The sequence below is a fragment of the Hydra viridissima genome, unplaced genomic scaffold, assembly GCF_058129835.1.
Source record: "Hydra viridissima isolate aposymbiotic clone 2 unplaced genomic scaffold, HvirCarnegie_v1 scaffold_19, whole genome shotgun sequence".
NCBI lineage: Eukaryota > Metazoa > Cnidaria > Hydrozoa > Anthoathecata > Hydridae > Hydra > Hydra viridissima.
In genome coordinates, this window is record NW_028324318.1 from 1,750,925 (window position 1) to 2,027,500 (window position 276,576).

General features: G+C 30.3%; 11 protein-coding genes, 6 long non-coding RNA genes and 8 pseudogenes across 21 annotated transcripts; 13 read left to right on the top strand and 12 right to left on the bottom strand.

The window, feature by feature from the left end:
• Positions 1–4,018: 4,018 nt before the first annotated feature.
• Positions 4,019–6,300, bottom strand: LOC149876650 (uncharacterized; annotated as a pseudogene).
• Positions 6,301–20,335: 14,035 nt separating this feature from the next.
• Positions 20,336–21,286, top strand: LOC149876651 (uncharacterized). Its single transcript, XM_090075152.1, has 2 exons — positions 20,336–20,974; positions 21,089–21,286. Exons 1-2 carry the CDS (start codon positions 20,336–20,338, stop codon positions 21,284–21,286), a joined length of 837 nt encoding a protein of 278 aa, XP_089931278.1.
• A 4,803-nt stretch (positions 21,287–26,089) lies between these two features.
• Positions 26,090–27,153, top strand: LOC149876652 (uncharacterized). Its single transcript, XR_016448663.1, has 5 exons — positions 26,090–26,205; positions 26,496–26,552; positions 26,686–26,721; positions 26,797–26,838; positions 27,066–27,153. It is a non-coding gene; the product is annotated as an uncharacterized LOC149876652 (long non-coding RNA).
• Positions 27,154–27,979: 826 nt separating this feature from the next.
• Positions 27,980–29,688, top strand: LOC149876653 (uncharacterized). Its single transcript, XR_016448665.1, has 5 exons — positions 27,980–28,089; positions 28,282–28,389; positions 28,772–28,858; positions 28,970–29,017; positions 29,601–29,688. It is a non-coding gene; the product is annotated as an uncharacterized LOC149876653 (long non-coding RNA).
• A 319-nt stretch (positions 29,689–30,007) lies between these two features.
• LOC149876654 (N-lysine methyltransferase KMT5A-like) lies at positions 30,008–31,589 on the top strand. Its single transcript, XM_090075153.1, has 6 exons — positions 30,008–30,039; positions 30,573–30,738; positions 30,951–31,146; positions 31,221–31,277; positions 31,490–31,537; positions 31,581–31,589. The coding sequence occupies exons 1-6, from the start codon at positions 30,024–30,026 to the stop codon at positions 31,587–31,589; spliced, it is 492 nt and encodes a 163-aa protein (XP_089931279.1). The 5' UTR covers positions 30,008–30,023.
• Positions 31,590–31,765: 176 nt separating this feature from the next.
• Positions 31,766–35,098, top strand: LOC149876655 (uncharacterized). Its single transcript, XR_016448669.1, has 3 exons — positions 31,766–31,816; positions 32,660–33,356; positions 34,767–35,098. It is a non-coding gene; the product is annotated as an uncharacterized LOC149876655 (long non-coding RNA).
• A 2,534-nt stretch (positions 35,099–37,632) lies between these two features.
• Positions 37,633–40,340, top strand: LOC149876656 (uncharacterized; annotated as a pseudogene).
• LOC149876657 (uncharacterized) lies at positions 38,836–39,812 on the top strand (annotated as a pseudogene).
• Positions 40,341–42,789: 2,449 nt separating the features above from the next.
• On the bottom strand, positions 42,790–48,774 carry LOC149876658 (uncharacterized). Its single transcript, XM_090075234.1, has one exon. The coding sequence runs from the start codon at positions 45,899–45,901 to the stop codon at positions 45,242–45,244; it is 660 nt and encodes a 219-aa protein (XP_089931360.1). The 5' UTR covers positions 45,902–48,774; the 3' UTR covers positions 42,790–45,241.
• Positions 48,775–61,617: 12,843 nt separating this feature from the next.
• Positions 61,618–64,874, top strand: LOC149876659 (uncharacterized). Its single transcript, XM_090075235.1, has 3 exons — positions 61,618–63,677; positions 63,815–64,380; positions 64,461–64,874. The coding sequence occupies exons 1-3, from the start codon at positions 61,728–61,730 to the stop codon at positions 64,747–64,749; spliced, it is 2,805 nt and encodes a 934-aa protein (XP_089931361.1). The 5' UTR covers positions 61,618–61,727; the 3' UTR covers positions 64,750–64,874.
• A 20,389-nt stretch (positions 64,875–85,263) lies between these two features.
• LOC149876660 (uncharacterized) lies at positions 85,264–86,119 on the bottom strand (annotated as a pseudogene).
• A 7,026-nt stretch (positions 86,120–93,145) lies between these two features.
• On the bottom strand, positions 93,146–98,303 carry LOC149876661 (uncharacterized). Its single transcript, XM_090075154.1, has 6 exons — positions 98,067–98,303; positions 97,674–97,800; positions 95,896–96,319; positions 93,732–93,797; positions 93,399–93,494; positions 93,146–93,282 (listed from the first exon to the last, which is right to left on the bottom strand). The coding sequence occupies exons 1-6, from the start codon at positions 98,174–98,176 to the stop codon at positions 93,146–93,148; spliced, it is 960 nt and encodes a 319-aa protein (XP_089931280.1). The 5' UTR covers positions 98,177–98,303.
• Positions 95,523–95,787, bottom strand: LOC149876662 (uncharacterized). The gene is made up of 2 exons (XR_016448671.1): positions 95,687–95,787; positions 95,523–95,591 (listed from the first exon to the last, which is right to left on the bottom strand). It is a non-coding gene; the product is annotated as an uncharacterized LOC149876662 (long non-coding RNA).
• A 1,425-nt stretch (positions 98,304–99,728) lies between the features above and the next one.
• Positions 99,729–103,947, top strand: LOC149876663 (uncharacterized). The gene is made up of 3 exons (XR_016448670.1): positions 99,729–100,070; positions 101,625–101,804; positions 101,991–103,947. It is a non-coding gene; the product is annotated as an uncharacterized LOC149876663 (long non-coding RNA).
• On the bottom strand, positions 100,270–101,140 carry LOC149876664 (uncharacterized). The gene is made up of 5 exons (XR_016448678.1): positions 101,137–101,140; positions 100,888–100,956; positions 100,501–100,569; positions 100,356–100,415; positions 100,270–100,277 (listed from the first exon to the last, which is right to left on the bottom strand). It is a non-coding gene; the product is annotated as an uncharacterized LOC149876664 (long non-coding RNA).
• Positions 103,948–109,266: 5,319 nt separating the features above from the next.
• On the bottom strand, positions 109,267–118,757 carry LOC149876665 (uncharacterized). The gene is made up of 11 exons (XM_090075155.1): positions 116,929–118,757; positions 116,363–116,814; positions 111,159–111,184; positions 110,853–110,873; positions 110,580–110,603; positions 110,470–110,490; positions 110,340–110,360; positions 109,925–109,954; positions 109,826–109,846; positions 109,614–109,637; positions 109,267–109,529 (listed from the first exon to the last, which is right to left on the bottom strand). The coding sequence occupies exons 1-11, from the start codon at positions 118,573–118,575 to the stop codon at positions 109,330–109,332; spliced, it is 2,487 nt and encodes an 828-aa protein (XP_089931281.1). The 5' UTR covers positions 118,576–118,757; the 3' UTR covers positions 109,267–109,329.
• A 22,981-nt stretch (positions 118,758–141,738) lies between these two features.
• LOC149876666 (uncharacterized) lies at positions 141,739–198,435 on the top strand (annotated as a pseudogene).
• LOC149876667 (uncharacterized) lies at positions 143,867–145,793 on the bottom strand. Its single transcript, XM_090075197.1, has 5 exons — positions 145,597–145,793; positions 145,464–145,517; positions 144,956–145,191; positions 144,664–144,823; positions 143,867–144,017 (listed from the first exon to the last, which is right to left on the bottom strand). The coding sequence occupies exons 2-5, from the start codon at positions 145,489–145,491 to the stop codon at positions 143,872–143,874; spliced, it is 570 nt and encodes a 189-aa protein (XP_089931323.1). The 5' UTR covers positions 145,492–145,517; positions 145,597–145,793; the 3' UTR covers positions 143,867–143,871.
• On the bottom strand, positions 148,761–155,308 carry LOC149876668 (uncharacterized; annotated as a pseudogene). The gene is made up of 12 exons (XR_016448679.1): positions 155,270–155,308; positions 155,046–155,111; positions 154,917–154,961; positions 154,641–154,712; positions 154,400–154,456; positions 153,215–154,295; positions 151,087–151,250; positions 150,707–151,019; positions 150,418–150,555; positions 149,889–149,948; positions 149,234–149,320; positions 148,761–148,900 (listed from the first exon to the last, which is right to left on the bottom strand). The product of XR_016448679.1 is annotated as an uncharacterized LOC149876668 (transcript).
• Positions 155,474–159,187, bottom strand: LOC149876669 (uncharacterized). Its single transcript, XM_090075251.1, has 9 exons — positions 158,110–159,187; positions 157,967–158,005; positions 157,662–157,706; positions 157,457–157,510; positions 157,079–157,175; positions 156,830–156,995; positions 156,545–156,737; positions 155,783–155,932; positions 155,474–155,512 (listed from the first exon to the last, which is right to left on the bottom strand). Exons 1-9 carry the CDS (start codon positions 158,596–158,598, stop codon positions 155,474–155,476), a joined length of 1,272 nt encoding a protein of 423 aa, XP_089931377.1. The 5' UTR covers positions 158,599–159,187.
• On the bottom strand, positions 164,630–166,903 carry LOC149876670 (uncharacterized). Of its 4 annotated transcripts, none has more exons than XM_090075239.1 (7): positions 166,566–166,903; positions 166,272–166,314; positions 165,886–166,057; positions 165,633–165,790; positions 165,408–165,472; positions 165,191–165,288; positions 164,630–164,962 (listed from the first exon to the last, which is right to left on the bottom strand). In XM_090075239.1, exons 1-7 carry the CDS (start codon positions 166,571–166,573, stop codon positions 164,811–164,813), a joined length of 696 nt encoding a protein of 231 aa, XP_089931365.1. In that variant the 5' UTR covers positions 166,574–166,903; the 3' UTR covers positions 164,630–164,810. The 4 variants fall into 4 exon arrangements, with proteins under 4 accessions (XP_089931365.1, XP_089931364.1, XP_089931363.1 ...); XM_090075238.1 differs by having other exon boundaries at positions 164,634–164,962; positions 166,221–166,314; positions 166,566–166,892; XM_090075237.1 differs by having other exon boundaries at positions 164,637–164,962; positions 166,272–166,318; positions 166,566–166,888.
• Positions 181,056–183,021, bottom strand: LOC149876671 (uncharacterized; annotated as a pseudogene).
• Positions 198,436–215,214: 16,779 nt separating the features above from the next.
• LOC149876672 (uncharacterized) lies at positions 215,215–225,144 on the top strand. Its single transcript, XM_090075156.1, has 20 exons — positions 215,215–216,292; positions 216,397–216,435; positions 216,696–216,740; positions 216,892–216,945; positions 217,227–217,323; positions 217,407–217,572; positions 217,665–217,857; positions 218,470–218,619; positions 218,793–218,834; positions 219,070–219,132; positions 219,291–219,356; positions 219,441–219,485; positions 219,690–219,761; positions 219,946–220,002; positions 220,107–221,187; positions 222,445–222,987; positions 223,138–223,275; positions 223,745–223,804; positions 224,378–224,464; positions 224,798–225,144. Exons 1-20 carry the CDS (start codon positions 215,804–215,806, stop codon positions 224,935–224,937), a joined length of 3,627 nt encoding a protein of 1,208 aa, XP_089931282.1. The 5' UTR covers positions 215,215–215,803; the 3' UTR covers positions 224,938–225,144.
• Positions 225,145–226,680: 1,536 nt separating this feature from the next.
• LOC149876673 (uncharacterized) lies at positions 226,681–233,430 on the top strand (annotated as a pseudogene).
• A 15,738-nt stretch (positions 233,431–249,168) lies between these two features.
• On the top strand, positions 249,169–252,340 carry LOC149876674 (uncharacterized). The gene is made up of 3 exons (XM_090075157.1): positions 249,169–249,753; positions 250,549–250,706; positions 252,292–252,340. The coding sequence occupies exons 1-3, from the start codon at positions 249,529–249,531 to the stop codon at positions 252,338–252,340; spliced, it is 432 nt and encodes a 143-aa protein (XP_089931283.1). The 5' UTR covers positions 249,169–249,528.
• Positions 252,341–276,576: the final 24,236 nt, after the last annotated feature.

Consider the following 276,576-nt stretch of genomic DNA (forward strand, 5'->3'; position numbering starts at 1 on the left):
AAAGGGTGTGTTAACACCTAAACACCCACTGACACTATTACACCTACCCTACGTCTCATATTTGGCAGTAGTCTGGAAGCACATAACTACTTCTAGTAAATGACTTGAAATCCTGTTATAAGATCGAAACAAACTTTATTGTAAGTAAAATAAGCATTTATTAGCGGTGTATAGATTACGTTACTAAACCAAATGCTTCGGTTCATTTCTTTCGAGTTATATTTTTCAGGCTTAACATTCGGGCTGACATTTGCATGACTGCTACGCTTTTCTATCATATTTTAATTTCTAGGGAGAGAAAAAATAATAGTATTTAGGGCCTGTTTATATGTAAAGCGGGCTGGATCGGCAAACGAGCCAGCCCGTTAGCCGAGATATCGACGTCATCAATATTTTAACTTAATTTTATTTTGCGTTTATATGAATAAACGAGCTGGCCCGGATAGCGATCCGGGCCAGCTTGTAATATATACAATGTCAATAGTAATATATTTATAATATATACAATGTCAATAGTAATATTTCCTTTTTCATTTCTCCTTTAAAAATGTCATATATATATATATATATATATATATATATATATATATATATATATATATATATATATATATATATATATATATATATATTAGGGTGCATGACAAAACAACAATTTAAAAAAAAATTGATTTTGTCTGACACCTAGTTGTGTTCTATATATTAAAAAAAACACTGACTTTCAATATTTTTTAGAGGTCCCCCAACACCCTTGAATATTTGACCGGTCCCTAATGATTTCAAAAAAATTGCTTTTCAAAAGTAGGTCATGTTTGGTCTCAAATTAAGTGATATTTTATTAAAATTTAAATAATAATCTTCACTTTATTAAAAAAAAACTCACATTAGACTTAACTGCAATAAATATGACATTTTTAAAGGAAAAATAAAAAAGGTGCATTTTTGGGAAAAACACGCTGGTAATTATCTAATGTAATTTCTCCCACTTGCAGATTTATTTGAAATCAGAACCGGTTGTCGATAATCTAGCAATTAGAGAGCTATGGTGGACGCATAGAGTTATTAACACCAAGAAATAACACGAAAAACCTTTTTTTAATAGAAAAAACAAGAAACAGCAGTTCAACAGTTTAATCCATCAAAATTTAATGGAATAAATTACATTAAAAAAAGAAATTATTCTAAAATAAAAGATCATGGTATATCAAAAACAAAGTTACCTTATGTTGGGGAATCAAATGTTGTTGTCTGCATAAATACCCCAATACGTATGAAATACTTTCATAATATAAATCATCTCAAAGTTTCCTATTATATATAAGGATATACTGCTGAAGACTTTGTTGTTGACACTGCTGTTCAATCTCTTGTCAACAAAGAGTTCAATAATACCTGAATAGTGATTCAAAAACGGTTATTTTCATAGCCACAAAAGCTTTTAAAAGCATTAATAGGCATGAAATAAATAATAATATGAAAATAGCAATTTCAAAATTGTGTGGATGCGAATGTGGATATTGAGGTAATTATATTTTTATGTGAGAGTAATTTTTTACTTTGATGAGCAAATAATTTTATATAAATTTTATTTTGATAATTAACAAAATAATTTAAAGCAAAAATAAGTAAAATATACTTAACCAATACTTCGAATTTTTGAATTTTTTTTCTTCTTAACTGGTTAAATGTTCTTATGTCATAATATGTTTTTATTAAGATTTGTGGCTATGAAAGTAAACGTTTTTATGAAGCATCATTCAAATTTACTAATTATGCTGAAGTGATTCCCTCTTGGTTCTTCTGTTATTACTTTCTGAAATAAAGAGGAAAATAACTTCAAAAAAAAACATAACGCAAGCTGAAATTCAGTTTGAGAAATGAATTTACTATGAAAGTTTTACATAAGTTCACATATTCATATATATGTGAAGTTGTTTAAGACTTCCATAGAAATAAATAAGTTCATATGTCAATATTAACCCATATGTGGCTAGCGTCAGTTTAAACTGACTGTCACATTATTCGATTTAATTTGCAAAATAACAAACATTCTTTGCATTTTTCGTAATAATTACGTCATGTGTGAATGTATGATGCTGATAATAAAGTAAACTGCATTAACTTATTTTAATTTTTGCTCAGTTGACAAACTTTAGTAGCGTTGATTAATATTTTTCGAACATAAGTGTTTCGTCAAGAAAAAGGTATGCATAAATGTTTTGTTTTTAGTAGAAATATAGATTAAATATATTGTTAAATATCGTTTTAACATTTGAATATTCGGTATAGTCAACAAAGCTAGTCTTCTTAAATTTTTATGCGATTTCTGTGCGTCCGTTTAAACTGACACTAGCCGCAGGAGGGTACAGGTTTTCAAGCAGTTTATTCACCTCGGAAAAGAAGGCATTTTGATCAGTTTTCTAGACACTGTATGACTCCTTGTAAATATATGAGCCTTATCTAATACAAAATAATTAAACTACAGCAGTCTGGTATTTATGTAAGTTACTGTGACCCAAATTGATTACATATCCCTCGTTTGGGATATGTAATCAATTTCTACCCGTATCAAGGTGCCGGCACGACAGATAAAGATCTGGGCCTCGGTGGATCGGTGGTGGACAATCTCACAAAAGATTTACCAAAACGTGACGGTAATTTCTTTCACATTGTCTTTGAGAACCTCTTTACCAGCCCACGACTTTTGCGCTTACTTGCGGATAGAGGAATGGCCGCCACGGGCACTCTCCGTTCTAACCGAACTGAAGGTGCGCCATTGAAAAACATCAAAGCAATGGGCAAGCTGCCTCGTGGCTCGCATGACGTTGCCCTGGATCAAAAGGCTAATGTATGCTTGGTATGCTGGCATGACAGTAAGGTTGTGACAGTCGCATCAACTTACGCTGGTGTCGCACCACTTCGCAAAGCTAAGAGATATTCATCAGCACAGAAGAAGCGCATAGACGTTTATCAGCCTTCAGTAATACAACCGTACAATTATGGGATGGGCGGTGTGGACCGCCTATACCAAAATCTAGCTTGCTTTATGATTCAGCACCGATCAAAGAAATGGTATTGGCCAATATTTAGATTTTGTGTTGATTTGGTCGTTCAGAACGCCTTCCAGCTGTACCGTATGCAGGAGAAAATACCTGGCGCCCCGGAGCATGATCTGCTGTCATTTCGACGTCAGGTTGCACAAATCTATGTGCAGACACTATCAATGAAGAAGAATTCAGTGCCGTATCCGCTACCTCGTGTAGCAGTCGATCGACGAGTACTTACTGAAGTACGCACAGATGCTACAGATCAATGGATTGCTCAGGGTACACAGCGTCGATGTGTGGCACTCGGCTGCAAATGCACATCGGTCTTCTACTGTGAGAAGTGCAATGTGGGACTGCATCCTGGTTGTTTTAAGGCATTCCACTGCAAATAACTGATGCCTGTTTTTGTCAATGAAATATAGTCTTTGCAACTTAACATTAATGTGACATTACAGTTATTATGTGCTATTTAAAAGTTCATGATATTTTTTGCATCCATTTCGTTGTTTCTGAACACTTTTGCTTCAAACGGGCAGTTTTCACTCGCTAGGTGGCCCTGTGAAATAATTAATAACAGTTATAAAACGTCACTGTGAGTTATGCTGCATCAGTTAATATTGCCATGTGATTCCTGGTTTCAGTGTTTGACTATTCTTCTTGTCATAGCCAAATATGACACGTGAGAAAACCTGTACCCTCCTGCAGCTAGCGTCAGTTTAAACTGACACCTATATTTTCACCTATATTCACTTAAGTATATAAAAAATGAAACAGTTGATGAATATTGTTCATTTGGACCTAAATCACACCAAATAAAGACAAGAAACACATTTTAAAAATCATGGGTTTATATGGATTAGTAATTTTTGAATTTTATAAAACATCAACTAACCAATATGAATAAAATATAGTAAATTTTTTATTTAAAAAACATTATTAACTTAAAAAAAACTCTTACATGTGATTTATATTTACAAAAAGCCCTCTAGACGTCTTATCAAATCTTTTTTTGAACCAATAACACTCTTTTACGAGCTTTCAGCTCATTTCTAAGCTGGTAAATAGTTAATGCTTGAGGAATAAGTTGAGTAATAACTTGATTGCATTGATTTTTTGCTGTGTTTTTATTCAACGAACATGCATCTGTAAATCTTTTGCTACATACTTTGCATTTAACAGGCTTTTTAATGAATAAAATATCTTCTGTCAAATATTTCTTCTGGACACAATCTAAAATTGAAACAGACTCGATGCAAACTTGACATAAAAGCTCAGATTGTAGTGAACGTGAACAGTTACAGCATTCATTGTCTGTAACAGGTTTACGAGGTCGAAAATGAGATTGATACATGGATAGTATTGGAAAATGATAAGGCAAGTAAAAATTTCGTACATAGCTAGACCGCATCAGTTGATACCATTTTCCTCTTTCGTCTTGTTTTGTAGATCTGTTGCTACAAGTTTTTAATTCTTGTTTAATGGATGAATGTTTGGATTCTTTTCCTTGCATAGAAAGAATCCCATAACCAACTCCATAACCCTTAAAAACTTCTTCCGCGTAAAATGGAACAACATAACCAATAGTGCAAACTGTACTGTTGCAGTTTAGAGGGAAAAAAAGCGCAAATAAAAAAAAATTTCTTTGACAGGCAGCAATAACACTTTCAACATAATTTTCATCAACAACATCTACAATGTTAATTATACTTCCAATATCTCGAAGTGCAGTATATATCTGCGCTAGAACTAGTCTTAAAACTTTTTCCTGATCTGATTCTTTATTATGTTTCAAAACGTCAACTAAGCGATAACCATATTGGGCAATCGATTTCGCTTGTGCACCAATAATCCTGACAGATGGAGTCTTCAATCTTTGAAATGAATAAATATTGCAATATGATATTTTGATACAAAAATTATAATAAAAAAACCAATATGCTAAATTACTTATAATAATTTTAAACTTGTTTACTATAAATATAACTTACCGATTATCTTCCACAAGGTAATGATCTTCATACATTTTACCAATAAAACTCAAGGCAATGCCAAAAATAGAATCAGAAGAATGCTTAGCTGGTGCTTTTAGGATTTTACAAAACTCAACAAATCTGTATATTTCTAAATGTGGGGGGTCTGGTTTTATTCTGTCTGAAAATATACCAATTCTTGATTCACCTTATTGACGCAATCCATTCTCAGCAATAAAATCCAGAGACTTTAGATGTTTGGCATTTTCTGATAACTCATTTGAAAAACCATTTTGAAACTGTTGTAACATGATAAGATCATTTTTTCGACAGGTGTTATCAGAAATCTTCAATTTCTTGTCAAAATTTGAATACCCAATCGATCCGTCTGTAAAAGTAAGTTCACTTTTGTGAACATTGCAGAAAAGGGATGGGTAGGTAGCACTTGTTGGAAGCACATTTGCTGCCCAACACAACCAGGATATATCACCAGCTGGAACAAAGGAAAATGTTACTTTTTCATTGTTTATACAAAACAGATCACCTTCAATTAACTCCATTTCCTGACTATGCTTTCTCCATAAGTTTGCACATTCATCATCTTTTTCACCAGCTGTTAACATATGAAGGGGAAAGTGGACTTCACGGCTACGAATACGACTTCCATAGTTCCATAGTGACATTGTAGCTATAGTCATTGTTTCTTCTTTTGACTCAGGTGCGCTGTCATCAGAAAACTCAACAACAAAATGAGTTATGTTCCCATTAAACCACCTAAGTTTATCTTTCATTGTTTTTACTTTCAAATTTAGATCAGCAATCATTGTGACTAATGCTGTCAGTGTACGCGAAACACCTCGTTTTATAAAATGAATATCGAGATTATTAACAAAAGTTTCAATAGCTCTATCAGAATTACTTGATGTTTTCAATAAAATGTTATGTTCTCTGTAAGATATTACATTACTTTCATTATTGTGTTCAGTAATAGAATTATTTTGTATTTTACACAGCATGGTATACTTTATCCTTGACATATAATTTAAATGTTTTATTAGAAAAGCTTTTCGTAAACAAGTGTCACTTTTTATATGAACATCTGATATTTTACCAACAAAATTTTCAAGAAACTTCCCTCTTTTATAAGAAAGTATTAAGTTTTCCATCACAGATATTGTAGCAATACTTCTTAGATAATCCCATGCACAATTAATTGATCCATTTCATCCATCATGAACATATTCAAGAACATTTTTGGTAATTTTTATATATATAACATACATATGTATATTATATATATAATATACATAATATATATATATATAATATACATAATTTATATATATATATATATAAATTATGTTTATTATATATATATATATATATATATATATATATATATATATATATATATATATATATATATATATATATATATATATATATATAATATGTTAGTATATTCTACAAATAGAGTGCTCAATATTCTTAAAGAACAGAGTAATAATAAATTAAATTAGTAAAAAACACTTATCTAATTTTTGTTTTCTTCTACACTGTGTTTCTACATAAGTGCTTTTTACTAATTTAATTTATTTTATATATATATATATTATATTATTACTATTATAAAGTAATCTATATAAATAAAATAACCAATATATTACAAAGTATAGCACAAATAAAATTTAACGCCTTACTTACTTTCAATGCCAGAGTTTTTATTTAAGTTTGTTTTTTTTAACATCAACATTTTTTTCTGATGAAATCTTTGAGCAGAGGAGGTTTTCCAAAAACATGAGCGGGGTAGATGTTTATCACAGGAAAGTTATTTCTTTCATTAAGGTCATCAGTTTCAATTTGGTCAGCACTTAAATAAATTTTGACCTCACCCAGCAGACATTCAAGCACTTCTTCATTGTTAATGAATCAACATTAGTCGGTAATAAAATTACGCGCTTAGATTAATCATTTTGATCAGCAACTCTAAAAATCTTTTCAACAATCGATTCATTTTCTCTAATAATGCACTGATTTGGTATTTCAATGCATCCTTTAAAAGGATCCTCCTCTTTGACAGGTATTGCTCCATTCCCAAGTTTTAGTAGCCATTGGGAAAATTCACTTTCCCTATCTTGTATTCTCATATTTTCAGTTAATGTAAACTTCTGCACCTATTGCCAATGCAAAGAAAATGTTATACATAATTCTTCTATTTCAGCTGGTTGTGTTTATACACAAATCTTCTATTTCAGTTGTTGAATAATTTCATCACAATATTCTAGATTCAAGCCTATAAACTCATCAATAAAAGGCAGATTGTAATCAGCCAGCATTTTACCACTTTGAATAATAATCTTCTCAATTTGACAAAGAGTAGCTTGTTCAGCTATAAGAATTGGGATTGAGCAGTGAATGAAATCTTCCATCATCAAAGCTTTGCATGTATTCCAGAGATGTAAAGGATTGTCAGATTCAATAAAGGTGAAAATAATTGAAAGCAACTGGCTAATTTGCTGTGTCATATGTGTTAAAACCGCCTCAGAAAGAGTATTCTGCCAGTCAGTGTCATCTTGCAACAAACCTTTTAAAACACATGTTTCACAAAACGTTTCAATGACAATTCCATTAACAGTACGCACATCCTCCCAAGATGTTGCTTCTTTTGCTTGCAAAAGTAACGGTTTAACAATAAATAATTCTCCAGTTGGATTAACTTTATACATTCTTACTATCACCTTACTACCACCCCTTTGTCTAACCTTCCATTTACAATGTTTATCATCAAATATAAAGTGATAAGGAATGTCTACATACGAATAGTAATATGCTCTTTCATTTTCAGTATTTAACTTAAACCATTCTGTTAGGTGTGTATCACGTTGAGCTGCACAATCTAAAACCATTTGTTCTGCTCCTTCTCTAAAATAAAATATTTGATTTTCAGGTAGAAGTTTACCAAGTCACAGCACATTGAAAACACAGAAATAAGATAATATAAACATATAAGCAAACTGTAAACACAATAAATGTGTTTTAATATGTAAATAAGGTGAAATATATACCTTATATACATATTTAAACACATTTTTAAAACAATTATGTAACATATATTAACACATACACAAACAGTAAAAAAACACTTTACATTATTATAAAAACACATTGATAAAACAACTATAAAGCACTTATTACCACACACACATACATATTTGTATTGGCTTTTAGTGAATGATTAAAAGCAGCAATTTTTAATAAAATTACCTATTCACCATTTTTAACAATAAACATCAACATGAAGATAACCCAAATGTCTAATAAGTCAAAAGATAACAAAAAAACATCACAGCAACAACACACAACAATAGCACACACCACAAGTTAATATAATATGTATACAATATAACTAAAGTAAGATAACACTCATATGTAACATAACATTAGTAACAACATTATGCAAAACCTTATTAAAATACATTATTACCTATTTTCAGAATAATCTTTAATTATAAAGGCTTGAAAACAGCTAGACCTAAAGCAGTAATACTTTGACACTAAACACTATTGTGTAATCCTCTATTAAAAGTACATCACTTGGCTGGCAAAGTTGACAATCCTTGCCCTACACGTTTACCAAGTCACAGCACTTTGAAAATGCGGAAACAACATAATATAAACATATGTACTTACTATAAACACAATAAATGTGTTTAAATATGTATATAAGGTTAAATATATACCTTATATTAATATTTAAACATATTTTTATAACAATTATATAACACATAATAACACATACACAAACAATAAAAACACTTTACATTAATGTACTACTTTACATTATTGTAAAAACACATTGATAAAACAACTATAAAGCACTTATTATCACATACACATACACATCAAAAAAGCATATATGTGAACAATAAACGTGTGCAAACAAAATATTTAAAAATGATGCGAGAAAATTTGAAAAGATTCAAATTAAACAAAATATATATTTACAAACAATACACTTTACCTTTTTTTTATTCATAAGAACTGTAATCCTCATAACAAAATTTAGCCTTTACATACAATAACATGTGACATTCCATGTCAGTGTTGGCACAAAAGTTTAATTTATTTTTCTAAAGTTTTTTAAAAAGAACAAAATATGTTAATAACATCACAGAAATTTCAAAGTAGTAATAACCATTTTATGGAGATAGCATTAGTATAACTTTAAATAACATCCATGCTCCTATTTTCCTTCTAAAAAATAAGATAATAAAAGTAAAACTGCAAAAAGAAAAACTAAAACAAACAAAATATAAACGATTTAAAAAATTAAAATTCTTTCTACTTTATCTAATAAATGCAAAAGAATGGATATTCAAACTTTGCAACGGCAAAAACACAGGACCTTGGCGCGAAACAGCCAAACACAAACTCAACAAATACAGGAACGCAGGGCAGGGAAACCTAGTGTATCTGACCGCACACTCAGACGCGACTCTCAAGACATTACCGCTATACTACAGACAAATGATTACAGACTGGACTGAACTGACAAAAAACGAAACGCATAAACAACTCACCATAGAACAAATGCTGCGACAACCCATATTCCACAACCCACATATACGTAAACAAAACAAAACTCTAAGACCGACAAACAACGCAAAACGAAGCGAACTGATAAAACTGGCCGACATTTCAAACGTATTCAGACCGGGCTTCCTCGACAACAGACTGATAAACTTAACCGAAAAAGAACTCGTCGATATCACATCCTCCCTCCCCCCCGACTGTAAACAAAAAATTGAAAACGAATACCAAAACTACGACCACAACAAAGCTGACCTAACTTTAACGGTGTCGAAAAACTTAAAAATAACCATCCAAAATTTGAAACCTAAAATCATCTATAAAACTCTAATGGAAAAAGAAATTGCAAAAACAAAAACGCATTTTTTAAAATGGAATAAGATCTTCAAAAATAGCATGCTCAACACTACCGATAAGGAGTGGGAAAAACGTTTTTATAAAATATACAAAAACCAAAACAACAACAAAGCGAGCGAAATTAAATATAAAGTTATTAATTTTGCATTGTCCACAAACACGATTTTTAAAAAAAGAGGTTACGCCAATGACGAACTATGCCCGCAATGTATGGAAGAATTCGAAAATTTACCGCACATCTTGTTCAACTGTGAAAAGGTGCAACCTTTAAACAAATACGCAGTCTCTTTTTTAAACATTTTACATCCTAAAACCAAACCACTTAAAAATACTTTTAAACTCTTCTTATTTGGACCTAGTGATAACGCGCATGAGTATTACTTTGGTGATTTTATTTTGAACAAACTTTTCTACCACATATATTATTATAGAATGAGAGCATATCATGAGCGAACAACTGTCTCGAAAGAGAACCTCCTAAGAGAATTCAAAGGAAAACTATAAAAAAACAAATACCGAATACCAAATAACAAAAGAAAGCAACACTTTAGAGGAATTTCTTAACGAAACCAAAAAACATTTGAAACGAGGAAAATAAATTAAAAATAAAACTGAAACTCAGTAGTTTTCTGCGATAATCATAAAAAGCGCTTATTCGTTGAAACTTTTTCATTATTCTTTTTCTTTTTTCTTTTTTCACTTTTGATTTTGGCCTTTTAAACTTTTTATTTTTAATTTAATTTTTTTTTCGCCCCGTTCTGTTCGCCGTCATGATTGCCACGAGTTTATTTCTTTTTTATTTTTCTAACTTTGTTAACGGACACTCGTGTAAATCATGACTAGGGTCCGCAAGACAATTAGCTGGAGAACCCGAAAAAAAAATCATCTGATCAACATAGGGCTTACCTAACGGGAAAGTAAACTTGATCAACATGGGGCTAGCCTTCCATTAGCGGTCATCAGGATACTGAACCGGACGACGGTGGGTCTTTGTCTACTTCACGAAGGGGGAGCAAACTCTGGGACGACGCTCACAGAGTCTCCTCTGGACGGAGTAGGCATGCGTCTGCAAGACAACTAGCCGGAGGACGGAAAACTATAATACATGATCAACATGGGTCTTATTTTTCCCGCCAGGCAATAGAAGACCGCTCCTACCGAGAACAAAGAGCACACGGCGGTTATTTTTGATTGTTTTTCTCCCACTTGCTAAGATTTATGAGATTTTAAAAAATTTTTTTTTATGCGGATGTAACGAAAACACATTTACTCTATCTGTTTTAAGCGCTCAAGTTTTAAGGAGTCTTAAGCATTCAAATATATCCATATAGCGAGGTAATAATTCTTGGGTTGGAGAAGAACTGAGGGTTGGAACATGCCAACCCAGATGGACTAAAGAAATAATTGATGGTACTCGTAGTGAAAAATCTTTTGGTGGAGATAAAATGAATGATATTGATGAGAGAAATGTAGGTTGCCATGGCTACCTAAAAGAAATCGGTAAAGCATTTCTTTGTAAACTAGCAAAAGGAAAGACGACTGGTTTAGCTCCATCAGTTTTATTGTTTATTCCATGGAGAGTTATGAAAAATATAGTAACTCTGATGAAAACGTATGGTTGTGCTTGTAGCATGCTACAGACACAATAACAAAACAAAACAAAAAACTCCTAATGAAAATAACAACCATAGAAGCAGCTAAAAAAGTTTTTGATCCTTGTCGATTTGATGGAAGAAATTTTTTAGCAAAAAGGATGTTTCACAAAGTTAATCAGGAAGGAAAGCAAAATAAACGCTTAGCATTTAATGGTAGCGCAGAGATTGTAATAACTGAAAACACCCCAATTCAATTTGAATACTCACACATCACACAATATATAAGATTAAGCTTTTACATTCAAAGACACACTGCAGATTATTTTGTTGTTGATACTTCATTACAAGTGTTAATGAATCAATAATTTGTGAACTTTAAATATATAAAATATATATAATTTATATATTACATATACATACTTATATATATTTATACATATATATATATATATATATATATATATATATATATATATATATATATATATATATCATGCTACAGACACAATAACAAAACAAAAAAAAAAACTCCTAATGAAAATAACAACCATAGAAGCAGCTAAAAAAGTTTTTGATCCTTGGATATATATATATATATATATATATATATATATATATATATATATATATATATATATATATATATATATATATATATATATATATATATATATATATATATATATATATATATATATATATATATATATATATATTATATATAAAAATATTTTAAGACTTTAAAATCAACTTAATATATTAACATTACGTTGATTTTAAATGAAAATGTTTATAAGACAAAGCAGCCATGTATTACAAAAAGTTGTAAAATAAATGTTTTAAATATATGACAAGAAAAGGTTATCAACAAGTTTGTTTTTAATTTGTAAATCCATAGACACTCCAAGTTCATTAAAACAAACTTTTAACATCTCTAGTTTTTTTTTAATAACTTATAGCATTAAAATTGAAACATCTCTAGATTTTTTTAATAAACTTATTACATCTCTAGTTTATTTGTAATATATAAATAACTAAACCCAAAAAGTTAGTTATTTATTATTGTTAGTAAAAACGACCATCTTTTTTATTTTAAATCAATCTGATTAAATCGAATGCTGATCTCTTGGAAGGGGCATTTGATATGGAATATAACAAACAGAACCCTAATATACATATAACTAGTTGTTGCCCCGTAAACTGCAGGTCTGGTAGGTCTAATCAGTAAAATCAAATGTTATATGCACTGTAGAAAATTTCTTGTTCCACTGCTGGTAGCTTAAATAGTAACTTAAAAATAAGCTAAGGCCTAAATATTTGAACTCAAGGGACAATTGTATTTAATATACATTGATATATAATAACTTATGGGTGTGCCGACACAATGTAAGGTAAAAACAGAATAAAAATATACATATAATGATCGTATACCTATTTGTATATATAGGTTCATCTATTTAGTTAAAAAAAACCCTCCTAATTAACTCCGCCTTGTTTCCACTAGTACTTTTACTGCGTAGTCTTAATTCATCCTTTAATTGTTTTAAAGAAAGTTCTCTAGGAATAATATCGATAATTTGATTTTGTGCGTTTGATGTTAAGTGTTGTAAAAGTTTGTTATTGTCACCAAATCGTTCAATGCAAACTTGACATTGGTATGGTTTTAAAATAGCCAAAATGTCTTCAGTTAATTCACCTTTTTTGACACATTGCATCAATCGAACTGTAAATATGCAACAATCCCAAAGTTGCTCTGTTACAAGTTGTCATGAACAATGGCATATTGATTCACTATCTAAGTTAGCTGGTACTCTTGATTTGTAGTGTGAGTGATAAGATATGTTCATAGGAAAATGATAAGGAAGATAAAAGTTTCTCACAAAACTAGATCTCATCAGCTGATGCCATTTACCTTGTTCGTCACAAGAAACTGATCGATTACTGTTATTTTTCAGTTGTTGCTTTAAAGACGAATGTTTTGATTCTTGATTAACTGTTTCTAAATTTGAAAAAATTTAGTTTAGTAAAACAATTATCGTCGAATTGTGCAAAAGTTATTTATTTATTATCTAAATAAATAATATTTTTTTCTAATAACAAAATTACCTTCCCGATCCTACAACATAATCTTACAATTTTTATTTTTTACGCATCGAATCATATAATAACACCGACTATAATATATTTTGAAATTCATAATGGTTTCTAGGTCATCGATAAAACAACTAACTAACAAACTCTTAGATAGCCTTCATCCATGGTTAATCATATGATCTGAAAATTCCCGCATAGATTCCTAATATGTACATCTACAATTCCAGTTTACAACATATATCTTCTTTTAAGGGATGCCGTAAATAAATTTGTATTTTGTAAAAAAAATAGACATTTTGATGGTTATTTTGCTTCCAACTACGATATAACTCTAAATTAGACATATAGTTGTAAACTGGAATTCAAGATCAACTAGAAAACTATCTTTAAAAGAAATAATATTGATGGCTGATAACGTCGTCATGTAGTCTATCAAGCTGATTATTTTTAGTTTTAGTACTAATTTTTAAAAGAAATTGAATTTCAATATCTATATAACTTTTAACTAGCAGACTTTATAAAAAAACAAATGATATATGTTCGAACTTTATTTTCTATTTAACGAAGTATACTAACATTACTATTGTATAACCCAATTTTAATGCTAAAGATTACACTTTTTTGCAATTTTTCGAAAAAAATTATCATTTGCGGACGTTTTGGATCAAGTTTCGATAAATTATGGTATTTTTTTGAAAAAGCATTTGGGAGAAAATCAGTCAAAAATAACCGCCGTGGCAAGAGAGCTATCCCAGAAAATAGAGACCATAGTTGGACGAGGCAAACTAGCTTCCCTCACGTATGCAAACAGAGGGAACTGGGTTGTGGAATTCTTCAAAACAGACGATGCTGAAAAAGTCAACAATTCATTTTAAAAACGTGAAATTGACTCCTTGAAAAAGTTTAAATAGCCTTTAGGAGATATCATAAAGCATATGTGACCGAAGAGCAGTGTGAAGAGTAAGTGATAGAAAGTTATTTCTTATTTTTAAAAGTTTTGTGTTAGACAATTTGCGAGGTTAGAATTATTTTGTTCTATCTCCTAGTTTAAACTTTGGGAGAGGGTTTTTGATTTTTTCTAAAAGTAAAAATTGTTTAAAGTTTTAGCTGTAACTAAAAAAAAAAAAAACAACAACTTATGCTTTAAATAATTTGTTTAAGCAAAATATTTAGAAAAAAATTTATAAAATAAAGCGTGTTTTAAAAGTTATTATTGCTAATATTATTGCCAAAAAAATAATAATAATAAAAAAAAAAACTTTGTAAATGAAAAAAAAAAATATTATACAGCAAAAAATCAAATAAAAAATATATATTATTGCAAATAATTTATCACGAATTGTAAATATGTATATTATACCGTCCACAGCTGCCCATGGCTGATGTGACGTAAAAGGAGATATATATAAAAAAAAGAAAGATTGGTTGCGAGCTGGCTAGGCCGGCGTGCTTGTATTAAACTGATACTTTTCTTTTTTTTTCCGCCCATTCCTCAAACGGGAGGCAAACTCGAAAAGAAAGGAAAAAACATAGCTATAGCTAAACGTGCTATATAGCTAAATAGTTTAGCTAACGCTATGTGGCTATTGTTGTAGCTACATAGCTATAGCTAAAACATGAAAGGTCACCTACCATGACAGATGTTATTATACTTGACACTCTTTCTCTCCACTAAAATAATTTTTTTTAATGAGCTTGTTATATATATCTTTAATGGTATATTTTTGTATCTAAATTTCAAAGTAAAAGTGAAATTAAAGCTTTTATTTTCTTACTACCTTAGATATGGTTGGTCTAGCCGTTGGATTGTCTTGCCATGCAGTCTCAATCAGGTAAGTAACTTAAATCACATTAATTGTATTTTCAGTATATAATCGGTAATATGGCTTATGTTTGGTCGTTTTCCAGATTTGATTGCATCAAGCAAAAGTATATCATTAAACAATTGTATAACACCATGCCAAGCTGTAGAAAAACTGCTAAAAAGCTCGAATGCAGTTATTGCAAGAGCGTACGTATGGAAATTTTTGTTTTGAGATTCCACCTCACAATTACACAGTTCAGGACTTGTGTAGGTAAGGGTCATTCCTTGATTGTTGGGCTTTCGTGCTGTATTTCTAGTTGGTCTCTTAGAAGTCCTAGAAGTCCTGGTGTCAAGATGTCTTGTGTTTTTGTGTGCATTGTTGGTCTTGGTAGGGGCAACGGGTTTTCTGTAGTAGGTTTTGTTGGCAGTAGGGGGTTGTAGTAGATCGGTTGGTTCAGTATTGCTTCTATGGTATTGTCTTGTGTTTTGATGTCTTTTGTGAAAGTTTCCCAGTTCTGTTTGAGGTCTCTGTAAGATTTAGGTATCGGGGGTTTTTCGTGTGTTGTGGTGGCTGCGTATAAAGTGTATCTGTTTAGAAAGTGTATGGCTGTGTCTGTCCATGGCATTTGTGTTTCGTGAGTAAATATTTTGATGGCCCATTTTATTTGTAATGTTTGTGCTTTTGTGGTTATTTCTATTAGGTTTTGTCCTCAGTGGCGTATTGTCTGATGTAGTTGTGCTCTGTTTATTCTTGTCTTGGCGTCGATTCATATAAAGTCATATATCGGTTTCAAGGTTTTGTCTATCTGTTTTTTGTTCGGTAGCGGTGAAATTTGTGCGGTGTGCCACAGTTTGGTGAGTATTAAGGTGTTCACTACTGTGACTTTTCCCTTAATACTCAGGTTGTGTTTCTTCCAGTTATGTATTTGTTTTTTGAAATTGTCTGTGCATCTTGTCCAGTTTTCTGTTATGTCATCTGTTCCGTCGATTAGAAAAGTTGGTCCGAGCGTTCGTATATTGTTTTCGGTCAAGTTGAAGCCAAGCGGTCCTGTTTTTTTGTCTTTGTTGCGTCCTATCCATAGTCTTTGGCATTTGTCTTTGTTTAGTTTCTGTCCCGTCGCTGTTTCAAATTTGTTTAGTGCTTTGTCTAAGTTTTGTAAGGAGTTCAGTTTTCTAATATAAAATAGTGTATCGTCCGCGTATGCTGTTACTTTTGTCTCGTGGTGGTTTGTCTTTATTCCTTTTATGTGGTATGATGTTTTGTGTTATGTTTTATAACAGAATGTCTGCCTGTAGTATGTATAGTGTCATGGATAGAAGGCATCCTTGTCTTATTCCTCTTGTCGGGTAAAAGGGTCTCGATATGTGTCCGTTTGTTTTTCTTTTCGTGGAGATGTTTGTTTATAGCGTTTTTATGTTTTGTACAGTCTTGGGTCCGTAGTTGAATTTTGTAAGTGTTTTGAATAAGTAGGTCCAGTCAACTCGGTCGAATGCCTTTATTTGGTCTATGGAGATGATCTCAGTGTTTTTCATGTTTTAGTGTGTGCTATCTTTATAATGTCTCTGGTGTATAGTAGATTTACCGTGTGGGGTGCATGCTGTTTGGTATTTGCTGATTATGTGTGGTAGTGTAGTTTTTAGTTTGTTCTTCATTGGATTTGTGATGATTTTGTAGTCTATGTTCAGTAGGGAGATAAATCGCCAGTTTGATATGTCTTTTCTGTCCCGTTTTTTTGCATATACAGCTTATTATGGCTTTTCTTTGTGATTGTGTTAGGTATGTTTGGTTTAGTACTGCGTTTGTCATTTTTGAGAAGTGTTTTTTCAACAGCGGCCAGAATTTTTTGTAAAATTCCGATGTTAGTCCGTCTGTACCTGGAGTCTTCTCGACGTGCTTCTGGGTCTTCCCTGGAGAGGATTAGTTCCACAAGGCATTGGCTGGAGGACTCTAAATACTTAATAGCTCAAGTGTTGTATCTTTTGGTGAATTTTTAGCTTGGATAATCTATTGCGATATTCTTCGAAGCTTCTTCGCCACATAAGTGAAAACAGGCGTTTGTCTTCGGCTGCTTCGTAACAAGAGCTCAGACTTAGGCGAACATTTTAATTTTATTTTTCTTTTTTTCTTCTTAAAATTATTATCTACTTTTTTTAAATTCATCGAAATGTCATGACATCCTAAGCGAAAACCGTTGGAAACAAGACCGAACAACAGGAGAGAATCATCGACCTCAACATCTACATGGACCCAAAAGAACACTTCAATCGAAGTTACCAAGAACAAAGAGCGAAAGAACTCAAAACAAAGATAACGAAAATCATCAGCGCGAACAAGATGATCGGCCTCACCTATTACAACCAAGGCGACTGGATGTGGAAGTCCGCTCTAAAACTGACGCTCAACTGCTTGCAGATTCGGAACATACCATCTCTGGCTGCAACCGAAAAGTTCAATCAAAAGTCCGATCCACTTACCATCTACTTAACCATCCTATGGAACTTAACCATCCTATGGAACTTAACCATCCTATGGAACTTAACCATCCTATGGAACTTAACCATCCTATGGAACTATCTAAGGAACTAAATCATCCACTTAAACATCAAATGCGATCCACTAGTAGAGAACGACGAAATCCTCAAAAAATTAAAACTGTTCGCAGCTGAAGTGTATTCCATCCAAAACACCAGTTACCGATTTTACCTTCTACTCAAGGACGGACGAAGACTTATCCGAATCCGACCTTCAGTCAAGCTCGATGAAGTTCCACTCAACATCGAGATAGAAGGGGTTAAAATCGTCCTCTACTTCGCGGGGAAATCCTTCTTCTGCGAGAAATCTGGTGCTTCACATCCCCAACTACAAAGATGTGTTAAAAAAAAAAAACAACAAAATACAATAAATACTAAATAACAAAATACAACAAATAGAGAAAGAAGTCGAATTAAAGCAGACGGTAGAACAAGAAATATTCGTGAAAGAAATCCTAGTCCTCGTTGGTGAAGAGAGACAAAGCATCACCGCTCTTGGAATAACCAACATCGAGACGGAGAGAATGGTTCAGAAAGTAATGGACCTCGAAGCTGAAATCAACGAGGCAGGTAGCTCCAGAAGAAAAGAAGAGAAGGACACACGAGAAGAGGGATGGAAAACTGTGGACTCAAAAATGAACAAGAAAGTCACGGATGATAACGTATCCCGTGCTGAAAAAGCCACTGCCAAACGAATGGCTCCCCCACCGACGCTTCAGAAAAAAGACATTAAGAAAGTTCAAAGGAAAACTTCCTCTTTTTACTTTTTTGGAGACTTACCTTTGTTTTCTTTCTTCGAATTTTTTTCTTGGTTTAATACTTTGCGTAATTGTAAATCTTTAAGCACACAAAGTCATCTCATTAACCGTTAAAACATTTACAAAATCACACATCATTAAATTACCGTTTATTTCGCTTCTTTTATTTTCCTCCATCTTTTACACTTATCTTACGTTTTTTTTCTCGTTCTTTATCGACTAGAAAACTCTCACCACGCTTTCCCATCAATAATTCTTAACGAAACTCTGCGCTACGTCGCAACTAAACCATGCATTCCATAATCGTATTCAAAGTTTCTTAAAATACTTGGATTCCAAAAGCAAAATTTGTTTAAAATACTCTGTAAGAATAGAGTCAGTAAGTAATTTTTTAGCAAATGTATGTGGTCTCATTGATGTTAAAAAGCAAAAAATAATGATTCACAAACTCAAGAAATGGCGTCATGACTTCATTTTACTGCAAGAGACGCATTTAAATAAAGACCAGGCGAAGGAGTTCCTAGCGAAATGGATTTTTCCCCGCAGGTCGTAAACACTCAGCAGGCAATCTAATTTTACATCAGGGAGATAATTTCAACTTTCAGCTAATAGAAAAATTCGAGAATACGCACGGGCGTTTTGACTTTATTTCCATCGTAGTTAAGTCGCTAAAACTTTTAAAAATTAATGTGCACGCTACGTCCGGACAAATGCGCGATCAAGTAAACGAACGGAAACTCCTTTCGGAATGTCTCCTTGCGAAATTTAAAAATCTTAACGCTGAAAACTACGCGATAATATTATGGGGCAATTTTAACATGGTCTTAAACGAACTAGACAGACACCCTCAACTAACGCGTAAGAAATGCGCTTCGAGCGAAAAATTTAAAAAGCTCTTGAACCTATTAAATGTCGAAGACCTTTGGAGGGTTTTTAAGTCCCACGAACAAGAGTTTACATTCAAAGCCCCCAACAACGTTTCGTATGCGAGACTGGACAGAATCTACACCAGCAAACATCTATGCCAGTTCACTGACATTAAAAGCACGAACCGATGACATTCTCTGACCATCAGAACGGAGTCGAGGTTACCATAAGCTTAAACTCACTGGACATCGGCAAGAGTGTGTGAATACTGAAAAGAAAACATCTCAAAAACCCGCAATACAACGAACAAGTCTTAAAACTAATCACAGACTTCAACGAAAAAACGGTAAACTACTCAAACGAGCGAGAAGAGTGGGACGAACTGGAAAATGCCATAAAATCTCTTTCCAAAACATTTAGTAGATCTGTGGCGAAGTGCAAACGCGTTGCTGAATTCAAACTAAAAAAGCAATTGCGAAACGCACTCATAAAAGCGCATTGCAACATCAACATGCGTAATTTAAGCGCAGAACTAAAAATAAAAATTGAGCAATTTGAAATGAATAGAGCGCAAGGTGCAGCTGTTTACATACAGAACTGTTTGCATACTTTAGAGGGAAAACGACACCAACGAGACAAATAACACAGGACACACAGAAACTACTGGAGGACCTTGACATTTCTGACTCTGACACTGACGATTCGTCACGAGATAAAGTCAATGACAAAAACACAGAGACAAGTTTCAGATAATGGCATTCGAGTCATTCATAGTCAGATAAGGTTTTTTTTATCTTGGTCTGGAAACGATATGTCTCCCGGAGATATTAGTGGCAGATTAAATTCCTTATGGGTAAAAGCTGGTATTTTTGATGGGCGTTGTATTCCTAAAAAATTATCAGTTAACATAGTTCGGAAAACAACATCTACTATGGTAAATGATGAATGTAGTCCGTTTTGTAACCAGAGAGGTATTGTGGCAGCTTCCATGGCCCATAGCAAAAAAACTGCAGCTGTCCATTATGAAACCAAAAATCAGTTGGACCATGCTGTTAAAGGAAGCGATATAATCAGCAAAAGTTTTCAAACATCACTATCAAAACTAAACATTGATTTTATTCCTCATTCTCCAATCAATATTAATCAAGTAAGTTTTAATACTCCTAAAAAAATATGGAGTAATGAAGAGACCTCATTGTTAAGTTCACTATTCCCAGAAAATCAAAATATAACATATAGCCAAGTTAGATCTTCGCTTGCTAATTCACCATGCAATAGTTTTAATTGTTCTCCAAGACAAGTGTACGATAAATTAAAAAGCATCAAGAGAAAATGCACTGGCACAGATGTAGACACAAAGGTTGCTTTGCTAAATTTTAGTTTAGTTAATTTTTTTAATTTAGATAATATATATATATATATATATATATATATATATATATATATATATATATATATATAGTATTTAATTTAGACAAAAAGGCATTTGAGTTATGATAGGAAAAGCTGGTCAGCAGAGCAACTAAATGATTTAAAAATCCATGGGAAAGATCTAAGTTTGGGAGGACCTCTTTCTCGAACTCGAATAGTAGATGTTCTTCAAAACACTAGTTTATTAGAAAATTTTACAGTTACCCAGATTAGAACACGTATTAACCATGAAAGAAGTTAGAGTAGCACAACATTTTTATAGCAGTTATGATTAGAATATATTTTTATCAGTTTATATTTATAAATAAACTTTTTTCAAAAGTTTGAATAAAATGGAACCAACTATTTGGTAAAGTTAAAAAATATAAATCAACTGAGGTTTAGGGAATTATTAAAGAGTTACATTAATCATAAAAATTAAATTTTTAAAATACATAAATTTTCTTGTTTCACTAAATATTCAATAAAGTTAAATTTATTGTCTCATTTTTTTGTTGGTTCTTTTTTATTTAAAGCTGCATACTCTTCGAAATACTTTTTTTAGTTCTTGAGAATATTTTGGTTTTAATATTTCGGTAAATATAATATTTAATTTGGCATAAATTTATACTTCCGCATTAAAAATTTTTTCTTTATTTAATAAACTAACAAGATAATTTTGTGTGTGTGTTTGGGTGTGTATATATATATATATATATATATATATATATATATATACACACAAACTTACACACAAAGTTATCTTGTTAGTTTATTAAGTATTTTAGTTAATTAAGTTTGTATTAGATTTTTAAAGTTAAAGTATAAAAGATGAGAGATATTTGTTTGAGTTATTATAGATGTTAAAAATGTGTGGTAAAAATACATAATTTAATTGTTTAAATACAGTATTACTGTGACCTAATCTGGCAAAATGGAATTATTTTAAGATATTCTAGTCATTAGCATGTTAATAAGTTTCTACATGGATAGTTTTTACAGACCATTTACAACTGCTTGTATTGAGGAAATCTATTATCACTGAATGAGGAAAAAAATATTGCAGACTAGCATTTTGGAATTTTGATCCTAATTCTAAGGGCTAAAATATGTTAATAACTACAAAAAAAAATAATAATAATTTTATCTAAGAGTATGGTTCCAGATTAGGTCACATATTTAAATATCTTTAGTAGTACTTCAGTAAAGTATCAGTTGTATTTTCCCCAGCTTTTGAATATTAACTATTAAAGATTTTTGATAGACTTTTCAATCTAGAATAAATTAATGTTCTGTTTTTTCTACAAAGTGATAATAAAAAACTTATGTCATTCAGATATTTAGATTATGGCTATGTATGGTTCAGGAGAGCGGGAATGTTTGATAAGTTACTTTATATCTAATTGATTATTAAAATATTATTTGATAATTAAAATTTTTTGAAATAGTTGTTACTTAATAACCATTAAAAAATATATAATTTTAAAATATTAAAATTTACTTAAACTGTTATTACTTAAGTTTTAAAGTATTATTTTCAATTTATTGTTCTGTATATACTTTTTTTTGTTTTAGCATATAAATAATGTTTGCAATATTCTCATAGTTTGTATGCAAATAGCTGATATCTTAGTTTTATAATCTTGTGTTTTGTAGTTCAAAATTGTTTTCCTAACCTAAACTTATTTCTTAGACATTCTCTACATGCTGAATGTTATTTGAACTGCCACACTAGACCATACTTTCTCATTTTTTTGAACTTTTTTCAAATCTTTTTTTTTGTTTATAGTTTACTTTTCATTATGCCTTTTAATAACTTACTCAATTTGTCATCATTTTCGCTTCTTTAAACCATTAAAGACCTGTACCACATTCCATAGGTAACATACTTTAGGTCATCACCAAACGTCACACTCCATGTCATCACCAGATACCACATTCCACGTCGTCACCTGGCACCGCATTCCAGGTCATCACCAAGTAGCACATTCCAGGTCATCACCAGGTACCACATTCCAGGTCATCACCAGGTACCACAATCCAGGTCACCCATTTTTATTTTTATTAATTAGTATTCTTTACTCAATTTTTATTTTATCTTAAAATAAATTATAAATTAAATTTTTTTACTAAAATAAGTTTTATCATAGTGCGTTTCTCTGCTCCCCTTACGTTACACAATTTTCCATTGGCCATAGAGATTAACTTTAATCGAGGATTTGTAGAAAGTTACAAAAAACTGCACGTTTATATACGAAAAGCTAAGAAATAAAAACAAATACTTTTATAATAATCCATTAAACTTTAACTCATCTCGATCCTCTTTTTTACTTGCATTCTTTTTCCACAATTAAAAAAGGTTTTAAATTTTTTTTATCAAATGTTGATTTTTTACAGCTGTTTTTGCATTTGCGACAACTTTAACTAGGTATGCAGTGGCGTACCTAGGGTAAATAGCGCCTGGGGCAAACACCAATCTTGCTCCCCTCCTCCCACACATAAAGTGCTTAATTACAATTTTTTAATAAATGATGACAAACTTTTAATAAAACTTTATTATTCATTTTAAATAAACAATTTGTTTATGCAACATATATTGCAAACTTATTTTTCTAGCTTTAATTGCTGCAAATTTCTTAATAACATTGTCAAAATCAATTTCTTTGGTAATTTCTTGCTCTATGCTTAGTAAAGCGAGAACACAGAGACGGCTTTAGACCCATCGAAGCTCTCAAGTAAGAGTTAATTAGTTTAAGTTTACTGAATGATCTTTCACAACTAGCTACAGACACAGCTATTGTTAGCAATATTTGCAATGCTATATGCATATAAGGGAAAACGTTTTCGTCTCCATATTCAACTATAAACATAAGTAGTTGCTCGGGACTTGATATTTTTTCCTTACGGCTAGTAAGGAAAAAATATCAAGTCCCGGCATTCTACAGTCCAAAATTTCTTCGTACAGTTCTCGTCCATCCATATCAGAACTGTAGACTTCGCCAGCATTCCACAGTCCAAAATTTCTTCGTACAGTTCTCGTCCATCCATATCAGAACTGTAGACTTCGCCAAATTTTTTACATTGATCTTTTAAGTGATTGTTTTCCGTATTGAAGCACAACCCTTCCACATCAAGAAGAAATCCAAATTTTTCATCAATTTCCATTAATTGAACGCTTCTTGTCTGTAATTCATTGAAAAGACGGTCGACAGTCCCTTTTATTACCCTTTCCATTTCTTCTTTTGCTGTTAACCCAACATCTCTAGACATTTCGCCATCCATTCTTTTTTTCTTCTTTGACGTCTTTCAAATTCAATACCCCATTCGTTGTAAATTTGAACTCCTTCTTTTATTGAGTCATTAACTAAGACTTCTCTCTCACTTTGGAAATAATCTTGGAGCGATTTCAAATCTAAAGCTGCATTATGAAAGTTCATTTTAGGGTCCTGCAACCTCTTTTGAACACGGTCAATTCGGCCAAGAATCTTGTTCCAAAACCCTAGCAATGTGAGAAAGTCATATGTTAAAATTCTATTATAAAGCTGCTTTGCATCGCTTTTCGTTTCATTTGACGCGCTTTCGTCCACCATTAAGTTCTGAAGAACTTCCACTATTTCATCAATTTAGGTGTGTACAGGTTTTACTGATTCTGTGTTGGCGCTCCACCTGGTATCGGAATCGGACTTCGAAGTAACAGGCACAGCATCTTTAAGTTTTTGTCATTGTTGAGTTGATCTTGAGAAAAAAACGTAAAGCGTATTGATGGTTCCAAAAAAAGTAACCATCATTACTTCTTCTTTAGCCGCATGTACGCCTACCAAATTAAGACTATGATTGTCACAATTGACAAATATGGTAAGGTTGTTTTTTTCCTTTATTATTTGATGCACACCACTCTTGTGGCCAGCCACAACAGCAGCATTGTCATAGCATTGTGACCTGCAATTTTCTACATTCATATCGTCTTTTTCTAATTACTCCAATATTGTTTGGGCTAAGCTAGTTGCATCCTTATCACTGAGTTGGATAAAGCCAAGGAAAGATTCTTTTATATCTACTGTTTTTTCTCGAAATCGATCTCGACATACCTAACTACCTCAGACATTTGTTCGCGATAGGATAAATCTGGAGTTGATTCAAATATTAGCCCATAATACTTTGCTTTATGTATCTTTTCAAGCAAGTTAGCATGAACAGTGGATGCTATAATGTGAATAAACTCGTTCTGAATGTTGGGTGAAAGATATGTAGTGGATCTAGGATGGCTCTACGGAAATTTTAAATGATCTTTAATAACAGTATCAAAATTAGAAACTAGTTTCAGTAAACCAAGTAAATTTCCTGAGTTAGCATTTGATTGAAGTGATTCTCGGTGTCCTAGCATAGCTAAATTTTGCATTGCAAGGTATTTGATGCAGTGCAACAGCCTTTTCAAAATACACACCACTTTTGATTTTCTCTTTGAATTTGTTGTTGAAGTTCTGCATCAATTATTCCTCTATTGTAAAATAAATTTCTTTCCAGTTCTTTCCATTAGGTAAAGCATTGTCTGTGGTTTTCTGAATTTTCATGTACATTCGTTCTCTCAGGTGCTTTCCAATTATTAAATCCGCTTTCTTGTTCCGATCTAGATTGGTTTTCGCATTTTAAAAAAAGAAGACAGCAAAAACAAAAGGCAGATTTTTGGGAAGGCGAGTAAACCAACCATGAACGTATCACTTGCTCACCGTGACCATTTCCTAATTTTTTAAAGAACCAACTTTTGTTCATAGAACGATTGTTAGTCGGCAGAAAAGGACCTTCAATGTTTTGGAAATTTTTAAAACCATGTTTAATAATTTCAATTCTCAATGGATCAGTTATGATTGCTTTTCCTGTTTCTTCACTAAACATAAGAAATCCGATGTCGTGTTCTACAATAATTTTAGGTATGGAATTTTTAATAATTTGGACATTTTCGGATATCATGTCTTTATCTTCAGCTTCATCAATCTTCATTTCTTTGTCAAACTCAGTCCCAACTTCTGTTTCTTCAGAAGTAGCAACGATTTTGGAATTGCAAAAGCATGTGTAATAGATGGAAAACCTCATGTTATGTTTATGGCAAAATCGTTTATCCCTATTAATACAGAGCTTCGGTATGACTACGGAGATAAAAATAATCAGATATGGAGAGATTCAGTAAGTTTTTTTATATTATAATTTATTTGTTATAATAGTATTCTTTTTATATTATGTATAAATTCATTTAGGCAGGTACCACTCAAGTTGATTAAAACTGCCTATGAGAATTTTATTTGCATGAAGTTTTTTAAAAAAAAGTTTTTAATTTTATGTAAAATGAAAACATCTAAGTTTTGTTAACAGAAATTGTTTTGGTGTAGTTTTTTGTTTTTACATCCAAACTGATTATAAACATATTGGGTATTTATTGCAAAGTATATTTCAAATAAATTTTTTATTTAATTTAGAAAGACTATTTGAAACCATTTACCGTGGAGGAGGTGATGAACTCACTTCGTGGACAGGTCTTTTTCTAATATTGTTCAATGCAAATTTTGTTTTTTAAAAAAAAAATTTCAAGTAAATTTTTTATCTTAATAACTGCCTAAAATTTTAAATTAAATATTCAATATTAGTCTAATATTTTATCAAATTTAGCCTCTAAAGAAAAAGGTTTTCCTAAAAGCATCTGAGGTAAGTGAACTTTAAATAAACATAGTTTGTTAAGCATCTTCTTTTTATGAACAAATTTTTTTTTCTTTTTAAAAGGTTTTTGCATCTGTCTTACCTGAAAGTTGTGATCTTCTGAGGGTAATGTTTAGTATATATGTTTAATGACAAAAATTCAAAAGGAAGGTTGTCATTAAAATTATAATTTATTTTAAATATAGTTATTTGCAATAACTTTTACGTATGTCTCTGCTATTTTTAAAATGATCTTAATTCATCTTTTACTTAATTTGTTATTTTTTTCCGTTTCATTAGAAAACTGATATTTAAGTAAAAGTTCTCTAATTTCTCAATTTTTATCTTCAAAGTTATTGAGCTAGTTCAAAATAGAAAATATAGCCATCATATAAATGAGCTTAACTTTCAAAGATGGAACAGCATGGAAGAAATATAAAATTTTTTTTATATGGTATACTTTAGATTTGATTTTGTTTACAAAGTTTTTAAACAGCTATATTTTTAATTAATGTTCAGCTATGTCTTATTCATAGTTTTTACTTTTTTTTTTAGATTGTCTTGATAGGTTAAAGAGACTTAGATGTAGTGATTCACTAGTATTAAAAGCTGACTGGTTATTGCTTAAAAGATTAGTCATGTAGAAAATGAAAAGTTAAATCAAACCCCTTTTTTTTTTACTTTGTTTTTTCTACAGTAAAAAAAAAAAATTAAGAAAACACTACTTTTTATTTAAAAGTATAAATTGGTTAAATTCCAACCATTTTGTTTTAAAAAGATAGTTGTTGTCCCTTTGAAACATTACAAATTCAGGGTGAAGTAGAAAGACTAGTTATTATCAAATTAAACAGTAAAGTAACATGACATTTTGAATAATTGTAAGAAAAGTTTATTGCTTTCTAGTATAGTAATAACACAGACTTTCATTTTTAACACAGAGAAGTATTAAAAAAACATATAATTTCTCAAAAATTGTAAATACCTACATTCTCTTTTTACAACAGAAATATGCATCACAAAACTATTACACTTCTTTACACTTTAAAAAATTAATTTTTCTTTTTTAATACTGATACACATTTTTCAATTTTGCTTTTTATTACAACTACTATTACAAGACAAAACATACTCATACTTTTAATCATTATTCATTAACTCATTCTGCTTATGAAAATCTTACAAAAAAGTTTCTCAGAAGGTAGGAACATAAATACTATTAAATACTTGAGTATTCTTCTTTTATTTGCTTATTACTCAACATGTTTTTAGAGTACAAAACCAAAAAGTCAGTTTCCATCTGGTCAGACTGTTTCTGCATTAAGTGCACTTCCTGTCTCTTCTTGTCTGCCTCACTTTGTGGATGCTGGTTTTGAAAAGGTAACTATAAAGATCTCAAACTGAGCTGAACTTTACAACCTAGCTTGAAATAGCACAGGCTGATAAAGGAATTTAAATACAATCAGTTTGACTGTGGTTAGCAGGTTTTTGTTATACTAGAAGCTCTATTTGCATTTTATCAAGTGCTTGAGTGTTTTTCTTTCACCTTCTTTACACATAATTTACTTTTAGAGTACCAAACCAAAAAGTCAGTTTCCATCTGGTCAGACTGTTTCTGCATTAAGTGCACTTCCTGTCTCTTCTTGTCTGCCTCACTTTGTGGATGCTGGTTTTGAAAAGGTAACTATAAAGATCTCAAACTGAGCTGAACTTTACAACCTAGCTTGAAATAGCACAGGCTGATAAGGGAATTTAAATACAATCAGTTTGACTGTGGTTAGAAGGTTTTTGTTATACTAGAAGCTCTATTTGCATTTTATCAAGCGCTTGAGTGTTTTTCTTTCACCTTCTTTATACATAATTTACTTTTAGAGTACAAAACCAAAAAGTCAGTTTCCATCTAGTCTTAATCCTGCTACTTCTGTCTTTTTTTATAAAATTGTATAGAAGAGGTTATTTAAACATATATATTATTTTGTTGTTAGCGAATTTGCTCATTTAATTTTTTTTTTAATATTTTTTTTTTTTATCGAAGAGTGTTATTATCCAAGATTTTATTTAGAAAACTAAATCTGAAACTCACTTTCTTACTGCACCACTTTCTGTACCCTTCTCTGCGCTCTCTTTTGAAGACAAGATTTTTGAAAAGGTAATGGTTTTGGCGAAATTTTTCAATATCATGTTTTTTTAAAGGCTACTTTACATGTGTCTGTAAATTTCTTGAGTTCATTTACTATTTATTGATCGTTTTTAACTTTAGGATGAAGATGAAATTGATTTTCTTAAGTTCGTAACTAATGATAACCAGGTAAAAAAAGACATTTTACTTAGGTAAAATCTTTAAAGAATGTTTAAAAAGTTTCTCAATTCTCTCATTTTTCTAGGAAAAAAGTGAATTTCCTTAAAAATCTTAATTGTTTTGTTAAATATTAATAAACAATAATTTTCTTAAGTATTTTAATTTTACTAATTAAATTTACATAATATAATTGGATCATCAAATAAAGAACTTAAGTAATCTTTTATTAATTTATATTTAATAAATTTCTATAGCTTTTTATATATTATAAAGACATATATTATAATTTTTTATTGATTATTTTAGATTTTATTTTTAATTTAAAACAGTTTTGAATGCCACTGATTCCTAATCAGATTAGTAATCAGGGCATTCAAAATTTGCTCATTAAACTTTTACATAAGATATCAGCAGTTAATAAGCATCATGAATAGGTTCATGGTTATAACCTGGTTGTAACTATTAACATAGCGAAAGTTAAACTTAAGCTATTGATCAGAAAAACTTAACAGGTTAATGTAAACAAATAAAAAAAATCGGAAATGTGAGTTGTTGTTGTTTGTTATTTTTTCTATGAAGTAGTTTTTTTTAGGAACTTGCATCTGCATCTCACTTTCCTACTGTCCAGCTTCCTGCAGTTTTCTCTCCACTTTCTTTTACAGATGTGGATTTTGAAAGGGTAATGTTTTACTAAGATGGTAAAAATGCTCAACACCAAGTTTTTTAAAAACATATTTTTTAGCAAGAAAATGTTTCATGTTTGATGTTTTGTTGTATAAAAATCTTTAAAATGGCTGTAAAAATTTGAAATGGTTTCATGCTATCTGGATTTTCAGTGTTTGACATACTCAATTAGTGAAGAGTGTTAAACTTTATTTTAGTGAAAAGTTGTAATGCTATATAAAAATTTTATACCAGCATTGTTGGTCATCATTAGCTCTTTAACTTTTTAATTTTATCATTAGGATGGTTCAAAAGCAAAGCTTAAGAGTCGGTCAATTTTAAAAAATTGTTTATGGATAAACATATTGGTTTGTTCCACCTAATAATATTTCTTTTTTGTATTTAAACAGTTAGTTCTCTGTTTAAGTGCTTATTACTTATGTAGGATGTCCAAGAGTCTCTTAGTATGCACTTATTTCAGGAGTGATTATATAAACTAGTAGGTTTCAACTGAAAATGTCACATACTACTGCAGAGTATATACTTAATTAACTATGGAAATTGATTGAATAAGCTCTCTAATGGTTCATAATTTCTCCTTGATATAAAATAGAAAAAAAATTTTTAAAAAAGTTTTACACACAAAAATACAAAAACTGCTAAATAAATCTGCAAATTTAATACTTCATAGTGAATTTAGTAAGTTTTTGTATAATGTTTGACAAATAAACAAGAATTATTTACTTATTACCAGTTGTCAAATTTTTCTTCCTTTAACATCAGCAGGAAAGAGGATTTCTTTACTATAAAAGAACTGTTTAATTTGACTTTTCGCATAAATACCAACTTGACTTTCATTCATAAAAATTTGCCTTTTGCATACATATTATTTAAATATTAGGTTATGGAATATTTACTCGAAGAGAATTTCAATCAAATGAAGTTCTCTTAGAATATAAAGGAGAGTTGATATCATGGTCAGAGGCAACAAAAAGGCACGAGAGGTACTTTAAAAAAGGGCTAGGTTGCTTCATTTATGATGTTGGTTTTGGGAATGAGAAGATAAGGTATACATATAATAAAGGCAGTAAAAGGCTATAATATTGATATAATATTTCAGATACATGTTTCAATTTTTTTAAAGAAAGTTTTTTAGTTAAATTTTCAAAAGTTGTATAGTTTTTTCTTACAAAAATATGAGTGATTTTTTAGTTTTCTTTTTTGTTTGCTTGCTGTTAACTGTTGATTTACCTTATACTTATAATTAATTTTATTATAGCATTGATGCAACTTTTTCAAATTCATATGGGCGTTTTATTAATGATTCCCCAGAAAAATTTGCCAATTGTAGGCCAAACGTTTTCTATTTAAATGGAAAGTACCACCTATTTTTTTTGGCAAAAGCATTTATACCAGCTCATACTGAGTTGCGGTATGACTATGGTGACAGGTCAAATCAAACATGGAGAGAATCAGTGAGTTTATATGCGTGTGCGTTTGTGTGTGTGTGTGTGTATAATTATATTACCATGTTTTTTACCTTATTTAGAAGGACTATTTAAAACCCTTTACAGTGGATGAGGTGATGGATTCACTATGTGGACAGGTATTATGGTGTATTTTGATTTGCAATTTTGTTTTATACCCTTTTAAAAATTGACTCCTATAATTTGATTCATCTTTAGCCTCTGAAAAAAAAGGTCTTACTAAAGGCATCTGAGGTGAGCGCACTAGTTAATAAAGGTTTAGTAAAGTTATTAACAAAGTTTTAAAAAATAGTTTTCATATCTTAAAAATAATTATATTTTTCAAAAATAGATACTATCATCTGTTTGTCCCATTAATAATGGTTCTGATCTGTGGACGGTAATATTTAATATAAGTTTATTTCATTCTGCTATTTTTACAGGAAAGCTAAGAAAAATTACATATTTTATAATTGCTTTTTTGTACCTAGCTTTTGTTTTACTTGATTTTGTTGATGCTTGAAAACTACTCAAAACTCTAATTTTCAACTGATTTATCATTATTTCTTAAAACAGTTTCTTCATCCAAATTTAAACTAATACAAAAGTTCATATATAGCCATCTTATAAATGAATTACCCTTTTGGAGGTGGATCCACATGCACAGACAGAAAAAATAGTAAGTTGCATGAAAGTTTAATTTATTATTCATTTCATGTTTTTTTAATGTTTTTATTTTGTGATTGATTAAATTTGTGACTTTAAATATCTGAGAGGCTAAAATCTTCTCTGTAAAGTTAGAAGACTTAATGAGAAATAAAAAGGATATTGTTTTAGTATGTTTAATGTACTGCAGTTTTTAGTACAGTTTTCTAATTTTTTATTAAATAGTATAGTTTTTCAGCTTAAAATTTCTATTAAATTATTTAATTTTTGTATTTTAAGTAAGCATAATATTAGTTTATTAACGTTTTCTTTTAGACTGTCTTGATAAGTTAAAACAGTGAAGAAATGTTGCTTTGAAAACTGGTTATTGCTTAGAAGATTAGTTTTAGATAAAGTGAAAACTAAAAACAAGTATTTTTTCCACAATGAAAAAGACAATACAAATTTAGACTTATTATAAAAAATCATGCTATTAATCATAACTCACCAATCACTCTCTTTCATATTAATTTCAATGAGATGTTCAGAAATCACCAAGATGACAAAAGGTCATTTTAGGACTGTTTCTTCAACAAACATTTTAAGTTCATTTTCAAACCAGTTTTAGGAAATTTAATAATGCACTGCAGTAATTTGGCATTATTAAACAGTAAAAAAAACGAAGTTTTTGGTTGTTATTGGTAACTCAGTTTCTCTAACTCAAAGTGTAGTTGGTTTGTATCAGATTTTTAGTTAGATAATTTCTTACCTTAGGTTCTTGCTTTTACAACATTGAGTTGCAAATTTTAGTTTCTTTCTTTTTTTAACAATATTGAAATGCTTCTAATTCTCTTTTTATTTTGTTTTATCATGACAGCCTTTACAAGAAGAAACATCAATAGTAAGCTAAAATCTTTTACAAATATTATCTTGCATTTACTGTAATTAAACAAAAGTATTTCTGGAAAAAATTGCTGATTCTTCTGATTACATAGTATATCTGAGTGAAATTATGGTTATCTTATGAATTTTTTGTTTTTTATTTATATAAAGTAAGTTCTTTCATTTCTCTTATTTGAATTTAACTTCAAGGAAGACAATGAGATCCATTTTTTCATAAATGCAGTCACTGATGATCAGGTATAAATTTAAACAGAATGTGAAAGTCAGGGTAATGCTGATTGACTAATGTATGCAATGCATGTGTTAGTGAATGTTTTATTTTATTCTCCTGCCCATTGAAATTAAATGCTACTGAAATTTTTTAAAATTATAACAGCCCTTACAAGAAAAAAAATCAGCAGTAACTTGATGTCTTTAATCTTTTATAAATATTATTAGTTATTTAATGCAATTGAAAAAATTAATTTCTGGGTAATACTTCTTGACTTTTTATAATTACACTATATCAAGTTAATCAAATTACTAATTTCTTTTTAATTATTTTTTAGAAAGTTTTAACCACATCTACCAATAAAATCTATTCTAAAACCTCTGAAAGTCTAGAGGAAACCTCTAAGGATGTTGCAGCTGCATCAGCTAGTGGAAAGGAAAGCAAAAGTAGTCTTGCACTAGTAAGTTCAATTGTAAAATAGAAATAAGTTTCAATTTATAATCAAAGTAAGTTTTCCTTTTCAAAAGAGAAATAATTTTGCATTATTGTGTTTATTCTTTATTAAGTAGGTTTACTAGGTAAATAGAGCAAGTACCCTATTATTGTTATTCAGAAGTATATGTTCTGCATTACACTAGCTGTATAAATAACGCTAACAGCACTGAAATTCTAACAACGTGCATTAAAAAAAACAAAAAATGGTGTATACTAAGTAGTTCCTGCTTTTCTGTTGTATAGAGTGGTATATGGTCTATTTTATTTCAAGGGCATTTATGATATATTTAAGACGCCATTTCTAAGAGGCCTATATTTTATACAAAATGATGGCTGTGCTGGGCTATATAGAAGAAAACATTTTGTTTTATGAGGTGATTTAGCTTGTTGAACTCAAGTGAAATTAAATTACATAAATAAATATTAATCCAAAATACAGGGTGCTGCTTATTAGCTAACTTGCAGAATCACTTAAGAATAAATGTTTCAATGCGTAAATATTACTTTGTATTAGCTGGCTACTCATTCACTAAAGTAATAGTGTGCCAACATGGTTTATCATTTGTAGAAGGCTGAAATTAAGTATATGTAAATACATTTGTATATTTAAATTAAACATTTTATGATACTTATGTTTTATCAACCAATCAGATATATCAGTACCTGGAATTTAAGAGAAAAATTATTTATAATTATTTTACACATAATTATATTAAACTTAAGTTTTTCCCTTAAATGACTTTAAATTAAGTTATAAATGGCTTTAAATTAAGTTATAAAATATAGGCATCTTTGAAATGGCCTCTAATATGTAACATACTAGTTAGGGTTAAAGTAGAAGTGATAAATGCACTTTGAAAAGCTTACTAGGAAGTTCAGTAAAAAAAGAATTATGTGATTGTAAAAACGCAATACATGAATCAATTTGTTTTTAAATCTATAGATAATTCATATGGAGATTTAATGTAGAATTCATTGATTTCCAGGGGCCTAGTAATAAGTAACATGTATTTAGGTTGTTTGGTATATTTTATTAAACTTCTTTTGTTTTTATTATGCTTTATTTCTTTATGGCTCTTATTTTATTTTTAAATTTAAGGATGATGACATGCATTCTTTCATTAACTCAATTACTGATAATAAGGTATTTTTAGTCTTTGAAAGAGCTTAGCTTTCACATCATTTATTACTTTAAAAGTTACACCAGTTTGTTCAATCTAAACTATATAAAACAACGTTGAATTAAGTAGATTTACCAAGTCAATTTTTGTTAGAGTAAATTCAGCTAGTCTTTTATTCATCTAATTGTTTCTATGAAGTACATATTTCTTATTGAAAAATCACTTCACACTCTTGTTTTATTTTGAATACCCAGGAGGAAGAAGATATGCATTTTTTTCTTAACTCAATCACTGATAATCAGGTATAGTAGTTTTTTTTTACTCAGATACCAACTACCTACCTCAAGTATTATTCTTTTGTAAGATTTTTGCAATTTGTCAAATTTTTCCCCATACGTTTAGCTACTTGTATATTTGAATCATATCAATGTCTAGGTCATTAAGATCTCTCAGATCATTGAAGTATATGTTATTTGCAAGAGATTGGTTCTGGCATCTCTTCCCATCTCAGCTCTTTCAAATTTTTCATTATTCAAACAATGATTATAATTAGTTTAATTAATTCTTATTTTTATTTACTTTTTATATTTTGTGATGAACCTCTGTTGTTTTTATTTTATATATATATATATATATATATATATATATATATATATATATATATATATATATATATATATATAGGCGCTAGTGCACTCTCGTACCCTCTTTTTTTATTGCAGATTATGATAGAAAATTTCATGCTGATTCAGAAAAGTATAAAAACATAGACTTGAAAATCAACGGAAAATGCTCTAATTCGAAGTCAAAGTTGTAGAAAATCCCACTAAAATCCCTAATATTCGCCATTTTTTAAAAATCTCTTTCAAATCGCTTTCATTTTTGACGATGGTTAACAACCATCACATTGCGTAATAAGAAGAGCTGGTTTCCATCAGCCTTAGTATTATTATTTAAAAGTATTTTAACGAAAAGTTTATAACGTAATGAAATTAATGGAAGATTTCGAAATTCATTGTGCACAATGAATTTCGTATTCATTGTGTACAATGAATATGCCGCATGCACAATGATGCAATTTTTTTACGCTAATTACAACAATTACTTCCTAAAATCTTGCATATAAGATCTGTCATAATAAATCAGTAAAAAATCGCTTTAAAGTAATTCATTTAACTTTAGCTCCTTCTAAACTTCATGGCTCTTCGATTCCCCTCAATGATTGAGTTTGATTCTATTTCCTTGATCCAAATTGGATTAAGATTTGCAAACAATTTGGATGCTACCGTTCGTTGGTGCAGAGAGTTTGGTTTGATTGCAGAAACAATGCGTTGTCCTTTATGTGCCAAACTTTGCACACAGCAAAATTACTCACGGGCTGTGGACCTTGTGATTTGGAGATGTACAGTGAAACTCTGCAAAAGAACTTTCAGTATAAGAAAAGGGAGTTTTTTGGAAAAATCTCATTTGGAATTATGGCAAATTATTGGCATAACGTACATATGGTGTAGAAGCGCCGGGTCGAGCCGCGGATTATCTTATGAGGATATAAAACATGAATTGAACATTGGCAGTCAGCATTCAGCTGTTGATTGGAACCAATTTTGCCGAGACGTCTGTGTTTCCTATTTTATTAACCATCCGGAACCAATAGGAGGACCAGGACGTGTTGTTGAGATTGATGAATCTCTGTTCTCAAAAAGAAAATATGAAGTCGGGCGCTTAGTACCACAGCAATGGATATTCGGTGGTTATGAGCCGGGAACAAAGAAAGGTTTTTTAATTCCCGTAGCAAATCGTGACGCAGCAATTTTAATGCCAATTATATATCATTGGATCCTTCCAGGTTCAATAGTAAGGAGTGACATGTGGACTGCATACAAAAACTTACCATCGCCCGCATACCTACATGGCACAGTTAACCACAGTGTTAATTTTGTTGGCATTAAAACAGGTGTAAAAACGAATCATATTGAAGCGATGCGGTGTCGAGCAAAAGCGAAAATTAAAGCAATGATGGGACCTACCAACCGTGAGATGATTCCAGACTACTTGGCAGAAATTATGTGGGCGCAGCGTTTCAGTGAACACCGTTTCTTTCATTTTTAGAGTGAAGTTGTTTCAAGCTATCCTGTCTAACCTCCGCTAACAAACGCTGTCTTTGTCAACCTTATTTTAACATACTAGAAAACTATTTTAAATCGGTTTATAAAAATGAAAAATTAGCAGTTACAAAATTATAAAAACGTTTTGATGAAAGTGGCTGCTTTTGTAATAATTGTGTGTTTAAAAACTGCATTTGTTACAGGAAAGTTTTAATTTTAAGTAATAAAAGCCAGGTTATTAATGGAAGTGGTTTTTGTATTATGGAATTAAAACTAAACATGTTAAGAAAATGGCGAATATCAACGTTTTGGTAGGGCTTTTTCTTTCTTCAAGTCAAAGTTAGAGCACTTTGGGTTGGTGAAAAAACAAAATGGATACCAATTTTCTTTATATTAAACAACGATCTTTCATAATCTACAATAAAAAAAGGGGGTGTGCGAAAGTGTAGTAGCGCCCAAAAGTACATTACTTGCATTATAGTTTATTATCTAACAAATCAAAAAACGGCTATTTTCATAGCCACAAAAAATTGCGCAAGATAAACATACTTCAACGACTTTCTTAACGTAAAAACCATGCTTTTATTGCATTGCTTTTGTAAGCTAAATATCATTAACTTGTTATTCTGAAAATGGTGAATATTAGGGATTTTAGTGGGATTTTTTAAAACTTTGACTTCGAATTAGAGCACTTTCCGTTGATTTTCAAGTCTATGTTTTTATATTTTTCTGAATCAGCATGAAATTTTCTATCATAATGTAGAAGAAGATATTGTCTGGGGTTGGGGTTTAGATGACATTGAAAAATGTAATAAATACTGAGAAAGTAAATCAAATTGTTTTATATTTCAATGTCTTGCAGCCACATCCAGTCGCTCCCCAAACCCATTAAAGATTCAATTTCCCTCTGGATTTTTTCTACCCTATCATGATACCTAATGGCTCATAACTTCAGTATTAAATTATTTTGGTAACGCAAGGCTATTTCCTTATAGAATTCCAATACACTGTGCTTATGCGGCTAGCAAAATTAGAAGAAAATCAAAAAAACATTTCTGAAACACTTGGATTACTTCGAGATAATGATATAGCAGCAAATAATGATTCAGGCAGTCTAGAAGTGCTCCAAAGCATTGCAGAATTAGAGGCAGAAGAGAGTAAATGACAATGCATATTTTCTAAAGAAAGTTGTTTTTAATTCTTACCAAAAGTTACAATTATTTTAAACACTTGCAGATTTATAAATTTTTATATTTGTTCAATAAATAGTTTACGATTTTAATAAATTAAGAATTTCGTTCCAAAGTATTAAAACTAAATGAATTATTTTCAAAAAATAATTTTTTTATTTTGCATGAATAGCTTAAAAACAAAAAAAAGGTTTTAAAAATTTTTGATTTAATTTCTTTGTTGGTTATTTTTACACTTAATTAATGTTTTTAATCAATTTTTTTAAACTTCTGTCTTGGCTATTTTCTTTAGAAAAAACATGTAAAAGATAATGGAGGAAAAGACGCAAGAACGGCAGTAAGGCTTGCTATTGATGGAATAATGTCACGGGAAATACAGAATAGCTTTAGTCTGTATGGTTTAAAGAACAAGCAGTTTCTTTCGAAGACACTTCACTATTTGTGTTTAACAGGTATATGAATGTAATAAATTTATTTTGTGAAAGTTGTTTAAATTATTTTTGAGTATAACTTCTGTTTCATGCATTTTGATTTAAGGCCAATTTTTCCATTATGCTTCTATTTAAAAAAATGTTATTGTCATCATAGCGCAATATCAGCGATATATCAAAAGGAGGCGTGTATAATCAGGTAATTCTGCAGTTAAGCGGCCTAAAATAAATTTATTTTTTTATTTAATTAAATCTACAGTGGAGAAAATTTTTATTTAACTTAAAAAGAGAAAAATGAAAGTTACTAATTAAGCGTGGAATTAAATTAATTGAGAGGATAATTAAAATTTGATAGAGAAGGAAATTAAATGTGGAAGCGATTTTTATAATAGATATACTACTTTCTGTTTTGCTTTTAAAGTGAAAAATAATATTTGTCAGCTTTTTATCTTAAAATATATTTTGATTCGCAATATCAGGTAAATACGTTTACAAATAAATTTTTTGATATAGTTATAATTCTTTTTAGAAATTTATGAAAATGTATACTACGGTGAAAAACATGTTTTAGGAAAAATGTTAATAATTCTTTTTTAGATGGCACTGCAACAAGTTCGTCGTGGGAGACCAAGTGCTCCGACAACAATCGTTGACGAAATTACAAGAGAACAACAGATTTTACAAGAAAACTGGCGCTTACTGGATCTCGGATCCAGTATTAGACAACCACTATCTGCTCTTCAGTAACTAGCACAGCGAAAATTGATTAAAATTTGTGTTTTTTGTAATAACTGCCAAATTCAATATACTTTGAATTCATATAAAGACGCAACTGACGGTTACCGCTGGAAATGCAAGGAAAGGCGAAGTGTTAGGCAAGACTCCTTTTTTAGCCAGAGTAGACTTTCCTTACAAACATTGTTATATTACATTTATGGGTGGAGTCGTAATATGCCGCAAAGAAATATCCAACATGAAGCGGGTATGAATGATGCTTCTCATACGTTAGCTGACTGGGCCAACTTTTGCAGAGATGTATGTGAAGAAGATCTAGAGACTAACCCAGCAGTTATTGGAGGTTTTAACGCTGACGGGACTGCAGTTGTGGTTGAAATCGATGAATCAAAGTTTTTCCATCGTAAATATCATCGCCGGCAATGGCGACCAGATCATTGGGTGTTTGGTGGTGTTGAAAGGGCTTTTTGGTAGAAGTACCAGATCGGTCAGCAGAAAGTCTTCGAAACGCGATATTACAAAATATTTTGCCTGGAACTCATATTGTGTCAGATGGCTGGGCATCTTACGCTGAAATTGAAAATCTACAAGATGGAATTTATTCCCATTCAGTTGTTATTCATGAGCGTTACTTTGTCAATCCCCTAGATAACGACATTCATACTCAAAACATTGAAAACTTATGGATGCGAGTCAAGCGCAAGCTGCGACAACAATTTGAAACACACGAAGATTTATTTACCTCACACCTGCATAAATTTATGTGGCGTCAACGATATAAAGATGTTCCAATATTTTCTGCTTTTATTACATGCGTGTCCCATCAGTACCCTTTTTAAAACGGCTGTTTTCATAGCCACAAATTATCGAAAAACATTATAGCATTAAAAATAAAAAAATATATATTTACATTTTTTATAATTTTATTTGGTCATGGTCATGAATATGGTAAAAAATAGTTAAACTATTTAAAATACAAAAATCAAATAATCAAATAAAAATCTGTATAAAAAATTTAATAAAACTGTTCGTTATTCGAATTCGAATTCGTTCGTCCTTCAAAAAATATTTTTATCAATTAACAATAAAAAAAGTTTTTAAGTCTCCGCGAACGAGAGCGTGTAAAGTTAAAACATACTTTTATTTTAGGCCGCTTAACTGCAGGATTATCCACAAATAAATGTTAGTATTAAAATTTGTAAATTTGTGGCTTTCTTGTGACTTATTTTTTAACGTTTTGTGTTGTAAGTGCACAACTTAACAGCAACAAGGAAGACTATCATAAAGATCGATTTGATTATCACATTGGTGATATTTTAAAACGAGCGATTCAAAATAAAGCAATGAGAAATCCTGTAGTAGCATAATTAATAAATGGATCTTCTCGTATAAAACTGGTTCTTTCTTTGTGGTTCAAGATCAGACAAGCAATATTATTTATGATTACTTTTACTTTTTCATTTTGTAAATGCACTTTTTAAAATAATAAACCGTTTTTTAATTTTTCTTATTCTAGCGCATGCATCTTTAGATCCCCGTTGGACGGACGAAAAGCGTTTGATTTGGTACGTCTGGAGGACGTCCCTAAGTCGTCCCGTGAGACGTCCCAAGGACCAAAATGGACCTCTTTCGGACGTCCCACGGACGTCGTTTTGCCCACTGGGTATTATTTAAGTAAAATGAAAATGAAACTATGATGTTAATACTTAAACGCAACTTCAGCTTCACTAGACAAATAAATGAAAATTTTATTTAATTTTGTACATCTAAAATCTCAAATTAATTAAACAAAAAGGGAATTCCAATAATATATGTTTTATTGCAATAAAACATATATTATTGATATAATATGTTTTACTTCATTTACGATGTCATCTTTGCAATAACATCGTAAATGAAGAAAGTGCTTGTTTAACAGTAAAAAGTAAAAAAAAAACTTTGAAGAATAAATTAATCAAAAAACCTTTTGATAATAAAAGTTCAAAAGTTAGTGCATAAAAAGGAATTAAGAATTTAAATAAATATTTAATAAAATTGAAATAAAATTATCTAAAGAAATGTTTTAGAAATACAAATGAGTATAAAATTATACAAATGAGTACTTTCAGAGTGCAGGATTTGAAAAGAAAACGGTTTGTGAAAAAAGAGTACAAAACTCAGTGATTGAGTATAACTTTTTAATAATAATAAAAAAAATTATTTTTAAGATGGGGAATATTAGCGATTTGTGGTATATTTTAGAACTTTCAACTAGAGCTCTTTCCATTGATTTTAAGACCTATGTTTTATACACGATTCTTAATCAGCATAAAATGTGTGGGGTGGGTGGTTGGGTGGGGTAAAAGTGTAGCAACTCCAAAATCAAGCTGGCATTATTATGCTTTAAAAGCAAAACCAATCGTATAGTTAATTAATTCAAAGTGGCGAATATCAGAAACTTGTCGTATGTTTTTGTACTTTCAACTATGAGACCTCAAAATCAATCATAAAACAGGGAGTGGGGTTGAGGTGGGGATGGGATACGGATGGGGAAAAATGGGGAGAGAGAAAAGATCGAGTAGCGCCACAGTGTATTAATGTCGCCTCCTGTACAAATACTTTATTTTATCACTCTAGGGCACGCTTTCGGGTCAACTTCTTGGGCACTATTCCCAAACAATCTATTGCAAATGAAGAGAATTTATAAAATCCACTTGCTTGTTATGTTCTAATTTATCAAATTACGTACTGAATTCTTTTTTTTATAGTTTTTTTATCTTTTTACTTTTTGGAAAGAAAATAAAAATAAAAAACTGACTTAAGAAATTGAAGTACCAAAGAAAAACGTGTCAGTGGTGCAAATTGTCAGCCGAACGTTGAGCCCGAAAAATTTAACACGAATGAAATGAACCGAATTGTATGTTTAAGTCACAATTGAACATTTACGCAGATACATCAATGTTATTGCAGTAGGTGAGATTACTCCAACGCGTGGGTATAATCACTTAAAATTCGCCATCACCTGTCTCATCATTTGATATAAACTTTTAAATTTAAAAAATTCATTACATCTTGTTTCAGTATCGAAGGTTGTTATTAAAAATTATGACGTAATCTACTTTATCGAATTTGTTAGACATGTTATAAAAGATAGGGAAAATGATGGTATGTCAAGTGGTATTTAATGAAATATCAATAAAAATGTGTAACTAAAAGTATGTCAAATTACAGCGTAAATTTTAATAACTTAGTCGTCAAAAGTAAAACTATGGCGTACTTTTGGGTTGTAAAACACAACGTAATATTGCGTGCGGCACCTAATAATATACAATTACATTTTCTGAGAAAACTTTCTGTTCCAAGTGTCTTTCCGATTTGTGATTTTGACCCAGTAGAATTAAGTATCTTACAAGAAATTTTGTAATTGATCAAATATTGGACTGTAATATATCATTGAAAACGGTTTTATTTCAGTATTTTAAAGATGATAAAACTACCAAAATCCAATATTTTGACAATAAATTATAATGTTTTAAACGCCGATTTCTTGATATATGGATTTGTTGAATAAATTATTGACCAAAAAATACCTTTCTTAACTAAAACTAATGTAAATTTATCAAACATTTTATAAACGCCTTTAACTTGATATCATAAGTGAGTTATTAGAGTAGGTAACATTCCTTATGCCTACGATAAATTTTTAACCAATTAGCCTAGGGTTTTAAATGATGAAATTTTGCCTTTTAATCACAGAAATGACATTGATTTCACCATACCTTAAAAAAAACTTCCCGCACCTAAGACAGTTTTATATTTTACCATACAGCGCATAGCGGCCCAAAGACTACTAATTATAACATGACAGTTTTATATACAATGCACATGAGAAATGCATGAGAATGAGTACCTACAGTGTCCTACAGCATTTGTGGTGATGTTAATAATCTTTCAGATTTGTGCATTAGTATTAATAAATTTGCAGTTAAGACATTTGTTTGTTCTGTAAGAAGAACGAATGTCTCCATCAACTTTATAGCCCTCTCGGCTAATATGTTGGAGCGAGGCACATCAAGCACTGATGGTTCTTTCTTCTAGTGGGTAGAGAAGCATTTCACAGCTTTGGGACATTTAAGTTCGGATATTGCTGTCAGCAGGTCTTCGAAAACCTGGCCCGCGACCATGTAGTTGCAACGAAATCGCAAGTTATTCTCAGCTGCTCTCGCCAGTTTGGAAGAACGAAAAGTTCAATCTGTGCCAAAATGCCTCTTGAGTTCACCTGGCACTGTGCAGTAATGGCAGCTTGTGCCATTTGATACAAGGCCATTTTGTCTCAATATGTAAAACTTGCATGCTTCACAAAGCTGAAAAAGAAATTTAAAGTCATCCCTCCAGCCAAGGTTCTCATACTCTGCTTCCACTGCTGTGCCCTTCTAGGCATTTTCTAAATCATCATAATGCTCCATATCACATTAGTAAATTTATAGGTAATGTAAGGCGACTGACTGTATGGGAAAAAAGTAATCCTACACATGTCGTAGGACAAGATCAAGAATGTGGTGTTGGCAGCCGACGTATTGAGGTTCATCGTATCCCTTGTCTCGAAATGTTTTCTTAGGCTTGGTTGCAACTCCATTCTTGCTAACAGTATTTACAGCTGTTGTGTCAGAGATGATCATCTGAATACTGTTCCATGAATTGTAATCATCAAATAGGATCTGTAGTGCTTTATATATGTTTGCAGAGGATCCACTGTCACAAACCGAAATGCCAAGTTTTAATATTCTATTACCATTTTTCAAGCACACAAATTGGTGCTCAGTCTTGTGAATTTATTTTAACATTAAAATGAAAAGAAAATTTCTCTTCAGAGATCAGTTCCACGAGGCGATTCTTATCTTGTTCTGCATCGCTGATTGTTCGACGCCAGACTCCAGACTGATGGTGCTGGGACACAAGCTCCATCCTCAGCCAGACTTTGAAGCACCCGTGACGTTTTTCTGGTTGACAAAGAGTGACTAGACACCAGTTTGGCTGCAGACTTAGATGACTGGCGTGTTGTACGCTTTTTGGGAGATTCTCCTGGAACTGCCTCCGAGTCACCACTGCTGCTTCTTTCCTCTGAATCCTCACTATCGCAGGAAAGTTGTACGGAGATAACCGTTTGGTTTGTCGAGGGTTCTGACGTGCCTTTGGCCCTTTTTGATTGATGGACTGTTGACATTGGAGCCACTTTCATAGTTGTATATCCCACCCTGCTATCTAATTCAATTTGTAGTTTGTTCAGTTGTTTGTCCTCACTACAAAACCAATTTCCATCTGGTTTTGTTATATCGAACAGATGAGCAAGATTTCCTTCAAATACTGCATTTGATCGCTTTCTATGTTACTCCAATAATGTGATAGGTTTGTCATTATTAGCAGACACTTGTTGTTTGGAAAGAACAGGAAAATTAAACTTCTGCCAATGATTCATCAATTCCTCGGATGTTTTTGTTAGTCGATCATGTCGTCCTTTCAATTCATCAAAGAGTCCCAAGAATCTTTCAACGATATCTCTGTCTGAGGGCATTTTACACAATTTATCGCTCATATCCTGTTTTACCTGTGGGTATACTAGGATAACGCTTCGTGCTTGATTTCAAATTTTGTGTCCACATTTCACCAGCTGCTTTCACTGCAGAATTTGACTTTTTACTTTTAAAGGACATATTTTCAAAAAGAAGCACTAAACAGCAGATGTTGCAAATTAATACTGCAAATAAACAAAAACTTTTTGAATGATATGAACAACAATGCAATATATAATATTATATATTTACAATTTTACAAGCGTAAGGAAGTAAGAACTGGGAACAAAATCAAGTGAAAAATCGAAAAAGTTATAAGTCGTGAAGTGCTAGGTGCGGGAGGTTTTTTTGTGATCCAATGAAATAAACCTCAAAACAGCGATCTATTGGTAAAAACTCATTCTATGCAACATCAGGAAAATTAAATTTAAAAAAAAGTTTCTTTGTCATATACCTAATATTCATGTTGGTTTCTTGGCCCAGGGCGAATATGAGAGGCTAGAGGCTGTACCAAACCAACACCTGCAACGGTCAGAAAAGGCGCATTTTTTAAAAGTAGAACAGAAACGTGTTCAGAGTGAAAGAAAGATTACAAAATTCGTAAAGTGTAAAATTCTTTATCGCTTCTTTTTGATCTATCTCAGATTTCACGTATTTTTCGGGTGATTTTGACAAGTAAAAGATATTAAAATAATGTTAAAAAAGAAACAAAAATCTACTTACCCGGCTTTGTCTGCCAAGCCAGGACTTTCTGTTATGAGCTTCTTTTGAAGCTCATGTCTGTCCATTCTCATTTGCCTCCTCTTCTTATTATAAAGAGTCTTGAAGAGGACCTTTTTCGTTTCGCTCTCTTCTGTAACCGTGTCTTCGGTGCTATCTTCTGGCTCTTTGTCCTCAAATGTCAGCTGAACAATTTCTTCCTCTTCATCCGGCTTCTTCTCCTTTGTTTCTTCTTTCGTTTCTGCAACGATCTCCCTCTGTCGTTGGTCGATAACCTTTTCAGCCAGTTCTTTCGCTGCTTCATTAAATTCGTAGGCCTCGAATTCCTCAGGGGTTTTTTGTGGTGTATTTTCCACTGTAACTTTTACTTCCTGCCTTGGTATTCTGGCTGGCTGTCCGTTGTGGATTGCTCGTACTCTGTGTCCACACACGGTTATGAAGTGGGGTATGGGGGTTGTAATATACTCCATTATCGCCACTAGTATCCCCGAATAGTATTGGGTTCCCTTCGTCGATGTTTTCTTCATCACCGGTTTTGTGTAGAGATGCTTTCCAAAGCCCATCGCTTCCAATTTGCGTCTCGGTACTTGTCGAGGTAGTATTTGGCGGTGTGAGTCCAGGGGGCGTTGTCTTTGTTGGTCAGTAGTTTTGTTGCCCATCTTGCCTGTAGTGCGTCAAGTTTTGTTTGGATGTCTGTCAGGTTCAGTACTCCGTCTATTGTTGTTTGTTGTTGTATCTGATTTCTGTTTATTTTTATTTTTCTATTTTCCCACAAGTAGTCCTGTATTATAGAGTTGAGTTTGCTTAAAGTTTCGTCGTCTGAAAGAGGAATAACCTGCTTTCGTCTTTGTTAACTGTAATGCCCCTGATGTTTTTGTCTTGTTCAACGTTTCTTAACAGTATGTCGGCTTGGATTACGTAGAGCATCATTGACAGGGGGCAGCCCTGTCGTACTCCTCTGGTCGGATGGAAAGAGAATGTCAAGTGTCCGTTTGTCTTGATGGTTGTTTCTATGTCCGTGTATAGGGTCTGTATGTTTTCTATTGTTTTAGTGCTGTAGTTGTATTTGTTCAGTACTTTTATTAGGTAAGTCCAGCACACCCTGTCAAAAGCTTTTACATAGTCAATACCAACTATTGTATTGTTCTTTCTTTGCTATTTTCAATATGTCTCCTGTGTATATAAGGTTCAAATGCATTTGTCTGTTTGGTACGCATGCTGTTTGCTATTTGCTGATAATGTGCGGTAGCGTCTGTATAAATCTGTTTGTTAGCGTTTTTGTTATCAGTTTGTAGTCTGTGTTTAGAAGGGATATTGGTCTCCAGTTCGTTATGTCTTTTCTGTCACCGTTTTTGTTTATGCATGTCAGTATTGCTTGTCTTTGTGTGGAGGTCAGGAGCTTTCTGTTCAGTACTGCGTCCGTCATGTCAGTGAAGTCTTTTGCCAGTTGTCCCCAGAACTTTTTGTTGAAGTCCGTTGACAGACCGTTTGAGCCTGGGGACTTGCCGCTTTTAGTGTCGTTCAGAGCTTTTGTTATTTCTAGTTCTGTGAGGTCGCTGTCACACTTCTATTTTTGGTCGTTTGACAGTTTCGGTAGTTTTGTGTTTTTAAGTATTTCGTCTTGTCTTATTTCTTCCAGAGTGTCGTTTTTGTATAGGTTCTTGCAGGAGTTCCTTATGATGTTTAGTATGTCTTCTTGTTTGTCTTTCACAGTTCCGTTTTCGTCATTTAGTTGGGTTATGGAGCGTCTGGCTGTTTTTTGTTCTTCCAGTGAGAAGGAGATTTTTGTGTTACGTTCTCCGTCGTTGTTCCAATCTATTTTTGATCTTATACGTGCGCATTCTTTCTTTTTTCAATTTCTTCTAATCTTGCTCTCAGTCGTTGGCTTATTTTGTTGTCTGGAAGCCTCAAAGAAGAAGCGAAACGAATTAATGAAGTTGACGTCAGAAATAAGTCTGAAAGTGATAAAAAAAAACACCTGTTAAAGAAGCACAAAAGAGACTTCTAAATGAAGTTAGATTTATCTTCAATTGGTTTTTCTTATTTTTGAAAAGTTTTATGATTTTGTAGTTAAAGTTTATAATCACTAATAGATTTTAAAACCATTGTTTACATAAGAGTTATCTTTTTCATTTAGATGAGATCAATTAGATTTCTTATCATGGGTCTAAACGAAGGATAGAATGCCTGATCAGAAACATCAAAATCGATACTGAGATAAGGAAGTTCTTTGGTATGTTTTATAAAAATTAATGAAGTCATATAATTCTAATATCGCAAATTTCATCAGCCTTCTTATTAGTTATTTTTTTATTTTTATACCATGTTAGAGATTAAAGAAAAGGAGCTCATATTCTCATCAAGATTTGCAGGATCTTTTCAACAAATCGTATGCTATAGTATAATTGTTTATCTTTAAGATATTATACATCGACTTTTTGGCATGTACTTAATCAAATTTGATGTAGAAGTAAATTTTTGTGAACGTGCCACATTTCTAAATAAACTTAACCTTGCTTTCAGCTAAAGCAATCAAATGCAAAACTGCAAAGGTTCCTTATTTAAAAGGGAACTTTATTATTCAAGGGATCCTAGAGGATATTGAGTGGAGAAAAAAAAGATGGCAGCATCAAAAAGCCGTGCGATTACGGTAAGAAACAAATAAACAAAATCATGATGATAAAAAAAGAAAAAACTTTTGTTGTTAATAAAAAATGACATATTATTTATTGTTAAAGGAAGTTTTACATGCATTTAATGAGGCTCTAAAGAAATGTACATTTTAAAAGCATTACTATAGTATTATATAGTAAGTTTATATAGTAAGTAATATTTACATATTGAACAATAGAAAACAATAATTACTTTCTAATTACTACAAAAGTTATAATCTGATTCAGAGTCAGAAGATTCTGAGTTAGAAAGTTCCAGTGACTCTTCACTATCAGATTCGTTAGACTCGTTAGGTAAAATGACGTTAGTATTGATGCTGCCAAGATATTCACACTGAAGCACTAAGAGAAATAGGGAGCTTGATACCAAATTTCTCATACACATTTTTATTAGTGTCAATTTCTTGTTCCACTCGCATTAATCGGTTTTTTAATAATGCCAATAAACCTTTAGAGTAATTGTCAATGTTAAATGATAATACTTCACACTTTAGCGTAAGTACAGAAAGTAATTCTAATTTTGAATCCAAAAGACTTCGACATTCAGTTTGAAGCAAAGACCGTTCTTCTTAACATCGCCATAAAAGTTCTTTTAATTCAATAATACGACTTTTTATATCAATAGAGATTTGTTGAGATAACGTTCAAATTGCAAGTTTACAAAATATTTTGGAGTTTGGATCCTTTACACTTTCAAAAGTAAATGGTTCAAGAGGAAGGTCAACATGCTCTTTAATAAGAGACAACTGTGCATTATACTTTGATAACTCTATCTTCATTTTTTTTATTTTTTTATTTGCTGGTTTACACGCTGTTCCAGTCCAATAGCTTGCTATTGTCCAACTACATGACAAAGAAAATAAAAATGCATAAAAAATGATTAAGTATATGAAAAGTTAGTCTATTGTATAATTAGTTATACAAAATTTATTTATAATTTATAAAAATTTATAATTTATAAAATTAATTTATAAATAATTTATAAAATTAATTTATAAATAATTTATGAAATTAATTTATGAATAATTTATAAAATTAATTTATAAATAATTTATAAAATTAATTTATAAAACTAATTTATAATTTATAAAAATATTAAGTTATACAAAATAATTAGTTAAAACCAATCATAGATCATTTTTACAACTTCATTAAGTTATCTAAACTTCTAATGTGTTTTAAAATGATGGAGAGGACCAGTGACCGTTATTCGAAAGTTCGCTTAAGCACTTTTGGCAAAGAACAAAGATAATGGAATATGAGGAAATGTGTAGGTGACATTTCAAACAAAATTTTAGAATAGTACTAATTTTCTGGAAAGGCATAACTAAAGTTGATAAATAATATTTAGAAGAATTAAAAAGGAGGTAGTAGGTTGAGATCAAGAGTTTTAAAAAAAAGTAGTAAAAAGAAGATGAAAGGAAAAGAACTCACTGAGTTTCTTCCACGCATCTTGGAGTGGTGAGTTCCTCTTCATCGAAACTCAGGTAAGGATCCTCTTCGACATATGGATCTGCAGCGTTGGTTTGGTTCTCGGTGTCTGTAATTTCTGACTCGTTCGCAATTAAAAGGTTAATGTCACTATTATTTGTGGCAGGGTGAGATGAATTCCTTTGAATGGATTTCTTGGGGTTTTTCTTTTCTCTTCTTCCTCTCTGCCGTTTTCGAGTGAAAGAAGGTGGGGAGTCACTGGTTTCAGTAGTTTCAGAGTCTGTTTTTTCAGGTTGAGGAAAGACTGGAATTTCGTCTTCCACCCCTTTTGTTAAATTTTGTTCAATTTCGGAAGCTGGTGTGCCGGAAGTTTTTGTAACATTTGGTTGTTCAACGTATTCCGGTGTTTGTCTATTTTCCGGTTGATCTCTAAGTTTATTACGCAGGGTCAGACCGTCCTCGTTTTCGTATCTGGGCAGCGGATTTATCAACAGTGCCTCTTCCTTTTGCTAGGTGTGCTGCTTAAGCAGTGAAAGCGCTCGAGCAGCCGTTTCTTAACATTCCCATTGGTATATTTTGCACCAAAACATGAACTTTAGGAATGTATTTCCGTTTGAAATGTTTTAAATTCACTAAGAAATACTTTTTTTTTCTTATTACGTCATTATATATTAACAATTAAGAATTACTGACTCCATTCTCACTGAGTATTTTAAACAAATTTTGCTTTCAAAATTTGTTTAAAATACTCTGTAAGAATTGAGTCAGAACGTATAAGTCTCCCGTTTTTGTCTTCTGTGATTCGTTTATCTTTAGGTCTTTTTTTTGTCAAAATTGCGACTCCGCGCTCCTTGTGATTTGAGCTGTTCTTCAAGGAGATTCTTCGAGTTAAATTTTGCCATTTTTTTGCCCATTTATTTACGTTTTCGTCGCAGCAATGCGTTTCTTGTAAAAGGTAAAAGTCGCAATTTTTGCTTACACAGTAGTTCATTAGTTTGCGTCTTTTGGCCGCGTTATTTAGACGATTGACATTTTTTACATGCATTCAAACCGCATTAAATTAAAACTTTTCTTGTGGTTTTTTGATTTTGAGAACTTTTAGCTTATGTTCAAAAATAAAAATACCGCATTACTTTATAAGAAGCTTAAAATGTGTTTAAGAATAAAGAGTTTGAATATAAGGCGCATGGTTTTTCTGGCACTATTTTATGATTTCCTTCTAAGTTCACTTAATCCGCAGGAGATTTTAATTTTTTTATAAAGATTATATAAATAGAAAACAAAAAAAAAAACAAACACAGAACGTCTACTCACCCAGCCTTGTCAGCCGAGCCAGTGCTTTCGGTGATGAGCTTCTTTCGAAGTTCATCCCTGTCCCTTCTCATCTGCCTCCTTTTTTTTTATTTGTTTACAGTTTTAAAGAGGACTCTACTTGCTTCGCTTTCCTCCATCATCGTTTCGTCTGCAGTGCTCTCTTCTCTGACTTCAGATTCCACTTCTTCGACTTTTTCTTTAACCGGCTTCTTCTCCCTGACTTTTTTGATCGTTTCTGCAACGACTTCCTTCAGTTCTTCTTCGATGACCTTTTCAGCCAGTTCTTTCGCAGTCTCCTTGAATTCGTACTCCTGAGTTCCCTCAGGGGTTTGGAGAAGAACCGTTGGTTCAGCGATTCTCACTACCTGCCGTGGTGCTCTAGCAGGTTGGCCGCTGTGAATCGCTCACACGGCGGCCACAGATTGTGACGAAGTGGGATACGGGAGTTTTGATGTCTTCCATGATGGCCACCTAAATTCCGGAATAATACGGCGTTCCCTTCGTCGGAGTCTTCTTCATAACGGGTCTTGTGTAGAGATGTTTTCCGTACCCCATCTCTTCAAGAACTTTTCCAACAGCAAAGTTTTTCGCCTCCAAAGGTAGCCCAAGAATCGAGACCTTCGTTCTTCTGCTGGGAAGTCGCGACGGCGTAGAGTTGAAGAATCGGCAGTGCTGACCACCGATCGTGAGCCCCCCTTTCGAGGATGCTGTTTTTCGCTCGTTCCGTCTTCACGACCAGTTCGAGCACAAAGTTTCCTCGGATGAGCTGGGCGCCTTCCAGTTCTTCGTCAAGGTTCTGTTTCTCCAACGCGAGGAGTATGTCGATCATAACGATTCGGCTCTGCAGGTTGCACAGCAGCGTATTCTTGAGTAGAGGTCGAAATCCTCTCGTTGGCTGAGGTGGCTTTCGCGTAGCTCAGTGGAGTTGCGTTCTTCACCGGATCACCTTGACGTGTTTCCGTGGTCTTCGCCTTCGTCTTCTCCACTTCTTCGTCCGTCGTATCGTCGTCGATGTACTCCATCGAAACGTGGTGTCCTTCCGTACTGTCTGCAACGTTCTTCATCTTCTCCAATAGCGTAGCGGATATCCCATCCAAGATGGCGCTCGACTCTTCGGTGTCGTTCATGCACTAAAAAACAACAAAACCGCTGCCTCGGTGGCAAAAATCAAGCACAGATACTACACTTAATCTTTTTTTTTTTTTTTTCATTGTCTTTTACGTCTCATCAGCTATGGGCAGCTGTGGATGGTAGAAATATATATATTTACAAAACGTGATAAAATTTATTTACAATGATATATATTTATTTGGTTTTTTGCTATATTTCATTTGTCGTTTTCATAGTTTTAAATTTTTTTTTTTTTTTTCATTTCAGCTACTGTTATTTTTGTTAATGTTTTCATTGATGGTTTCGTAATTAGATTTTGTTCGGTTTTCTTTTTGTTTTGTTGTTGTGGAGGTTTTCCGTACTTTGTTTACCGTTTTTCGTAGGGGTTGTTTCACTTTTCCGTTTTGTAGGTTTTTGTATGTTCTCGTTAGTGCTTCTGTCCGTCTCCATCGGTGTGTTAACGTATGTTAGGTCTGTTTGTGGTGTGTTTGAAGTAGTGTAAGTCGCGTCCTGGGTTTTTGGTTTTGGTGGTATTTGTTTAGCCTCGTTTTCTTTGTTTTGTGTTGTAAGTTGGGTTGTCCTGGGTTGGGGTACTGGTTTTTGGGGTTTTGTTGTAATCTCTGTGTCCTTTTTTTGTATTTCTTTTGTGTCTTTTGGGTTGTCTGCGTCATAGTCAATTTCGTTTTCTGTATTTCCGTCTCCTTCACCGTCTTGTGTCATTTCGTCTGTGTCCAGGTCTGAGTCTGAGGTGTCTGAGATTTCTTGATCTTGTAAAAGTTTTTCCGTATCTGGTTTTTGTGTTATTTTCTGTAAAGTTTTTCCCCTGAAATAAAGTTGGTGTATTCTGTTGTCTATTTTTACTGTGTGGGGTATTTGGTCTAAGTCTTCTATCGGGATGAGGTGCACAAGTCTCCTTCCGTATCGTACCAGTCGGTTGTTGTTATAGTATCCGTAGTTTATATTAATTATCCTGCCATGAGGGCTTAATGCATCGTAGATCTCTTCATTTAGTACTGATGCGTCTGTTTTTAGAGTTATAAGGAGAGTCGGGTTGCGTCTTGGTTTTGTCGGTGCGCGTTGTAGATCTCCTGGGAAATGTAGTCCTTAAGACATCAGTTGTTGTACCAGCTCCTTCAACTTCATCTCGATGGCGTATTCGCCCTTTCCTTTATATTGTATCGATACTATGTGTCCGGGTCCTATTTCCTTTGCTATTGTTGTCATGATCTCCCCGACCTTCTTTTCGATCCCTGTGGGTGATTGGTCGGGGTTGAATGTTCTGGTGTGATAAATCTTTGGTGAATTTCTTTTTTGTTTTTGTTAGATTTGGTTTTTTGTGGGTGAGATGTTTTATGTTCGCTCGGTTGCTGTTTCTTTAGGACATATGCGAAAGAGGGCGCCGATATCTTGTTTGTACTTTGTATTTCGTATTCCGTAGATTTCTAATCTGTAGTATTTTGCTCTCTACGATCATTTAAATGCGGTTAAGTTAAAATGGCACCTTCAGTGTTGCTCTCAGCGCTTATTTTATTTGGTGTTAGGTTGCATCTTTCTATATTGGATTTTGAAAAGTGCTTGTTAAAAACGGATAAAGTTTGATACGACATTATCAGTTTTTGATGATTAAGTGAATATTAATTTATTTTTGGTATTTTTATAGCTAAGAAACTGCTCAAGATTTTGGTCAAGAGAAAATCAGGTAAAAAACTCTGCAAAAGGACTTCGGCGTTATTAAGAAACAAAAGTGATTAAAATGTACCTAGCGAGCTAGGTATCAGTCAAAATATATTTAAGTTTAATGTAAGTAAAGGATTCTTTAGAAGATCTTGATTTAACTTTCTTTATAAAATATACTAGCTAACAAAAGTTGTGGAGTTTTTTACTTAGAAGGTGTGGAGGAGAGTGGAGTCCAGCACGTGAAGTGATGACCACAAGCGCAACCACAGCGTAAAAACCAGTGTATAAATGCAAAAATCAAAAAGCTTCTTAAAAATCTATCTGCAATAAACACCTAACTCCAAACATCAATCCTCAAAAACTACAAATCAAAATTCTGTCTCTCCATACAATAAAGTCCCAATAAAATATCTCCACAAATTAATATAATGTCAAGATTCTGTGGTATATTTCTTTGTTCGTTATCTGTGTCAGTTTTCTGTCTTTGTTTTCTATGTGGACGGAGAGGATGTATTTGTGATATGTGTAATTTGGTGTTCCCGTTTTCAGTTAGTGTATCCATGTGGTCGGTATCCGTTTTGTTATTTCTGTTTATGTTTTGTGCGGTATTTCCAGTTGGTTTGCTGTGAGGAGTCCTGGTTTCGATATGTCACATAAGTCTGCGATAATTTGTATGTCTTGTGTTTTCGTTGTCTTGTATTTTAATGTCTTTGGTGAAAGTCTCCCAGTTGTGTATTAGGTCTCTGTAGGATTTGGGTATCGGGGGTTTTTCGTTGGGTGTGGTGGCTGTGTATAGTGTGTATTTGTTTTGTCTTGCGTTTCTGTATCTGTTTAAAAAATGTATTGCTGTGTCTGTCCATGGCATATGTGTATTGTGAGTGAGTATTTTGATAGTCCATTTTGTTTGTAGTATTTGTGCTTTTGTGGTTATTTCTATTAGGTTTTGTCCTCCGTTGCTTGTTGTCTGATATAGCTGTGTTTTGTTTATTCTTGTTTTTGCGTCGTTCCATATGAAGTCGTAAATAGGTTTCAGGGTCTTGCCTATTTTTTTGTTTGTTTGGTATCGGTAGTATTTGTACAGTGTGCCATAGTTTGCTGAGTATTAAGATGTTCACTTCTGTGATTTTCCCCTTAATACTCAGGTTGTGTCTTTTCCAGTTTTGTATTTGTTTTTTGAATTTGTGTGTGCATCTGTTCCAGTTTTCTGTTATGTCGTCTGTTCCGTCATTGGGGAAAGTAAGGCCTAGTGTTCGTATTTTGCTTTCGGTCCAGTCAAAGCCAATCGGTCCCGTTTTTTTGTCTTTGTTCCGTCCTATCCATAGTCCTTGGCATTTGTCTCTGTTTAGTTTTTGTCCGGTTGCAGTTTCGAGTTTGTTTAGGGTGTTGTCTTAGTTCTTTAGGGATTTCAGTTTTGTGATGTAGAACAGTGTGTCGTCCGCGTAAGCTGTTACTTTTGTTTCGTGGTGGTTTGTCTTTATTCCTTTTATGTGTTTGTTTTGCGTTATGTTTTGTAGTAGCATGTCTGCCTGTAGAATGTATAGCGTCATGGATAGAGGGCATCCTTGTTTCACACCTCTTGTCGGGTAGAACGGTCTCGTCTTATGTCCGTTTGTTTTTATTTTCGTGGATATGTTTGTGTATAGCGTTTTTATGTTTTGTACAGTCTTGGGTCCGTAGTCGAATTTTGTTAGTGTTTTTAGTAGGTATGTCCAGTCAACTCTGTCGAATGCTTTTATTTGGTCTATTGATATTATTGCCGTGTTTTTCATGTTGTCGGTGTTTGCTATCTTTATAATGTTTCTTGTGTACAGTAAGTTCATGTGTATTTGTCTGTGTGGGATGCATGCGGTTTGGTATATGGTGATGATGTGTGGTAGTGTGTGTTTTATTCTGTTCGTGATTGTCTTTGTAATGATTTTGTAGTCGATGTTCAGTAGTGATAAAGGTCGCCAGTTGGTTATGTCTGTTCTGTCTCCTTTTTTGTATATGCATGTTATTATGGCTTCTCTTTGTGATTGGGTTAAGTATGATCGGTTCAGTATTGCGTATGTCATTTTTGTAAAGTGTTTTGCCAGAATTTTTTATAAAATTCCGCTGTTAGTCCGTCCGTGCCTGGTGTCTTTTCGTTTTTCATGTTTTTTAGTGCGGTTGTGATGTCTCTTTCTGTATAGTCTTCGTCGCATAATTGTTGTTGCGTTTCCGTGAGTCTGGGGGTTTACGTTTCGGTTAGTATTTCTGTCTGTGCCTGTGTGTTCAGTTCTTCTTTGGTGTATAGTGTTTCGTAAAAGTCTGTCATGTCGTTTAGTATCTGTTCTGGATCCTGCTGTAGTTGTCCTTGTTTGTTTCTCAGTTCCGTGATTTCATGATGTGCCTGTCTTTGTTTTTCCAGGTTACAGAAGAAGTTTGTCGGGCGTTCTCCGTCTCTGTTCCATATTTGTTTTGTCCGTATTCGTGCTGCTTCTTCTTTCCGTCTTTGTATTTGTTCGAGTTTGTGTCTAATGTTTGTGCTCATGATGTTGCTTAATTGTTTGCGTTCCTCCTTCCTCAGTGTGTTTCTTAGTTTTCTCCTCAGTCTAAATTCTTGTGCTCTGTTCTGTTTGAGTCTTTTGTGCGCGTATTCCAGTGTTGTTTTTTTGATCAGTTGTTTTGTGTTTTCCATTTGTCTGGTGTCAGAGTGTTTTTCTGTTTGTATGGTTATTTGTTTTGTTATGAGTTTTATTTATGTCTGGTCTTTCAGTAGGGTGTTATTTAGTATCCAGTAAACCCTTCCTCTCCGTTGGGTCTGTACGTTCATGGTGATCGTCGGGGCGTTATAGTGATCTAATAGTGTGGTGGGTTGGTGTTCTGCTTTTGTGATGTATTGTCTTAGGGTCTTACTAGTATATATTCTGTCTATTCTTGTTCTTGTCTTTGTCTGGCTGTGATAGTGTGTGTATTGTTTTTCGTTGGGGTGGAGTGTGCGGCATATGTCCTCTACGTCTAAAGTGTATATAAGGTTTTGTAGTGCGTGTTGTGAAAGGCATCTCTATTTTTGTAAGGATGGTGAATGCCTGTCTTTGTCTGATAGTGTCACGTTTAAGTCACCCGCCAGGATGTAGTGTCTGTCTCGAATTCTGTGTGTGCATAACAATTTTGTTAGGTTTTCCCAGAATTCTTTTCGTTTGTATTGGTGTTGTGTAGTGTTCTCTGACGGTGCGTATACGTTTATAATAGTGATGTCGAGTTTGTCAGTTTGTATGTCTGTGAATTGATACTTGTCTTGTTCATCATTTATGGTATTTGTCGGTTTGATTTTAGGGTCTTTAATGTGAATGAGTGTTCCGTCTGTGTTTCGTTTTAGCAGCTGAAGAGTGTGTTGCCTGTGCATATCGTAACTGTCTATACATGTCAGGCGTAATGTGCGTTTCTTGTTTCAAGGTTATATTTTGTTTTGAATGCTGTATGTTTTGCAAAATCTCCCTTCTCCTTTGGAGATTTCGCATACCTGCAGCATTCATTGTCTTTACTATTATGGCCATTTTCATATAGTTTTGTTTGGTTGTTGGTTAGAAACGTGTATTATTTGGTTTTCTTTTTGTTTTTATGTTGTCTAGTTTTGTTTCTTTTGGTCGGTGTTGTCACACTTTTTCTTTTGGATGGTTTTTGTTGGGTGTCTGTTTTGAAGTTGTGAGTTCTGTGTCTATCGGTGTAAAAGTTGGTGTCATTTGTGGCGGTCTTGTGACATCTGTACTGTTTGTGGGTAAAGGTTCAGTGTTTGTTTCTGTTTCGTTTGTACTGTCCTGTGATTTTGATTTCTGCGCGGTATGTGTTTCCGTTTTCTGTTCTGGTATTTTGGCTGTGTGGGGCCTGGGTGCTGGTTTTGGTGTCTCTACTTTTCTCTTTTCGGTCTCTTTGTTTTGTGTGTCGGTTGGGATATTCTGGTTTTGTTTTTGTGTTGTCACTGTATCTTCGTTTTCGTCTCCGTCTTGTGACATTTCGTTAGTCTCTTGGTCTGTGTCTGATTTTTCAAGGTCACGGAGTAGGTCTTCTGTTTCTTTTTGTGGGGGTTTTGTTGTTATTGTTTTGCCTCTAAAGTACATTTGGTGTAATCTGTAGTCGATGAGGACCGTCGGTGGGATTTTGTCGATGCTGACAGATGGGACGATATGTATTAGTCGTCGGCCGTCACGTATGGTTTGCGTTAATAGGATTCCGATTTTGTTCTTTATTTCTCGCATTTCTTTCTGAGATAGTTGGGTTTTCTCTAAGTTGAAAAAGAAACGCGTCGCTTTTTCACCTTCGATCCTCTATTTCACCCTACTCTTTATCGTCGGCCCTCGCGCTCTGTTTGCATAGATTTGTTCTAATTTTTCTTTTAAGTTATAAGATGACTAAGGGTGCGGTTATTCAAGAACTTTGCGAATAGCGTCCCGACCATTTTGAGATATTTGTGTTCGTTTAGATTTTTTTTCTTTTTGCATCTTTTCCAAATTTTCTTGATAGCGCGCTTATTTCCTCTTTAACTTTTTCCCACCAATCAGAAAGGGATGAGAAATCGCCTTTCCTATTTTAAAAGTTTCCTTAGAAGTTTTCGATAAGGCTGGCATATTCCATATTTTGAAGTTGTGAATTATTTATTATCCATAGGCCTGGGCCTTTTTCAAAATTTGTGATGTTTTATTTGATGAAGGCCGCGTTGAAGTGGTCTGTAAAGAAGATGGGTCGGTATGATATTGAAATTTTTTGTCTTTCGGATGACATGGAGTAAAAACGGTTTATTGTGGACCTGTTCCCGTTCGAAGAACTGAAAGAAAAGATTCGAGTTGTCGGGTTCAGAACTCTCCATGTATCCTCTTAGTTTAGCGTGTTTAAAAGTTTTAGAAAAGAGTTTTTAGATTTGCAAGATTTTCGGTGTACGGCAGGGATTCTCTCAATCCTATCCAGCGTTAGATTGAAATCTCCCCCCCATACAAATACTTTTTGAGTCGGTGTTAAACTTTTTAATCTCACGCAGCAAATCTTTAAAAAATATTTTTCACATTCCTTGGGAATGATTTGTGCCTCCAGACGGCGCGCATACATTTACAAAAAGGAAATCTTCTTTTCTGATTTTATGTCCATTATTAGAAAACTCCCGTTAGGGTTTGCGACCACTTTTTTACGAGCAGGAATTTTTTCTTTGCTTAATATTGCCACTCCCCCGACCCCGCAAAGAATGTCCCCCCCCCCCCCCCCGTGCGTAAAAAACTCTCCCTTTCCAGTATGGATTTAAATTTTTTATGTTTTTGTGCGTCAAATGGGTTTCTTGAAGAAAGATGAAATCTGTTTTGAAAGATTTTGCGTTATGGATGAAGTTGGTTAACTTGTTCATATTTCGCAACCCGCCACAGTTTGATGATATTATTGAGACGGCCATTTCAAAAGAAAGACTGAAAAGATTGGAGAGATAAATTTTGGAAGGGAAGTCTTCTTTATTAGGCAGAATGAAATTTTAAAAATATAGAATTAATTTTTTAGATGTTTTTGTGATTTATATTTTAAACGCTTTCCTCTTAATACCATTAAAATTTTTTTTTTGAGCGCCTATGAAATAACATATTTCTTTCTGAGAAGAAACTGAAACGCTGGCCCCAAGAAAAGTAGTCACCTAAATTTTCTTAAGTTTAACGATCTACCGCATTGCGCAATTTAAGATATTATATCGCTCTTGTGAAAGCTTTGAAAAGGCGTTCGAAAAATCATGCGGTGAAACGATTCTATAAAAGAACTTTTTGAAGTAGAGAAGAAACTAGAGCAGAGAAAAGTAAGAAAGATATTTTGATAAATTTCTTTCATCTCGCTTTGCATTTTTATTTGTGATCGAAACGGGAGGTCAACAAAAATAAGTGAAACAAAAACAGAAGTCTGATTCACGATATTAATTCTCTGCATTGTATCAGTATCGGGTCTTCTTCGTCGAAACTTAGGTTTGCTTCCTCCTCCTGAGAAAAACTTTGTTCTTTATAATTTTCGGATTTATAATGTTTATCTTATTTATCGATTTTTTGGGATTGGGATTTTCCTGTCTTCCCCCTTGTCTCTTTCTAGTTTGTACCTTAATGAAGTCTTTCTCATTCGGTCGAGTGATGGAGTCTTCTAGGATTTCATCGATGTCGAAAGGTTTGTGTAAATTTACACTCGAAGTCTCGATGGCTATATCTTCGAGAGTATTAGTTTCTTTCATTATCTTTTCTTTCACTTCTGTTATCACGGCTTCGATTTGAGGTTGGATTGATTCCGGTTGGCCTCTGTGTTTGTACCTTACGTTTAATTTTGTAATTCTAGTCGGGGTGGGGGGGGGGGGGGTGGGGTGGGGGGGGGGTGGGGGAAGATGTGATTTTGTCGAGTTCTTTTTCGGTTAAGTTAATCAGTTTAATGTCGAGGAAACCCGGTCTGAATACGTTTGAAATGTCGGCCAGTTTTATCAGTTCGTTTTGTTTGGCGTTGTTTGTCGGTCTTAGAGATTTGTTTTGTTTACGTATATGTGGATTGAAGAAGTTGGGTTGTCGCAGTATTTGTTCTATAGTGAGGTGTTGATGCGTTTCGTTTTTTGTCAGTTCAGTCCAGTCTGTAATCATTTGTCTGTAGTATGGCGGTAAGGTCTTGATAGTCGCGTCTGAGTGAGCGGTCAGAAACTTTAGGTTTCCTTGTCCGGCGTTTCTGTATTTGTTGATTATTTGTTCTGCTATGTCGCGCCAAGGTCCTGTGTTTTTGCCGTTGCAAAGGTTGGACACCCAGCTCGCAAGGATGGATTTGAGCTTTTCTTTGATGTTTATTGTTTTGAGTCCACCCTTTTCAATCGGCAATTTGGAGATGTTTTTGCTGGTTTTGATGTTTTTGTTGTCCCACAAATAGTTCTGGATGATATTTTCAAGGTTGGTAATAAGTTTTTGGCAGAGTAGAGGCAGGGGCGTGGTGGCTCTAAAAAGCCCATGCGGGATTTTTATTAAAGGGCCTATATATGCGGGATTATACCATATATGCTTGATGTAAAGGCCCATGCAAAAAAAAAATATACATATATATATATATATATATATATATATATATATATATATATATATATATATATATATATATATATATATATATATATATATAAGAACTGACCTTATTCTAATAAATCATTAATACAAACTAACAAGTTGAGATAATACTATTTGTAATTAATAGTATTGTTTGTAATACTTCAAAATAAAAAATGGCTACAACACGATGTAGCGACCACGTTTTTGTGTTGATTATCTTATAACACAACTTTACCGCAAGCAAATACGATTAGTATTTTATTGTTTGAAGAACATAGCCCAACACAAAATTAAAAATCAAAGATTTTAATTTTTCTATTATTATATAGGGATATATATTTTATTGTATAATAATATAAATTTTTTTAAATTATGCATAATTTTATTCTAAATTAAATATTGAAAATCTTGAAAAATAAGAAATTCTTTTTATAGATAGTTTATGCTTTTGTTTAGTTCGGTGTTTTAACCTTTCTTAACATTTTCGCATAAACTCACAACAGCAAAAATGCCGCTCTTAAAATGGTGCCGTTATTGACATAATTTAAACATAAAAGTTTTTATAACGTAGTTTTATTTAGCAGTTACTTAATTGAAAAGTATTTTTAAAAAAATACTTTTCAATTAAGTAACTATTATTTTTAAAAAAATGCTATTTTATTGTTTTTTCATTTCAAAAAAAAAAAAAATGAAAATAAAAAAATTTAAAGCCATGGAATCTTTATAACTTATTTTAAACTTACACATAATTAATAGTAATAAAAATGTGTCGTAAATATATAAAGCGTATAGTTGTAATATCAAATTTTATTTTAAAATATTTGCGGTACTCCCACACCTCAATTAAAATAAGTTCGTTAAATAATATGGTTTTACGCTATTTTTAAAAGGTTATTTATACATATTTTTAAACTCGTGGGAGTTTCATATTAAAAACTTGTGCAAGTTATTTTAATTGATAGCGGGGAGTAATTTTATGGTTATCTTATTTGTTATTGACATGTATAAATACTCATGAAAATTGACTCAGTGAGTAAAATGATATGAGTAACAGATTTACTAATAAGATATTTTTTTATTATAATATTTCAACAAAGATTCGAACAAAGCACTTAAAAGGTACTTTTTTTTTTGTTCATTTATAATTGTCAATGTATTCTAAATTTTGTTCAATTTTAATTACGTGTGTATTAGTGTGTGATTTATCATTTTGAAAATTTTTTTTCCAGAAAAATATGAAAAAACAGAAATCCGGATGGGAAAAGAAGAAAGAAAAAATTCAAGCTGAGTTAAAGATATTGCAATCGGGACAAAAAACTCTCCCTGGATTCTTTGCATCATCATCAACTACTCCTATACCATCTGATTCCAATGATACCTTTGAATCAATTACAGACGAGGTTTCTAGTCACATTAATTCAGTTGACTTTTCAATTTCGAAAACGTCAGACCATATTAGTATTCAATCCCTCCAAACATTGGATAACATAGATGATTCAATTAAACTTTGGCAAAGGCCAGCAACAGGTCAAGAGGTAAGTTTTATAACTTGTACCCATCCAATTCAACCAAGCTCTGTAAAGAATACAGTATCCAGAGGTTATAAACGCAATATTGAAAACGAACAAGATGAAACTGTACGTACATGGCTCAGCTTTAACCAGAAGAGAGAGAAATATTTTTGCAGTGTATGTATATGTTTTAATGGTGATGCTAACAACATTTTCGTGACTGGATGTCCGTTAGACCCAACCGGAAGATCACACCATCTACACAACATTAATAGACATGAGCTATCAGTTGCCCACTCTGCAGCATTAGACGCATTCTTTATCTCTAAAGCAGGAAAATCCACTCGTCACCTTCTAGACCAAGGGATTAAAACAGTTGTAGACCAAAACCGTTTTGTTCCTAAAAGCATAATAAAAGCATTTCGCACTCTTGTTATGCAAGGCCTACCATGGCGTGGGCACCGAAACGAAAATGCTACCGCCATTTTGGAACCTTATTTGCGGCATGGAAACATTCAAGCCTTGTTAAAACTTCTTATAACAGTGGATCCAATGCTTAATGAACACTTGAGGCAGCTTTCAGCCAACGAAAAGACATCGCAAAAATGTAAGTTTGGTAAAAAATCTGGTGCGGTTGGCAGAGGATCAAAAATTACCTGGCTTAGTAACGACACCTTTGATGCACTACTGAAAGTTTTCACTACTCAAATACAAAAGCGAATTATTAGCCTAATAAATAAAAATGGTGTTTTTAGTATACAAGCTGATTCAACAACAGATATAGCTCTGTGCAACCAGATGTGTCTTGTAATTCGTACCATTCAGAAGCAACACCAAGTGAAAATGGATGAATACGTTTCTTACATTCCATTACACAATGTCATTGAAGAGAGGTTGATTGATATGTGTGAAATAACTCGTGGAAGAGCAACAAATTTATTTACAGACATATCTAATATGTTGGACAAAACAAACCTTGACTGGAAAGCGAATTGCATTGCGCACTGTTTCGACGGTGCATCAGTGATGACAAAGCTTGCGGACCATTTTCGTGAAGCTACTCAAAATGTGAATCAACACATTTGGTGTCATTCTCATCGTCTTAGTCTTGCTGTTGTTGACCATTGTAGCCTCATTGATCATCCTTCAATTCAGCAGCTGTTCTCTATGCTTCAAAACCTATTTAACTTTGTAAACGCAGGTTACAAGAGATGTGCAGTATTTGTGAATACAGTCAACGGAAGCAAGCATAATCAAGGTGGAAGTAGAAAGCTGGCTAAGTTCCTTACGCATAAGTGGCAAGGAAGATGCAAGGCTGTAACTAGTTTAATAGGTAGATTTAACAGTGAGGATGCCGAGAAGCAAGTTAACGATGGATTAGTTGTTCAATTAATCTCTACTTTGGATTTAATTGCCGCTGACTCTGATTTCGATGTGGAAACGCGAGGAACTGCCTTTACGTTTCTTCAACAAGTTCTACGAAAAGAGAGTATAATTTTAGCTATATTATATTCCCAGATGATGTCTCACGTGGATGAGTTAATGGCAATAATGCAGTTTCGAGATAGCGATTATTCCAGCGTGAATCAATTAATCTCTGCAACCCTGTTGAAATTGGAAGAAACTGGAAAAAAATTTGACCACTTCTGGAGATATGCTGATTCATATTGCAAGGTAATAATATCAATATTAAATTACTTTGAATTATCTTGTTTGATTGCTTCATAATTATTTAACCTTGTTAAATGAATATTTTGATACATATACATTCTAATGTTAAAATATTTGCATGTTAACTATTATATTTATAGGTACTTCAAAGAAATATATATGGTATCATGAAATTAGATCCTGAAAACTCAGAGTTGAAAAATGATTTAGAACGTTTAAGTATAGCATACGGGAACGGTGGTGGCAGTGTCCGTATGAAACAGCTATATGCGTTTCCGAGATCAACATTTCAAGAAATACGTTCTTTAATATTCGGTAATATATTGACAGAGATGCGTGCTAGATTTAGTGATAAAGGATGCGAAGATTTGAATACTTTGTGTTCAATTGTATGTCCAAATATGCTGATTTGTAAGACTGACAAAGAAATTGATGCGTACAATTTCAATACATATATTGCGAAATTCCCCTCATTGAACAACATTGATTGTGTTAGTCTTGGACAAGAACTCAAAATACTTCGACTCTATTTGAAAGCTCTAGGATCACGTCGAATCGGGATACTAAATGACGACAATGAAATGGAAGATAGCGAAGCAGAAAATTCAGATAACGAAGAACGCGTATTGGCAGAAAATGACTACAAAACAGGAGCTCATAAAGAAAAGAATCATCTTGTGCACCAATGTCTTGTATGCACTTACAAGTAAGTTTATCATATTTTATTATGTGTTCAGTTATTTATTATATTTTAAAATTAATTATGGTTATTTTTCCATACTTTAGATATATTCTGCAACGGAGAGCATTAGGCGGATCTTTGGCAATGAAAAATACGTTTCATATATATCACCATATTTTGACGATAAGTGTTGATATTGATGAGTGCGAGAGAGTATTTTCCGCTCTTAAACATGTAAAAAACAAGTTAAGAAACAAATTGACCCAGGAACATACGCGAGATACGTTACTATGTTACTACAATGCGGATATTTTAGAGGAAATCCCTTTAGATGAAATTGTTAATATATTTGCAGCAGGAAGCCATGAACGACGCCGTCTTCTACTCGGATAGTTTCTTTTAATATATATTGTATATTTAAATATGTATTCCTTTTTTTAAACTGTCTGAGGACAGGATATTACGGAGTGAATTCTTTATTTAACATACAATAATATAAACTGTATAAAAATAAAAAACTTTATTTATCATAAAACAAGTTTATATCTGTTTCGAAACGTTACAAAAATGCAAAACATGAGTTCGAGACTTATTTATATAAAACTTAATCTAAAATTTAACAACAAAACATTTTTCTTAAATGAATTAAAACGCTATACAATTACTATATTGTAATTGTATTGCGATTTAACTTATTAAAGAAAAATGTTTTGGGGTTAAATTTTTAAATTAAGTTAATTTAATTATATAATAATAGCTATTATTATTGTTGGGTATGTGGACTTATTTAAATTTATTTCGTCAACATTACGATCGTTAAAAACCATTTATGGGTTCATAATTTTTCTTATGAAAAAAATATATCATAATACGTCTTAAAACATCTACTTTGTTTTCAGAACAATATTATTATTATGCAAAATACTAATATAATTGCGCTCAAAGCTGAAGACTTTATATCAAGTGATTAAACAGAAATAAACAGAAATGTTGTAAATAATTGTGGAATTTCTATAAAATTTTGAAAAAATTAAAATTTGCCAAAAGGCCCAAATTTAGATGAAAAAGTGAAAAGCCCATGCGGGAATCCCGCATAGCCTCTAGGGCCACCACGCCTCTGAGTAGAGGTAGAGTAAAGGCAAGGTGCCACATGCCGCTAAGTAGCGACTGGTTTATAATAAGCGCCTTGCCCTTAAATGAGAGTTTTATCCTCGACCATTTGATCATTTTCCAGGTCATGTAAAAGTTTTTCTGTGACTGTTTTTGTTGTTGTCTTATGTACTTTCTTGTCTCTGAAGAAGAGTTGGTGTATTCTATAGTCAATAAGTGTCGTTGGAGGAATTATGTCTATGTCGACGAATGGTAAAAGGTGTAACAGTCTCCTTCTGTCTCGAATCAGTCGATTATGGTAGTAATATCAGTAGTTTATGTTTAGTATCTTGCCAAATTGGCTTAGTGCGTCGTGTATTTCTTCGTTGAGTACGGAGGCGTCTGTTTTTACTGTAATTAATAAAACTAGATTTCTTCGGGCTTTTGTTGGTACCTTTTGGGCGTCTCCTGGAAATTGGAGGCCTTTCAGCACGAGCTGTTTCACCATCTCCTTTGTTTTCAATTCAATTGCGTATTCTTCTTTTTCCTTTAAGTTGGACCGAGTTAATACTTCCTGAACCGGTTTCTAGTTGGATTGTCATCGATATGTCCGTCACTTTTTTTTCAATTCCCGCCGGCGACTAGTCTGGGGTGAATGTCTTTACATTTAATATTCTCTGATGTATTTCTTCCTTCTTTTGTTTATATTCAGCTTCTCTGGAAATCGGTGTTTTATTAAGTGAGTTTGATGGGGATTTTTTTTAAGCCTCCGCGAAGGAGAGCGTCTGTCTACTTTTATTTTTAACTTCGTCATATGCTAAAGGATTTAGGTCTGTAATTTTTTTATCTCCCCGGTCAGCACAATGCGGCTGACTCAAAATGGCGCCTCTTATGTTTTTCTTGCTAGCTCTTATTTCTAAGTTTTCATTATAAGTTTCAGTGACAGTTTCTGAGAGGTGTTTTTTTGAAACTTGTTTGGTTTGGGTTGACATGTTTCTGTTACTCTTTTCACTGATTTTATTAAAATAAAATATTCTTTTTTCTTTCATAAGAGAAAACAAAGTTTTTGTAGCTCGGTAGCTATTACAAGATTTTTGTCAAGAGAAATCAGGAAAAAACTCTGCAAAATAAATTCGTCTTTTAAAATAGAATGTTTTTCGCAGTAACTTTTTTGGTTTAAATTCGGCAACGCGTTTGCTTTTCGCCTCAGATCTGCTAGAAGTTTTGGATAGAGTTTTTGAGGCGTTTTTCGGTTCGTTCCACTCTTCTCGCTTGTTTGTAGAGTTTACCGTTTTTTCGTTAAAGTCGGTGATTAGTTTTACGACTTGTTCGTTGTATTGCGGGTTTTTGAGATGTTTTCTGTTCAGTATCCACACGCTCTTGCCGATGTCCAGTGAGTTAAAGCTTCTTGTCACCTCGACTCCGTTCTGATGGTCAGAGAATGTTATCAGTTCTTGCTTAATGTTACTGAACTGGCGTAGATGTTTGCTGGTGTAGATTCTGTACAGTCTCGCATACGAAATGTTGTTGGTGGCTATGTATGTAAACTCTTGTCCGTGGGGGTTTAAAGCTCTCCAAAGGTCTTCTACATTTAAGTGGTTTAAGAGCTTTTTAAATTTATCGCTCGAAGCGCATTTCTTACGCGTTAGTTGAGGGTGTCTGTCTAGTTCGTTTAAGACCATGTTAAAATCGCCTCTTAATATAATCGTGTAGTTTTCAGCGTTTAGGTTTTTAAATTTCGCAACGAGACATTCCCAAAGGAGTTTTCGTGCGTTTTCTTGATCGGGCGATTGTCCGAACGTAGCGTACACATTAATTATTAAAAATTTCTGCGACTTAACATCGATGATAATATAGTTTAAAGGCCCGAGCGCATACTCAAAATTTTCTATTAGCTGGAAGTTGAAATTATTTCCCTGATGTAAAATTAGAGTGCCTCCTGAATGATTGCGACCTGCGGAGAAAAATCCTGCGTGTTTCCATTGGGCTAGGAACTTCATCGACTGGCCATTATTTAAATGCGTCTCTTGAATTAAAATGATGTCATGACGCATTTTCCGGAGTTTGTGGATCATTATTTTCTGCTTTTTAACATCGATAATACCACAAGCATTAGCTGATAAAATACTTACTGAATCCATTTTTACAGAGTATTTTAAACAAATTCTGCTTTTTGATTCCAAAGTTTTTGAGAAACTTTGAATTCGATTTTAGAATGTGCGCATGGTATGATTGCGACATAGCACAGATGGTTCGTAATGAATTATTGATGAGAAAGCGTGGTGAGAATTTTCTAGAAGAAAGAGAACGAGCAGATAAAGCATGGTAGAAATGAAAAAGATTAGGGAAAAGAAATGAAGCGAAATAAATGGCCATTTAATGATATGTGAATTTGTGAAAGTATGGACGCTTGACGAAAAGAGTGTGTGTGCTTAAAGATTTACAATCACGCAAAATATTAAACCAAATAAAAATTCGAAGAAAGGAAACAAAGTTAAGTCTCCAAAAAAATAACAAGAGGAAGTTTGCCTTCGGACTTACTTAATGTCTTTTTTCTGAGGCGTCGGCGGGGGAGCCATTCGTTTGGTGGTGGCTTTTTCGGCACGGGATTCGTTATCGTCCGTGACCTTTTTGTTTGTGTTTAAGTCCACAGTTTTCCACCCCTCTTCTTGTGTGTCCTTCTCTTCTTTTCTGCTGTAGCTACCTGCCTCGTTACTTTCAGCATCGAGGTCCATTACTTTTTGAACCATTAATTCCGTCTCGATGTTGGTTGTTTCGAGGGCAGTGATGCTTTTTCTCTCTTCATCGAGGAGGACTCGGATTTCTTTCTTGAACTTTTCTTGTTCTACCGTCTGCTTCATTTTGATTTCTTTCTCAGTTGGTTTCGCAGAAGGTTTTTTGGCGTTGCTAGCTTTTGCAACGGTGATCGCTTCAGGTGTAGTATTAAAAGTTTTGGGAGTTTGTTGAACACATCTTTGCTGTGGAGGATGTGAAGCACCACATTTTTCACAGAGAAAAGATTTCCCTGCAAAGTAGAGTTCAATTTTGACCCCTTCGATTTCAATGTGGTGTGGTTTTTCATTGAGTTTTACCGATGGTCGAATTCGGAAGAGTCGTCTCCCGTCTTTCAGGATGGGGTTAAATCGGTAGCTGGTGTGTGTGATGGAGTACACTTCAGCTGCGAAGGGTTTCATTTGTTCTAGTATTTCATCGTCTTCTACCTAGAGGGTCGTACTTGATGGTAATAAGAAAGCCGATTTCGCTTCGGACTTTACTTTTCAGGTGCAGTCGGAGATGGTAAGTTCCGAATCTGCAAGCAACTGGGCATCGGCTTTTGTTTGGAGTTCAGCGATCCAGTTTCCTCGGTTGGCGTAGGTGAGGCTGATCAGCTTTTTCGTTCCGATGATGTTTGAAGTTTTTTGTTCGAGTTCTTTGGCACGCATTTCTTGCAGGAGTAAAGATTTAAAAAATAAAAAAATGGTAACAGAAGTAAAGATTTAAAAAGTAAAAAAAAAGGTAACTAAAGTAATAAGATCGAAAATAAAACCAAAAAATTTCGGCAAAGTCTCTACTTTTTTAACGGAGCAGTCGATGACGAACGGAATTTATTACAGAAGGCGAAGAAGCTTCGTAGAGTAACTAAATAATCTATCTCAGCTAAAAATTCACCAAAAGATTTTTTTTGTTGTTGTTGATATATTTACAATATAGAAGTATTTACAGTTTTAAGCGTGTTTTATATACATAAATATTATTAACAAAGGTTTTCTCTTTTTCATAATAAATACTTCCGTCTGATGGAGTTGTGGAAAATATTTTATTTTATTTTTTTGTTACAAGAAGCATAAAGAGAAAGGAGAGGTAAGGAAAAGATAGAAAAGTAGCAAAAAAGGACATGGTATTTGAGATGTTTAATAGTTTTTAGAGAATAGAAAGAGGTATAGATAAAGGAATATGATATGATTTCTCATATCATATCAGTTTAAGTTAGATTTAGTATAAGATCATAGGATCAAAAGGATTTATTTAAAAGATTTTATGAACGGAGCTGGTGTTTTAAATTTACCGTTTGAGTGATTTTAAATGTTCATTTTAAATTTTCCATCTTTAAGAGAACATAGTATGTCCATACGACAGAATAGATCACAAAAGATGTTTAAAGTGTTTCTTTCTGCGTGATGGTTATATTTTTTTTGGATTATATCTTTAATTTTTTGCACAATCTTTTTGATAACATTTTGTGCATTCATTTTTCCTTTTCTCAGCACCGCGTGGCAGCGTCCGCTCCAAATCTCACTCATTATTATTTGAGTGAGCGTCAAGAGCAAAAGCGACACCGGGTGCCTCTCCGACAAGTGTGCAATATCAAGTAGAAAAATAGAATTTGCCGGTTTTATTATTCTGCTCGGCACGAAGGATTTGTATATGTGTTTGAAATAATCTCAAATTTCAACCGAGGGAGGACAAAGGGTGAAGATGTGAATCGCGTCTTCTTCGCGCCCGCATGTTGTACAGTTTTTGTTTGTGATCGTTTGTTGCCGTGAGTTTCTCGTTAGTAGAATCGCGGTCGGTAAGCTGTTGTGTAAGAATCTGTAAAGTACGTTTTGAGTCGTTCCGTGTGCGTGTGAAGTGAAGTTTCGTTTCCATATTAATGTCCAGGGCAGTTTTGTTTTTGTTATTGCAGTCTAGTAGCGTTCTGACGTCACAACTGTATTTAGGTTTTTTGTTATTTCTGTGTATAGTGTTTTGCAAGTTTTGTTAGTCGTGTCAAAGATGGATGGATGTTCGGTCAAGTACTGTATTGTTGTTTTGTAATATAGTGGCGTTTTGTCGTCCCAGTGTTTCGGAAAGTCGTTTTGTCTGAGAAAGGTCCAGTCTGGGTGTTTGTGTGTGAATTTTGTCAAAGAGCTCGCCAGCCAGTATTTATAAAGATGATGGCAGTCATGTGTGTCTCCAGCGCATCTCTGTCTCATTTGAAACAGAGTTTTTAGGTGGAGCGCGAGACATTGGTCTTTTGGTGAGAGTATACCAAGACCTCCGCTTTTGGTAGGGAGGAAAAGAGTGCTTCTTTTAACAGGGTTGTAATTCTGTTTTTGCCAAAGGTTGTCAAAGTTGGTTGCGTGTAGGCGCGTCTCAACCCATATAGGCATGGGGAGTGTGTTTGCCAAAAACCATACCTTCAACAGACCAAAAGCTTTATAAAGCAAAGCTTTTCCTCTCAGTGATACCAGTCGGAGTCTCAGAAAGTGTAGCGTTTTCTCAACCTTGTTCAGTGTTGTTACCCAGTTAAAGTTTATTGTTTGCGTTAGTCTTGCATAAAAGGTGACTCCGAGTATTTTCAATCCGTTCCCGTTTGCCCAAGTTAAGTTTAGTTTAGCATTAGAACTGGGTTCGAAACTACCCAGTGCCAAATCTCTCGTTTTAGACGCGTTTATAATAGAACCGCTGGCTTTTTGAAAGATACCTACCTTCCGGAAGAAATTTTGAACAGATTGGCCGTTTCTGGAAAAAAAATGAGAATCGTCGGCATATTGTTGGATTTTTAAAGGCTTGGAAAAGTCAGGCAAAGGATAGCCCTCGATGACGTCATCCGCTCTGACCAGCATCGCAGATACGAAAACATAGCAGCAGCGACAGCGGATCTCCCTGCCTGACACCGCGCTCTGTATGGAAGGAAGGTAATAAAAATCCGCCATTGAAGAAAGATGCTGAGACGTTAGAGTATAGTGTATATATGAAAGAGATGAAGTTTTTGCCTAAGTTGTATTTTTCCAGAATTTTGATAAGAAAGGTACGATCGACTTTATCAAAGGCCTTTTCTTGGTCGATGGACAAGATGAAGCATGGAGTTTGTTTTAGCTCAGCGTAATCTATTAAATCCCGGACTAGGTGTAAATTTGAAAAAATGTTTCTTCCCGGGATGCCGCACGTTTGGTTTGGCTCTATGATTTTTCCCATTACTTTTGACAGCCTTAGCGCGAGAGCTTTTGTTATGATCTTATTGTCCGCGCCAAGGAGGGAAATGGGGCGCCAGTTCTTCTGATCTGTTCAGTCACCTTGTTTCGGAATGAGTGATATGATTGATTTTTTCATGGACGGGGTGATCTGTTTTTCTGTGAATAAAATATGGTTGGCGAGCTCTTCGAAGTCGTCTTCTAAGTCCTGCCGGAAGGTTTTATAGAACTTGGCCGGAAGGTTTTATAGAACTTGGCCGGAAGACCGTCATAGCCTGGTGAGTCTCCGCTTTCAAACCTGTTCAGCGCCTCCTTTAGCTCTTGTTTTGTAAGGCGCTCATTGAGTGGTTGGTTTTCCTCTGCGTTTAGAAATTTGTTGATGTAAGCCAGAACGAAATTTTGACTATTTTCGCAGAGTTCTGTTTTCGTGAACAGGTTTTGATAGTAGGTTTTGAGCGAGTGAAGAATGTCACCAGGCTCACTTTTCAATGATCCGTCGCTTTTCCGTATTTCGGAGATGGTCTTATGTTTTTGCTGCGACTTCTCAAGTTTGACAAGAAATTTAGATGGTCTTTCGCCCTCATCTAGCAGGTTCTGCTTTGTGCTCACGCTTACGCCAGGGAGCTGCAAATCAAAAAGCGTTTCTCGCGTGGCGGCTATTACTTCTGCGTTCGCTAAAATATTTTTTTCTAGATGGTGGAGGTAATGTTGAAGGCGCCTGATTTCGCGTATTTTGGTTTCGCCTGCGCGCGCTGCGATCTTTTGCAGTTCCGCTATGAGCGCTTTGAAATCATCCCACCAGCTCAAAATAGAGGAGTAGGAGGATTTCTTGATGTTTTGTTGGACTTCCTTGATTTCAATGAGGGAACAATTCAGCTTCCAGTATCCTGGTCCTCTCCTTAACAAAAGACAATACACTTGAGTTATTCATTTCTACACTTCATCTTTTTTTTTTTTTTTGGCTTTACTTACAAAAGGTTATTATACCTAACGGAAGGTAAAAGTTCGATGTTTGCCTACATCACTCCATTTTACGACTTGGCAACCGATCTTAGAGCCGCCCTTGACGGATCTACCTTGAGGCCCCCGAGTGCTCGAGTTAACAAACATTCCCAAGTCCTCTGCCCGACATTAGCAGCTCATGACCAAAGCTTCGCACACCACCCAAAACCACATCATCGGATTTTTTATACCACCAAGTGGTACCCGACTTTTCGACAGTGAGCCTCATTCGGATTAATACACCATTAAATATTGTTCCCCGACTTTTTGACCAAGCACCTCAGTGGATTTTTTACACCACCTAGTGGTGCCAGACTTTTCGGCGCAAGGATGATGATACTACACTTGAGGTATTGAATATTTATTTCCTCCTCCGGCGAATGCCTTGCAGAGGTGTCCGAAAATATATTACAATGGATATTATTTACAAATAATGGTCCACTGTTCCATGACCGGACACGAATAGGACTTCACAAGACTGAACAAGTGCAGGACTAAATCACGAAACAAAACACACGGACGCCGAGGTACGATGCAATATGGCTTAGGACATAAAAACATTAAAAATCGAAATAACGAAAACACGAGGGAGACGCAACAAACACTGATATACGAAAAAACGAAAAAAAATAAATTTTTAAAATTAATTAGTATCTGGGTATTTCTTTTAGCTCAGATAGATGTTAAAATTCGTGTCTAATTTCATTTTGAGATCTGCATCCCAGATACTTTGAGACTCTATGAGAAAGTCGTCCAGTGTGTTATTATGTTTCGCGAATTCTTTTTCTTCAAAAATAATATTTTTTAGCCCGCACTGAAACTCCATGAGGAATTTCAGTCTGGTGAAAGTCGAACGGTCATGGAACGACCTCATTCTATTACAATATAGCGTATAAATTAGTTCGTTTAAAATTTTATTTCTAAGGTTAAAATTATTTTCATTCTCTGCGTGTGGGATGAAAAATTTGAAGGTGTTTCCGAAGGCAGGCTGCGGAGTATAGATTTTGTTTAGAATGGATATGGCGTATTTTATGAGGCGTTGAACTTTTTCGCATGAATATATCATGTGCACTAATGTTTCCTTCGCTTTCATGCACTGCGGACAGAGGTCGTCCGGGGCATGGCCTCTTTTCTTAAAGATGGAGTTAGTAGGAATAGCGAAGTGTATTATTTTGTATTTTACTTCGTCAGCTTTGTTGTTGGTGGTAATTTTGTGCACGTTTGAGAATAGGCGAGTCCATTCTGTTTCCTGAGATGCATTTTGGCTCTGCGGTGGTCGTAGTTTTGATGCTGGGTTTTTATTTTCACTCTCCACTGCTGAGGGATCGACATGATGACTTTGTTGAGATGTTTTTCGGTCAATCTAGTGAGCTCGCAGTTTAGAAAGCCAGGAACAAACACTTTTGCTACGTCCGCAATGTGATGGATGTTTCGCTGTTTAGAGAGTGGTGTTGTTTTAAGAACGTTGTTGTGATTGCGTATGTGGGGGTTATGGTATATGGGTTGGTTCAGAATTTCCTCGATGGTTAGGTTGGTGATGGCGCAGTTAAGATAGATGGTGGCCCAGTGCTTCGCCATTTGCCGGTAGTATGGTGGCAAAGTTTTGAGCAAAGTGTGCGAGTGGGCGGTGAGAAAGATGCGCTCACCCTGGGAGGCGTCTCTATATCTGTCGAAGATGAAAGTGGCTGTGTCTCTCCAAGCTCCTTTGAGATCGTGGTTGAAGAACTTGGAGAGCCAGCTCACTTGGATAGAGACGAGTTTGTCGCGGATGTTTACGATGTTGAGTCCGCCTTTCTATATGGGAAGTTTGGATACTAAGTTGTTAGTTTTTGTGGAGGAGTTGTTCCATAGGATCTTCTCCATTTTGCTTTCGAGCAGCTTGATCTTAAGTTTGCCTGGCAGCGGGATGGTGAACGCTAAGTGCCAAAGGTTGCTCAGTATGGTCTGGTTGATGGCTATGGCTTTACCTTTGAAAGACAAATGGAGCTTCTTCCAGCGGAGTATTTTTTTGTCGAGTTGCTCGATGCACTCGTTCCACTGGGTGTTGCGAACGTGAGGCGAGTTGGTGTAGACCACTCCGAGGCTCTTAAGAGAGTGGCCGTCCCACGTGAAGTTTAGATGGTTAGGTTTGCTCTCGTTTCTATTGCGGCCGAGCCACAGACCTTGGCACTTTGGGATGTTAAGTTTAGCGTCTGTCGCTTTTTTGTTGTTTGAGAGCTTTGCCAAGCGCAGTGATGGATTTGTCGCCGGTAATGTAAAAGACGGTGTCATCGGCGTATTACTGCAGCTTAGTTTCGTGCTCATTAATGGTGATTGTAATAGAATATCACCGCACCTGTAGAAATAATGAAAACGAGGATGCGTTTTGAAGTAATAGAACTTAGTAGGGTACCGAGTGCGTCCGAATAATACAAGAACGTTCATAGTTTATAATAATAACGCAACAAATACATAAATGAATATCATTATTAATATGTTGGTATATACGAAGTCCGCAAGACATGGTATTATAATATAATTTTTAATTCTAAAATTGATGATTTTCTAGTAATATTTTACATATTTTACATATTTTCAAGCAGATGTTATGCAATATTTTATATATTTATATGAGGGGATGTTACATTCTAAGCACTATTTGGTTTGTTGTTTTTTTAACAAAATACAAGGGCGATTTGATATTCTACACATATAATAGTAGCATGCCAATATTTCTTAATTTTATTAAGTGGAGGTGATATTCTAACATTCTAAGCACTATCTTGTATGTTGTTTTTTAACAAAATACATGGGCGATGTGATATTCTAAAAATATAATAGCATGTTTCTTAATTTTATTAAGGGGAGGTGATATTCTAACATTCTAAGCACTATCTAGTATGTTGTTTTTTAACAAAATACATGGGCGATGTGATATTCTAAGCATTTAATACTGATAGTATATAATATATTTTTTAATTTCATTAAGTTGATGTGCTGTTCATAGATTCTAGGCTACAAATGCAACTATGATAATTAGAAAGAAAATACATTGAAAATGTTTGTTTTGTTGTTTTTGATTATATTTAAAAAAAGAGCTCAGTAATTTATCTATGTTCTACATAACTATTTTCTTTTTTTTCTTTTATGATGTTTGCATTGCTTATCTTAATCGCAAGGCCTAAAGTATTTTTGATTTTCCAAAAATTATTAATCTTCCTTTTTTTTCCTTGATTTTAGGTTCTTAATCTTCCTAGTTGTAGAATCACAATAAAAACCGTCAGCCTAGATCTGAACAAACGGTCAATGCCAGGAAGAGCATCTGGTTGTAAAAAACTGCTCCAACACTTCTAACTTCGTTTAATTTAGAAATTGGTGTACAATGTTTTTTAGTTTTTATTAAAATAATACAATTTTTTTTAAACATTATTTGGAAGCTGATTACTGGTAAAAGTCTACTTTGTCTTTATCAGGGTTATCACATTATATAAACCAATATATTACAATAAAGCATTTTATATACAAAATTTTATAAAGTTTTTTAATTCTTTTCTTTTGCTTGAAGAATTTTCAGCCATGTACCAAACCTATAGTAAAAGTGTAGTTGTAGTTATTTAAATCAATCAAATATTTTATCATATCAAATATACTAAACCTATGTTCATACTAAACCTATGTTCATTATAATGCATCATTTACTGTAGCAAATGTTTAAAAAAATCTAAACCAAAATTAAAAAATCTACAATAATAATAACAATAATAATTAGTTTTTTTCTTAAAACCAACCTAGTTTTAAGAAATTGAAAAACCTCCTTAAACACAACAAATTCAAAATCAAACTAAAAATTAGATTTTCTTTGTAGTACAAACTTACTTAGTACAGACTTCTTCTGTCTCAAGTTGAAAAATAGCTCCAACTTTTAGGAGTTCAAATATCTCTGTATAACTATCTGAAATAATTTTTAACAAAATAAATGAAAACGTACTTCTACTGATGTTTTATGCTTTATATTTATATATTATACGTATTGAAGACCTCTAATGAAATAATAATAATAATAAAGCCTAGAGTTATGATTTAATAAAGGAATTGCATATCTTACGCGTTAGTTGAGGGTTTCTGTCTTGTTCGTTTAAGAACATGTTAAAATCGCCCCCTAATATTATCGCGTAGTTTTCAGCGTTAAGATTTTTAAATTTCGCAACGAGACATGTCCAAAGGAGTTTTCTTGCGATTTCTTGATCACGCGATTGTCCGGACGTAGTGTACACATTAATTATTAAAAATTTCTGCGACTTAACTTCGATGATAATATAGTTAAAACGCCCGTGCGCATCCTCAAATTTTTCTATTAGCTGAAAGTTGATATTATTTCCCTGATGTAAAATTAGAGTGCCTCCTGAATGATTGCGACCTGCGGAGAAAAATCCTGCGTGTTTCCATTTCGCTAGGAACTCCTCCGCCTGGTCTTTATTTAAATGCGTCTTTTGCAGTAAAATGAAGCCATTATCATCATTATTTTCTGCTTTTTAACATCAATAAGACCACAAACATTTCGATGGCTCCGCGCAAAATCGGAATATCTGCAATCTCCGCGGAAAACAAATTTGGCATATTTGCAATCTCCGCCAAAAACAAAATTGGCATATCTGCAATCTCCGCGTAAAACAAAATTGGACTATCTGCATTCTTGCCAGATCCATTTTTGGACTACCTGCGTTTTTCGGGTGCATAAATTTTTGGTGGTGTTTCTTTAAATATTTGAAGTTTTATATAAAATTCTACAATTTTTTAAATAATAGCGATTATTTAAACATTTATTAACAGCGATTATTTAAACACAAAACCTTGATCATAACTTGATTAAGTTTGTGAGTAATCAAGTAGTTTTAGTTAAGATAAATATGTTAAAAATAACTTATGTTATTGTTGATAATAATATAGCATATGTAACAAAACATTGTTATGTTACATACTAATTGCTAAATTCATCATACATACTTTGTCAATTTTATTTAGCCTTGTTGTTGTGACTAATAAGTTTAGATCAAATTAAATTCTTGTTATGTTATGTTGCAATGTTGCTAAGTGGTCTTTATACACAAGATCTGCATATAAATATATACAGGATGTCTGCGAAATCAGGGAAATGCCAGGGAATTCGGATATCTTCAAAAAAATCAGGGGATTATCAGAGAAATTAGGTTAAATTTTAGAAAAATCAGGAAAGATGAGTCTTTATCAAACTTATATAACTTAAATAAGTTGTATATAGTTCACGTAATCTAAAAGTTTCTTTGGCAGATAGTTATATGAACATCTCTTGATATATTTAATGTGGGTTGTATTATTGTTTATATTTTTGCAGTTGAAGAGCATTTTTCTAAACGAGAAATAGGTAAATATCAGGGAAAAGCGAGGGAAATCCAACTTATAATATTGGCAGACACCCTGTGTGTGTATATATATATATATATATATATATATATATATATATATATATATATATATATATATATATATATATATATATATATATATATATATACTAAGTTAGTGTATTCTATAAAGAGAGTGCTCAATAGTATTAAAGAGCAGAGCAGTAATAAATTAGTAAAAACACTTATCTAATTTTTTCTTCCACAACGTGTTTCACCATCAATAAGTAATCAGGAAGGTTAACAAATTAATCATTAGTTATCATGTTTTATATTAACCTTATATATTTATAAACTTATCTTTCACCATTACTAGGTTCATCAGACTTCCTGATAAACCTACTGATGGTAAAACAAGCTGTCAAAGAAAAAATTAGATAAGTATTTTTGCTAATTTATATATATATTTATATATATATATATATATATATATATATATATATATATATATATATATATATATATATATATATATATATATATATATATATATATACATTACTAAATGTACATTAGGTGGCTTTTTCATGCGTAAAATATATACATTAGGGAGACACTTTCGTTAAGGCGACAATTTCGTGTCGCCTTAACGTTTGCACTATCAGTTTGAGCATAAAGAAGCGTGTAACAAGAGTGATTTGTTTAACATGAGTTCTTTTATGTTTAAGCAGCCTAAATATGCATTTGGAACCATTATCAGTGTATTCTAAGTCATTATTTAATCGTTATTTGTTTTAGCCTGTATATCTCGATATGTTGAATATGGTACATTAGGGCGACGCGTGCTTAATTGGTTTAAACTGACATGAATCATTTGTATATCTGCATTATATTTCTTAATACCAACGCATGAGGTACTTACTTAATTTTAGCCCACTAATAACATCAACATAACGTGTTGTTGTCTCAAAATTGAATTTTAGTTGAATTTAGGATCAATCCGTCGCCGTAATGTATGCATTTTTCACTAACAGTATTTCTTAAAACACGAGACAAAAAAAACATTTTTTTAAAAGAGTTTTGATGGAATTTGTTTTTATATATCTAATCAATGCGTTTTATGAATAAAAAAGTTATGTTTAATAGAGCTTTTTCCACCATTTGGCTTTTTGTTCTCATTCCATATATAATTGTTAGATTTTTCATAATGACACGATGTCGCCTTAATGTAATAGGATAAAGTCGCCTTAATGTATTGCGCTGTAGCTTCTACTCTAAATTTCTATTGGCTGCACACTTTTTAATGTGAAAATATCAAAAAAGATGGTGTCGAATTAGCATTTGGTGTGCCAATCGTTTTTGTGTTTATATTGATAGATAATGCAATAAATGGGTTTTAAAGTATTATTTTTTCTTTTCTGATACATAAATTTTAGTATATAATATATGTACACAAAAATGTAGACTAATGCAACAAAATATATCACATTTTCTGCTATATGAAAACGTGTTTTCACGGTGTGTCAGAATATAGCTGCTTACTACATAACATATATTTTTATTGAACTTATACTAAAGTTGCTTAAATTATGCTTTATAATATATCTAAGTTATAAACATTTTGAAATGCTTACAAGTTGAAAAGTATACTTTTTTAATTTGTTTTATGCTCCATTCACCTATACATTAAAGGTAGCTATATCCATAATAAGAAATTGTTAAGTTTTGTTATATAGTTTTTGCTATATAGCTTTATACTTACTTATACACGTAAATACAGGCAAAACTATTGCTTATAAATAATTTATAAAGTAGCAAAAAATTTAATTTACTTTAGGGAGCTTAATTTAGTAAATCAAGCTATGATTAGATAAACATTAAATAGAGCTTACTGTAAACAAAAACATTAACTATTTCTTTTATAAGGGTAAAAGCATACTCACATTTGTCTTTAAGTAAGTACTATAGGAGCCTAAGATTTTGTGTGTGTGTGTGTGTGTGTGTGTGTGTGTGTGTGTGTGTGTGCGTGTGTGTGTGTGTGTGTGATTGTTTCCCCTTATTAAATAAACAGTAATATAATATAAAAAAGCCCTTATCACTTGATCTTACAATAATTTCATATAAGAGTTTCAAAGAAATAGAATGTGTTTTTTGATTTACAAGATTTTTATGTAAATACTGAGAAGACCTGAATTTCCAAAGACACCCATTATCCAATAACGCAATGAAATAGTCACTTATAAAATGCTTTATAAATACTCAATATTAGTATGTTACGAAACATTGCCAGCCTTAAGGAAAAAAAGGCAGTTTGCTATTGTATAATTATACTAATTTGAAACACCCTTATGAAAAAGTAACAAAAAGTTTGTTAATTAATGTGTGCATCTAGTTTCATATATGAATATATTATCAGCAATAATGTAATACAATTTCTTCTTAAGTAAAATGATTTTTTTTGTTATTAAGTTTCCCTTTTTTATTGTAAAGTTTCGCTTTTTTTTCAACTAATTCTATGAAATAGAGGTAATATAGAAAGTATAATGTAATAGAAACAGGAATTTTTTGTATCATCAACAAAACTATGTTTCTTACATTCATACATTCATAAAGTGAATTTAGGAAATTTATTCTTCTAATACATTTTTAGTCAATAATATATGGTTCTGTTGTGTCAAATAATATATTTGAAATGTTTTTCTTGTTTACGTTAAACATACTTCTTCTGTATCTAACTGTTTACAAGGCTACAGTATCACTTGTAAAAGTTGAAAAGAGAATTTTAAAAGAATTAATGTTTACATCTTAATAATCCTTTTAGTTTGGAAATTAGTATTTTGAATCTGGTTTCTTGATTAAGAACTTTTTCTTGCAAAGGTTTATGATAAAGTATTGACAGTATGACATTTAGAATTACAATGAGTAACAAATAGATTCTTAGCTTCACTTTTTGAATTTGAAGTTTTCTATTCAAGCTTATTTACCTAGATTTCTGATAAAATACTGACTTTTCTATTTTACTTAATAAGAAATGAAGATTGTTGCTAATCCCCTTATTTCCCATAGATTAGATTGTGGTTTTTTTGAGTTATTTTTTCATTTTGGAAATCTTTTTTGACTGATGGATTTTGTAACCCATTTTGATGCATATTCTTTTAAACTGATCTATATTTGCTGGAGAGCTGAAATATTATGTTCAACATGGAGATTTATACATCATTATGTAAAATAAAATGAAGTTTCATTTATTTTCTTAGCTTTCATATTGATTAGCAGACAGTTAAGTAGTTTTTTATAAGAATGATGAAATTTAAAAATTATATTGGTAGATGGCTACCTAGTTTTGCTAGATTGCTCGCATTTAGTTTGGTAATAAAAGTAAAAACCACTAAAGTAAATTATTTATTACTTGAAGAAATGTAAATAAAAATGGAGAAATTGTCACATTAAGCATTTTGTGACAAACTTAAACTTTAAAACGCTTGTGTCTTAAATGAAAAAAGAGGCCGCAAAAACCATTTAGAATATTGTTAGTTACGTGTAGATCTTATCTCCGATTTTAAACATTTTTTTTTATTGTATTATATTCGGATTGTATATCTTTGTTTCATTAGTAATTATAATATATAGCATTTGGTATATTTATTTACATCTAACTTAATCCATAAAATATGCTTGCTTATATATATAGTATATTTATTACATATTTCTATATTAGATTTTTAATTAAGTTTTCCTTATATTTATTTATCATTTATTATATTTGTATTTATTATACTTTATTTATTACACATTATTTAGGGTAGCCATCTGGGAGTATTGTGAGGTGGGGCTTTTTATAATTTACTTATGGGTATATTTCAGGGAATGGGGATGGGGTTTTGGTATTTTGCATAGGTTAGGAGGTTCGGGTTAAAAATGTGTGGGGGTATGGGGAAGCCTCCTGGTTCTGTGTAGCATTTTGACTTATTCTTGTTAACATGCGTACTTTTCTTTACGTGCAAACTTTTGTTTTAACTCTAATAATAACAGTCCTTTTTCTTTAATATACCGTAATCGTTATTGAAATCTCTACACTTTAACATTATATAAATACTAATTCTTTTAAACTCCTTTTATAAAATCAAACCTCCGGTCTACTTATATTCCGAAGAACCTAAAACTTTGTACCATCTCTTTTCTTCGTAATTCTTGAAGTTAAATCTTGTATCCCCTCCTTTCGTATCTCTTAACTAACTCCTGACTGACCACTGACTGACTCTCATTTACCGACTAAATCCAACTAATTCTTCTCTGATTCCTACTCCAACTTATTCTTCTGTTTTGTATCTCCCTTTTTATATTGGTTCTAATGCTTCGGGTGTTGGCGTCTTTTCATTTTTTATTCGTTATTGTGTAAAATATTAATTAATGGCTATAGTTGGTTTTATTTTTATTAACGACATCTTGTTTTACTTAGAATTAGCTTCCTCACAGTATTTAGCCAGGACAGTCTCGTATTTTTACGAAATGTCCCGTGTCCTTTATTTGACCACATTTGTCCCGTATTTTTGAATTATTTAGTACAAATTTCACTTTTGAATTTTTAATGAAAATTTTAACGTTTTTTTTAAATCAATTTGCAAATAATGATGTCGTCGAACATTTCTATTTAAAAAACTAAATTTGTCTTTTTTTTTTTAAATATTAAATCAAAATCTTGTTTTATAAATTAAACTTCTTTTGTCTTACTAAAAAAATGTTTTCATCAAATAAATTAGTCAAGGAACAGTTTTGATGTTGTATCAAAGTATCAAATGTAAAAATCGACTTGATATTAGACAATTGATTCATTGACAACAATTAATTACAAATCTAACTTAAAATGCTTACATTTTCATAATCTAATTTAGGAAAATGCTTCCTTCCTTAATAATGTTATTTCAAAAGAAAAATTTGTAAAGCAAAAGTAAATTTATTTTTAAAACTTGATTTATTTGAAAAAATATCTCACAATTATTATTGAGTTTCTCAGCCATTAAATTAAATTTTAAAATAAACAAAAAAAAATTTTTTTGCAACAAAATATCGTTGTACTTGAGATTGCATTCTCAATTTTTTTTACTAAAACGCACCTTTGTCATTCATTAAGAAATAAATTATATCTGAAAATGTTGAGCAACTTTTTAAAAATAACTACAAAATTTAAAATATTTTGAAAAACAAATCGAAAACTAGTTTTTGCTTCAATATATTTACAATAAAATTTTTTTAGCTAATGTCCCGTATTTTTAGCAAAAATCCCGTATTTTTGCCAATTTTCCCGTTTTTTTGAAAAAAATCGAAGGCCACCCTAACTTTATATATTGTTTATTGTATTTTATTTATACTTTATGTTTTATGTCTTTCGAATAATTACTTGAAAATATAAGTTGTTCAATTGATTTCGTGTAGACCTAATCTGCAATATTAGATACTCGAAAGTATATAAGCAGTTTAAGGCGACACGCTGTAAAATATTTGTTAGTTCCGTGTAGACCTAATCTTCAATTTTAAACTTTTTTTTTTTAAATTGTTTTATGTTCGTAATATACATTTTTATTTAATTTGTGTCTTTAATATATAGCATATAGTATATTTATTTGCTTCTAATTTAATTCACAAAAATATACTTTTTTATATGGTACATTTATTGTATACTTCTATATTATTCTATTTTTCTTTGAGTTTTCATCATATTTTTTTATCATTTACTTTATTTATCATTTGTTATATGTATTTATCATACTTTATTTATTACACTTTATTTATTGTTTATTGTATTTTATTTATACTTTTTCTTTTGTTTCTTTCAAATAATTACTTGATAGTATGTAAGTTGTTCAATTGATTTCGTGTAGACCTAATCTGTATTATTAGATACTCAAAAGTATATATGCAGTTTAAGGCGACACGCTGTAAAATGTTTAAAACTCGTGTAGACCTTATCTCCATTTTTAAGTACTCGAAAGTATATATGCAGTTTAAGGCGACACGCTGTAAAAAATTGTTAGTTCCGTGTAGACCTAATCTCCAATTTTAAACATTTTTTTTTTAATTGTTTTATATTCGTAATATATATATTTATTTGATTTGTATTGACGATATACATCATTTATTCATTATGATTTGCATACATATATCGTATTTTATAAATTTATACTTCTTACCATTTTGCATACTGTGCATTTATTTTTATATAGTATATTCAATATATTTATTCTATATTTATTTTTTATTCCTATTGTAATTTATCTATTATTCATCATGTTTTATTTATGTATTACTTTTCATTCATCAAAAATTTCGACTATCTAATCGAATGTATATTAGTAGCCTATTCTCAAATTTGAATTATTCGATATTATATGCAGTTTAAGGCGATATCATTGCAAAATATTATCGATATCGCAGCTTTATATTCCTATTGAAGTACAATAGAACAAATATGTAGCATTGGATGAAGTTATTGCATTAGTTTGTTGAGAAATAACAGATTGGTGTTAACTTAAACACAATTATGTACGTATACAAGGAAGTGTCCGTTGCAAGCATCATTTCTTGTGAAGCGCGGTAAAAATGAAAAGAAACTATGATGATGTGGATAGATTTATATAGAAACCTTGATATTTATTAAATTGGTATAACTAATATTGTTTACATTGATATAACATAATATTGTTTAAAAAAACTAATTTAAAAAAGATTTTCATTACTTAAAAATCTACGCATTACTTTTAAATTATAAAATGACGTAACTTCGATTCCGTGCCAAATTGAATTTTTTTTGGCATAAGAAAATGTATATCTTGTTTATTTCGATAAACACTCGTTTTCAAGAAAAAACAAAATATTTTTTAAATAACTATTCTAAAAGTCTTTATTAAACAGTTTTTATGTTTTTTATATAGACTTAAATAACATAAATAATTGTTAAAAATATTCGTGTAGGCCTAATCTTCACTTTTACAGATTTGTACGATATACATGCTTAATAATAAAACGCTGATTTTTAGCGAAATTTTAAATAAAAAACAAAAATGTTAAATGGAAACTCTATAAATTATCACAGAAAACCACACGGGTTGTGAAAAAAGTATCAGCTAAAAAAAATTAGTCAGAAAAATTATGCTTGAATTAAGGTATACACGAAATATGTCGCCCTTAGTTATATGTAGACCTAATATAGCAAACTTTCACATTTCGTGTAGACGTAAACTGCTCATATATATATGTGTGTGTGTGTGTGTGTGTGTGTGTGTGTGTGTGTGTGTGTGTGTGTGTGTGTGTGTGTGTGTGTGTGTGTGTGTGTGTGTGTGTGTGTGTGTGTGTGTATACAAATATATATAGTTTTTTTAGTTACTTTATTTGTTTTTACTTTTGAAGTATTTTATTTTTTACCTTAAATGTATTTATTGAATCTAAAAATAACTAGCATCTTCATATATGAAATATATTTTATTTGAAAATTAAATTTTACATTTTCATTCATTGTCACTTTCCATTTCAAGGAGGATTTCCATAACTTTTATTTTTGGTAATTTGTTTTTCGTTTTTGAAAGATTATGATAAGAGCTTACAAAGCTTTTACAGAATAACTCATCCAGATCATTTTCATTTATTTTCATCAGTTTATTTTGCTCCACATCATTCATTATCGCTTTTTCAAGAGCAACTTGTAATGGGTCAATTTTCATTTTTCTTTTCATATGATTTGGCGATGAGATAATCATCTGAGGTGATGTAATTGAATTTACATCTGTTTCATTTTCTACTAAAGTCAAATTATCTCTTGAACTTGATGCTCTAATGGAATTGTCTATATTTTCAAGTCCTCTGTGTTCAACTGGATGTTGTGATGCAAAAATATCGCATTTTATGTTTGAACTAGTCGATTTTACCCCAATGACATCTTTCAAAAACATTAATTCTGTGAAGAATTGGCATGATGGTAATTGTTCCCCACCAGCTCCAGACATGGTAGCCTTTTTTTGACGATTCAAGCATCTACGAACATTTTCTCTTAATTTCGTCCATGCTGAAGTCAAAGTTTTTCAAAAAAAAATAAAATAAATTAGGTTACGTTATGTAAAATAGGTTACGTTATTTTATTATTTAGACATTTTTGTTGAAATTTACTTGGAAAAGTAAATAGCTTACTTCTCCTTTTAATAAAGTAGATATCTGCCTCCATGCTTCAACTTTTAAAGTTGTTTCCTTATATGCGCGAGTTGTTGTGTCCCATAAACATGGAAATTTTCTCACTTCTTCTATTAAATGAGCCTCCAAGTTTGTTGGAACATTTTGTATTCTTGAAAAATCCACATTTAATTCATTCATTATCAAATTAAATTTATAATAATCAATATCGTAAATCAGACAGTACACTTCAAACTTTAATATTTTAACATTTTATTCTGGATTTATACAATTTAAAATTAGCAGTAAAACTAACAAAGTTGCAATTGTTAGTAACTAAATATCTTAATGATTTCCATTTTGCTTCATAGTAGGAAAATAAAAATATACGCGTAAATAGCTTTAAGTAATTACATACATAATTATAGGAAAATAAATGTTTTTGACAAAATTACGAAATTAAAGCTTTATGACAAAATTACGAAATTAAAGCTTTATGACAAAATTACGAAAATGGAAAAATTCTTGGAAACTTTTACACTTTTTTGTTTTTTTTTTTCGAAAATTCTAGCAAGGTGATTGGCTGCTCGTTTCGCTATTTGCTTATTTACGGGAAAAAGTTGATTTGAGATTAACCTTTTCCCGAGACAGATATGATGGGAAAAACTAAGCTGCGGGAAAATCAAATTACAAACTGCGCATGCTCACGTGATTAATTTTCCAAACCCTTTCCCATTACCGTAGCTAAACGGATGAGTGGAAAGTCACCTTTATGTTATTTGGAAATCAGTCACTCAATAGAGGTAAAAGACGAGTTTCAATGTTTTTTTCTATTGGTCCTGTTTTATTATTTTATTCACAATGCACAGTAAGGTGGGTCAACCTTTTTATTTTATGGATCCAGGAGTACTCATAATATGTTTTTATGTACTAAAATATTCAAAACAATAATAATTCTTTCTCTTATTAGTTTTGTCTTATGTTGGCGCAGGGCAATTTAAATATGTCGATTTTACAAAAGACTCATCAAATTAGCATAGCCGATGTGACTTCTATTTTTCTACGTTCAGAAATAATGTAGACATGAAAATTTAACACCAATTTTAGTGTTGTTTTATTACACTCTACTATTTTATTATTTTTGTTAAATGCCATGCAAACACGAAAAATGGATCATTTTAGATTTTACAACAAGAAAAAAACAACCGGTAAAACATTTTATAGAGTGCAACTAATATAAAAAAAGGGTGATTCATAAAATTTAGCTATCAAAACTTGTCGGCAGTATATAATCTCTCACCAAAACTATTATAAATTATTATTAAAGTAAAAAAATTGATAAAACATCAAAAAAAAATTTTTTAACTTTTAAACAACCACAAAAAATAATTTAGATATTTAAATATATATGTAATAGGAATAAAAAATAAAAATAAATAAAAAATAAAAAAAAATCCAAATCCTTTTTCAATTCACACCCTTGTGAAGCAAATACCTGAAAAGACCAAAATCAAAATTATACTAATACTTCTGCAAATTTAAAATTTTACTAAAATACTTTTAAAATATGCTAGTAATAAAAATATACTCTTTATATCTCACCATTGATGGAGTAATAAAAACTTTTCTTTGCAAATCCTTTTTTTCAACAAAAAAGCTATATTATATAGGTTTTATAATAATTTTATCCAATTTTTATAATAATATTAAGTACAGTAAACTGCTGATAACTCAAACCTCCAAGGGACCAAGAAATTAGTTAGACAGCAAATGTTTGAGTTATCCCAACATTTTTTTTGAGTCTAACTTTTACAGATAAGTAAAAATAAAAATAATAATTTGATCTGTAGGGAATTAAAATGTCTAATAAATTAAAATGTCTTAAAGTCACTTTGTCTCAGTTTTGAAATAATGCTTCTTTCAATTGATATTGAGAAAATTAACCAAATTAAATTGAATGAACGAAATTTAATCACTTTTATTAAGACTTTTTATTAATTTTTGCTCTAAAGTTTGAGTTTTAAAGCAGATTTTCCAACTATAGGGATACATATAATTGAACTTGGCAAATGTTTGATTTATCGGAGGTTCGAGTTCTCAAGTTATTTTATAGAAAAATGTTAGTGAGAATTTAACAGAAATGTGATAACACTTCAAGCTACTAGAAGTTTAAGTTATCAATGGTTCAAGATATCAAGAGTTTACAGTATTGTTAAATCAAATATTGCAATATAACCTGATAATTTTAAATATACAGCATATAATGTAAACCATTTAATTTAATGAAACAAACCTTTCCGTGTAAATATGCTTTAACATCATCAATACTGAAAGGTTGCAAATACTTTTTCTAGAAATAAAAACAAAAAAGAATAATATATTTTACTGTTGTGACCAGAACCATAAAACTTGTTTTATGCGGAAGTGAGGAAACTAATTGCAAATTTATTTCAAAACGAAAAAAAGTTCAATTAAATAAGTAGTACAATTATTTTTTCAAAATATTTAAACATCTTTTATATTTAGAAAACAATAAACATCTATTTAATAATTACAAAAGCATTGTTTGTTTTAAATTTTTCAATATTTATGTGGTAAACCTGGTAGTTTTTATAATTTTTCTTTTTTTGTTGTTATTTTTTTACCTAATGCCTAATGAATTCTGTTGAATATGTATTTGCAATATAAATACTTATAATACAATTTTAGTAATATATGTATTTATATATATATATATATATATATATATAACACTGGATGTGATGATAGGGCGACAGTGTAATTTTGTAAGTTTAAGACGACATTTTTTTTTTCGTTTTATTTTTATCATTGATGATTATATCTATAGAATATAACTCAAAGGCATAAAAAAGGTTGTTTTTATCTTGTTTTCATCAACAACGGCTGAAATTTAAAAGATATAAAATATGCTGTCGCCTTAAAGTAATACAAACACTAATTGAACATTAAAGCGACTTGTCTATGTCGCCCTAATAGCCTTTTAGGTTTTCGAACCTTTTTCATTCGAATCGCTATTTAATTTTCACTAAATCACTTCTTAAGTAAAAGTTTCTTCAATTTAGAACTATTTTTTTTAGTTTTGCTAATAATTATTATTTAAATTTTACGACATTTGTTTTTAAAAAATATTTGACTTTGTTTAAATGACAATTTGAAGCATACACAGCTTTACAAGTATGTGTGATCAAATTTATTAAACAAACAAAACTAATTTTTTTAAATAAAAATAACTTAAATGTGTGAGAGAATACTGTTAAACTTTTCTGCCTTTTTATTAAACGGGGATAGTCTTTTGCTGGGTTGCTTTCAGCGGAGTAACTTAAGAGTTTTCAACTCCCACCCATTTTTTTCCCCCCATCTTTTGAACAATTACCCCCTCCACCTTTCCTGAAGTTCCCGTTATCCACCCGAAAATGTTTTAAAATCTTCAATTATTTTTTCCAGATGAAATCACATGTTTTATTCTGACCAAAAAATATAGCTTTATACTTAGAGGAGCACATTCATTAGAATTTCTCCATCCTCCTCACTTTTAAACATTTTTATTTTATGATCGTTTTTACTGCAATTAAGAGAGAGATCCTTTATGAGTTAGTAAAAGAGCTTTCTGCACTTGCTCATGTGAAAAAAACTAAAAAGGCAGTTACTCTCACTCAATGTTATATATTTACTAGATGACTAAATCGCGCTGCCGTTATGAAGCAAATTTTTTTTTGGTTCATAACCGCAGCGATTTTCTGCGGGCAAAACAACCAGCAATGTTGTTTTGCCAGCAGAAAATCGCGAAATGATAAAAAACAACCAACAGATATTTTTGTCGGTTTGATTAGAAAATATGTTTAAGAATTGGTGAAAATGTAATTATTTTTTGAAATTTTGCAGTATTTAATGCTTTGTAGTTATAGTTATTTAAAAGTAACTTATACGTTACTTTTGATTTGCTAATATAAATAAATTTCGTTTACATTTTTCTATGAATTTTATGCGGAGTTAGATATCTAGTTAATATAGATCTTTGCTCTCATTTCATTTCCCGATATTTGATGAAACTCGTTGTTAAAATTTTTTATCCAGAAGTTAAACTGAATTAGGAACCTTGAATATATTTTTTACCAGAATTTTAAATAAACAAATTTAAGTGAAAAGGAGCCTAATAAGCGTACGTAAAATTTGCAAATTTTTCAAATGGCGTCTGAAGATTGCCGTAGTCCCCGCTCATTTTAATTATGCCGCTGTGAGTTAGTTAAATCGCTGAGTTTAATTTAAAAAAAAAACAAAAATGTTATATTTCCTTCAGATAGTTTGTAATTTTAACGCATCTGAATACAAAATGTTTTTTGTTACAATTAAAAGTGAAATAAATTCTTAACGGCGTGGTGTGAGCTGAAAGTGGTAGTTACATTAAGCATTATAAATTTTTATTTCAGTTGTCATATTGTCAATTTGTTCAGTTGTCACATTGTCAATTTTTATTTCAGTTGTCAAGAAGCAATAAAGTTTCGTTAACTGAGTTTTCGCTTCGAAAAGAATATACTCATGATGGGGGTTTTTTAGAAACTCGTAAAGTCAGAAAGTGTTTCTTAATTTGTTAGTTCCCTGAACAGCTCACATCACAGATATTCACTTTTTTTTTTTTTTTTTTTTTTTTTATTTTCACTTAAAAATTGATACTTTGACAATTTCTTGATCATGAAATATCAAAACCTAGACGTTAACTACATTAGAAGAAAAAAAGTTAATAACATGTATATCTTAAGATAATTTCATATAATTGACGCTGAGCACTGGTTATTTTTCTTAATGATGGATAAAGTTTCTCGGATGGTCAGTAAAAAATTTAGTCCATTAGATGAATTTATTTATGTTATCTTAAATGTTACAAAAGATTCTGCTCTGAGTAAAAGGTACAAAAAACGTGTTTCTGTCCATGACATGCTGCTTTTGATTAACAACTAAAGAAAAAGGTTTTCTCATTTTGACTTTCAACGCTATTATTCGTGTTAGATCCGCCAGTTACCAATCTTGTCACCTTGCCTAACCCAATGTTTTTCTCTTGTATTTTTTTTTGTGCTTTTATCTGCTAAAAAAAAACAAAAAATACTAAACAGTTACTTTTCTTTTCATATCCTACATTTTATCTTGAATTTAAAAGTATGTAAAATATAAATAAACCTAATAATATCTATTGGAAAATATTGGAAATTATTTAACAAACATATGTTTTAAGATTTTTTCAATTTTTCTAAGCTTACTTTTAGTTTCTGAAGTTTTTTCCAATGATCACTAAAAGATATTATCTTCCCAACACATATATGAGACTAAAAAAAACTGTAAAATAAGTAAAAAAAAAATTTGAAATATGATAAAGTAGAGTAAAATTAATTTTTCAAAATTTTTTTTTTAATTTAACAAAAACTTTGGTTTTCTTTAGATCTTAAAGATTTTTTTAAAATTTAATTATAACCCTCAAAATGCATCTCTTTCATTGCAATTTAACTTATGATATGCTTTTGGACAGCAACAGTTTTTTTTTTGTATTTTTAAAGGTTTAATGGTGAAGTTAAGAGGAAGTAAAATAATAAAAAACCTGTTCACTGTGCCTCAGTTTTCATTCAGAAAATATAATTAAATACATAACAAGCACTTACTTTACTTTCATATTTCGCTGCATATTTGGTTATCTTTTTATAATGATGATCAAGATATTTTCTTCCTAACACGATATATGGAACAGATGTGCTTCTAAATCTAAAAAACAAAATACTCAACAAAATACTCAACAAAATACTAAAATTACAACATAACGCAGAAATATTGAACAAGATTGAACTGATGAGCCTTCAAGTTTATATATATATATATATATATATATATATATATATATATATATATATATATATATATATTGTCTATCAGTCAAAAGAAATATATTTTATGAGTAGAGGTTATATGAATTAAAACTTCTGATATCTTATTGGGTAACTATTTTGGTATTTTACAAATTTAATTTACATTTTCAAGATAATTATTTTTTAAAAAAAAACACCTGTTTTTCTGTTGCCTTTTTTTTGAACAAATTTTTGAAGATTTTGAAATTTGTTTTATATTTCTATAATAATAATGTAGTTATAAAAAGCGTATAATTGTACGCTTTTTATAACTGCATTATTATTATAGAAATGGTACATAAATTACTGAAAATGAAAAATTCTCACTAGGATTTAAAAAATCATCACATGAACTTTACGCCATTAGTTTCTGAGTGTAAAAACCCTTTGTTTATTTATGCTTTCTTAAGTTTTTGTTTGTTTTGGAATTTTTTTAACTAGTGGATTTTTTTATAGTACCAAATGCTACTTCCACAGTTTCAAACAACAATTTTGATATTCAGTGCAAGCTGTGTTAAACATTTTGATATTCAGTGCAAGCTGTGTTATGTACACCGCTAAACATTTTTTGTAACACATGAGTTATTCATTTTACAGAGGTCTTACTGTAAGTTTTAGTTCTATGTATATTTATTAAAGTGCATGCCTTAGAATTGTTAAACTGCATAAAGATAAATTTATGCTTTTTTCCAACTATGACTGTTGTATCCAATGAATGTTTTTAGATTATTTACTTTCAAAGTAACTAATTGATAAATTTCATAAAAAGTAAAATATTATTAAGAAAAATTCTTTAATAGTTATACTTAAAAATGTTTAATCATAACCAATATTTTTGAGAATGTTTAATCTAAAATTCTAAAGATGATTCAGCAAAAGAGGTTATGTCATTCATATACATATGTATATAATGTCTTTGGGCTGGTCTTTGAAAATAAGTATCTACTTTTCATATATCATTTTTTTATAGATATTCTAAAACCAAAAAATATTTCAGCAGTGTATTTTATTCTTTCTTTCTAAAAACTTCCTCTCTTTTAAACTAGGCAAGGTGAACTGAAAGGTGAGGTGAAAGCAACTAAAAAAGTATAAATGTATAACTATAGAAAACTATTTCAGAGAAAGAGGGAGAGGGAGGTTAATAACTATTTATTTATTTTGAAATTTAGTTATTTTTGCGAAGAAGTCATAAGTCTATCATCTCCAAAAAGTTACAGATTTGACATCAAAATGATTGGTTTCCTTTTTCTTTCAAAATTAGTGTTAAGGTACTAAAAGTAAAAAAGAAAACCTACCATTACAAAATATCAGTAGTTTTTCACTCTAACATTTTCATGTCTTTTATTCTTTGCTCATGAAGTTTGTTTACTCTCTGTCGCTCATTATAAATTTTTGTTCTCAGTTTTGGAATATCAACATTATAGCGTTCGCTGAATTCCTTCATTTGGTTTTTTGCTTTAAAATAATAATAACTTATATCTATTTAGATTTACAGTTAATTCATAAAAAAGTAGCATATATATGTATTTTTTGATTAAAATTAAATTATCAAAGCACTGCCTACAACTCACCTGGAAAAGTGCTCAAGTTAGTACCATTGATAAATGGTCCAAATGTACTGTGAACAAGCTTGACTTGTTCTGCACTCCATTGAAAGTATGATCTCCCTAAAACAAATTTATATGTTAAATACTTAATAGTCAGGTCACTATGAATGATAATATAGAAAGGTTGATTTTACATTTTAAAATTCTTTTAGATAACCAGATATGCTAACTACAAGTTATTGCACATAATCCTATGAACTTAGGTATATATTTTTACAACCTTCATTTTAATTTGTTGAAATAGCAATATGAACTTATATAAATATGTATTCTTAAAACAATATTGAAAAAACATACCAGATTTATTCTCAGCTACTTCATTATTTACCACCACATCTAACAATCTTGTTTTTCTGAGTTGACCTGTATTGGAAAGAAATATTCAAACCATATTTACATGGTGATACTTTTTATACCAGTAACATTATTTCAGTAGGGCATAAAAAGGTCAATTTCTTAGGGGACCTCAATAACCATCTTCATGAAAAACTCAACTAGGATGTAGTTAGGTTTTCAAGCAAATGACAAAAGTTTCAAGTTAATTTTGAATAAGTACGAATTTACCTTAGTTCATAATTTTTATATAACCTTCAAAGAACATTTTGTGTTTTAGAGACATTTTTGTGAAGAATAACATTGAGTATTTCATCCAGAAATCTTTTAAAATGTAACGCTTGTCCCCTGAAAATTTACTGTTCTATTTAGTAAATTTTTACTTGTGAAATCGAGTGATATCCCAGCTACTTCTTCTGATAGTTTAAAATGCTTAAGTTGCTAATTCGCTGTTTGTTTTTTTAAAAAGAACTTTATACTTTTTAATTAAAAAACCCCCAACTATCATCTTTGAAAAATTACAACTTTTTGATTAACAAAATATGATTTGTAATTTTGAGAAACAATGTACAAAAAAACTTTGTAAGATATTACCATTGTGTTTGATCAAAACCTTTAAAGAATATATGAAGTGTTTTTTTTTTGACAAAATGTTTAGTGTGTAAATTTCTCTAAAAGCAAAGATACTTCTTTAAGCTGTTAAAAAAAGGAAAATGTTGAAGCTATAAATGGTTATCTAATTTAATTTTATGTATTTAATTTTATATTAATTAAACCTACTTTAACAATATTTTCAGCAATATGATTTTGTTAAAAAGCAAAAAGATTGAAGATTTGTTGAAAAGATGTAAAGACATGTAAAGAGTCTCTCAAAATGTAAAATTAATAAAAATCATTTTCATGCAGTGAAGTAGCTGGCCCTGGCACCATTTGTTAATCCAATTGAACTTTCTGATTGATTTTCAAAAAAAACTGAAGTCCAGAAATTTCCAAAGAAAGATGAGAGCTAAAAGCAGTTATTGTAGGTGCTTGGGATAAAATTACAAGTTAAAAAAGGACCCAAAAAGAAGAGATATAGTTTGAAAAAAAAATTTTTTTTTTCTATTTTGTTTTGTCTTTTTGATATTATTTTGGCTTGTATTTAAACATTGACATAATTTTGAATTTATCATAATAAAAATTTTAAACTTAAATGGTACTTATTTTCAAATTCATATTATTTTTTATTCCACTTCTTTATAATACAACATAGATATTTATAATTGTACTTATCAACTTGTTTAGAATTTACTATAATTAAAACTAGAAGATAAAAGTAAAGCCATTTTTAAAAAAATGTTTATGAACAATAAATAAATGAGCTATTAGATACACCAATACATAGTAAACACTTTGGAGGTTTTTTAAATATTCTTATTTTTAATGCCACTACCAATGTTAAAGAACAAAGAGGATTTTCAGTCTTTGATTTTTTTTATTCTCATTATTTTCCCTCATTGATTTTTTAATTTTAATTTTGAGAAAAACTAAGAGAGAATCAAAGGAATAATCACTACATAAAATCCATTGTAAATACAAGAAGAATTTGGAACTTACCAGATTCATTTTGATCATATTCATTATCTCCCATTTTTCTTTTATTGATTTTATTTTCTAACAAAGCAAATCATTTTGATATTTTCTATTATCCAAAAAAGGTTCTTTAAAAATTTAGGTAATGATATTTTAGACTGCATAAATACTTTATAAACTTACTAAATTTATTATCAGGAAGCCAATCATTATCATTTTCCTCATTTTCACTACTGCTGTGCTCTGTCCAATCTGTAAGGATTATAAAAATTACTTTGCTCTCAAAATTTAATTCAAAAAATGTACTGCTGAATTTTTAAATTATAATTTAAATTATAATTAATTACCATTTTGAGAATGGTGATCACTAACAGTGGTTAAAGTTACTGTCTGACAAGTACTTGAAGGAGCTTTTTGTATTCCTTTGAAATAAATTATATTAAAAAAATAAAATCTCTTTGAATAAACAGAAGACTTAGCTATATTTTAAAGTATTTAGCATCTATTTTGTTTCACTTTTTTTTTTTTTTTTTTTTTTTTTCAGAATAATAATATTAAAGGAAAAAACACTGACCATTATCAAGATCTATCAAGTGTCGACCAACTTTTGTTATTTCAAGTAAAGCTGGTGGTGCTTGATAAACATTTTGGTTTATTGCTTGACTGTGGCCCATATGCTCGTAAAACAGTTCTCTATCTCTAAGAGGTAAATCCAGCATTGCAAACAACGTACTTACTCGATGACGGTTTGATGTTGCTGTAAGTTTATTTGAGAACTGCAATTTGTCTTTAATTTTTATGCAAATATTGTGAAGAGCATGCCACCCTGAGACATGGTTTTTGCTTCCCTGTGTACTAGGAAAAAGATATTGATTTTCTTCAGAAATACCTGCATCCTTTCGAATTTTAAAATCTGCTAATTTTCTAATTGCTTCAATAGAGTCTTTTGGAATAATGACTGGCACCAAATGATTGTTTCCCTAAAGTATATTTTCAGAGGTTGTATAAGTGATCTATCTTGAATGAATCTTATTAAGTAACTTATGTGTATATGCAGAATTTGACAGTAAACAGGACTATTTTGGGAACTAGAAATTCTAAAAATTTAGAATGATGAAGAAAAATAAATTTTCTATAATCATGGTCTACAATAGCCTGAAAACCTATTTGTTTGTTTACTCATAAGTAAAACTTCACCTAAAGAGCTTTATAACTTTTTATTAAACAATGCTAGTTTTATTATTTCCTTACAAAGGTTGCACAAAAATAGATAATGATAATCGTTTCAGATTTTTTTTTGGCTGAGATTGTAAGAAGATCCCAAACTTAAAATAGAAAAGTAATAAAAAGTAGTGGTAGATAAGAGGTGTGAAGGATCAACAACAGAGAAATAGCCATTAGATTGTTGATTTCTGAAAATGATGTCAGATATACTCCTAAAACATTTGAGGTGATATTTACTACCATCAAGGATCAAGAAATTTGGTTAGTTTATGAAGACTTTTTCTTCATAGTTAAACAGTTTTATATTTTGTCATATTAGTGCAAATGCAAGGTTAAGTCATAATGATCTTACCAAAACCTTCACTGAAAACTGTGAAAATCTTGTTTCTTAAATATAGTGAGAAGCATTTTACCTTGGAAAAAGAGATAAGCTTATAAGAAAATATTAATGTAAGCAGAAGCAAGAAATTTTCAGAAGTGAAAGTAATTTGAAGTAATAGACAAGAAAAGCAAAGGGCTTGTTAAAAGATTTAAATGTGAAAAGTATAGCAATTGTTTTATATTACCAAGGGTGTATGGTAGCATTGAGAGGGTGAGTATTGCTATGTGGAGCTTCTTTAATTTTGTTTGAGCAGATTTGTGTAATAGCTATACATGTTCAATCACAAGATTTGAAATTAATGATGCTCAATCACCAGATTTATAATCAATCCACTGTATTTAGGCTTGAAGGAGAAAAAAGTTAGTTGAGGTCAGAATACATTTCATAAGTAGTTTAATACAAGAATTGCATTACATTTAAAGAAGAGTTCTATCTGAAATTTGTAACAACCTTGTGAAATTGATGCCAATGAGATGTATAGTTTGTAAAAATGGACATTGAAAAATATAATTGTATGCTTTAGTATGACACCCTGATGCTAGATTTTTTTAAAAACAATCTAAATCACTTTATATTTCTGCAAATAGTGCTTGAAATGTCAATGTTACAGAAATTCAGAGATTTTTGACTTTGGGTACTCAACTATTAAATGATTACTATAATTTTTACTAATTGGTAATTTTTAATACTTCTTTTCAAAAGATTATTTTAATAAAAAAAAACAATACCTTTCCAGTCATATAAGCTATTTGCAATGTATTTGTTAATTTTCTGTCAAGTTCGTCAAGCTGTTGAACTCGTTGAGGATCAACCCACGAGCCTTTTTCTGCATCTTTCCAATCACTTAATAATAACCTAGGAGAAATATTTTTAGTTTAATAATTTTTCTGTACAAACAATCTCCTTTTGTAACTTGTTTTTATGATTTTTATTTATTCAGTTTTTATTGATATTTTTGTTGTTCTGTTCATAAATTACTGTTTTAACTGTTTGATCTGACCTTACTGCTGAGGTCATGTTAAACTCTGTTTACATTATCCATTTCATTTTAAAAAGATGTTAATTACTTGAATATTTTAGTATTGAAAAAATTAATGTACAAAAATTTATGAAAAAGTTACCTTGCAGGTTCTCCACCACGCCTCGCATTAAGCAATGTTAACCTAGTGCACAACAAATCTCGAAGTTCAACGAATACATGGGTATCCCAAAATATGTACCCATCAGTCATTACTTTGTTTACATTTTTTAAGATATAGTTCTTAAGTGTTTTAATATCATCTTCTTCTGGTAAGGAAGCTGGCTTCCTTAATTTTTGTTGGCGTTTTTTGTTTATGTCATAACTTGCATCCCCATACACAAATCCTTTCCAGGTATCAAAAAACAGAAATAAATAAGTCTATTTCTTGGACTTTTTCAAGAACCTCTTTATTGTTTTGCTCAAATGTGAGGTTATTGTTGTTCTGGGTCAAAACTGTTCCTTTCATTATTTTTGCAGATTTTTTAATTAAAGATGAAAGAACAATTTTGAGGCCAGACTTCAAATATTCCTCGTTTGTAGTGTATTTATCGATTGCTAATCTTAAATAATCAAAGTTTACTCTGTTAAACATGTCCATTGAGTTGTTATATTTTTTAAGCACACCTTCAATGGAATTAAAAATTGAGTATAGGTGTGCTAGACGTCTCATGTCATTCCTGACTGATTTTAAGACTTCAGACGTCTTGTCACACTTTCTCTTCATTTTGTCATGTAATCGAAGTCCTATTGTTAAGATGTTACTGTCTTGTTTGCAAATAAGACCAATGCTGTCATTTCTTAGATTTGATAGAACATCTCTAACAAAATCCTCCGGAAGAGACACTGCAAAACTATTCTTTAGTAAAGATAATGGAACTTGCAATGCTGGTTTAGAAGAGTTTGAACTGCAAAGTTTAAGGTGGCGACTTATAAATCTTTTTGAGAAAAATCCATTGCAGCTTCCACACATTTCAAGATTTTGTGGGATTTCCTCTTGGGAGTGAATTTTAATAGGTACTCTTTCTCTAAATTTGTTTATTTAAAAGTAATAGTATAGTGAGTTAAAATGTTTTATAAAATTGTTTGCTTAAAAAGTCAGTTAAATAGCAAAAATATTCTCACCTTTGAAAATTAGGCTCTTCTAATTTAGCTTGTTCGATGTTGTAATTTTTTATTCCTTCTTTCTTAAATAAATCAATAATTTTTATTTTTTCAGGTTCAGGAAGTTTAAGAGCAACTTTGACTCTTTCATTGTCTTGGTGTTTAAGCTGAATATGTCTTGACAGCCTTGTTTGAAATTTATTGCAGAATATACATAGCCTTGATGGTTTTCTTGTTTTCTTTGTTAATAGTTTGGTCTAAATTATTAAATTTAATTTATTTTTAGAAAATACTTTAAATTTATTGAGAAATAATAATAATGAAATAGAAAATGAATTAGATTACATTCTCAGTTATATTCTGATTGCTTTTGGTCTCTATCAATTCTTCTACACTTGATGTATTTAATACTGGTTCCTGGAAATAAAATACTAATTAAATTTAATTTTTAGGCATGGTATTTATGTTTTTGTAATTGCTTACTTTTAAAATCATTGTAGGTTTTTGTGTGAAAACAATAAAGAATAAATTTGAATGCTTTAAAGCATAAATCATTTGATTTTGGAGCATTTTATGTAATAATTTTATTGTATCATGCAATTATTATAATGTACTATTAGCGCTTATCTGTACTTATAAAATACTTTAACTGTGTGTCTGAGCATTGTTTGGTAAGCTTTTTGTATACATATATATTTTTTTTATTTGTAATGAGTTTAAAGTAATAAAAGAATTTTTAATGAAGCTTAAAGTACTAAAAATATTTTCAATGTTTGCTAAAACACTGTTACTGTATTTTTAATGTAAAAAAGAGGACAAGAAATTGTTAAGTCAATAAAAAAATGAAAATGTAGCACATCCTTATATTTGAGTGTTTATATAAGTTAATGTATATTTATTAATTTTTAATTTTACAGTTACACAATACGAAGTGAAAATTTAAAAGCAGTAGATCTATAATGGAAATTGCAAAGTTTTAAAACAGCTTTAGACTTCTCTAAAGGTTAGTGGTTTATGTCTAATAAATCCTACTCTTTCTCATTGGGCAATTTAATCACTTAGAGAGAAAAAATACTCACTACTGAACAAAAGGAGTTCAGTTCACAAACTTTGAAGTCAATATCATCTAAGAGAGAAGAATTAATCATAATTATCATCATGTGTTGAATAAACATTATGCAAGCAGCTATTTACAAAGTAGTTTAAAAGCCTTAGATATTTCATATAAGTTCAATTTATATTTTTCACAGTGCATCTTCTTTGAAATATTCAATTTAGTATGACTTACCTGTTTGCTCTCCTAGTGTCAGTTCACTGTCTAAATTGACTTGGCATGGAACACTGTTATCTATAAATATATTTTAAAGTTTATGTGTGTTTTCACATGATTATTTTCAGCAAATTGAACTTTGTAAAATGCATATATTAACAACCTGTCTGTTCATTTATAACTTTCTCCACTAATTCGTCTAATAAGTCTGGAGAACTTTGAAAACTGCAATCTATTAATGCAAAATGCTTTCATTATAGTTGTAGCTGACTTACTTGTGATGATAAATGAGGTAAGTTAAATTTAAGTTTCTACTTTAAAGTTTTTTAGGAATAAAAGTTACAGTGGTAATACATATCTAAAACTATTTTAGTATTATTTGGAAGTATTTGGCTTTAGTAGTTTTTTCATTTTTCAACTTAATGCCAAATAAAAGATTTTTTAAGTCATTTTGCATGCAACAGCTATGATTGGATGCTGAAGCATGTTTCCCAGTTGACTTTTCATAAAGTGTATTTTAGTTTCTCATATATATACAACTCACTCTTACAATTTTCTTCAGTTGGTTCATCTTCATCAGTTAACTTAATGGAACCTTTAGACAATATCTCATTGCTATCTGTAAAAAATTTTAGATATAGTTTTTAATTATAATTTATACAAGCAGATTAAAGGGACAACTTATAGTTGTAAAAAGGCATAAAATATTTACCTTAAATGCAAATATCAATCAACTTGTCTAAGTTTTCAGAAATTTCTAAGTTGCAATCTGGTGAATCTAAGAAAAAATTTTCTTAGCTCATTAATTTTATTAAAATAAAATGCTTTTTAAGCAATTGTTATTAGTAGCATTTCCCCGCAAGTTCAGTTTTAAATTCTTTTGGTTATGATCTGAAGTTCTATTTTAGGCCTATCAAAGAGTATGAAAATGATAGGGGACGCAAACAACAAAAAAATATATCTCATCCCTCCTCCTTAGCATAAATTAGTTGATATCCAAAAATTAAGACTTAAACCTTGATTTTTACGCAACAATTCTTACATAATATTTTTTTTATTTACCGACTTTAAAACTGCGAATCCCTTAAAATCACTAGCTGCTTGACTGGTTTGTAAGTCTTTTCAATAGCGTGATATTTTATTTACAAATGCAGAATTAAGGTTAAATATTTTAGTTTGGAGCACAATTTTATTATGGTAGTGCAGAAATTAAGTTAATAAGGCCATTTAAATTTGTATAACAAGTGGTGTCAATAAATAAAATTGTATGTCATTGTTTCTTGAAAGAAAAACAGCAAAGTTTGGTGGTGAATATTGAAGTAAGCAGAACTGGAGGAGTGTGAGGCAATATCGATCAAGATATTCAATCCAACAGATTTTTCTGAAGGAACAAGCGATGCCATTAGTTCTCTCGTATTTTTGAGTATCAAAGATATTTGGAATTTGATGTCTCTTGCCTTGGTTTCGGTAATATCAAGAAATATTAATTAGTTTTTAAAATACTTGCTTACCTATATACTTTTCTTTGGGCTCTTCGAGCACTTTTTCAGAATTATAACTTTTTAACTCTGGAAATAATACCAAAATATTTATCAGTATTAATATATCCATCAATTTGTATTAATTATTTTTGCATTTTATTTGTTACATTAGGCTTGATATTATGATCATGATGAGAAGCGAGTTTAAACCAGTCTAAGAGTTCATTTTGAACCATTCGTTTATTAAAGCTAACAAGATTGGTTAATATTCACTGAGGAAAGGTTTATTCAAGATTCTTAAAGAAGTTTACTTATACCCACCGCTTAATGAGTCGAAGATAGGTTCAAGTCTCACAAAACATCGGTAATTTCGAGGTTCAATTTCCTTAGACGTATTGGGATTTCTTTGGCTTGCGTTTTTCTGAACCTAAGACGTTGAAAAAATGAAATTAGCTGATTTATTAAATTTGAATTGTTGGAAAAGAATTTCTTTCCTATAATCAAAGCTCTAACAGACTTGCCATTGTGCCTATGCTTTTCAGGGGTTTTATTGGTTTTTTCTAAATTTAAAAAGAATCTGACCTAAATATTTTTTTTACACTTGAGTTAGGGTGAATGTGCGAGTTTTGTTTTTTTTTTTTTGTTTTTTTTTTTTTTTTGCATAATTGAACTTAATAAGATAATCTACCTGTCGCCAATGTAAATTTTTTACTCCATATTCATAGCGTATTTCTTCATCTGCTTGAATATTTCTCAAAGCAAAAAGACAACGGCGTGGAATGCCCTCTACTATTATTTTTTTCATTTTGGCATTTGCTTTGCTAATGGGAGCATCGTTGACATATCTCCCCAATCTTTTGCTGTTTGTGGCGTCAATACTAAAAGATTTTAGGCGATTAGTAAAATACGTTGTGACAAAAAGCGACTTGTATAAGAGTTTAAATTAAATGCTTCACTTAAGCTTTTTGCCATTCCAATCGAAGAAATAAACATAACATCCGCGGTTATCTTCAAAGTGTTTCGATAGGCTAAGTTCTCCTTCTTCTGCGTTTTGCAAATTTCCAGCATATTCCAAAAGAAAACTACCTTTCTCTATTTTTTTACTTGTAAATACACCGAATCCTAAAACAAAGTAATTTTTTTTCTTTGTAAATCTTTTTTTTTTTATAAATCAGCTTTACAATCGTCGTTTTCTAAAGAATGAAAAGTACCTATTTCGTCATTAATGTGGTGAGCGTAAAAGTGTCCTGGGTCTTCTTCTCGTGTGCAATATTTACCGGCAATATCTTCTTGATTTTCTCTCTAAAATCAATTTGAATATTGATGAAAAATAAGAGTTCCTACGCGTATAAACTAGTTCTGCTTCACTTGTTAATTTTATTGTAAAGCTAATATAACTAGCGAACGAAGCCTAATAAAACCATTGAAATTAATTACGGAAACTGAGAGATTCATTTAAATTACCTCAACTCTTCTCTCCTTTCTTGAGGACGCTAACACAATCTAGACAATATTTTCAAATTGCTATTTAAGACTTCACAAAAACAGCCTGGTGTGAACGTATATACTTAAAAATAATGCTCAATTTTAAGTCTTTGAAGTCAGCAGTTATCTTACTATAAATAATCCAGAAAATTCGTTTTGGATGCTAAATAGCTCAGTAAACAACGTTTTGGTATTAATTTAAAGCAAGTCCTTGTATGAAATACAAAGAATTTTTACCTGCCATCATTTTCAGCACCAATTTATTTTTTAGTCAATGGCCTTAAAAGTACAGGTTTTTAGTTTGAGGTTATACATTTATGTTCTGAGAACATTACTAGGAAGTACTTATTAAATTTAAGGTGAAAATAACTGTGTTCAAAAATAAAAGAGTTAGAAATTCTTTTTTTAGGCAGATTTTCAGCGTAGTTCTTCATAGCAATAAAAATCTATTGATAACTTCATGAACAGGAAAGTTTCTTTAAGGAATATTACACAAAAGTATTTAGCGTCAGTTGTGATAAATAAGTTCCCTTCCCACAAAACATTAGATTTTAGTTTATGTTTTACTAAGAATGTAGTGACAAAAAGAAAAAACGGGAAAAGGACACAGAAACAAAAAAATTAAAACGTTAGCGCAGAAGAAAAAAAAGTAGGTATACAGAACACTTTTAAATAAAGACTTAAGAGTTGGAAACAAGTTTCTCACTTACTTGACTTTTAGAAGTTTCTTTAGTCATCCTATTCTTATTTGCTTGCTTTTTTTGCATATATGTTTGTTTATATGCACCATCCAATAAGCTTGTTCTTTTTATGTGAGCTTTATGAATTTATTTGTCTATTTTTATTAATTACTTAGTCAAAATTTTTCTTGTAAACTCTTAATCATATTTAGGTAAAATTACCTATTTATATATATAAAATTATATATATATATATATATATATATATATATATATATATATATATATATATATATATATATATATATATATATACATTTTATTAGAGAATCACCTGTTTTTTGTAATATTTTTTATTTAAACACAAAACATTATATCAATCACCTTACTTGTCCGTCAATACTGAGCGATCAGTAGTAATATTTAATATAATGATTTTTGAATATTCGAATATTGACGGAAAAAGGAAAGATTTTGTAATTTTAAAACAATGAGATTTTTCAAGATTTTTAAAAATCAAACTAAATTACCAAATAATATAAATGAATTTAAAAAATCACTATCCGATTTTAGATATAATTACCTGAAATAGCTTTCTATGAATTAAAAAAATAATAACTCAAGTTTTACCATATTTGTAGTTTCCATTTGCGTGACAAGATGTTACTTTAACTTAAAAATTTTGTGAATGTTTGCTTAAAAATTTTAGTTTAATTTATTTATATAAAGGTTGTATTGCTCTGACACCTGCTTAGTTAGTCATCTTCGAAATGCTTTGCAATGTCAGCGCATGAAACCTCCTTAGTAGCCAGAGGTGAGATTAAATACATTAGGGTGACATTTTTAAAATATAGTTTTTTATTGTTTTGCTTGCTTAGTTACCTATCTTCGAAACGCTCTATAAGGTCAGCGTAGAAAACCTGTCAGCGCACGAAATCGTCTAAGCAGCCAGAGGTGATATTATATACATTAGGGTGACATTTTGAAAATATAGTTGTTTATTGTTTTACTCGCTTAGTTACCTTATCTTTGAAATGCGCTATAAGGTCAACGCATAAGACCTATCAAAAACTGTTGCAGTATAAGGAAAATTGATTTTTATTTGAAAAAATATGCAGAAATGCTCTTAGAGAATGTATGTAAAAAGTCAACATTATGTTGAATTTGAAGTATGTGTAACATTTTTCGGGTCATATTCACAACTTGCATGTCGAGTTTGAGGAAAATCTAAATTCTTCACTTTTATTGCTAAATTCAGTCCTTAAAATATAAAGTTGTATATTTGTGCGCAATCTTTGCTCCTTACATTTCTTTTAAGTCTTTTATGTGATTACTGTAAATTATGTAAAAGTGTATTTTTATTTCTTTTTGAAAATATATTTCTTACTGTCTAAGGATATTATATATTTTAAGTGAATACCGTTTGCAATGACCTGTGTTTTATAACATTTTTACAAACACGAACAGATTTTCAAAGATATTGTTATCGATTTAAAATGTTGGAGAACTATTAGATTTTTATGTTGATGATCTTATCGATTTGTACGAAAAATTTACGCAATTTACGCAACGAAGTCATTGTAGTTCATTTACTAAGGTAGAAAATAAAGTAAAAAGCAAATAGCTTGTTGTGCAAAGTTTAAGTCAGAGCGCATCATTTTTTTTATGGTACGCACTAATAAAAATTTCAATCCACTTTTTACAAAAGTCAATCATGTGTTTGCATTCAACAAATTTCAAATTTCAAAAAATTTCATTTAATAAAACTTTAGGTACCCGTCGAGAGATGGGCTTGGCGAGGGCTTCGTCCTATGGCTTCAACTGGTTGGGGACTCACCAGCTGTAATTATGAAAAATTAAAAAAATTTATTTTAATTTTTCTCATGGCTTTTGTCGATTGCTGTATGTTTTTTTGTAAAAAGATATATTGGAAAATAATTAACTTTTTTCTAACAGAAACAAACGTTACAATGGTTGTTTTTTTTTAAAAAGAAACTTTTTCTTAGTCACACGCAAAGACAATAACAACAAATATTCTGCAAGAAAGGTGGCTACCTGAAACTTCGTTCTTTTCCTTGCAGTAAATTTTTGTTGCCTTTCAAATTACAGAATCACACTATCTCAAACGCTTTTAGTCAGGAATATTTATTACTGATTGCTTAAATAAGGCAACAGAGTGATTTAAATAAGACCATATTCAGAACTTCTTTAGAGCTCATTAAACTGAGTTGTAAGAGTCTCGATAAAATTTGTATAATACGAAAGATTTTATAATATGATGTATTTCAAATCATTTTTAAATGCTCAGCTAGCTTCGTCAGAGATTTACTTCAAAACAGATGCTAATTTATTATGTTATTTGCAGAAATATGTAAATTATCGGAACATTTATATATTTGTTAATAAGTCCTATCAATCAGCTGATTAGTTCCTCTCAACCATTAGCAGCTACTGTTTCTCTTATAAATTCTTGTAAATCATCGTTCATTATAGATTATTTGTGACGTAATTGAGAATTAAACCGGTATGTATAGGGGAAAACTATTCCCCAAAAAAACTATTTCAATCATTTTATCTTAAAATAAACTGAAAGAGTTTGCAGTTTTTTTAATAATTTTACTTTTATTTACTCTTTTTTTTTTATTTAAAAATACAGAAAACATTACGATGAAAGCACTCCGTTTGTTTTCTCAATCCAATGCATTAATCTTTGCGGAGAAAAAAACGACCTTCCAAAAAGTACAGACGCCACGGGTGAATTTGGCCAGAGAGTGAACAAATATTTCATTGTAATGCAGTGATTACATTGTATAAATTGTACGCGTATAATGACACGAAGTATAATAACACGAAGTCGCATTAAGAATAAAAAATTTAAAAAATCTTAAAAAATAATAACTGAAAAAAAAGTTATTTTTCGAGTAATCAAAAAAAAAAAAAATTATAATTAAGAGATTGAATTAAGAAAAGCTGCAACAAGGAGGACGCCATAACTTTTTAAATACCAAGCATCATGCGTTGTCTAAATTAAACAGCTTTTAAAGAAGTTCGTTGCGATCAAAAGTTTTTGATTCAGTTTAGTTTTAAATCCTTTCAATTTATTCCTTTGAATATTTTGACCACAATAGTTTTTTAGTTAACGAGAATGAAAGCGGGTATAATTAAACGTTAAGAAAACTGTACAACTGGCATTTTTAGTTTTTACGAACTAATTTTTAAAGGGAAAAACGTTTTGAATCTTTTTTTTTTTTTTTTTTTTTTTTTTTTTTCACATTAATGTATAGAATTTTTCGCTCCATCATACGGAAAAAAAAATATTTAAAAATTTTAACATGAGTTAAAAAGAGTTCCTTTGAGTAAATTGTTTTAAATTTTATTCGCTGACTTTTCAGTTTCGTAAACAAAAACATTCAGCGCTAAACATTAAATGTAGTTTTGCAGTAAAAATTCTGCTGAAGACGACCCTTTTTTCAGAATTAACTTTGCTAGTTTTCGGAAGAAAGATACGAAGAAAAACTGAAATAAAAAGGTTTTCTGTTTAGTTAAACACACTTTTTACTTATTTTATATATTTATAAAAATATTTCACACTTATTTATTAAATTCAGTTATGCAACAAGTCCATATATAAATATGAGTAAATAAAAAAACAAGGAATTACATAGACCAGCAACTCAATGCAACGATTGCACAAACAAAATAAGGTGACTTCTCATTATGCAAAGCATCCACTTATGTAAGATATTCTAAAGACAACTTTATCATTCAGGATAAAGAACCCTGCAAGCTCTATTGATACTGGCACAGTCACCATTTTAAGTACTCTTACTGAATTAAAATAAGCTGAAATGCTTATTGAACTTGCCGGTTTTGGTAGGACCCGTAAAGAAGTATTAATTTATTTATGAACAGTAAACCAGGCAAAGCTTGGCACTGTACTTTCATCAAACGTTAGAAACAGATGAAGCGAGAGAACTGCATGAAAAATTGCAATACTCAGAGTCATAGGCACCGAGTTCACGGGGGCAACAGGGGCGGGACCCCCTCCTCCCCGTCCCGGAAATTTATAATAATTATATATTATCACGGATTATCATGAGGGCGAGAATATCTATTCGCCCCCGAGATAATCCGTGATAATATACTATTAGTGTAAACTTGCAATAAGCAACCCGTAATACGGGTTATGGTCGATCTGTTATTTATAGTGGCTGTCTTCCACAATTTAAAGTTGCGAAACCTTAACTAATAACTTTTTAGAAAAACCCCTTCAAATTAAAAAAAAAAGACTATATGTTAGAATAAAATAAAAAGGAAAGAGGAGGTTAAATAAGTTACAATTATTTAACATTATTTTAGTAATTTACACTTTACATAAGTCATATCTGAGTAATACACAGCCATTTGTCTCTACATTAATTAGTTCAACATATTGCGTTTTTAGTTACTGACACAAAATAAAAACGCGTCAACATGCTGTAAATTGACGAAAAAGTAAAGAGGAAATTGTACTATATTTTTTTAACATAAATTCTATTTAATCGAATTAATGTAAAGCGAACGAAAATTATACATGAGTTGTTAATTATTTGGTATCCACTTGTTACATGTTTCTTTAAATAAGAATATTGTCTCAAAAACAATAAAAGCATTTAATTTAATAAATTTATTATAAATAACTAAGGAATTTAGTACAAATTCGTTTCAATCAAAAAGTTAATTTACAATTAAACATGTGTTTAACAAATTTTAAAAAATGTTATCTATCATCTTTTATATTGCATTAATGCGTCATATGATAAACCTAAAAAAAAAATTGTAACAGATAAGTAGACAGAAGAAAGAAAGAAAGAAAGAAAGCAAACTGACAAACAATTTACCTGCTTTTCGATAACTTTTCATACTTGAACTGCTGTCATGATGCAGCTTGATGGAGTTGTTTTATGACACTATTTCATGTAGGATTTTTGTAAACTTTAGTTATAATCAAATTGAAATATTATTTAATAGCAGCTATATAGCTTTACATAGTCTTCGCTTACAGAAAATTTCATAAGATGATTCAATAAATTAATCTAGCAATTATCTATTTTTAACAATATTTTGTTATATTATTAAGGAAATGATAACAAAAAACTTTTTTTCGATGATTGAGTATTAAATCAATTTAATTATATTTATGTTTAATTGGTGAAATTCAAATAAAGTGTTAATTAAAAAAAGAGAAAAAGAAATTAAATTTACATCTTTTATTATTAAAACTAATTACAAAAAAAATAAATTAAAAAAAAAAAGCTGTTTTTTAAAAAAGTGAAAAAAACAGCAACAAAAAAGTTATAAATATCTTCATTGATAGAAGACATTTACAACCTTTTCGTTGCTGTTTTTTCTTCGGTGTCTCCCAACACCCCGATATGGATGAGCTCTCCATTTAAAGGAAGGCTCATCTATACCGCCATTGATACACCATTTATTGAAGGACCTCTCCGAGAGAGGCCCTGGGTGTTGGGAGCGATATCGCCGGTATTGTTCAAACGTAAGCGGCTCTAAAATTACAAATAGAAGGATATAATAAAAAAATTAAAAATATTTGCAATTTTATTTATTCATAATATAAAGCTTAAACTCACCATTTTCACAAGATGAAGAGGATGCTAAAAATAATTATATAAAAAAAAAAGTAAATTAAAAAGGGTTAAACTTGTGATTAATTTAATTTTAACAAAAATGAGTAAAATGCGATGTTTAAAAATGCCATATTTATGTTACAGATTAAATAGTTATTTCACTGATTGCAAATATTTCTCCATGAAAAAATATAAATTTTAAAACACAGGCTTACCGGTTATGCTTTTAGCAGACACTAAAGACAAAAAAATATACCTTAAAATAATTGATAATATATTATTTACATATAATATATAGTTATAATTTTTTTTACCTAATACTTTCATTTCCTCCATAAAATTGTCTAATGTAAGAAAAAAGATAACTGAAGCTAAAACTAATATAAAGTTAACTAAAACTGATTAAACTAAACCAAAACTATAAATTAAAATAAACTTTGAATCTTAATATCTGTAGCTCAGAAGACAAAGATCAATTGTCCTGAAATGGCTTTTCACTTTCAACTTTTTATTTTTAATTTTTGTCAAAATTATATTTCATGCGCCTCAAGACAAATTAAATAAAACTTGAAATAATATATTTAAATACCAAAAATAAGTCAATGAAGACTTATTATTTTATTTTCTCTCTCCTGGACAATTTCTAAAATGTCACAACCGACTTTGGACTTTAGAGGTACAGATATAAATGCTTCATTTATTTAACTATACTAATCATATAATTTATACTTAGTTTCTTTTCCAACTCTCCTAAAAGAAAAAATAAAATAAAGGTAAAGTACTTGAAGTTTTAAAATTCCAGTTACAGTACAAATAAACAAATTCTTGTTAACAAACATCTAATAGCAAAAACACTTACTTATTTCCGTCTGCACTGTGTCTAAACAACAAAAGTACTAAATTGTATAGACGTTAAAATATTTTCTTAACTTTTTAAAAATAAATTCATTTAACTTATGTAACTAATACCTATATTAGCTTGCTCTTTATCAACTAAAAAAAATAAATCTTAATTAAACTTACTTGATATAAAATAATAAAAAGCTGTCTTACTGACAAATTTAAATTTCTTCTCTTTATTATTGACAATATAGGTTTAAGTAGGACTTAAGTTCTTGGGCTTATTGTATAAAATTAAATTAACTAACTGTTTTACTTAATAACCAACAACCTTATTTTAAAAAACATTTTAGTTACTTTATAAAAAATTATAAAAAATAGAAATCCTTTAAAACTTACTACCTCTCTCTTCATTGTTGTCAGCTAAACAGAAAAACAAACAAATATTGAAGTCAGTTCTTTTTTAAACCTCCTTAATTACTTCAATATTAGAAAAATTATTTAATCTTTCTAGATTGAATTAATTTACAAAAATTTTCGTCTAAACCATTTTATTATTGAAAAGTTAATTTAAATCAACAAACATATTGTAACCTTTCATTATAACAAAAATTCAGCGACTAAAAATAAACATATCTTTATGAGCTATCTACGTAATATGACAGGAATCAGTAACATAATACACATCTAATCTAAATAAATACAAACCTTGATCTTCACCAATTTCGGACATTCTATTAATTCGATATTCGATATAAAAAATAAAAGGAAATATGCTTAAAAACAAATTAATATAAAAAACAAATTAATATTAAAAAATGTAAACGATTAAAGTGGTTAAACAGTATGTGAAATCAAGACGACCGCATTGTCAGTACACTTATATAACTCACTCCTTACTTTTTAGCTTTTACAATTTATATAGGTTTTCCAAATTCATTGTGTACAATGAATATTCCCTGTGTACAATGAATATTCCTTTGTGTACAATGAATATTCCTTGTGTACAATGAATATTCCTTGTGCACAATGAATTTTTTTACAATGAATATATCACGCACGGACAACGCTCCTTCTGACGCGACACAATAATGAAATTTTTACGCTAATTACAACACAGAATATAACCTTCTTGAAACATATGATAAGATGAAATAGAACAGATATAATAGAAACGTGCTTTTTTAAATGTCTGGAAATTCCAATCTCAAAATTCCAGAACGGAAGAAAAACTAACAGCGCAAACAAAAACTGTCTTTCACTAAACGTAACAAAACAACCAAGAGTAACTAAAAAGTAAAAGCGCATTTAACTTAAGCATTACATTATTACAAATTACATTACGATTAGCATATTCAATTAACTACATTATGATTAGCAATTTTAGTCAATGCCTAAAATAACCAATCTTCTATTATAAATAAATCATCAATTTTAATCAATGCCTAAAATAATCATCAATTTTAATCAATCCCTAAAATAACTTATTAGTGCGTCTAACTCATTACGCAAATAATTAGTTTATTTACTAATACGTGCAGTAAACATATCTGGACATAAGAACCAATTTGTCTTGACTCCATTTTTTTTGAATGAGTAAAATACAAATTTGATATTTGTCGCATATTCCGTCTGGGCCATATAGCCTTCTAATCGTTATTTATTGCGGTTTAATAGGAAACCACAATCAATTAAGTCATAAATCCCTTTTATGAGCCAAAAAAATCTTGAAATAGTATTTTTACTATACTATCACATTTATACTTACAATGTGCTATCACATTTAGCAACCAAAAATGTTTTAAATTGGCTTTTAAAGGTTACGTTACTTTCATAGTTTTTAACGTGACATACTTTCATGTTTGTTAACCAAGCTGACCGCACCCGGGTCTTGTTAAGTCTGTTCAACACAGACCATTTTTATATTGTGGTCTCTTTTCTGACCACTTTTACATATGGCCTGTTTGTTTCAATAGTTTTTAGTAAACGGTAATATGCTGCCATTTACTTAAAATTCCTTCTGTGACTCGAAATTTAATTCTCTTAAATATTTTGACACTAATAAAGGACCTCACTTCCCCGTTTTTGCCTTAATGGTGGCCAGGAGAATAGTTATTTTTATTAAGAGTAATCAAGTTTTTGATGAAGACCTTTTACCAAACTAATAAAATGTAAAACAATGATTTACATGTATAAGAATTTTTTCTTTCCTCAAAAGTGTTGCAAGTGCAAATTAAGCTAATTAATTAGTTAAACACCTTATAAAATTTAAGTAACTCGATATTTTACAAATGCGCAGCAAAACTACAATGTTCTCCATGCTTTTAAAGGTTTTTAGTTGCGACCCCCAGTTTAAAAAGATCCTCTAAGTTACGTACAACAAATTATTAGGCATAAAATAGAGAAAATTTAAAAAAAATTGAACTAATTGCATATATTTATATCATTTTAACTGACAAAAATTTACAATAAAAGGAATTCAGGTTGTTTTTTTTAAATCGTATAAATGCGTCAATCGCAAATCTTAAAGAAAAAAAAAAAAATGGAATTATGATACCATAATTACAACAACAACAACAAAAAAAAACACCACATAAAAACTGAAATTCGATTTACCTATTTATAGTAACCTATTTTGACATAGCAGTTAATATAAACATTTATCGAATATATAAACTATAAAATCTGTTTCGAAGTACAAAAGGATTAACAATACTATAAAAAAATAAAAAAATAAAAAAAAATTAATAAATAATCAAATTAAGATATAAATTGCATTTTTAGCATAATGTCGTCTTGGCTTTTAGTATATGAATAAAAGCAGTAAGTTCCAATAATGAAACTACCTATTATTCATATTTAACAATAGACACCAACGTGAAGGTAAGCCAAGCAGTCTATCAACACAAAACATCACAACAATAACACATAACAATAGAATATTTACACCCTTGATCCTAAAATCCAGCGAAAAAAACAAACCAAATTAAAATATGAAAGGCAATATGGAAAACCAATTTAAAGTTAACTATATTTATCTTTTTACTAAACATATAAATACATAAAAGTATATTTGTTTTTATATTCAATATTAGTTATTCAATTACTTCAAATTTAGGACATTAAAACAACCTAGATTTAAAGATGAAGGTTGCATACTCTCTCAAACACATTACGCTAAACATTAACAGACATTATTATGTGTTTCCAGAATAATTAAAAAAGGCTAGACAACACCTAGCTCTAAAGCAGTAACACCGCCTGGCACTAAATGCTGCCAAGTCACACCTCTGCTATAAGTACACCGCTTGGCTGGCAAGGTTATCGATCTTGCACAACAATGCCAAGTCACACCACTTTGAAAACATGGAAACAACATAATTTAAACATATATACAACTATAAACCAATATGGCTTTATACAACACATATAAACACATTTTATAACAATATTAAATGACAGATATATTTATCAAAAACTATGAAAAAAAATATTAAAATAATAAATAATGTTATACATAAAAAATGGGCTCACAACCTACAAACAGTAAGTTTTCGAAATGAAAATCTAAAGACTATAAATTAAGAACATTAGAAAATATAACATTATTTGTGTAACACTTTTCACCTACCATACCTTGAATGAGATGTTTATCAATTTTGAAAAACAAACTGTTAAATGCTCTAGTTCTTAAACATGCAACATATAATTGACCATGAGAGAAACACGGTTTTTTGAGATATACCCCAACTCTATCAAATGTTTGACCTTGACTTTTGTTAATTGTCATCGAATAAGCCAATCTGACAGGAAACTGACGACGTTTCAGAACAGAAGGTAAATTAGAATCCGATGGAGCCAACTGAATTCGAGGAACAAAAACTCGTTTACCACCAGAAACACCTGTCAAAACCTCTGCATCAATGTAATTATTTTGAAGAGCACAAACTTTCATTCGAGTACCATTGCATAACCCAGCTTTGAGATCTAAATTTCTAAGTAGCATAATTACACAACCAATTTTCAATTTTAAACAATGAGGTGGCATACCTGAAGGAGTTAAGCTGTTCAAAAACTCAACAGGAAAGTGATTTCTTTCATTAAGGTCATCAGTGTCAATTTGATCAGCACTTAAATATATTTTGACCTCACCCGGCAGACATTCAAGCACTTCTTCATTGATTGATAATGAATCAACATTAGTTGGTGTTAAAATCACGCGTTTAGAATAATCGTTTTGATCAGCATCTCCGAAAATCTTTTCAACTATTGATTCGTTTTCTCTAATAATGCACCGATTTGGTATTTCAATGCATCCTTTAAAAGGATCCTCCTCTTTGACAGGTATTGTTCCATTCCCAAGTTTTAGTAGCCATTGGGAAAATTCACCTTCCCCATCTTGTACTCTCATATTTTCAGTTAATGCAAACTTCTGCACCCATTGCCAATGCAAAGAACATTTTATACACGACTCTAGTATTTCAGCTGGTTGTCCTCTTTTCACAACAGGCAGAATTTGCCTAAAGTCACCACCAAAAAGAATGATTTTTCCTCCGAACGGAAAGTTGTTGTTGCAAATATCTTTTAACAACCTATCAATTGCATTTAAGGCATGTTTAGGTATCATGGATGTTTCATCAAGCAAAAACAAACTAACTTGTCTTAAAAAATGCCCGTGTATAGAATTAGGAGTTACATTACATGTGCTATTATCCAATATTGGAACAGGAAGTTTGAATAAGCCATGCAATGTAGATCCATTTGTAAGAAGAGTTGCTGCTATGCCAGTCCATGCAGCTGTAGCAGATTTAAAGCCCCTACTTTTGGTTTCAGCAATCAAATAATTATAAGTAAAAGTTTTTCCACTACCAGCTGGTCCATCCATGAAAAACAATCTAGAATGTTGATTTTCTACACTTGGTTGTTCATTCAGTGCAGCAAGGATAGCATTACATACATTTAATTGATTGACATTAAGCAACAGTCTCATTCGATTGGCTTCATCAATAGATTGTTGAACATTTTCATCAAAATTTTCTAGATTTAAGCCTATAAACTCATCAATAACAGGCAGATTGTAATCAGCCAGCGTTTTACCACTTTGATTAATAATCTTTTCAATTTGATGAAGAGTAGCTTGTTCAGATGTTAGAAGTGGGAATGAGCGGTGAATGAAATCTTCCATCATAAAAGCTTTGTATGAATTCCAGAGATCTAAAGGATTGTCAGGTTCACAAAAGGTCAAAATAATTGAAAACAACTGTCTAATTTGCTTTGGCATACGTGTTAAAACCGCCTCAGAGAGTGTATTCTGCCATTCAGTGTCATCTTGCAGCAAGCCTTTCAAAACACATGCTTCACGAAACGTTTCAAGAACAATACCATTAACAGTACGCACATCCTCCCAAGATGTTGCTCCTTTTGCTTGCAAAAGTAACAGTCTAAGAAAAAACAATTCTCCAGTTGGATTAACTTTATACATTCTTACTATCACCTTATCACCGCCCCTTTGTCTAACCTTCCATTTACAATGTTTATCATCAAATATAAAGTGATAAGGAATGTCTACATAACAATAGCAATGTGCTCTTTCATTTTCAGTATTTAACTTAAACCATGCTGTTAGGTACGTATCACGTTGAGCTGCACGATCTAAAGCCATTTGTTCTGCTCCTTCTCTAAAATACACTAATTGATTTTCAGGTAGATGAACTTTAAGGCGTATAATAGTGTGTGACATATGACTTATTGGATACGCAAAAATTCGCCACAATGCTTCAGGTGCACTAACATAACAACAATCTAAAAAAGTGTTTACTTCATCATGATTAATTTGTTCATTTATTACAATATTGGCACAGTCGTGACCCTTGTATATGTATTTGTTCAAATATTTAACAGCCTTAACAGACATGCAAGCTTCAACATTAATGTGAGCTTGATATTTCTTTGATAACCATGGATTGTAAGGTACCACCCAGCGGTTATCTACATTATTACCTTTGATATTGATAACCAAACCATTATCACAACGTCTATAGCGTGGATAACCATTATGAACTGCTACTGTGTTAGTAGTAAATTCTTTAGGATAGTTTTTGCTGCACACACCATCTTTCATGCAGGGAGAATTTGGATTCAGTATGCCACATGGACCGTGAATCATGCAAGCTTTAACAACGTCATAAAGGTCTCGATTAACAATCGGATCTGGAATTTCTGCAGATATTAAATTATTGATATCATGTGCTGTTTCAAGCTTATCATCATTTGCAAAGTGAAGTAAAATATGAACATGTGGCAAACCACGCTTTTGAAACTCAATAACCTGAACATGTGTTACAACTTTCCCTAATACACCGTGCTTAAAAATGTCATTGAGAAGGTTATTTAATTTGAGTTTAAATACTCGAATAACCAAGTCAGGTCTATCATTTGCTGTCTGACCAGGATATAAATTTTCAGTTATCTCGCGTCATTTTGGGTTGCAAGTGAAAGTAATAAAAAGATCTGGTTTACCATACTTTTTAATTATAGACATAGCATCTTCAAAGTTTTCTTTTAAAGCTCTAGGACTTCCTACATAAGTTGATGGCAAAACTACAACACGCCCTGGTCTAACATTATGATCATTTCCAAGGTTGTTTACATGTTCATGTAAGACATCATACTGCTCGCTTCTCAGTTTGCTTTGGTTATTTCTGATGAAAGCAAGGCGCTGGCCTTCAATTTTCACATACGCATCAACAGCATATTGCTGAAACAGTTTTTTGCCATAAAAGAGTGAAGAAAAAAATTGTCTAACTGAAAGTTTATAATTGTAATACTGAGATAATGTAACATGATTTCTAACCAATGTAGCACGTTCAGGGTTGTGAACCAATTGATTATGCCAACCAGCATCACCCCTCGGAAAAAATAGAGGATAAACCATAGGATCTAAGTTGGCAGACATACTTGATATAGTTTTAAGAGGTTGACCTCTTGGGTAAATAACAACTTCCCTGGAAGCAGGTGGTGCACCATCTTCACCAACAAATACAACTGCAACTTCATTATGTGAAGGGAGATTATAACGACGTCTATCTTGCCCTTCAAGTAAAGACATTTTTACAACTGACACTGAGCGACCTTCTAGAGCTGCTCGACGAATTTCTTCATCTTCCACTTCAGCCATGTTTTTAAATGCAAGAGCAAATGGATTCTCTTCACTAACAATAGTTTGCAATCGAAACATTAAATCATTTAAGCAAAGATCATTACCACGTTGTTGCATTCTAAAATTTACTGCTGCAAGTGGATCATAGATGTATAGTTGACAATATGTCGGCAGAACATCTTGATTTGGTCTTAGATTACCTATACGATGAAAAACTTGACCACATATTCTAAAACATGGCGGCCCATGATTCATGGGTTGAACTACATTAGCTTCAAATGAAGCAAAAGAAAGACAGGCATTATAATTTCTAATAAATTTTAAAAAATTCAGATTGGCATTTCTATCTGTATAGTTTCCTTTAAATAAATCTTCTAAATCTTGTGGAAATGATGAAGGTTGCGACAAAACTACCTTTCCATTATGGCAACATAAAAAATGTGTTTCATCAAGAAATTTCTTAGCACCACAATGCTGACAAATATAATTCATTTCTCCTAAATAATTATAATCTGGAATAGTATTACTTCTTGCTATACAATGCATTCTTTCGTATCTAGCAGCATTTCTAGCATTTTGTCGATTATTAATTTCATCTTGCCTAAGTCTATCTCTTTCATTTCTGCGACGATTATTTTCAACTCGCCTAACCAAGCTCTCCTCATTTGGGTTCAAATTATTTGCTGCTTGCCGAGCAGCATTTCTAGCATTTTGTCGATTATTAATTTCATCTTGCCTAAGTCTATCTCTTTCATTTCTACGACGATTATTTTCAGCTCGCCTAACCAAGCTCTCCTCATTTGGGTTCAAATTATTTGCTGCTTGCCGAGCAACATTTCTAGCATTTTGTCGATTATGAATTTCATCTCGCCTTAGCCTATCTCTTTCATTTCTGCGACGATTAACTTGCCTATTAACGTTTACATTTTCTACACTAATATCTGCTTCTAGCCTAATATCATCCATTCTTTTTTAATTGAAATTGAAAGTAGTAAGAAAAATCTTAAAGAATCCTGAAGATTGTGATCTTTCCTATATAGCTTTTTTTCTACTCTAAATAGCACACACAAATAATTTTTAAATATAACAGACTGTCATTTAAGATAATTTAAGATAAATTATACAATAATCTTATGACTTTAAAAATATATATCAGCTAAAAGATGTTTTAAAAAAAATTAGCATAGCAAATAATAATAAAAAAAATTATTAAAAACATGCAATTGTAATAATAAACATACTGCTAAAAAAGAAAAATTAAAAAAAAAAACGTTGTAAACCCTTTTTTGCAAACTTATAGTATTTCTATAATATAACTTAAGTAAGATAACATTCATATATAACAAAGCATAAGTAACAACACTATCATGTAACCCTGTGTTAAAAGTTTATCACTTGGCTGGCAAAGTTGACAAACCTTGCTCTACACGTTTACCAAGTCACAGCACTCTGAAAACACAGAAACAACATAATATAAACATATGTACCAACTATAAACTCAATAAATGTGTTTAAATATATATATAAGGTTAAATGTATACCTTATATACATATTTAAACACATTTTTAAAACAATTATATAACACATATTAACACATACACAAACAATAAAAAAACACTTTACATTATTATAAAAACATAAAAACACATTGATAAAACAACTATAAAGCACTCATTACCACATACACATATGTATCAAAAAAACATATGCAAACAATAAACATGTGCAAACAAAAATTTTAAAAATGACGCGAGAAAATTTAAAAAGATCAAAGTAAACAAAATATATATTTACAAACAGCACTCTTTACCTTCTTTTTTTTTTTTCATAAGAACTGTAATCCTCATAACAAAATTTAACCTTTACATACAATAACATGTGGCATGTCATGTCAGTGTTGGCACAAAATTTTAATTTATTTTTCTAGATTTTCTAAAAAAGAACAAAAATAGTTAATAGCATCACAGAAATTTCATAGTAGTAATAACTATTTTATGGAAATAGCATTTGTATAACTTTAAATAACATCCTACCCCATTAGTATAACTTTAAATAACATCCATACCCCTATTTTCCTTCTAAAAAATAACATAACAAAAATAAAACTGCTCAAAGAAAAACTAAAACAAACAAAATATAAACGATTTAAAAAAATTTAAATCCTTTCTACTTTATCTAATAAAAATGTATATATAACTATTTCATATACTTACTTCAATTATAAGATGATCTTAACGATGATTATTTATCTTAATATGATTCTTTATGTAATATATCTAAACTAATAATTAAATTCCAAATCTAAACTAATAATTAAATTCCAAAAGGAAAAAAGTTCAAGCTCGCTTAAGAGATCTTTCTCCAATGGCCGCGTGCATTTACAGAACGCGATTTTTCAAAGCCTAGTAACTAATGACGAAACGACGTTAAACGTTAAACGTTTCTGTGCTAATTATATTATAGATGTCTGGGGGAGGGGGGGCCACTGCCCCTGTTGCCCCCGTGGACTCGGCGCCTATGCTCAGAGTAGCTCCTTTTACTAAAGAAAACATAAATAAAAAATTCAATACATCCAAGACTCAATTTCTTGAAGCAAATATCAATGAACTCTCTGCGTCAAATGTTTGGAATTTAGACGAAATTGGCTTCAAAGGTGAAAAGCGACTTCAAACAATTCTCTACAATTCTGGTTCCAAGCGTCCTCTTAAATTTAAAATAACAAAGCCGGGTGTGTTTTGTATGCTTGCAAAACACACCCGGCTTTGTAAAAATATCCGTTTGACGATGTGTTCTTTTGTACCAAAAATTGTAGAGACTGATATTTTTTACTTTACCTCCTCATCTTTGTAGTTAATTGTATTAATTAATCTATTCAATATTTTTATTTCTATTAATTAAATAAATTTAATTATATGGCTAATTAACGCGTTTAACTTAAAAAGGCAGTCATTTTGTAATTGAACTTTTTTTTTAAATAAAATCTAAATAAAGTTCCAAAATAAAATTTATGTAATCTTATAGAGAGAATATTTCTTAATATATCTTATAAAAAACCGTATGAAAATCTAAAGTTGTGGAGAAAAAGATACATATTGATTGGGTTTTTCTGTTTTAATTGTTTAGTAAGTAATTTAATTGGTATGCTTATAATTTACGTACGTAGTCTATGTGTTCTGATTGAACAGCTATTGCACTGTCAATCAAAGTAAAAAATGTGAAAACTAAGTCCAGTTTTCCTTACTTAACAAATATGCAAACTGTTGACTTATCATCTATAAGAAAAAAGTTCGTATATTTTTCTTTTAGTTTTTTTAAAATTTTTTAGCTTTTATCATTTTATTGGGTTTTCCGTTTGATCCCAAACAAAAATTATATCTCTCATTAATCCACTCAATTTCATGATGTTCCAGAATCATTCATGTCACATTAATATTAAATGTTCAATTCTGAATCAAAATATTTTATGTGGACAATTACTAATTCTAAACAAAGACTTTCACCTAATATTATTGGCAATGCTATTGTATCAGACATGAAAATGACATTTTGCCAAGCTCTGGCTGATTGGATATCAGTGGTCTCTTTCACCTGCATTCACCCTCACAAATCAAACTGCATCAGCATCTGTAGTCACTCTATATGCTCAAGCAGTGCTTGTTGAGGAACTCTTGAATGATGGATATGATTATGTGATGACATCTCATTTACAAAGTGACCCAATTGAGAGACGTTTCTCACAATACAGGCAAATGAGTGGGGCAGATTTCTTGTAAGTTTAAGAACAGTTATAAATTCAGAAAGAATTTTTTCATGTCATTCTTTAATTAAAGAGTATATAAACTTTTGGGAAGAAAATTTACTACCAGATGCTCATCCTTCATTAACTATACTTGATGAACTGTTTAATAATCGAACTGAGGAAATTATAGAAAGTTCTCTTGATTGTAATAGTCAAGAAGTTGCAATAACTATAGCAGGCTATGTTGCAAAAAAATATCAAAAAAGGTCTAAATGTGAAAACTGCAAAGCATATTTGAAAACTGGGGACTGCGGTCTTGAAAATAACTCTTATCTATCTCTGTTATCACGTGGTGGACTATTTGTTCCATTCAAACAGCTTGCAGAATTTGTTTGTAGTGTGTTTGCCATTTTGGATTTAATTGAGAATGAAATCTCATCTTTATCAATTCCTGTCATTAAGTCATCAACATACATGGTACATAAACATGCACCAAAAAGTAAATTTGTTTGTGAGAATCATGGAAGTTGGGGAATTATGTATTCAACAAAAATTCTTGTTAATGTTTTTTTTAACAACAAACATAAAATATCAAAGGATTTCCTTTCCAACGATGCCTTAAAAACATTTAAAAAGAGACAAAGAAAAAAATAAAGTTAAAATTGGAAATATAAACTATTTGTTATGCAAGTTGTATAGCATTTGTTTATATACTTTATTAAAATTTACCTTCTATTTGAGTTCTTTGAATTATTTCTTGAAATTTTTCTTACAGTTTAAGAATATACATGAATATAGATATATATTACAGATAAATATAATATACATAAATATAAATGTACTTTGATTTGAATAATTTTTGTGAGAATCAGTTAACTTTGGTATTTTAGCGATGACTACAAATCTCCAACAAATATTACACAAATGTCTTCAAATCTTTGATAACTAATATATCTTGAATAAATACATAATGATAAACAGCGATTGCCACTTTTATGTTGAAGAAATATAAGTAAATAGTTAAGGTTTGAACTGCTTTTTAATAATTAGATATTTTGTGCAGCCATTTTTTCTAACAGAAATCGGCCTCTTAATTTCCCCCTCAAAAATGTGAGATAAACGGCCGTGAATATAGTTAGCCATAGATACAATACTCAACGCAATGATATATTAAGAATAACTAGATGTCTAACTGCCGTAAATCGGCATAAGAAAAAGTGAAGCAAAAATCGGCCATTATAGGGGGGAAAATCTTTACGCTATTTATCAAATTTGCCCCCCATAATGGCCGACTTTTGCTTAAAAAAATACGCGGAAGTTAGACATCTAGTTATTTTTAATATATCATTGACTCAACGTCGTTAATGCATGTTCTCAAACTTTTTTGTCTTGCTTGCAAACATATTTTTTTTCCGGTCTGCAACATTTGTTTATAAACAATATGATATGTTAAGTTTTAAACAATATCTATAGATATTGTTTAAAACTTAACATAACTTTTGCGATGGAGTAAGAAAATATGTATACATATTTTCTACAAGAAAATAGTAAGTAAATTTATATTCTGCCCGCTATTTTACATGTTTACTTTAATCTTTGGTAATTTAAAGACCGGAATTCTAGTTAAATAGTTTTATGGCATTGTGAAATAGGGGTAGTTCATATCACAGTAATGTTAAATTTTGAGCTTAGACTTTTAAATAAATCTAAAGAGGTTTAACTTTAAAAGTCTAACTAGTCGTATGTTAATTTGTGTGTTCTTCACACTCATATTAACAAAAACTTTCATATAAAATGAAAAAAGCAGATCTTAAACTTGAAATAACTAAATTTTTTCGACCTTTATATGTTTGTAGACATATGACTAGTTAGAAATTAAACATATAACTTAAAACTTGTTTGAAAAAGTTGTTTTCTCAATTTAATTTTTTCTCAATTTAATGTTTTATCTTCATTAAAAAAATACAGTGAAACATGACTTTTTTGTAAAAACGCAAAATTCGTGTATTTTCCAGAACATGCATTAACGGCGTTGAGTAGTTAAGTTCAAATGAAAATATCAATTTTGGCAAAATTTTAAGACTATATATATCTAAAATACAATGTTATATGGATAAATATAATATCTCAAAAGTTCAGTCACTTTACAAAAGTCACAAATTTATTGTTAAAACTTATTTTTACATGTTATTTTGTAGTAGAATCATAATGCAAAACTAGTTAATACCATAAAAAATAATAAGCTTTTTAATTTCAAAAAGGAATTTCTTTACTTCTAAGCTTATTTGCGTTTCTTGCACATATCATCCACCCAAGTAGATGTAAAGTTACTTTAAAGTTTCAGTGTTTACTTTTTTTTTCGTTTTCAAAACTCCAGGTGACTTAATTATACTAATAGTAATTCCATTATTTCACTCTCTTTTTTTTTTTCACTCATTTTTTTCACACATTATTTCACTTTGTTTATTTGAAAATTCAATTCTACGCATGATTGTATAGGTGTTAGTTTGCAAACGATTTATTAAAGCACGAGCCATCCAATATGAGCGAAGTTAAATTACTTTCAAATTTCATTTATTTCTAAAAAAAGTAGTTAAAATCGAAAAAGAATTTTTTTTGCAAATTTGTTTATTCTAGAGACTCTTAGTCAATTCACTGAATCCTTTGTTTGTTTTCAATTTTAGAACTATTAATTTTTCGAGAAAGTTAATTCAGTAAATTGCAAATAAACATCACTTTTTTTTATTATTTTTATAGATTCATATACACAAAGCAACAAAAAATTTTTTTTAAAAAAAAAATGGTCCGTATTCTCTACTATTTGAAAAATTGGTTCTTACAATGTAATATGAACCACATATTCTAATATTACAACCAATGTGTTTTACAGTATTTCTTGTCTATCTGTAGTTATTGAATTTATTTTCTACGTCCATTTGATCAATAAAGAACTAATAACCTTTTATCGCTTTAAAAAATCTTACTTCACTTTTGGCCAAAGACTGTTCAAAATTTTCTTTAAAAAATTCTTGTCTTGCTTTCAAGTTCTTTTTTTAAAAAACTTACCTAGGTATTCTATTGTACGATATACTTTTTGTTAACATTGTTTAAATAAATCAGAGGCTGGGATCTAATAAAAGTCTTGTTTTATTTTAGAAAGGGTTAAAAACTGGTCTAGTTTATCAACACAAACTTGACGTGTGCCTACTCTAGTTGTAGTTTTTCTACATCTGCCTCGTGTTTCCACCCCATAGCATTTATTACATTTCAGCAAAATATTAAGTTAAATAATTGTAAATAAACTCATGAACACACCGTAAAATGTTGAAGCCTGATGTATAAAAACATTTTAACTTAAAACAAACTTTGATGATGCTACAGTCAAACGGCCTAAAATAATATTTAAAAAAAAACTTTAAATAGTGTGACATCATGATAAACCTCTCCAGACACCGCACAATGGGACAAAAGTATACAAATTTTGCACAAAAATATTTGTGATAAATATTTTGTTTGTATATGCCTTTAAATGTCATTACATAAACCCCATATTGGTTTTCATCAGAGTATTTGCAAAATTGGAGATTTGAAGGCAGAAGGCAGAAGGACCCAAATTTTTCAAAGTCCAAATGTTCGTGAAAATTAAGGGCAGCAAGAGTTTTTACTTAAAAACGAATTATACTTGAATAAATATTTTGTGCATGTAAGCTTTCAGAAATAATATTTAATGCAAATTATAAAGATGATCACATCTATGTAATAGCAAGGCCGAAGACAACTTTTTTTGATGTTTGAGCTAAGCAACTTTGAAACATGAAGAAAACTCCAGATTTAAGAATGTTCATATATATAAGGAATGAGGGTGCTACGCAAAAAATTGCGGTGATTGGAGACTGGGAACAACAAAAACCCCAAAACGTTAGCCCCCCAGCCCCAAATATGAAGGCAATGAGTCAAATTTGTTATTATTTTTTTTAATTTTAAACTTTATTTGTATTTATCGACAAATTTCAAATTTGATTCAATAATCTCTTTTTGATCGGCTTTAATGACTTTATAAAGTTTCTACCCCCCTCAAATTGAGGTTTTTGTGAAGTTCCATCATTCTGTTTGAAATTCTATAACTCTCAAACGGAAATTTTGAGGGGTATATAACCTTAACTTTTTGAAACCCGGAGTATTCACCTTTCATTTGGTACCAAAATAATTGATACTTTTTGATACTTATAAGGAATGCGGGTCTTGTAAAGCCAAAAATATGGTTATAACCCCAAATTCTGTATCTCTAAATATTTCTTAAAATGTTTTATACGTGGAGAAATATAGATCTGATCAGTTGCAACCAATTGCTAAGAATCACATTTGTAACAATTAAATATGTGTTGTGGGAAAAGCTTCTTTTTATTTGCGCAAATTTTTTGCAAGAAATATCAGAAATTTTCTTTTTTTTTTTTTAATTGATAAATATAAATTTCGATAACCTACAATATCAATACCGTGAAAGATATTTTCAAAGTTCGTTTAGCTACAAATTTCTATAATCACTAGTTAATAAAAAATCATATCTAAATTGAAAATTAAAAAATTGTAATTTTTGATTTTTGTGATCAATTTTTAATATTTTATCCCATAGTGCACCGAACGAAATTGTCGACTGATGAAAGCGGTCTTAGCACTCATCTTAAAAAGAAAAAAATAACTTGCAAAGAGGAATTAAAATTCCCGTAATAATTACTCCTGGATCCAATAAGAACAGTTTACTATAATCTGTTATCAACAACTTCAGCTGCAGGAATGAAATTTAATCCTTTTACTTTATATGCTGGAAAGCACTTATGAATAAGATGTTGACTTAGTTAATGCATTACTAATTTATGGTTATTGACCCATTATTCGTATATGCTGCAGTCCCTTGATATTTATGTCTTTCGATAAGTCAAATCTGTGTGGCATGAAATTCTTGCTGATTTTTACAAATATTCAAAGAAGAAGGTAGTGGGGAAGTCTAGTTTTCCTTCTTTAATAAACAAACTTTACAAAGTTTTCTTTAGGCAAGCTCATTTAGAGCAGGGTTTTGCCAAAGCAGGATTAGTTAATCCATCTGCAATAGAATCTTACAAATTGATCCCTGTCAATATCTAAGAAAGAATTCTTTTGGAAACAGATGGTGAATGTGATGGCTGAAGACATTAACAATATTAATCGAGACTTAAAGATATTAGTGGTTGTATTGATGCTGATAGCAATTCAAAATTTTTGTTTACTAAAGGACTACCTAATAGTACTGACACAAGGTGATGATTTAAAGATGATTTATAGCATCTACAGATGATGATTTTAAAAATTATAAAAAACTATTTGAACAGGAAGTTTCACTAGAAATGATCTTGTATGAAAAAAAGTCAAATAACAGCTAATGTTGAAAAAATATTCATGCATGTGAAAGTAAGACAAGCAACAACAACAAAAAGATGCTACAGATATGAATGCCAAACATCAGAAGAAGCAATTGAAGGATTAAAAATTTAATAATTGAGAAGAAAGAAGCTGAAACCAAAGAAGTAACAGGTTGATCAATGATGAAAAAAAACCAACAAACATATTTTACCATAAACCATAAACACAAGTTTACTAAAGGTGAACTCATGAGAAAGTCATTTTGAATATAGCTCTAGTATTGTTATCTTATATATCAACTATAGTGTTTTATTTCATGGTCACATGTAATGTTAAAACTTCTAGTTAATGAGTTTTTACTTTGAGCACTTTTTTTAAAACATTATTTTAAAACTTCAAAAGTAGTTCAGTTTACTCTAGTTTCGTCCGCAGTTTTTTGTTTAACCTATATTCATATTTGAAAAAACAAACTAACTGCTAACAAATAAGTTTATAGGTATGAAAAATTCTTTTATTAATTTCTTTTTAATCATTGATAGTTTAATAAGAGTTTCTTGTTTACACCAACGACACTTTGATTTCAAAATATTTTAGATAAGTTATGGTGCTTTTTTTTTTTTTTATATGTCACTAAAATGTTGTCAAATTTTATTTTTACAAAGTGTTTAATTAACTTTTGGCGTTATCTTTGATATCATATATTGAGGGTGTGAACTTGACATGAAGAACTTTTAGTAGCTATTTGGATATTTATCCAGCAATTGTCACATCTTTGTCATCTTTAGAATATTAGCACTGTCAAAGCTCAGTGATTAAAAAATTCATGTTTTCTTTTTTCGCTAAAAGTGAATCTTAAAATTCTAGTGGAAGGTTTTCTTCCTAAAAATTAATTATTAATAAAAAGATAAATGAATATAAAAAAATAAAAAAAATCCTTTAAAAGGAAACTTTAACTGATTTTTTCCAGATTGAAATTTGGCAGCTCTGTTTTAAGTGACTTTTTGATAATTAATTTTTCATAAATTTGATTAAATAAATCTTCCACATGAAATAACCTACTGGAAGTTCTACTAACTCTGAAAAAAATCAAATCAAAAAGCGAAGGAAATACTTTTTTCCGTTTTAAAAGTTATTTTTTTTCAATCTTTTTAATTATACTGTACTCTTGAAATGAGATCTTAGATGATAAAAAAATATTATTTCCTTTGACAGATACCTGTCTGCCAATGAACCATTTTTAAATTTCTTCCTTAAAATTGATAATTTGTTATTTTGTCAAATTAGTAGTTCATTAATACTTTGAAATCATTTATTCATCTCAGTTGTTAGTTTAAAAAGTAATGATAGTTAGAGTATGTAAAGTGTCATATCTACGTATGGCTCTGATTAGAAAATCGACCGTACTTAACAAAAAAAAAAAAAGTCGAGTTTTGTTCGTTTAATAATTAAAATTCACTTAAGTACCCAATTTTTCACCTATCTACGGACTTCCTAAGACCCTGAAATTACTCTTACTTTGTCTTTCAAACCAAGAGGTTGCGCAGAACTGCCATTTCATTAAACTTATTTTTCCTTTGATCCGTTTAAATAATTTAGAAAAAATACGTTATATGGATAAATACAAATTTGTAACATCTAAAACTTTTAAGTGTTACAAATTAAGAAAACGCACCATTTCTAATTAACTTCAGAGAATTCGATTTATTTAAAAAATGACTTTTGTAAACAAAAAGCAAAACTTTTGTTTCTGGTTTTTTAAAAATAGCGTGCCTTTTATAACTAATGAAATTTCTTTTATAACTAATGATATAATGCTTAAAGTCCAATTAAAATAAGAAAAAAGGAATAAAAGATATTCTTTTAATATAAGTAATTTTAAAACAGTTCTCTTTTACTTAAAATTCAGTTTCACTAAAACTTATTTAAAAAACACATTAATCTTTCTAAATGGTTTTTGCGGCCTCTTCTTTCATTTAAGACAAGCGTTTTAAAGCTTAAGTTTGTCACAAAATGCTTAATGTGACAATTTCTCCATCGAGGTCTTCAAGTAATAAATAATTTACTTTAGTGGTTTTTACTTTTATTACCAAACTAAATGCGAGCAATCTAGCAAAACTAGGTAGCCATCTACCAATATAATTTTTAAATTTCATCATTCTTATAAAAAACTACTTAACTGTCTGCTAATCAATATGAAAGCTAAGAAAATAAATGAAACTTCATTTTATTTTACATAATGATGTATAAATCTCCATGTTGAACATAATATTTCAGCTCTCCAGCAAATATAGATCAGTTTAAAAGAATATGCATCAAAATGGGTTACAAAATCCATCAGTCAAAAAAGATTTCCAAAATGAAAAAATAACTCAAAAAAACCACAATCTAATCTATGGGAAATAAGGGGATTAGCAACAATCTTCATTTCTTATTAAGTAAAATAGAAAAGTCAGTATTTTATCAGAAATCTAGGTAAATAAGCTTGAATAGAAAACTTCAAATTCAAAAAGTGAAGCTAAGAATCTATTTGTTACTCATTGTAATTCTAAATGTCATACTGTCAATACTTTATCATAAACCTTTGCAAGAAAAAGTTCTTAATCAAGAAACCAGATTCAAAATACTAATTTCCAAACTAAAAGGATTATTAAGATGTAAACATTAATTCTTTTAAAATTCTCTTTTCAACTTTTACAAGTGATACTGTAGCCTTGTAAACAGTTAGATACAGAAGAAGTATGTTTAACGTAAACAAGAAAAACATTTCAAATATATTATTTGACACAACAGAACCATATATTATTGACTAAAAATGTATTAGAAGAATAAATTTCCTAAATTCACTTTATGAATGTATGAATGTAAGAAACATAGTTTTGTTGATGATACAAAAAATTCCTGTTTCTATTACATTATACTTTCTATATTACCTCTATTTCATAGAATTAGTTGAAAAAAAAGCGAAACTTTACAATAAAAAAGGGAAACTTAATAACAAAAAAAATCATTTTACTTAAGAAGAAATTGTATTACATTATTGCTGATAATATATTCATATATGAAACTAGATGCACACATTAATTAACAAACTTTTTGTTACTTTTTCATAAGGGTGTTTCAAATTAGTATAATTATACAATAGCAAACTGCCTTTTTTTCCTTAAGGCTGGCAATGTTTCGTAACATACTAATATTGAGTATTTATAAAGCATTTTATAAGTGACTATTTCATTGCGTTATTGGATAATGGGTGTCTTTGGAAATTCAGGTCTTCTCAGTATTTACATAAAAATCTTGTAAATCAAAAAACACATTCTATTTCTTTGAAACTCTTATATGAAATTATTGTAAGATCAAGTGATAAGGGCTTTTTTATATTATATTACTGTTTATTTAATAAGGGGAAACAATCACACACACACACACACACGCACACACACACACACACACACACACACACACACACACACACACAAAATCTTAGGCTCCTATAGTACTTACTTAAAGACAAATGTGAGTATGCTTTTACCCTTATAAAAGAAATAGTTAATGTTTTTGTTTACAGTAAGCTCTATTTAATGTTTATCTAATCATAGCTTGATTTACTAAATTAAGCTCCCTAAAGTAAATTAAATTTTTTGCTACTTTATAAATTATTTATAAGCAATAGTTTTGCCTGTATTTACGTGTATAAGTAAGTATAAAGCTATATAGCAAAAACTATATAACAAAACTTAACAATTTCTTATTATGGATATAGCTACCTTTAATGTATAGGTGAATGGAGCATAAAACAAATTAAAAAAGTATACTTTTCAACTTGTAAGCATTTCAAAATGTTTATAACTTAGATATATTATAAAGCATAATTTAAGCAACTTTAGTATAAGTTCAATAAAAATATATGTTATGTAGTAAGCAGCTATATTCTGACACACCGTGAAAACACGTTTTCATATAGCAGAAAATGTGATATATTTTGTTGCATTAGTCTACATTTTTGTGTACATATATTATATACTAAAATTTATGTATCAGAAAAGAAAAAATAATACTTTAAAACCCATTTATTGCATTATCTATCAATATAAACACAAAAACGATTGGCACACCAAATGCTAATTCGACACCATCTTTTTTGATATTTTCACATTAAAAAGTGTGCAGCCAATAGAAATTTAGAGTAGAAGCTACAGCGCAATACATTAAGGCGACTTTATCCTATTACATTAAGGCGACATCGTGTCATTATGAAAAATCTAACAATTATATATGGAATGAGAACAAAAAGCCAAATGGTGGAAAAAGCTCTATTAAACATAACTTTTTTATTCATAAAACGCATTGATTAGATATATAAAAACAAATTCCATCAAAACTCTTTTAAAAAAATGTTTTTTTTGTCTCGTGTTTTAAGAAATACTGTTAGTGAAAAATGCATACATTACGGCGACGGATTGATCCTAAATTCAACTAAAATTCAATTTTGAGACAACAACACGTTATGTTGATGTTATTAGTGGGCTAAAATTAAGTAAGTACCTCATGCGTTGGTATTAAGAAATATAATGCAGATATACAAATGATTCATGTCAGTTTAAACCAATTAAGCACGCGTCGCCCTAATGTACCATATTCAACATATCGAGATATACAGGCTAAAACAAATAACGATTAAATAATGACTTAGAATACACTGATAATGGTTCCAAATGCATATTTAGGCTGCTTAAACATAAAAGAACTCATGTTAAACAAATCACTCTTGTTACACGCTTCTTTATGCTCAAACTGATAGTGCAAACGTTAAGGCGACACGAAATTGTCGCCTTAACGAAAGTGTCTCCCTAATGTATATATTTTACGCATGAAAAAGCCACCTAATGTACATTTAGTAATGTATATATATATATATATATATATATATATATATATATATATATATATATATATATATATATATATATATATATATATATATATATATATATATATATATATACAGGGTGGTGCAAAAAAAAAGCTACACTAGTTTTTTTTAATAAAAACAGCAACAAAAAATGAGTAAGACTCGTATAATAAAAGTATTATAGGACAATTTTGATAAAAATGTTTATAACATCATTGTATATTACATATAATAAAAAGAAATTAGGATTTGTAAAGCATTTTTTAGGTTTCAGCTGTTTTAGTACTTAATTGGCCATCCTTTGTTTTTTATGACTTCTGCGCATCTGGAAGGCATGCTATCTACAAGTCTTTTTAATAAATCGTTTGGCAATGCATTCCAACCATCAAGAAGAATTTGGAACAAATCATCTTCATTTGTTGCTCTACGATCTTTCAATTTTCTATCAAATACAGACCAAAGGTTTTCTATTGGATTTAAATCAGGAGACTGTGCTGGCCAAGACATAACTGGTATTAATTTAGATTCTAGATATCTTTTATTCAACCGTGCTGTATGTTTAGGATCGTTATCATGTTGAAAGATGTAGTCACTATTAGGAAAAAGTTCTTTTATACTTGGTCCAAGCTGATTAATTAAGATTTTATGATACATATGCTGGTCCATGATGCCCTTCACCCGGTAAAGTTTTCCAACTTTGTGTGCACTAAAACAACCCCAAACATTAATCTTTCTGTCATGTTTAATTGTTGCCTTGCATGTTTGGGGGTTGAATTTTTCCCCAATTAATTTCCAACAGTGAGATCGACCATTATAAAACAAAACAAAAGGAGACTCGTCGCTCCAAATAACTTTAGCCCATTGTTCACATGTCCAATCTTTGTGCTCAATGCACCACTTTAATCGTTTTTTTCGATTGATTTCACTAACAAAGGGTTTTTTAATTTGCTTTCCAGAAAAAAAACAACCCGATGCTTTTATTCTGCGAGATATTGTCCACTTTGAGATATTAGTAAGGTTCAAATCTAGTTTTATCTCAGAACATGTGATTTTACGATTTTTTTTGACAGCGTTAAGAATGTAGTGATCTTCTTTTTTTGAAGTTTTAGGCTTTCTCCCAGATCCAGCAGACCTTTCAGTTTCACCAGTGTGTTTATACTTCTTTACCAATCTACTAATAGTTGAGTTTTCTCGTTTAAAACGCTTTCCAATGCTTCTATGAGACTCTCCTTGGTCAGCAGCTTCAATAATTCGTCCAATTTCTACATCCGTTAGATGTTTTCTAAAATATTAAATGTGTCCATATTAATCTTTTTCTTAAAGATTTTATTTATGTAAATATTAGTTTATATATAAATATACCTTTTCAGTCCTAAATTTTTCACTGACACATCCAATTTTTTTTGTTTTGCTTGATTATACATTTTATACTTAAAATGAAGAAAAAATATTAGTGTGACTTTTTTTTTGCACCCCACTGTATATATATATATATATATATATATATATATATATATATATATATATATATATATATATATATATATATATATATATTTATGTGTATATATATATATATATATATATATATATATATATATATATATATATATATATATATATATATATATATATATATATGTATACACACACACACACACACACACACACACACAAAACTATCTTGTTAGTTTATTAAGTCTTTTAGTTAATTAAGTTTGTATTAGATTTTTAAAGTTAAAGTATAAAAGATGAGAGATATTTGTTTGAGTTATTATAGATGTTAAAAATGTGTGGTAAAAATACATTAATTAATTGTATAAATACAGTATTACTGTGACCTAATCTGGCAAAATGGAATTATTTTAAGATATTTTAGTCATTAGCATGTTAGTAAGTTTCTACATGGATAGGTTTTACAGACCATTTACAACTGTTTGTATTAAGGAAATCTATTATCACTGAATGAGGAAAAAAATATTGCAGACTAGCATATTGGAATTTTGAGCCTAATTCTAAGGGCTACAATTTGTTAATAACTACAAAAAAAAATAATAATAATTTTCATCTAAGAGTCTGGTTCCAGATTAGGTCACATATTTAAATATCTTTAGTAGGACTTCAGTAAGGATCAGTTGTATTTTCCCCAGTTTTTGAATATTAACTATTAAAGATTTTTGATAGACTTTTCAATCTAGAATAAATTAATGTTCTGTGTTTTCTACAAAGTGATAATAAAAAACTTATGTCATTCAGGTATTTAGATTATGGCTATGTATGGTTCAGGAGAGCGGGAATGTTTGATAAGTTACTTTATATCTAATTGATTATTAAAATATTATTTGATAATTAAAATTTTTTGAAATAGTTGTTACTTAATAACCATTAAAAAATATATAATTTTAAAATATTAAAATTTATTTAAACTGTTATTACTTAAGTTTTTAAGTATTATTTTCAATTTATTGTTCTGTATATACTTTTTTTTGTTTTAGCATATAAATAATGTTTGCAATATTCTCATAGTTTGCATGCAAATAGCTGATATCTTAGTTTTATAATCTTGTGTTTTGTAGTTCAAAATTGTTTTCCTAACCTAAACTTATTTCTTAGACATTCTCTACATGCTGAATGTTATTTGAACTGCCACACTAGACCATACTTTCTCATTTTTTTGAACTTTTTTCAAATCTTTTTTTTTTGTTTATAGTTTACTTTTCATTATGCCTTTTAATAACTTACTCAATTTGTCATCATTTTCGCTTCTTTAAACCATTAAAGACCTGTACCACATTCCATATAATCACCAGGTAACATACTCCAGGTCATCACCAAACATCACACTCCATGTTATCACCAGATACCACATTCCACGTCGTCACCTGGCACCGCATTCCAGGTCATCACCAAGTAGCACATTCCAGGTCATCACCAGGTACCACATTCCAGGTCACCCATTTTTATTTTTATTAATTAGTATTCTTTTACTCAATTTTTATTTTATCTTAAAATAAATTATAAATTAAATTTTTTTACTAAAATAAGTTTTATCATAGTGCGTTTCTCTGCTCTCCTTACGTTACACAATTTTCCATTGGCCATAGAGATTAACTTTAATCGAGGATTTGTAGAAAGTTACAAAAAACTGCACGTTTATATAAGAAAAGCTAAGGAATAAAAACAAATACTTTTATAATAATCCATTAAACTTTAACTCATCTCGATCCTCTTTTTCACTTGCATTCTTTTTCCACAATTAAAAAAGGTTTTAAATTTTTTTTAACAAATGTTGATTTTTTACAGCTGTTTTTGCATTTACGACAACTTTAACTAGGTATGTATTTCATTTTTAAAAATTCTCTTAAAATGGCTACCCCTAACATAACTGTGTATTTATGTGTGTGCATATGCTTAAATCAGTTGTTGAAATGCTTACAATAATTACAGAAACCTGGTGCTATCTGCAAAATGGGCAAGGAAAAATTAAGTATGTTTTTATTATTATATTTATTGTTTTAAATGACAAAACAAAGAAATTTTTTATTTTAACTTTTATTTGATTTTTCTTAGTGAAAAATGAAAATTTATAGTTTCTATAGTCAAAATCTAAATCAACATTAAAAGTATTTAAAAAACGAGTACAATATTTAAAAAATTATTAAAAACTATGTTTATGTTTAAATTTAAAAAAATTGGAAACAAAATTTTAAACAAAAAAAAAAAAAAAAATACTTAGTACATTAGGCCGGGTGAATAAAAATAAGCAATTGCTTTTACTCAGTCATTGGTCAGCTTTACTTGAATAAAAACTTTACAAATTTTCCTCATATTTTTGTTCACGCAAAAATAAGCAATTTAGTCAGTAACTGCTCAATTTTACGTGAATAAAAACGTAAGAAAAATTGTTGAAATTTTTCTTCGCGTAAAACTGACCAATTACTGAGTAAAGGCATTTGCTCATTTTTATTCACTCGGCCTATTGAGAAAGTTGAGATGTCACGAAAAAAGAATTGTTATTGCATAAGATTTTAATTTAGTCATGGTTTAATAATTACCAAAGTGTGTTTGGTATTGGTTTTTGTAACTCAGTATACTTTGCATTACTATTTTAATAATGCTTTATTTTATTTTTAGGTTGTCATGCGTATGTCATTAACAATTTGTTCAAATTCAAAGTTTCGATTACCTGATGTTTTGTTTTTATTGTTTAACTGAAAGAAATTTTTAGAAAGATTTTTTTATAGTTGTTTTTCAATCCACTTTAAATAACATAAAAGGTAAAAACTTCATTGACGAAGACCTTTTAATTTGAAGCTGTCGCTTAGTAATGACAACAAAATAGGCAGGAGGCGAGGTCTGAAATATTTTGACAATATTCGACAGGAGAGGTCAAAAAAGGGTTACGTTAACAATATTAGTTTTTAAAATAAATTAAGTTATTTAAAAAAAAACTAGGCAGCGTTTGTATTGAGGGAAGTCTTTTATAGCGTAGCGTTTTGTATTGGGGAAGGAAGGAAATAAAAAAAAGGTAATAAAGTTGTTTGATATCATCTAAATAAGTATTTTATCGCCTTTCTTTTAATGTGCTTTTTATAATGTTTTGTGAATTAGGCACTGAAATAATAACCTCTTAACTCCAAAGGTTTTATCTATCAAATAAAGTAGATCAATACAATAAAAAAATTAAATGGTAGTTATAACGCGACGATTATAATATTTCTCAAGAGATTAGTAAATTGATAATTAGTTATAATTTATAACATTCTTCCAATCAATAAATTAATTGTCCTCAAATCCAAACCTTTGGGGCGCTTTCCGATTTCGTTGAGAACGTCTGGGAAAAGGTTGTACTTCTGGATGAGTTTCCATTTCAGATACCTTATCAAACAAGTTTTCTCGGTCTGCAATTAATGGTTTATTTAATTGTGGGGTATGCTCAGAGTGAACGGAATCCTCTTTGTCAGCATTTTCAGGATTAGGATTAGGGAGTTTTTTATCTCCTTCTAATGGTGCTAAATCTTTAATTGATACAGTAGATTCTCGTCCGTTTGGATATTTGATGTGGGCGTACTGTGGTTCTGCTTCTATTAGTTGCACCTCTTCTACCAGGGGATCGTATTTACTAAATTGAAAGAGCTTCTTTACAAGTACTTTCCCTTGTTCTAATAACCAGGTTGGCCTAGATTGTGCGTTCGTAGATCTCCGTGGAAAATTGCAGAACCTTTCGTGTGGTGTTGCATTTATTGCAGTACAGAGTAGAGAACGTATTGAATGTAAGGCATCTTGTAACACGATTTTCCAGTTTTCGACTGGTAGATTTTTCGATTTGAGGGCTTATGTTATTGATTTCCATATTATTCCGTTAAAGCGCTCTACTTGTCCGTTTCCTCTAGGGTTATAAGGTGTCGTTCTGCTCGTTGCAACGCCTCGAGTATGAAGGAAAGTACGTCGTTCCTCTGATGTTAGGGAGCTTCCTCTGTCAGAATGAACATAAGCAGGCATGCCAAATAACGAGAAAAGATTCTTAAAACACTTTATTACCGATGAGGAAGAAGTATCAGGGCAAGCAAAAGCAAATGGGAATCGTGAGTATTCATCAATAATTGTAAAGATGTAACGATTTTTAGTTGATGTTGGAAGTGGGCCTTTAAAATCTATGTTAAGGCGTTCGAATGGTTGAGTTGCTTTTATAAGATGAGTACTGGGTGGTTTGTAGAATCGAGGTTTCAGTTTGCAGCAGGTAATGCACTGGTTTACGACACTTTTAATCTCTTCTATAGAGTATGGTAAGTTTCGACAGCGGACAAAATGGTTCATTCTTGTGATGCCTGGGTGGCAGAGAGCATTATGAAGCTCCTCTAATTTTACTTTATTGTTACTAATATACGAACAAAGTGAGCCTTCATTGTTTGATAATTTTTGAGTCAGTAAAGCGGAGCACGAGGAACGTGTTAAACAATCAGCTGCTTGGTTATACTTTCCTGGTCGATACTCTATGTCGTAGCTGTAGCAACCAAGTTCAGTACGCCATCGCATAATTTTATCGTTTTTAATTTTGCCTCGATTGTTCTGATTGAACATATACGAAACAGCTTGTTGGTCGGTTACTAAGGTTAAATGGCGTCCGGTCAAATAATGTTTCCACTTCCAAAGAGCTTCTACAATCGCTTATGCTTCTTTTTCAATAGCCGGTTGGTGCGTTTCATGTTGGTTTAGAGATTTCGAGAAGAAGGCCACTGGCTGACCATTTTGGTTTAATGTTGCAGCCAACGAAAAGTCAGAGGCGTCCGTTTCGACAACAAATGGGATTGTTTCATCAATTGTTTTTACAACAGCATTTGCAATATCGTTCTTTAGTAGTTTAAAAGCGTCTGTAGCTTGTTGATTGAGTGGGAATGTTAGACACTGTAATAATGGACGAATTTTTTCAGAATAATTACGGATAAACTTTGAGTAATAGGAGAAGAGTCCTACAGTTCTTTGGAAAGCTTTACCATTTAGTGGTAAAGGTAAATTAAGTAGGGGTTGTAATCTTTCTGGGTCTGCCTTTATGTTGTTATGAGATACAACATAGCCAAGTAGATTTATTGAACTAACTGAAATTACACTTTTGGTGCTGTTAAAAGTAAGTTTGTTTTCCTTCGCTGCTTCGTATAACTTCTTTAAATTAGAATCGTGTTCAGCTTGAGTCATCCCTGCTACCGTAATATTATCTAAATACGCATAGGTGTTTTTTAAAGAGTTCTCATTTCCGTTGGAAAACAGCAACGGCATTTGTTAGACCGAATGGCAAGCGAGTAAATTGATATAGTTTGCCATTAGCTTCAAATGCTGTATATGGCTTGTCTTCTGTTAGAAGTGGTATCTGATGATAGGCGCTAGTAAGATCAAGAGTACTGAAATAGTGGTATTTGGACAATTCGTTAATTTGGTCTTTTATTCTGGGTAGAGGATAGGCATCGAGGTAAGTGAACTTGTTTATAGTTTGAGAATAATCAACACACATTCGTTTTTTGTGTCGTTCATTTGTAGTGATTACAATTTGTGCCCTCCAAGGTGAGTTACTTGGTTCTATAATTTTGTCCTTTAATAATTTCTTAATTTCGGATTGAATAAACAGCTTATCAACGTAACTGAATCTTCGGGATTTAGTTGCAATCGGTCGACAGTCTTTGGAAAGATTTGCAAATAATGTTGCAGGTGATATTTGCGATTTCTTTAAGCTACAAACTGACAAAGGGGGTAATATTCCCCCAAAAGGGATTGTTATATTGCTATGCTGTTTCATAAAAGCTTGACCAAGGATAATATCAGCGCATAAGTTAGGTAAGATTGACAAGGTGATATTAGCATACTTTTGGTTTTGGAAAATCATATTTACCCTACAGTAGCCTTGAATTTTTGTACTGAGTGATGATAATGCCATCGATACACTGCCGCTACTTTTCGTATATGGGATTTGGTAATTATCTACTATGTATTTGTTGATAAAATTGTCCGAGCTTCCCGGATCTATTAAAGCAGAAAAGTTCCACCCATTTATTTTGATAGATAAATTGAAATAATAACCTCTTAACTCCAAAGGTTTTATCTATCAAATAAAGTAGATCAATACAATAAAAAATTAAATGGTAGTTATAACGCGACGATTATAATATTTCTCAAGAGAGTAGTAAATTGATAATTAGTTATAATTTATAACAGGCACCTCAATTTGATTTAATAGTAAAGACAATAAAACTACTCTTGAGTAAAAAAAATTTCATTTGATTGAGTCGACATAAAATCTCGCGGTCTTTTAGTGCACTGTGTAACTACTTTGCGAAATCATACCAGTGTTTTTTTTTTTGTATTTTTTTTGTAGCTTTATCCAATTTTTTTAAACAAAAAGAAAAATTGAAAAAAACTTTCAATCCTCCTTATAACCAATACTGCGCAATCTTTTATTGGAAATTATCAAACTAACATATAATAAAATAAATTAGTCGTGAGTAGTTGTCAGGATTTTGTTATTTGTAAGTATAAACCGCAAGTTGTGATTGATTAAGCTCGATGACTAATTTTTTTTATAACAGAGATGGTTTCTATTTAAATATACCATAAATATTCGAAACTCATTTAAAAGATTATATATTTAATAAACAAACATTAAATTGGATATAATCCGATCTGTTTTTAAATTCTGTAAACTGTAGACCAATTTAAAATCTCCTTTGTTTCTTTAAAATTTTAGAGCGAATTATGTATGCTCAACTCTTTGGTTTTCCAAATGTGTCTAAAATAATTAACAAAGAGTTTTCAAATCAAAAGGAATTGTTTAAGACAAATAAACTATCCTTGAAAACAAATAAAACAAAGTAGACATTTTAAACACACTAAAACTATGCTAATATCTCTTGGTGCAGCTCTAATGTATATAAGATTAAATGGCTGCTAAGTTGAACGTGCTGTCAGAATTATTTCGAATGCAGGTCGATTCACCCATTTTAAAGATCTTTTCAAAAATAATATCAAAATATATTTTACGTTAAAATTTATCAAATCCTTATTTTTATGTATCTAAAAAGGAAAAAAAAAATAATGTAGAGATGATGTTTTATTCAATTTTAGGAACAAAATGACAAAATAAATTTAGTTTTATTAGCATTAGGAGAAAGTTTGTTAATTTCAAACCACTAATTAACTTTATCTAATTGTTCGTTTAAATGTTTAAAAAAGTATTTATAGTCATCTGCAATTAGAATAAAGTTTATAAGATTTGATGATATATAAAAACCATTTATGTACATTAGAAACAACAATAGTCCTAGAATCGAGCTTTTTTTTTCAGTTTCGGGTTCAAAAAAATGCTTTTTTTGAACCCGAACTGTTTTTTTACAACATGAAGTTTTTTTTTAGATAATCATGGTCTGTTGTACAGTATATGCTCAAGTATCTTTGAGAAACAAGGCAAGATAGAAATTGGTCTGTAGTTTTAAATGTTAGAGGCATCTCCACTCTTAAAAATTGGTGTGATTCAGGCAGTTTTTAACTTATTCGGAACGACACCTAATTTTAAAGGAAGTTTAAAGATATGTAATGAAGATGTTTCGCTGTCATCAAGTACAGATATTTCATCATTTGCGCTGATGTTATCAAAACATGCGCTTTTTTTTTTAAAACTATTAATAGCAATTCGCAAACTTTAAGATTAGATTCGTCCATATGCGTACTATATCTATTTAAATAAAAATCAAATTGTTGAGCGGAACTGTTTTAACAAGTTCGGCCCTATATTATCAAAGAATCTGACAAAAGTTTTGATAAACTAGCTTTTTATTAATCAAAAGTATTTTTTGGAAGAATATTTTTTATACTTTTGTTTTTTCCAATTATTTCATCAATAACATGCCACGATTTTTTAGTGTTTTTAATTGTTTTTTCTAATAATTTTTTCGTAATAAAATTTTTTTTAAAGTGTATTTTGGTTTTTTCAAATAGATTTTTATAATTTTAAGTATTTATCATACAGTTTTTGTTTAAATTTTGAGAATTCAAATAGGCCTATGGTTATTTCGAAATTAAATAAAGGTGCCATGTTTAGATACGCATGCGTTAATAGTTTAAAAAAATTTGAAATTTTAAAACGGCCGGGTTCTTAACCTGTTAGCTGCCAACTACGAGTATACTAGTAGTAAGTCGGTGTCATTTATTTGCCAACTACGAGTTTACTCGGAGATGTTTACGAGTTTACTCGTAGTTTAGTCGTACTAACATATTACAAATTATATTTGTGCATGATTGGCTTTGTCTATTCATTTCTTTTTCATAGCTTCACAGTTGATTTTCAGAATAGATTACAAATAAGTTTTTAATTTAAAAGTTCCGGGAACGAATAAAAACTTGATGCCATACTCTTGTCTTTTTTTTCTTGTATTTTTGACATATTGCCTAAATACAAGACGTCCCTTTCAAAGCATCATTGGTTCATCGATTAAAGTGCTATCCATTGTATTATTTAAGTGATCGAGAAGTCCCATGATTTTACACAAGCGTCTACTTCCCGAATCTTCATTGTCAAAATAATGGTAGACCTAAATTTCTTGTGAAAACAAATTAGATACTCATTTTTTATATGGTTAAATTTATTTGACTGTAGAAGTGGTCAGAGAGTCTAATGGCAACGCAAAGGTAATTATATGTGATGGAAAGTGAACTACTAAACGCCTTAAATGCATGTTCTGGAAAATACGCGAATTTTTAATTTTTAAATTACTCAAGTTTAGATATAAAATTTTGCTTTATGGTTGATGAACAATTTTTGGTATAAAATGGTGCTGCTCTCAATGAAGATAAAACTAATATGAAATTAAAGTGAAGATAACATGAAATTAAAAAAACAACTTTTTCAAACAAGTTTGAAGTTATATGTTTAATATCAGTCATATGTCTGCAAACATATTTAAAGGTTGAAAAAAATTAGTTATTTCAAGTTTAAAATCTGCCTTTAAAATATAAACTATTTTAAGACAGGGAAAAGACTTTTAACTAACTTTTATATAGACACGTCTTTCCAGCTAAAACTCTTTATTTCAACTAAAGTTATATAATATAACAACAAGAGGGATTTGCCATGAGGCACGGAGGAGCACCGTGACGGGAAAACTCCACCGTACCAGATTTCACATACTCCCCCCGTTGACTACAGCCCTTGTAGTCAACAATACAAATATAACCAACAAACTATTATGTAAGAAAAAATTTCGTTTTAATAAAGTTGTTCAAAGATTCTTCTAGTTTCTTCTCCGACAAGTGCTGCTCTACGCTTCGGACGAGTAGCTCTAATTTGTTTGGTATTTTCATATTCATTTTCTTGTGTTAACTCTTCAACATTTTGTGTTGTACTAACTTCTAGAGGAATTAATTTCTGTAAAGGCCTAACTGTTTTCGTACATCTTTTCTCCTTAGAAATAACGGCTAACTCTGCTCCTCGTACAACTCCATCTCGACCAGTGATTAACTTTTCAATTTTTCCAATCCTCCATTGTCCACGGGGAATTTTTTTTTTCACCTTTGATTAATACCATGTCACCTTTGGATAATTGGCAGTTGTTTGAGGCAGTGTATTCTTTCCTGTACAAATTATGTTCTCTCAGTTCATTCAGGTAACTATTGTAAAATCTATTCCAAATACTTTCAAACAGTTTTCTAATATATTTTGTTCGATTGGAGCAGTCTTGTGGATATGAACAGATCGGTACATTATCTGATATTATACACTCTCTACGAGAAATGTCAGCACCAAACATTAAATGGAATGGAGTTAATGATTCACACAAGTCCTCATCACTAACATAAACTAACGGTCGTTGATTAATCGAATACTCAACTTCACATAAAACTGACGACAACTCATCATATGAAACTATTTCTTTGCATAAGGTTTTCTTGAGACAAAGTTTTACAGAACGTACTAATCGCTCATAAAACCCACCCCACCAGGGTGAAGCAGAAAGAATAAATTGTTGTCGGATGACTCTATTTAACATAAATTCACGCACAGGTTTTGCCTTGAAGGTTTTTGCATTATCGCTTATTAAAAGTTCAGGACTTCCTCTTCTGGATATGAATTTCTCAAACCCAGTTAACCATTTCAACTGGGTCGCAGATGGAAACCAACTGGGAAAAGTACTGGGACCCATCTGAGTATCCCACATGGGTCCCATCTTGATTCTGTCAGTGGGATCCAACTGGGTCCCATCTGGGATTAGTCTGGGTTTTTGACGGGAAATCCCATATTGAACCCAGACACTTTTTCATTTACCGCGGGTTTTCTCATTTTTTTAAAGTTTGTTTTTCGCAGATTTTCTGTATCTCGAATCTGCGAAATGTGACAATATTTTGATTAAAAATCGACGCATTTTTTATATAAAATTAAAAAGTAAAGGTTATTTATATTAAATTCGCTGTCAGGGCAATAAAATGTATTAGGTCTAACTTAATTTTTACGAATCAATTGAAAAAACAGATTTGAATTTCATGATATTTTTATGCAACAAAAAACTGTAATTATACAATGATTTGAAGCAAAACTTTTCTACTATAGTAATATTCTGTCACAGTAGTTCTCTTTCGTCCACTTTTACACTAATTTTATAAATTAAAAATAAACAACAAATTTAAAAATCAAAATAATTTTAAATAAAAATTTTATTTTCCAAAATATTCGGCAAAGAACTATCCAGTGACATCATTTAATCTATTATTTCCCTTTTTTCGACAATCACTACCACGGTCCCGTGAATTAGAAAACCACTTTGAAAGTTCTGCCTCAACTTGCTTTTTATTTGCATCTTGAGTAGTTGCATTGACTTTCACACTACCTAGAAAAAAATTTTTTTTTTAAATTTTAGACAATAGTTTGAAGTACACTTAATAGATATAAGTTTAATTACTAAATAAATTTAGATAACAAAAAAATCATGACCTGTTGGTTTGAAAAAACCAATGCTAACCCACCAAAAAGTTATAGATTTCTGCTCACAAATTGGAATTGTTTTGATTATGACCATTTCAGGGTCAAAATCAAAACAGAAGTGGGCAAGCTGATAAAATTTTACAATGTATTACAGTGCATATATGTATGTATGTATGTATGTATGTATGTATGTATGTATGTATGTATGTATGTATGTATGTATGTATGTATGTATGTATGTATGTATGTATGTATGTATGTATGTATGTATGTATGTATGTATGTATGTATGTATGTATGCATGCATGCATGCATGCATGCATGCATGCATGCATGCATGCATGTATGTATGTATGTATGTATGTATGTATGTATGTATGTATGCATGCATGCATGCATGCATGCATGCATGTATGTATGTATGTATGTATGTATGTATGAATGTATGTATGTATGTATGTATGTATGTATGTATGTATGTATGTATGTATGTATGTATGTATGTATGTATGTATATATGTATGTATGTACATGTATATGTATAGACTCACTAAACAGAACTTCAAACAAATTCAATGTTTTAAATGGTTGCTTTTGATTTTGTCCAGTAAGATTTAACTTTCTAGAGAGATCATTGCCAAGAAGAAATTTCATTGATCGTTTTATAAAGTTGCAAAGATCAACTCCACCAATTTCAGCTATCACTTTAATCTACACAAAAAGTCTAAAATTAGTTAGAAAATAATTTAAAAAATTAGTTAGATAATTATTGAAAAAATTCTAATAATACAAAAAAATACTTAATGAAAAAAAAAATTATTTGAAAACATTTATCTTACTAACCATACATTTCTTTACTAGAGGATCTACCAACTTCTGATCCATTATCAGTAAATCTTCATGTGTCAAAATAGTTAATCTAATATCCTCTGGAAGCTGACATAAACTTGCATTTATGCCTTGGTCTCGTTGCCCTAGGCTTTGCAAAATAGCAGAATGGACTTTTAGGGTTTGTTTTATGTCTTCAATTTGTGTCAAAATTGCAGTTAATATTGTGTTAGTCTGACTAGTACTTGCAGCTATAAAATAACAAATAAACATTATTTTTGAAAAATAAACTTTTAGATAATTTTGATAATTATGAAACTTATTAATAACTTATCAATAACAAACAAGTTCAATAACTTATTAAATTTTTTTCCTGTACTAAAATGAAAAGGAAGATATAAAAGATAAATTTTTTCCTGGTAATTTTTTTTCATTATTATACAACTCATGGAAAAAAAAAATTTTTTAGCTACATTAAAAAATTAGCTTAACAATAAATATAGAAAAAAACATAAAAGCTTACTGTTAGCAGAGGAACTGGATGTCGGCATATATGTTTTATTTTCAACAACAATTGCTAAATCAAGCGCAACTAGCATAATCAAAACATAAATTAAAAAACAAATAAACAAAAATGGTAAAACTTGTTAACTCACTATTATGACGAGTAATTTCAATATCACACTCATTCCAATCAGTTTGCTGGAAAATATCAGAATGTTTTACTGATAAAAATGAAGGAGGAGCTGGCTTTGGTATAATATGAATTGGAGATGAACATTCTGGTTTGGGTAAAAAAGTAGATTTTTCTACATGTTTAAATTTTTTGTGCACTGGAATAACTTTCTTGTCCCTAATAAAAAAAAAAAAAAGAAAGATACATATATATATATATATATATATATATATATATATACTTCTAAGAGCGCTATTAGGTCTACACAGTAAAAAAACCGCGTTAAGGGCGACACTGTGTTTTAGCTAAAATATTCATTAAATTTTAATTTTGGCGTATTTACGTCTTTGTTTGTAGCTTTTATGTAAATTTAATATAAAAAAAAAGTCTTATTAATATTTTCTAAAAATCTCGTGTAGCCCTTAATTTTTCTGACTTTTTTATGTAGACCTTAATAAAAAATATCTTTAAAAGCTATAGTAGGACTACACATATATAAAAGTTCGTTTTATTGGAACGCTTGTTTCCGACTGCAAAACAACTTCCTTTATAAAGTCAATTATTTAATAAGAATTAATGAAACTGCATTTTTATGATTTTTTTATTTGTTTGTTTATTTATTATTAAAAGACTTACTAAATATAAAAAATAGATAAATAAGTAAACGGAATTGTATTATCGCGCTCTGGTTATGTTCATGTTGTCTCTTGGTCGATTTTTTTTGAAAAAAAAAAGTAAAAATATGTTATACGACTCATTATTTATATACCTTCATAACTTTTATACACTTTGTTTATACTATTTGGAATAAATTATTTTTTGTTAAAAGTTTGAAAACAGTTCTGCAAACATTGAATGGACGTCATAAACACGAAGCCGTAAGTAGCTTATTTATTAATTAAATTGCCTGGATGTGCATCGTACGAGAAAAAAATTTTGTCTCGAAAGTATTTCTGAAAGCTTTCTCTTCACTCTCGATAAAAAGTGAATATCTTTAAAATATCTTAATCAGTTTTTTTTATTTATTTATTTAGATAACATGTAAAAAGTAAAAACTAAAATAAAAAAATTTTTGATGTAAGGAAAGGATAACATTTAAGATGATCATTGAAATATGATGATGAAAAGAAGATGAGAAAGAAAAGAATTAAAACAATAAATAGTTAAGAAAACCCTCAACTCAAATGTCTATACTTCAAAAACACTGATGCTTTCGAAATTTGAGTTCGTGCTCATTTTAGCCTAGAAGTGGGATCAAATGGTGGTGTAGATTATGGTACTTAGTGCTATAGTCTCTTCGAAACCCCACGGTGACACAACTATGGCCCTGGGGACAAAGTCACTTTAACCACTACACTAGCAATTAAGACAAAGCACAGATGTTTTACCTTCTCCCCATCTTGTCCCCTACAATTTATTATTAGCATAAAATTTTGTGTAAAAAAAATTTTTGTGTATATGATTTCGTAAGTGTTGTCTAGTCTTCTTTATTAACAGTAATACAGTGAAGAAAATTTTTGTTTGGAAAATGTATATATATATAAAATAACAACAACTTATCCTGAAGTCCGCGTGGCATAGTGGATGGTTCTAATACTGATCAAAGAGTGTTCAAGGTTCGAATTAATACTGCGTTATACAAAAATGTTTCTTTTGGGTTATTTAAGTTTTAAATTCTTTTAACCGCGCTTATCAAACTTTTGTACGTGTTTATATTGTAAAAAGACAAGCATATATGAAACAATCCGGTGTTTTGTTGTGTATGTTTGTCAACTATGCATAGCAGTTAAACTTTTTAATCTCCGTGAATCTAGTAATCTCCCCAAAAACGTTTATACTATTTCTAATCTTAAAACTCATATTATTTCTTCCGAGAGGCAGCTACTCCTCGGTCTTAACTAGTATATGCATATACAAAGTAAATAGAATTTCTGATATTATGAAATGATAATGTTTAAGATAATCATAGGATAATGACGATAAGAGATAAAAGAGAAAGAAAACAGTTTACTGCAAAAATTAAAATATGTTTAAACACAATTCGTAATGTTTTATATAATGAGCAAAAAGCTGATGTTGCAGTCAGTTATAGTTTTCTTTTAAATGTTGTTCAAATTCTTGCGTGTTTGAAAAAATGTATAACTTATCAACCACATGCAAAATTTTACTTTTAAATAGATAAAGTTCGCTGCTAATCACAAATTTAAATTTGATTAAGAAATATTTGCACTCAAAGCACGATTTCCTAATTGAAAAATTATTTTACGGATAGACGTGTAAAGTTAAAAAAGTTGCACTGAGGTTTATAACTGAAATCAATTAATGAATTAGTATGATATTACATTTGAATTTTACTTTGTGTAACAAGTCATGGAAGATTGCCAAATAATCGAATAAGAGCCACTATCAAAAGATTAAAAGAAAAAGTTTAAAGCGACCATATAAAAAAGCAATAGAATGTCAGCTTTCTTTTTGAATCTTGATAAAAAAATTTCTTTTACCAATTGAAAAAAATTTTAAAAAAATTAAAATTAAAACCAATTTGCAAAACACTATCCTTACATTGTTTGCATAAGCCTACATAAATTTGAAACCGTTTGACTTAGAAATTTAAAATTAGAAGAACAAGTTTTTATTTGAGGAAAAAGGTACGTGGCACGAAAAAAGTAACTTGAATATGAAAATTAAGTTTTTTATGAGCCCGACTTATAATATCTAACGAATTTTAAAATCCGCCACCAGATTTGTAGGCTTTTTGTTACAACTTTTATGCTTCAAAAACATCTTTCCCTATTACCAGAAAACGACCTCTCCATTTATAGGTTTAGAAAATTTCGGTTGCCGTGAAATAAAAACAAAGTACTTTAAGAATTTTTATAATATATTCAACAGCATTACAAGCAAAGAAACTAGCACGATGCGATAATCTCTGACGCGCTTTTGTTTGTTAGCAGTTCAAGTTAATACACGTTTTCCAACTCTGGTTATTTGTAGCTGTAGCATTGTTAATTAAAGCATCCGTTAGACAAAGGCGAAGTGTTAATGCAAATCTAGTTGACTAAACTCAAATATAAGCAAGTAATTCACTTTTAGGATTCCTAATATAATCAAAAATCGCAAGAAAGGAAAAAAATATAACTATGATTATAAAATGTTAATGTCTTTTAAACGTTCTTTCTTTTTATTTAAACTTTTCATTCGTTCATTTGTAAGTTTGGTTCGAGCTGTTTTATATGGAATTTTCTTCAAAAACTCTTCCAAAAACTCAAGCAATTCTTGTTTACCTAAAAAAAAAAATAAGTTAGAGATCTTCACTGCTAGCACAGTCAATTGAAAAAACAGTTAGTGTTCTAAAGCTTATTTTTATCATGATGTAGTTTGAAATATTGCCTTATACAATATCTCTTAGTTGTTTGTTTTATATTTTTTATTAGTTAAGCAGAAATTAAGATTATAATTATTTATAAGTATATATCTATATTTATATAGAACTATGGTTTTAAAATATTTATTTGTTATTTTTTATGCTCATGATTATATTTCAGATTTTGTAAAGCATAATCAAAAGCATAGTTCTTAGCGTAAAAGATTTCATAGTTTTTAAAAATGGAGATTACTTGGCATTTTGTTGTCATCAATGCAACTTTGAAATTTATCCAGCAGTATTTTTTCATCTCTTTGCATCCAAACATGATACTCTCTTTCTAAAAAATAAAATGAAAAAAATGATAATATTGGTTAGAGCATATTTGTGCAAAATAAAAAAGAAACATTTTTCAAAAAAAAAATACACATATATATGTAAATATACTCTACACCAATATCATGTTTACATTATACTAGTGTAGAGTATATATATAACTATTAGGAGAAGTTTAGTCATGTTAAATCTGGTTTATTTGTTATGTCTTTTTTAAAATGTTTAATATATTTTAATTTTTTCATTTATTATGTATGTTTTGTTTTTTTTATTTTAGCAAATAAAAATGTGATGAATAACATTGGAGCGCCATGTGTCTTGAGGTATTTCTCTTTTATTTCAGTCATTTGTTTTTTTTTTGTTTTGTTTTGTTTAATCTTTAAAAAGCTTTAAAATGTTTGTTTTTTTTCTAAGCCAATAATTGTTGGCTGCCAAATTTTATAGAAACATTTATTATAAATATGATTCTCTAGTTTACAGATAGTTTTATTTATATCTCAGAAGCATTCAAACAGTTAACCATTTCAAAAAAACTAATTAAAAATTATATTTGTTACTAAATAATTAGTTACCTGCCAAATCTTTTTGTGGCTCTTCCACTTTTTGTCTCTTTTTGTTTCTTTTCACAATTTCTAAGAGAACAAATGATACAAGTTACAAAAAACCATACTTTTTAATAATACTAAATTCTGACAGTCAAATTAAGAACAGTGTTTAAAATTTTGAATGTAGATCATTCAGTTACACTGAGGTAATTTTTGACCTTTTACATGATTTCAAGAGGTAGTTAAAATTTAAATAAGAATGTGAAACTTTTGAAACAAAGTACTTTTATTTATTAAAAGCTGAATTAAATGAAAAATTTTTAGCAAAAATATAAGATAAAATTTATGGGATATTATGGAAACTTAAATTTAGAAATGTAAATTTAGAAACATTAGAGCAGTTCTGAAATGTTTAAATTTCTGCATAAGTTTGGACTTTTTGTGCAAATTTATGCAAAAAGACTTTTTCTTATATTATTAAGAAAACATAAAATACTAAAGCTATTTATATTTTATTTAAAATTTACCACCAATTTCAACAAAAACTGTAAACTACCTTTTTGACTTTCAGCTGATGAATCTGCATAAGCTTTATCTATGTCATTTTTAGGTTCGACATCAGCTTTGTTAGACACAAGATTAATAGTTTGAGGGAACCTTGAGCTCTCATTAAGTGTCTTGGAACAACTTCCATCTTTTTAAGAAAATAAAATCAAAAAGATATAAGTTTTAAAAAAATTTTTTTTTTTTCTAGTTTGTTCTAAGAGCTGAGCTAAAGTGCTCTTTTTCCTACATCAAACATCTGTATGATAAATTCTCAAATTATAATAAAAAGTTAAACCTACTTGAATCAAAATTAAGAAGATGTCTTCCAACTTAAGTTATCTCCATCAAGGCAAGTGGTACTTGGTAGGTGTTCTCATTTAATTCTTTTGAATGGCCCATATGCTTAAAAAATACTGCTCTATCCTTTTCAGGTAAATCAAGGGCAGAAAATAATGTACTCACTCTATGTCGATTTGTAGTGGCTTTCAAGTTTTCTGGTTTTTTTAGATTTAATTTCTGAATGACACTATGAACAGCATTCCAACCAGATGTATGTCCTTCAGAATTTCTTGTACATGCAAATAAAAACTTATTTCCTTCTGGTATATTTACCTCTCTTCTTATATCGCTATTAGCTATAATTTTTAATGCTGGAAGGGTATCAGGGAGGAATAAGAACAGGAACTAGATGATTGTTTCCTTTTCCAGACATAAAAGTTATTTTTAAAGTTTCAACTAGCTTTTGATCAATCTCATCTAGACCAAGCAAGCGTTGTTTGTCTATCCATGTGTTTTCAATAGCTTGCTGGTATTCATCAAGATGAAGCCTGGCTGGTTCACCACCTTACATGTAAAATGCAAATATAAAATTTAAAGTTTGTTAAATATAACTAGTTTTATATAAAAAAAAAAAAAAAACAGCTTCAAAATTTTAATTTTTTCTACTTGGATTATCCTTTTATTTGTTTTTCTAATATATATAACATTTTGTATATATAAAAACTCAATATAATATTAAGACATGAATAAGGACAATAATGATAATAATAGAAGTAATAATGATGATAATAATAATAATGTTAATAATAATAATAATAATGATAATAATAATAATAATGATAATGATAATAATAATAATAATAATAATAATAATAATAATAATAATAATGATGATGATGATGATGATGATGATGATGATGATGATGATGATGATGATGATGATGATGATGATGATGATGATGATGATGATGATGATGATGATGATGATGATGATGATGATGATGATGATGATGATGATGATGATGATGATGATGATGATGATGATGATGATGATGATGATGATGATGATGATGATGATGATGATGATGATGATGATGATGATGATGATGATGATGATGATGATGATGATGATGATGATGATGATGATGATGATGATGATGATGATGATGATGATGATGATGATGATGATGATGATGATGATGATGATGATGATGATGATGATGATGATGATGATGATGATGATGATGATGATGATGATGATGATGATGATGATGATGATGATGATGATGATGATGATGATGATGATGATGATGATGATGATGATGATGATGATGATGATGATGATGATGATGATGATGATGATGATGATGATGATGATGATGATGATGATGATGATGATGATGATGATGATGATGATGATGATGATGATGATGATGATGATGATGATGATGATGATGATGATGATGATGATGATGATGATGATGATGATGATGATGATGATGATGATGATGATGATGATGATGATGATGATGATGATGATGATGATGATGATGATGATGATGATGATGATGATGATGATGATGATGATGATGATGATGATGATGATGATGATGATGATGATGATGATGATGATGATGATGATGATGATGATTTTAATAATAATAATAATAATAATAAATAATAAATAGTAATATTAAAAATAATATTATTAAATAAAATATATATAGTTATAATGATATTAAGTAAAATACATTAAAAGAAAAATAATAATAATTATTATTATTACTATTACTTTTATTATTATTACTATAAAAGTCTTAAAAAAAAAAAAAGGTATTTATTGACACTTAGCCTTTATATTATTGCCATATATTTATAATAATGATCTACCATTTAATATGTTTAATCTACTAGGTTTGTTTAGTTTACCAATATAATTAATCATTTGTATTATTTAAATATGTTAATATTCTATTCGAAGAACAATTTTATTTTAATCAAAGAAAAATCTCAAATACTGTTTTATGAGGATTCTTGTTTTATTTTTTATTTATTTATTTTTTTTTTAGCAGAAACTATTGATTTATTAATCATGTGTTATAATTCTTGACCTTGTTATATCAGTTAAAAAGTAGGCATAGATTTTAAAAAAAGATCTTGTATACAAATAACATAAAAAAATTAAGTAAACAGATTTTAAAGCCACAAAGGTTGTGAGAACAGCAAGCTTTCATGTCAATTTACAAATATTAGTTGAAAACCTTTATGTTTTACAAAATATCTTTTACAGTAAAAAACCACAACATTATGTTGCTAAATTAACACTATTTAAAATTACATTAACGTCAGTTACAAGCTCTAATTTTTTTTTTTTTTAAGCTTAGATAAAATTGTATTTGTAATTATAACAAACTAAGATTATGCAAGTTATATGGAAGTAGTTCATCCTGAAATGATATGATGTTAATAGCTGATATTTTTTTAGAATTTGTTAAATAGTATAAAAAACAATAGTTGTAATTCCATACCTCTTCTAGCATTTAGCAATGTAAGTCTTGCACATGCGCAATCCCGAAGCTCAACAAAACATTCAGAGTCAAACCATTGGTAGGAGTCTTTTGCTAAATCTGCCATTTTTGTAATTACAAAATTGCGAAAAGCAATGACATCTTCTTCAACTGGAAGTTCAGATGGTTTACGGGATTTTACGTTTTTGTTTTTATTTAGTTGGTAAGTGGCATCTCCAAAGATAAAGTCCTCCCACATTTCTAAAACACTAACAAACTTGTCAGTTTCACTAGCATCACTGTCATTTGCTTCTGATAAATATAATGCTTTTAGAACTTTTGCAGCACGTTTTATTAAATAAAATAAATTTTGTTTTAAACCAGCTTTGATCCCTGAATCTGCCTTTTTGGTAAAAATATCTATTGCTTCTCTTAAGGCAAAGAAGTTAGAGCGCAAAAACATACTACTAGAATCTTTACTTTGTGTTGGTAAGTTTTTGCAGTGTAAAAATAGGTTGTAAAGATGTGCTAATTGTCTCATGGCATTTCTGACAGAGCTTCTTGCTTCCATAACTTTATCAAGTTTTCTCTTTTCTTTATCATAAAAGACTGAACCAATTTTAAGAATTGTTATGTCTTTTAGGCAAATCTGACCAATTTTATCTGTTCGAAAATGTGATAAAATGTTTTTTTTAAATTCATCACTTAATCTTGCTTCTTCAGGTAATCTTAGAAGCCCCACTGGAACAGGAAGAACTTTTTGACATGAGTGTTTTTGACACGACTTCACATGATTGTGCCAGAATCGTTTTGAAACAAACACAAGGCATTGACTGCAATAACTAATTTCCATATATTTTTGAGCCTCTCCTTCTCTTTCATATTTTGGTTCCGCTTTTCCAGCTTCAGCTACATTGACTTCCAAAATCCCTTTTCTTTTAAACATTCCAAAAGCTTCATCTCTTTCTTTTTTCGATTTAATTGATAATGCAACTTCAACTTCTGGATGACTTTTGTGCATAAGCTTTATGTGTCTTGTTAAATATGATGTATAATTTTTACAAAAAATGCAAAATCGATGTGGCTTCTTTTTTCTTACATTCTAAAATTTAGAATTTTAATTTTCAATTTCTGAAAATTTTGGGATTTAAGTTTATTCAGATTGATTTATGAATTGTGTAAAAAAAATGTATTTTTAAAAGGTACCTTAACTTTTTTAGGCATTTCTTCATCAGGCAATGTTGGTTGGCTGTTTTGACCTACCTAGAATATTTAACAATAGTATGAAGTAAGAGATGTTTTCTTTTTTTAATAGTTTTTCTTAATTTTATTTCATATAATGCTAAGAAAGATTTAATATGTTTAGTATAAAATCAGTGTTTTTCTTAGTTTTTAAAATGTGAAGTACTTAAAATATTTCTTATAAAAAAGTCAACTTAGTTTTTACCTGAGATTTGTCTGTCATGTCATCTATCATAAAAATGCTTGAAGCTGTTTTGGCATTTTTGATATCGGATATCTGCAAACAAATGTGATTAATATATTTGCTACATTAATCAAAAATAAATCAAAAAGCAATAAACTTAACTTGATTTTGATCACTTTAAGCATGGAAAAGTTATTCATAATCAAATAACATTTAAAATATTAAATTAAGTAACACTGAAAACATTTTGTGTATTTAAAATTGTTTTCAGCTTAATAAATAAAATAATAAATTTACCTCTAAAACTAAGTTGTAGTTAAGAGCTTCAAAATCAATGTCATCCTAAAAAATCATTAGCATTTTGTTTAAATCAAATCATATCATAAATGCAAAGTGGTAGTAAATTAAAGTTAAAACTTCACATACCTCACTGGAATCTGATCTTGATGTGCTTTCATTTTCTAGAGTATCAATTCTTTCTTCATCACAGGACTGTAAATTAAATTTTTAAAAATCTATATCATTTGTTGCACATAAAATATTTCCATTAAAGTTTGAAATGCTGAATATTTTTCCTCTCAAATGATCAATTAATTTTAATCAATCTTCAAATATTAAAAAGCATGAATTTGTTTACAAAAGCAGTATACCTGTGGAGTTTGGGGTAAAGACTCTTTTTCACTTTGATGTTCTTGAGTGATTGATGAAAAAATCTATTGTAAATAAAATAAAAAGATGTTTCTTTTTTTTTTTTTTTGATAATTGATAAAGTCACTAGCCAAAACCAATGTTAAAAAAAGAGTAATAACAATTGAAAAAGAAATAGAATTAACAGAATCAAAGTAGAAATCTAGTCAAATATCTTTCGAATTTTCATTATGAGTTTGAGTTTGCTTATAAATATGAGGTTTTAAAAAATATTACTCCCTATATTTAAAATATCCTTACTTTATTAAGAATATTTTTAGGGTTAGAGTACATTAGATGAACCTTTAAGATTAAATACAAGAAGTAATATAATTAAAATAATGAATCTGTTATAAGTATGTTGCAAAACATGCGAAGAAAGTTTTTTTTTTTTTGCCAAAAAAATTTTGCTTTTAAATAATAATATCATGTATGTTTGTTATATATTCATTTAGTCTTTTTTTAGAAATATTAACTTGAATATTGTCTTTTTCATCACAATCTGTAGCTGCCAATTTTGTGACGTTATTAAACTGTACATCACTTCTGACTTCTTTGTCTTTTTCTAACTGTGCACTTTTCTCAACTGGTTCTATGCCATTTTTCGGTCTTTGTAATTTTTCAATCTAAATGTTTGTTTGTTTTTTTTCAATAAAAAGAAAATGATCAATTTTCTCATATAAAATAAACACTTTTTCATTATACTTTTTTAGTAACAGGAGTGAATATAACATGAATATAAAAAAAATTTCAAAAATATCTTGTTTTTTAAAATTGACTTTGAGATATCAAGAAAATAATGCTTCAAAATCAAAAAGTAAATTTAGAACTAAAAAAATCAGTAAATTGTTCTCAAAAATAAATCTTTCTCACTTAAGTTATTATTCATCCTTGTGAAGAAAAAAAAAAGTGTATTTTATGATAGCCCTAAAAAAAGAACAGCTCTAACAATGTGAAAATAATTTTAGAGTTAGGGTGCAGCAAACTTTATTTATTATAAAACAATTCATTTGGGTATTATTAAATCGTTGTGCATACAGTTATTATCTTATAAAGTGTGGATAAAATTTTTAAAGGGTTTTTTTACCTTTGATATTCTTTTTTGTTCTGTCTTCATTTGAAATTCCTGAGTTAAAAAAAGGTTTTTTAGTAACGTTTTAAGTAAATCACCAGGGAATGCAAATAATTGGCAAAATATAAAAATAAGTACGTAAAACTTGAGAAGAAAATATAAAAACCTCAGCATGCCACTTTAGATAATCAACTCCATAAAAGTAGAGAATTTCATCACCAACACAAATGTCTTTCAAAGCAAATAAACATAAATGAGGAACATCACAATGCAAAATCTTTTGCATGTGTGCATTTGCAAAGTATTTTGAGTCATTAACATAGCGTCCTAAGTATTCATTGTATGGAGTTGCGTCAATGCTAAATAAAAATTTTTGTTTTAAAAGAATATCAATATAAATAAAGAAAACATAAAATTTAGATAAATTTTAGAATAAAAATTAGTTTAGAACCAGTATTCAATATTTTTGTGTAAAAAGTCATAAACATAACTGCCAGCATTTGTTTCTTCGTATAACTTTTCTTTATTTTCCAGTGTGCTTTTTGCAACGAAATCCCCCCTATATTCTACTATGAAATCTCCTTTTTTTATGCTTTTGCATGCAAACACTCCAAAACCTATACAAGTAAAACCATATTTGATATCTGTTATGTAATATTTCATTCTGATATTATTTTTTTTACAATAGAAGTTTTCTAACCTTTTGTTTGGTTAATAAATTCTCTTTTTAAATAACTTGGATCTTCCTTTAATGATATATAGTGCTTTGCTGCCTCAATTGGAGAAAGTCGTTTTCTCTAAAATTATAATTTTTAATCACTGAGTTTCTCCTAAAAAATTGGCTTGCTATTTACAATATAAAAACATAGGACAGTCAAAATGTTGCTTTTTTTTCCCTCTGGATTTGTATGAATAAAATTCTACAGCAAAAGTAAATTTTAATATAAAGTTTATTATAATTATTATAATATATATTTTAATTATTATAAATATCATAATGATAATTACTAAAGTCTAAGTTATATAAATGCTCTTTGTTGTTATCATTGTTGAGTTAGTAACCTAATGGGTTTGTTACCTGACTTTTATTTACTATCTTCTCTTCATGATATGGCTGAATGCTACTTGATACCTATAATTGTATTTTTGAAATAGTTAGGAAGAAAGTTGTGTGCTATTGAAGGGTTATTTTCAGAACTACTTCTTTAAAAGTGAATTACTCAAAAGTCTGTAGAAGTTGTAAGTTTTCTTGTTTGCATGTTCTATTTAAAAAAAAAACAAACCTGCAATGTTGATGTATTTATGTCACATGCTTGAATTGGTGCACCCTAATTCAATATAAGTATTTATAATGAACTGCGTTAAATAACATTTGGAATATTGTACTACAGTTACTCTCACATTGCATGAAATAAATTTTCAGAAGTTTTATTTTTAGCCTAGTATAAAGGTGGGCGTGGAAGTGTATTTTTAATGAATAGGTATGTGAGGATGCATATTAAAAAAACAACTTTTGAAATAAATAAATTACAAGTTTGCAATAATAATGTTTGTTAATGCTATAGCTAAAACATGAAAGGTGACCTACCATGACAGATGTTATTATACTTGACACTGTTTCTCTCCACTAAAAAAAATGTTTTTAATGAGCTTGTTATATATATCTTTAGTATATTTTTATATCTAAATTTCAAAGTCAAAGTGAAATTAAAGCTTTTCTTTTCTTATTACCTCAGATATGGTTGGTCTAGCCGTTGGATTGTCTTGCCGTGTAGTCTCGATCAGGTTAGTAACTTTAACCACATTAATTGTATTTTCCGTATATAAACCGGTAATGTGGCTTATGTTTGGTCGTTTTCCAGATTTGATTGCATCAAGCAAAAGTATATCTTTAAACAATGGTATAACACCATGCCATGCTGTGGAAAAACTGCTAAAAAGCTCGAATGCAGTTATTGCAAGAGCGTACATATCGGATTTTTTGTTTGGAGATTCCACCTCACAATTACACAGTTCAGGACTTGTGTAGGCAAGGGTCATTCCTTGATTGTTGGGCTTCGTCATATTACATGTAACTGTTGCTTTTATATCAACAAAGTCATCAAAGTCGCTGACTTTTAAAGTTACATTGTACTGATGCCCTGTCACTAAAATGTTTGAAAGCTTGATATCTCTATGAACTATATTGTGTTCGTGCAAATATTCAATTCCTTCTGACATTTGTAAAAGAAAATCTAATCTTTGTTGAAATAAAAAAATTTTATCTTCACTTAGGAGATAAATCAGCTGAGACAGATTATTGACTTCTATTTGTTCGATGTTAGTGGCGCATAATTCAAAAAACAAAGCGGTTGGCCTTACAGAATAACCTAGAAAGTTTACAACATTTTTATGTTACTGTTTTTTTAATTTTGTTGCAATTAGCATTGTTTTTCTTTGAGAAAATTGGGTTTTAATCAACTTCACGGCCGTTTGTTTGTTTCCTAAGTTATACTTGAAGACTGAAGCTGATGTTCCTTCACCTATTTTGGAAACCAAGTTTATAGGCATATCAAATACTTCATAGTTTTTTATGGAGTCCGTTTCAGCAACATCTTTTACAAGCTGTAATATAAATCAGTAATGATAACGTTTAGAGTTTAATTATGCTAAATTTATAAATCAGTGACATAACAACTTATGATGAGATAATAGTGAATGCTGCACTGAATTTTTGAAAATATTAGTGATCCAAAACCTTTATTATCTTAGATTTTCTTGTCAGGTTATACCAGATTTATAATTACTCAGTTGATTATTAATCAGTTAAGTAATGATAAAAATTTGATAAGTAAGTAATGAAATTTAATAATATCTGATTCTCCAAGAAAATTTATCTATATAATAATACTATATTAAAAAGTAAATATGCTTACCTTAGAACTCATTTTCAATAGTCCTCAGAATTTCGGAAAACAGTTAAAAATATTTCTAAATATAAAGTTTTAAGTTAATGTTGCCTTTGATGTGGCATGTATGATTTTAATGTAGAAAAAACATTAATTTCTCTACTTCTTAATGTAAAACCATGTTAAGTAGATGTTTAGTTGTTTATTATACTTTATTTTAATTTTGTTCACTGTACTAACAAACCAAGAGAACGTGTTTATGACAGTAATGATAAATAAAAATTTTTGTTAGTTTTATTTATTTGTGTAAGTAATCCAGTCAACTACGTTAAATTACAGGTGAATAAAAGATTTTACATCTCTTTAAAAATTTTTCCAAAGTTTGAAACTTATAAGAAATTCAATTTATATGCCATGAAATTCGGTTTCCGAATTTGCACATTACAGTAGCTAATGTAGAAATTAGGCAAATTTTATAATGAGATGCATAAACATTTTTTAAAAAATCAACAAGCGTTTATTTTTTAACGCTCAAGCTTCAATGTTCAACTGAAATCCACGTCTATTTTTTATTATAAACACTTTTGTTTTAGAAAACATTTCCAATTATTTGAAAGATGATAGTAAATATAGAATAAACATAACTTAAAAATGGTTTTAATTTATAACTAGGTAATCTCAACTTGGGTTACCTTAATTACTGTTCTAAGATTCTTGATATTAAGTTACAGTAATTTTGAAATACTCCTTATTATTTTGTTTTATCTCCCGTTTTAAATGTTGGGAGAAAATGAGTTGTTAATTTTAGTTAGCAATAATAACTTTTAAAAAACGCTTTATTTTATACATTTTTTTCTAAATAATTTGCTTAAACAAATTATTTAAAGCATAAGTTTTTTGTTTTTTTTTAAATTACAGCTAAAACTTTAAACAATTTTTACTTTAAGAAAAAATCAAAAACTTTCTCCCAACGTTTAAACTTGGAGATAGAACAAAATAATTCTAACCTCGCGAATTGTTTAACACAAAACTTTAAAAAATAAGAAATACCTTTCTATCACTTACTCTTCACAGTCTTCTTCGGTCACATATGCCTTATGATATCTCCTAAAGGCTATTTAAACGTTTTCAAGGAGTCAATTTCGCGTTTTTAAAATGAGAATTAAAGTAAATCGGAAACATTTTGAAAAGAATGAAGTCAAATTCCAGTGATGGATAGAAACCAACTTCTAAGTTTACCGACTTATTAAGCAGATGAATTATTAAACTAACGACTTTTAAACTTCATAACAACTTTTTAAGAGTAAAAGGTTACTCGAAAGGTATTAGAATCTTTGTTTGCTTTTCTTTTATTAACCCGTTCTTAATTTATTTACTTCTACTTAATTGTTCTTAAATCCAATTTCCACTTTCACTCTTAATTAGGTTAAAAATTTGGTTTCACTTCCTCAAATTGTTATGCAAAATATCATGAGTTAAATATAAGTTTTCTGGTTCGGAAACTAAGTGTTACTAACAACTGCCTCATTTTTGATATCGCAAATATTATTCCTTTGTGAGCTTTTTTAAAAGTGTTGTTAATCTTCAATTGTATCTTTGAGAAGTCATTTGATATCTCAATTTAAAATTCTTTCTTGAACTTTACTAGTTAGTTAACTGTTACAAGAATCAACAGTTTAGAGAATCTTGAAGCAAGTAATAAAAGATGATAATTTACCCACAGCATTTTTACTACTCAAAAATATATAATACTGTATTCATTTCTTATAGATGACTTTAAGTCTGCGAAGTTCTTTACCTTTTAGTAAAATTGCGGAGCAGCCATAAATTAACTCTTCTTGTCATTCATAATTATGAGGCAGACTCTTATTTCAGTTTCTGAAATAAAAGCGTTTTATATTTTTTAATTACGAACAGCCTCCCTTTTAATTGCCGTATTTCGTGTTTTGATAATGTAAAAAATATCTCTGATAGATTTCGATGTTTGTTTTTGCACATATAATCTACTGTTTATTACTTCACTTTGAAAATATATTTTATTCCCCTTGAATTGAAATTGATTAGGAAAGTTTCATATTATTTTTTGCAAAAAAGTCAATTGAAGTCTTTCCCAGCTGTCTTTAGTTCGATGCCTTCTAACTAACTAGTCAATTAGATAGCTGTTCCTACTTCAAAAACATACCTTTTTAAAAACCTTAATAGTTGCATCTTTTTTAGTTCGTTGTAAATTATCTAGTCACAATTATGTAAGTACAAATAGAAAAACGCACACAATATTTCAATTGTTTAACAGTTGGTTTATACATAATCGTAACACTTTGCAACTTGTAATCTAATCATTGGTTACAGGAGTATAACAATTTCTCTCGCTGCGCATGTTTACGAGTGAACGCCGACTACTAAAACTCATAAGTTACTGTCAAAAAACTATTCTTCTTAAAAACCTTATATATTTGTCGAATTGATTGGTCTTCGTTAATTCTACCGAAAATCGAAATAGGTTTTTTCCATAATTTGTAACAAGTTATTAGGTTTCATCAATAGTAACTCGTTCTTTCGAGAAATGTTTCTTATTAATCACAAGAATTACAGATGACGAATTTTTTGGCGTTTCTCTCCTTGTAAAAAAACTGCTGCTCAAGTTGAACTCGGCACTGATATTGGGTCACACTTTGAAACTATATTTTTAAACAAATGCAAATAAAAATCAAATACCACGAGAAGTTTGGAAACCCATGGAAAATACTGAAGGTTATATTCACTGTTTTAAGTTTGGCAAATTAGCAAATTCGAGTTCACGTTGAGCACACGAACACTGAGAAAAAACTTTTTTTGCAAAGGTTTTTAGTTCATTACAAAAGCTGTAAAAAGTTTCATTTTAGTAATTAAATTTATCTGTAATTTTTTAATATGAACTAGAAATATAACAGTTCTTGGAATCTTTTCCATTTTACATTTTTAGTTTTAAAAAAAGATTGAAGGTATTGATATTCTATAGAAGGTATTGATATTCTACTGTAGGAGCGCGACATGAAAAGGCATAGTTGCTTATACAGAAGCAAATAAAATCCTGGAATTGATAGTTAGCTTTTTCTATACATAAATAAAAACTTCCGTAAGAGGAAATTAGCTTCCCGTAAAAATAAAAATTTAATAAATCTGGAAACCTCTATGTGCGAAAGCCGCTGTAATCAATTCTGATGGAATATTGATAAAAATTTAGCACAGTTAAATGTATAAAAGCGTTCACTTAAACTATTACGGCTACAAACAAAACAAAACTTTAGTTTTTTGTTGTGAAAAGTAAAATTTAAATATAAAAAACTCATTTATCATAAAAATGTGACCTATGGAAATTACTGAAGGTTACATTCACTGTTTTAAGTTTGGCAAATTAGCAAATTCAAATTCACGTTGAGTGCACGAGCACTGAGAACAAACTATTTTTGTAAAGATTTTTAGTTCATTATAAAAGCTGTAAAAAGTTTCATTTTAGTAATTAAATTTATCTGTAATTTAATTTTTTAATATGAATTAGGAATATAAAAGTTCTTGGAATGTTTTCCATTTTATATTTTTAGTTTTAAAAAAGTTAACTCGACTTAGATGTTTTTTTTATGACAGCGCTAAAAAAGTTGATGCAAGTACCTTATAGGTATTGTTGTGGCTATTTTTGTTTAAGTCGTTCCTATTGTTAGTATTACTGTTTCTAAAATTTATTAATATTAATTTGTTATTACTATTTTTATTACTTTTATTGTTTTTATTATTATTAGTATTATTATTATTATTGGTATTATTATTATTATTATTATTATTATTTTTATTATTATTATTATTATTATTATTATTATTATTATTATTATTATTATTATTATTATTATTATTATTATTATTATTATTATTATTATTATTATTATTATTATTATTATTATTATTATTATTATTATTATTATTATTATTATTATTACATTTATTATCAGCGTTATAACATAGCATAATACTCATGACAAAACACACTACTCATAACAAAACAACATTAATTTGTTAATGACGTTTTAGTGATTTAATTTACCTAAGAGTTTTGTTAAGTTTATTTTAAACTCTGGAAAACTTAAATTTTTTAGCTATAAGAATTATGGAAGCATTAAATTAAATTTTTTTCCTTCTTTTTTTGAAGCTTAGCATGGTTTTGAGTTTATTTTAGAGAGTATATTACAGATATCGTTATTTTTTTCTTCCAATGTCTTTTCGAAAGATAATAGAATATAATGAAGTTAGCATTCATAAGTAACAATATCCAGGTAGCTGTTTCCCAATTCTTTTTCCTTGAACTTGACATTGTAACTATGGATTTTAATTAAACTTCTCTATTACGGAGATGTTTAATAACTACGTGATTTTCCATATATTCATAATTATTATTTTTCGTGTGAACTCTATATTTCGCGTGAACTCTATTTTCGTTTGAACTCTATGTTTCGCCATTCAGCTTATCATTTACACTCTAATTTTTTGATTGTTTTAAAACACGGGGCAGGTTGGGAGAAAATGAAAGCATTACTTAAATAATAATACTCATAGAAGTTGGAGCGCGACAAGAAAAGGCATAGTTGCTTATACAGAAGCAAATAAAATCCTGGAATTGATAGTTAGCTTTTTCTATATATAAGTAAAAACTTCTGTAAGAGGAAATTAGCTTCCCGTAAAAATAAAATTTTAATAAATCTGGAAATCTCCATGTGCGGAAGCCGCTGTAATCAATTCTGATGGAATATTGAAAAAAATTTAGCATAGCTAAATGTACAAAAGTATTCATTTAAACTATTACGGCTACAAACAAAACAAAACTTAGTTTTTTTTATTGTGAAAAGTAAAATTTAAATATAAAAAACTCATTTATCATAAATATGCGACGTTTCTGGGTTTGTTCATTTGAACGCGCAATTTATCTAAATCTATTGAAGAACTCATGAGAGAGAGAGAGAGTGAGAGTTAAAGTTGTTACCCAGCCGGCAAAAAAACGTTTTTAAAACGTTGTAAAAACGTTATTATAAACGTTGCGAAAACGTTATGCATTGGTTGCATAGGTAACACCTAAAAACGTTTTTCAACAACGAATTTACAACGTTTTTTTAGCGACGAATTCTCAACGTTATTTTAAGGTCGTATTCGGAAACATTTTTTACTTTTATATTTATGAATACGATTTACATATGTATGCATGTATGTATGCATGTATGTATGCATGTATGTATATATATATATACATATATATATATATATATATATATATATATATATATATATATACACACACACACACACACACACACACACACACACATACATATATAAATATAGAAAGTTTTCAAGCCTCTTACCCTCTTAAATTGTCTTGTTTTAAAACACGAACGCATAAACTAGGGTGCATTTAGCCACGTTAAACAATTAAAATTAAAACTCGCACATTAGAGAAAGACTTATTTTGAAAAATTAATGCTACGAAAAATACAAGTTATCTTCACAAAATGATTTGGTTTGCTACATCGATTTGTTAGAGTCAGATGATGATGCTGTTCGGACAGTTTGACATTTAGTACCACCTGGTCTATACGGAGCATATTTTAGACACCTCTCCATTGCATTTCTTATTTGATTTTCGTTAGTCTCTTTAAAAGTGTTTTGAACAGCAGCTGAAAACATATATGAAGTACTTATACTCATCAAAAGATAAACTATTATTTAAAAAAAAAAGAGTAAACTCTGTAACTGAAACATAAAACAAGAAAACTTTTTGAAATTGTGCACAGAGCAAATAGTCACATTCAAAAACAGTGTAAAATAAAAAATACACATAATAGTTACTTTGGAAATTTAAGTGATAACAAACTTCTTTATATGAAAACAAAACATTATTATACCTATAAGAACAGGAAAGACTGCCATTTCTTGGAAAGTGATTTTATTCTTTGTTTTTCCTTTGACACACAGCTGGCTCATTACCCAATTACTCATTAATCTAGAAATTATAATTTATCAAACTTTAAAGAATAATGATATGGTAGCTAATGTAATAACATTTTGTACAATAATAAATACAATAATATAGTAACAACTTCCTGAATTTAATATCCATACCGCTTCATCATTGCAAATACCATTGCATCTGCATCTTGACCACCAACTCGTGAAAGCTGCTGTAACTATTATATGCAAATACATTTTTATACAAATAAAAACACTTTATTAAAATATTTTTTATAATTAGTACTGCATAAAAAGTACCATTGAAACATCATAAAGTGAACTTAAGCTGCAATCAATAACTAATAAAATAATTATATGTTCAATATTATTACTAACCACATTAAGTCGAACAGCCTTTTCACTTAAGGTCTTATCAAAGGCATAAAATTCCTCTAATTGTGTTGATTGCACCAAAGTTACTTCCTCAGGATTATTGGATCTTTTTAGAAGTTCTTTTATTTCCATCAGCAAGTGTAAAACCCGCTTTTGAAATTCTACATAAATTTACAACATTCAATTAAGTAATCAACAATTTTCAGCATACCACTAGGTCTGATGCATATTCATAAAAAGAAAATAATACACTCACTCTCTTGGGCCAATAAAAATGATTGATTTATGTTTGCCTGAGATGTAGAAGCAAAGACTTCATCATCATAATCACTTTCCCTGTCTTCATCAGGCTCTTCATCATATCCACCTTGTCTTATAAATGTGGATGGTTCTGGATGTTCATTCTGGCTGTGACTAACTGAAGTACTCTAATAAATTATAATAACTAGTTGTACTTTATAAACTTACAAAATCTAAGAGCTTACACTTATATAGTCATGACCATATATATTGAAATTATCATTGCTTTATATTTTGTTTATATAACGACATTTTTTATGCATCCTTGTTAAATTTTTAATAAACATTTACCCTAAATTTTTTGCTTTGTGGTGGAGTTGGCCAATCAAGATGATCACTAACCTCTGGGGTGGTTGTGGCTTCATATTCATTGCAAGCCTTATAACTGTCTAAAACAAAAAATTTCATGTAGACTAAAGTCCCATGCAGTTTTTTTATCTTAAATGTTTAAATACTTTTCCTAATCTAGAAACAGAAATCTTTTGTTGATAAAACCACATCAGTAAATAAGTTTACTTTTAAGAAAATTTTTTAAATACTATAATAAACACTAAATATAAATAATATAAATGATAAAATAATAATTATAATAAATACTATGATAACTGTATAATAAATACTTTAAGAAAAACAAACCATTCCATAACATTATTTTCTTAATTTGAAACTTCTTCCACTGTTCATTTGGTTTAGTACCATTCTTTATCTGATGTTGAATATTGCCTCTTGATGGCCAAAACATATATTTGTGGTCTTCAGAAATCCAGTTTACAGGTACAGTACCATCTAATTCTTTACCATTTTCTAACCATACTAACCGTAAATATTTATTAACATATTTTTGACTCATTCTAAAAAAACATATATTTTTCTGTTGAGATATAAAAACTAAATTAGTTAAAAAATACATAAAAGCAAAATGGATAATTTTTAGGAAGGGAAAAAATACCACTATAGTATCAAGCAGGCATCTATTACATGCATATTTATAAAGGAATAAATAATGCGGTACTTGTAAAAAGCCTCAACATATTGTTAATTTACCTACTAGAGAAAGAGAATAATTTTATATTACATATTTTATTTTGTTTCACACTATATCTGTAAATTGCTATTCAAATAATTCTTTGACAACAAAATGTTTTGATAAACAAAAACTTTAAGTGAGAGATAAAAAAGCATGCCACTAAAAAAAAACACAAAGCAAAGAACGCAACTATCATATCAAGTAGCAATCTATCAAGAAATTAAAAAAATAAAATTTGAGTAAACTTTACTAAAAAAATTTTTTCTGGCACAACTCAATAATCTGATTAGTAAAACAAGATTGATTAAACAACCCTAAATTTTAGAAATAATAAATAAAAACTCTGTATAACAAAATTTATGAATAGTGTAAACAAGTAATAATTAAAAAGCATTATAACTGATCTTATCATACTAATTAAAAAAACAAGTTACCCCAGTTCCAAAACAACACTTAGTGAATATTTAACTTTGAAGCAACGTATACATATTGATGAAAAAAATTATTGTAGTTGAACTTTTAAAAAATCTTGAATGATTAAAGATAACTTTCTATTCCATTTCTGACAGGCATCATAACATATCCATCAGCTTTTGGCAAACAAATAGCCTTACATTTGACATCACACTTTTGGACAAAAATTCCAATTATAGCATCTGCTGCTTTAAAATGTAAAACATTTAATAATGTTGAGCTACATGGCCTAGAATAAAACTCTTTTCCTTGGCCTATTGCATAAATATCACAAATAAAACCATCTTCAACAACTTCTTGCACAAAAGCAAAGTTACCATGCTTAAGTAAAATACATGAATCACTTGATAAATGCAATTTTGCTGTTATTTTCATTTCATTTTGATTACTTTCTTTTTTTCTTCCTACTAACTTTATTTCTTCTAGTCTTTTTACAACCTGTACTAGCGGGTTGGGTCCACTGCGAACTAGACGTTTTAATGATTGTAAGAAATTTTCAAATGGAAAAGAAGACAATTGGTTTAAACTACATTGAAAGTGTCTAACATCATCACCAAGGTGTAACAGATTGTGAACATTATACACACAGAAATTTTGTCCGTATAACTGACCTGACTTTCTAACAAAACTATGCATAAGTTCTTCTGCATACTGTAAAAGAGGCACTCTCTTTTCTATGTTATCAGTTAAATATATAGTCATTGAAATAGACAATGCAAGAAAATGTTGGTAAATATTTGGATTAATTACATCTTTTAAAATAACTGGACCAGTATATAGAAGGAATTGTCTTAGTTCCGTGGCTTTCCATCTGTTAACCTCTGCTAAAGACCTTGGCTTTCGTGCAAATTCTGATGGTATATAGCATCTCATGTTGATTAATAGTTCAGATATCTGATTCAGCTGAATATTAGAAACTTTGCAGCATGCAGGACCCTCTTTCCAAAACTTTAACATTCTTTTTAGCACACCGAGGCAAACGGTATGCATGTAGTCTAAAACAAAACCTGTCACACAGGGGAATGACAGTTCAATTAAGGGTGAAATATTATTCTGGTGAATATCCTTATAAACATATTTTATAAATTCTTCATCTGTTCGTTTTCTATAGACAGCTTCATCATTATCATAGACAATACAATTGTCAATACGTCTACCTTTTATTTGACATCTTTCACAAGCATTGTAACCACTATGGCTCTTTATACATTTTAAATAAGACCGAGCTGGTGCATCACAAATAAATGCTAGTATGGACACAGAAAATACCTTATTAATATAGCAAATATTATCAGACTTCAACTTTTTATATTCAGAAATAAAATCTGATAAAAATTCTTGAACAGAACATGGTTTACCTTTTCCATAAAATAAACATACCACAAAAGGCCTATAGTTTTTAACACAGCACAAAATTGGCCAGAAATTATCAGCTGATGATTTTTTTAATGGTAACCCATCAACATTAACCTTTAGTTCAATTACATGTTGCTCATTAACAAATGCTGGATTTTCCTTTAAAAACTGCACTATTGTATTTTTTAGACCAAAGTAATAGTAACTTCCTCCACATTTGTTTAAACATGGTATAGTTAAAGGAGTCACTTGACAAAGAGTGCGACTATCTTTTGGCAAATTTAAACCATGCTTTCTTAAAATACTGAGCAAACTATCTGCATGCTCTCTGCTATATTGACTATCTACAAGCCAACTAGCTAACTCAGTCTGCAGGTTTTCATTTCTTTTTAGGGCATCAATATTTTTTTTTAAGCTCAAGCTCATTTTCTGTACTGATGTCTGTGTCAATATCAAACTCTGAACTTAAATCAGTTACATCACTGAGGCTTAATGTAGGTGAGTGGTCTTTAATTAACACTTTATTGTGATCATGATCACTTTCTGTTTCATTTATAAGTCTTTTCACTTGTTTGCTTATTCTACGATAAGTCTTTAAATAATTTCGTCGAGACATCTAATGCAAAAAGATAATATACATATACCGCCAACAGGGGGTACTTGCTAAAAAAAAAAAAAAATGCAATTTTTTTTTCAATTGAACTGCTGTAATTTAAATAAAAACTAACTATGAATAGTTAACTAACGATGTATCAACGTTTTTAAAACGTTGAATTGTAACGTTAGCGCGCGCAACCTATACGCAACGTTTTGATAACGTTTTTTGCCGGCTGGGTATGTTCAACTGAACGCCTTGTTTTTACATTTGATATTACATTTTTATCCACAGCATAATTTCAAGCTTGACATTCTGCTTTACTTTCTAAATTTTTCTTGATAAAAATTAAATGATAGCTTTATTGATTTTTCTTTATTAGAACAGATTTTTTTTTATAATGCAGCTGCTACTACATTGTAATTCAAATCTATTCAAAATGTATTTAACTAAAAAACTGAAATACTATCCCTTATGAAATAGTTTCTGAAAGTAAGTTTTCCATGTTTCACTAAATTGTCTAAAACGCTTTCTTTCTCTATAATATTTTTTACCGAGGTGTAATTCCAATATATATTTAGTAACATTTATGTATTGAATACTAAGTGCAACAGTTGCGCCTTAAGTATTGCAAATTTCTGAAACAGGTTGACAACATCTTCATGATTAAGTTTAAAATTTTTTTTTCGCATTAAAGAATACTTTTGTGTAATTCTCGTCACTTGTTTTTGAAAATTATAAATTGTCCTTTCTTATTGGAAATTATAGATTTTTTAACTTGACTTATAAGAAAAGTTTTCGTTTGAAATTTGTCGGGATTTTGTTTCGTTATAGACTTTCTACATTTGGAGTCTAAAAACACTTTCTGCACATATTTGTACCAATTTAAATTAAATAATATTTGCAAACGGATATTATTTATAAAAAAAGACGCCGTTAATAACTTGACATTCTCTATATAGTTCACCGAAATCACACTATTTTTTGTATATAATAATAAATTAACGAAATAGCCTTTTCTTTGTCATCTGTAATTGCATTACTGAAATTCAGTATCATCTTTAATTGCATCATTGTACATCAGTGCCCAGATTACTACTAAAAAAATAAACTATACTCTTCTAAAAAAATACAGATTAATAATGAAAATTGGAACATAAATATCTTATCGGAACAAATTATTACAAAAGTGTTTCAATAAAACTTCAAAAGATAATTTCATTCTTATAAAGTTTTTTTTTTTTTGAAATCTCATTATGATTAAGTTTCCTTCCTTTACAATAACAACGATATTTTTTTTATTAGTTATTTTTTTAAGTAGCTAGCTACTTTAGAGTGGAATCTTATAAAATGTTTCGCAGTTTGAAAATTTTTAGAACACCATTAAAAAATAGAACAGTTAAATAAATCCCATCATCATTATAAATATAATTAATAGTAAAAAATTTTCAAAAATTTAAATTGTGAGCATATTTCTAATACCATTATAGCTATACCATTATGTTACTTATTGCTATACTGTTTAAATAAAAACCAATGCAAGTTTTATTTTAATCACTATCCATTAATAATCCCATTCTGAACAACTTTTTAAAATGAAATTAAGCACATTGTTTGAATATAACTAGTAAGTCTGAATACATTTCGGATCCACCATTTATCTAATCAGATTAGCCTTAGCTCTGATTCAGTTTTCCACATAAAACCTAGCATATGAAAATGTCTTTGTTTTCGATGAGTTTTTCATGTAGTTTTGTTTCGTTTGTTAATATGCGTGATTCTTTAAATTTACATTGATTTTATCATTTCTTATTTAAAGTCAGCTAAGAAATTATTTCGATTATCGCTGTAGGATATTACAAACTCATTTGGTGTAGCCCTTATCTGCAACTTAAAACACTCAAAATATATATGCAATTTAAGGACGAGTCGCTTTAAAATTTTATTTATATTGTGTGACGTTAATCTCCAATTTCAATTGCTCAAAAGTGTATATGCCTTTGAAGACAACACCGTGTAAAAATTTACAAAATTCGTGTAGACCTTATCTCTATTTTTAAGAACTCGAAAGTATATATGCAGTTTTAGGCGACACGCTGTAAAATATTGTTAGTTCCGTGTAGATCTAATCTCCAATTTTAAACATTATTTTTTTATTGCATTATATTCGGATTGTATATCTTTATTTCATTAGTAATTATAATATATAGCATTTGGTATATTTATTTACATCTAACTTAATCCATAAAATATGCTTGCTTATATATATAGTATATTTATTATATATTTCTATATTAGATTTTTAATTGAGTTTTCCTTATATTTATTTATCATTTATTATATTTGTATTTATTATACTTTATTTATTACACATTATTTAGGGTGGCCATCTGGGAGTATTGTGAGGTGGGGCTTTTTATAATTTACTTATGGGTATATTTCAGGGAATGGGGATGGGGTTTTGGTATTTCGCATAGGTTAGGAGGTTCGGGTTAAAAATATCTGGGGGTATGGGGAAGCCTCCTGGTTCTATGTAGCATTCTGACTTATTCTTGTTAACACGCGTACTTTTCTTTACGTGCAAACTTTTGTTTTAACTCTAATAATAACAGTCCTTTTTCTTTAATATACCGTAATCGTTATTGAAATCTCTACACTTTAACATTATATAAATACTAATTCTTCTAAACTCCTTTTATAAAATCAATTCTCCGGTCTACTTATATTCCGGAGAACCTAAAACTTTGTACCATCTCTTTTCTTCGTAATTCTTGAAGTTGAATCTTGTATCCCCTCCTTTCGTATCTCTTAACTAACTCCTGACTGACCACTGACTGACTCTCATTTACCGACTAAATCCAACTAATTCTTCTCTGATTCCTACTCCAACTTATTCTTCTGTTTTGTATCTCCCTTTTTATATTGGTTCCAATGCTTCGGGTGTTGGCGTCTTTTCATTTTTTATTCGTTATTGTGTAAAATATTAGTTAATGGCTATAGTTGGTTTTATTTTTATTAACGACATCTTGTTTTACTTAGAATTAGCTTCCTCACAGTATTTAGCCAGGACAGTCTCGTATTTTTACAAAATGTCCCGTGTCCTTTATTTGACCACATTTGTCCCGCATTTTTGAATTATTTAGTACAAACTTCACTTTTGATTTTTTAATGAAAATTTTAACGTTTTTTTTAAAACAATTTGCAAATAATGATGTCGTCGAATATTTCTATTTGAAAAACTAAATTTGTCATTTTATTTTTAAATATTAAATCAAAATCTTGTTTTATAAATTAAACTTCTTTTATCTTACTAAAAAAATGTTTTCATCAAATAAATTAGTCAAGGAACAGTTTTGATGTTGTATCAAAGTATCAAATGTAAAAATCGACTTGATATTAGACAATTGATTCATTGACAACAATTAATTACAAATCTAACTTAAAATGCTTACATTTTCATAATCTAATTAAGGAAAATGTTTCCTTCCTTAATAATGTTATTTCAAAAGAAAAATATTTAAAGTAAAAGTAAATTTATTTTTTAAAACTTGATTTATTTGAAAAAATATCTCACAGTTGAGTTTCTCAGCCATTAAATTAAATTTTGAATTAAACAAAATAACATTTTTTGCAGCACAATAACGTTGTACTTGAGATTGCATTCTAAACTTTTTTTACTTAAACGCACTTTTGTCATTCATTAAGAAATAAATTATATCTGAAAATTATGAGGAACTTTTTAAAAATAACTACAAAATTTAAAACATTTTAAAAAACAAATCAAAAACTACTTTTTGCTTCAATATATTTACAATAAAATTTTTTTAGCTAATGTCCCGTATTTTTAGCAAAAATCCCGTATTTTTGCCATTTTTCCCGTTTTTTTAAAAAAAATCGAAGGCCACCCTAACTTTATATATTGTTTATTGTATTTTATTTATACTTTATGTTTTATTTCTTTCGAATAATTACTTGAAAATATATAAGTTGTTCAATTGATTTCGTGTAGACCTAATCTGCAATATTAGATACTCGAAAGTATATATGCAGTTTAAGGCGACACGCTTTAAAATGTATAAAATTCGTGTAGACCTTATCTCCGTTTTTAAGTACTCGAAAGTATATATGCAGTTTAAGGCGACACGCTGTAAAATATTGTTAGTTCCGTGTAGACCTAATCTTCAATTTTAAACTTTTTTTTTTTAAATTGTTTTATGTTCGTAATATACATTTTTATTTAACTTGTGTCTATAATATATAGCATATAGTATATTTATTTGCTTTTAATTTAATTCACAAAAATATACTTTTTTATATGGTACATTTATTGTATACTCCTATATTATACTATTTTTCTTTGAGTTTTCATCATATTTTTTTATCATTTACTTTATTTATCATTTGTTATATGTATTTATCATACTTTATTTATTACACTTTATTTATCGTTTATTGTATTTTACTTAAACTTTTTCTTTTGTTTCTTTCAAATAATTACTTGAAAGTATGTAAGTTGTTCAAATGATTTCGTGTAGACCTAATCTGCAATATTAGATACTCAAAAGTATATATGCAGTTTAAGGCGACACGCTGTAAAATGTATAAAACTTGTGTAGACCTTATCTAATCGAATGCATATTAGTAGCCTATTCTCAAATTTGAAGTATTCAATATTATATGCCGTTTAAGGCGATATCATTGCAAAATATTATCGATATCGTAGCTTTATATTCCTATTGAAGTACAATAGAACAAATATGTAGCATTGGATGAAGTTATTGCATTAGTTTGTTGAGAAATAACAGATTGGTGTTAACTTAAACACAGTTTTGTACGTATACAAGGAAGTGTCCGTTGCAAGCATCATTTCTTGTGAAGCGCGGCAAAAATGTAAAGAAACTATGATGATGTGGATAGATTTATATAGAAACCTTGATATTTATTAAATTGGTATAACTAATATTGTTTACATTGATATAACATAATATTGTTTAAAAAAACTAATTTAAAAAAGATTTTCATTACTTAAAAATCTACGCATTACTTTTAAATTATAAAATGACGTAACTTCGATTCCGTGCCAAATTGAATTTTTTTTGGCGTAAGAAAATGTATATCTTGTTTATTTCGATACACACTCGTTTTCAAGACAAAACAAAATAATTTTTAAATAAGTATTCTATAAGTCTTTATTAAACAGTTTTTATATTTTTGATATAGACTTAAATAACATAAATAATTGTTAAAAATATTCGTGTAGGCCTAATCTTCACTTTTACGGATTTGTACGATATACATGCTTAACAATAAAACACTGATTTTTAGCGAAATTTTAAATAAAAAACAAAAATGTTAAATGGAAACTCTATAAATTATCAAAGAAAACCACACGGGTTGTGAAAAAAGTATCAGCTAAAAAAAATTAGTCAGAAAAATTATGCTTGAATTAAGGTATACACGAAATATGTCGCCCTTAGTTATATGTAGACCTAATATAGCAAACTTTCACATTTCGTGTAGACGTAAACTGCTCTTATATATATATATATATATATATATATATATATATATATATATATATATATATATATATATATATATATATATATATATATATATATATATATATATATATATATATATATATATATATATATACATCATAATATAATTCCTACAAAAATTAATGTTTAATGTTTAATGTCGTCGTTTCGTCATTAGTTACTAGGCTTTGAAAGAGCGCGTTCTTTAAATGCACGCGGCCATTGGAGAAAGATCCATAAACCGAGTTAAAACTTTCTTCTTTTTGGAATTTAATTATTAGTTTAGATATATTGCATAAAGAATCATATTAAGATAAATGATAATTGTTAAGATCATAATATAATTGAAGTATATAAAATAGTTATATATACATTTTTATTAGATAAAGTAGAAAGGATTTAAATTTTAATCAGATAGAGTTGAAAGGATTTGAATTTTTATTAGATAAAGTAGAAAGGATTAAAATTTTTTTAGATAAAGTAGAAAGGATTTAAATTTTTATTAGATAAAGTAGAAAGGATTTTAATTTTTTAAATCGTTTGTATTTTTTTTTTGTTTTAGTTTATCTTTTTGCAGTTTTGTTTTTATTATCTTATTTTTTAGAAGGAAAATAGGGGTATGTATGTTATTTAAAGTTATACTAATGCTATTTCCATAAAATGGTTATTACTACATTGATATTTCTGTGATGCTATTAACTATTTTTGTTCTTTTTTAAAAAATTTAGAAAAGTAAATTAAACTTTTGTGCCAACACTGACATGGCATGTCACATGTTATTGTATGTAAAGGTTAAATTTTGTTATGAGGATTACAGTTCTTATGAAAAAAAAAAAAGGTAAAGAGTATTGTTTGTAGATATATATTTTCAATCTTTTTAAATTTTCTCGCGTCATTTTTAAAATTTTTTTTAGCACACGTTTATTGTTTGCATATATGGTTTTTTGATATGTATGTGTATGTGGTAATAAATAGTTATTTTATCAATGTGTTTTTATAATAATGTAAAGTGTTTTTTTATTGTTTGTGTATGTGTTAATATGTGTTATGTAATTATTTTAAAAATGTGTTTAATTATGTATATAAGGTGTATATTTTACCTTATATACACATTTAAACACATTTATTGTGTTAATAGTTGGTACATATGTTTATATTATGTTGTTTCTGTGTTTTCAAAGTGCTGTGACTTGGTAAACATCTACCTGAAAATCAATTATTGTATTTTAGAGAAGGAGCAGAACAAATGGCTTTAGATTGCGCAGCTCAACGTAATACGTACCTAATGGCATGGTTTAAGTGAAATACTGAAAATGAAAGAGCACATTGCTATTCTTATGTAGACATTCCTTATCACTTTGTATTTGATGATAAACATTGTAAATGGAAGGTTAGACAAAGGGGCGGTAATAAGGTGATAGTAAGAATGGATAAAGTTAGTCCAACTGGAGAATTGTTTTTTCTTAAACTGTTAATTTTGCAAGCAAAAGGAGCAACATCTTGGGAGAAAGTGCGTACTGTTAATGGTATTGTCCTTGAAACGTTTCGTGAAGCATGTGTTTTGAAAGAATTGTTGTAAGATAACACTGAATGGCAGAATACTCATTCTGAGGGGGTTTTAACATGTATGCCAAAGCAAATTAGACAGTTGTTTTCAATTATTTTGACCTTTTGTGAATCTGACAATCCTTTACATCTCTGGAATACATGCAAAGCTTTTATGATGGAAGATTTCATTCACCGGTCAATCCCACTTCTAATAGCTGAACAAGCTACTCTTCATCAAATTGAGAAGATTATTAATCAAAGTGGTAAAATGCTGGCTGATTACAATCTGCCTGTTATTGATGAGTTTATTGGCTTAAATCTAGAAAATTTTGATGAAAATGTTCAACAACTGAAATAGTAGAATTGTGTATAAACACAACCAGTTGAAATAGTAGAATTGTGTGTAAAATGTTCTTTGCATTGGCAATGGGTGCAGAAGTTTGCATTAACTGAAAATATGAGAGTACAAGATGGGGAAGGTGAATTTTCCCAATGGCTACTAAAACTTGGGAATGGAACAATACCTGTCAAAGAGGAGGATCCCTTTAAAGGATGCATTGAAATACCAAATCAGTGCATTAGTAGAGAAAATGAATCAATTATTGAAAAGATTTTCTGAGATGCTGATCAAAATGATTATTCTAAACGCGTGATTTTTAACACCAACTAATGTTGATTCATTATCAATCAATGAAGAAGTGCTTGAATATCTACCGAGTGAGGTCAAAATTTAAGTGCTGATCAAATTGATACTGATGACCTTAATGAAAGAAATAATTTTACTATCAAGTTTTTGAACAGCTTATCTCCTTCAGGTATGCTACCTCATTGTTAAAAATTGAAAATTGGTTGTGTAATTTTGCTACTTAGAAATTTAGATCTCAAAGCTGGGTTATGTGATGGTACTCGAATGAAGGTTTGTGCTCTTCAAAATAATTATATTGATGCAGAGGTTTTGACAGGTGTTTCTGTTGGTAAATGGGTTTTTGTTCCTCAAATTCAGTTGGCTCCATCAGATTCTAATTTACCTTTTGTTCTGAAACGTCGTCAGTTTCCTGTCAGATTGGCTTATTCAATGACAATTAATAAAAGTCAAGGTCAAACATTTGATAGAGTTGGGGTATATCTCAAAAAACCGTGTTTCTCTCATGGTCAACTATATGTTGCATGTTCAAGAACTAGGGCATTTAATAGTTTGTTTTTCAAAGTTGATAAAAATCTCATTCAAGGTATGGTAGGTGAAAAGTGTTACACAAATAATGTTATATTTTTTTTATTACTTTAATATTTTTTTCATAGTTTTTGATAAATATATCTGTCATTTAATATGTTTATATGTGTTATATAAAACCATATTTGTTTATAGCTGTATATATGTTTAAATTATGTTGTTTCCATGTTTTCAAAGTGGTGTGAGTTGGCATTATATTGAGCAAGATTGATAACCTTGCCAGCCAAGCGGTGTACTTATAGCAGAGGTGTGACTTGGCAGCATTTAGTCTTAGGCGGTGTTACTGCTTTAGAGCTAGGTTGTGTTGTCTAGCCTTTTTTAACTATTCTGGAAACACAATAATGTCTGTTAATGTTTAGCATAATGTGTATCGGAGAGTATGCAACCTTGACCTTTAAATCTAGGGTGTTTTAATGTCCTAAATTTGAAGTAATTGAATAACTAATATTGAATATAAAAACAAATATACTTTTATGTAGTTTTATGTTTAGTAAAAAGATAAATATATAGTTAACTTTAAATTGGTTTTCTATTTTTGCCTTTCATATTTTAATTTGGTTTGTTATTTTCGCCGGATTTTAGGATCAAGGGTGTAAATATTCTATTGTTATGTGTTATTGTTGTGATGTTTTGTGTTGATAGACTGCTTGGCTTACCTTCACGTTGGTGTCTATTGTTAAAAATGAGTAATAGGTAGTTTCATTATTGGAATTTACTGCTTTTATTTACTAAAAGCCAACATTATGCTAAAAATGCAATTTATATCTTAATAAGATTTTTTTTTTTTTTTTAATTTATTTTAGTATTGCTAATCCTTTGCACTTCGAAATAGATTTTATAGTTACATTTTCGATAAATGTTTATATTAACTGCCATGTCAAAATAGGTTATCATAAATAGGTAAATCGATTTTCAGTTTTTATGTGGTTTTTTTTTTTTTTTTTTCTTTAAGATTTACGATTGACGCATTTATACGATTTATAAAAAGAAAACCTGATTACCTTTTATTGTAAATTTTTGTCAGTCAAAATGATATAAATATATGCAATTAGTTCTTTTTTTTTTAATTTTCTCTATTTTATGCCTAATAATATTTGTTGTACGTAACTTAGGGGATTTTTTTAAACGAGGGGTGAATATTGTAGTTTTGCGCATTTGTCAAATACCGAGTTACTTAAAATTTATAAGGTGTTTAACTAATTAATTAGCTTAATTTTGAGGAAAGAAAAATTCTTATGTATGTTAAATTCTTAAATTATTGTTTCACATTTTATTATTCTGGTAAAAGGTCTTCATCAAAAAATTGATTACTCTTAATAAAAGTAGCTATATTCTCCTGACCACCATTAAGGCAAAAACGGGGAAGGGAGGCCCTTTATTAGTGTCAAAGTATTTAAGAGAATTAAATTTCGAATAACAAAAGGAATTTTTAGTAAATGGTAGCAAATTACCGTTTATTAAAAACTGTTGAAACAAAGAGGCCATATATAAAAATGGTCAGATAAGTGCCATAATTAGTAATGGTCAAATGTTCAGTTGTTTTTAATTTATTTAGTTGTGTACATTTAACGTTTTAAACACAATTTCCTTTTTTAAAGAAACATGTATCAAGGGGATACCAAAAAATTAATAATTCATGTATAATTAACGTTCACTTTATGTTACTCTTATTAATTAAAGTTCATGTTATAAAAAAAATAACAAAAATTTAGCTTTTTTCGTCAATTTAAAGCATGATGAAGTGTTATTATATTCTGTCAGTAACTAAAAACGTATTGTTTTGAACTTAGTAATGTCGAGGAAAATGGTTCTGCCTTACACTGATATAACATATGTCAGTTTTAAATATCTCAAATAATGTTAAATAATTGGTAAATTATTTTACCTCCGCATACTATTTATTTTAATTTTACAGATGGTTTAATTTTTTAAATTCGAAGGCGTTTTTCTTAAAGGGTAACAGTCATTGTTTCGCAACTTTAAATTTTGGAAAACAGCCACCATAAATTAACAGACCGACCATAACCCGTATTACGGGTAGCTTTTTGCTAGTATTTATTAATATTAACAATAACATCGCTAATACAATAGATTACTGTTCAATAAACTCTTCACTGCAATCAGAGTCAACTTCGCTTGTATCGCTTTTATCAGCTTGTACAATATTTATTCTAAATATTTTATAAATTATTTAAAGAAATTAATAAATTCTTTGAGTAGAAAAGCAAAGTGTACATAGACACTGCTGCATATATAAACTTATATTCATATATATATAAAGTATAAAAAATAGCATATGTATAAATATATTGTATATATAAAACATATAGTCTGTATATATAAAGATTTATAATTGCTATATTCTTCAAGATCATTTCGTACAGTTTTTCTAGACTCACAAAATTTTATGGAACTCACCTTCTTAGTTTTCTGTTATTTTTAACTTCGAGGTTCGAAGTGTCCTCAGCCAATATTGCTTTCTGACGAGCCTCCTGAAGTGAATCTAATACAACATTATTTTTTAATGTTAATGTTTGTCTATGACTAGGAATGACTTTCATAGATTTGTTTCATCAGTTTAAATGTGAAGTGACATGATTAGAATTTAAATACAAATAACTTGAAAAATAATTTATATCACAATACATTTTTTAATCATATGTATAGGTCATGCAAAATAAAAGTTTATATAATTATTAAAAAAAGTTACCAGCAGTAGCCAAAATTCGTGCGGTGTAAGTTGGCTAATTTAACTCTGCCTCTAAACATTGACTTTTTGCCTTGGAAACACTTTCTGGATTTTTTAGAGGAGGCCAGTAAAACTTGACTAAATGATGCTTTTTAATTCGCATAGAAATATCACTCAGTAAGGTACCATCAGCAATCCAGTTTAATGGAAGAAAATCTGTTTCATTACTCTCATCAAATGAAACTATTGCATAAGACATTTTAATCTAATAAAATAGGCATCACACTCAACCAACAATATGATTGCATATTTTTAATAAGTATGTAATTATTATTAGGGTAAATACTGTAGTAAAAATTATTTCAGTAATTACGACTCAAATAATTACAGTATTTACCCTAACATATGCCTTTATATTAAAGTATGTTACACAAGGAATGTAATAAATTTAAAATATTTAATAAAAAAAAAAGATACAGTAGAATGCAATAAGAATATATAAAAAAAAGCAAGTAAAAAGTTAGTACAGATGCATCTGAGGCATAATTACAAATCGATTTTTAAATGGTAACTTTACATATTTACAATCTAAATCTACAATCGAGAATATTTTATTAAAACATGATACCTTCTCTACAAAAAAAATTGAAAATAAGTCAGAGTTCATTGGATTTGTAAAAAATGGTTGTAATAGTTCATACTTTTGAAAAACAATATAAGCTTCATTGCATTTGCTATTTGGAACTTGTAAAAAATTTCTTATAACACCAACTTTACCTTTTACTTTAAAACAATCATTAATTGAAGCAAAAAACTTAGCACATTTATACTGTTTAAATTGCAAACAGTGACGATATGATATAGGAACTGGACCTTCAGTGTGAAGCTCTTTAAAAACACTTTTTTTTATTATTAAAAACTTGATTTGTGGGACTCAAATGTCCTTCAAAAATATTTCTCACAATTTGAAAACACAAAAACTGAGGTCGCCGCACAAGCTTTTTTGGTCTTCCAAGATAACTTTCATATGGAAAAGAAGAGACTTTATCCAGAGCACCATAGCGATTAACATCATCTGGCAAATGAATTAAAGAGTGAATATTATAAACGCAATGATCTTTACCATCCAATTTACAAAATGTAGCAACAAAATATGTTAGCAACTTTTTAACGTAATCAAGATAATTTTCACAAAGCGATGGACTTAAAAGAATACGTACAGCAACAGATAAATCCAAGAAGTTTAAATAAACATCATTTGGCAATGTACCTTTTAAAACTACCGGACCAGTGTATAACAAAAACTGACATAATTCAGTAGCTTTCCAGTGTTTAAATTCCCATATTGAGCGAGGTTTGCGTGAAAATTCTTTTGGAACATGCTGTTTAAATAAAACTAGTTTTTCTGATTATGTTGTTAACGATGCTTTTGATAAACTTTGATTTTTTTTACTCCCATGCACCCATTGATTAATCATTCTCCTAACTACTCCTAAACATACTAAATGCATATAATCAAGTGGAAAAGATGAAACCATTCCAAATGATAAATCTAAAAATGTAGATACCATGTTATTAATGTGATGCTTTTTATCTGCTTGCATATGAAAACTTTCATCAGTTCTAAGTGGAGCTGATAAATTAGGAAGAATAATTTTTCCTAACCATTGACCTTTTTGTAAACATCGCTCACAGCTATGATATGCAGTATGAGTTTTAATACACTTTAAAAATGCTCTTGCAGGGGCATCACATATTACTGCATTTAGTTTTACAATAATTTTAAGACCTTTACTATCCTCAAATGGTGACTTTTCTAGATATTTCATTTCTGCAACAAAGTCTTTCAAATAATCAGTTACTGGATTAGGTTTACTATTACTGCAAAATATGGCAATTGGGAAAACATTATCTGAAATTTCTTTAAACATTCCAAGAATTGGCCAAATACATGAATTAGAACTTTTAAAAATTGGTATGCCATCAATGTTAGTATGCAACTTAAGTTCCTTTAATTCTGGATTTTGAGGAACCATTATTAAAAACTTTGATAACCAATATTTAATACCAAAATAAAAGTATTCACCTCCTGCAACATTTTTTATATCAATTTTTCTTTGAGTATGATGAAGACTCCTGGCATTTTTTAGTACGCTTGAAACAAGTGGTTTCAAAATCTGCAGTAAATGAATAGTAGCATTTTGTGAAATATTAAAAGAAACTGCCCAACTTGCTAAGTTTTCATTGAAACTAGTTAAATTGGAGTCATTACTTTTAGAAAAAAAAGTTAGATCACTATCACCATACTCTTCATCAGTTGTCTCTGATACACAAGCACAACATTCATTTTTGTCTGAACAACAGCTATTTACTGTGTTTATTGCACTTGCATGGAACTGAGTCATTACATTCATGCTTTTATTCAATGGTGCAAATTCATGCATAAAATTGTTTTGATGATTTGTAAAATCTGTAGTTGTTGTAATAATTTCATGTGTGTTACAAATACTTTCTGATACATTGCAGCTATATTCATGATCATTTGAGCTTGAGTCATTTTGATAACTTTTAACCAAATCTTTGTTTTCAAATTTATGTTGAACTTCTGACAGCAGTTTAGATACAGCAGTGTTTATTTTTCTACGCTTAGTGCGATAATTATATGAAAAAGGCAATAAACTATCCATTATATGATTTTATATTCTAAATTTATATTTTATTTTAAAAAATTCTAAAAATGTATTAAAAAATAAATATATCTAAGCAAATAAAGTAAAAGGTTAAAACAACTAATAATTTTTGTTATTACTTACTATTATTTACAAATAATTCACAATATAAATAATTTAAATATTTTTTCATAAAAAACCTTATGTAGAATATATTACTTATATTATAAATACTGTAACTGATATTATAACTTATAATATCAGTTACTGTATTTATAATATAAGTAATATATTATCAACTATATAACTTATAGAAAATGTAAAGCATTTATGTATTTATAGATAATATTTAAAGTTTAGATATGGCAGTTTAATTAGTAAAACCTTACGATATTTTGCACAGTAACATTGAGATTTGCTTGAAAAAGAAACTTAAAACAAAACACACTAACTTAGTGAGTGAATGTGTAATGACTTAGTGACTAAGCCATAACTGTAAGCACACCAAACCATATAAACTAATTTGAAAAAATTTCCACATTTGTCCATAGCATTAAAAATAAAAAACATGACTTCAGTTTGATAAAACATTTGTAAAAAAGTAAACGTTGACATACTCTCAAACTTATTAATGGCTATGAAAATCAGTCTGAATTTCAGTCTAAAATTTTTATCTAAAATTTCTTATGTGCAGGGCATCTAAGAAATTTGAGAGCATGTCACATTTTTTTTTTTTTTTTTTTTTTGTGAAATCATTTTTTAAATGGATGACTAAACATTGATTTTAACATATTCATACTTTTATAGAATTTTTTATATAGAATTAAAACTGATATGTAAATATTTTTTACAAAAATACAATAAAAAAACCAAATGAAGTTCCTGTGTATGTTTACTCCAAATGCAAGTGTATATTCAATCTAAATCAAGCCGCGTTACACTTTAAAAGAATTTTGCATTTTTATTTCAATAAAACTTTTTAATAAAAACGATGCCAAAAAATATGCTTTGATTAGAAAATACACGCTACCATTAAACCACGTGTTCTAACTTCAAACCAGCCGTAAATCATTTACGCAGTCCCATGCCAGTCCCAGTAAAAACCCAGATTTTATTTACGGCGTTATTTTCACACCGTATGAGACCCATCTGGCACCCAGAACAAATCCCAGCCGGAACCCAATCCCAGTAATCCCAGCTCAATCCCAGTCAATCCCAGCTGGGACCCAGTTGGGATGGTTAACTGGGAAGCTCTTAAAAATGAAGGTGTCTGAAGATCATTTGTTAACTCTAGATGAATTGCTCTAGTTGTTGCACAAGTCAATTATAATACATACACCTTTATCACATTAGCTCTTTCATTATCTTCCTTTATAAACAATGGACCAGCATAATCAAGTCCAGTATATTTAAAGCTCCTGGTTGATTGTATTCGGAATTCTGGAATATCAGGTTCACCCCTTTTTTTTTTATTGTTCGTCCTTGGAAGAATTTACAGATGAAGCATTTGTGTAACACTGATTTAATAGTCTTCCTTCCTTGGGTGATCCAAAATAGTTTTCGTACTTCATTAAGGGTGCTTTCGACGCCCTGATGGAATACCTTTTTGTGGGCCTCTTGAATTACAAGATAACACAAATAACTGCTCTCAGCAAAAGGATAGGGTGCTTTTGATCAAAATTTAAAACATCACTGTTACAATAACGTCCTTTTAGTCGCTATAAACCTTAATGGTCCTCAAAAAAATTAAATGCAGTTCTTACTTTATTAAATTTTTCATCCTTACAAATCTCATTTTGATGTTCTTTAACCCATAGATGTAAACCATAATTATACTCATCAACTGTCAGTGTATCACATGTTAAGCTATTGTCATTAATATTTCTAATGTTCTTTAACAACTTTTTAGCAAAACGTAAAACATATGCGGTGACTCTAACTAAATGTTGTATAGAGCTATACCTGTTTATATCAATAATGTTTTTGAGGACAACTTCCCCACAAAACAAAGTACACGAAGACAAATTGCTAACTACCTCTGAATCAACTACTTTACCATGCTTACTACATTCTTTATCAGCCTCTCCTATTAAATGATTCTTATCAAACTCAAATATTGGAAAAATGACACTTTCCTCCCTACGAAATTCTGGGCCTTCCACCCATCTACTGCTTTTACAATGAGACAAATCATCTGGACGAGTAGGAATGTCCGTTGGATTAATTTCACCCTGAAAAAAGTGCCAACTATCACAACCAATTATCTCCCTAATTTTTACTACTCTATTTTCTACCCATGGTTTTCAACAACATGATCTACCTTTTATCCAATGTAATGCAACTAAAGAATCTGACCATGCTACAATTTTTGATACAATAACCTTATCGCCAATGGAATGTCTGACCTGTTTTATGAGTTTGGATGACAAATGACAACCTAACAGTTCTAATCGCGGGATGGACAAGGTTTTAAGTGGTGCAACTTTAGTTTTTGAGGTCAGTAAGCAGGTTTTTATTGATGCTCTTGATATAGCACGAATATAAATAACAGAAGCGTATGCTTGGGTTGAACTGTCTGAAAAGGCATGTAACTCTATTGATATAATATCTTCTTTAATTTCTCTTATAGCGTATCGTGGAAAGCATATATGCTGAATTTTTGAAAGCTATAATACAATGGACTCCCATAGAAACTTGACGTTATCAGGAATCTCCTCATCCCATTCCAGTTTATCCTTACAAAGTATATGAAATATAGTTTTAACACGAGTAGTAATTGGTTATATGAGCCCAAGAGGATCGTAGATTGATGCAGCTAAATGTAATATGTTTCTTTTCGTCTTGGGTAACAACTTCTCTTTTTCTAAAAGTGATTGAAACTTAAACACAAACTGGTCATTTTTAATGTCCCAACCATTTCCCAAAATCATTTTATTATTCAATGGAGTATTTATATTGACTTTATCATATTTACTGTATTCATCATTATCAACGTTAATTCCTTCAATGTTATTAATGTGGCTTTGTAATTCTAAATTATTTGTTGTCCATTTCCTAAGTTCTAAACCTCCTTTTAGCATAATATCTTTTGCTGTATGATAAAACTGTATACCATCACTTAAACTGTCACACCCACAAACTAAGTCATCCACATACCAATCAGGTAAGATCTTCTTATCAAATTCGGGGTTAGAACACAAAAACTTATTGAGATGATGCTGTATTGTTCCATTTAAAATAAATGGACTTGAAGTAAGACCAAACACAACACGAGTAAATCGATAAATAACTTATTGACCATCATGACTTTAATTACTGAACCGAAGTAATCGAACAAAATCTCTATGTTCAGGAACAATTTCTATATTCAAAAAGGCTTGCTTGATATCAGACGTAATACCAAAAACATTCAAACGAAATCTAATAAGAATGTCAAATATCTTTGAGAGTAAGTTTGGACCAGGGTATAAAATATCATTTAATGAAGGAAAATTTACAGCACATGAAGCATCAAAAACAGCACGCACTTTTGTTGTTTCTTTTTCTTCTCTAACAACAGGATGATGTGGAAGATAACATGCTAATCCAGGTGGTTTTATAATTTCATCACCTGTAACCCTTTCTATTATACCATCTTTCTCATATTGTGTGAATATCTTATTATAGTCATTTCACAACTTTTCATTCGATTTTAACCTTTTATACAGGTTTTCTAAACGTTTCTTTGCAATGTTAAAATTATCAGGCAGCATAACATGGTCTGGTCTGAAGGTTAATTTTTTGACGTATCTTTTACCATTAAATTTTACATCTTTTTCAAATTGATGCATAACACTGTCCTTAAACTCACCAATGGACTCAAGCTCTCAAAATTTTTCTAATTGGTTTTTTAATTCACTATGAACATTACTACGTAAAGGAAGAACACTACACTTCATGGAATGACTATTAATATGAGTCAATTGGAATTGATAACTTGCTTTAGTCTGCCAAAATCCAGCCTAATGATGATTTAATGGCAACCGGACCATCAGAACCACGAACTACTTCACCAGTGATAAAGGAATAGTAAAAGTCAATTCCAACTAAAATATCAATACTCATTGTGGTATTAAATTTATTGTCTGCTAGTGCTAAATGTTTCAAATGTTTATAATTATTAACGGCTTCTGCAATATTTTGCCTTTTAATAGGGGTGCAAATCTCTGGGATACATAATGCCTCTAAACATGTCCACCCTTTGTTAATCTTGCGTTTTACATGAAGTTGTATTACATCTAACTCTTTTACTTGACCACCTGAGTTTCCAAAGGTATTAATAATGAGCTTCTCTTTTCGTAAAGTTTTTAGTTTTAAGGCATTTCTTAACTCTTCAGTTATGCAAGAAAACTGACTTCCACTGTCAAACATTAAACACTTTTTTTGATTGAGAATTTTGACAATCTGAAACTTGAGTTGTGGCAGTCTGAAGAAGTACAGTATTGCTGTTGTTTGACCATGTGTGAGTTGCATTAGTTTCTTTTGCTTCTTGATTTTTTGGGTTTTATATTTACTTTGATCACTGTCCTTTTGACAGATTGAGATATGATGGCGTTTACCACATTTATTGCATACAAAATTACTACTACAATTTTTGCTTATATGACCACTTCGTAGACAAACAAAACACCTTGCTAACTTTCTTAGAGTGGCTACACGAGCTTCAATATTGTTGACTACACGGCATTTAGTAGAGGAATGGTTACCTTGACAATACAAACACTTATTATAATCTTGACCTCCTTGGGCATGTAAATTTTGTGTAGTAAATTGAATGTTTCCATTCACATTATTTCGTTTCTGTTCCTTCTGTCCATGAAGACTTTGACATCTTTCTTTGACTAAAAGTTCTTCATTAAAAAATTCCAACATATTTTCTAAAGAGCAAATATTATTACCAAACCTTCTTGAAATAAGGATTTTTAACTCTTCAGGTATTCTTTCATTAAGAATAGATATAAATAGACAACCATATGAAGTGATGTCCATTTTTAATGAATTTAGATTTCTGATACAGATTTCAATCTCGTTATAAAGCTTCCTCAATTGTTCAAGATTATCCATTGATGGCACAGGACGAACTTTTAACAAGGTTTCCATGTGTCCAGTAATTTGCACTTGAGGGTCTGCATATCGTTGCTTTAAAATATCAATTGCTTCTTTATAGTTTTCATTTGATAATGTTAAACCTGATATGGCTGATAGAGGAGCATGAAGCAAAATATTTTTTTAAATATGAAAATTTTATCTATTTCACTTAAGGAATCATTTTGATTAATGGTGGCATTAGATTGGTCCCAAAATGAATACCATTTTAGAGGGTTTCCATCAAAGGTTTGTATTTCTAATTTAGACAATTTACAGTTAAATGAGATGCTTTGTGAACTAACAGATTGAGAATTGGGTGACACTTTTTGAAAGTTTATTTTGTAATCAATTTGTGCAAGAAGTTGATTAGAATGACGTACAAATCTTTTGGACTGAATGACAAATTCAGCAATGTCGTCTGGCTCCTTTAAATTAATAATTTCTTCCTCGACTTCTCTAAGTTCTATTAAACTGCTACTTAATGAATTCCTCAATCCTCTTAGAATGACTAAATTATTATCACCATTATTTAACAAGTTCGTTTCAATTTCCTCATTAATTTCGTTTATGTCGTTTTGTAGACCCGCTCTTTGCGATATTTTCCTATTTAAGGCTGCCATAATAAATGAGTATGAATGTCAAAACAATCTCTGAAAATATAATTTATGTCAAAACAAACTTTGTTGATGTTTAAACAAACTCGATGTAAACAGGAACTAAACTAACTTGTGGGGAATTATTTATACTTTCCCTGAGACACTAAAGAGTCACTTTTTGAACTTGATAATATATTTTACATCTGACTGCGAATCAATATTTTACAAAATACACACTCTTTTTATACACTTTTACAATCGCGTCATTTTCACACATTTTATACATTAACAATTAAATACCTTAACACTTAAAAATATTAACACCTTCAAACACGCCTTCACACAAACACACCTTCAAACACGCCTTCAAACACGCCTTCACACACCTTCAATTACGTCTTGAAGACTTTATTCACGACACCCTCCCCCGATTAAAGCTGAGACTTCGGCTTTAATCAGCTATCTTCCATCTCGTCTTCCATGATGTAATTGATCTTTTGTCTTGCATCCAATTTCACCAGTCTCGTTTCTCTTTTCAAGGTATCCTCTTCGGCTCTGGTTTCCAAATTCTCGTCCGCTTCGATTTCGCTTTCTGCCCCACAACTCATTTCCAAGTCACACACCAACTGAATTGGTCGTTCAATTACATAACCATTTCCCAGTCGTATTTTAAAGCCACGAATAATTCCATCTTTCCCTTTAATGTTGTTTTCAATTCGACCGATGTTGAGAAGTGCCTTGTCCTTCACATCGTCTTTAATGAGAACCATGCTTCCGACACCTGGGAGTTTTGCATTACCTCTCTTTTCCTTTGCTTGTTGTCGTTCTTCCATTGCGTGCACGTACTCGTTCATCCATCTTTTCCTTAAGTGATTCTTACAAGTTTTCACAAACTTGACTCTCCGGAGTGCACAATCGCCCCTTGTTATTAAATCAATATCTTCAGTTCTAAAGCGTGGCAACATTGCTCTCGTTGGCGGTAAAAGCGGCTTCACTCTATATCTCTTACATAGATTACATTCACGAATGACCTTTTTTACGGCAACTCTCAAATTCGGTATCCAAAATCTTTCTCTTATGCTACTCATTGTATCTCCTACTCCCCCGTGTAGCGTTTTTGCGTGATGATGCTCAATAATTCTTAGAGTTAGTTGGAATCCTTTTGGTACAAATATCGGATTATACCCGGAGACTTTTCCGTGACATCTCCAAAGCTGTTTCTCATCCTGTTTAAGTTCCACATCGGACTTTATTGCAACAGCTTCTTGTAGTAACTTAATGTTCATTAACTCCGCTTCCATCATCTCCTCAGCTTTTAGCGGTCCTGTTATTTTTACTTCATTTCGACAATTGTATATAAACCTTTTTATAAAGGATGATATTCTTATGATCTTCCAATACTTGAGTTTACTCAGTATTTCTTTAAATATATTATGTCCCTTTATTTCTTCAGTTGCCATACCGACGTTCTCTTTCACACTAATGGTTTCACATGATGCATTCGGCGCTTCGATTATTTCTGGTTGGATTGGCCAATTTTCCTTGTGTTTCAACCACGTAGGTCCATTTAGCCACAAGCTTGATAATTTCTCAGGACTCACTCCTCTTGTTCCAAGATCACTTGGGTTTTCTTTTGTTGGGACATATAGCCATTTTACTTCTCCATTCAATAAGATCTGCTGAACTCGGTTCCTGACAAACTGTGACCAACTGCCCCTTTCTTTTAACCAGTAAAGTACCGCAGTACTGTCAACCCAATGATATACTTCAATGACATTATACTTGGTTAATGTCTTCCTAACATGATTCATTAACTTGCTCAAGGTGTGCGCTGCTACCAGCTCAAGTCTTGGAATACTAAGATCCCTCGGTGCAATCCGTGCTTTTGCTACAAGTAAGTTGCTTGTTTCTGAATATTGATGACTCACTGCAACGTAGACGCATGCACATACAGCTGATTTACTTGCGTCTGAAAATCCATGGAGCTCCATTTCAATGATTCTTCCAGACACGACACTCCGCGGAATTGAAATAGTTCTCTTGATGTTTATTGCCTTGATCCAGGTTTTCCATTCTTCTAAAAGTTCATTTGGAATTTGTTGATCCCAACCGAGTTTTAACAAGCATATTCGACTGTATAGTAATTTTCCAGTGATTAATACAGGTGCACTAAATCCCAATATGTCAAAGACACTGTTGAGAGCTGATAGTATTTTCCTTTTTGTCATTGCTCCTTTATTTCCGATAGTGATGCATGCCGTATAGTCAATCGATAGTTGATCCGATTCTTTGTTCCAAGGAATCCCAAGTATTTTTGTTGATTTAGCCTCAGCGTCGCTTTCCAGATTGCTGACGTTGCTATGCCATTTGTGCAGCTGGAACCCAGCTTCCATTAAGATTTGCGTTGATTCATTTTTAAACCTGATAAGTTCTTCTTCTGTTTCTCCACCTGCCTGTATATCATCGACATAAGTATCTTCTTCCAAAGCAAGCACCGTTTTTGGATAAATGTCCTTGTATTTTGATATATGCTTTTTAATCGTGGCGCCGAGAATGTAAGGACTTGAACTTGAACCAAAAATCACCCTTGTAAATCGTAACTCCGTTAATTCCATTTTCTTTAAGTCCTTATACCAAATTAAGCGTTGTGCGTCTCTATCCATTTCGTGTATTCTAATTTGTAGAAACGCCTTCTTCACGTCCGCTAACACGCAGAGTTTATTCATCCGATTTCGTATGAGTATGTCAAATATCAAAGGTTGCAGCGATGGTCCCACTTCTAGACAGTCATTTAATGAAGGTGATTGAGCGTCTTTTCTAGCTGAACAGTCATAAACTATTCTCATTTTCGTTGACTCAGCATTTTCTTTGATTACTGCTTGATGAGGGACGTAGTGAATAATTTCTCCAGTAGGTTTTTCTGGTGCCATTTCCAATATTCCCTCATTGATCTGTTCCATCATTATATCATTATACTGCTCTAGTTTTTTAAGTTTTTTCAATCGAGTTGTTACACTTCCCAATCTTTTAAGAGCCAGATTTCTGTTGTTTGGCAGTTTAACAACACCCTTTTTCCACGGCATTCTGGTTTCATAGTAACCTTCGTCGGTTTGATGCAGTTTTTCGCTGAAGTCTTGATGGAACATTGACTCGCTGCTTGTGTCTGATAATCCAAGTACTTCTAAACTACACATTTGCTCGAACTCATCACGACCAGTGTTCAATAAGAAACTTTTCTCAATACCAGAACTCAATTGTGTTCGTCTCCCAGAAAGAGTCCATCCCAACATAGTTAATTCTGCTCCTGGATCTTTATCCGGATTTTTTCCGAGAACTACCGGTTCCGTGGTTTTTATACGTTGATAATCAGCAGCACCGAGTATAATGTGAACAGGTTGAAGTTCGTCACTCCCTTCATCATCGCTAAATTTCAGTCTCCTTAGTCTTGCAAAATGCTTCTTAACATCCTTAATCATCGGATTGGGTAAAAAGGTGAGTGTTTCTTTTTCTGCGTTGGTGCATTCAACTTTAATTCGAAATTCCGGTATCGTTGTTGATTCTATCGTAACGTTATAGATTTCCACACGCTTGTCCACCGTTCCATAGAGCTGTTCAATACTTTTATATTCCTTTCGTGTAGGTTTCAGCTTTAGTTTCGTAATCAAGTTTGTACATATATAGGAACTTCCAGCACCCGTATCCAACATTATCCTTGCCTTTTCACCATTTACTTTTGCAATCACTGTCGGGTGAATAGTTGTACTTGCATTTAGCACCACTCCCATGGTTTCTTTTTTATTTTCCATTTTACCATCCATCGTTGCGTTCCCATCTTGACAAATGGACGTGTGATGTTTTTTGTTGCACTTTCTACATCCTCTTGATTTACAATTTGCCGCCGAATGTCCGTAACCAACGCAGTTGTAACATAATCTTTTGCTTGTTAAAATCTCCCTGCGTCTTGCAACAGTTAGCACTTTTGTACAATCCTCGCTTTTGTGATTTTGTAACCCACAGTAGATACATCCATGCTTACCACTAGTTGCCATGATTTCATAAAGACCGCCATTGTACTGTTTGAATGTAGTGCTTCGATGTTCATAGGACCTTGACTGCACGTTTGTGTTCTTTTTATCGCCCTTTGTTTGTTCGTCGCTTGGATTAAAAGTTGAGTTCAACGGATTCCTTTCAATGTATTTTTGCAACTTTTCGACAAGTTGCTCCAGTCCCCATTCTTCCCATCCATCATCGTTTTGTGTGAGTATTTCACGAACTGGTCCAAGTTTATCCATCAATGAATACACGAATGATTGGGCCGTTTGAAGTTTCTGCATAGTTTTCAATGTTCGTACCGTTCTCGCAAGCTTGTTGTAAAAGTCGTGAACTTCTTTGATTTTGTGCGTGCTGTGTATAGCCGTCAATCCTTCCAAATCTTTAATCAATGCTTTGTGAACCCAAATATCTTTTCCGTAAGTTTCTTGTAGTATGCGTTTAGCTTCATCGTATCCCTCCAACGAATGTGGTAAACCAAGTATGTCCTCTCTGGGCTTTCCTTCGACGAGTTCCAGTAAGTAATTGAATTTGCTGATGTTTGATATGTTTGAGTTGTCGACTTCTACCGTGAATTGATTCCAAAATCGTAACCAGTCTTTGTAATCGCCATTAAATTTTGTGATTGTGTATTTTTGAAGCTTGACGGATTGCTGAGTTGCTTCGTTTTCGTTTCCAAGTGATTTACGCATTGTTTCTTTCATTTTTAGTTTCTTTAGATACCATTCTTCTTCGCTTTGAAGTTTTCTCAATGAGGCTTGTTCTGCTTCTTTTTGAATCGTTAACTGCTGTTCCATGATTTGTTTTTCATACTCGAATTTTCTGACGCATTCATTTTTGTTTATCGAATCCAACTTGTCCACCATTTTGTTTTTGATTTCAATCGCTGCTTCTACTTCCATTACTGGTTTCGAAAGCCATTCTTCTACCGAATCGATGTTTTCGCCGTCGTCGAGCATTTTTCTGGTCAGCTCATCCTTTGCCATTTCAAATCTTCCCAATAAATTTGTTATTTTGTCCAGCGCTAAGATTATGCTTGATTTGTCGCCATTAATCGTGTTGCGTTCTATGCCTTTAATGTTTATTCTTATCATGTTGATTTCTCTCTGGTAAATTTGCTCTTGGTCCATTCTTCGCTAACTCGTAGGTTTCGTTCGTCCAGGCAGTAGTCGCCACCAAATAGTGTGGGGAATTATTTATACTTTCCCTGAGACACTAAAGAGTCACTTTTTGAACTTGATAATATATTTTACATCTGACTGCGAATCAATATTTTACAAAATACACACTCTTTTTATACACTTTTACAATCGCGTCATTTTCACACATTTTATACATTAACAATTAAATACCTTAACACTTAAAAATATTAACACCTTCAAACACGCCTTCACACAAACACACCTTCAAACACGCCTTCAAACACGCCTTCACACACCTTCAATTACGTCTTGAAGACTTTATTCACGACAAACTCCATAAAGCAACAACATTCTACTCATCGGGCGCCAATTTAAAATATAAACTATTTTAAGACAGGGAAAGGACTTTCAATTAACTTTTATATAGACACGTCTTTCCAGCTAATACTCTTTATTTCAACTAAAATTATATAATACAACAAGAGGGATTTGCCATGAGGCACGGAGGAGCGCCGTGGCGGGAAAACTCCACCGTACCAGATTTCACAATGCCATAAAACTATTCAACTTAAATTACGGTCTTTAAGTTACCATAGATTAATATATATATATTTTATTTGAATATATATATATTTTTATTTTTTTGTAGAAAATATGTATACATATTTTCTTACTCCATCGCAAAAAATATGTTAAGTTTTAGACAATGTCTATAGATTTAGACGGTAGTTCGTCTGACTTTTTTTTCCCGCGAACTTTGGGAAGTCAGGCGAGAAGACTTTGGTTTTTGCGCTAATGCAATTTTTCATCTACCGGAACAAATATGTTCCTGCGGCTTTTCTTTGATCTTAATGAAATATCGTAAAGTTTCGGGGAGTTAATCAAAGGTTGCGCCAAAATTTAGTTAATAAAATTATCAGTGCTATTCAGAAGCAGTATAACAAAAGAAAAAGATAATTTAAAGTATGCTTTTAAAATAGTTCGTGATTTATTTTTTATTAAATTTTTGAATGATTACGAAAAAGAAGCTTTAAAAGCTCTCAGCAATGGCATATAAAACATATCTTTTAAAACTTAACATATCATATTGTTTATTAAGCATCAGTGTTACGTTCGTTCAACTACGTTCAACTACGGTCAACGAAATTGAACGTAAATAAACGTAACGTAGATTTGTTTCAATTACGTTACGTTTATTTACGGTATTTTTGTATTAATCATCTTAGTTAAACGTAGTTAAACAAAGTTTAACGTAGTTGAACCAAATAAATTTCTGAACAACCTAATTAAATTTTAAAAACCACTGATTTGTATTGCTAGTATAAATAACCAAAATTAAATTTAAGAAGATGTTAAAGCCAGAGTTTAGTGTGATTTTGAAAAGTCGAGCCTAAGCCTGCGAAAATGTGGTCTCAAGCCTGTACTTTTTGAACTAAAATTAGATTTGGCAAAGTTTCCAAAAATATTGTGTAATTTGTTAGCAATAACAGTGTAAAGGAAAAACATTTGCTTAAAAGCCAATTTATCATTAATTTTATTGAATTATTAAATTACAACCCTTAAACAACCAATTAAGCACTATTTTTTTGTATTGAACTATTTGTAACAATTCAAGACAAAATAGAGAAATGAAACTTTATTGCAATAAAAAAGGATACATTAAAATTTGTGAATATTACAAAATATTGGAACACAATTTTGAAATTAAATTCCAAAAACCCAAATGTTTAAAGCAGTGGTGCAGCCCCCACTTTCCTCATTAACATTCTTACAAGATTAGGCATTTATATCAGAGGGTTTATTTTAGTTCCTCTATTTAGAACAAAATTGTTTGACTGAAGTGATGGGAGAAGAAAACTTTTTTTTTCATTTAAGCTTTGGGCAAAAAATAATCAGCAAAATTTTTTATTCGTTGTAGGGTGAAAATTTGCTAAAGCATCTTTTCTGTTCTTTGCACTTGTTTTTTACAAAAGCTATTAGGTACTGATAGTATTTAAGCAAAAGAATTGTTTAACTGCAATAAGACTAACTGTTATAATAAATTTGTTCCAAAACAAGGTATGGACTAAATTCGGACTGAAATGCGAATTTAATTTCTGCATGTGGGATAAGGGTGATTCAAGGAAAACACAAAAGAAAACATTTAGACGTGCTGTTTTAGGCACATGGATAAAATCTTGAATGAAAAGTACAAAAAATCTTGGATTTTACAAAAAAAACTTAAAAAATATAATCTCCAATTTTAATGTTTTGCTAATTGCATGATACTCCGATTAGTTTTTTAACTAATATTCTTCAATATCTTACCAAAATTGCACCCCAAAGTTCTGCTGGATATCCAATAACACTGGGCATTGCCCCCCCCCCCCCCCTACTTCTGCTAGATAGTGTTTCAAAAAAATATCTTGGAAAAAATTGAGAAATTTGAGATATTTGTTACTCGAGATTCTTTCTGCCTCTAAAATTTTTTATTATTTTTAGATGTTCACTAACTGCACTATACAAAAAACTCTGGTCAGTTTTTACTGTAAGTGTTTCTCCATCCCACGTTGTTTCTTTTCCTCTTCAGTTTCAATGCTTTCTGCCAGATTTCTTTTTATTTTTGCCATATTTGAATGACAGAAAACAAGCATGTGCACATTTTCTGGATCAAAGTTGTGTCTTTGATTTGTAACAATGCCCCCAGCAACAGAAAAAACTCGCTCAGATGAAGCAGAAGTGACTGGAATGCAAAGAAGTTTTCGTGCCAGCTTTGAGAGTAATGGCAAAGAGGTTGAACTATTTCTCCACCACATCAGAATATCCAAATAACAAATGTTGATGATTTTATTTCAATTAACAACATTTCTCATAAAGCAACAAAAATTAGCATGCCTCTGTCAGTAAATTGGCAACATAATGTGAAGATTTATCAAGATTTATTAAATTACTCAATGTATGGGAAATAAAAGATAGCATACTAATAAAGAATTACAATCTTTGTCAAATTTTTATTTCAATTTTGTTTATTAAATAGCTTACACGATTGGAAATAACTCTACAATAGTTGTACTAAACTTTTTGTTTTTTACTAAAATTTAGTCAAAATAAATAAAATGTAGGTCCCCAAATGTGGCAATAGCCAGTATTAAGTCCTGAATATCTTTTTTCAGTTTTGATTTAGTACATTTGATATCCTAGTTTTTCATGCATTAAGGTAATTAATTTACATCTTAAATTGACCTAATACCATTGCCAATCTTAGGTTGAAACTATTAGTTGAGGCAACATTCATATATATTTACTAATTGCAAATTGGTGATGAAGTTTTCAATATTTTAACTTATCCTGCTCAACTTTGTTCAACTTCGTTCAACTTTGTTCAACTTCGTTGAATTATTATTTCGTTACGTTCAATTTTGGTTTTTGGGAAGATGAAGTCTGACTAAGTTACGTTTTGTTACGGTCACAAAAATGAAACTAACACTGGTGCTTATTGTTTATAAACAAATGTTGCAGACCGAAAAAAAAACATGTTTGTTACCACCGAGAACAAACAAGTCGAAAAAGTTTGAGAACTTGCATTAACGGCGTTGAGTAATCAAGCATTTTTCAAAAAATTTGACTCATTTGCTGAAAAATCTTGATAAACCACCATTGGAACTTTTTTGCTATTTGTCCACTTAATCAAAAACATCCATAACAATTGGCTCACAGAAAAAAAAGGAGAACTAATTTTTTATGAAAATTGTGTTCAGAAAAAAGCTTGTTGGAGTCATTTAATAATACCTTTTGAAGCTAAATCTTATAGTCTAACGAAACTTTCTGATTTAAATGAAGTTTTTGTTTGACCAAGTCATTTTGAAAGACTTGGTCAAACAAAAACTTCATTCTAAAAGTTTTTTTTTGAAAAAAACAAAGCGCTCTACTTAATCATCCTAAAACCTCCAACATTTTAATGACAAATGAGACTGCTGATTTTATTAAACTTGTTGTTACATGGTAGAAAATGTTAAATGTAAAATGTTTTAAAGTGTGGGTGTGAATTATAGGTTTAATGATGATCGACAACTGTCATCCAAGATCCAAACGATGATTGATTACAATTTATTTGGGATTTTGAAGAAATGGGATTTCGTATGACAAGTAATCAGGGGAAGCGTATAAAACAATTAACACATGATACAGGACATTCCATAAATCATACATGTAAAGGAATTGTTGAGCTGAAAAAAACACTATTAAGAGAAATACACAAATATGTTATGTTGGGAAAATTTTTTACAGATCCACTTGAAAAATAATTCAGCAAGTTAAGATGGTGGCACATATTTTTTAAGCGTCTAACAAATAATTGAAAAGATGAATATTTCTAAAACTTCACTTTTGTTTTCATATAACATTAATAAGTCAGCTCCTGATGCAGGACATTCTTGCCAATTTTGTGAATTTTTATTTGATGAATCTTCAGCTGATATAATTTGACAAAACTAAAAAAAAGTATAACTATTCAATGAAAGACGTCTTTTGTTTATATTGCCGGATCTGTGTCTCCTAATGATGATTTGCTTAACTAAAATGAGATTTTACCCAGAAAAATGTTTTATTTTAAAAAGCTTGGTCAATATCTAAAATCAGTCCATAGAAGTGAGTTAAAATTCCTATTAATACTGTTCAATGTGTTTTCTTCACACTTGTGCTCATTAGCTCTATTAAAAATAAAGTTTGTTGGACATTTCTGTGCAACACTTTTATGCTTATATCGGAGCGTTACTCTTTTGACATGGAACGACATCATGATGATGTACTTTCACACTTTCCACACCAGAATCAGACAAAAACCGTCTTTGAAAATTTTAAAGTTGTCTTGTTAAGTTAAAAGCTATTCATTGACACCGACGTTTTTATTTCTTTGTTGACATTTATTAATTGAGTTAAAGTTTTTTTCTGTTTTATGATTTTAAAAGTATACCTTATTTCTTTTAATCACTAAAATATATTCCTATGTAGAGGTGTAGTTACCCTAACAGTATTTTATTTAACTTTTATTTTTTACCTTATATAAACCTTTTTTTTATTTCATTATTTAAACAATATTATAAATTGAAACAATAAAATAAAGTTTATTATTAAAAACTTAAAAAGATTTATAAAGTGTACAAATTTTTAATTCGTTTAATATTTTTTATAGCGGGAGAAACATTTTGTTTTAAAACAAATATCATCATATTGTTTTTTGAAATATCGGCCTACACATTTTTTCCTCGCGGATTCAACTTATAGTTGGTTGTTTAGAAGTATAGTCGGAATTCGGACGTTCCAGTCGGAGTTTAGAGATTTGAGGACATTTTAGAATGTAATAGGCACTTTTTAAGTACCTACTGCTTTCTTACCCCCGAATTTTACTTTTTAAATACCCCTAAATTTATAGTTCTTACACAGTTATCATAATTATCTTATGGTTTTTTCAAGAGTGCTTGCAGATTTGTAAAGAGTAATTTAACAAACATCGATTCTGCTATTTTTGTTTACTCTTTTTCTTTTTTTTTTCTTGTTTGGCCTTCAGCAATAAAAACAAATTTACCTTAAGTATATTTATTGATCTTCAGCAATAAAAAAAAATTTACCTTAAGTATATTTATTGATCTAACTAAAGCTTTTGACACCGTTGATCGTTGCATCTTGTTAGAAAAGTTAAAGTATTATGGGGTAATAAATAAGGACTACATTTGCATTAATAGTTACCCTACTATTAGAAAACAATATGTTCAAAACTAGGAGTTCGAAATACTTAAAATCCCGTGTGGAGTACCACAAGGACCAATAATAGGCCCTCTCTTATTCTTAGATTATATAAACAACTTGAGAAATGCATCAGCCAAATTAAACCCAATTATGCTTGCAGATGATGAAATTTTTTTTTACTTTCCAACTATAATATCAAGCAGTTTTATGCTTACATAAACTTTGAATTAAATAAAAGATAAGTGATTGGTTTACAGAAAATAAACTTTAATTAAACATTAAAAAAACAATGCATACACTATTTCATGAAAAGAAAACCCTGCAACCATGCATGAATTAAACCTCTTTCCTTAAATTACCAGATCTATTTTCAAATAATAAAGAAATAAAACAAGAAGACTATATAAAGGTCTTAGGAATACTTATTGACAAGCATTTATTTTGGCTTCCCATTATTAAATATTTACTATCAAAAGTAAGTAAAACTGTCGGTTTGATGTACCGAGTTAGTCCTTATGTTAATATATGTCTTAAATTATTATACTTTTCTTTAATTCATTATTTTAATATATTTTTGCCAATATTACATGGGGTAGCACGCAACCTACAAAACTTAAAAAAATACTTAATGTTCAAAAACATGTGAATAGAATTATATGCGGGAAAAAAGCAATGGGAGCACACTAAACCCTTAATGAGAGACATGAAAATGATGAATGTTTGTGAAATAAGTATTAATCAACACTTAATTTTAATGCATAAATATACAAATAACCTCTCTCCAGCTAACTTTATTTGTAAGTTTGAAAAAAATATAAATGGAAAGTATTTCTTAAGAATAAATCAATAAAACTTCTTGTAAATTTTCAATAAAATTAAATAAATATACAGGTTTTCGATAACATTTTGAGGACCAAGAAATGTAATTATTTTCAAAAAAAAAAAAAAAAGCTAATAATAATATAATGATAAAATCTTAAAATCATTAAACACATCAAAGCTCTCTTTTAGTTATTTATGTATTAGTTAATATATTTTAAATCTTTGAGTGTTTAAATTGGAAATTTAACATCTTACTTATATCTGCAGTCTATTAGAACTTTTTGACAATGTATATTTTTTAAGAAATTTTATGAAAAGATTGAGATGGTATTGCATTACGCATATCTTCTTTGTGTCCCGATCTGTTTTTTAAATTGTCTTATTTATTTATATTGTTTTAATTTGAAACCTTTATGTAACTTATTTATTCAAAAGCAAAATATATACTACTAAAAACAAAGCAACTTTATATACTATTAAAAAAAAAAAAAAAGGCAAACAAAAAAAAAGGTTCCTAAACCAGAGAAATCCAACCTTTTTACAGAGCAGGCATTATTTTATTTGAGGGCCACTAACTTAACTTTTGAAAAATTAAACTAATTTAAAACATTAATTTTAAAAGGATGATCCCTCTCACAAGGGTGAATCCAAAGGCTTATTCCTCCCCACTCGTTTTTGAATATTTTGTTTTAGAAATCTATATATTTAACTCAGCACGTTGTTTAAAAACATAAGTAATTTTGGGAGGCTGTTTAAAGAGGAATGACACTTTAATAAAACTGTCTGGTGCAAATTTTAAATTAAGGGCCTACTCGGTAACAAACTATTGAATCCAAAAATTATCCCTTGATAGATCGTCTGTATCCGACAAATTAAAGAATTTCCCTTGCTTTGACAAATTGTTAGTCTGTGCTATTTGGGTTTCTGGCAAATCGTTAGTGTACTATTGGGGGTAAGGCCTGTTTTGAAGAGTTTTTGAGGACTCAAAAACCAAAATACATATATTGATGCATAAATGGAAAATTAACATATACAAAAAATTAGATAGATTGTGGTTTATTCAAATACGCAAAACGTCAAATTCAAATAAACATATTTTTACTTAATTATTATTACGTATTATTCACTATATTTTATTCCACCATTAGTTATAATTTATTCCTGTGTTTATGGTGACAGAAAATAAATGCCAGACACAACTATGAGGCTGTTTATTAATTACGTCAACCACCCCCCCCCCCACCTCCTCCTCACCAAACTTCAAGAGACACAACATTTGATTACCTCTTACCCTCCAAACACTACGTTACAAACGACTACTAACGCTGCTTCAAATTACTTTTTTTTAAGTAAATAAATTTACTAAAAAAAGTAAAACTGTTGACGTCCACTTTTCTTGACCTACTACTCCTCCCCTTGTCAACAACTGTCAAAGCATTTAAGAATCCTCCTCCCCCTATTTTGTTGACATCATTAATGTAAAGCCCAAATAATAGAAATGACCAGAATCTTACTATATCAGATATTCTGTGTAAGAAAAAGCTGAAAATCTATAATTACGTTTAAAGCAGGGGACTTGCTTGACCTCTTATCACATTTTATGCTTCTAATTTTACTAAAAATGTGTGTACACAGCATAATGTCATCCAGGGTAATCATAAAAAATTGTTTAATTTTGTCAAAATAACGTTATTCTAACAATAACTTGATTAGACAATTAGTTGTAAGATACACGTTTTTAATAAGAAACGAGTTTATAAGAAACAAGCACTAGAAGCCCAAAAATCTTAAGAAACTTTTAGTGATAAGTTACAATTGAATAATAAACTTATTTAAGAGTTGGAGGAATTTTTTTAACTTTTACCTACTTATTACATCAAGATTACACAAAGTTATTATCTACAACGGAGAACAACAGTTTAAATTAAAAGGAGAACAACATTATCTACAACAGAGAACAACAGTTTAAATTAGTATTTCATTTGCATGTGCAATCAAATGGAATTCTATTAAGAAACTTTTAATACTAGATTTAGAACAAGCTTTAAAATAAGAAACTTTCAAATACTAACCCATTAGCTTGGTTTCTTATAAAAAAAATAAAAAAAACTGTAACCTATTTTTAACAAATTTTCAAAATATTGTTGAAATTATTCACAATAGACTTAAATTAATACAACGAATAAAACTGAATACATATTTTAATATTATAATTTAACAAAATGTAAAAAATTTTCTTTATTGAACTACATTAGAATTTATAAATATGTAGATTTTAAAATATGTTGACCTTTTTCTAGATAACTGATTAGAATTCAGCATTCAGCATCTAACTTATAAACAAACAAAAAACTTAGGAAAATGCTATAGATATCATTATTATTTAGTAGAATTCAGTAACTAAATAACTAAAAAAATTTAGGTGCTACTGTTGATAAGGACTGCGAATAGTGCTTATCACTTAAGCATCTAATTCATCTGTGCTCATTTTGACTATAACTGTGATCAAAATAAAAAGTCTTAATCGGAAAAGGTCTTAGAGTGGCTTTTGTTTCTAATCCAATCATCAACAACAACAACAAAAACTTTGACTTTTTAACCATTCATTTACAGGGTAACTGTATTTATCTCAAAGATTTTTATTGCTGTAGTACAGTCTCTACATATGATACATTCCAAATGTATCACATCACAAATGTCATTGGTGATGCATGGAATAAACATTTGCAGAGTATTGTACATTAGTAATATATGACAGCAGACTATTATTGAAATCAGCAATCTAATTATTTAAAAAGTTGTATTTTCAAAAATAGCATACAGAAAACATTACTTCATTTCCTTCTATCGAATTCCTAGATTAACGTCATTTTTAATAAAATCATTTTTCATAAGCTCATCATAACATGTTAAACATTAGGAGTTCAACTAAAAAGTAAAACTATTTGCAACAAATTTTTTGGTGCTTCCCAAATATATCAAGTTTAAGATACAAAGGTTTGATCCAAGGTATTGGTTTATATATCCGAATGTTCATTAAAACATATTTTATTTTATTGATATGCTAACTAGTGTTGGTCCTTTAGAAGCATCTAGTGAAATTTTTATGACCATAAAAAAGTTTAAGTCTTTTTTAAAATCAATAAAATCATTTTTGACAGTTTTTTATGTTGAAAAGTTCTATTAAATATTTCATGCTCTGTTAAATAAACCCATATTTTCAGCTGTTGTCATTAATTTGTAACTTTATCAAAATACAAGCTTTATTAAAAAGATTTTCACTATGCCAAATAAACATTGATCAATATAAAATGAAATTGTTAATAGAAATTCATTTTAAAAAGAATCCAGTATATTGAAACTACACTAATGATGTTTGGCAATCAAAGATCACACTTTAAGCTTCACCATTTATTTACCTTTGTTGTCAATAAATAGCTAAGCCGGCTTAGCTATTTGCGTAAAATTCGCAATTTTTGGGATCAATATTAATTTTGGTACCAAAATAAAATCGTTCCTATTTACGGCTCTACCAACTATCAACATAATAATAATAATAATAATAATAATAATAATAATAATAATAATAATAATAATAATAATAATAATAATAATAATAATAATAATAATAATAATAATAATAATAATAATAATAATAATAATAATAATAATAATAATAATAATAATAATAATAATAATAATAATAATAATAATAATAATAATAATAATAATAATAATAATAATAATAATAATAATAATAATAATAATAATAATAATAATAATAATAATAATAATAATAATAATAATAATAATAATAATAATAATAATAATAATAATAAATAATAAATGTTGAAGGAACGATTTCTCAAACGTAGGAACGATTTCCCCGAAAAAATCGTTCCTACTGTTCCGCATAGGAACGATTTCTAGAAAAAATCGGAACGATTTCTAGAAAACCGGAACGATTTCCCGGAAAAAAGCCATAGGAACGATTTCTTGGTGAAAAACAGGAACGATTTTCTTAAAACAGGAACGATTTCTTTTGAAATAGGAACGATTTTTTACGGGCGCAACTCAAAAACAAAAAAAAGCTAAACCGCCATTTTTTTTCAAGACTATAATTCAAGTATAGATTAATACATACTATGATTTATTTGAATTAATAAAGTGTTTATAAATGGACATCTTAAAAGCATACCCCAATGTAGAAGTTTAATAAAGTATACATATTTTCAAAGAAATTCTTTAAAGCTCCAGTCCACCTCTTTATTTTATTGATGTGCTAACTTGTGTTTTTTTTTTTTAGATGCATCATATAAAACTTTTATGATCATAAAAACATTATAACTATTTTTAAGAATCAACAACATAATTATTGACAGTTTAGCATGTTGGAAATTCTCAATTAAATAAACTCATATTTTCACTTGGAATTATTTAGTAACTTTATTAAACTTTATTTCAAATATAAATATTGATCAATATAAAACAAAAATATTAATAGACATTCGTTTTAAAATGGTTCCAGTACATTAAAACTACACTAATGGTGTTTTGAAATCAAATACCACATTTTTACCCAGCTTTGCTATATATATATATATATATATATATATATATATATATATATATATATATATATATATATATATATATATATATATATATACATATATATATATATATATATATATATATATATATATATATATATATATATATATATATATATATATATATATATATATATATATATATATATATAACCCGTGTGGTTTTCTTTGATAATTTATAGAGTTTCCATATAACACTGCATATAATATCGAATACTTCAAATTTGAGAATAGGCTACTAATATACATTCGATTAGATAGTCGAAATTTTTGATGAATGAAAAGTAATACATAAATAAAACATGATGAATAATAGATAAATTACAATAGGAATAAAAAATAAATATAGAATAAATATATTGAATATACTATATAAAAATAAATGCACAGTATGCAAAATGGTAAGAAGTATAAATTTATAAAATACGATATATGTATGCAAATCATAATGAATACATGATGTATATCGTCAATACAAATCAAATAAATATATATATTACGAATATAAAACAATTAAAAAAAAAATGTTTAAAATTGGAGATTAGGTCTACACGGAACTAACAATATTTTACAGCGTGTCGCCTTAAACTGCATATATACTTTCGAGTACTTAAAAATGGAGATAAGGTCTACACGAGTTTTATACATTTTACAGCGTGTCGCCTTAACTGCATATATACTTTTGAGTATCTAATAATACAGATTAGGTCTACACGAAATCAATTGAACAACTTACATACTTTCAAGTAATTATTTGAAAGAAACAAAAGAAAAAGTATAAATAAAATACAATAAACAATAAATAAAGTGTAATAAATAAAGTATGATAAATACATATAACAAATGATAAATAAAGTAAATGATAAAAAAATATGATGAAAACTCAAAGAAAAATAGTATAATATAGAAGTATACAATAAATGTACCATATAAAAAAGTATATTTTTGTGAATTAAATTAGAAGCAAATAAATATACTATATGCTGTATATTAAAGACACAAATTAAATAAAAATGTATATTACGAACATAAAACAATTTAAAAAAAAAAAGTTTAAAATTGAAGATTAGGTCTACACGGAACTAACAAATATTTTACAGCGTGTCGCCTTAAACTGCATATATACTTTCGAGTATCTAATATTGCAGATTAGGTCTACACGAAATCAATTGAACAACTTATATATTTTCAAGTAATTATTCGAAAGACATAAAACATAAAGTATAAATAAAATACAATAAACAATATATAAAGTTAGGGTGGCCTTCGATTTTTTTCAAAAAAACGGGAAAATTGGCAAAAATACGGGATTTTTGCTAAAAATACGGGACATTAGCTAAAAAAATTTTATTGTAAATATATTGAAGCAAAAACTAGTTTTTGATTTGTTTTTTTAAAATGTTTTAAATTTTGTAGTTATTTTTAAAAAGTTGCTCAACATTTTCAGTTATAATTTATTTCTTAATGAATGACAAAAGGGCGTTTAAGTAAAAAAAATTGAGAATGCAATCTCAAGTGCAACGATATTGTGTTGCAAAAAATTTTTTTTTGTTTATTTTAAAATTTAATTTAATGGCTGAGAAACTCAATAATAGTTGTGAGATATTTTTTCAAATAAATCAAGTTTTAAAAAATAAATTTACTTTTACTTTAAATATTTTTCTTTTGAAATAACATTATTAAGGAAGGAAACATTTTCCTTAATTAGATTATGAAAATGTAAGCATTTTAAGTTAGATTTGTAATTAATTGTTGTCAATGAATCAATTGTCTAATATCAAGTCGATTTTTACATTTGATACTTTGATACAACATCAAAACTGTTCCTTGACTAATTTATTTGATGAAAACATTTTTTTAGTAAGATAAAAGAAGTTTAATTTATAAAACAAGATTTTGATTTAATATTTAAAAATAAAATGACAAATTTAGTTTTTCAAATAGAAATATTCGACGACATCATTATTTGCAAATTGTTTTAAAAAAAACGTTAAAATTTTCATTAAAAAATCAAAAGTGAAGTTTGTACTAAATAATTCAAAAATGCGGGACAAATGTGGTCAAATAAAGGACACGGGACATTTTGTAAAAATACGAGACTGTCCTGGCTAAATACTGTGAGGAAGCTAATTCTAAGTAAAACAAGATGTCGTTAATAAAAATAAAACCAACTATAGCCATTAACTAATATTTTACACAATAACGAATAAAAAATGAAAAGACGCCAACACCCGAAGCATTGGAACCAATATAAAAAGGGAGATACAAAACAGAAGAATAAGTTGGAGTAGGAATCAGAGAAGAATTAGTTGGATTTAGTCGGTAAATGAGAGTCAGTCAGTGGTCAGTCAGGAGTTAGTTAAGAGATACGAAAGGAGGGGATACAAGATTCAACTTCAAGAATTACGAAGAAAAGAGATGGTACAAAGTTTTAGGTTCTCCGGAATATAAGTAGACCGGAGAATTGATTTTATAAAAGGAGTTTAGAAGAATTAGTATTTATATAATGTTAAAGTGTAGAGATTTCAATAACGATTACGGTATATTAAAGAAAAAGGACTGTTATTATTAGAGTTAAAACAAAAGTTTGCACGTAAAGAAAAGTACGCGTGTTAACAAGAATAAGTCAGAATGCTACATAGAACCAGGAGGCTTCCCCATACCCCCAGATATTTTTAACCCGAACCTCCTAACCTATGCGAAATACCAAAACCCCATCCCCATTCCCTGAAATATACCCATAAGTAAATTATAAAAAGCCCCACCTCACAATACTCCCAGATGGCCACCCTAAATAATGTGTAATAAATAAAGTATAATAAATACAAATATAATAAATGATAAATAAATATAAGGAAAACTCAATTAAAAATCTAATATAGAAATATATAATAAATATACTATATATATAAGCAAGCATATTTTATGGATTAAGTTAGATGTAAATAAATATACCAAATGCTATATATTATAATTACTAATGAAATAAAGATATACAATCCGAATATAATACAATAAAAAAAAAATGTTTAAAATTGGAGATTAGATCTACACAGAACTAACAATATTTTACAGCGTGTCGCCTTAAACTGCATATATACTTTCGAGTACTTAAAAATAGAGATAAGTTCTACACGAATTTCGTAAATTTTTAACGGTGTTGTCTTCAAAGGCATTTACACTTTTGAGCAATTGAAATTGGAGATTAACGTCACACAATATAAATAAAATTTTAAAGCGACTCGTCCTTAAATTGCATATATATTTTGAGTGTTTTAAGTTGCAGATAAGGGCTACACCAAATGAGTTTGTAATATCCTACAGCGATAATCGAAATAATTTCTTAGCTGACTTTAAATAAGAAATGATAAAATCAATGTAAATTTAAAGAATCACGCATATTAACAAACGAAACAAAACTACATGAAAAACTCATCGAAAACAAAGACATTTTCATATGCTAGGTTTTATGTGGAAAACTGAATCAGAGCTAAGGCTAATTTCATTAGATAAATGGTGGATCCGAAATGTATTCAGACTTACTAGTTATATTTAAACAATGTGCTTAATTTCATTTTAAAAAGTTGTTCAGAATGGGATTATTAATGGATAGTGATTAAAATAAAACTTGCATTGGTTTTTATTTAAACAGTATAGCAATAAGTAACATAATGGTATAGCTAATATAATGGTATTAGAAATATGCTCACAATTTAAATTTTTGAAAATTTATTACTATTAATTATATTTATAATGATGATGGGATTTATTTAACTGTTCTATTTTTTAATGGTGTTCTAAAAATTTTCAAACTGCGAAACATTTTATAAGATTCCACTCTAAAGTAGCTAGCTACTTAAAAAAATAACTAATAAAAAAAATATCGTTGTTATTGTAAAGGAAGGAAACTTAATCATAATGAGATTTCAAAAAAAAAAAAACTTTATAAGAATGAAATTATCTTTTGAAGTTTTATTGAAACACTTTTGTAATAATTTGTTCCGATAAGATATTTATGTTCCAATTTTCATTATTAATCTGTATTTTTTTAGAAGAGTATAGTTTATTTTTTTAGTAGTAATCTGGGCACTGATGTACAATGATGCAATTACAGATGATACTGAATTTCAGTAATGCAATTACAGATGACAAAGAAAAGGCTATTTCGTTAATTTATTATTATATACAAAAAATAGTGTGATTTCGGTGAACTATATAGAGAATGTCAAGTTATAAACGGCGTCTTTTTTTAAAAATAATATCCGTTTGCAAATATTATTTAATTTAAATTGGTACAAATATGTGCAGAAAGTGTTTTTAGACTCCAAATGTAGAAAGTCTATAACGAAACAAAATCCCGACAAATTTCAAACGAAAACTTTTCTTATAAGTCAAGTTAAAAAATCTATAATTTCCAATAAGAAAGGACAATTTATAATTTTCAAAAACAAGTGACGAGAATTACACAAAAGTATTTTTTAATGCGAAAAAAAAATTTTAAACTTAATCATGAAGATGTTGTCAACCTGTTTCAGAAACTTTCAATACTTAAGGCTCAACTGTTCCACTTAGTATTCAATACATAAATGTTACTAAATATATATTGGAATTATACCTCGGTAAAAAACATTCTAGAGAAAGAAAGCGTTTTAGACAATTTAGTGAAACATGGAAAACTTATTTTCAGAAACTATTTCATAAGGGATAGTATTTCAGTTTTTTAGTTGAATACATTTTGAATAGATTTGAATTACAATGTAGTAGCAGCTGCATTATAAAAAAAAATCTATTCTAATAAAGAAAAAACAATAAATCGCGTGTTCAAATGAACAAACCCAGAAACGTCGCATATTTATGATAAATGAGTTTTTTATATTTAAATTTTACTTTTCGCAATAAAAAAAACTAAGTTTTGTTTTGTTTGTAGCCGTAATAGTTTAAATGAATACTTTTGTACATTTAGCTATGCTAAATTTTTATCAATATTCCATCAGAATTGATTACAGCGGCTTTCGCACATAGAGATTTCCAGATTTATGAAATTTTTATTTTTACGGGAAGCTAATTTCCTCTTACAGAAGTTTTTACTTATGTATAGAAAAAGCTAACTACCAATTCCAGGATTTTATTTGCTTCTGTATAAGCAACTATGCCTTTTCTTGTCGCGCTTCAACTTCTATGAGTATTATTATTTAAGTAATGCTTTCATTTTCTCCCAACCTGCCCCCGTGTTTTAAAACAATCAAAAAATTAGAGTGTAAATGATAAGCTGAATGGCGGAAGATAGAGTTCACACGAAAATAGAGTTCACGCGAAATATAGAGTTCACACGAAAAATAATAATTATGAATATATGGAAAATCACGTAGTTATTAAACATCTCCGTAATAGAGAAGTTTAATTAAAATCCATTGTTACAATGTCAAGTTCAAGGAAAAAGAATTGGGAAACAGCTACCTGGAAATTGTTACTTATGAATGCTAACTTCAATATATTCTATTATCTTTCGAAAAGACATTGGGAGAAAAAAATAACGGTATCTGTAATATACTCCCTAAAATGGACTCAAAACCATGCTAAGCTTCAAAAAAAGAAGGAAAAAAATTTAATTTAATGCTTCCATATTTCTTATAGCTAAAAAATTTAAGTTTTCCAGAGTTTACAATAAACTTAACAAAACTCTTAGGTAAATTAAATCACTAAAACGTCATTAACAAATTAATGTTGTTTTGTTATGAGTATTATGCTATGTTATAACGCTGATAATAAATGTAATAATAATAATAATAATATTAATAATAATAATAATAATAATAATAATAATAATAATAATAATAATAATAATAATAATAATAATAATAATAATAATAATAATAATTATAATAATAATACCAATAATAATAATAATAATAGTAGTAATAATAATAATAATAAAAATAATAATAATAATAACAATAATAATAATAATAATAATAATAATAATAATAATAACAATAATAATAATAAATAATAATAATAGTAATAATAATAATAATAATAATAATAATAATACCAATAATAATAATAATAGTAGTAATAATAATAATAATAAAAATAATAATAATAATAACAATAATAATAATAATAATAATAATAACAATAATAATAATAAATAATAATATTAGTAATAATAATAATAATAATAATAATAATAATAATAATACCAATAATAATAATAATACTAATAATAATAAAAACAATAAAAGTAATAAAAATAATAATAACAAATTAATATTAATAAATTTTAGAAACAGTAATACTAACAATAGGAACAACTTAAACAAAAATAGCCACAACAATACTTATAAGGCGCTTGCGTCAACTTTTTTAGCACTGTCATAAAAAAACATCTAAGTCGAGTTAACTTTTTTAAAACTAAAAATATAAAATGGCAAACATTCCAAGAACTTTTATATTCCTAATTCATATTAAAAAATTAAATTACAGATAAATTTAATTACTAAAATGAAACTTTTTACAGCTTTTATAATGAACTAAAAATCTTTACAAGAATAGTTTGTTCTCAGTGCTCGTGCACTCAACGTGAATTTGAATTTGCTAATTTGCCAAACTTAAAACAGTGAATGTAACCTTCAGTAATTTCCATAGGTCACATTTTTATGATAAATGAGTTTTTTATATTTAAGTTTTACTTTTCACAACAAAAAACTTAAGTTTTGTTTTGTTTGTAGCCGTAATAGTTTAAGTTAACGCTTTTATACATTTAACTATGCTAAATTTTTATCAATATTCCATCAGAATTGATTACAGCGGCTTTCGCACATAGAGATTTCCAGATTTATTAAATTTTTATTTTTACGGGAAGCTAATTTCCTCTTACGGAAGTTTTTATTTATGTATAGAAAAAGCTTACTATCAATTCCAGGATTTTATTTGCTTCTGTATAAGCAACTATGCCTTTTCGTGTCGCGCTCCTACAGTAGAATATCAATACCTTCTATAGAATATCAATACCTTCAATCTTTTTTTAAAACTAAAAATGTAAAATGGAAAAGATTCCAAGAACTTTTATATTTCTAGTTCATATTAAAAAATTAAATTAAAGATAAATTTAATTACTAAAATGAAACTTTTTACAGCTTTTGTAATGAACTAAAAACCTTTACAAAAAAAGTTTTTTCTCAGTGTTCGTGTGCTCAACGTGAACTCGAATTTGCTAATTTGCCAAACTTAAAACAGTGAATTACAACCTTCAGTATTTTCCATGGGTTTCCAAACTTCTCGTGGTATTTGATTTTTATTTGCATTTGTTTAAAAATATAGTTTCAAAGTGTGACCCAATATCAGTGCCGAGTTCAACTTGAGCAGCAGTTTTTTTACAAGGAGAGAAACGCCAAAAAATTCGTCATCTGTAATTCTTGTGATTAATAAGAAACATTTCTCGAAAGAACGAGTTACTATTGATGAAACCTAATAACTTGTTACAAATTATGGAAAAAACCTATTTCGATTTTCGGTAGAATTAACGAAGACCAATCAATTCGACAAATATATAAGGTTTTTAAGAAGAATAGTTTTTTGACAGTAACTTATGAGTTTTAGTAGTCGGCGTTCACTCGTAAACATGCGCAGCGAGAGAAATTGTTATACTCCTGTAACCAATGATTAGATTACAAGTTGCAAAGTGTTACGATTATGTATAAACCAACTGTTAAACAATTGAAATATTGTGTGCGTTTTTCTATTTGTACTTACATAATTGTGACTAGATAATTTACAACGAACTAAAAAAGATGCAACTATTAAGGTTTTTAAAAAGGTATGTTTTTGAAGTAGGAACAGCTATCTAATTGACTAGTTAGTTAGAAGGCATCGAACTAAAGACAGCTGGGAAAGACTTCAATTGACTTTTTTGCAAAAAATAATATGAAACTTTCCTAATCAATTTCAATTCAAGGGGAATAAAATATATTTTCAAAGTGAAGTAATAAACAGTAGATTATATGTGCAAAAACAAACATCGAAATCTATCAGAGATATTTTTTACATTATCAAAACACGAAATACGGCAATTAAAAGGGAGGCTGTTCGTAATTAAAAAATATAAAACGCTTTTATTTCAGAAACTGAAATAAGAGTCTGCCTCATAATTATGAATGACAAGAAGAGTTAATTTATGGCTGCTCCGCAATTTTACTAAAAGGTAAAGAACTTCGCAGACTTAAAGTCATCTATAAGAAATGAATACAGTATTATATATTTTTGAGTAGTAAAAATGCTGTGGGTAAATTATCATCTTTTATTACTTGCTTCAAGATTCTCTAAACTGTTGATTCTTGTAACAGTTAACTAACTAGTAAAGTTCAAGAAAGAATTTTAAATTGAGATATCAAATGACTTCTCAAAGATACAATTGAAGATTAACAACACTTTTAAAAAAGCTCACAAAGGAATAATATTTGCGATATCAAAAATGAGGCAGTTGTTAGTAACACTTAGTTTCCGAACCAGAAAACTTATATTTAACTCATGATATTTTGCATAACAATTTGAGGAAGTGAAACCAAATTTTTAACCTAATTAAGAGTGAAAGTGGAAATTGGATTTAAGAACAATTAAGTAGAAGTAAATAAATTAAGAACGGGTTAATAAAAGAAAAGCAAACAAAGATTCTAATACCTTTCGAGTAACCTTTTACTCTTAAAAAGTTGTTATGAAGTTTAAAAGTCGTTAGTTTAATAATTCATCTGCTTAATAAGTCGGTAAACTTAGAAGTTGGTTTCTATCCATCACTGGAATTTGACTTCATTCTTTTCAAAATGTTTCCGATTTACTTTAATTCTCATTTTAAAAACGCGAAATTGACTCCTTGAAAACGTTTAAATAGCCTTTAGGAGATATCATAAGGCATATGTGACCGAAGAAGACTGTGAAGAGTAAGTGATAGAAAGGTATTTCTTATTTTTTAAAGTTTTGTGTTAAACAATTCGCGAGGTTAGAATTATTTTGTTCTATCTCCAAGTTTAAACGTTGGGAGAAAGTTTTTGATTTTTTCTTAAAGTAAAAATTGTTTAAAGTTTTAGCTGTAATTTAAAAAAAACAAAAAACTTATGCTTTAAATAATTTGTTTAAGCAAATTATTTAGAAAAAAATGTATAAAATAAAGCGTTTTTTAAAAGTTATTATTGCTAACTAAAATTAACAACTCATTTTCTCCCAACATTTAAAACGGGAGATAAAACAAAATAATAAGGAGTATTTCAAAATTACTGTAACTTAATATCAAGAATCTTAGAACAGTAATTAAGGTAACCCAAGTTGAGATTACCTAGTTATAAATTAAAACCATTTTTAAGTTATGTTTATTCTATATTTACTATCATCTTTCAAATAATTGGAAATGTTTTCTAAAACAAAAGTGTTTATAATAAAAAATAGACGTGGATTTCAGTTGAACATTGAAGCTTGAGCGTTAAAAAATAAACGCTTGTTGATTTTTTAAAAAATGTTTATGCATCTCATTATAAAATTTGCCTAATTTCTACATTAGCTACTGTAATGTGCAAATTCGGAAACCGAATTTCATGGCATATAAATTGAATTTCTTATAAGTTTCAAACTTTGGAAAAATTTTTAAAGAGATGTAAAATCTTTTATTCACCTGTAATTTAACGTAGTTGACTGGATTACTTACACAAATAAATAAAACTAACAAAAATTTTTATTTATCATTACTGTCATAAACACGTTCTCTTGGTTTGTTAGTACAGTGAACAAAATTAAAATAAAGTATAATAAACAACTAAACATCTACTTAACATGGTTTTACATTAAGAAGTAGAGAAATTAATGTTTTTTCTACATTAAAATCATACATGCCACATCAAAGGCAACATTAACTTAAAACTTTATATTTAGAAATATTTTTAACTGTTTTCCGAAATTCTGAGGACTATTGAAAATGAGTTCTAAGGTAAGCATATTTACTTTTTAATATAGTATTATTATATAGATAAATTTTCTTGGAGAATCAGATATTATTAAATTTCATTACTTACTTATCAAATTTTTATCATTACTTAACTGATTAATAATCAACTGAGTAATTATAAATCTGGTATAACCTGACAAGAAAATCTAAGATAATAAAGGTTTTGGATCACTAATATTTTCAAAAATTCAGTGCAGCATTCACTATTATCTCATCATAAGTTGTTATGTCACTGATTTATAAATTTAGCATAATTAAACTCTAAACGTTATCATTACTGATTTATATTACAGCTTGTAAAAGATGTTGCTGAAACGGACTCCATAAAAAACTATGAAGTATTTGATATGCCTATAAACTTGGTTTCCAAAATAGGTGAAGGAACATCAGCTTCAGTCTTCAAGTATAACTTAGGAAACAAACAAACGGCCGTGAAGTTGATTAAAACCCAATTTTCTCAAAGAAAAACAATGCTAATTGCAACAAAATTAAAAAAACAGTAACATAAAAATGTTGTAAACTTTCTAGGTTATTCTGTAAGGCCAACCGCTTTGTTTTTTGAATTATGCGCCACTAACATCGAACAAATAGAAGTCAATAATCTGTCTCAGCTGATTTATCTCCTAAGTGAAGATAAAATTTTTTTATTTCAACAAAGATTAGATTTTCTTTTACAAATGTCAGAAGGAATTGAATATTTGCACGAACACAATATAGTTCATAGAGATATCAAGCTTTCAAACATTTTAGTGACAGGGCATCAGTACAATGTAACTTTAAAAGTCAGCGACTTTGATGACTTTGTTGATATAAAAGCAACAGTTACATGTAATATGACGAAGCCCAACAATCAAGGAATGACCCTTGCCTACACAAGTCCTGAACTGTGTAATTGTGAGGTGGAATCTCCAAACAAAAAATCCGATATGTACGCTCTTGCAATAACTGCATTCGAGCTTTTTAGCAGTTTTTCCACAGCATGGCATGGTGTTATACCATTGTTTAAAGATATACTTTTGCTTGATGCAATCAAATCTGGAAAACGACCAAACATAAGCCACATTACCGGTTTATATACGGAAAATACAATTAATGTGGTTAAAGTTACTAACCTGATCGAGACTACACGGCAAGACAATCCAACGGCTAGACCAACCATATCTGAGGTAATAAGAAAAGAAAAGCTTTAATTTCACTTTGACTTTGAAATTTAGATATAAAAATATACTAAAGATATATATAACAAGCTCATTAAAAACATTTTTTTTAGTGGAGAGAAACAGTGTCAAGTATAATAACATCTGTCATGGTAGGTCACCTTTCATGTTTTAGCTATAGCATTAACAAACATTATTATTGCAAACTTGTAATTTATTTATTTCAAAAGTTGTTTTTTTAATATGCATCCTCACATACCTATTCATTAAAAATACACTTCCACGCCCACCTTTATACTAGGCTAAAAATAAAACTTCTGAAAATTTATTTCATGCAATGTGAGAGTAACTGTAGTACAATATTCCAAATGTTATTTAACGCAGTTCATTATAAATACTTATATTGAATTAGGGTGCACCAATTCAAGCATGTGACATAAATACATCAACATTGCAGGTTTGTTTTTTTTTTAAATAGAACATGCAAACAAGAAAACTTACAACTTCTACAGACTTTTGAGTAATTCACTTTTAAAGAAGTAGTTCTGAAAATAACCCTTCAATAGCACACAACTTTCTTCCTAACTATTTCAAAAATACAATTATAGGTATCAAGTAGCATTCAGCCATATCATGAAGAGAAGATAGTAAATAAAAGTCAGGTAACAAACCCATTAGGTTACTAACTCAACAATGATAACAACAAAGAGCATTTATATAACTTAGACTTTAGTAATTATCATTATGATATTTATAATAATTAAAATATATATTATAATAATTATAATAAACTTTATATTAAAATTTACTTTTGCTGTAGAATTTTATTCATACAAATCCAGAGGGAAAAAAAAGCAACATTTTGACTGTCCTATGTTTTTATATTGTAAATAGCAAGCCAATTTTTTAGGAGAAACTCAGTGATTAAAAATTATAATTTTAGAGAAAACGACTTTCTCCAATTGAGGCAGCAAAGCACTATATATCATTAAAGGAAGATCCAAGTTATTTAAAAAGAGAATTTATTAACCAAACAAAAGGTTAGAAAACTTCTATTGTAAAAAAAATAATATCAGAATGAAATATTACATAACAGATATCAAATATGGTTTTACTTGTATAGGTTTTGGAGTGTTTGCATGCAAAAGCATAAAAAAAGGAGATTTCATAGTAGAATATAGGGGGGATTTCGTTGCAAAAAGCACACTGGAAAATAAAGAAAAGTTATACGAAGAAACAAATGCTGGCAGTTATGTTTATGACTTTTTACACAAAAATATTGAATACTGGTTCTAAACTAATTTTTATTCTAAAATTTATCTAAATTTTATGTTTTCTTTATTTATATTGATATTCTTTTAAAACAAAAATTTTTATTTAGCATTGACGCAACTCCATACAATGAATACTTAGGACGCTATGTTAATGACTCAAAATACTTTGCAAATGCACACATGCAAAAGATTTTGCATTGTGATGTTCCTCATTTATGTTTATTTGCTTTGAAAGACATTTGTGTTGGTGATGAAATTCTCTACTTTTATGGAGTTGATTATCTAAAGTGGCATGCTGAGGTTTTTATATTTTCTTCTCAAGTTTTACGTACTTATTTTTATATTTTGCCAATTATTTGCATTCCCTGGTGATTTACTTAAAACGTTACTAAAAAACCTTTTTTTAACTCAGGAATTTCAAATGAAGACAGAACAAAAAAGAATATCAAAGGTAAAAAAACCCTTTAAAAATTTTATCCACACTTTATAAGATAATAACTGTGTGCACAACGATTTAATAATACCCAAATGAATTGTTTTATAATAAATAAAGTTTGCTGCACCCTAACTCTAAAATTATTTTCACATTGTTAGAGCTGTTCTTTTTTTAGGGCTATCATAAAATACACTTTTTTTTTTCTTCACAAGGATGAATAATAACTTAAGTGAGAAAGATTTATTTTTGAGAACAATTTACTGATTTTTTTAGTTCTAAATTTACTTTTTGATTTTGAAGCATTATTTTCTTGATATCTCAAAGTCAATTTTAAAAAACAAGATATTTTTGAAATTTTTTTTATATTCATGTTATATTCACTCCTGTTACTAAAAAAGTATAATGAAAAAGTGTTTATTTTATATGAGAAAATTGATCATTTTCTTTTTATTGAAAAAAAACAAACAAACATTTAGATTGAAAAATTACAAAGACCGAAAAATGGCATAGAACCAGTTGAGAAAAGTGCACAGTTAGAAAAAGACAAAGAAGTCAGAAGTGATGTACAGTTTAATAACGTCACAAAATTGGCAGCTACAGATTGTGATGAAAAAGACAATATTCAAGTTAATATTTCTAAAAAAAGACTAAATGAATATATAACAAACATACATGATATTATTATTTAAAAGCAAAATTTTTTTGGCAAAAAAAAAAAAACTTTCTTCGCATGTTTTGCAACATACTTATAACAGATTCATTATTTTAATTATATTACTTCTTGTATTTAATCTTAAAGGTTCATCTAATGTACTCTAACCCTAAAAATATTCTTAATAAAGTAAGGATATTTTAAATATAGGGAGTAATATTTTTTAAAACCTCATATTTATAAGCAAACTCAAACTCATAATGAAAATTCGAAAGATATTTGACTAGATTTCTACTTTGATTCTGTTAATTCTATTTCTTTTTCAATTGTTATTACTCTTTTTTTAACATTGGTTTTGGCTAGTGACTTTATCAATTATCAAAAAAAAAAAAAAAGAAACATCTTTTTATTTTATTTACAATAGATTTTTTCATCAATCACTCAAGAACATCAAAGTGAAAAAGAGTCTTTACCCCAAACTCCACAGGTATACTGCTTTTGTAAACAAATTCATGCTTTTTAATATTTGAAGATTGATTAAAATTAATTGATCATTTGAGAGGAAAAATATTCAGCATTTCAAACTTTAATGGAAATATTTTATGTGCAACAAATGATATAGATTTTTAAAAATTTAATTTACAGTCCTGTGATGAAGAAAGAATTGATACTCTAGAAAATGAAAGCACATCAAGATCAGATTCCAGTGAGGTATGTGAAGTTTTAACTTTAATTTACTACCACTTTGCATTTATGATATGATTTGATTTAAACAAAATGCTAATGATTTTTTAGGATGACATTGATTTTGAAGCTCTTAACTACAACTTAGTTTTAGAGGTAAATTTATTATTTTATTTATTAAGCTGAAAACAATTTTAAATACACAAAATGTTTTCAGTGTTACTTAATTTAATATTTTAAATGTTATTTGATTATGAATAACTTTTCCATGCTTAAAGTGATCAAAATCAAGTTAAGTTTATTGCTTTTTGATTTATTTTTGATTAATGTAGCAAATATATTAATCACATTTGTTTGCAGATATCCGATATCAAAAATGCCAAAACAGCTTCAAGCATTTTTATGATAGATGACATGACAGACAAATCTCAGGTAAAAACTAAGTTGACTTTTTTATAAGAAATATTTTAAGTACTTCACATTTTAAAAACTAAGAAAAACACTGATTTTATACTAAACATATTAAATCTTTCTTAGCATTATATGAAATAAAATTAAGAAAAACTATTAAAAAAAGAAAACATCTCTTACTTCATACTATTGTTAAATATTCTAGGTAGGTCAAAACAGCCAACCAACATTGCCTGATGAAGAAATGCCTAAAAAAGTTAAGGTACCTTTTAAAAATACATTTTTTTTACACAATTCATAAATCAATCTGAATAAACTTAAATCCCAAAATTTTCAGAAATTGAAAATTAAAATTCTAAATTTTAGAATGTAAGAAAAAAGAAGCCACATCGATTTTGCATTTTTTGTAAAAATTATACATCATATTTAACAAGACACATAAAGCTTATGCACAAAAGTCATCCAGAAGTTGAAGTTGCATTATCAATTAAATCGAAAAAAGAAAGAGATGAAGCTTTTGGAATGTTTAAAAGAAAAGGGATTTTGGAAGTCAATGTAGCTGAAGCTGGAAAAGCGGAACCAAAATATGAAAGAGAAGGAGAGGCTCAAAAATATATGGAAATTAGTTATTGCAGTCAATGCCTTGTGTTTGTTTCAAAACGATTCTGGCACAATCATGTGAAGTCGTGTCAAAAACACTCATGTCAAAAAGTTCTTCCTGTTCCAGTGGGGCTTCTAAGATTACCTGAAGAAGCAAGATTAAGTGATGAATTTAAAAAAAACATTTTATCACATTTTCGAACAGATAAAATTGGTCAGATTTGCCTAAAAGACATAACAATTCTTAAAATTGGTTCAGTCTTTTATGATAAAGAAAAGAGAAAACTTGATAAAGTTATGGAAGCAAGAAGCTCTGTCAGAAATGCCATGAGACAATTAGCACATCTTTACAACCTATTTTTACACTGCAAAAACTTACCAACACAAAGTAAAGATTCTAGTAGTATGTTTTTGCGCTCTAACTTCTTTGCCTTAAGAGAAGCAATAGATATTTTTACCAAAAAGGCAGATTCAGGGATCAAAGCTGGTTTAAAACAAAATTTATTTTATTTAATAAAACGTGCTGCAAAAGTTCTAAAAGCATTATATTTATCAGAAGCAAATGACAGTGATGCTAGTGAAACTGACAAGTTTGTTAGTGTTTTAGAAATGTGGGAGGACTTTATCTTTGGAGATGCCACTTACCAACTAAATAAAAACAAAAACGTAAAATCCCGTAAACCATCTGAACTTCCAGTTGAAGAAGATGTCATTGCTTTTCGCAATTTTGTAATTACAAAAATGGCAGATTTAGCAAAAGACTCCTACCAATGGTTTGACTCTGAATGTTTTGTTGAGCTTCGGGATTGCGCATGTGCAAGACTTACATTGCTAAATGCTAGAAGAGGTATGGAATTACAACTATTGTTTTTTATACTATTTAACAAATTCTAAAAAAATATCAGCTATTAACATCATATCATTTCAGGATGAACTACTTCCATATAACTTGCATAATCTTAGTTTGTTATAATTACAAATACAATTTTATCTAAGCTTAAAAAAAAAAAAAATTAGAGCTTGTAACTGACGTTAATGTAATTTTAAATAGTGTTAATTTAGCAACATAATGTTGTGGTTTTTTACTGTAAAAGATATTTTGTAAAACATAAAGGTTTTCAACTAATATTTGTAAATTGACATGAAAGCTTGCTGTTCTCACAACCTTTGTGGCTTTAAAATCTGTTTACTTAATTTTTTTATGTTATTTGTATACAAGATCTTTTTTTAAAATCTATGCCTACTTTTTAACTGATATAACAAGGTCAAGAATTATAACACATGATTAATAAATCAATAGTTTCTGCTAAAAAAAAAATAAATAAATAAAAAATAAAACAAGAATCCTCATAAAACAGTATTTGAGATTTTTCTTTGATTAAAATAAAATTGTTCTTCGAATAGAATATTAACATATTTAAATAATACAAATAATTAATTTTATTGGTAAACTAAACAAATCTAGTAGATTAAACATATTAAATAGTAGATCATTATTATAAATATATGGCAAAAATATAAAAGCTAAGTGTCAATAAATATCTTTTTTTTTTTAAGACTTTTATAGTAATAATAATAAAAGTAATAGTAATAATAATTATTATTATTATTTTTCTTTTAATGTATGTTATTTAATATCATTATAACTTTATATATTTTATTTAATATTATTTTTAATATTACTATTTATTATTATTATCATTATTATTATTATCATTATTATTATTATTATTATTATTATTATTATTATTATTATTATTATTATTATTATTATTATTATTATCATTATCATTATTATTATTATTATTATTATTATCATTATTATTATTATTATTATTATTATTATTATTATTATTATTACTATTATTATTAACATTATTATTATTATCATCATTATTACTTCTATTATTATCATTATTGTCCTTATTCATGTCTTAATATTATATTGAGTTTTTATATATACAAAATGTTATATATATTAGAAAAACAAATAAAAGGATAATCCAAGTAGAAAAAATTAAAATTTTGAAGCTGTTTTTTTTTTAATATAAAACTAGTTATATAAAACAAACTTTAAATTTTATATTTGCATTTTACATATAAGGTGGTGAACCAGCCAGGCTTCATCTTGATGAATACCAGCAAGCTATTGAAAACACATGGATAGACAAACAACGCTTGCTTGGTCTAGATGAGATTGATCAAAAGCTAGTTGAAACTTTAAAAATAACTTTTATGTCTGGAAAAGGAAACAATCATCTAGTTCCTGTTCTTATTCCTCCAGATACCCTTCCAGCATTAAAAATTATAGCTAATAGCGATATAAGAAGAGAGGTAAATATACCAGAAGGAAATAAGTTTTTATTTGCATGTACAAGAAATTCTGAAGGACATACATCTGGTTGGAATGCTGTTCATAGTGTCATTCAAAAATTAAATCTAAAAAAACCAGAAAACTTGAAAGCCACTACAAATCGACATAGAGTGAGTACATTATTTTCTGCCCTTGATTTACCTGAAAAGGATAGACCAGTATTTTTTAAGCATATGGGCCATTCAAAAGAAATAAATGAGAACACCTACCAAGTACCACTTGCCTTGATGGAGATAACTAAAGTTGGAAGACATCTTCTTAATTTTGATTCAAGTAGGTTTAACTTTTTATTATAATTTGAGAATTTATCATACAGATGTTTGATGTAGGAAAAAGAGCACTTAAGCTTAGCTCTTAGAAAAAACTAGAAAAAAAAAAAAATTTTTAAAACTTATATCTTTTTGATTTTATTTTCTTAAAAAGATAGAAGTTGTTCCAAGACACTTAATGAGAGCTCAAGGTTCACTCAAACTATTAATCTTGTGTCGAACAAAGCTGATGTCGAACCTAAAAATGACATAGATAAAGCTTATGCAGATTCATCAGCTGAAAGTCAAAAAGGTAGTTTACAGTTTTTGTTGAAATTGGTGGTAAATTTTAAATAAAATATAAATAGCTTTAGTATTTTATGTTTTCTTAATAATATAAGAAAAAGTCTTTTTGCATAAATTTGCACAAAAAGTCCAAACTTATGCAGAAATTTAAACATTTCAGAACTGCTCTAATGTTTCTAAATTTACATTTCTAAATTTAAGTTTCCATAATATCCCATAAATTTTATCTTATATTTTTGCTAAAAATTTTTCATTTAATTCAGCTTTTAATAAATAAAAGTACTTTGTTTCAAAAGTTTCACATTCTTATTTAAATTTTAACTACCTCTTGAAATCATGTAAAAGGTCAAAAATTACCTCAGTGTAACTGAATGATCTACATTCAAAATTTTAAACACTGTTCTTAATTTGACTGTCAGAATTTAGTATTATTAAAAAGTATGGTTTTTTGTAACTTGTATCATTTGTTCTCTTAGAAATTGTGAAAAGAAACAAAAAGAGACAAAAAGTGGAAGAGCCACAAAAAGATTTGGCAGGTAACTAATTATTTAGTAACAAATATAATTTTTAATTAGTTTTTTTGAAATGGTTAACTGTTTGAATGCTTCTGAGATATAAATAAAACTATCTGTAAACTAGAGAATCATATTTATAATAAATGTTTCTATAAAATTTGGCAGCCAACAATTATTGGCTTAGAAAAAAAAAAAAACATTTTAAAGCTTTTTAAAGATTAAACAAACAAAACAAAACAAAAAAAAAACAAATGACTGAAATAAAAGAGAAATACCTCAAGACACATGGTGCTCCAATGTTATTCATCACATTTTTATTTGCTAAAATAAAAAAAACAAAACATACAGAATAAATGAAAAAATTAAAATATATTAAACATTTTAAAAAAGACATAACAAATAAACCAGATTTAACATGACTAAACTTCTCCTAATAGTTATATATATACTCTACACTAGTATAATGTAAACATGATATTGGTGTAGAGTATATTTACATATATATGTGTATTTTTTTTTTGAAAAATGTTTCTTTTTTATTTTGCACAAATATGCTCTAACCAATATTATCATTTTTTTCATTTTATTTTTTAGAAAGAGAGTATCATGTTTGGATGCAAAGAGATGAAAAAATACTGCTGGATAAATTTCAAAGTTGCATTGATGACAACAAAATGCCAAGTAATCTCCATTTTTAAAAACTATGAAATCTTTTACGCTAAGAACTATGCTTTTGATTATGCTTTACAAAATCTGAAATATAATCATGAGCATAAAAAATAACAAATAAATATTTTAAAACCATAGTTCTATATAAATATAGATATATACTTATAAATAATTATAATCTTAATTTCTGCTTAACTAATAAAAAATATAAAACAAACAACTAAGAGATATTGTATAAGGCAATATTTCAAACTACATCATGATAAAAATAAGCTTTAGAACACTAACTGTTTTTTCAATTGACTGTGCTAGCAGTGAAGATCTCTAACTTATTTTTTTTTTTAGGTAAACAAGAATTGCTTGAGTTTTTGGAAGAGTTTTTGAAGGAAATTCCATATAAAACAGCTCGAACCAAACTTACAAATGAACGAATGAAAAGTTTAAATAAAAAGAAAGAACGTTTAAAAGACATTAACATTTTATAATCATAGTTATATTTTTTCTTTCTTGCGATTTTTGATTATATTAGGGATCCTAAAAGTGAATTACTTGCTTATATTTGAGTTTAGTCAACTAGATTTGCATTAACACTTCGCCTTTGTCTAACGGATGCTTTAATTAACAATGCTACAGCTACAAATAACCAGAATTGGAAAACGTGTATTAACTTGAACTGCTAACAAACAAAAGCGCGTCAGAGATTATCGCATCGTGCTAGTTTCTTTGCTTGTAATGCTGTTGAATATATTATAAAAATTCTTAAAGTACTTTGTTTTTATTTCACGGCAACCGAAATTTTCTAAACCTATGAATGGAGAGGTCGTTTTCTGGTAATAGGGAAAGATGTTTTTGAAGCATAAAAGTTGGTACAAAAAGCCTACAAATCTGTTGGCGGATTTTAAAATTCGTTAGATATTATAAGTCGGGCTAATAAAAAACTTAATTTTCATATTCAAGTTACTTTTTTCGTGCCACGTACCTTTTTCCTCAAATAAAAACTTGTTCTTCTAATTTTAAATTTCTAAGTCAAACGGTTTCAAATTTATGTAGGCTTATGCAAGCAATGTAAGGATAGTGTTTTGCAAATTGGTTTTAATTTTAATTTTTTAAAAATTTTTTTCAATTGGTAAAAGAAATTTTTTTATCAAGATTCAAAAAGAAAGCTGACATTCTATTGCTTTTTTATATGGTCGCTTTAAACTTTTTTTATTAATCTTTTGATAGTGGCTCTTATTCGATTATTTGGCAATCTTCCATGACTTGTTACACAAAGTAAAATTCAAATGTAATATCATACTAATTCATTAATTGATTTCAGTTATAAAACTCAGTGCAACTTTTTTAACTTTACACATCTATCCGTAAAATAATTTTTCAATTAGGAAATCGTGCTTTGAGTGCAAATATTTCTTAATCAAATTTAAATTTGTGATTAGCAGCGAACTTTATCTATTTAAAAGTAAAATTTTGCATGTGGTTGATAAGTTATACATTTTTTCAAACACGCAAGAATTTGAACAACATTTAAAAGAAAACTATAACTGACTGCATCATCAGCTTTTTGCTCATTATATAAAACATTACGAATTGTGTTTAAACATTTTTTAATTTTTGCAGTAAACTGTTTTCTTTCTCTTTTATCTCTTATCGTCATTATCCTATGATTATCTTAAACATTATCATTTCATAATATCAGAAATTCTATTTACTTTGTATATGCATATACTAGTTAAGACCGAGGAGTAGCTGCCTCTCGGAAGAAATAATATGAGTTTTAAGATTAGAAATAGTATAAACGTTTTTGGGGAGATTACTAGATTCACGGAGATTAAAAAGTTTAACTGCTATGCATAGTTGACAAACATACACAACAAAACACCGGATTGTTTCATATATGCTTGTCTTTTTACAATATAAACACGTACAAAAGTTTGATGAGCGCGGTTAAAAGAATTTAAAACTTAAATAACCCAAAAGAAACATTTTTGTATAACGCAGGTTTAGTTCGAACCTTGAACACTCTTTGATCAGTATTAGAACCATCCACTATGCCACGCGGACTTCAGGATAAGTTGTTGTTATTTTATATATATATACATTTTCCAAACGAAAATTTTCTTCACTGTATTACTGTTAATAAAGAAGACTAGACAACACTTACGAAATCATATACACAAAATTTTTTTTTACACAAAATTTTATGCTAATAATAAATTGTAGGGGACAAGATGGGGAGAAGGTAAAACATCTGTGCTTTGTCCTAATTGCTAGTGTAGTGGTTAAAGTGACTTTGTCCTCAGGGCCATAGTTGTGTCACCGTGGGGTTTCGAAGAGACTATAGCACTAAGTACCATAATCTACACCACCATTTGATCCCACTTCTAGGCTAAAATGAGCACGAACTCAAATTTCGAAAGCATTAGTGTTTTTGAAGTATAGACATTTGAGTTGAGGGTTTTCTTAACTATTTATTGTTTTAATTCTTTTCTTTCTCATCTTCTTTTCATCATCATATTTAAATGGTCATCTTAAATGTTATCCTTTCCTTACATCAAAAATTTTTTTTTTTAGTTTTTACTTTTTACATGTTATCTAAATAAATAAATAAAAAAAACTGATTAAGATATTTTAAAGATATTCACTTTTTATCGAGAATGAAGAGAAAGCTTTCAGAAATACTTTCGAGACAAAATTTTTTTCTCGTACGATGCACATCCAGGCAATTTAATTAATAAATAAGCTACTTACGGCTTCGTGTTTATGACGTCCATTCACTGTTTGCAGAACTGTTTTCAAACTTTTAACAAAAAATAATTTATTCCAAATAGTATAAACAAAGTGTATAAAAGTTATGAAGGTATATAAATAATGAGTCGTATAACATTTTTTTACTGTTTTTTTTCAAAAAAAATCGACCAAGAGACAACATGAACATAACCAGAGCGCGATAATACAATTCCGTTTACTTATTTATCTATTTTTTATATTTAGTAAGTCTTTTAATAATAAATAAACAAACAAACAAACAAATAAAAAAATCATAAAAATGCGGTTTCATTAATTCTTATTAAATAATTGACTTTATAAAGGAAGTTGTTTTGCAGTCGGAAACAAGCGTTCAAATAAAACGAACTTTTATATATGTGTAGTCCTACTATAGCTTTTAAAGATATTTTTTATTAAGGTCTACATAAAAAAATCAGAAAAATTAAGGGCTACACGAGATTTTTAGAAAATATTATTAAGACTTTTTTTTTATATTAAATTTACATAAAAGCTACAAACAAAGACGTAAATACGCCAAAATTAAAATTTAATGAATATTTTAGCTAAAACCCAGTGTCGCCCTTAACGCGGTTTTTTTACTGTGTAGACCTAAAAGCGCTCTTAGAAGTATATATATATATATATATATATATATATATATATATATATATATATATATATATATATATATATATATATATATATATATATATATATATATATATATATACACACACAAAATTATCTTGTTAGTTTATTAAGTATTTTAGTTAATTAAGTTTGTATTAGATTTCTAAAGTTAAAGTATAAAAGATGAGAGATATTTGCTTGAGTTGTTATAGTTGTGAAAAATGTGTGGTAAAAATACATAAATAATTTAATTGTGTATAAATACAGTATTATTGTGACCTAATCTGGCAAAAGGGAATTATTTTAAGATATTCTAGTCATTAGCATGTTAATAAGTTTCTACATGGATAGTTTTTGCAGACCATTTACAACTGTATGTATTGAGGAATTCTATTATTACTGAATGAGGAAAAAAATATTGCAAACTAGCATTTTGGAATTTTGAGCCTTATTCTAAGGGCTACAATTTGGTAATAACTACAAAAACAAAAAAAAATTATAATAATTTTCATCTAAGAGTCTGGTTCCAGATTAGGTCACATATTTAAATATCTTTAGTAGTACTTCAGTAAGTATCAGTTGTATTTTTCCCAGTATTTGAATATTAACTTTTAATAGACTTTTCAATCAAGAATAAATTAATGTTCTGTGTTTTCTACAAAGTAATAATAAAAAACTTATGTCATTCAGATATTTAGATTATGGCTCTGTATGGTTCAGGAGAGCGGAGATGTTTGATAAGTTACTTTATATCTAATTGATTATTAAAATATTTAATAAGAAAAATTTTTTGAAATAGTTAATACTTAATAACCATTAAAAATATATATAGTTTTAAAATATTAAAATTTATTTAAACTGTTATTACTTAAGTTTTAAAGTATTATTTTCAATTTATTGTTTTTTATATACTTTTCTTGTTTTAGCATATAAATAATGTTTGCAATATTCTCATAGTTTGAATGCAAATAGCTGATATCTTAGTTTCATAATCTTGTGTTTTGTAGTTCAAAATTGTTTTCCTAACCTAAACTTATTTCTTAGACATTCTCTACATGCTGAATGTTATTTGAAAAGCCACACTAGACCATAATTTCTCATATTTTTGAACTTTTTTCAAATCTTTTTTTTTTTGTTTATAGTTTACTTTTCATTATGCCTTTTAATAACTTATTCAATTTGTCATCATTTTCGCTTCTTTAAACCTTTAAAGACCTGTACTTTAAAGATCATCATCAGGTAACATACTCCAGGTCATCACCAAATATCACACTCCATGTCATCACCAGGTACCACATTCCACGTCGTCAGCTGGCACCGCATTCCAGGTCATCACCAGGTACCACATTCCAGGTCACCCATTTTTATTTTTATTAATTAGTATTCTTTTACTCAATTTTTATTTTATTTTGAAATAAATTATAAATAAAATTTTTTTACTAAAATAATTTTTATCATAGTGCGTTTCTCTGCTCTCCTTACGTTATACAATTTATAATTGGCCATAGAGATTAACTTTAATCGAGGATTTGTAGAAAGTTACAAAAAACTGCACGTTTATATACGTAAAGCTAAGAAATAAAAACAAATATTTTTATAATAATCCATTAAACTTTAACTCGTCTCGATCCTTTTTTTTTACTTGCATTCTTTTTCCACAATTAAAATAAGGTTTTAAATTTTTTTTTTATCAAATGTTGATTTTTTACAGCTGTTTTTGCAATTGCGACAACTTTAGCTAGGTATGTATTTTATTTTCAAAAATTCTCTTAAAATGGCTACCCCCTAACATAACTGTGTATTTATGAGTGTGCATATACTTAAATCAGTTGTTGAAATGCATACAGTAATTACAGAAACCTGGTGCTATCTGCAAAATGGGCAAGGAAAAATTAAGTATGTTTTTATTATTATATTTATTGTTTTAAATGACAAAACAAAGAAATTTTTTATTTTAACTTTTATTTGATTTTTCTTAGTGCAAAATGAAAATTCATAGTTTCTAAAGTCAAAATCTAAATCAACATTAAAAGTATTTAAAAAACAAGTACAATATTTAAAAAATCATTAAAAATTATGTATATGCTTAAATTTTAAAAAATTGGAAAAAAAATTTTAAACAAAAAAAAAAAAAATATTTAGTACATTGAGAAAGTTGAGATGTCACCAAAAAAGAATTGTTATTGCATAAGATTTTAATTTAGTCATGGTTTAATAATTACCAAAGTGTGTTTGGTATTGGTTTTTGTAACTCAGTATACTTTGCATTACTATTTTAATAATACTTTATTTTATTTTTAGGTTGTCATGCGTATGTCATTAATAATTTGTTCAAATTCAAAGTCTCGATTACCTGATGTTTTGTTTTTATTGTTTAACTGAAAGAAATTTTTAGAAAGATTTTTTTAAAGTTGTTTTTGAATCCACTTTTAAAAAACATAAAATGTAAAAACTTCATTGACGAAGATATTCTAATTTGAAGCTGTCCCTTAGTAATGACAACAAAATAGGCAGGAGGCGAGGTCTGAAATATTTTGACAATATTCGACAGGGGGAGGTCAAAAAAGGGTTACGTTAACAATATCATTTTTTAAAATAAATTTAGTTATTTAAAAAAAAAACTGGGCAGCGATTGTACTGAGGGAAGTCTTTTATAGCGTAGCGTGTATTTAAATACACCATAAATATTCGGAACTCTTTTAAGAGATTATATATTTAATAAACAAACATTAAATTGGATATAATCCGCTCTGTTTTTAAATTCTGTAAACTGTAGACCAATTTAAAATCTCCTTTGTTTCTTTAAAATATTAGAGCGAATTGTGTATACTCAACTCTTTGGTTTTCTAAATGTGTCTAAAATAATTAACAAAGAGTTTTCAAATCAATCGGAATGGTTTAAGACAAATAAACTATCCTTGAAAACAAATAAAACAAAGTAGACATTTTAAACACACTAAAACTATGCTAATATCTCTTGGTGCAGCTCTAATGTATAGAAGATTAAACGACTGCTAAGTTGAACGTGCTGTCAGAATTATTTCGAATGCAGGTCGATTCACCCATTTTAAAGATCTTTTCAAAAATAATATTAAAATATTTTTTACGTAAAAATTTATCAAATCCTTATTTTTATGTATCTAAAAAGGAAAAAAAAATAATGTAGAGATGATGTTTTATTCAATGTTAGGAACAAAATGACAAAATAAATTTAGTTTTATCAGCATTAGGAGAAAGTTTGTTAATTAAAAACCACTAATTAACTTTATCTAATTGTTCGTTTAAATGTTTAAAAAAGTATTTATAGTCATTTGCAATTAGAATAAAGTTTATAAGATATGATGATAAATAAAAACCATTTATATACATTAGAAACAACAATAGTCCTAGAATCGAGCTTTTTTTTTTCAGTTTCGGGTTCAAAAAAAGCATTTTTTTGAACCCGAACTGTTTTTTTACAACATGAAGTTTTTTTTTAAATAACCATGGTCTGTTGAACATTATACGCTCAAGTATCTTTGAGAAACAAGGGAAGATAGAAATTGGTCTGTAGTTTTAAATGTTGGAGGCATCTCCACATTTAAAAATTGGTGTGATTCAGGCAGTTTTTAACTTAATCGGAACGACACCTAATTTTAAAGGAAGTTTAAAGATATGTAATAAAGATGTTTCACTGTCATCAAGTACAGATATTACAACATTTGCGCTGATTTTATCAAAACCTGCGCTTTTTTTTTTAAAACTATTAATAATAATTCGCAAACTTTAAGATTAGATTCGTCCATATGCGTACTATATCTTTTTAAATAAAAATCAAATTGTTGAGCTTAGCGGAACTGTTTTAACAAGTTCGGCCCTATATTATCAAAGAATCTGACAAAAGTTTTGATAAACTAGCTTTTTATTAATCAAAATGTTTTTTTGGAAGAATATTTTTTATAATTTTGTTTTTTCCAATTATTTCATCAATAACATGCCACGATTTTTTAGTGTTTTTAATTGTATTTTCTAATAATTTTTTCGTAATAAATTTTTTTTAAACTGTTTTTTGGTTTTTCAAATAGATTTTTATAATTTTAAGTATTTATCATACAGTTCATTTTATCATTAAATTAAAAAAACAATTTTTTCAAACAAGTTTTAAGTTATATGTTTAATTTCAGTCATATGTCTGCAAACATCTTTAAAGGTTGAAAAAAATTAGTTATTTCAAGTTTAAAATCTGTTTTTTCCATTATATATGAAAGTTTTTAATAATATAAGGGTGAAGAACACACAAATTGACATACGACTAGTTAAACTTTTTAAGTTAAACCTCTAAAGGTTTATTTAAAAGTCTAAGCTCAAAATATAAACTTTATTGTGATATGAACCACCCCTATTTTATAATGCCATAAAACTATTCAACTAAAATTCCGGTCTTTAAATTACCATAGATTAATATATATATATTTTATTTGAATATATATATATTTTTATTTTTTTGTAGAAAATATGTATACATATTTTCTTACTCCATCGCAAAAAATATGTTAAGTTTTAAACAATATCTATAGATATTGTTTAAAACATATCTTTTAAAACTTAGCATATCATATTGTTTATAAACAAATGTTGCAGACATGAAAAAAAAACATGTTTGTTACCACCGAGAACAAACAAGTCGAAAAAGTTTGAGGACTTGCATTAACGGCGTTGAGTAATCAAGCATTTTTCAAAAAATTTGATTCATTTGCTGAAAAATCTTGATTAACCACCATTGAAACTTTTTTGCTATTTGTCCACCTAATCAAAAACATTCAAAACAATTGGCTCACAGAAAAAAAAGGAGAACTATTTTTTTATGAAAATTGTGTTAAGAAAAAAGCTTGTTGGAGTCATTTAGTAATACCTTTTGAAGCTAAATCTTATAGTCTAACGAAAAAACACTTTTAGAATGAAGTTTTTGTTTGACCAAGTCATTTTCAAAGACTTGGTCAAACAAAAACTTCATTCTAATAGTGTTTTTTGAAAAAAACAAAGCACTCTACTTAATCATCCTGAAACCTCCAACATCTTAAGAATTAATGAGACTGCTGATTTTATTAAACTTGTTATTACATGGTGGAAAATGTTAAATGTAAAATGTTTTAAAGTGTGGGTGTGAATTATAGGTTTAATGATGATCGACAAGCTATCATCCAAGATCCAAACGATGATTGATTAAAATTTATTTGAGATTTTGAAGAAATGGGATTTCGTATGACTAGTAATCAGGGGAAGCGTATAAAACAATTAACACATGATACAGGACATTCCATAAATCATACATGTAAAGGAATTGTTGAGCTGAAAAAAACTCTATTAAGAGAAACACACAAATATGTTATGTTGGGAAAATTTTTTACAGATCCACTTGAAAAAGAATTCAGCAAGTTAAGATGGTGGCACATATTTTTTAAGCGTCAAACAAATAATTGAAAAGTTCAATATTTCTAAAACTGCACATTTGTTGTCATATAACATTAATGAGTCAGCTCCTGATGCAGGACATTCTTACCAATTTTGTGAATTTTTATTTGATGAATCTTCAGCTGAGATAATTTGACAAAACTAAAAAAAAGTATAACTATTCAATGAAAGACGTCTTTTGTTTATATTGCCGGATCTGTGTCTCCTAATGATGATTTGCTTAACTAAAATGAAATTTTAACCAGAAAAATGTTTTATTTTAAAAAGCTTGGTCAATATCTAAAATCACTCCATAGAGGTGAGTTAAAATTCCTATTAATACTGTTCAATGTGTTTTCTTCACACTTGTGCTCTTTAACTCTATTAAAAATAAAGTTTGTTGGACATTTCTGTGCAACACTTTTATGCTTATATCGGAGCGTTACTCTATTGACATGGAACAACATCATGATAATATACTTTCACACTTTTTACACCAGAATCAAACAAAAACCGTCTCTGAAAATTTTAAAGTTGTCTTGTTAAGTCAAAAGCTATTCATTGACACTTGTGTTTTTATTTCTTTGTTGACATTTATTAATTGAGTTAAAGTTTCTGTTTTATAATTTTAAAAGTATTCCTTATTTCTTTTAATCACTAAAATATATTCCTATGTAGAGGTGTAGTTACCCTAACAGTATTTTATTTAACTTTTATTTTTTACCTGATATAAACCTTTTTTTTATTTCATTATTTAACCCTTTGAGGACTGACGGAACTTATATGTCCCACTACATTAACTCCTGTAAGCATCTGCGTCTCGTTATTTTTTTTTTATTCGAGACGAGACAATGATATCCGGGATACAATTTTTAAAATCCGAAAGAAAATTTATTGTCCCGGTTTAACTTTATTCCGGGACAGTTTATTCGTCAATTTTTTCCGGGACATTACTCGTCTCGTTATGCTTGTTCCGGTTCATTTCAAAGAAAACGATTCCGAAACGTAGACCCTTAAACTCCTGTCTTTCTCTTAAACCGGTTTTTTTTTTTTGCTGTAAAAACATTGCGTAAGTTTACACTTGGTTTTTAGTCATGTTTTAAAATTACATTTAATTGTTTGTTATCAATTATTTTTTAATTCAGATGTAAGGGTCTGCGTCTCGGAATCGTTTTCTCTGAAATGAACCGGAACAAGCATAACGAGACGAGTAATGTCCCGGAAAAAATTGACGAATAAACTATCCCGGAATAAAGTTAAAAACCGGGACAATAAATTTTCTTTCGGATAATAAAAATTGTATCCCGGATATCATTGTCTCGTCTCGTCTCGAATAAAAAAAATAACGAGACGCAGATGCTTATTTAGATGTGATCTCTAATGGTGGTTTTTAAGGAAATCAAGCGTATTTATTTTGTAAAAGCAAACCTATTATATTTAACTTTACATACCACAGTGGGCCAGTAGGTGGACAAAATGGGAAAAATTTTAGTTGTCTAATCTTGAAAACCTATTTAATTTTAGTATCTACATATATTAGGAGAAATCTATTGATAATTTATTTATATTAAATCCCTTAGTTACCAGGACTCTAAGCATTTGAATATTGAGATAAAAAAAAAAAAAAAAAAATTATAAATAAGTAATTAACGTTGACATCAACGTTGTGTTATATTTCAATTACATCTACGTTTTTGAAACAAAATTAGTACATGTTATTCTAGAGTATTTAGAGATAAGAAAAACCAATCTGTGAAATAAATTTGTCATAGCATGTTATCTCAGTTATACTTTGAAAATCACAGATTAAAAAAAAAAATTTCTTAAGAAACTTATTTTTTGCCGCACAATAACTAATAGTTACCACAATTTGCCATGTGTTGTCTTATATTTATTTGAGCTATATGATGCTTCAATCGAGTTTTAATTGATTGCTCGTCCCCTTAAATCCCCGTTCAGATTTTATGTATGTTTTAACTTGGTTGCTATGGTACTAAATTTTGCATAGCAACAACTCATTTTTACATTAACGTTGTTTTAACAGTATTTTACTTGCGCTAAATACACAATATTGGGGGTATGTATTAAAATGAGATTCACAATTCTTATGAGGTTAACTTTTTTTGGTTACTATGGATACCTTACTTTGCATAACATAGCAACAACATATTTTCGGTAGTTGTTAGTAATTTAATTACTAACACAGACAGTAATTTAATTACTTTTAATTTTAATTACTAACACTTGTAGTAACTTAATTACTAACAAGTATTAGTAGTCCAGGCGGCATATATATTATAACATTTTACTTTTAAATACAAAATACTTGTTACAATAATTATTTAGATATGGTTTTGTTAAACTTAGACATTCATAATTTTCTCCAAAAAAACAATCTTAGTATTTCAAAACAAAATATTACTGAAGATATATTAAATAGCCAAAAATTGCTGATTTTAAAGACGTTGATTTTAGACATGCTGTTCAACGATTTGTTTACTTGTATAAAAAAAAAGTGGAAATCTGCAAACTATACTGTGAAAAATTTTGAAAAGAAGTTTGTGAACTGGCTTAATGAATATTTAATTGTCAGAAAAAAAGACAATGAACCAACTGCAAGTAGACGTGGTCGAAAACCAGTTGCATTTGATAATAGTTCTAATAAAACTAAAAAACGGCGTGTATCTTGTTTAATTGAATCTCATTCATCCAATGAATTATTTTTTGCTGCTAATAAAAAATTTAGAGATGAATCTGTTGTTATTGCTGCCAAGAATGTTTTAAATATATCAAATACAGATAAAGCAACTAAATATTCAGCAGATGAAACACTGGCTTTAATAATTGATGCAAGTCTGACAAAAGCTTCCTATCAATTGATTAGAAGCGGAGCCTTGGAGAAAGAATATAACATCTACCCCGCTTACAATGATGTCAGAGATGCAAAATTGAAATGTTATCCTGCAAACATAACAGTGGAGGACTATTCAGCTTCAGTTCCTTTAAAAGATTTAATGACTCATACTTTGCAAAGAATCTGTGCAGTTCAGGAACCTGTACTAAGGCACTTGATATTGAACGACAAAGCAATAAAAACAATGACACTAACGTGTAAGGCTGGTTTTGATGGTGCTACTGGCAAAGCATTTATAAACAAGTTTTATCAGAACCCGACATTAACAGAGATTTAAAGCGTGAAGAATCATTATTTATTACTTGTCTTGTCCCATTGGATTTGACTGGATTTAACAACAGCAACGAAAAGGTGCCTATTTGGAGAAACCAAGTCATCCTCCACATTCTATTGTAGACCCATGAGATTTGAATACAAAACGGAATCCAAGCAATCTGTGATTGAAGAAGATCATTACATTAAAAGTGAGATAGAAAGCTTGGGTATGATTTTATTAGAGGTTTGCGGATCTTCTATTGAAGTGATTTGTATTATTGAACTTACAATGATTGATGGGAAGGTTCAAACAATATTATCTGAAAAAATAACTCATACCAATGCTGTTCAGTGTGTGGTGTCTCTCCAAAAAATATGAATAGTCTTGATATCCTTAATATAGATTATACTAACAGAGAGTTCAAATATGGTCTTTCCAGTCTTCATGCATGGATTCGATTTTTTGAGATGTTATTGCACATTGCATATAAAAAAGAAACAAGAAAGTGGCAAGCAAGATCTAAAGAACACAAAGAAAACGCATCTGTAGCTAAACAAAAGATTCAGACTGATTTTATGAACAAAATGGGACTTGTTGTTGATTTCCCTAAAAGTGGTGGTTCTGGAACAAGCAATCATGGCAATACCTCAAGGCGTGCTTTTGCAGCATAAAAACAAATAGCTGAAATTCTGGGTATTGACCAAAACCTTATATTCAGATTTTACATTATCTTGGTAACACTCTCTTCAGGATATGAAATAGACTGCTTAAAGTTCAAGGATTATTGTTTTTACACTTTTAGACTATATGTGTCCCTTTATCCATGGTATTACATGGCTCAATCAGTTCACAAAGTATTGATACATGGACATGACATAATTAAAAGCCTTACATTACCCATCGGACTTATGTCAGAGGAAGCTCAAGAGGCTAGAAATAAAGAATTTAAATCTTATCGCGAAAATTTCAGCCGAAAAACATCCAGAAAAGCAACAAATACTGATCTTATCAATAGACTCCTAGTTTCCAATGATCCTGTTATTTCATCATTACGTAAATCAACATCACACCAAACAAATCATAAAGCATTTCCTTCAGATGTTTTACAATTACTTAAACAATCTTCAAACGATATAATTGTTTTATAATTTTTTGATGTAATTTAAAATTGATAATGTTTTCTTGCACTATTTTTTGCTTTTATTATTCCTAAAACATTATTTACCTAAATACTCAATTTTTATTCAATATAGGTGGGTCAAAAATCCGATAAGATATTCAAATATCAATTTACCACTTTGTAACTAAGGAAAGTATCCGGTAACTAAGCAATATAAGAATTCATAACAACTAAATTTAAAAAATTATCACTTTTGTAAGAAGTGTGATCTCATATTGGTACTCATGCCAAATTTAGTGAATATAGCACTTATAAAATATCTGCAGATAACAAAAGTAGGTTGTTGCTAAGCAAAATAAAGGTATCCATAGCAACGAAATAAAAAAATATTACCTTCATAAAAAGCGCAGACATCATATTAGTACTCATACTAATTTTAGTGAATATAGCTCTAATATTAAATTAGTTATGAATTTTGTCCAGTAAAAGTGCATTCTGGCCCACTGTGCATACTTTTATTTGTGTTGAGAATTTTTTTAGAGCTTCTTTAATGTATAACTAAATAATTGAAGTTTAGTCAAAGTGTTTTAAAGTTTTGCATACACTACCTTTTTATAAAATTTTAGGTGGGACTAATAAGTCCCGTCAGGCTTTACGGGCTAATATTTTTAAAGGATGTATTGCTCGATTTATGGTGTAGACCGAAAATCAAAGAAATGGTGGCACCGAAGATTTTTTGGGGTTCTTGAGCGTACTTTATGTAATGCTTATGTGGTCTATAAAATTTAAGTGGTAAAAAAATTATATTAATGCAGTTTAAAAGATCAGTCGCACAATCGTTAATAATACTTAGCAGACTACCCAAAATAGGACGCCCAATGTTATCACCTTCTTTATCAACAAAAAAACGCCGAAATTCTAATTATTCAATACCTTTGTCAATTAGAGGAAAAAATCAAGGCATTCATTGACCTTTCTAATAAACTAACCTTGGAAGATGTGAAGTATGCTCAAAAGAAAAGGTTGAGTCCACATTTTAAATCCACTACTTGTAAGGTTTTTTTGTGCATAAATGAAAAAAAAAAAGTTTTTCGAAATATCATAGCATTTAAATAAAATGTGTTTAATAACAAAAACTTTGTTTTTTCTTTAACTATAAAATTTTTTAAAAAAAAAGCTTTTATGGCCTGACGGGACATATTGGTCCCACTTCAGTTTCCATAGTAACAATCACCCTGGTATATTGAAAAAATGTGTATTGTCTATTACTGGACCCTAATTAGTATATTTCAATTGTATATTTTATTAAACACCAGCGTTTTCCTCCCTTAGGCCTTAAAGGGTTAAGCAATTTTATAAATTGAAACAATAAAACAAAGTTTATTATTAAAAACTTAAAAAGATTTATAAAGTGTGCAAATTTTTAATTCGTTTAATATTTTTTATAACGAGAGAAACATATTTTGTTTTAAAACAAATATCATCATATTGGTTTTTGAAATATCAGCCCACACACTTTTTCCTGGCGGATTCAACTTATAGATGGTTGTTTAGAAGTATAGTCGGAATTCGGACGTTCCAATCGGAATTTAGAGATTTGAGGACATTTTAGGATGTAATAGACACTTTTTAAGTACCTACTGCTTTCTTACCCCCGAATTTTAATTTTTGAATACCCCTAAATTTATAGTTCTTACACAGTTATCATAGTTATCTTATGGTTTTTTCAAGAGTGCTTGCAGGTTTGTAAAGAGTAAATTAACAAACATCGATTCTGCTATTTTTGTTTACTCTTTTTCTTTTCTTTTTCTTGTTTGGGCTTCAGCAAAGGCCGAGAATAAAAACAAATTTACCTTAAGTATATTTATTGATCTAACTAAAGCTTTTGACACCGTTGATCGTTGCATCTTGTTAGAAAAGTTAAAGTATTATGGGGTAATAAATAAGAACTACATTTGCATTAATAGTTCCCCTACTATTAGAAAACAATATGTTCAAAACTAGGAGTTCAAAATACTTGAAATCCCGTGTGGAATACCACAAGGATCAATAATAGGCCCTCTCTTATTAAACTAAACCCATAATGAGAGACATGAAAATGATGAATGTTTATGAAATAAATATTAATCAACACTTAATTTTAATGCATAAATGTACAAATAACCTCTCTCCAGCTAACTTTATTTGTAAGTTTGAAAAAAATATAAATGGAAAGTATTTCTTAAGAACAAATCAATAAAAGTTCTTTTAAATTTTCAATGAAATTAAATAAGTATACAGAGTTTTTGATAACATTTCGAGGACCAAGAAATGTAATTATTTTCAAAAAAAAAAAAAGCTATCAATAATATAATGATAAAATCTTAAAATCATTAAACACATCAAAGTTTAAAGCTCTCTTTTAGTTATTTATGTATTGGTTAATATATTTTAAATCTTTGAGTTTTTAAACTAGAAATTTAACATCTTACTTATATCTGCAGTCTATTAGAACTTTTTGACAATCAATATTTTTTAAGAAACTCTATGAAAAGATTGAGATGGTATTGCATTACCCATATCTTCTTTGTGTCCCGATCTGTTTTTTAAATTGTCTTGTTTATTTATATTGTTTTAACGTGAAACCTTTATGTAACTTATTTTATACAAAAGCAAAATATATACTACTAAAAACAAAGCAACTTTATATACTATTAAAAAAAATAAAAGGCAAACAAAAAAAAAAAGGTTCCTAAACCAGAGAAATCCAACCTTTTTACAGAGCAGGCATTATTTTATTTGAGGGCCACTAACTTAACTTTTGAAAAATTAAACTAATTTAAAACATTAATTTTAAAAGGATGATCCCTCTCACAAGGGTGAATCCAAAGGCTTATTCCTCCCCACTCGTTTTTGAATATTTTGTTTTAGAAATCTATATATTTAACTCAGCACGTTGTTTAAAAACACAAGTAATTTTGGGAGGCTGGTTAAAAGAGGAATGACACTTTAATAAAACTGTGTGGCGCAAATTTTAAATTAAGGGCCTACTCGGTAACAAATTATTGAATCCAAAAATTATCCCTTGATAGATCGTCTGTATCCGACAAATTAAAGAATTTCCCTTGCTTTGACAAATTGTTAGTCTGTGCTATTTGGGTTTCTGGCAAATCGTTAGTGTACTATTGGGGGTAAGGCCTGTTTTGAAGAGTTTTTGAGGACTCAAAAACCAAAATACATATATTGATACATAAATGGAAAATTAACATATACAGAAAATTAGATAAATTGTGGTTTATTCAAACATGCGAAACGTCAAATTCAAATAAACATACTTTTACTTTATTATTATTACATATTATTCACTATATTTTATTCCACCGTTAGCTGTAATTTATTCCTGTGTTTTTGGTGACAGAGAAAATAAATGCCAGACACAACTATGAGGCTGTTTATTAATTACGTCAACCCCCCCCCCCCCCTCTCCTGCTCACCAAACTTCAAGAGACACAACATTTGATTACCTCTTACCCTCCAAACACTACGTTACAAACGACTACTAACGCTGCTTCAAATTACTTTTTTTTAAGTAAATAAATTTATTAAAAAAAGTAAAAGTGTTGACGTCCACTTTTCTTGACCTACTACTCTCCCCTTCGTCAACAACTGTCAAAGCATTTAAGAATCCTCCTCCCCCTTTTTTGTTGACATCATTAAAGTAAAGCCCAAATAATAGAAATGACCAGAATCCTACTATATCAGCTATTCTGTGTAAGAAAAAGCTGAAAATCTATAAATACTTTTAAAGCAGGGGACTTGCTTAACCTCTTATCACATTTTATGTTTCTAATTTTTCTAAAAATGTGTGTACACAGCATAAAGTCATCCAGGGTAATCAAAAAAATTGTTTAATTTTGTCAAAATAACGTTATTCTAACAATAACTTGATTAGACAATTAGTTGTAAGATACACGTTTTTAATAAGAAACGAGTTTATAAGAAACAAGCACTAGAAGCCCAAAAATCTTAAGAAACTTTTAGTGATAAGTTACAATTGAATAATAAACTTATTTAAGAGTTGGAGGAATTTTTTTAACTTTTACCTACTTATCACATCAAGATTACACAAAGTTATTATCTACAACGGAGAACAACAGTTTAAATTAAAAGGAGAACAACATTATCTACAACAGAGAACAACAGTTTAAATTAGTATTTCATTTGCATGTGCAATCAAATGGAATTCTATTAAGAAACTTTTAATACTAGATTTAGAACAAGCTTTAAAATAAGAAACTTTCAAATACTAACCCATTAGCTTGGTTTCTTATAAAAAAAATAAAAAAAACTGTAACCTATTTTTAACAAATTTTCAAAATATTGTTGAAATTATTCACAATAGACTTAAATTAATACAACGAATAAAACTGAATACATATTTTAATATTATAATTTAACAAAATGTAAAAAATTTTCTTTATTGAACTACATTAGAATTTATAAATATGTAGATTTTAAAATATGTTGACCTTTTTCTAGATAACTGATTAGAATTCAGCATTCAGCATCTAACTTATAAAAAAAAAAAACTTAGGAAAATGCTATAGATATCATTATTATTTAGTAGAATTCAGTAACTAAATAACTAAAAAAACTTAGATGCTACTGTTGATAAGGACTGCGAATAATGTTTATCACTTAAGCATCTAATTCATCTGTGCTCATTTTGACTATAAGTGTGATCAAAATAAACAGTCTTAATCTGAAAAGGTTTTGCAGTGGCTTTTGTTTCTAATCCAATCAACAACATCAACAACAAAAACTTTGACTTTTTAACCATTGTTTTACAGGGTAACTGTATTTATATGAAAGATTTTTATTACTGTATTACAGTCTGTACATATGATACATTCCAAATGTATCACATCACAAATGTCATTGGTGATGCATGGAATAAACATTTGCAGAGTATTGTACATTAGTAATATATGACAGCAATCTATTATTGAAATCAGCAATCTAATTATTTAAATAGTTGTATTTACAAAAATAGCATACAGAAAACATTACTTCCTTTGCTTCAATTGAATTCCTAGATTAACTTCATTTTTAATAACATCATTTTATATAAGCTCATCATAACATGTTAAACATTAGGAGTTCAACTAAAAAGTAAAACTATTTGCAACAAATCTTTTGGTGCTTCCCAAATATATCAAGTTTAAGATACAAAGGTTTGATCCAAGGTACTGGTTTACATATTCGAATGTTCATTAAAACATGTTTTATTTTATTGATATGCTAACTAGTGTTGGTCCTTTAGAAGCATCTTGTGAAATTTTTATAACCATAAAAAAGTGTTAAGTCTTTTTTAGAATCAATAAAATCATTTTTGACAGTTTTTTATGTTGAAAAGTTCTGTTAAATATTTCATTCTCTGTTAAATAATCCCATATTTTCAACTGTTGTGATTAATTTGTAACTTTATCAGAATACAAGCTTTATTAAAAAGATTTTCACTATGGCAAATAAACATTGATCGATATAACATGAAATTGTTAATAGAAATTCGTTTTAAAAAGAATCCAGTACATTGAAACTACACTAATGATGTTTGGCAATCAAAGATCACACTTTAAGCTTCACCATTTATTTACCTCTTTAGTCAACAAATAGCTTAGCCGGCTTAGCTATTTGCGTAAAAATCGCAATTTTTAGTACAAATATTAATTTTGGTACCAAAATAAAATCGTTCCTATTTACGGCTCTACCAACCATCAACATAATAATAATAATAATAATAATAATAATAATAATAATAATAATAATAATAATAATAATAATAATAATAATAATAATAATAATAATAATAATAACAATAACAATAACAATAACAATAATAATAATAATAACAATAATAATAATAATAATAATAATAATAATAATAATAATAATAATAATAATAATAATAATAATGAAAAAAATAATAATAATATGTGGGATACTTTTGGGTTATCCCAACTGAAAACTATCTGTGCCCCGTTTGGCATCCGTTTGCTTTCCCGGCTGGGTCCCTTTTGTGTTTTTAAGCGGGAATACCGCACGGGTCGCATATTTTGAAACCCTATACAGGCTCAGCGATACCTTAGAATAGCGCAATCTGATTCGTTGGTTTTGAAAGAGAGGCTTACGCGCGTTTGTTTAAAAAAAGAAAACATATGCCATGCTTCAGAATTTTTGAAATAAGCAGTACTGTTTGGCAAGTAGTTTTTAAGCGTAAAGTATTATATTGTTTTTCAAGACAGTAAGTCTAGTGAAATCTTGGCGAGTGTTGCAGTTTTTTTTTGTTGTAAAAATCCAAATGATAAATTAATTAATCAAAAGAAATCTACAAAAACAAATGTTCAAAGTTTATTATTCTTTTTAATGAAGTTAACTTATTCTTATTAAGAAGAATTTGCTTAAAAAGTTATTCTAATCATTAAAATAACTTCTTAAGTGCTTTGATCAATCAGATTGATCTGTCAGGTATGATTATTGTATTTGATAATATGATTATAGTTTATTTTATTCTTAATGATAACAACTAATAAATACGAAGAAGTATAATTATATAGTATAACAATAAATTTTATTATTAATAATAACTAACAATTTCAATCTCAATTCAAGATGGTCATTTCTCTTAATAAAAGATCTAAATTCTCCTGAAATATACTTGATTTTCAAAAATACTCCTACAATCTACTAATTTAAGCTTGTTTTTTGAACTTAAAGTTTACTTTCGAACATTCAACTTTAACTTTCAAGTTTTTAATTAAAATTGTTGAATAATATTTAAGTTCAGTTAAAAAACTTTTAAAATCCTCATAAATAATCCTAATTTTTTGTTTTCATTTTTCCAAGTTTTTTTGTAAAATCTCCTGAAAAGTCCTTTAAAATCTCCTCAATTCTTTTAATTTTTTAAACTCAAAAAAAAGTGTAGCCTTCTATTTCAAATAATAAAACTCAATTATTAAAGATAATAATGATAATAAATTAAAGATTATCACAATAGTAAGAAAATTAGTTCCTAATAAACAAATATTAATCTTAAAACAAAAGTATATTTAGTAATAGTTTTAACTTATATTAAGTAATAGTTTGTTCACATAATACATTATTTCTAATGTTAAACAAAAAAGTATAAAAAACCAGCAATCCAGTTAAAACAAAAGTTACTGCAAACTATGACTTTGTTATTATAATTATTAAGTTTCGATATTATAAATTATAACGCCCCTCGTCCCTAAGTTATGTGATTACAAATTTACTTAAATTGATATCCCTAAAAGATTATTAACTTTTGCAAGTTTATTTTCCTTTTAGTCTATATATTTATAGTATAAGAACGAATTCCAGGGTGATTCTTGTTAAATCTTGAAGCTGGCAGTGGCTTATTATAATGCTCCTTTTATTGTCCCTCTTTCATTATTATTTTTGAGTTTTTCATGTGTTTAATTTACATGCGTAATATTTACTATTTTTAAATATCCTTAATATAAAAAGTTTTACAATATATTTAATTTATATAGTATATGGTATTATATTTTATTGACAATATGATATAAGTATAATTTTTGTTTTCAGATGCCAACTGTCAGTTATAACATTTCAATAAAAATAGAAATTGTGATTGTTATTTTTATCATGATATATTATCAATTATAATTGTATCCTTTGCTACTTGTATGTGGTTGCAACCAAAAACAGTGACATCTATCAGTTAACTTCATGAGTTGTTTATTTGCTTTTTTGGTGGCTATTATTACTACTATTTGACATTCATTAATGTCAGAATTTTGTTTTTTGTTATCAAATAGAAACACTGGTTTATCCTCACTTTTGAAACTCAAATTAAAGTCTAATTTGTGAAAATCATGCTGCAGAACCGACTAAGTAACCTTGCTATTATCTCATACTCAGATCTTATGAAATAATTGTATAATAAAAATTTTTTTAAATACTTTGAAAAACAAAAAGTTGTAAATTATTTAGAATTTTTTACTCAGTTTTATATTATTTTGTATTATAGTAATGTTATATTTTTTTCAGTGTTTTCCTTTTTTGGCTAATATCATCAGTAAAAATGATTTAATGGTATCAATGAGTAAAGTATTTTCACATTGCAAATGTGAAAATACTTTATATGTTCCTTTGCAGTTTCCATATATTGCATGTGTTAATCATACAATATGTATGATGGCATACTTAATAAAAATTGAAGTGCTTTTTGAATATTGCACAATATGGGCGACATGCTAAGTGCAGGCCTGGTTAAGGTGGTATCCTGGCATTATTTTGGTGAAAAGTTTGAAAAAATATTATTTAGACAATTGAACCTTGTAGAATATAATAGGAAATATCTTTTTTAAAAAATAAAACTGCAAAAGATTTTTTGTGTTAGTGATTTTTGATGATTTAACTGAGTAGTGTACATGACTTTGAATTTTAAAATTGATTTTTCTCAGTTTCTTTTTATTCACTCGTAGCTGTAGGAAAACAATAATATCTCAAAAAATCATTATTTTATCTTAAATTTTTAGTGCCTGAACCAAAAAAAAAGACTTGATTTGCGACTACACTTGCAACAACAACAAAAAAGACTTGATTTGCAACTATACAACTTGATTAGTTGAGTGTTTTATTGCTAAAAATGTTTTTTTTTACTAATATTTCTGCCATTTTATATCGTTTAAATTCTTTTTAAATATTTTTGGTTCAAGCACAAGTTACACTATTATATTACCATTGTGCTAAATTTCAATCTTTAATATTGATGTAATCTTAAAATATTTATGTTCCTGAGACAAGCTTTTTCACTTTAATTTGCTGAGTCAGCAATTAAAAAAATGATCGAATTCATTGCCCTTGCGCAGAATTTACTAGATAAAGGGCAAAAAAAGGCAGCAACTAATAAAGCTTTTGAACTGAAATCTTTAGGGTATATTAATAAAAGGACAAATAACTATTTGAACCTAAAACCAAAGTTGGATATAAATTCTACTCATAGTTATGATTCATCAATGACAACATTTTTATTTTTCGCCTAAAAATTGTTATAAAAAATTCTATTAGTTGCGAATGTTTGATTGACGTTCGAAATGTATTCATACCCATTCTTAAACTTTTGGGAAAATTTTAAAGCGTTTTGTCGACAACATCTTAAAAATTTTGGAAAACGGTGAGCACTAAAAGTAAATTTTTCAATTCAAAGTTTTCTAAAAAATCCAAATAAAGGTTAACAATAACAAAAATCTTATCATTAAGATAAAACAATTATTTAAAATTAGTTATATTACCCTTTAGGCTACAAGTATCTGTTTTATTTTATAAGTTTAAATTTCAAAAAGTTCTTAGAAAATTGCCATTTAGCAACCGTTGCTAAACAAGTTATCTTAAGTTAAGCAACCGTAGTAACCCAAAATACTTGAAAATTTTACGTTTTTAAACTTACATTTCTGATAATATTTCACAAAAATCGAAAAAATTTAACTTTTTAACTTATTTAATGGTAGAGCAGAAACTTTTTCAATTTTGGGTGGGTAATTTTTTAACTTCATAAAATTTATGGAAATAGGGTTAAATTTTGGAGAAATCAGGAAAACTCGCTCTTCATTATGCTTTATAATCAATATGGCTCTGTGCGAGAGAGATAATTATCTCCTATTTCTATTTATAATGTTAACTCAGCGTGGCATAATTTGCAAACAGCCCCTAGTGATCAGAAAAAAATCACGGAAGCCCATCTTAACATATTAACAGACGCCCTATAATATTGTCAGTCGACAAGTGTCGTAAAAATGTCTTTAAGACGTCACAAATATGACAACGTGTGCCCACTTATTAGCGCAGCTTATTAATTAAATAAAGTTTTTTTTAACTTTTTGTATATGAGTTTCTTTTTAGAAATGATTACCTATAATTTAATAAAAAATTTAATTTATATATGATTCTAAACTTTAGTAACAGGAAAATTTACAACGATGAATTTTATTTATCCAGATGGCTATATAACTGAAGTTGTTCTAGATACTGAAAATTTTCTTGAGTTAAGAATTAGTGTTAGTTCGGATAAAGCAGCAGAGGAATGGATGGAAAAATTTGGAGCTGCAAACAACACGAAATTTATTATTCAACGAAATCTTCATCCCAAGAGGCAAGTTAATTTCTGTTAGCATAATTTATAGTAATCATAATTATATTAAAATGCGTTATCAAAAATTGTTAGCCAGCATTAATGTCAAATAAGTCAAAAATTAATGTCAAAAAATAGTCAAAGAAGTCACCATTAATGTTTGAAAAAAAGTACCCCAAAATTGTTCAATGATACGTATAAAAAACATTTGGTTAATGATTTTTTATAGCGTTATTGAGTCCTTTTATAATATACTTAATGTGAATATGATTTTCTAAATAAATATATATAGTATTATTTAAATAGATTTCAGTTTATTTCAGTTTTTTTCAGTTTTTTTAACGGACAGTTAGTGTTACGGTAACTTTTTTTCAAAGAAAAAAGTTACCGTAACACCAACTGTCCGTTAAAAGTGGATGTTAAAGTTAAAAAGGTGAACTGCTCAACTAAGAAAAACGACACTTTTTATGCAGAACAGAACCTCTTGCGTGTGTTGTCAAAGTTTTTAATACGCACAATCATAACATTAATTCTGCTGATGCACTACGTTTTCTTCAAAGCGAAAATGGATTACAGGTAACCTTTTTTCTCTGTATACCATATATATGAAATACTTATATATGAATATAATATATATAAGAAACACATTTTAAGGAGTATTCTGAAGTCCTTAAATTTGGAGCATTCCGAAAGTAAATCTTTACGTTATTGAAACTGTTTGTAAAAATATTGTTTAAAAAAACATGTAATAAAGGAAAATAGTTAACTATGAAATATAAACTAACTATCCCATTTTAATAGATAAACGTTAGAAACCAGTAATAAGTAAAATCGAGTTTTTAACATTTTAGGAAACTTTTAACGAATATTTCTCTAATGATATGACACCAGGCGAAGCGCGACGTATTCTTCGAAAAAAACTTTCGATTAAATATGGTAAAGCTAGTAAGCAAAAGGCAGCAGATGCTAGAGAAAATCCTACACTAAATCAAGTTTATTATTGGCATCGCAAGTATACTGCAGAACATTACGGCGCTGTCACTGATTCTATTGGTAAACTGAGATCTTTTATCGATACGGAATTTTATAAAAAACAAGGTAGTTTTATTCGTTAGGGTACTTGGTAAAATGTCTTATCTAATGCTAAAAAGTTTATTATTTTTTTATTAAACAAATTCAAAGGAATAAAAGATAATGCAATTAAACTTGCCAAAAACATTTTATAATATTAAATTTTTTTTTTAGGTTTGTGTAAATACAATTCAGCTAATTGAGTTCTTAAAATACTAAAAATTAAAGCTATTTTAAAACATACTGCTGATTCTTTAATGCCAATTTTGCAGCAGGTGATAGTGGCTAATATTTTTTCCCTCCAATTAACTTTTTGTTGGTGTAATCTCTTATTTTCAATGTTTCTAACATTAATCAGGTTAATTGTGCTTTTTGATACCTTGCAAGCATCTATTTTTATTTTTCAATTAAAATTTTAAGTTAATTAAACATAAGTAACATTACCCTAAGAATATGTATACCAATTTTTTAGTAAAAAAAAGTGTTCAACAAAATTTCCATTTATTAGTACTTTTTTCTACATAAATATGATAAACTAAAAACTATAAATTCAACAAAATGAGGTTGCCAGAAGACTTCTTTTGCCAATAATCATATATTTAAATAAATACATAAGAAGATCATGTTATCATTAAATACTTGTAATACTTTTAACATTAACTTTTTTTAAGGACATGAAGTACATATAAAAACTCAAGGTGACCTTTGGGCAGTTGTTATAGCAACACCAATAATGCGTCGTGCTCAGAAAATGGAAACTTCTAGAGAAATAGTTTTTATTGATTCAACAAGTAGCGTTGACTCTACATGCTCCACAACAACAGTTATCCTTACAGCAACATCAGCAGGTGCAGTTCCATTAAGTGTTTTGATACATAATGGACAATGTACAGCTTCCTATACTCTTGCATTTAGTCTACTTAAAGAAACATATGCTGGATTATTTGGAGGACAATCGGTAGAACATTTAACAGTATTATATAAGAATTAATTGTTGTTTTCTTTGTTACGATTATCAATTATAAAATATTTTAAAAGCCTAGAGATTTTATAAAATTACAATGAAGTATTATAGCTTATTACTCTCTTTTTTTAGTAAAGTTTTTGAGTAATTGTTCACCAAATTTCTTATATCTCATTTTAATCTTCATTAAATAACATTTTTTTTTTAAATTAATTTACTCCCAACAAGGCTGCAAACACTATTAAGTTGGAAGTTATTAAAATAGTGTAAATAGAGCAAACAAACGGTCAACAGAAGATTTTAAAAGTTTATGGTTGTAGGGTTTAGTAGAACATGAAGATAGGAGAGAGTTCCAAAGCTTTGAAGTGCGGGGAAAACAAAGAATGATATAAAGTTTTACAGAAGTCTTAAATGCTTTATACAAGGAATGTTTAATAATTTTTAAAAATTTTTTCAACACGCCCCATGTATATTAAGACCCAACGGTTTATTAACTTTTACTTGTTATCAACAAAAAAAACAAAACTAAAAACTAAAAAAAAGCATCCAAGAGTAGAGACAGATAAAGTTAAAGGATGCAACTTTGCTAAATGAAGGGTCAAGTCTGAGAGCTTAAGTTTTACTTTACAAAAATACTATCATGGTCACTGCTCCACAACTTTCCAAGTCTTCAGTCAACCGTTTCTTGATCTTTAACAATACTCTTTGTTTTCTAATAATTCTCAACTTAATAGATTTTTTTTAACTTAAAAAGTAGAATGAAAATGAACTTTGTTGGTTTTATAATAGTATCCAGATTTAGCAATGACTGACGACAGTAAAGCCGAGAAAGATGCTATAAAAGTGGTATGGCCAGGTACTCATCAGTTACTTTGTCAGTTTCATGTAGCACAGGCTGAGTGGAACTGGCTTTTGAAAAAAGAAAATAGTGTTCATGCTAAAGATAGGCAAATACTTGTGAATCTATTTAGAAAGGTATCATTGTATAAGAAATGTTTTAATTATATTTGTGTGTGTGTGTGTGTGTGTGTGTGTGTGTGTGTGTATATATATATATATATATATATATATATATATATATATATATATATATATATATATATATATATATATATATATATATATATATATAATTATAATTAAAAACGAAAAAGAAAAAACTTTTATTATGGAACTTTACGTTTCAGTGCCCATGAAGCGAAATGTATTTCGCTTCCTACTTATGCTTAAGATCATTTTTTTCTCACTATGCTGTATTTATTTTTCTAGCAAAATGTTGTCATTGGATTTAGAACTATTCTTACAAAAATCGCTTTGTTTTGAAATTCGTATATAATCAAAATAAATTTCCTAAACATTGAGCACTTTTCAACGAACAAGAGTTTTGTATTATTTTAATACAACACTACATCAAACGATATATATATATATATATATATATATATATATATATATATATATATATATATATATATATATATATATATATATATATATATATATATATATATATATATGTTTGTATATATATATTTATATACATATATTTATATATATATATTTATATATATATATATATATATATATTTATTTATATATATATTTGTTATATAGAAGAGAGAAAGAGAGAGTAGAATTTATGTTTTAAATGTAAAGCCTTTTTTAATTAAATTAAATAAAAACTACTTTTATAGATTTAACTTTTTGATAAAAAATATATTATAATAATAATTGTTTTCTATTAAAGTGTTTATAATTTAAGAATCCATAAAAAAAAAAGGTTTTATTTACTTAACTAGTTAACTTAACTATTCTATTTATTTTATTTTTATAACTACGACAGGTTTTACGGTACGTTGATATGATCGAAAGAATCATAGGACAATTTTATCCGATTGTCTTATTTTAGCTAAAAAGATTTACTTTTTGAAAATTAAACCAATGCAATCGTGGAGAGTTTGGCTACTTTTTGGCCACTTTTGGCCATTTCTAGATACTTTATTTTATATTTCTAGCTACTATGTATCGCAAAATATCTGGAAACCCTGACGGTGTTGCGTTAAAAAGTCAGTCATTAAAAAAATTAACAAAGAGTTCTGCGCATGCGTTACGCATGCGCAGTATGGTTAAAAAGCGTTCGTTAGGGAATAAAATTAGACGCTAAAAAAGTGCATTGTTTCATTAGAGTATGTAAAATATTTAAAATTATTTTCTACCACTGATCTCAATGTAACAGTAATTAATTTTCGTTAAAACTGAAAGCGTTTTGAAAAAGATTTTTAAAAATGGCGAATATTAGGGTTTTTAGTAGGATTTTTTACAAGTTTGACTTCAAATTAGAGCATTTTCCGTTAATTTTTAGGTCTATGTTTTTATATTTTCTGAATCAGCATAAAATTCTCTTTCATAATCAATCATAAAAAATAAAAAAAAAGGAGGGGGGGGGGGAGAAACTGGAGTAGCGCCCAGCTTCATGAGCCTGACAGGTCACTGTTTAGACAATACATTTAATCAGAAAACTGTTATACTTAGAGTAGCTCCATTTCCTGAGAGGCATACAGCAGCAAATATTGCTGAATGAATTGAAGATAATATGGCTGAATTTAAAATATCACCTTCAAAAATTCATTTAATAGCTAGAGATAATGGTGCAAATATTGTTAAGGCTATTAAAAATAGCCCATATGATAGTATGCCTTGTTTATTACACACACTACAACTAGTAATTAATGAGTGTATTTTTGAACAAATAGTAGTCAAGAACGTCATTGCAAACTGCCATTCGATTGTTGAGCATTTCAGCCATTCCCAAGCCTGCCATAAACTTAAAGCTCTTCAAGAAGCAAAAAATGTTCTTAAGCTAATTCAAAATGTTCTAACGAGGTGGAATAGTACCTATCATGCTAGAAAGAATTTATTACCAAAGAAACCTCTAACCATATATGCACTTGAAAATGGTAAGCTTCTTTCATTAAACGCAAACAAATGGATGCTTATTGGACAGTTTTGTATTTAGCTAAAAAATTTCCACAAAACAACAGTTTACTTGAGTGAAAGAAATTCTATTGTCTCAGATATTATACCACAGATACAGTTTTTGAAACATTTCCTTCATAAAGCTTTAATTGATGACAACTGGTCTAACTAATTCAATGGAGAATAGATTCAAACAATATACTGATAACTATAACATCATCTTGTCAACATTTCTTGATCCCAGATTCAAATTAAAAATGTTCAAAAATGAAAACACCTTCTCAGCTGCTAAAACAAGTATTGAGAACATAACCATTCAACTTATTAAAACCCATGAAAAAATAAAAAGCATCAAGTTACTGAAAAATGATCGGTCTGAAGCTTGTGACATTGAAAATATTGACTCAGAATATGCAAATAATGGTACAGTACTAAATGAATACAAAGCTATAGTAGAAATGGGTTTTGACAATTGCTTTGAAGAATTTTTAAGTTTTAATTCTAAACAAATCGGCCAACCACAAACTTTAATTTCAAATGAAACTTTATTAAACGAAATTCAACTCTACTCAAATGAAGACCTTATTGACAAAGAAAGCAATCTTTTGTTGTGGTGGAAGTCACAAAACACCAAAATCCACTATTAGGAAAGCTTGCTTTAAAGTATTTATGCTGCCCACCGTCTTCTGTGGAGAGTGAGACTTTTTAGTATTGGTGGAAATGTATATACTGCAAAGAGAAACAGGAGCTCATGGTGAAATGTTAATGTTTCTGAACTATAACATGAGAAATTAAAAATATTTGATTTTGTCTCTTCAACCTATTTTTTAAGTAAACAAATTTTAAAATAAAAAAATATTCCATGTTTTTGTCTTTGAGAGAACCGGTTAAAGTATCAGTGTCAGTATATTTCTTTTAGAAGTAAGTATCTATGTTCTATTTTTTAATGAAATATAATTTATTTAGGAGTTTAAAAGCTTTGATACTATGAGGAGGTCAAATGAAAAAAAATATGTCATGAAAAAAGTATAACTTTGTAGAATTAGAAAATTGCGCATAAAAATTATTTGGAAAAAATAATTGAAATTCTCATTTTAAGCTACAGCTCAGAATAAAAAAAAAAAAACCTTAATCAAAATTTCAAAGCATATTCTGTTGTGGATTTGAGGTTTGCGCAAATATAGGTTACGGTTAGGGTTAGGGTTAGGGTTAAGGATCCCACGAGGGGCGTCCTTCCGTTGTAAAATGCCTTTAGATGCACGTGTCTAGTCGTCTCTTTGCATCGACCAAGAGGAGTTTTCTGATAGATCTTGCGCTTTGGGCTCAGTTAGTCGGTCTGTATCTATTGTAAACACGGTCTCTGCCGTTAGAAAATCGTTAACCAGGCGTTTGTGAGCTTTAACAACCATCCCTTTGAGTTTAAAACGGACGTTTCCCCAAAAGCCACTCGAGATGCAGGTACTCACGGAGGTTTGTTACGGTAACAACCCTGTGGTTTGCCATCTTCTTTCTTTCCGCAGCGTCGCAAACGCATCGGCCGGTCTCTTAGGTGACGAAAAAACGTCTGATCTCTCGACTGGAATTCTTCACGTACTAAGATATGTAGAGTTAGTACTAAGAGTCGCATCTGGCCGCCGTAATTTTCTTCGATGATGTCTTGAAAATTTTGTGACGTCGTTTTCAAAGCTCTAGGTCGATTTTAACCTTCGACCTTAAAGTCGATTTTAGCCTTCGGTGTGGCTCTGTACAACTTTTGCGGTGAAAAAGCTTGCGCGGAGTCTACAGTTGTATTTAGCCGACGGAAGCTGGCCACGCAGAAACAGAATGACTCTTGGGCGGCGCAAACCGAGCGTTCACCAAATTTCTAGCATTTTACGTCAAAGCGGACAATCTGCACGACAAATAAAGCTAACTTTCTCGTTGCAACAGTTAGTCACTGGACGTTGGACGAGTGTGTACAGCTGTTTTGCGTCGAAACCCGACCGGTGGCCGGATGCGACTCTTCTTTTCACTCGAAAATCAGAACCTGGCCATCAGTCGTGTATCACCATCAAATGCTTAATGTAGTGATTTCTCGAAACGACAAAAGCTTGTAAACGCTTAGAGTGCACATTCGAAAGAAGAAAATCCGTTTAAAAATGATTTCTTTTAATTTGATGAGACTACGCAGTTAAAATATAAACCTTGAAAATACACCAGCTAAATAAAACCTAAAACAAACAGCTTCGCTGTACTGTTGCCTAATATGTTAACGGATGGCCAGGAACATCCTTGGTCTGTAATTAATGAGTTCGTTTTTCCATTCGAGGCACTAATTACTGCAGTTTTAAAAGTCACCTAAAGTATAAGCTCATCTCTCCATTCAAAAAAAACAAGCATCAGAGATTTTTGGAAAGTTTGCATGCACGACACCACCATCGATGATACTTAAACAAACAGAAAATGAATTGCAAAACAGAACCACTGAAACGCAAAACATAACAACGGACAGCTTGTAAAAAGAAATCATCGAAGAAAATTACGGCGGCCAGATGCGACTCTTAAAACTAACTCTACAAATCTTAGTACGTGAAGAATTCCAGTCGAGAGATCAGACGTTTTTTCGTCACCTAAGAGACCGGCCGATCCGTTTGCGACGCTGCGGAAAGAATGATGGCAAACCACAGGGTTGTTACCGTAACAAACCTCCGTGAGTACCTCCATCTCGAGTTGCTTTTGGGGAAACGTTCGTTTTAAACTCAAAAGGATGGTTGTTAAAGCTCACAAACGCCTGGTTAACGATTTTCTAACGGCAGAGACCGTGTTTACAATGGATGCAGGCCGTTTGCCCGAGCCCAAAGCGCAAGACCTTTCGGAGAACTCCTCTAGGTCGATGCAACGAAACTACTAGACGCGTGCACCTAGCGGCACGTTACAACCGAAGGACGCCCCACGTGGACACTAAAATTCTGCTTGATGTCCTCGTCCCCAGGTTTCCAAACTGTAACCCCAACCCTCTCTAATCCTAACCCCCTTACCCTCTAACTCTCCCCCTCAAAAAACAATAAACGAAATAAAGCAAACAAAACAAAAAAAAACTTGCTTCCCTCCTCCCATTTAGCTCTAGAATGCAATACCTTTTTGCCGCCCTCCGCTAGAAGGGAGTAGGGAGTAACGAAAGTTTGACATCAAAGTAGCGTTTCGTATGAGCCTTGTTTGCCAAAATTTGACCGTTTTTAAAAAAGCCTAGACTTTGTCAGAGGGGTTTCTTATTTATCTTTCTTTCTTCTTTTCTCCTAAAGCTATCGATCGATTTAAAACCTCAAAGCAAAGAAATTCAAAACAAAATACAAAAACGGGAAGTTTTAGTTTCTGCACCACAAGAAAAGCACTAGTTCAATCTGGAGATAATAAAAGAAAATCGAATGATCTCACTTCTCAAACCACTGAGCTGCTATTGGTCGGCAGTTTCTTGTTTGGAGATCATTGAGCTGCCATTGGTTGGCTGTTTAATCGTTGCGATTGGTCGGCAGTTTTATCGTTGGAGACCATTTGAGAGATATAAAAGGCATTTATTTTTTTTGAGCACAACATTAAACGCTAAATCGTTAGATGTTGTTATAAAGGCACCATTAGAATGCGATGTCCTCAAATATTTTCCTCGATATTTTAACAAGTAAACAAAAACAAAACTAAGTCTTGCAACTGGCGAAAACTTTCAATAAGCAAACAAAGCAACAACTTTCCTTTCGAGTTTTTTACATTTTAAACAAAAGACAAACAAAGAAAAAAAACAAACAAATACAAAAACAAAAACAAAAACAAAAACAAAACAGAAAAAGGAGAAAGCGTGAGTCGACTGATTTCGCTCAATTGCCTTAGACGAGAAGTCATAAACTTTTGCTTGTGCCAGCAAGTTGCAAATTAAGTTGCAAATGAACTGCACCGCAAAAACTTAACCACAGTTTATTAAGCATGTTAAGCCTTTGCTGACATGTTAAGACATTTCAAGCCTTTGCTATTATCATGAGGCTTTTGCTCCACGAGCCAAAAAAGTACGCTAGAGTTGACAAACTGCATCGCGGTCGAAAAGTGTAATTACGCCAACACTTTTATCCGTTTTAAGCATTTCGTTTTCGCACGAACAACAATTAAAGCAGCTCGTTGAGCTTAACGACGTTCGTATTTTTTTTCCAAGCCAAAACTTCGGCTATAAGTAGAATAAAGAGGCACTTCGAAAAACAACAAAGCTGTTCGCAGTCGATAGCAACGAGCGACAACATCTCTGCGAGTCTGGCATCAAGGTAAACAGTTTTTTTACATTTTTATTTGTTAGTGCCACTTTTGTGTACATTATGTATTCAAAAATTTCTTGCTGACGCTAGATTTTTCGTTTTCAATGAACAACAGTTGCAACCTTTAGCCGTTTGCTAAAACAGCTTGCTAGGACAACCAAATCAATTATATGTTGTGAAAATTTCTTTTTGTTCAACTGACTAAGGAAGATCAGGCGAACGCTTTTTTTTTTATAACTTGTTTGTATCATATTGGTATTAAGAAAACAGCGTTGTGTATACTAAACGTGACATAATTGGCAATTATCCGTAACTAAAAATAAGATAGAAATTACAAACTAAATACCATATTTTAATTACTGTAAAAAAACTAGACGTCATCGCGTGAGAAAATAAATGTTTATGACACATAACCTCTAGTTTTATTTTTGTTTTTATAAATTTATTTATTTATTTTTATTTTTCTTCACTTTTTCCTTTAATCTTTTTTCTTTCGTCCTAAAAGCGTTTTGATTTTGCCTCGCCACAAGCGATGAAATCGATAAAAAAAACCTGCTCGGACATTCTCAATTCTCAATAACCAAAGCAATCAAAGTTCGAGTTCTCGAGCACGTGCGCTAATCGGTTGGTGAAACTGTTCATACATGCTTGATCGCTAGGTTTTTCTAAAAAAACTAAAAACAAACAAATACGAAAAAACAAAAACAATAAAGGACACCTTTAGAACGCTTAAAATTTATAAAATATTTTCCTCTATGTTTTTAACCAGCTAAACTGCGGTTAAGTTTTTTCGCTGCAGTTCATTTAAAACTTAATTTACAACTTTCAAACGTTTTAGACTTCTCGTTTAAGGCAGTCGAGAGAAATGAGTCGACTCACTCTCTCTCTCCCTTTCCTGTTTTGTTTTCGTTTTTGATTTTTCTTTGTTTGCCTTCAATTGAAATGCAAAGGATTCGAAAGGAAGGTCGGTGCTTTGTTTGCTTTTCGAAAAGTTGTCGCCATGCGAGACTTAGTTTTTTTTTTTGCTCAAATTGAGCACAAGTGAGGTTCTAGTCTTGAAAGTGTGCAAAGTGTGGGCCAATCAGGAGGCTGGAGTGATGACACGTGAATGCTGGAAATTCCTCAGATTGAGTGTATCCAGCGTACATAGAAAGAAAATGAAGCATTCACGTGGGTCTCTCCTAAGCGTGCCATTGGTCGGTCTGCTGGCCTTAAGTACCCCCCCCCCCCCCCTCAACGTCACGTTTGCGCAACTTTCTCGGTCTTTGGCGCGCAAAGAAAGCTCGAGAAAGGATAAAAATGGCGAGGTTTCGGTACTGCGTTTTCTGTTTTTCTTATTTGTTTTTTATTGTTTGTTTGTTTCGTTTGTTTGTTTGTTTTTGTTTATTTCGTTCGTTCGTTTGTTTGTTTGTTTATTTGAAAACAGAAGCAAACAAGACATTCGGTTATATTCGGTTATATTCGGTTCAATAAAAGTTTGTTGGTTTCTGCACAACAACAACAACAAAAGTCCCACTGCCCCTCAAAAGCAGTTTCTCCTCTGTCCAAAAGAAGAGCTTCTTTGTAATCGATCTTTTCTGAATGCAGCTCTCCTTTTGCCTATAGGTTTTTATTCCAACCCTTTTGTTGTTGTTAGTGCCATGTTGTTGTTATTGTTATACTCTGTAAAAGCAGTTGCTGCTGTTGTACTTTTTTGTTGTTTCTAACGACACTGTTGTTGCTGCTGTTAGCGCTGTTAGTAATCACCCACTTGGCTTGTATTTTTGTTTTTTGTTTTTGTTTTTTGTTTTATTTATAAACACTCTCTGAGTAAGTGATGCTGTTGCTGTTGTTGTTTTTATAGTTGCAATGAGTGTTTGTTAATGTTCCCCCACAAGGCTTGTATTTTTATTTTCTGTTTTGTTTAGTTTTTTTGATTTGTTTTGTTTTTCTCAACACTCTCTGAGTAAGTGATGCTGTTGCTGTAGTCGTTGTTATAGTTGCAATGAGTGTTTGTTAATGTTCAGCAACTTGGCATGTTTATAATCTATTTTATTTTATCAACATTCTCTCAGTCAGTGATGGTGTTGCTGTTGCTGTTGTCGTTATTATGCTTGCAATGGGAGTTGTTACTATTCACCCACTTTGCTTAGTTTATTTTCATTTATTTATTTTGTCAACACCCTTTGTGTCAGTGATGCTGTTGCTGTTATTTCTTATTATAGTTGTAATGAGTGTTTGTTAATGTTCACCAAGATGGCTTGTTTATAATCTATTTTATTTTATCAACACTCTCTGAATTAGTGATGCTGATGCTGTTGTTGCTATTATGGTTGCAATAAGTGTTGTTAATGTTCACCCACTTTGCTTGCTTTGTTTGTGCTTTTGTTTTTGTTTATCAACACCCTTTGAGTCACTGATGCTGTTGCTGTTGGTGTTATTATAGTTGCAATGAGTGTTAATGTTCACCCACTTTGCTTGCTTTATTTGTTTGTTGTTTTTTTTTTTATCAACACCCTGTGAGTTAGTCATGCTGCTGCTCCTTTTGTTATTTTACTTGTATTTATAGTTGTTACTGTTTAGCCACTTTGCTTGTTTTTTGATCTGTTTTTTTTTATCACCACTCTCTGAGTCAGTGATGATGTTGCTGATGCTGTTGTTGTTATTTTACTTGCAATGATAGCTGTTTCTGTTCAGCCACTTTGCTTTTTTTTTTTTTTTTTTTTTGTTTGTTTGTTTGTTTTTTTATCAATACCCTCTGAGTTAGTGATGCTGTTGCTGATGCTGTTGTTGTTATTATGCTTTCAATGAGAGTTGTTACTGTTCACCCACTTTGCTTGTTGGTTATCTATTTTACTTTGTCAACACTCTCTGAGTCAGTGATGATGATGCTGATGCTGTTGTTGTTATTATGCTTGCAATGAGAGTTGTTACTGTTCTCCCATTTTGCTTGTTTTGTTTTTTTTATTTGTTTTGTTTTTTTATTTTGTTTTTGTTTTGTTTGTTTTTTTTATCAATACCCTCTAAATCAGTGATGTTGTTGCTGTTGTTGTTGTTGTTGTTATACATGCAATGATTGTTATTACTGTTCAGCCACATTGCTTGTTTTTTTAATCTGTTTTGTTTTGTCAACACTCTCTGAGTCAGTGATGCTGATGCTGTTGTTATTATGCTTGCAATGAGAGTTATTATTGTTGTAGTTATGTCTGCCATTTGTCCTTGTTAGCAAGTTCTATTTGCCCTCTCTTGCCTTTTTTCAACACAGTTTCTTTCTTTGAGTCATATGGTTGCGAGATCCTCTCAAACTCTATCTCTTTATTTATTTGTTTGTTTTGTTTTTTTTTCTTCTCATTCTCCTTCTCATAATAGCAATCACTGCTTCCACCATGCATGTAATTCTAGTTGCTCTCATTCTTTTTCATTTGCTAGTGGAAACTTTGTTTCTTCTTGTTGCTCTCTTTTCTTTCTTTTTTCTCTTTTGCAGAGGATTCGAAAAAACACAGCTCTTCCCTGCAGTTGTAAACATTCCAGGATTGGATGCAGGCAGAAGAAAAAAACTCTCACTAACTGTTTTCTTTTTTTTTTTTTAGCTTAAACTGTTGCAAACAAACACCTGAACATGTCTTCTTCAAAAGAAAACAACTCTGTTTTTGCTTCTTCTCCAAACTCTAAAGCTAAAAAAAAAGAAAAGAAAGCAGCCACAAGAACAGAGAGACTTAAAGCTCAAAAACAAAGTCAGGGCCGCATTAGTTGCAGCGTGTGGCTCCGTAAACAGGGTTGTACCTTTCTATGGTACCAAGAAGAGGTACGCTGTTAGCTGTCCGATGCCTTTGTGCAAACATTCGTCCACAAGCATTAAAAGACACTTGACTAAAAAAGATCATTCTTGGACTTTGGATGAAGCTTCCATCTTTTACTCTGCATTGGTCAGGAAGTTTCAGCATGCTCGTCTCGAACGCAAGTCCGGCTGTCCAAAACCTTACCCCTGTTTGCAATGTTGGAAAAACTATGACCGACTGGACATGAACTTGAAAGAGACTCATTTCTACGATTCCAAGATGATCAAACAAAAGATTGCAGAGGCAAAGCGATACGACAACGAGAAGCTCTATGTCCCTCAATTTATTCGACCTGCCTTCTTTGGTATTAAGCCAGTAGCTGAACAAGCGTCTGCATCAGGCTCTGCATCCTCTGCTCCTGGGCCTTCCTCATCTTTTTCTTCTCCGGTTCTTTCCTCTGATCCTCAGCAGATGAGCTTTTCAGAGATTTTGAAAAGTGGCTTGTGGTAGCCAACAACAACACTTTGTCACAAGCAAATTTCTACAAAAATGCAGTTGTTGAAATATTGACATATTGTGACAGCACGCTGACGCTGCACCCGAACGCTCTCACCAATTCCAACGTTTTGGAGGATAGATACTTTTCCATGCACTTTAAAAGCATTCAGCTCAATTCCAAGCTGAGTGAACTTGACCAAACAAAGGCCATGTCTTGTCACACGTTTTACAACCGCCTCGTCTACCTTTGTCTCCAGTTTCGTTTCAGTGAAGCCAGAAACGTCTATTTCGGACTTTCTAATGAAGCCATCTGACGTTTGCGCTGCAAGGTGGAGGAGTTAAAAAAAGTGCTGAGGCCCTTTCGTTTTTGAGGAGAAGCCTTGTGAAAAGCAAAAAATGCATCAACATCATCAATGTCAGTTTGCTGACCGAATATGGCAAGTCTGCATACGTAAGAGAGTTAGTGGAATCGATTAGAAAGCCGTCTCTTACACCGACTAGAGACAATGCTGTGTCTCTACGAAACCATCTTCTGCTCTCTGTCACTGTAATTAATAGTTTAAGAAAATCTAACATTGCTCTTTTAAACATTAGAGACTACATGGCTGCTGAGAAGAGTGAGTGTGGATATTGCATTGTGCAAGAGCGCTACAAAACAGCATACAAGTACGGAGCCAAAAACATTCTAGTGCCGAACGACTTGAAAGTGTTGATCGATATTTATTTGCTGAGATACAGAGACCTTCTTGTCAACGACTCTCACTACATGGCTGCAGACACCAAGACTGTTTTGGAGTTGAGCGACTGCTACAGGCCCCTTTTTCCATCGATGAGACCCAACAAAGACGAATGTGTGACACTCGGTGCAACTAGAGTGCCTGTTTACCAAATGGGTTCCTCTGCTATCACCTCTTGCCTGACGTCCTGCTTCAGAAAAAGCCAAGTAAACATTCCCATGAAGCGTCTTACTGCCACTTGCATTTGCGGTTCGATAGCCACTTACTTTGCCAACAACAGCAAAGAAGACCGCGAGCGGTTTGCTACACTCTACATGAAGCACAGCAGGAACACAATGGATAGCTTTTATGTGTCCCAGTGGAACGCTGCAGAGGAGTTGCGCTTTGCCCTGGGCATCGGACAGTCCTTCGGAGTCATAGAGTCTTTGACTGTTGAAAAGTCTGAGAGACCACCAAAGAAGGAGAAGGATGTGATGGACTGGCTCCAAACTAATGCAGAGGAGTACGGTTTTCATGAGGTTGACGACATCTTTGAGGAAGATTTAGACTCCGGTTCTGACTCTGAAGAATGTGCTGCTACTCTCTGCTGTACCACAGTGGTTCCGTTTGCTCCAGCTGTTGAAAACAATGTTCCTTTAGAGGACAGCAACGAACATGCCGTAGATTTCTTGTGTGAACCTACCTCAACTCCTGTTTTGCCTGTTTCATCTGAACAAACAATCGCTGGCCCAGTTCTTCAGCTATCCCCTGCTCTTGCGGAACTAGTTCCTAACGAACAAGCTGTTTGCACGGATCTAGGTCAGACTTTAGCTGTTCCTGATGACACAGCTTGTTCTCCTCTTGCATTAACATTATTTCCTGATGAACCTGGTTTTATTGAACACCATGCATAACTTTCTCCAGTTTACTTTAATGAGCAAGTGGTTGCCAAACCTGTTTCTGCTGCTCCTTCTCAGCAAGTTGCTTTCTGCCCTTCAAAAGAGGTCTTTTCTGTTCCTCTGACTCCTAGCCTTGTTGCTTTTCAGCAAACATTGGCCAAACCCAGTTTGTTTCTTTCATCTGATCCAGTTTCAGCTGTTCCAGTCCAACAGGCTGGTACTGTTCTTGCAAAGCAGCTCTCACCTTATGCTGTTCAATATGCTGGTTGCCTATTTAGCCAAAATCTTGACTGTACATCCAGAGGTAAATTCTTTTTGATTTATGATTTTTATGCAAATCTCAACACGCTTTCAAAAAATGAAAATGCCCAAATCAACTCCTTGCCCTACTGTTGTTGTTAAAGCTGTAAAAAAAACAAACAAAAAACAAAAAAACAACACAGAAGTGTGTATGTATTTGTTGCAGGACTAATTCTGTGATTGCTTAAATGTTTATACAAGTGAATGATACTAAAACTGATTATGTTTTAGAAGTAAAAGATCCTAGAAGAAAAAAAATCAAGTTGGAAATGCCATCTTTCACTCAAGAACTCATCGGTAATGTAAAACCTAATTTATACAAAGATATATAAACACAAAGCTCTTCTAGCACAATTTCAGATGGTTAACTGTTAACAAAATCTAGCCATCATTGCTAAGTGCACTTTTAGAAAGTTGTGTCTACCCGATTTCTAATGATGAAGTTAGAAACATCACCGTTAGAAATCATGCACAGCTTGCTATCATCTCTAACACTTAGAAACTGTTGATGGTTTTTATGAATTAGAAAAATGAACATGGTTGTATTTTATTTCAGGATCAACTCAGCCAAGAACAAAGGAAAACACAGCAGAAGATAGCCAATGCCAATTAGGTAATCTTTCAAAAACCAGTTATTGCTATCAGTGCAAACAATAAGGTCAACAAAAAAAACAAATAAAAAAACAAAATAAATCTTGTCATGCTTTAGAACCAAATGAATATTCGATTTAATCTCTTTGTGTTATGACTTGAGTTTGTAAATTTTTAGATGAAATGGTTGAAAAGCTGAATGCTTGCCCTGGCCACAACGAATGGTTCAACACCAGAAGTTTTCCTCGATGTGCAGCCTTGGTGTTGGCATACATCTTGCAAGACGTGTTTACAGATGTAAGCTCAAGTTGCTCGTACAAAGATTACCTTGGCATCTTGGCAAATCATAGCAGTGACAAGCTTATTCATGTCTTGCAAAAGTACTCCTACCAAAGCAATATTAAAGACAAAATTAAAAACATGAAGCTAAAAATTCAAAAAGAGGGTAGTTTAGAAAAGTTTGTTCAATATGGCAATATAGTGAGACCATTTATGTAGTTTAGATAAGTTTGTTCAGTTTGGCAATAAAGATGGGCCTTTTGTGTAGTTTGTTTTATCTACGCTTTTGCAAATATTTTTATCTGTTTCGCTAAAGACATAATAAACAAGAAGTTCTGTTAAACTGTTCTCACATCTCTTATTTAAAGATAATTCAAACTTTTTTTTATCTTTAAAAACAAAAAGAAGAAGTCGTTTTGTTATTCTGTTAAAACTTTTAATAGAGTTGCATTTAGAATTATTTCTGATGTTTTTAAGAGTTTGTTAAAAAGCAAAATAATATTTCCTGTGATGTTAAACTGCATAAGTGAAATTTATAAAAGGAAAACTGCTCCATCCATTTTTCGGAAAAAGAAATCAAAAAGTTCCTTATTTTAAAAGATCTAGACATCCATTTCTTCTTCAGCAAAATAGCGAGGCTTTTTTATGAACTCTTACTCCCTATTTTTTCATATATTTACACAAAGGATTTTATTTAGTTCAATGTAAACATACATAGAAGTATATTACGTTTTTTTTTTTTTTTTTTTTTTTTATGCAGTCTAACTTTGGTTTCACTTCTATTTTATTTTACATTTATCTTGTATTTTGTCATGCCTTATTGGTTTTTGCGTTTTGTGATGTCAAGCTGCGTAAGCTAAACTTAAAAGAGGAAAACTACGCTAACTTTTCTTTGAAAAAATATTCAAAAAGTACCTTCAACGAAAAAGAAAGCACACGAATTTAAAAAGTTGTATCTTGCCATCCAATTCTTCTTCTGCAAAGTAGCGAGGCTTTTTATGTACTTTTGCTCTCTAATTTATCTCTATTTACGCAAAGGGTTTTATTTCAATGTAAACACGTATAAAAGAATACTTCGTTAAAAATAATGTTAAAGGAGTTGCGTAAAAAAAACGTCTGAATAAAGTTTCTTTACAAAATAAAACAACTAAGAAACAAACGCGCCTGAGAAAAACCAGATCGCGATTCACTAAGTCAATAGACGAAAGAAACAAACTTTAAAAGGTCTTTCTAGACAACAAATTCTATTTTTGGCAATGCAGTTTTTGTATTTATGCAACCTAACTTTTGTTTCACTTCTACTTTATTTTACGTTTACCTTGTATTTTGTCTAGCCATTTTGTGTTTTGTGATGTCAAGCTACATAATCTAAACTTAAAAGAGGAAAACTAGGCTAGTAGAACATTATGTTGTTGGTTTTATTTGCAGCTTAACTTTAGTTTCATCTATATTTTATTTTGCGTTTATCTTATATTTTAACATGTCTTTTTGAGTATTGTATTTTTTGAAGTCAAGCTACATAAACTAAACTTTAAAGAGGAAAACTACGCTAACCTTTCTTTGAAAAACTATTCAAAAACTACCTTTAACTAAGTAACGAGGCTTTTTATGCACTTTTACTCTCTAACATACCTATATTTGCGCAGAGGAATTTATTTAACTCAATGTAAACATACATAGAAAAATATTGTTACCCGTTTAAGTTATGCTGCCTAACTTCAGTTTCATCTATATTTTATATTGCGTTTACCTTATATTTTGTCTTGCCTTTGTTAGTTTTGTGTTTTGTTATGTCAAGCTTCATAATCTAATCTTAAAGGAGGAAAACTGCGCTAATTTTTCATTGAAAAAGTACTCAAAAAGGACCTAAATCGATATAGATAGCTTACGATTTTAAAAAGTTGCATATAGTCATCTTCTTCAGCAAAGTACCGAGGCTTTTTATGGATTTTTACTCTCTAACTTTCCCATATTTGCGCAAAGGAATTTATTTAGTTCAACTTAAACATGCCTAGTAGATTATTATGTTGTTGGTTTATTATGCAGTCTAAACTTTGTTTCATCTATATTTTACGATTAACTTATATTTTATCATGCCTTTTTGAGCTTTGTGTTTTGTGATATCAAGCTACATAAACTAAACTTTAAAGAAGAAAACTACGCTAACCTTTCTTTGAAAAACTATTCAAAAACTACCTTTAACAAAGTAGCGAGGCTTTTTATGCACTTTTTCTCTCTAACATAGCTATTTTTGCGCAAAGGATTTTATTTAATTCAATTTAAAGATGCCTAGTAGATTATTATGTTGTTGGTTTTTTATGCAGTCTAACTTTAGCTTCATCTATATCTTATTTTACGTTTATCTTTTATTTTATTTTGTCTTTTTGAGTTTTGTGTTTTGTTATGTCAAGCTACATAAGCTAAACTTAAAAGAGGAAAGCTACGCTAAACTTTCTTTGAAAAACTGTTCCAAAACTACCTTAGACATAATCTAGATTTAAAAGAGGAAGACTACGCTATTTTTGCTTTGAAAAAACTTTCGAAAGCTACCTTAATCGATAGAGATAGCACAGGATTTTAAAAAGTTGTATCTAGTCATCCACTTCTTTTACAGCAATGTAGCGAGGCTTTCAATGCACTTTAACTCTCTAATGTAGCTATTTTTGCGCAAAGGATTTTATTTAATTCAATTTAAAGATGCCTAGTAGATTATTATGTTGTTGGTTTTTTATGCAGTCTAACTTTAGCTTCATCTATATCTTATTTTACGTATATCTTTTATTTTATTTTGTCTTTTTGAGTTTTGTGTTTTGTGATGTCAAGCTACATAAGCTAAACTTAAAAGAGGAAAGCTACGCTAAACTTTCTTTGAAAAACTGTTCTAAAACTACCTTAGACATAATCTAGATTTAAAAGCGGAAGACTACGCTATTTTTGCTTTGAAAAAACTTTCGAAAGCTACCTTAATCGATAGAGATAGCACAGGATTTTAAAAAGTTGTATCTAGTCATCCACTTCTTTTAGAGCAAAGTAGCGAGGCTTTCAATGCACTTTAACTCTCTAATGTAGCTATTTTTGCGCAAAGGATTTTATTTAATTCAATTTAAAGATGCCTAGTAGATTATTATGTTGTTGGTTTTTTATGCAGCCTAACTTTAGCTACATCTATTTTTCATTTTACGTTTGTCTTATATTTTATTTTATGTTTTTGTTTTCTGTGATGTCAAGCTACATAAGCTAATGTTAAAAGAGGAAAGCTACGCTAACCTTTCTTTGAAAAACAATTCAAAATCTATTTATGAGATAATCTAGATTCACAAGAGGAACACTACGCTATTTTTGCTTTTAAAAAACTTTCGAAAAATGCCTTAATCCATTGAGATAGTACACGAATTTACAAAGTTGTATCTAGTCATCCACTTCTTCTATAGCAAAGTAGCGAGGCTTTTTATGCACTTTTGCGTTCTAATTTATCTCTGTTTACGCAAATGGTTTTTGTTTATTTCTATGTAATGATATACGAAAGAGTATTTTGTTAAAGATTATGCTGTAGGAGCAGCGTAAAAAAACTCTGGTGACCTTCCCTTAAGAAAAAAGCTACTGAGAGACATGTGCACCGTAGAAAGTTCAAGTTGCGATTCACCAAATTAAAAGACGAAAAGAACGAACTTTAACAGCTCTCACTAGACATTTGTGTTTATGATAGGCAATGCAGTTTTTGATTTAATGCAGCCTAACATTTGTTTCATCTATATCTTATTTTACGTTTATCTTAAACTTTATCTTGCCTTTTTGAGTTTAGTATTTTGTGATGTCATGCTAAATAAACTAAAAAAACTACGCTAACTTTTCTTTGAAAAAACATTGAAAAACTACCTTTAAACATGATTTAAATTTAAAAAAGGAAAACTACGCTATCTTTTCTTTGAAAATATATTCAAAAAGTATCTTATTCGAAAGAGATAGCACACGAAATTAAAAAGTTGCATCTAGTCATCCGTTTCTTCTTCATCAAAGTAGCGAGGCGTTTATGCACTCTTTATTCTCTAATTTATCTCTATTTACGCAAATGGCTTTTGTTTATTTCAATGTAAAACTTTTCAAAAGAGTATTTTGTTAAAGATTATGCTACAGGAGCTGTGTAAAAAAACTCTGGTGACCTTTCCTTAAGAAAAAGCAACTAAAATAAATGTGCGCCTAAGAAAATCCAAAGTGCGATTCACTAAATTAAAAGACAAAAACAACAAACTTTTAAAGCTAAACTATTTTTACAAGCGTATTTTGTAAAGATGAAAATTTCTTATGACATTTTAACGTTACGAAAAGGATTTTCTTCTGTTCAAATATTTATTACAATTTAAAGTGTTAAATAATGTTTCAGAGTTAGTTACACAAACGACCTAAAACGCCTTTTATATTAAGTTAAACGAACAAAATAGATAAAAAAAAAAGAAAAACTATCATTTAAAAAAAAAAGAAAAAAAATAGAAATTGAGGAAAAACAAAAATAAGTACTTATAACAAAGAGCTCTTCTTTTTATTTTTCAGATTTTAGATGCTTAATTCCTTGAATGAAAGGTTGAACTGACCCACTACTAAGGTTGTTCCTAGCCTTCCGTTCTCAAACTAGGCAATTCTGAGAGGCTGTTTGATTAAGTATCGTTGAAAGCAGTATCGCACTTAAGACACTTCTAAAACTCTGAAAATTAGTTCCTTGAATAAAGAGATGAGTTCATACTCACTAACGAGGTTGTTCTTAGCCATCCGTTCTCAAACGAAGCAAAACAGTGAAGTTGTTTGATTAAGTATCGTAGTTTGCTGATTTGCACGTGCACCAATGCCGAAACTGTGATTCGGTGGTTCTGTTTTGCAATTCATTTTCTGTTTGTTTAAGTATCATCGATGGTGGTGTCGTGCATGCAAACTTTCCAAAAATCTCTGATGCTTGTTTTTTTTGAATGGAGAGATGAGCTTATACTTTAGGTGACTTTTAAAACTGCAGTAATTAGTGCCTCGAATGGAAAAACGAACTCATTAATTACAGACCAAGGATGTTCCTGGCCATCCGTTAACATATTAGGCAACAGTACAGCGAAGCTGTTTGTTTTAGGTTTTATTTAGCTGGTGTGTTTTCAAGGTTTATATTTTAACTGCGTAGTCTCATCAAATTAAAAGAAATCATTTTTAAACGGATTTTCTTCTTTCGAATGTGCACTCTAAGCGTTTACAAGCTTTTGTCGTTTCGAGAAATCACTACATTAAGCATTTGATGGTGATACACGACTGATGGCCAGGTTCTGATTTTCGAGTGAAAAGAAGAGTCGCATCCGGCCACCGGTCGGGTTTCGACGCAAAACAGCTGTACACACTCGTCTAACGTCCAGTGACTAACTGTTGCAACGAGAAAGTTAGCTTTATTTGTCGTGCAGATTGTCCGCTTTGACGTAAAATGCGACAAGTTTGCTGAATGCTCGGTTTGCGCCGCCCAAGAGTCATTCTGTTTTCTGCGTTGCCAGCGTCTGTCGGCTAAATACAACTGTAGATATCCGCGCAAGCTTTTTCACTGCAAAAGTTGTACAGAGCCACACCGAAGGCTAAAATCGACTTTAAGGTCAAAGGTTAAAGTCGACCCTAGAGCTTTGAAAGCGACCTCACGAAATTTGCAAGCATGGTGATGAGCTTCTTCAATCCAATCAAGGAACCAAGCATCATAGTTTCGGCAATGGTGCACGTGCAAATCAGCAAACTACGATACTTAACAAACAACTTCACTGTTTTGCTTAGTTTGAGAACGGATGGCTAAGAACAACCTCTTTAGTGAGTATGAAGTCATCTCTTCATTCAAGGAATTAATAATCAGAGTTTTAAAAGTCTCTTACGTGTGATACAACTATCAACGGTACTTAATCAAACAGACTCTCAGAATTGCCTAGTCTAAGAACGGAAGGCTAGGAGCAACCTTAGTAGTAGGTCATCAGTTCAACTTTTCATTCAAGGAATTAAGCATCTAAAATCTGAAAAATAAAAAGAAGAGCTCTTTGTTAGAAGTTCTTGTTTTTATTTTTCCTCAATTTCTATTTCTTTTCTTTTTTTATCTATTTTGTTCGTTTAACTTAATATAACAGGTGTTTTAGGTCGTTTCTGTAACTAACTCTGAAATATTATTTAACACTTTAAATTGTAATAAACATTTTAACAGAAGAAAATCCTTTTCGTAACGTAAAAATGTCATAAAAACATTTCATCTTTAAAATATTCGATTGTAAAAATGGTTTAACTTTAAAAGTTAGTTGTTTTTGTCTTTTAATTTAGTGAATCGCAATTTGGAATTTCTTCGGCGCACATCTATTTTAGTTGCTTTTTCTTAAGGAAAGTTAGGGTTAGGGTTAGGGTTAGGGTTAGGGTTAGGGTTAGGGTTAGGGTTAGGGTTAGGGTTAGGGTTAGGGTTAGGGTTAGGGTTAGGGTTAGGGTTAGGGTTAGGGTTAGGGTTAGGGTTAGGGTTAGGGTTAGGGTTAGGGTTAGGGTTAGGGTTAGGGTTAGGGTTAGGGTTAGGGTTAGGGTTAGGGTTAGGGTTAGGGTTAGGGTTAGGGTTAGGGTTAGGGTTAGGGTTAGGGTTAGGGTTAGGGTTAGGGTTAGGGTTAGGGTTAGGGTTAGGGTTAGGGTTAGGGTTAGGGTTAGGGTTAGGGTTAGGGTTAGGGTTAGGGTTAGGGTTAGGGTTAGGGTTAGGGTTAGGGTTAGGGTTAGGGTTAGGGTTAGGGTTAGGGTTAGGGTTAGGGTTAGGGTTAGGGTTAGGGTTAGGGTTAGGGTTAGGGTTAGGGTTAGGGTTAGGGTTAGGGTTAGGGTTAGGGTTAGGGTTAGGGTTAGGGTTAGGGTTAGGGTTAGGGTTAGGGTTAGGGTTAGGGTTAGGGTTAGGGTTAGGGTTAGGGTTAGGGTTAGGGTTAGGGTTAGGGTTAGGGTTAGGGTTAGGGTTAGGGTTAGGGTTAGGGTTAGGGTTAGGGTTAGGGTTAGGGTTAGGGTTAGGGTTAGGGTTAGGGTTAGGGTTAGGGTTAGGGTTAGGGTTAGGGTTAGGGTTAGGGTTAGGGTTAGGGTTAGGGTTAGGGTTAGGGTTAGGGTTAGGGTTAGGGTTAGGGTTAGGGTTAGGGTTAGGGTTAGGGTTAGGGTTAGGGTTAGGGTTAGGGTTAGGGTTAGGGTTAGGGTTAGGGTTAGGGTTAGGGTTAGGGTTAGGGTTAGGGTTAGGGTTAGGGTTAGGGTTAGGGTTAGGGTTAGGGTTAGGGTTAGGGTTAGGGTTAGGGTTAGGGTTAGGGTTAGGGTTAGGGTTAGGGTTAGGGTTAGGGTTAGGGTTAGGGTTAGGGTTAGGGTTAGGGTTAGGGTTAGGGTTAGGGTTAGGGTTAGGGTTAGGGTTAGGGTTAGGGTTAGGGTTAGGGTTAGGGTTAGGGTTAGGGTTAGGGTTAGGGTTAGGGTTAGGGTTAGGGTTAGGGTTAGGGTTAGGGTTAGGGTTAGGGTTAGGGTTAGGGTTAGGGTTAGGGTTAGGGTTAGGGTTAGGGTTAGGGTTAGGGTTAGGGTTAGGGTTAGGGTTAGGGTTAGGGTTAGGGTTAGGGTTAGGGTTAGGGTTAGGGTTAGGGTTAGGGTTAGGGTTAGGGTTAGGGTTAGGGTTAGGGTTAGGGTTAGGGTTAGGGTTAGGGTTAGGGTTAGGGTTAGGGTTAGGGTTAGGGTTAGGGTTAGGGTTAGGGTTAGGGTTAGGGTTAGGGTTAGGGTTAGGGTTAGGGTTAGGGTTAGGGTTAGGGTTAGGGTTAGGGTTAGGGTTAGGGTTAGGGTTAGGGTTAGGGTTAGGGTTAGGGTTAGGGTTAGGGTTAGGGTTAGGGTTAGGGTTAGGGTTAGGGTTAGGGTTAGGGTTAGGGTTAGGGTTAGGGTTAGGGTTAGGGTTAGGGTTAGGGTTAGGGTTAGGGTTAGGGTTAGGGTTAGGGTTAGGGTTAGGGTTAGGGTTAGGGTTAGGGTTAGGGTTAGGGTTAGGGTTAGGGTTAGGGTTAGGGTTAGGGTTAGGGTTAGGGTTAGGGTTAGGGTTAGGGTTAGGGTTAGGGTTAGGGTTAGGGTTAGGGTTAGGGTTAGGGTTAGGGTTAGGGTTAGGGTTAGGGTTAGGGTTAGGGTTAGGGTTAGGGTTAGGGTTAGGGTTAGGGTTAGGGTTAGGGTTAGGGTTAGGGTTAGGGTTAGGGTTAGGGTTAGGGTTAGGGTTAGGGTTAGGGTTAGGGTTAGGGTTAGGGTTAGGGTTAGGGTTAGGGTTAGGGTTAGGGTTAGGGTTAGGGTTAGGGTTAGGGTTAGGGTTAGGGTTAGGGTTAGGGTTAGGGTTAGGGTTAGGGTTAGGGTTAGGGTTAGGGTTAGGGTTAGGGTTAGGGTTAGGGTTAGGGTTAGGGTTAGGGTTAGGGTTAGGGTTAGGGTTAGGGTTAGGGTTAGGGTTAGGGTTAGGGTTAGGGTTAGGGTTAGGGTTAGGGTTAGGGTTAGGGTTAGGGTTAGGGTTAGGGTTAGGGTTAGGGTTAGGGTTAGGGTTAGGGTTAGGGTTAGGGTTAGGGTTAGGGTTAGGGTTAGGGTTAGGGTTAGGGTTAGGGTTAGGGTTAGGGTTAGGGTTAGGGTTAGGGTTAGGGTTAGGGTTAGGGTTAGGGTTAGGGTTAGGGTTAGGGTTAGGGTTAGGGTTAGGGTTAGGGTTAGGGTTAGGGTTAGGGTTAGGGTTAGGGTTAGGGTTAGGGTTAGGGTTAGGGTTAGGGTTAGGGTTAGGGTTAGGGTTAGGGTTAGGGTTAGGGTTAGGGTTAGGGTTAGGGTTAGGGTTAGGGTTAGGGTTAGGGTTAGGGTTAGGGTTAGGGTTAGGGTTAGGGTTAGGGTTAGGGTTAGGGTTAGGGTTAGGGTTAGGGTTAGGGTTAGGGTTAGGGTTAGGGTTAGGGTTAGGGTTAGGGTTAGGGTTAGGGTTAGGGTTAGGGTTAGGGTTAGGGTTAGGGTTAGGGTTAGGGTTAGGGTTAGGGTTAGGGTTAGGGTTAGGGTTAGGGTTAGGGTTAGGGTTAGGGTTAGGGTTAGGGTTAGGGTTAGGGTTAGGGTTAGGGTTAGGGTTAGGGTTAGGGTTAGGGTTAGGGTTAGGGTTAGGGTTAGGGTTAGGGTTAGGGTTAGGGTTAGGGTTAGGGTTAGGGTTAGGGTTAGGGTTAGGGTTAGGGTTAGGGTTAGGGTTAGGGTTAGGGTTAGGGTTAGGGTTAGGGTTAGGGTTAGGGTTAGGGTTAGGGTTAGGGTTAGGGTTAGGGTTAGGGTTAGGGTTAGGGTTAGGGTTAGGGTTAGGGTTAGGGTTAGGGTTAGGGTTAGGGTTAGGGTTAGGGTTAGGGTTAGGGTTAGGGTTAGGGTTAGGGTTAGGGTTAGGGTTAGGGTTAGGGTTAGGGTTAGGGTTAGGGTTAGGGTTAGGGTTAGGGTTAGGGTTAGGGTTAGGGTTAGGGTTAGGGTTAGGGTTAGGGTTAGGGTTAGGGTTAGGGTTAGGGTTAGGGTTAGGGTTAGGGTTAGGGTTAGGGTTAGGGTTAGGGTTAGGGTTAGGGTTAGGGTTAGGGTTAGGGTTAGGGTTAGGGTTAGGGTTAGGGTTAGGGTTAGGGTTAGGGTTAGGGTTAGGGTTAGGGTTAGGGTTAGGGTTAGGGTTAGGGTTAGGGTTAGGGTTAGGGTTAGGGTTAGGGTTAGGGTTAGGGTTAGGGTTAGGGTTAGGGTTAGGGTTAGGGTTAGGGTTAGGGTTAGGGTTAGGGTTAGGGTTAGGGTTAGGGTTAGGGTTAGGGTTAGGGTTAGGGTTAGGGTTAGGGTTAGGGTTAGGGTTAGGGTTAGGGTTAGGGTTAGGGTTAGGGTTAGGGTTAGGGTTAGGGTTAGGGTTAGGGTTAGGGTTAGGGTTAGGGTTAGGGTTAGGGTTAGGGTTAGGGTTAGGGTTAGGGTTAGGGTTAGGGTTAGGGTTAGGGTTAGGGTTAGGGTTAGGGTTAGGGTTAGGGTTAGGGTTAGGGTTAGGGTTAGGGTTAGGGTTAGGGTTAGGGTTAGGGTTAGGGTTAGGGTTAGGGTTAGGGTTAGGGTTAGGGTTAGGGTTAGGGTTAGGGTTAGGGTTAGGGTTAGGGTTAGGGTTAGGGTTAGGGTTAGGGTTGGGTTAGGGTTAGGGTTAGGGTTAGGGTTAGGGTTAGGGTTAGGGTTAGGGTTAGGGTTAGGGTTAGGGTTAGGGTTAGGGTTAGGGTTAGGGTTAGGGTTAGGGTTAGGGTTAGGGTTAGGGTTAGGGTTAGGGTTAGGGTTAGGGTTAGGGTTAGGGTTAGGGTTAGGGTTAGGGTTAGGGTTAGGGTTAGGGTTAGGGTTAGGGTTAGGGTTAGGGTTAGGGTTAGGGTTAGGGTTAGGGTTAGGGTTAGGGTTAGGGTTAGGGTTAGGGTTAGGGTTAGGGTTAGGGTTAGGGTTAGGGTTAGGGTTAGGGTTAGGGTTAGGGTTAGGGTTAGGGTTAGGGTTAGGGTTAGGGTTAGGGTTAGGGTTAGGGTTAGGGTTAGGGTTAGGGTTAGGGTTAGGGTTAGGGTTAGGGTTAGGGTTAGGGTTAGGGTTAGGGTTAGGGTTAGGGTTAGGGTTAGGGTTAGGGTTAGGGTTAGGGTTAGGGTTAGGGTTAGGGTTAGGGTTAGGGTTAGGGTTAGGGTTAGGGTTAGGGTTAGGGTTAGGGTTAGGGTTAGGGTTAGGGTTAGGGTTAGGGTTAGGGTTAGGGTTAGGGTTAGGGTTAGGGTTAGGGTTAGGGTTAGGGTTAGGGTTAGGGTTAGGGTTAGGGTTAGGGTTAGGGTTAGGGTTAGGGTTAGGGTTAGGGTTAGGGTTAGGGTTAGGGTTAGGGTTAGGGTTAGGGTTAGGGTTAGGGTTAGGGTTAGGGTTAGGGTTAGGGTTAGGGTTAGGGTTAGGGTTAGGGTTAGGGTTAGGGTTAGGGTTAGGGTTAGGGTTAGGGTTAGGGTTAGGGTTAGGGTTAGGGTTAGGGTTAGGGTTAGGGTTAGGGTTAGGGTTAGGGTTAGGGTTAGGGTTAGGGTTAGGGTTAGGGTTAGGGTTAGGGTTAGGGTTAGGGTTAGGGTTAGGGTTAGGGTTAGGGTTAGGGTTAGGGTTAGGGTTAGGGTTAGGGTTAGGGTTAGGGTTAGGGTTAGGGTTAGGGTTAGGGTTAGGGTTAGGGTTAGGGTTAGGGTTAGGGTTAGGGTTAGGGTTAGGGTTAGGGTTAGGGTTAGGGTTAGGGTTAGGGTTAGGGTTAGGGTTAGGGTTAGGGTTAGGGTTAGGGTTAGGGTTAGGGTTAGGGTTAGGGTTAGGGTTAGGGTTAGGGTTAGGGTTAGGGTTAGGGTTAGGGTTAGGGTTAGGGTTAGGGTTAGGGTTAGGGTTAGGGTTAGGGTTAGGGTTAGGTTAGGGTTAGGGTTAGGGTTAGGGTTAGGGTTAGGGTTAGGGTTAGGGTTAGGGTTAGGGTTAGGGTTAGGGTTAGGGTTAGGGTTAGGGTTAGGGTTAGGGTTAGGGTTAGGGTTAGGGTTAGGGTTAGGGTTAGGGTTAGGGTTAGGGTTAGGGTTAGGGTTAGGGTTAGGGTTAGGGTTAGGGTTAGGGTTAGGGTTAGGGTTAGGGTTAGGGTTAGGGTTAGGGTTAGGGTTAGGGTTAGGGTTAGGGTTAGGGTTAGGGTTAGGGTTAGGGTTAGGGTTAGGGTTAGGGTTAGGGTTAGGGTTAGGGTTAGGGTTAGGGTTAGGGTTAGGGTTAGGGTTAGGGTTAGGGTTAGGGTTAGGGTTAGGGTTAGGGTTAGGGTTAGGGTTAGGGTTAGGGTTAGGGTTAGGGTTAGGGTTAGGGTTAGGGTTAGGGTTAGGGTTAGGGTTAGGGTTAGGGTTAGGGTTAGGTTAGGGTTAGGGTTAGGGTTAGGGTTAGGGTTAGGGTTAGGGTTAGGGTTAGGGTTAGGGTTAGGGTTAGGGTTAGGGTTAGGGTTAGGGTTAGGGTTAGGGTTAGGGTTAGGGTTAGGGTTAGGGTTAGGGTTAGGGTTAGGGTTAGGGTTAGGGTTAGGGTTAGGGTTAGGGTTAGGGTTAGGGTTAGGGTTAGGGTTAGGGTTAGGGTTAGGGTTAGGGTTAGGGTTAGGGTTAGGGTTAGGGTTAGGGTTAGGGTTAGGGTTAGGGTTAGGGTTAGGGTTAGGGTTAGGGTTAGGGTTAGGGTTAGGGTTAGGGTTAGGGTTAGGGTTAGGGTTAGGGTTAGGGTTAGGGTTAGGGTTAGGGTTAGGGTTAGGGTTAGGGTTAGGGTTAGGGTTAGGGTTAGGGTTAGGGTTAGGGTTAGGGTTAGGGTTAGGGTTAGGGTTAGGGTTAGGGTTAGGGTTAGGGTTAGGGTTAGGGTTAGGGTTAGGGTTAGGGTTAGGGTTAGGGTTAGGGTTAGGGTTAGGGTTAGGGTTAGGGTTAGGGTTAGGGTTAGGGTTAGGGTTAGGGTTAGGGTTAGGGTTAGGGTTAGGGTTAGGGTTAGGGTTAGGGTTAGGGTTAGGGTTAGGGTTAGGGTTAGGGTTAGGGTTAGGGTTAGG

Coding starts and splice junctions, on each gene's coding strand:
- LOC149876651 (XM_090075152.1), top strand. CDS start 20,336: ATGACAAAAACACAGAGACAAGTTTCAGATAATGGCATTCGAGTCATT. Junction 20,975..21,088: donor GCACAGATGTAGACACAAAG/GTTGCTTTGCTA, acceptor TATTTAATTTAG/ACAAAAAGGCATTTGAGTTA.
- LOC149876654 (XM_090075153.1), top strand. Junction 31,147..31,220: donor ATCAAACATGGAGAGAATCA/GTGAGTTTATAT, acceptor TACCTTATTTAG/AAGGACTATTTAAAACCCTT. Junction 31,278..31,489: donor TGGATTCACTATGTGGACAG/GTATTATGGTGT, acceptor TTTCAAAAATAG/ATACTATCATCTGTTTGTCC.
- LOC149876658 (XM_090075234.1), bottom strand. CDS start 45,901: ATGGGCAACAAAACTACTGACCAACAAAGACAACGCCCCCTGGACTCA.
- LOC149876659 (XM_090075235.1), top strand. CDS start 61,728: ATGAAAAAACAGAAATCCGGATGGGAAAAGAAGAAAGAAAAAATTCAA. Junction 63,678..63,814: donor ATGCTGATTCATATTGCAAG/GTAATAATATCA, acceptor TTATATTTATAG/GTACTTCAAAGAAATATATA. Junction 64,381..64,460: donor TGTCTTGTATGCACTTACAA/GTAAGTTTATCA, acceptor TCCATACTTTAG/ATATATTCTGCAACGGAGAG.
- LOC149876661 (XM_090075154.1), bottom strand. CDS start 98,176: ATGACTGATGGGTACATATTTTGGGATACCCATGTATTCGTTGAACTT. Junction 96,320..97,673: donor TAGCTTATATGACTGGAAAG/GTATTGTTTTTT, acceptor AATATACTTTAG/GGAAACAATCATTTGGTGCC. Junction 93,283..93,398: donor TAACTTGAGCACTTTTCCAG/GTGAGTTGTAGG, acceptor ATTATTTTAAAG/CAAAAAACCAAATGAAGGAA.
- LOC149876665 (XM_090075155.1), bottom strand. CDS start 118,575: ATGGATGATATTAGGCTAGAAGCAGATATTAGTGTAGAAAATGTAAAC. Junction 110,361..110,469: donor CACAGTGCAGACGGAAATAA/GTAAGTGTTTTT, acceptor TTTTTCTTTTAG/GAGAGTTGGAAAAGAAACTA. Junction 109,530..109,613: donor CTCTTCATCTTGTGAAAATG/GTGAGTTTAAGC, acceptor TTGTAATTTTAG/AGCCGCTTACGTTTGAACAA.
- LOC149876667 (XM_090075197.1), bottom strand. CDS start 145,491: ATGCCGACATCCAGTTCCTCTGCTAACA. Junction 145,192..145,463: donor ATCCAGTTCCTCTGCTAACA/GTAAGCTTTTAT, acceptor GTTATTTTATAG/CTGCAAGTACTAGTCAGACT. Junction 144,824..144,955: donor CTCTAGTAAAGAAATGTATG/GTTAGTAAGATA, acceptor CTTTTTGTGTAG/ATTAAAGTGATAGCTGAAAT.
- LOC149876669 (XM_090075251.1), bottom strand. CDS start 158,598: ATGTCAGAAGGAATTGAATATTTGCACGAACACAATATAGTTCATAGA. Junction 157,707..157,966: donor GTATAATAACATCTGTCATG/GTAGGTCACCTT, acceptor ATATTGAATTAG/GGTGCACCAATTCAAGCATG. Junction 156,996..157,078: donor ATTTATTAACCAAACAAAAG/GTTAGAAAACTT, acceptor TTACTTGTATAG/GTTTTGGAGTGTTTGCATGC.
- LOC149876670 (XM_090075236.1), bottom strand. CDS start 166,839: ATGTATTTTTTAACTAATTTAGTTTTTATATCTCAACAGAAAAATATA. Junction 166,058..166,220: donor CACAAAGCAAAAAATTTAGG/GTAAATGTTTAT, acceptor ATAATTTATTAG/AGTACTTCAGTTAGTCACAG. Junction 165,473..165,632: donor AGGCTGTTCGACTTAATGTG/GTTAGTAATAAT, acceptor TGCATATAATAG/TTACAGCAGCTTTCACGAGT.
- LOC149876672 (XM_090075156.1), top strand. CDS start 215,804: ATGTCAGAAGGAATTGAATATTTGCACGAACACAATATAGTTCATAGA. Junction 217,324..217,406: donor ATTTATTAACCAAACAAAAG/GTTAGAAAACTT, acceptor TTACTTGTATAG/GTTTTGGAGTGTTTGCATGC. Junction 220,003..220,106: donor AAATGCCTAAAAAAGTTAAG/GTACCTTTTAAA, acceptor TCTAAATTTTAG/AATGTAAGAAAAAAGAAGCC.
- LOC149876674 (XM_090075157.1), top strand. CDS start 249,529: ATGCGTCGTGCTCAGAAAATGGAAACTTCTAGAGAAATAGTTTTTATT. Junction 249,754..250,548: donor GATTATTTGGAGGACAATCG/GTAGAACATTTA, acceptor GTTTTATAATAG/TATCCAGATTTAGCAATGAC. Junction 250,707..252,291: donor AGTGTTCATGCTAAAGATAG/GCAAATACTTGT, acceptor TGTTATACTTAG/AGTAGCTCCATTTCCTGAGA.